The 288,358-nt window shown below is 36.1% G+C and overlaps 4 protein-coding genes, 1 long non-coding RNA gene and 2 pseudogenes across 19 annotated transcripts, besides 11 other annotated features; 3 read left to right on the forward strand and 4 right to left on the reverse strand.

The window, feature by feature from the left end:
- Positions 2,182-20,476, forward strand: PRG4 (proteoglycan 4). 5 transcript variants are annotated; one of them, NM_005807.6, is made up of 13 exons: positions 2,188-2,202; positions 2,755-2,860; positions 6,000-6,122; positions 7,501-7,620; positions 10,017-10,166; positions 10,703-10,831; positions 12,227-15,049; positions 15,702-15,779; positions 16,943-17,079; positions 17,349-17,505; positions 18,084-18,281; positions 18,678-18,803; positions 19,590-20,476. In NM_005807.6, exons 2-13 carry the CDS (start codon positions 2,785-2,787, stop codon positions 19,685-19,687), a joined length of 4,215 nt encoding a protein of 1,404 aa, NP_005798.3. In that variant the 5' UTR covers positions 2,188-2,202; positions 2,755-2,784; the 3' UTR covers positions 19,688-20,476. The 5 variants fall into 5 exon arrangements, with proteins under 5 accessions (NP_001290161.1, NP_001121180.2, NP_001121181.2 ...); NM_001303232.2 differs by lacking the exon at positions 10,703-10,831 and having other exon boundaries at positions 2,182-2,202; NM_001127708.3 differs by lacking the exon at positions 6,000-6,122 and having other exon boundaries at positions 2,182-2,202.
- On the reverse strand, positions 17,561-81,162 carry TPR (translocated promoter region, nuclear basket protein). Its single transcript, NM_003292.3, has 51 exons — positions 80,787-81,162; positions 79,268-79,372; positions 76,879-76,952; positions 73,795-73,891; positions 69,251-69,354; positions 68,746-68,910; positions 68,197-68,289; positions 67,698-67,778; positions 67,531-67,618; positions 66,674-66,814; positions 66,182-66,273; positions 65,708-65,905; positions 64,452-64,559; positions 63,306-63,532; positions 62,195-62,358; positions 61,544-61,677; positions 61,319-61,467; positions 59,597-59,759; positions 57,885-58,019; positions 57,239-57,379; positions 56,132-56,297; positions 53,201-53,367; positions 52,044-52,196; positions 51,489-51,605; positions 50,284-50,487; positions 49,815-49,999; positions 49,235-49,382; positions 47,161-47,298; positions 46,937-47,068; positions 45,551-45,681; positions 43,942-44,152; positions 42,922-43,065; positions 42,405-42,603; positions 41,247-41,452; positions 40,977-41,038; positions 40,234-40,442; positions 39,031-39,303; positions 38,104-38,252; positions 37,407-37,490; positions 33,369-33,569; positions 32,013-32,144; positions 31,673-31,763; positions 29,595-29,779; positions 28,427-28,495; positions 28,227-28,321; positions 26,221-26,327; positions 24,642-24,737; positions 24,356-24,512; positions 23,391-23,509; positions 20,538-20,633; positions 17,561-19,935 (listed from the first exon to the last, which is right to left on the reverse strand). Exons 1-51 carry the CDS (start codon positions 80,935-80,937, stop codon positions 19,880-19,882), a joined length of 7,092 nt encoding a protein of 2,363 aa, NP_003283.2. The 5' UTR covers positions 80,938-81,162; the 3' UTR covers positions 17,561-19,879.
- On the reverse strand, positions 17,746-17,837 carry RNU6-1240P (RNA, U6 small nuclear 1240, pseudogene; annotated as a pseudogene).
- Positions 49,425-50,624: an enhancer, noted in NCBI's record as "CDK7 strongly-dependent group 2 enhancer chr1:186312648-186313847 (GRCh37/hg19 assembly coordinates)". NCBI's record gives its function as "activates an origin of replication core promoter dependent on BRD2, BRD4, P300/CBP, MED14 and CDK7 cofactors, with strong dependence on CDK7, by STARR-seq in HCT116 cells {active_cell/tissue: HCT116}" and the evidence as "EXISTENCE:reporter gene assay evidence [ECO:0000049][PMID:35650434]".
- Positions 59,372-59,572: a silencer, noted in NCBI's record as "peak515 fragment used in MPRA reporter construct". NCBI's record gives its function as "represses an SCP1 promoter by STARR-seq MPRAs in K562 erythroleukemia cells {active_cell/tissue: K562}" and the evidence as "EXISTENCE:reporter gene assay evidence [ECO:0000049][PMID:32103011]".
- Positions 60,555-61,754: an enhancer, noted in NCBI's record as "BRD4-independent group 4 enhancer chr1:186323778-186324977 (GRCh37/hg19 assembly coordinates)". NCBI's record gives its function as "activates an origin of replication core promoter dependent on BRD2, P300/CBP, MED14 and CDK7 cofactors, and independent of BRD4, by STARR-seq in HCT116 cells {active_cell/tissue: HCT116}" and the evidence as "EXISTENCE:reporter gene assay evidence [ECO:0000049][PMID:35650434]".
- Positions 80,297-80,346: a silencer, noted in NCBI's record as "silent region_1648". NCBI's record gives its function as "represses an Ori minimal core promoter by ATAC-STARR-seq in GM12878 lymphoblastoid cells {active_cell/tissue: GM12878}" and the evidence as "EXISTENCE:reporter gene assay evidence [ECO:0000049][PMID:35858748]".
- Positions 80,907-81,206: an enhancer, noted in NCBI's record as "active region_2246". NCBI's record gives its function as "activates an Ori minimal core promoter by ATAC-STARR-seq in GM12878 lymphoblastoid cells {active_cell/tissue: GM12878}" and the evidence as "EXISTENCE:reporter gene assay evidence [ECO:0000049][PMID:35858748]".
- Positions 81,367-81,416: an enhancer, noted in NCBI's record as "active region_2247". NCBI's record gives its function as "activates an Ori minimal core promoter by ATAC-STARR-seq in GM12878 lymphoblastoid cells {active_cell/tissue: GM12878}" and the evidence as "EXISTENCE:reporter gene assay evidence [ECO:0000049][PMID:35858748]".
- Positions 81,587-81,776: an enhancer, noted in NCBI's record as "active region_2248". NCBI's record gives its function as "activates an Ori minimal core promoter by ATAC-STARR-seq in GM12878 lymphoblastoid cells {active_cell/tissue: GM12878}" and the evidence as "EXISTENCE:reporter gene assay evidence [ECO:0000049][PMID:35858748]".
- On the forward strand, positions 81,747-140,940 carry ODR4 (odr-4 GPCR localization factor homolog). Of its 10 annotated transcripts, XR_007061319.1 has the most exons (16): positions 81,747-81,883; positions 85,676-85,793; positions 88,931-89,065; positions 91,897-91,992; positions 94,351-94,457; positions 95,497-95,533; positions 96,620-96,760; positions 97,605-97,700; positions 99,856-99,924; positions 104,222-104,350; positions 104,863-104,953; positions 111,992-112,177; positions 123,453-123,563; positions 124,918-124,986; positions 131,032-131,206; positions 137,115-140,940. XR_007061319.1 is itself a non-coding variant. In XM_047423438.1 (15 exons), the coding sequence occupies exons 2-14, from the start codon at positions 85,695-85,697 to the stop codon at positions 124,983-124,985; spliced, it is 1,365 nt and encodes a 454-aa protein (XP_047279394.1). In that variant the 5' UTR covers positions 81,747-81,883; positions 85,676-85,694; the 3' UTR covers position 124,986; positions 131,032-140,940. The 10 variants fall into 10 exon arrangements, 8 of the variants coding, with proteins under 8 accessions (XP_047279394.1, XP_011507962.1, NP_060317.3 ...); XM_047423438.1 differs by having other exon boundaries at positions 131,032-140,940; XM_011509660.3 differs by lacking the exons at positions 131,032-131,206; positions 137,115-140,940 and adding an exon at positions 125,997-127,284.
- A 129-nt stretch (positions 140,941-141,069) lies between these two features.
- PDC-AS1 (PDC antisense RNA 1) lies at positions 141,070-176,200 on the forward strand. Its single transcript, NR_126002.1, has 5 exons — positions 141,070-141,198; positions 142,267-142,482; positions 157,088-157,183; positions 172,197-172,276; positions 176,180-176,200. It is a non-coding gene; the product is annotated as a PDC antisense RNA 1 (long non-coding RNA).
- Positions 149,475-167,023, reverse strand: PDC (phosducin). 2 transcript variants are annotated; one of them, NM_002597.5, is made up of 4 exons: positions 166,968-167,023; positions 155,308-155,392; positions 152,335-152,486; positions 149,475-150,415 (listed from the first exon to the last, which is right to left on the reverse strand). In NM_002597.5, exons 2-4 carry the CDS (start codon positions 155,366-155,368, stop codon positions 149,888-149,890), a joined length of 741 nt encoding a protein of 246 aa, NP_002588.3. In that variant the 5' UTR covers positions 155,369-155,392; positions 166,968-167,023; the 3' UTR covers positions 149,475-149,887. The 2 variants fall into 2 exon arrangements, with proteins under 2 accessions (NP_002588.3, NP_072098.1); NM_022576.4 differs by lacking the exons at positions 155,308-155,392; positions 166,968-167,023 and adding an exon at positions 154,537-154,633.
- Positions 217,800-218,301: an enhancer, noted in NCBI's record as "H3K4me1 hESC enhancer chr1:186481023-186481524 (GRCh37/hg19 assembly coordinates)". NCBI's record gives its function as "activates a minimal SCP1, AML or CMV promoter by ChIP-STARR-seq in primed H9 embryonic stem cells {active_cell/tissue: H9 hESC(primed)}" and the evidence as "EXISTENCE:reporter gene assay evidence [ECO:0000049][PMID:30033119]".
- Positions 217,800-218,398: a biological region, named in NCBI's record as "H3K4me1 hESC enhancer GRCh37_chr1:186481023-186481524".
- Positions 218,109-218,228: an enhancer, noted in NCBI's record as "active region_2249". NCBI's record gives its function as "activates an Ori minimal core promoter by ATAC-STARR-seq in GM12878 lymphoblastoid cells {active_cell/tissue: GM12878}" and the evidence as "EXISTENCE:reporter gene assay evidence [ECO:0000049][PMID:35858748]".
- Positions 218,269-218,398: an enhancer, noted in NCBI's record as "active region_2250". NCBI's record gives its function as "activates an Ori minimal core promoter by ATAC-STARR-seq in GM12878 lymphoblastoid cells {active_cell/tissue: GM12878}" and the evidence as "EXISTENCE:reporter gene assay evidence [ECO:0000049][PMID:35858748]".
- On the reverse strand, positions 286,533-287,103 carry LOC100131939 (parkin coregulated like pseudogene; annotated as a pseudogene).

The raw sequence follows: 288,358 nt of genomic DNA on the forward strand, positions 1-288,358 counted from the left end.
TGATTTCAAGTAGCAAAATGCATCTTTAGCCAGCTTCAGCTCCAAAAGGGGAACTTGCCATAAAGATACAGAGCAAGAAGTTGGGTCTAAAAAACAGAGTAACCAAGACTTAGAAAGTTATCAGAAATTTCTCTCTCTGCGTGGTTGCTTCATATTTATGGATCTTTTTACTCTGAAGGACTTTCTCTACTCCTTTAGACCATGGGCAGAAATGTACACATTATTGGTCTACGTAGACAGACAAATTTGTAATCTCTGAACTATAATTTCAAATTTCCAGGAGAAGAAAACATATTGGCTCGGGTTGTTCAAGTTCCAATTCCTAATCCTATCAGCTGTGGCTGATGTGGGAAGATAACATATATAACCAGAGCTAAAAGGAAAATAGCCCGATAGAAAGAGAAGTAGTTCCCAGAAAAGGGGGATTATTTAGAGATGAGCAGATAGCCTCGAAATTGTCTTTACATATTTAGTCCTGTGAAATAAGCACTGTAGAAAGAAAATAGATGCTTATAATTCTAGTCTTAAAAAAGTCACAATCTCACAAACCTATGTATACATGTAGAGTAAAGGAGTAAAATTTAGTATAATGATTACAAATTAAGTGATGGTTTTGATCAAAAGGGAGCTGGATGTAGTGGAAACATGACGGAACTTAAAATGCAAAGACATGGGTTCAAATCTTGGTTCTGGCCTCTAGTCTTTATAGATCCTTGGATGGGTCACACATTCTTCATTTGTGGGTCTTCATCTTCTTATTTGTAAATGTGGATGATTATATTTAACTTTAAGACATTTTGTGAGAATTAAATGCAGTACCTACCAAATGAGTAGTAGACAGCAGAATCCAGCCTACAACCATGTGGTTCACTGAACATGTTTTCTTTTTTTTCTTTTCTTTTTTTTTTTTTGAGACTGAGTTTTGCTCTTGTTGCCCAAGCTGGTGTGCGGTGGCGTGATCTCAGCTCACTGCAACCTCTGCCTCTCAGGTTCAAGTGATTCTCCTGCCTTAGCCTCCCGAGTAACTGGAATTACAGGCGCCTGCCACCACACCCGGCTAATTTTTTGTATTTTTAGTAGAGAGGGAGTTTCACCATGTTGGTCAGGCTGGTCTCAAACTCCTGACCTCAGGTGATCTGCCCACCTCAGCCTCCCAAAGTGCTGGGATTGCAGGGGTGAGCCACTGCACCCGGCGTGAGCATGTTTTAAACATATAACATTGGTGAAACAACTGGGCTGTATGTTGGCAATAGACTAACATATAGGTGTTGGTTGTCCTTAGGGAAATCATAGTCTGTTGGGGGTGTGAGACAGATGAAGAGATATTTTAGTAAAACGTAGTACAATTGTTTACTATAATTCTAGATGTGATTGGAATTTGATCTGGAAAGGTTTCAGGGAGGTGCTAGGACATGAGCGAAGCCTTATGTTGGTGGGTAAGATTTTACACCGATACATTCCGTATGAAAGTGGGGTAAAGCCTTGGGCTGAGCTGACTTAGCTCTGCAATGGTGATGGTTCACATTTTCATTGTGGGAAGGAAACAAAATTAGTAATTTAAAAGACCTTTTCCAAACATGCTTATCTTAAAGGAAGGATCTAAGGAAAATATCAATACATTTTTTAAGCAGATTTTTAAAATAATAAAGGAAGCTAGAAAATCCAGTGTCAATAATCTACCTGTAGGTAACTGAGAGCATGTTTTCTGTGCTCAGAGAAAATGAAACTACTCAAGAAATGTATATTTGATATAATGGTATAAGTATATAAAATGTATGCCACAAGCTAACACTAGGTAAATTTCAAAGCTACCTTTGCTAGATTTAACTGGAAAGCAGAAGAAATAAATGATACCAGTATGTGAATATTTTAAAGTTGCTGCTTCAATATACTAGTCAAAGTCTGCCAGAGCTATTTACCATCTCAGGACAATTTGTTCACTTCACTTAGAAATTAGAAATGTGCTCTGGCCAATACATCTAAATTTATTTTGTGGTAGTCATTTTGCTTAATGGAAGTGTTTTCCAGATGTTGCCTAAGTCTAGTCGTCTGGGCCCTTTTCCAATAAATGAGGAAAGTTTGATTTCATAGGTTGTCACTGTTGATTTTGTCTAACCTTTGGACTAATTGGTTCATCCCACTGTATTTGCACTGATATATAAGACTCCCAGGACGTGGGATAAACTCATCTATCCTTTACGGGTAAGTGTCAAAGTTAACTTGCTTCATAGAATTAAATGTGTTTTCATTAGAGGTGTTTGAAAAAAAATGTGTAAAGATAGTAGTTGGAAATTTTTGAAAAGGATTATGTTTATGCAATACACCTGTTGGAAGCCTTTGAATTTATATTGAGAATTAAGAAAAAGTTGGAACAGTAACTCCATGATGCTTATTAAATTACATTTCTGTGACACAGGTTATTATTTTCCTTAAGATAAAATTTTAACCTTGCACTGTTAAGTACATGCCATACTTTGGCTAGAGTTTTAAGATAAGTCTATTCTATATTGGAGATTTCTTAAGAATTAAAACTGTCAATAACGTGGCTGAGGGTGACTTGATTTGTTCTGCATAAGATTAAGTCTAATGGCCAAATATTTTCTATAAAATTAAAGCTGATTTAAAGTCTTGTTTCAAGAATGGGATGGTTTTATTATTGTTACATTTTTAAAGTTACTGAAATGTGTATAATGCAAGCCTAAGTTAGTGGTGAGATGAAAGAGCTGTTTTCTGATACTTTTATTTTATTTTCAGCAAGGGTACCTACGGTACCTGAAAACAACGATGGCATGGAAAACACTTCCCATTTACCTGTTGTTGCTGCTGTCTGTTTTCGTGATTCAGCAAGTTTCATCTCAAGGTAGCTTAACCATCGAACATACTTTTATTTAACAACTATTGCTAATCATTCAGTCTTGATTTTTATAACAACGGAAATATATTTCTAAAAATTTATATTTGCTTGAGTTTAATATACTGTACAACCTTAAAATAATATATAACATGTAGCCTGTTTGTAAGTGCTTTGGAATTCTCATCTTTTTCTCCTTTTGAGAGTTTTGAGCTTGTATAAAGAATAATTTTGGTACTTGTTATTTCTATGGTTCTCTCGAAAGTTTAAAAAGTGCAGACAGTTCATCATAAAATTATGCTGGAGCTATATAGTATCATAAAAATAACTAAAAAAGAACAATATTTAGATAACATGTAATTTTTGCCTATATGTTGAACAATTTGTTTTTTAAAATCAAATAAATTATTGATAAATAACTTATTTTGGCATCATTTAGACATAGATACCATATTATAATAAACTATAGTGTTTCAAATGGCATTTTATTAGTCTTGAAAATGTTCTCTTTTTCTTACAAGAACTATTTATCCAGGTATGGACATATACAGATGTGACTGTCATTTTGTGTTATAACATTAAACTTTTCACAGTTCTCCCAAAACAGGTCCTGGATGAATAGTTCTTGTTACTCATTTTTAGAGACTGTTAAAGTACATTCAGTGAAATCACATTAGTAAAAGATGCTAGCATGCCATCTAGGGGGATTAATAGTAACAATGCCAAGCTTTGGATTTTTCTTTTCTTTTCTTTTCCTTTTGTTCCCCTTTGATAAGCAAAATCTGAGAGAATAAAAATCAAGATTCATGACAGTTATGATGAAATTATGTTTCTAAAGTAAACATTTCCAGTAAAATACGAGATTCTTATGAAACCTGAACATGAGTGGTAACTGTCTGCATAGGCATAAGTTGCAGAATTGTTTAGATAAGAAAAGACAGGAAAACACATGAAAGCAAATGTGAATATTCAATAAGAATGATGACTACTCCAGTATCTCCAGACCCTTCGGCTTTCTCGTAACACTATGACAAGGTTCACAACACTGGGGGCACTTTCTAAACTGCCTTTTCCTCTGTGATACAATTGGTTGTTCACTAAAACAGTGTTACTTTCATTTTAATTGTGATTAAATAAATCAAATTAAAATTAATGGGGCTGGGTGTGGTGGCTCACACCTGTAATCCCAGCATTCTGGGAGGCCTAGGGAGACAGATCACCTGAGGTCTGGAGTTCAAGAGCAGCCTGGGCAACATGGCAAAATCTTGTCTCTATACAAAATACAAAAAAATTAGCCAGGTGTGGTAGTGTGTGCCTGTAATCCCAGCTATTCGGAGGCTGAGGCAAGAGGATATCTTGAATCCAGGAGGTGGAGGTTGCATTAAGCTGAGCTTGCATCATGGCACTCCAGCCTGGGCAACAGAGTGAGACTCTGTCTCAAAAATAAATAAATAAATAAATAAAATTAATGGTTACAATTAATAGCAATAAAAGTAGGACAGACACCTAATCTATGAAAGTAAGCTTTTCCTGTAAGGATGATTTCCTCTTTTTTTTTTTTCTTTTGAGACAGGGTCTTGCTTTGTCTCCCAGTCTGGAGTGCAGTGGCACAATCTTGGCTCACTGCAACCTCCACCTACGGGGTTCAAGCGATTCTCCTGTCTCAGCCTCCCGAGTAGCTGGGATTACAGGCCCCTGCCACCATGCCCGGTTAATTTTTGTATTTTTAGTAAAGACAGGTTTTCACCATGTTGGCCAGGCTGGTCTCACCTGACCTCAGGTGATCCGCCCGCCTCAGCCTCCCAAAGTGCTGGAATTACAGATGATTTCTTATTTCAGAAATCTGCCAACTATAAAAGAGCAATCTCTTGATACTGTCTTGTCTGCTTCTCTTGCTTTCTCAACCTCTTCTCATTCTCTTTTTTCTTTATATATAATATATGTATTTATATACATACACTATATATACATTTTTGTATGCATTATGCACTCATGTACGCAAAAAGTTCTGAAAGTTGTCCTACAATTTACTGTTTTATTTGCATATTCAGACTTTGGCATTCCTGGACTCTATTCTTTTAAGATTTGTTTTCAGTGTGTTTCAACATTCCTTTGTGGATTTAGGACAGTACACCTGCCAATTTCTATTCCAGGGATGGATTCCATTGTCACATTTCTGCAGTCATTTCTCAGGGAGGGTTTTAAGGTGGTGTTTTCCAAATGACTTTTAAAAAATATTTGAGAATGAGTATGCTTTTGTTATTGTTTGCTTATTTGTTGCCTGGAAAACCTCTGTTCATGACCTTTATAGTTATGCCCAGTTATTTTAAGGGTTCTCACTTCAGCAGTGGTTGTAAGCATCTGCCTCCCCTGACATTTTAAAAATCCAGTTATCCCCACCAATTAAGGAAGAAAAAGCTCAGTAAAGTTTATGCTGGTGCAACCAGCGTGCTTTAAACTTATCCTCAGGAATGGGAGGCAAAGCGACAGGTGGAAACATCTCAGGCTTAAAATAAGATATATCAGAGTTCAAATTCTGGATGGATTGTTTACTTAAGGTGACCATAAAATGTATTATCTAAATTAGGACAATTATAAGGGTAAAAGAGTTCACTACAAATAATTGGGAGGTATTAATTAACCTATGATGCCAATATACTGGAACTATTAACTAGTCGTGTGATAATGAGCAAGTTGTCAAAATTTCTGTGTTTCAGCTTTCTTAGCTCTAAAAAAGGGCTACTAAATCCTGGAAACATTTTCATAAGCATTAGTGATAATGTATGACTCAGCACCTGGCATAGAGAAGCTCAATAAATGGCAACTGCTAATCATCAAAACCACAGATCGGTAGTAGCTGTAGCTGCCACCTCTTCCTTAGGAGTATCACCCTCTTTAGGCAAAGCCATTACTTTGCCTGGTTTTCAAAAATGTGTTTATCATCTCAGTCTAGTGAAGAATAAAGTGACATAATTGAGATCACCTAAGACATCAGCCAAATATCAGCTGGGCCTATTGCTGACATCATTCCAACACCTTCTCGATCAATAAAATTCTCTCTCACCAAGTGGCTTTGTCCCCCTCGTTAGATTGCTCCCTTTCTATAAAGTGGTTTGGCCATATTTACGCCAGTATTGTATAATTTTAGATTTATCAAGCTGTGCAGGGAGATGTGGGGAAGGGTATTCTAGAGATGCCACCTGCAACTGTGATTATAACTGTCAACACTACATGGAGTGCTGCCCTGATTTCAAGAGAGTCTGCACTGCGGGTAAGTCCTGAGAGCGGGTGTCTCCTCTGTCAAGCAACACTGCGAGTCTGTGAGTCCCCCCTTGCACCCTCGTGCAGTGCTGTGAGACTGAGCCTCCCCTTGCACCCACTTGCAGTGCTGTTTTCCCACTGTATCACTTCCTTTGCTTAAGTGACTTTCCTTCACTTGCATAAATGTTGCAGCGCATTGTACCTAAGGATGGTGTCAAAGCTTGTGATTATTGGGGAGGGTAAGGGGAGCCTGGAAGTCTGTCACTTGCACAAGGTTATTGTCTAGTTCCAAGTAAATGTCTTATTTTAAATAGAGAAGATACTGTGAGTCAGGAGTCATTAAGTAAATAGTAAGGAGTAATTATTTACAATCAGAGATGTCCTCGACTAGTAATGAGGACTTTCAATAGTTTCATCAAAAGAATACATGAGCATGGAATAATCTTGTCTACCATTGGACTTTCTGATGTTAACACGTTTGTAAATTACCTGGAAAAGACACTTTAAAGATAAAGTGCTAGTGTTTAATGATGAATTTCAGTTAAAATCTGAAGGTCTGAATTTTAAATTATGAGTGGTGTTTCACTTGAATATATTTTGGGCCATTTTATTATTAACACAGAAACATTTCCTATTCAATTTAAGAAAATTGTAATTAAAGTTATTTGAAAGGTGTATTTGCTTTAGAATTTGAATGTGAAGTTGAGGAATATATTGTGCAATTTATGTATTGGATAGGTAATTATTTCAAATAAGCCTTGGTAAGTCCCTGTTAACTCTAACAAAGGCTTTTTAAATTTTCATTTTTTAAATGAGTAGTCCTCCCTAACATAGTCCACACTGTAAGATTAGGCTGAAAGCTTTCAACTATACACCTTCCCCAGTTTGTCATAATAAGGGCCTCTGCATTACAAATGATTTTTAAGCCTCAAAAATGACCCATTTACGTGGAATATATATACATATATATTTATATGGAATATATTGCTGAGATCTGTACATTCAATTACTGTGAATCTATTACAAAGCAGTGTGTGAAGAGGAGAAGGATGAAGAGATTTCATATGAAGGCTATCTCACTATCTAGACATTTCCCGATTTTTCTTTGTCCATACATGTAAATAACTCGGGCAGCATCAGGATGTCTCTTGGAGTCTGGAAGGGCAAGAGGAGTTGCCCTCAGTCACCATATTTCTTTTTTGACTTGGGCTGTCTCCATCTGGGATACCATCTAATTTTTCCTGGATGATGTACTCCAAATTTCAAATAAAAGACTTAGAAATGAACTTTTGGAAACCTAGTCAAGTCTAAGGTGGGAAATGGCTGTCAAATACGTGGGCCTGGCTTCACAATGAATAATCTGTAACTTCTTGTTTTGCTCTGGGTAGAGCTTTCCTGTAAAGGCCGCTGCTTTGAGTCCTTCGAGAGAGGGAGGGAGTGTGACTGCGACGCCCAATGTAAGAAGTATGACAAGTGCTGTCCCGATTATGAGAGTTTCTGTGCAGAAGGTAAGCATCACAGTACCAACCAATGCTTCTCAGTACAGCCAGATCTGTGCACCTACCTTAGCATCACTGATAATGTCTAACACGCAGTCCATCTTAGGCCTTGATTTTACTAACATATAAGCTATTTCATAATAATTTTGTTTTGTGGAGATGAATTAAAGAAGAAAAGCGCCTTCCAACAGCAGAACCCCCAGGCTCAGCCAGGCTCCAAGAGTACAAGATGTTGCCAGAGGGGGAACATAGAGGATGAGGCTGAATGTATATGTCTTTTTTTTCTTCAGATATGGTTCAATTTCAGGTTAAATCAACAGTAATCAAATCACTTGATGATTTCTTGTCTCACCCTTGCTGACTTCACGAAGTCAACTATCCTTTGAGCTATCTGTGCTTTTGGCCTCAGTGTTTGAGTATATATTTAAGGACATAAGCAACACTTTCAGCTTCCCTAAACCAGTAAATTTATGAATTAGTTTAAGCCATTAAATTTATAGGCAAATCTACCTAACACGTTGTTAACTGTCATGTTCCTTCCCATTTCTGCAGTCTCCTCAGCAGTCTCTATTCCAATACATGTGCATGGTAAAGTCAATAACAAGGGATATTCCCATCTTAAAATCAAATTCTCTATTTATAGGTCTTGAAGGACTCCTCTAGAGTATAACAAAAGGCTCCAGATTTTACAGAAAAAGATTTTAAAAATATACTTGAATACTGGATTACTTTCCTTTACCAAATGGTTGTTCTTAAATTCTACTTTGTTAAAACAAGAATATTTGTGGAGGTAAAAGTGAAAATAAGCTTTGCTTGCATAATCAATCTTATCATTTTATTTAAACAAGCCTGCGCTTCCTGCTTCTTTAGAACAGTGAAGAAAGATCGGAAAACTGCTAATCAGCAGAATTGAGAGATGTTTCTTAACCGTTCAATGTTTTCATGGGAAAACATTCCAAAAATGATGAAGACAACACCCTTGTAATAAAAACCTTAGAGCTCACCCTTCCTGCAGATTTTAGCAGGCCCCATGATGAGTGACACATATTTACTCATTACCCTAATTGTTTTGGCTGTGAGACAAGAAAGCTAAGAATTTGTTTTGGGCAGAGGATGTCTAGGGAGTGAAGATGGTTAGAAAGTGATGAGACATTGAGAGAACATTTTGATAAAGATAATACTTTATGTTATGAAATATTTGGTCAGATTACCTAAAGTTTAGGTAGAACTCTGAAAAAAAAATGATGAAGGCGATGCTGGCCAACTTTCTTTACAGAATTCATAAGACAGTCAGCGTCCCAACTTAAAATAATAAAACCACTCAGAACCTCAATACTTCATTTTTTAAGTGTAATAACCAAACTATCTTGAGATTCACTACTTAGTTGTTTCAGTATAGATACTACTTACAGGTGTCTATATATCTAAAAATCATAACATTTCAAGAATTGAAGGAATCCCAGCCATCCAAGTGCCTCTGAATGTGAAAGAGAAAACAGAGTCCAAGAGGTTAACCATTTTGGCCAAGAACATTAGCTAGTACATGGCAGATCTGTTTCTCAAATTGAGATACTTGATGTTTTTGCTGGGTAGGAGGAGAAACAAGAGGGACAGTGGCCAGTTCACGGAGACTATAGCAGTAGGGTTCTGGGGCGATGTTGCGGGGAGCAGCATGATTTATCACAACCCTTCTGTACCCAGAGAGTCCCCAGTGCTGTTTTCTTATCCTTCATTAGTCCCTCTTCTTGTTCCTAAAAAAAAAAAAAAAAAAGAAGTTCCATGTTTTCTCTTCTAGACTGAGAAGCGGAAAAGGGAAGGGGACTAAAAGGTTAAAAAGATACACACCAAACCATTAAGTTGTATCTTTGGGAAGGGCAGGGCATTTTGAGGAAAAGCACAATGTGAAGGTGTGAACTTTTCACAAGAATATTCATGTAGAACTTTTGTAATTAAAAAAAGAACAAAAGGCAAATTGGCATCATTTAATTTAAATGAATATTAAAACAGAAAAAAATGAATACTAAAACAGAAAAAAATTCTGAAGGCAAAGACCTTCAGAAATCATCTTGAATAAACATCTTAGTTTGTAGACAAGAAGATGAAGTTCAAGATAATTATTTGCCTAAGGTCACAATGGTAGAGGCTCGCAGGCCTAGGACTGGAATTTAGGTCTTCTGATTCCTGAGACTTTGCTCCCTGTCATAACTTACAACAATTTGAGAACCAGTATTTTATAGCAATGCATCCTTAGACTTAAATGGAGTCATTCGTGTTGAGCTGGAGCCTGCCTGCACTGGCTGTCACCAGCATCTACTCTTGAAGCTAGATGCATCTGTGCTTTTCACAGTTAGAGCTGCTGATGAACATAAACAAGATGTTAACTGACTTGTCTTACTTGGCCTCAGTGCATAATCCCACATCACCACCATCTTCAAAGAAAGCACCTCCACCTTCAGGAGCATCTCAAACCATCAAATCAACAACCAAACGTTCACCCAAACCACCAAACAAGAAGAAGACTAAGAAAGTTATAGAATCAGAGGAAATAACAGAAGGTAGGAAGATGACAGATATAATCAAAGGAGCTTTCTTAGATGAAGTAACTTGTAGGTGACTGCTTATCTAAGCCCATTCTCAGAGAACAGGGTAATCTTAGGAATCATGAGCCTCATTACACTCGAAGGTTTTAGACTTTGCTTTTAAGTAAAGTTTAAGACAAAGTATAAACTCTCAGCTCTTTCTGTATTTACCAAACCCAGCATGAGTCTGGGTTAAAACAAATCAGAAGGGACAAATCTTACTATAAAAAACAAAAACCACCCCATGATTTTCTTTGTAGAATAATTTGATTCTGTGTTTTGGAGGATATGGGAAAGTTGAGAGATACTAGTAATACTGCTAGTATCTGTGATAAGCCCAGGTGCCTTGCTTTTAACTGACAGATTAAAAGGCAGTTGGTCATATTACTAATAAAAGCAAAATCCAGATACTTGTAGACTAGTAAATAGCACTTCTTGCTGTGTTTAGACTGGTGGTTCTTTTTTGTTTTAAATCACAGTTGGTGTGATCAAACTTTCTATTTGATTTATAGAACATTCTGTTTCTGAAAATCAAGAGTCCTCCTCCTCCTCCTCCTCTTCCTCTTCTTCTTCAACAATTCGGAAAATCAAGTCTTCCAAAAATTCAGCTGCTAATAGAGAATTACAGAAGAAACTCAAAGGTTTGAGCATTGATAAAGATCAAAGACTGTATCAATGCCATATTAACAATGATTATATTTAAAAGTAATGCGTGTTGGCAGAATGAGGACATCTTAATATGGGGGGGAATATAACTTTATGAATATTATCTTAGAAAGTACCAAATGAATACTTCCTACAGGAAATTAGTGCCAAGCGGCTAAGAAGCCACTCTAAAAGCAAAGGATAAGAAGATGCTGTAGCAGGACTGTGGAACCACAAGATGGCACCAGAGATGATTATTGATGGCTTTCTACTGTCATTCTTGTTTACTTGACATCATTTTGCTTCTTCTCCTTCATCTTCCTTGCATTTTCATTTTCCCTTCCCCAGCTTTATTTTAACAAACATTTATATACTATTGTTCTAAGTGTTTTACAAGTATTAACTCATTAAATTCTTACAAACCTCTATGGAAAAAATATTATCCATATTTTACAAATCCTCTTTATTTTCCTAGTAACTTATATATTATATCTGGCTGACTTTTCCTCTAGTAGAGACTGTGCTACAGAATAGGCTATTATTGCCTGAAAAGAGATTTCCTTTGCTGTTTATTATTTCCTGAAGTTCTGGTTCTAAATATATATTCTCTTTCTCCAGGAAATACTGGATTTTTGGATAAGGGAGTTTTAAAGAACTCTAAGAGGTTGTGATTTCCTCCGAAGCATTCGCTCTAAATAAATAGCCAGGCATTTAATCTTTTAGTCACCCAGAAAATCGTGCAGGAAGCCACCCTTGGGCTTTGTAGTCCACATGTGGGGCAGCTGCTATGGGAAAGCCTTGATAAATACTGTCTTTTTGCTGCCCATCACACCCTAAGCTCCTCCTTATGTCCCCTGGGACCTGCAAGGTTAGCTGCGCAGAAGAAAAGGAGTGGCTAATAGCCCTATGTATGGGAACAAGGCTCAGCAGGGACTGTGGGGGTGACTGGGGCAGATTGCTCAGAGGTAGCTGTAGAGGCCTCTGAGATAATTGGTGCAGCAAGATGGTAGTACTAGGTTTCCAGGAGGAAGGAAGGGACACTGGGCACTGAAGAATAAGAGTACAAAAAGTAGGGGGTAAAGAACATTAATATAAACAGATGAATTAGTGTTATTTATCGTGTTGGTAATTTTGAACTTGCCACTGACTTCCATGTATTAATTGTATAGAGTTTTATTTGTGCTTTTTCATCCCTCATCTCATTTATTCCCTAAAACAGCCCAATAAGATAGGTTGAGTATTTGCCATTTTACAACAAATTAAAGGACATAGTAGAGATTAGCAATTTGCTTAGAAACACACAACTAGTCAATGATAAAGATGGGATCTTTATGTCACTATTAAAGAAAAAAAAATATTCTAAAATAACAAGATGTATATTTTTTCTCCAGTAAAAGATAACAAGAAGAACAGAACTAAAAAGAAACCTACCCCCAAACCACCAGTTGTAGATGAAGCTGGAAGTGGATTGGACAATGGTGACTTCAAGGTCACAACTCCTGACACGTCTACCACCCAACACAATAAAGTCAGCACATCTCCCAAGATCACAACAGCAAAACCAATAAATCCCAGACCCAGTCTTCCACCTAATTCTGATACATCTAAAGAGACGTCTTTGACAGTGAATAAAGAGACAACAGTTGAAACTAAAGAAACTACTACAACAAATAAACAGACTTCAACTGATGGAAAAGAGAAGACTACTTCCGCTAAAGAGACACAAAGTATAGAGAAAACATCTGCTAAAGATTTAGCACCCACATCTAAAGTGCTGGCTAAACCTACACCCAAAGCTGAAACTACAACCAAAGGCCCTGCTCTCACCACTCCCAAGGAGCCCACGCCCACCACTCCCAAGGAGCCTGCATCTACCACACCCAAAGAGCCCACACCTACCACCATCAAGTCTGCACCCACCACCCCCAAGGAGCCTGCACCCACCACCACCAAGTCTGCACCCACCACTCCCAAGGAGCCTGCACCCACCACCACCAAGGAGCCTGCACCCACCACTCCCAAGGAGCCTGCACCCACCACCACCAAGGAGCCTGCACCCACCACCACCAAGTCTGCACCCACCACTCCCAAGGAGCCTGCACCCACCACCCCCAAGAAGCCTGCCCCAACTACCCCCAAGGAGCCTGCACCCACCACTCCCAAGGAGCCTACACCCACCACTCCCAAGGAGCCTGCACCCACCACCAAGGAGCCTGCACCCACCACTCCCAAAGAGCCTGCACCCACTGCCCCCAAGAAGCCTGCCCCAACTACCCCCAAGGAGCCTGCACCCACCACTCCCAAGGAGCCTGCACCCACCACCACCAAGGAGCCTTCACCCACCACTCCCAAGGAGCCTGCACCCACCACCACCAAGTCTGCACCCACCACTACCAAGGAGCCTGCACCCACCACTACCAAGTCTGCACCCACCACTCCCAAGGAGCCTTCACCCACCACCACCAAGGAGCCTGCACCCACCACTCCCAAGGAGCCTGCACCCACCACCCCCAAGAAGCCTGCCCCAACTACCCCCAAGGAGCCTGCACCCACCACTCCCAAGGAACCTGCACCCACCACCACCAAGAAGCCTGCACCCACCACTCCCAAAGAGCCTGCCCCAACTACCCCCAAGGAGACTGCACCCACCACCCCCAAGAAGCTCACGCCCACCACCCCCGAGAAGCTCGCACCCACCACCCCTGAGAAGCCCGCACCCACCACCCCTGAGGAGCTCGCACCCACCACCCCTGAGGAGCCCACACCCACCACCCCTGAGGAGCCTGCTCCCACCACTCCCAAGGCAGCGGCTCCCAACACCCCTAAGGAGCCTGCTCCAACTACCCCTAAGGAGCCTGCTCCAACTACCCCTAAGGAGCCTGCTCCAACTACCCCTAAGGAGACTGCTCCAACTACCCCTAAAGGGACTGCTCCAACTACCCTCAAGGAACCTGCACCCACTACTCCCAAGAAGCCTGCCCCCAAGGAGCTTGCACCCACCACCACCAAGGAGCCCACATCCACCACCTCTGACAAGCCCGCTCCAACTACCCCTAAGGGGACTGCTCCAACTACCCCTAAGGAGCCTGCTCCAACTACCCCTAAGGAGCCTGCTCCAACTACCCCTAAGGGGACTGCTCCAACTACCCTCAAGGAACCTGCACCCACTACTCCCAAGAAGCCTGCCCCCAAGGAGCTTGCACCCACCACCACCAAGGGGCCCACATCCACCACCTCTGACAAGCCTGCTCCAACTACACCTAAGGAGACTGCTCCAACTACCCCCAAGGAGCCTGCACCCACTACCCCCAAGAAGCCTGCTCCAACTACTCCTGAGACACCTCCTCCAACCACTTCAGAGGTCTCTACTCCAACTACCACCAAGGAGCCTACCACTATCCACAAAAGCCCTGATGAATCAACTCCTGAGCTTTCTGCAGAACCCACACCAAAAGCTCTTGAAAACAGTCCCAAGGAACCTGGTGTACCTACAACTAAGACTCCTGCAGCGACTAAACCTGAAATGACTACAACAGCTAAAGACAAGACAACAGAAAGAGACTTACGTACTACACCTGAAACTACAACTGCTGCACCTAAGATGACAAAAGAGACAGCAACTACAACAGAAAAAACTACCGAATCCAAAATAACAGCTACAACCACACAAGTAACATCTACCACAACTCAAGATACCACACCATTCAAAATTACTACTCTTAAAACAACTACTCTTGCACCCAAAGTAACTACAACAAAAAAGACAATTACTACCACTGAGATTATGAACAAACCTGAAGAAACAGCTAAACCAAAAGACAGAGCTACTAATTCTAAAGCGACAACTCCTAAACCTCAAAAGCCAACCAAAGCACCCAAAAAACCCACTTCTACCAAAAAGCCAAAAACAATGCCTAGAGTGAGAAAACCAAAGACGACACCAACTCCCCGCAAGATGACATCAACAATGCCAGAATTGAACCCTACCTCAAGAATAGCAGAAGCCATGCTCCAAACCACCACCAGACCTAACCAAACTCCAAACTCCAAACTAGTTGAAGTAAATCCAAAGAGTGAAGATGCAGGTGGTGCTGAAGGAGAAACACCTCATATGCTTCTCAGGCCCCATGTGTTCATGCCTGAAGTTACTCCCGACATGGATTACTTACCGAGAGTACCCAATCAAGGCATTATCATCAATCCCATGCTTTCCGGTATTAAGAATCAGTTATTTTCATTTTTAAAGCTGGTAATGTTAGTTTACATCTATCTGAACCAGAATGCCTTAGTTTAGTATCACTCAACTGAGATATATTACCTGACCTTGTTAGCTTGTGAAGTTTTACAGCTTCCCTGTAGGTAAGCAGAGGTGTAATTACAGTAAGCTTTTTCATTCTCTAGAAAATTAAGCCTGGGAATTTAGCATATGTGTGTCTGTGAGCAGCAGAGATGGTATATAGAAAGTCAAAAAAATTTAGTTCGGAGTCTATTCTTAAAAGTACAATGCAAAGCAAAAATCTGTAGTATCATTTTCCAAACTAACCCAAAGGGAGGGCAATCAGAACTGAAAGATGCAATTTCACATTGAGTTCATACATCCAAAAAATGTCTAGTTTACATGAAAATCAAGGTAACCTGGTCCATTCCAATTCATAATAATTTATTTCATATAATACTTTTGAAGAGTATCATCTTTAAGTAAAATGGAATTATCAAGTATATAACTATGCAAACAGGTCAAACTGTGTCCTTCAAGATCTTAGAAAAGGTAAACAGGAAATAGAACCATGTGGAAAGACTTGAAAAGAACATACAGACTTTTCTCATTCTGTTCTATATTTGTTTTGTTTTTGTTAATTTGTTTAGATGAGACCAATATATGCAATGGTAAGCCAGTAGATGGACTGACTACTTTGCGCAATGGGACATTAGTTGCATTCCGAGGTGAGCTATGTACACATTTATTTTTCTTCTCATCATTCTGTTTTGGCATTTATGAGAACCAAAGCCGTGGAAGAGTGCTAGTTTGGGTTGTTTTCTGGAGGGGAATCTGATTGATAAGCACACCTCACAGGAGAATCCGAGAGTAATAACAGAAATATTGGATTAAGAAAATTAGACAAAGTAACAAAACAAAACCAAGACCCTGAACTGATACTACTGAGGTTTTTTCCTACTGTTAAGATTTAAAAAGTAGTTCATTTTTTTTGGGGGGGGGGGGTAGTTAAAATTTAAAAAATAAAATAAAATTTTAATTTCATACCAAATGAAATGACACCAGCATGCATATTCACTGCTTTATTTGAAAATAACATCTCAATTGTGATGTGTTCAAGTGTTACACTCTCTGTCGGAGAGTAACAGAAGAAAAGTTATTTCATGTTAATTCTCTGCTGTACTCTGCTAGTCCAGTCTTGAAACATATTTAGATTAAATCTGAAAGCAATTCCTTTTCGTACAGTAGAGGCTAAAGAGATGTTAGTCATTAAATTATAATTCCTTAGTTCTAAGAGATAAAGAAATTGAGATCTAAAGAGATAGTGACTGTAAGTCACAAAGCCAAAAGGCTTTTTTGAGACCGGATCTCCCTCTGTCACCCAGGCTGGAGTAGAGTGGTGCAATTACGGCTCAATGCAGGCTCGATCTCCTGGGCCCAAGTGATCCTCCCATCTCAGCCACCTGAGTAGCTGGGACTACAGGTGTGCACCACCATGCCTGGCTAATTTTTGTATTTTTTTTTGTATTTTTTTTTTTTTGTAGAGACAGGGTTTTGTCATGGTGTCCACGCTGGTCTCAAACTCCTGGGCCCAAGCCATCTACCCGCCTTAACCTCCCAAAGTGCTGGATTACAGGTGTGAGCCACTGCACCTGGCCCAACCAATAGGCTCTTTCTAAAGAAACTAGAAAACTAAAGTATCTCAAAGGTTATGCTAAATTTCGGACTTGGGAAATACCTGCTCTCAGAAATGTTCAAATACTACCTTTTGTATCTGACTAAACTTCCAGTCATACAATGCATAAGAAAACTACATTTTTTTTCATTTTGGTTTCTTTTGTGATAGGTTTAGCATTCAGCTTGTAGGCTGATGTCTTTCCTTAAATTTTAGGTCATTATTTCTGGATGCTAAGTCCATTCAGTCCACCATCTCCAGCTCGCAGAATTACTGAAGTTTGGGGTATTCCTTCCCCCATTGATACTGTTTTTACTAGGTGCAACTGTGAAGGAAAAACTTTCTTCTTTAAGGTAACACAAATATCTTTGTGAGAGAAATTTAATAATAATTTGTAACTGCATTATTTATTACAACATATATTGCCTTAACCTCCAATATGTGTCCTTTTAAATACTCTGTCATCAAAATTTAATCATAATTCAACAGTTTGATAACAGTAATGGTCAAAATTCAACCGTTTAACCAAGTTAACACGTTCTCTCTATACTTAAATCTAGAAAGGAGTTCCAAATCTTTTTTCCCAAAGCTGATAACATAATTTTCTCTTTTAAATTATCAGGATTCTCAGTACTGGCGTTTTACCAATGATATAAAAGATGCAGGGTACCCCAAACCAATTTTCAAAGGATTTGGAGGACTAACTGGACAAATAGTGGCAGCGCTTTCAACAGCTAAATATAAGAACTGGCCTGAATCTGTGTATTTTTTCAAGAGAGGTATGTGTTACATAATTGACAAGATTACAAAACTTTTAAAGAATTACACTCAGCATTTTCATTTATTATTGACTTTACTGTCAAAAGATATCTTTAATGGCTGAAATCAAATATTTTCAGTGAAAAAAATCAATATTGAGGGTAGTATTCTTATTGCCCTCAATTTTTATTTTCATTTCTTCACAGGCAAGTCACAATTCATTTGAGTTTTCAGGTCACTGATAGAATGTCATTTACTTTCGCTTCACAAATGTGCATGTCATCCTTGCACAAGGGCCATGCTAATCTCTGTATCATTCCAGTTTTAGTATATGTGCTGCCAAACTGAGCACTTGTCACTTTCAATTGAAATTAAATATATAACTATGTAATTTGCTGCATCTATTCATTCAACAAGTATTTCAGTTTAATAATTATTTTTATAATACCCTTGACTAATAGCCATTATTAATATCAATATATTATATGAAAAATGAGAACAAAACTGTTTCCTATACATTGTAAAAGTTGTTTTCCACCTTTTCTGAGGGTATTAAAATTAATTTTCATTTTCCATGTGATATTCTAATACATAACAGGTGGCAGCATTCAGCAGTATATTTATAAACAGGAACCTGTACAGAAGTGCCCTGGAAGAAGGCCTGCTCTAAATTATCCAGTGTATGGAGAAACGACACAGGTTAGGAGACGTCGCTTTGAACGTGCTATAGGACCTTCTCAAACACACACCATCAGAATTCAATATTCACCTGCCAGACTGGCTTATCAAGACAAAGGTAACATTTTTATTGTGTTAAAAAAATCCTTAAACATAAGTAGATGTAATACAGTTTCTTATACAGTAAGGCTTATGAAATATGGATACTGATCAAACAGCCCTAATAATTTAAGCTTACTGATGAAAAACTCATCCACTTGCCTTAGTGAATAACCAAAGACCAATACTTTCTTTTTCCTTGTGGGTAAGTAAAGCAGTTTGTTCAGGTTTGTTAGTTATAACCAATACTATTTATCAAGTACTTCTTACCAAGAACATTATATACCAGTCTATAACCCTCAATAGTTCTACATCAGAGGGCTAAAACTGAGATTAAAACTCAGATGTCTGGCTCTTTCCAAGATAGTACATTGCCTTTTAATCTGGTATCTTTTATTAAACATGCCACTTACAGGTGTCCTTCATAATGAAGTTAAAGTGAGTATACTGTGGAGAGGACTTCCAAATGTGGTTACCTCAGCTATATCACTGCCCAACATCAGAAAACCTGACGGCTATGATTACTATGCCTTTTCTAAAGGTAAGGTATTAACTAACAGTTTCCCAAGGAGGTGATATCATTTGTGAAAACATGAAGATAAAGTAAAAATGCTGGCTGCAATGATGACTGAATGTGAGAAGTTACACTACGGTACTTATTCTAATTGCTGTGGAAAAGAGTTAAGACTTTTGCTTTAATTTCAATTAAAATGATGGCACTGCAATTCAATTCTGCTCTAACCTTCATGAGATTACGATAAAACATCCAGTTACTAGAGTAAACTTGCTACTGACAATAGTATTTTACTTCTATCATTTGTGGCATTTAACAGATACCTTGTTTGGCACAAGGTTATAATGATTTGCATCACTGCAGAGTCTGTAAGATCAGAAAGAAGTTCCTGAGAAACTAATTTTATTAATTAAATTATATTACTCAGGATGCTTTTCTTTGAAATGCCCAGAAATCTAAGTTATTCTGCCTGTAATTTCATAATATGAATGACATTGGCATGTATTTTTTAAAAGGAATAACCCCAAGTAAATTATTTTTCAAACTTGGTTACTCTTTAATGTTTACTTCATAAAGGAGAGCTGAACCTGATTTTACAAAAAGATGGTGAAATGTCAATCTTTTGAAACATCAAAAAAGCTGAAAAGTCTAGGCAATTGTTTTTCTTTTTGTTATAAAGTTCAAATTAATTAGTAAAAACATCTCTATTAAAATGATAAACATTGTCTTTGAGCATAATAGTCAACATAAGTTATTTTTTAGTTTGGGCATTGTTTTCTTTTTAACTAAAAAAATGTTTTCTCTTCCATTTAGATCAATACTATAACATTGATGTGCCTAGTAGAACAGCAAGAGCAATTACTACTCGTTCTGGGCAGACCTTATCCAAAGTCTGGTACAACTGTCCTTAGACTGATGAGCAAAGGAGGAGTCAACTAATGAAGAAATGAATAATAAATTTTGACACTGAAAAACATTTTATTAATAAAGAATATTGACATGAGTATACCAGTTTATATATAAAAATGTTTTTAAACTTGACAATCATTACACTAAAACAGATTTGATAATCTTATTCACAGTTGTTATTGTTTACAGACCATTTAATTAATATTTCCTCTGTTTATTCCTCCTCTCCCTCCCATTGCATGGCTCACACCTGTAAAAGAAAAAAGAATCAAATTGAATATATCTTTTAAGAATTCAAAACTAGTGTATTCACTTACCCTAGTTCATTATAAAAAATATCTAGGCATTGTGGATATAAAACTGTTGGGTATTCTACAACTTCAATGGAAATTATTACAAGCAGATTAATCCCTCTTTTTGTGACACAAGTACAATCTAAAAGTTATATTGGAAAACATGGAAATATTAAAATTTTACACTTTTACTAGCTAAAACATAATCACAAAGCTTTATCGTGTTGTATAAAAAAATTAACAATATAATGGCAATAGGTAGAGATACAACAAATGAATATAACACTATAACACTTCATATTTTCCAAATCTTAATTTGGATTTAAGGAAGAAATCAATAAATATAAAATATAAGCACATATTTATTATATATCTAAGGTATACAAATCTGTCTACATGAAGTTTACAGATTGGTAAATATCACCTGCTCAACATGTAATTATTTAATAAAACTTTGGAACATTAAAAAAATAAATTGGAGGCTTAAGGATTAGAAAACTTGTTCCATTTATTACTATTCCACATTCTATCATGTAATCCAGTTATGTCAGAAATTCACCTCTCTGTCTGTTAAACTGACGACCACGGACACCTTGTCTCAATGTTGTCTGAAGTCTTACTCGTCTGAAAGGCTTTGGTTGACTACTACTAGTATCTAAGAAAAACATTAAGATAAAAGAAAAGCAAGTGAAAAAATGAGAAAGCATTTATAATGATACAAACTAATTACTAAATGAATGAATGAATAAGATGTAGACTTGTTCATTTGATTTCAATTCTTTTTTTCAAACAATGAGGAACATTTAACAAACCGAAAAAGGGTAAATGGTTAAACAACAAAAAAAGCAGCACTTTGGGAGGCTAAGGTGGGAGGATCACTTGAGCTCAGGAGTTCGAGACCAGCCTGGGCAACACAGCGAGACCCTGTTTCTACAAAATTATAAAACAATTAGCTGGGCATGGTGGAACATGCCTACAGTCCCAGTTACTCAGGAGGCTGAGGCTAGAGGATCACTTGAGCCCGGGTGAGGTTGAGGCTGCAGTGAGCCATGATCAAGCTAACAGTACTCCAGGGAGACCGGTGAGATCCTGCCTTAAAAAACACCCAAAAAACCAGGCAGACCAAGGCCCTGTCTCAAAAAAAAAACAAACAAACAAACAAAAAAAAAACACCAAAAAAAAACCAGAAGTGCTTGACTTTTTTTCATTCATTCACTTATATTAATAAATATTTACTTGTTGACTACCCATGTATCAAACATACTGCCAGGTGCTGAGAAATACAACAGAAAACAAAATATCAAGTCCCTCAGCAAACAGCCTACAACAGAACACAAATTATATCTGATTCTTTTTCAGACACCCCAAATGCAATCATTAGCAAATCATGAATGCTCAAATTTAAATATATATCCCAAATCTGACAACTTCTCACAATCCTAACTCTACCATCTCACCTAAGCCATTACTATCTTTTCCTGACTTACTGCAGTAGCCTCCAAAGTTTCTCGTTTCTGTCCATTATTCATTTTTAATCTCTTCTGTATGCAGCAGCCAAACTGATCAGATCATGTCATGTCATTATTCTGTGTGAAGCCCTCCAATAGCTTCTGGTATCCATGACAGCCAAGGCAATTACAATGATCTACTCGATCTATCCTCTCCCGCCTCTTAACATATCTCCTGCTACTCTCTGTTCTCACTCACTGTGCTCCAGCCACAGTGGCCTCCTTGTTGACCCTGAACACAAGCAGACACACTGCTGCCTTATGGACTTGGCATCTATTAATATTCTCTTTGATCTAGTATGCTCTTCATTAAGTAACTGCACAGCTTTGATCCCTTTCTTCTTTCAGCTCTTAAATGTCACCTTCTCTTAGTGATGCTTCCTATGAAACTGCCTGCTACACTGTCAAATATTTGTTGACCAAATGAATACTCAGATGGGGGAAGTACAGTTTTACATTATCAAATAAATTTAAAGACATCGTAATTTCATATTATACTTTAAAGGAAACAACCATATTTTCTCATACAAGCTCTGATAAGATATAACAAGTGCTAATTCTATTGAGGAAAGCCAATTTTTATGGGACGTCAAAATATAACTGGGGGCACAAAACTTCAGTAATCATTAATATGATTGTTATACATTTTTTAAGCCTTACTGCGTATGAAATGGTTCTGTAATTTACATACATTATTTTAAATCCTGATTGCAAGATTAGTTATGAGTATCCATATTACATAATGTATAGAAATTTAAAGTTACCAGATATGAAACGGTAGATATTAGGGATATTAACCAATAGGCTGATGTGTCACATCAAAGCAGCTGAGAATCAGGGGAAGAGATTTTGGGATAGCAAAGTTCTGTGATTTAAAAAAGTAATAAATAACTGAGCAGGTCTGCCATAAAATCTGAAGGTTCCATGGCAGAGTTTGAGAATTACCACTGTAAACAATTAAAAATTAAAATAATCAGACTGAATGACCAAGTACTGTATATCCTTAATAGTAAAGGTAATTCTCTGTCTAAAAATTTGAGATAGATGAGCTAGTATAGTGTATTGTTCAAGAGTGGGGTCTCTGGAGCCAGACTTCTTCAGTGTAATCGTTGCTTGTCCGTTACTTATTAGCTATTTGACTTTGAAGAGGTTATTCACCCTTTCTGTGCCTCAGCTTCCATATCTATAAAATGTGGATGAATATCTACCGCACTGAGTTGCGAGAATCAAATAAGGAAATATAAGTAAAGGGCTCAGAATACTACATGATACACAGTTAAGTGTTCAGTAAATGCTAACTGTTATTCTAAAAAATAACTTCTATTACAGGAATAATACATATCTTTTTTTCAAAATAACTTCAAAAATTTGAAAAGCCAAACTCTGAAACTGTTTACATCAGTAAATTTCAAACAATTTTTTTAAGCAACTGAGCTCTTACCCCTTAACTCTCCACATCAAATCTCATGTAGAACCCCAATATGTAGAACACATAAAAATGGAGCTGCTGTGGTTCAAACAGAGGCAAGAGGCCTGGAGTGCCCTAGCACTCCTTAGCCTCCCTCCCAGTATACCCACCCACTACAACCCCTGTAGCACCTCTAAAAGACCCAAGAGCTCTACAAAACATATGTTGACAACCAATAGTCTAGATGAAACATGAGTGAGCTATTCTTTTGGGATGGATCCACCATGTCCATATTTCTTATTATTGATGCCAGAATATTCTTAGAATAATTATTTCAATATAAACCAAGTTCCTTTTAATAATAAAATTTCTCTTTTAAATAAAGCATTTTAAAATACAGGAAAAAAGGATTATTAATTTGTTACTAATAAAGCAGTGTTTTCACAAACAAGTTTGATGTATAAAAACTGTATTGCAGTCAAGGGCAGGGACTCACCTACAGATGAGCTAGAAGGAGGATCCTGGCTGGTGGAGGGGAGATCTGACTCATCAGATGCTTGAACCGGCTCTTCTTCCTGCTGGCTATCAATTTCTAGGCCTGCTTCTGAACTAATACTAAGGAAAAGAAAAATGAGAAAATACAAAACTGATCCTACAGTCAATCATAAATTATATCCACTCTTTTAAATCTATTTTATCACTTAAGTAATCCAGAGCTCCCTTAAACAAAAAATTATAGACTGATTTGGTTACCATATATATTTTTCAAAGGAGCAGGGGGGAAAAGAGCTCAAATTGTTTTTTCCTCATTCCTTTTCTCACTATGACATGTTCCAATTTTAGTTTATGATTTTCCTCTTCTTATGTTTCCTTTTGACAAGGATGTTCACATTCTTGACACTCATAAGAAATATATGGTCCAGATTTTGATAAATCTCAAAACAACATTTTAGGAAAGCACAGTACTATAAAAAGTTCACAACAGTCACACTACTAAATAGTATACCAGTAACCAAACCACGGGCTCTAGCCCAGATGAGATAGGCTATGGGTATGTAAAATTCCTGGCTCAGTGGCTACATCCATCTTTCTCTCTTCCATTCAAGACACAAATGAGGGAGACAGTACAAGAATAACATGAATCTGCTCCAGTTTAAGTCATGTGAAAATTTCAGTACAAAATGACTACAAAAATTAGCCAGGCATGGTGGCGGGTGCCTGTAATCCCAGCTACTTGGGAGGCTGAGGCAGAAAATTGCTTGAACCCAGGAGGCGGAGGCTGCACTGAGCCGAGATCACGCCACTGCACTCCAGCATGGGCGACAGAGCGAGACTCTGTCTCAAAAAAAAAAACAAAAAAAAACAAAACACAACTTTGCAGATTGTTTCTTGGCTAAAGGAAAACAAATGTACAAGTCTGTTGAGACTAAAGCAAGCAAAAACAACAAAATAAACTTTTACCCTTCAGATTCTGCCTCCACAAATACTTCATCTCCATCATCACCTGTTGCTGTTTCATTTGTTGTAGATAAAGTGCCAGTGGATGTAGTCACCATTGGAACAGATTGAGAGGCATGTTCCGAAGCATCAGAGGTGGTGCTCTCAGTAAATACAGTCACTTTAAAAAGACAACACAAGAAAAAGAACTTTAAAACTTTGTGGTTTATCACATTTTTAGCCAGAAGATACTTCATAGGTTTTCATTTTACCAATAAAACAGAACCTACTATCTGCCTTTGATCCCTACCTGGGGCTGCTACTTGTAGTGGAGTAGTGGGAACACTTCGGCCACCTGACTCTTCTTCATGAGCTAGGAACAGGGGTGTTTCATACATTCCTAAACCTAAAGACAATTCTGAATATTAATGAATGACTGAAAAAAACATAAAATTATCAACAAGTCAGGGATGTGAAAGAAAAATATTAATTATTGGAGATATACAACTTTACTAAAGTCCACGATTTAATTATTCCATCAAGCAAAAATCCATCTCTCAAACTTTTATTTTTTATTTTATTTTAGAGACAGGGTCTCGTTCTGTCACCCAAGTTAAGAGTGCAGTGACACCACCATAGCTCACTGTAGCCTCAAACTCCTGGGCTCAAGTGATCCTCCCACCTCAGCTTCCCAAGGAGCTAGGGCTACCAACACAGACCCAGCTAATTATTTTTCATTTTTGTAGAGACAGGGGTCAGTCTTGTTATGTTGTCAAGGCTGCACCTGAACTCCTGGCCTCAAGTGATCCTCCTGCCTTGGCCTCCCAAAGTTCTGGGATTACAAGTGTGAGCCACTGCACCTGGCCTCAAAATTTTAAATACAACTTAAAGACATCCTTTAAACTTTCTAATGCTACAGTACCCTTAAAACATTCGCTAAAATGCTCTTAAGAGTTTCATACAAGCTAATTTTATTGAGTATCCAACTATGGATGTTAATTACAAAGTAATTAACAAAGTAATTACCAAGGTTACTAAGCTTAAAATGTTGGCATTCCAATTTAAGCCTAGATGCCCAAGTCTAGGAAACTGTATTAACATACAAAGTCACAAAATCACATAACATTTTAAATTTACAAAGTCAACTTACAATTTCATATAAGAAGAGGCCTTCAGTGTTAGAACTAATATCCTAAACAAGCAGATGTTACATTACATGACTTTTATGATGGCTAAAGATTGAGCTTATTGTAATAGTAGTATGCATTCTCTATTCATTTACCAAGTGCCAGACAGCTTCCCAGAAATAAAGAGGGTAATATGAATTCCAACTGAGGATTAAAAGGTAATCAATTCCACAAACAGCATAATTCACATGTGGAAAACTAGCTAATTCTACTACTTAATGTAGTGGCCATTTTATTCCACATATTTTGATCTTTTATTTTTTGTTTTTTTAAGTAATGTTAATACAAAAAATATAACTAGCCTTATACATTTAATTAGAAATGTTACAAGTGTCAAGCTGTAAACAGAAAACATGCTGCATTCCTTCCAACAACTTTAAAATGGCTAGTAGTACCTATATTTATTGGTTCAACACATATTCCTGAATACTTAAACTACGTGTATGACATTACACCAGGAGCCAGAAGAGATACTAATGTAAAAGCTAATCCTTATGCTCAAAGAAATTAGAACTTTGTTGGAAAGATAAGATGTAAGGCAGTGCTTAATAAGTATACTACAGCATTTAAAAAAATAAATTAGCAAACAATATCAATTTTAAAAATATTCATATTTGCTCTTTTTCCCCCCTTAAATCACATCTTAATAGTTTATTACCAAATACATACAAATTCAGGGGATCTAAAGGTTTAACTATTTACCTCCTTGAGAAGCAAGCTGGCCAAGATCAGAGTGACTAGAACTTGTTTGTGGCATATCTTCAGGTGGCCCAAACCGGAATCTAGGGACACCAGCAACCTGCGGCGAACTAAATGGACAAAAACTAATTTAAGATGAAATTTAAAGTTAACCTATTTAAACCACAATGGTGAAAAAAATATAGGAAGAAGGAAGAATGAACATCAACAAACTGGGAAGGAAACAGATTGAAAATAAAGTCTATTTATTTTAAAGGGTTTCTTACTTATAAAAATCCTTTTATACTATCAGCTGTCAATGAATTTAGTAATAAGAATAACCTGTGATTTATATGTAATTAATTTTCAGCTCTCCTGAACTATGCCTCACATTTCTTGAATGTCTCAGATATCCTCACATAGATAAACTGAAAGCAACACAAACTCAACATAAAACATAACAAAAAGAGTTGTTAGAATGAAGTCATGAGACAAAGTTTTATCTTAGTTTTCATTTGGTCATAGAAAAATCAAGTCACCTGTCTAGCTTATTAAGAGTTCACTAGCTAGCTCCCAAGGTTTAGGAAAATTCTAATATTAGATAGCTAAAAACTTGCTTTCTTTGTTATCCTAATAACACTATCATTTATCTTTCTGCCTATAATTCAGGACATAAAACTTAGCATTATTTAACTCTGCCTATCTTTCCTTAGCTAGTGAGCTATTAATGTCTTTAGGAAACATGGAGTTCAGGAAGTGGTGACTTCTAGAGGCACAGGGGTAGTGACATTTATTTGAGTGAAAATGCTGTTGATTGCTGGTACTCAGAATTCTGCATGTTTATTGGAGTGAGTCTCTTCCTGAGTGCTGACTTTCAGAAGGAAGGAGCTGAAATTGATTGGCTGGTTTGTAAGAATGTGTTAGCCAAGGTAAATTGTGGCTAACTGAGCAAGTTTAAAACTGGTTCTAACCGCCACATGTTACATCTACAGAACAATCAACCTTTCCCCAAGTTTGTAGAAATTTTTAAATTCTGATCTTCAAATACATCCTGTTAAGCAACTAATACCTTAGCCACGAATAAATGTGTATACTTTCACACGGAGAGCCTTTCAACCGTTTAAGAGGAGTGGTATAGCACAACACTTAGCATAGCCTCTACAGCCAGACTAACTGGTTTGAAACTAAAAACTGCAACTTCCTTGCTGTCTGACCTCTGGCAAATTTGTTAACATGTCTGTGCTTCAGTATACTATAAGATGACAACATTAATAATGTCTACTCTCATAAGTTATGAGGTTAAATAAACTAATGCATGAAAATGCTCAATAAATGCTAGCTATTCTTTCCCAAGACTGAATTCAATATCATCCGCGTTAAATCATCTCATATTCTTTCTCATTAGTTGTTGAAATAAATTACTTCTTCATTTGTAGTAACAAAGCCTACTGCTTATTCCTCTATTATCCTTCTACATTGTTTACATTACAGTTAGTTGCTCATTTGCTTAGCTTTCACAAGAATACTATAAATTATGATCATTGTAATTACCAACACTTAATCAACAACTATAAAGCAATTTATCATGTGTCAGGTAACATCTTAAACATGTTAACACAAATTAACTGATTCACTTAATTCTTATAACTTATGCAACAGAAATTATTCTATTGTTATTCCCATTTTTAAAATGAAGGTGCTCATGAACAGAGAACCTAAGGAACTTGCTACCGCTAGTAAACAGTAGAGTTAGGTTTCAAACACAGGCATTCTAACTCTAGAGGCCATGTTCTTAAACATTCTTATATTGTCTTTAACTTCAAAATTCTTGGTAGAAGTAACTGTATGTCATTCACCTCTGTATAATTTTCCCCAACAATACATCCTCAACTGACCTACCCCAAGTACTTATTAGTACATAGTAGAGAGGGACTCAACAAACAATGAGTTAACCAAATGATAAACAAACTAACAGAGAAAGACTAAAAGTTTGATTAGTTATAAAGTATGTTTCTCTTTCATTAACTTACTGAATTGCTTCAGCAAATCCATCAGTACGATGTGGCACCACAAGAGTTGGAGTACTTGGAACTGTTCTGTCTTCATCATCAAAAAAATGCTGTTGCTAAAACAAAGAAAACAGAGTTAACAAACAAAACACCACACATATGGACTATATAAATATCTGCTCAAGAAATGAATTACTTTTACATAATGGGTAAGTACTTACCATGCCACCTATTCCTGGAGTCAACTGAAGGCCACGTCCTACAGACTGCCTTCGGGTCATCTGAATTCTCTGCGTGTCAAGATAAAGGAATTACATTTGCTTTAAGAAATGAGGCAATGAAACAAACACCAAATATCAACAGATACAGCTTATTACGCTGCCAACAAAATAGTTAGCAGACAGGTAATTAGGACATTTTCCCAGGAAAACCTGCCAAGAAATCACTTTTGTCAATGACAAATTTTTAATTATAGTCTATAATATTAACCAATAAAAATCATTCTATTAACCAACAGACCAATTATTAACCAATACTTAAAACAGATCTATGATACCATCTTGTATGTAAACAAATTTAATTCCTATTTCCTTAGTTGGAAGTGTTAGCAAGTATTCTTTTGGAGTTCAAACAGCAGTATTGTTTTTTAAACTGTTTTCCAGTTAAGATAATTCTAAATGGACAGATTGGATATATTTTTGTAGCCTCCATACAGGATCCTTTAAGACTTTATATTTTCCCATCATGAAGTTATTTTCACTAGTGGTATTTCAGTAGAATCTATATTTGACAGTGTTTACACATACTATTTTATAGGGAAAAACTTAAGCTAAATTAATAGAACTTTTGTACTTTTCCTACTCTTTTTCCAAGTGCTTCTGATTAAGAGATGCCCGACCCTACTACATGCTAAATATAAGGGGTCATACATACCTTCATTAAACTTAAAAGTTAAAATATGTGATTACCAAGAAATGAGAAAAAATATTCTTCTGTTAAGTACAACAGAAATTCCTTTATCTTTTATAAATACGTGCACTGTAGAGAAAGAAACCTTCAAATCAGATAATGGTGAGCTGCGAAAATGTACTTTAATTAAAACCCAAGAAAATCTTTTTCTTTTCTCACTTGAGAAATAACAATTTTATTTGCTATGACTATAACCATTTCAATGTATGCACAACTTTTAGTAACACTTGCCTTTCTAAACATCCCTCAGAGATTAGTTTTAGTTCAAAGAATTTTATAAAAATATGCCAAAATACCAAAAAGTTCATGGGATTGCTAATTTAAAAAAACCAAGAGAGAGAGAGAAATACATAATGGAAAGGGAGAAAAGCCAAGATTTTTTTCAAGTTCATTTTTCATAATGACCAGTACTTTTAATACCTGAACTGGTGGTCCCAACTCCTGAGGTGGGGCATGAATGGTCAGTCTTGGGGGAAGTGGATGTGGTGGGCGTCTCGGTGACTGAGGTGCTCGAGGGGCCTGTCTTTCAGATGCTGATGATGGCTGTTGTTCTCTAGAAACCTCCTGAGAAAAAGAAGATTCTGCAGCACCTGTATTTCCTTCACCTGTAGGAAAAGAGAAATTTACTTTTGAACTGCTAAATTTACCACAAAAAAACTTGGACAATCCCTAGAAGTATAAATCTTGCCAACAGGAATGTTCACCGTACGAATATTTTCAGAAGTAAAGTAGTGAGGTGTGATGGAAGCAAATGTGGGTTTTACACCCAGAGACAATGGGATGTGTACTTATTCGCTGTGTGGCTTTGGGCAAGTCCCTTAACCTCTTTGAGTCTATTTTTTGGTTGGTTAATAGAGCAAATGTAACCTCCAAGTCTGGTGTTTCTAAAATGGTTTTTCTAAAGATTTCAGATAATGAACATAAAGCTCTTAGCTCGACCTATGATAAACATTAAAAACACTAAAATTAAAGTAAACATTTAATAAAATAAAATAAAACTAAAATTAACATTTAATAAATCTGGATTAATTTTAATAAAGTAGACAAATTACCTAAAGGTTAGACCATTAGAGAATCAGTGTAACAATCAAAAAGGATAAAGACAGAGGAGAAGCCTTACAACTACATTTTAATCTTTTGGTTTTCCTGAATTTTGAATTTTAACAAATGTCTCTCAAATGTCTGGGTATTCTTCTACATACACTGTAGCAACAAAAGAAGCCATCTTCAACTATGAAAAGTTGAACAGGATGTCACAGAATTTCATAGTTTAAAAGTCTGAGGTCTAGATTCAGATCCTTGCTCTAATACTTAAGCTACTTAGCTACTTAGTAAGCTATGCGACACCTCAAGTCACTTTACTTCTGCGATTCAGATTCTTCATTGATACCTAAACCTTATTAAGTTTACTACAAGAATTAAACAATTCAATACAAGTGTAGTTGCTTGAAATGTACTCAAATCCATCCATTAATTTTGTTCAGGGCACTAGGCCTATTTTTGCTTGGTTGCAAAAATAAAAATAAAAATAAATAGGAAAAAGAAGGAAGGAAGGAAGGGAGGGAGGGAGGGAGACCTAGAGGAGCAAAAATTCCTCCCTCTATATTTCAACTACGTGATACACAAAAAATGTTTCTTAACCTACAAATTGTTTATAAATGTAAATTTTTGTTCAAAGTATATCAATTTCTCATCTCCCTTTAAAAGTAAGAATAGTATTACCTATTATATGGCTTAATATTCATTAATGTATTTTTCTCTTAAAAAATTTAAAAGTTTTGTCTGTTCTTTAGTTAAAATGAGAATATATCTTGCCCTTTTAAATACCCAGGCCTCTACAGAAACCCAGATACAGTATTTTCCCATTAGTCTAAACAGCTAAGGTTTTACTATGTCAACACTAATGATTTCAGCTTAGTATCAGTTGTTAGTTATCTATTACCAGATAATCACTAATTATTTAATACACATTTCAAAATAAAATTATTTTCTACGACTTCCATACTCTTTTAATGCCCACAACTTTTCAGTGGACCTCCAGGACTTATCCAAGATTTAACAAAATATATGCTATATTGATCCAAAAATCTTTTATTCATTGGAAAAGCAGACCATACTGCAAAGCTCCAATAGCCCCAAATCTTGAAGCATGCAGCTTGATTAGACTGACCTCCTCTGGTTGTGAACTGCTGTTACAAGTAGTCCCTAATTTAATTTTTCCTCTTAATGGCAGCATATAGCATTTATAATACCGTAAGGGTTACAAAATGTTTGCATCTTACAGCAGCCCAATGAGGCAGAAAAGAGTATAATGACAGCACCTAACAATCATAAATATAGTAGACTTTTTATGAGAGCACAACAGTCACAAAGCTAGAACAGGGGCCAATCTCTTTTTACCAATTCAATAAATAAATTTATATATTAGAATTAAGTGCAATTCTAGTTTAGAAAATACCAGAGATATTCAATTCAAAAAAGGCTAATAAAAATCTCACCACTGTTTTGAGAATCAGCAGCTCTGTGATTACCTTCACCTCCACCCATACTTTCTTCTGTTTCTGTACCTGGATCAGTCCCATCACCACCCTAAAAACAAAACGTGGTAACATAATGCTCAAATAAAATAAATATGTTAAAAAAACCGGACAGAATAATTAACCAAACCAAACCACAACAAAAACAAATAAGTAACCATAACAACAAAAAACAAAACAAATGAACAAAACAACCAAAGGTTTTAGTGAATTTCATAAGCCTTTCTATATCCTTGGAAAACAGCAAGTGAAAGAAAGCTCATAGAAAGAACTATGAATGGTTAAAATTCTAGCCAGTTACCTCAGCATCATCAGCTTCATAACCATCATTGCCATCGGCACTACCAGTTCCTTCATTACTATCTTCACCCTCATCTCCCATCCCTGTGTCATCTTCATCATCATCATCATCTTCCTCATCCTCTTCATAATCCTAGTAGAAAGTTCCCCAGGCATAAATAAAAGTTTAGAATATGGCCCACATGCTCTGCATGTCTAGATACCACACTTAGAAATTTAAGTGACTCATTAATCAGAAGATAGGAATTGTCCTGAGAGTTGTATGGGATTAGTACAGCAGCACCAAATACCACAACTGTGATACTTACTGGAATTAGTGCAATAATGATCAATTCTGAATTCTAACTGTTTGCATGAGATTGCTCAAAGATAATATAGACCTCAGGTGTCAGCAAAATATCAAGTGGTCCAGTTTAATTCTAAATTTAAACAGGTGGAGTTGAAGAAAATGATAAAATTACACTATATCAGGAGCTATTTAAAAAATGTTTATTAATCTAAAATAAGAAGCTGTCAATATAGGATTAAACCCCAAAATAAAACAAACAATTTGACCTTATATATATAAAATACACTTTATATATAAAAAAATGACAAAAATGAACTATGGGGCTCCAAGAGGAAACAAAAACAATTCTTGTTTCTTCTTTTTATCTCCGGAAACCATAGCACTTACATTTAAAGCCATACAGTCATTTATCAATAAGACTTAAAATTAGGTCTAATTGATAACAAATCCTAAAAGACTCATCAATTGTCAAAAAAACAAAATGAAACAAAATTTTAAAAATGGGCATTCCATCACTGGCTCTACACTAATTTTCATTATAAAATGTTGATTTCTGAACTAATTAAGATAGAAGAAAAACAATATATATAATCTATTTAATATATAATATATTAAATATATAATATATATATTATATATATAAATATATATAAATATATAACATATATATTATATATAAATATATATAAATATATAACATATATATTATATATATAAATATATATAAATATATAACATATATATTATATATATAAATATATATAAATATATAACATATATATTATATATATAAATATATATTATATATTTATATATATAATATATATAAATATATAATATATATTTATATATATAATATATATAAATATATAATATATATATTTATATATAATATATATAAATATATAATATATAATATATTAAATATATAATATATAATATAAATAAATATAATCTATTTAAGCTGACTGGGAACCAGAATTTACAGCCAATGCATTAGTATCCCAAGGATTTGAGCACTTTCATCCAATAGTTTAAAAACACTAGATGATTTCAAATCAAACTTACCTCATGTTCTCCATCATTTTCATCATCATCCTCTTCTTCATCATCACTGTCAATTACAATGACATCATCTCCTTTGCCTTGACCATCCTGGGATGAAGTTGTCGTCTGCTGATCTGATTGAAGTGGCCCAAGATCTATTTGTAGAGACTGAGAGGTTTCTTCACTGTCTTCCATAGGTGTATAATCTCCCTGGGTAACTCCCTTTAAAAATAAAAAAGTTAAAAAAGAATTAAGAGCCCTATAAACATACCTAAAACTATATGTGAGGTATTATTATAGGTCAAAGTAAAGAATAATGAGTACTTATGGACTAGCAGCATTTAATTTAATTTTTTTTTTTTGAGACAGTCTCGCTCTTGTCACCCTGGCTGGAGTGCAATGGTGCTATCTCAGCTCACTGAAACCTCCGCCCCACTGGGTTCAAGCGACTCTCCTGCCTCAGCCTCCTGAGTAGCTGGGACTATAGGCACCACCCCACGAAGTCTGGCTAATTTTTTGTATTTTTATTAGAGACAGGGTTTCACCATGTTGGCCAGGCTGGTCTCGAACTCCTGACTTCAAGTGATCTCCCACCTTGGCCTCTCAGAGTACTCAGATTACAGGTGTGAGCTACCTCAGCCAGCTACATTTAATTTTAAAAATGGCATTTCAAGTATTTTTGAAGAAAGAAGATGAACCTTTGAGTTTCCTTAATGTCTTCCTATAGAAGAATTATCATAAATCTTATTGGTTAATACTCCAATAAGAAAAAGAGAAAAAAATATAAACAAATATTTGTGCATTCAAAACTACTAGCGTGATATCGCGTATCAGTGCTGTGAGACAGGAATATGTCATGTAATTTTAAATTTGTTAGTAGCCACTTAAAAACAGGTGATTAATAATATACTTAACCAATATATCCAAAATATTATTTCAACATGTAATCAATGTAAAAATTATTAACCAGATATTTCACATTTTAAAATTTCTACTAAGTCTTCAAAAATCTGATGTATATTTTATATTTGTATCAATTTGGACAGCCATATTTCAGTTGCTCAATGGCCAGGGCGGTTAGTGCACAATACAGCTGCAGACCAAAGTCAGAAAAGAAAAAAAAAATACTCATGGGTCTGCAATGTTTAAACAGAAGGTTTTCCCAAACTAGAACTAATTTGGAAATGCAGTGAATAAATAAGCTATTACCACTGTCTTTTTACAAAGAAAAGCACTGAATACATAAGTTAGTATCATTGTCCTTTTACAAAGAACTTCTTCCCTCCTCAAAATTCCAATTATTCCAAGCCTTCAAACCAAAATAAATATATCAGATACTAAATAATTCCTTGCTCAATCTATTTCCACAATTCTATTTTGTTAACTACTGAAATAAACTATTATTTTAACTTCATTTATAATATTTACTATCAAAAGTTAAATGTCTTTTTGGCTTAAGCACTCACTAAAATCAATTTTTTATACAAGCTAGCAACAGTATCTTTTAAACTAAGACATTCATAAAAAATTACATATGCCGTAATGGAAAAAATGAGTAAGTCATGGTATAATTTAAAAAGTGCCTCAAAGTGACATGCTTATTTCAGAAAAAGCAACACTTGAAAAGAACGTCTGCTTCACTGTCAGAAAATCAGAAAAATGAACTGTTACACATTCAGTAGACAATGCTAGAGGGGTGGAATAAAAATCCAAATGGTATTTTGGAGTCACAGACAATTTTGCTAATTTCAAGAAAAAGCTTTTGCAGAAGATTTCAGTATAATTTAACCAAGTCTGACAAGAAGGCAGAAAATCTTATTATTTTCAAATTGTTATGTTCTTCAGAAACAATGCTCTCTGAAGGATAGATGAAAAAGATATCATTTATAGTACGCTCTGAATAAGTTATTTAAAATGCTTGGGTCCAGAAGTGTTTCAGATTTTGGATTTTTTAGAATTCTGGAATATTTGCATATCCATAATGAGACAGCTATAAGATGCAAGCATAAATGCAAAATTCACTTATGTTTCATATACAAAGGTGTATACACACAGCCTGAAGTTTATACACACAGCCTGAAGTTAATCTGACACAATATTTTTAATAGTTTTGTGTATAAAATGAAGTTCTAACTGTTTTGACTGTGGCCCATCACATGAGGTCAGGTGTGGAACATTACACACGTGGCTTGCAATGTTGGCACCTAAAAAGTTTTGAATTTTCAAATTAGGGATGTTCAACCTGTACTACATAATCATCTGAAGATTTAGTTTAGTGTTTTCAGTCAAAGAAAGCTGGTAAAATTAACTTACAAAATAAACGCAGCTAAGAAACTAAAATTTACTTGCGATATGGCTATTTATGGTTAGCTTGAGACAATTCCTTAATTTTACATGATAAAATAATTATAGCATAAGATGATCCAGAAAGTTTATACAGACAAAAGTACTGTTTCAAGCTTAGGACAGTTGAAAACTACACAGCCTGGGTTTGAATCTGAGCTCCAATGCTATGTGAACTTCGGTACACTACTTTATCTGGGTATCAGTTTCTGTAACTATGAGGTATAATGAAGATTAAATTAGTTAATAAATAAAAATTTCTTAGATCAACATTTGGCATATAGTAATGAGTTCTGTGTTAAATATTGATATTTAATTACTATCATACATTGTGATTTGAGAGACCAAAATAGATGCCATTTTCTCAACTAAGACAAACCCTAAGGTTAAGGAAACAAAAGTTACCCGTAGGTCAAGGGTTCAGGGCCTGTCTGGCATGGTAAATTTCTAAATTCATATGGTTACAATAAAAAAATATAAGCCTTTGCTAAACTCCTCTAACTGGAACTATCGGGCAAGTTATCAGACTCCTATCTCTGATTTACAATCCAGACCACTACAACTCTGACTGTAGAGAGCACTGGCAAGGAACTGCAGACACCTTAAGCTAGTTTCAACCTGCTTAAAGAGGCTGCGCACAAACTGTCTTTGTGTCCTGTAGTTCACCTTTTGTTCACTCTTCACGTAAAGAGCCAAATTCCAGCTCATTTTCATGCTAAAACGCTGCCCCAAAGTGAACATGGGATGTATATTATATATATTTACCTACTGTTTATATGCTCAGTTCCCCTCATAAATATGTATAGCGTTTCCCCAAAACCTGCTGAATATGCATGACTCTATTGTGTAATAAGGACCCTGTGAGGCATAAAACCACACCTGTCCCTGCCCTGTGTGAAGACAGAACACCTTTGGTCCACGCTGGAGACTATTTCTTCCTCATGAGCAAAATGATATCACTAATAAAGCTCTCCTTTCTATTAAACACTATTTAGCCACCCTGGGGGTCTTCTTGATGACAATATGAATTCTCATTTTGTGGGACAGAAGGAAGAAAGGAAAGTAATAATATTCTGAGTGCCTAATATGTGGCAGGTACTACTTTAGGTATTTTACAATCCTAAAAATTATATTTTTTGACAAGTGAGACAATGCAGGGAATTAATGATATGCTTACAGTCACAAAGCTTCCTAGTGGTGGAGCTAGGAATGACACCTCATGCTTTGTAACTTCAGGGTCTATATTCTCTCCGCTAGTAAAACTGCTAGGGGAACCTCAATGAGAGATCAAAAAATGAAGAGGTATATAAATGCATTTCCTTTTATGGATTACTTTAATTCTGTAAGGGAAATAATACAGGGGAGTAAGAGAGAACCAGCAAATGGGGCACTATAAATTAACTCAAGATGCAACCAGCACTCTTGTATTTCATGTAATTAAAATAGGGAAAAATCTTGGCTCACAACTCTAAAAAATCTGGAAATCTGTGCTATATATGAACAAAAACATTTCTTTAATATAAGTTTAGAAGGCAGTACACTATACTCATAGGAGTAAAAGAAAGCAGACTCTGCAATGATTAATTCTAGTAGTATTTCATTACATATAATAAGAACAAGCTAAAAAAAAAAAGACCAAATAATGTTTCAATTTGTCAAAGCTAATTTCATTCACGAAAAGCAACGGTGTGGTACTTTAGGTATGTTTTTACTTACTTCTCCAATGGAATCTTGAGAATCCTGGTTGTATACCTGAGTCTCTACCTCTCCATCAGTACTTTCTTCTGCCATAACTTCTTCCTGTATCATAATACACTAATATATTAACCATATCAGTGTAGTAGATGAAGGGTTACCTGTTTTTGTTAGTTCTCTCATTTGAAAAAACCCTTCAAATCTATATTTTATGAAACTATAGAAAAATAAAAAAATTTTATTTAAAAATTATAATCACATTCCTCCTCAGTATACACAAAGTAAGGTTTATGAACATTAATACATGCTAATACAATTAATTTAGTAGCCTTAATGTTTGATTTGAAACCTGCTTCATTACAATTTAATCTTAACCACAAAAAGGAATATAATTTTGGCTAATCTTAGAAAAAGATAGCAGGTAACAGTTTATGTCCATGAGACTTAGAAACTTCGAGATGAAATTCAACTTATGTTTTTATGACTGAGCTTTTTTATTGAAATAGAAACAAATGCAATTAAAGATATGCAAGAATATAAAACACTGTTGGTAATAATACCTGGGTTGTCAGTGGAATCTTTGTAGAAAGTTCAATAAAAGTGTTTTCCAGATAATATATTTTGGCCCCAAAAGGTTAATTTTCTTTAGGCTGTAGCTGAAAAGAGTACCTTAACTCTACTGGTAAAAGTTAAAATACACAGAAAGAACTTTACGCACCTCAGTTCCTACAGGTGTGACACTTTTCAACTTCTTTGGAAGAGGCATTTCCACTGTATCATCAGAGACTTGGTCTGATGCTTCTATGGTGCTATCCTCTTCCTCTTCACGTGTACGCTTTGGCAAAGAAGAACTGGGGGTAGCCGAAACTTTGAAATTATATAAATCTTGAATTAGAGCATGATAATAACTCAATTTAGATAAAGATAGTTTACCCAATATGGTCACTTAACTAAAGGAGAACACAGTAAACATTTAATTGTACAGATTACTAAAATACAATCAATCAACTCCTAGATCAATGTCCATCAACATAATTTGTTTCTGCTAAGCTATGGGTAAACAAAGAGCAACTTATGCTCTGAGTCAATGTTTTTATACCAACCCAAGCTTTGCTTAATAAAGCCAGCCAATTTTTACAATATATCTGGTTCACTGAGATTGTATTACTATGTTGTTATCTACAAAGTTTACATGGGACCTTCTATAAAACTCAGGACTCCTTGAATAAGAAAAAATGTACACTGTATGTAAATCAGTATATAGTCTTATCTTAGGTGTCTTTTAGTCCTCAGGACTTCCGTTAAATTATATACAATGTTTTGCATTAATATGTAAGACCAGTAAAAAAAATAACTGGAGGGGGAGAATCATCTTAATGACAAACAACTGATTTAAAATAGTCATATTCAGTAGTAAACATGAAATAAAATGTTAGTAATATATTCATTCATTCTAATTCCTGGTAGAAAGCATGTATGCACAAAGAATACTTGTGATACGTATTATATCCAAGATATTATAATTGCGTAGGTCTATTCTAACTTCATTTGTACAAAGAATACTCAAGATATATATACTCAAGATACACTCAAGATCTTATAAATGCATAGGTCTACTCTGACTTCATTTTAAAATTAATTTTACCTGTGCCAAATACTGCTGTGGAAGTAGAAGGCCGCTCAACTGGTGAACTCTGAACAACCTCTACTATGTTTGAAGATAACTCTTGATTGGCAGGCTCAATCTGAGGATGACTCTGTTGAGTGGGTTGCACAAAAGCTGTAGCCTGTGTTTGTTGCTGAACAGTTAAAATAGGTTGAGAGATAGAAGGCTGGACATTAGGACTAGTAGAACGAACGGATCCACTTGTGCTTCCAAAAACTGGAACATGTTCCACAGGCCCTTCTGACTGCATAGCTGAAAAATAATTATAATGCTGAATATAAGCCTTCTACTTTTATCAAAGCTGAAATTATCCTTCCTATTCTGTGGTACATGTCACCTTTCACACAGATTTGGCACTTGGTAGACAAATACATTGTAGGTAAAGGTAATGTATTATGCATTTTTATATTCCCTATGTAATTGATATGGTAGCATGCAATAAAATGTTGCCTGAATTAAATAAATATCTGTAACTGATTTTGCATCTATTCATTTAAATTACTGTTGAATAAAATTAATGAAATTAAGCTCAAAGTAAAATTAGAATTTTTCATTAAGCATCATTTAGTTTTTAATTGATATAACAGATAGTAAATTTGATTAGTAATATATTTAGTTTATTGGATGTAGCTGAAATAAAACATTCTCTACTTTCACAGCACAGAAATACTTGAATAATTTACTGAATTCTAACATTTGTCAAGATAAGAATCTAAGGAAATATGCAGGTAGCAAAGTTTTACTGAACACCTACTGTGGAGTTAGGTAAAGGGATTAAACAATAAGAAGCTGAGATTTTTGCCCTTGAGGAGCTCAATGTAGTGGAGTAAAAAGCATGTATACCACAGAATAAAATACAAAGTTGTAATTGCTGTAATGAATAACAAGAGTGTCATGGGAAAAAATTGAAGAAAGCAATGAAATGGTCAGTTTCAGTGAGAAAGCAATGTTGGATTGAGCCAGTAATTCAGTATGATTTTCCAAAGTGGATTTCATATATTCTTTGTCATTACAAGTGAAAATTTTGGTCCTAGAAGTATGTCCTTCAAATATTAAACACCCATTTTTACAATGACGTGACTTCAGCTGTAGTGGATGCTTCATTTGTCTTTGAAATTACTGTCATCTTCTCATAATAAATCTAAATAAGCAGTCTCATCAGATCTGTATTATTTTACTAACCTTCCTGTGATTCCACTTGTGTAGTGGGCATCACTGTAGCTGTTGGGGTAGTAGTGGGATTTGTAACAGTTGCAGGTGTAACCATTGGGCGGATACTAGCCCTGGGTGTTGACTTATTTCCAGCCATAGCTGCAGCTGTCACTTTACTTGGAGTAGACACAACAGGAGTTGGCTTGATATTGGCTGTTGGTGGGTCTGATGTGCTGGCACTTATAGAGGAGAAAATGGAAGAATAATTAATAACAAATTATTATGCAAATACTTTTAAAAACACAGTGAGTATAGGTCTCCATTTTTTTGTTCACTAAATATTTCAGAGCCTTATTAAAGCTGTTTTGAATTTAAGCATTAAAAACTACACAGGGAATGCTCCAGAGTGGTGCATCCTGACAATGTAAAATGTATCTAGCTGTTGAATTGCTGAACCCAAGTCTCAGCCCAGCATTTTCTATCTGTCATCATGTAACATCACGGGGAAAATCAGTAGCAGCCTAACTTAGAAACCAACTGTAAACTAAAAGATGAGAGACGTTTTCTCTGTCACAAAGCTTCATCTGATAGGACTGAAAGTATGGTGAAAACAAGCTGGCAAATACATGATACAGTTCTGCAGAGAAAACAACTCTTTAGTGTATGTTTTTACAATAGAATACACAGATTTCTTTTTCCTAAACAGAAAGATCACTAGATATTCCCTGAGCTTTAAAAGAAAAATAACAGACTATGAAATAACTAAAACTCACATTCCTCTTTCACCAGAAGCTGGAGTTGTTTTCAATGTGATCTGTCTCTGCTGTTCAGGGACCTATAAAGAGAAAGCTCTTGATTGTTGTTCCTAGCCCACAAGAGTCCACTAAAAATGCCACAAAAAAATTGTCATTATTGTTAATTCTCTCCGCATATATTGAATTTTAGCCAAAATTCACTGACAAAGGCTCCTATATCACCAAGCACTTTCAAGTAAAATGTACAAAGAAAAACAATTTGTTACTTAAGCAGAATTAGCTAATCACCTTATTAGAAGGTTCTTGAGGCTCATCTCTCTGCTCAAGGTGTCTCTCTTGATGCTCCCTGAGTTCTCTTTCCAAGCGACTAATTCGACCTTCATATTGGGACTTTAGCGCAGTAATGCGAACATCCAATTCATCTTTCTGCTGATCTAAGGCTCCATTCCTTTGTTTAAGCTCCTCATTTTCTTTAGTTAGCTGATCTTTTACACCTAAAGAAGTAACCAGGCGATTATATTAATATTATAATCAAACATTTAAAACAGCATTTATGCACTTAATTGGCACATGGTCACATCAGATTCTACTACTATAACATCTACATTAGTTATGATACATCATACATCTCAATGAGCAAAGTTCTAAGTACATTCATGCTTTAACTTATTACTAGAATATAAAATATACTTACTCCAACATAAAAATTTACTTTTTCCTAACTAAAATCTCAAAAAGCTAAAGATCCTAGTTAACAGAAGCCCGTTTATATTTCAATGTATCATGCAATTCATTACTATGAATTGCAAAATTTTTATTTCATATAATCTACAGCACTGTTTAAAAATAATTCAAGAACTTTTAAAATCAAGTAAGTTGTTAGGACACTGTCTTAGAGATCATTTTAAAAAAATGCCTGTAACAAAATCCAACTGATTTGACATTTTATTTAACTACTCAGCAGACTGATAGGCAAGGCTGAATAAAGCCCTGAGCCTTGAAGAACTAGGTTCTTCATAAATTTGACATGATACTCTCCCTGAAAAGCTAGAGGGGTCCTCCACCAAACGAGGCACAAAAAAATCCCTGGGCTGGTAAAGATCTTTATGCAGTCTACATAAGGTTTCTAGACAGCACGGTCTGGGCTCAAAGGATCTCTGTCACAAGATAGAATTGTTATCCATGAAAGCAGAAGGATAGCAGTATTCCATTATCTACTGCCAGCCAACAATTGAGAAAAATTTCATCATATCAAGGATATCCTCATCACTTGAAAATTAGGATTGCTCTTTGTGTCCAACTAATTATTCCTAATATTTAAAGCACACATACACACACAAACACCCTTCATAAGTAGATACCTTTTATTTCTATTCCATTTAGTTTTAGGCCTGCAACACATAATCAACTTTCACTACCAAGTTCAAACTTTAAACAGATATTTACCAGCTAAGTGTGCAATTTTTGACTTTGCTGCTACAATAGCCTTTCTGGTTTTTTCTTCCTTTTCAGTTATCTGTTGTCGGAGCTGCTCCTCCTGTGTGGTTCTATCTTGAAGATCCTGACGAAGTCGTGAAAGTTCAGACTGAAGTTGCACAGTCTGTTCCTGGAGATTTCTTGCTTCTGTCTCTTTTTCAGATAATGTCTTTAAAGGAAAACAAAGTATTCACCATGGAATTCAATCATTTCAATATAAACTGTATGTGGTAGCAACTTAAAGTATAACTTATTAATTTGCTTTTTAAAAGATTAAATGGAAGTATAAGTATAAAAATGGTGGTCAGACCAACTAAATGCACACTTGAAGATGATTGGGTACTACTTACATACATGAGCCATTCAAAGTAAAAAGAATAAAATGTATCCATTCCCACATGGTAAGACAAAGTGTCAGTAGTTAACACATATTTCTTTAGGTGTATAACAGGAAAGAATTAGGAACAGACTGTTCTCACACTCATACCTTCTGCAGATTCTCTACTTGACTTTCAAGTGATTTTGATTTTGTTTCAGCTTGGTTGAGCGTTTCTTTGAGTTCCTGCATTTCCTGGACTGAAACATGCTGCTCCTGATGGTCTCCAGAGGACTGAGCCGATGTCTCCATAACCTAAGACAACAAACAGTAATAATACACTCACATATTTATATTCAGTAATTCCATTTCTGCAAGTTTGTCTAAGAAAATAATCACAGCTTTGCAAAGAAATTTTATCCCTGAAGGTATTCAAAACAGAATTTTCTATGAAACAACTGTAATCTCCAAAAATGGGGAACTAGTTATGGTTTTCCACATAACTGAATACTAAACAGCTAATCAAAATGATGCATTATAGTTGAATTTTCAACACTTAACTGTATTTTCATGATAATGAATCAAGTGAAAAAAGTATACAAAAGAATATAAGCATATAATATTATTTCTTTGGAAAAACGTCGCTTACATGTATGAAAAGGGATACTAATGTACTAATAGTGGCTAAAACAAAGGGGTATTAATTGTGAATTTTTTTTCTTTATATTTATTTTCTAATCCAACATGAAATAAATACATAATTCTCAACATACAAATTCCTTACCTTCAGGAATTAAAAACAATATTTAGATTCAAAATATAAATATAACAAAGATTTCTGAATTTTTTTGATAGGTGGTTAACATAAACAATTTATTTAAAACTATACAAAACCAGATTAGTCATCATTTTTTAATATACACAATTCTAATTAGCAATGAGTTATAAGAACATAGCTTTGAAAATGGAGAGTATTTGAAAGGTGAAGACTGAACTATCTAGTATTTACCAAAATTTGTGAGTTTATAATGCATTTTCAGACATATTAAAGAACTAATCTTAAATAAAGATATCATATATGCTTACACGATTTCGGTATCTAAAAGCTAGTAATATTCAAAATTACAAAGAAATAAGATTTCATAACATTCATCCTAGTTTTTTTTTGTAAGATAAGTTTCTTCAAAATACCTTATCCTGTTGTGCTTTAAGTTCTTCATATTGAGTCTTGTACCTACGTCCAATTTTCTTAACTTGAGTAATAGTTTTGACTTTTTCTTGGATATCAATTATTTTGGCATCTAAGTCCTTCTGGATGGTTTCCTTTTCAGTTCTTACTTTATTTAGATCTTCCTTCAGACTCTGAATTAAGTTCTGGTTGTTAGTCAAAGATGCATTTGATCTTTAAAAAATGGAGGAAAGAAGAAAGATTAAATATATGAGACATTTTTCAAAGTTTGAAGTCCAATGTAACTTTATGTTATACTGCTTTAATAACTTTTTTTTTTGAAAATCCTAAAAAATACCCATATACTTCAAAGGTAAGACCTTACGAATTTACAGCCCTTCGGCAAGATCTTATTACATAGGTTTACATGCACATTTTAGAGATGAGAAAAACAGAGCTACCAATGGTCAAGTAACATGCGCAATTTTACAAACTAAAATCAAGTGATGGTACCCAGATTTTAATTCAGACTTGCTTTAAGAGCAAAACCTACCCTCTTCCTACTGCACTGAGTATTGTCAAATTTTTTCTGTAAAAGGGCCGGATAGAATGTTATGCTTTGCAAGCCACAAAGTCTTTGCTGTATTTTTCTTAAACAATGCTTTAAAAATATAAAAATCATTCTTAGCTTATAGGCTGTACAAAACCAAATCATGGGCCACATTTGGTCTATGGGCTACAGTTTGCCAACCCCTGTCCTATATCCTGAACTGAACTTGAAATCAGATGGCCTGAATTAAGAGTATGGGTTAATTCTGAACTGAACTTGAAATCAGATGGCCTGAATTAGGTAGTCAATCTTTTTGAATCTTAGGCTCCTCATTTTTAAGATTAAAATATAACTCTCCTACTTAACATGCTAGATGATTGCTATAAAGAGAATGTACGTATATATATCACAAAAATTTGTAAGTTGTAAAGCAATATATAAATGGGACCATGATATGGACAAATTACACTAAAGCTTACAAAAGGTAAACCAGAAACATTAATTTTAATGTTTAATTTCTTAATTTTAAAGGGGCAATACTTTGCTATTAGTTCATGTGAGAAAAAATTAGACTTACAAGCTTCCCTTGGCCAGGCATGATGGCTCATGCCTGTAATCCCAGCACTTAGGGAGGCAGAAGTGGGAGGACAGCTTGAGCCCAGGAGTTTGAGACCAGCCTGGGCAACAGAGGGAAACACTGTTCTCCACAAAAAGGAACACAAAAGCCAAAGTAATAAAACCCACTTCCCTTATAGAGTCACAAATATAAGCTAACCAAAAGAAAAAAAAAACCTCCTTGTAAGTTTTTGATAGCTGTAAATTTAGCTTTAGACTTCTGAGTAGCTCTTTAAAAAATAAAATATAGAGAAATAATTATGAGGATAGTCTCATATATATTTTATATACAAAGGCATAATATTAAATCACTGCTTGACTCTACAAAGTAGATGGAAGTCAGATATAGGTGCTCTAGCACTTTCCATTCTTTCTAAAACCAGGAGGCAGGCACTTGGGGAGTCATGTAAATAAGTAAAATAAACTTCTTTTATATTATATATGATTTAAGGCTTCTTTCCATATACCTTGCAATTTCAGCTTTAAGTCTACCAATTTCTTCTGTCAATTGTTGAATACGCTTAGTATGAACTTCCTTTTCAGAAAGGAGCTTCCGATATTCTTCTGTATCTGGATCTTTCTGTTGACTTACTAGATGCTAGAATAACAAAAATGCATACTTGATTTTTTTAGGTTTTATGAAACAAATGTGCTATAATAAAATGGCAGAATATCTGATTATGTTTATATTAGGTGTCCTGCATGTAAAGTAATCAAGCATGGAACTACAAGATACTAAGATCAAACTAAGCTTTGGCTTGTTTGGCTAAGAAGTCTACCCACAATACAAGAGGAAAAAAAAATAAAATGTCATTAAATGTTCATTATTTTTTCATATTTGTGAATAAACATTTCATATTAGTTACAATGAAGCCAAATAAAGGGATCTGAAGAATCAAAACTTTCAATATTAAGTACCTAATTTCATTGAAGTGACATTTACAAGAAAAAAAATATAGACAATGCATTACAAGTTAAACACACAAACCTTCTGTAGATGCCAGGTAATGTGCTTCACATTTGTTAAATTTTTATCACACGAAAGGTGATAAGGGAAAACTAAAGCTCCAAGAGGTTAAGAAACTCTCCCAAGTCATATAAATAATACATGCAAGGCAGATTTCTAACCTTTTGTTTGAATAAAGGGCTGGAGTTTCGAACCACAGTATGTTACATGGTTTCATCTCCCTAAAAACGTTCCAGTGAACAAGTCTTTTTAAAGTGCTTTAATAAATTCAATAAATTATACAGATTCCTATTTTGCTTTTTTTTTTTGAGACAGGGTCTCCCTCTCTCACCCAGGCTAGCATGCAGTGGCATGATCACAACTCACTGCAGCTTCGACCTCCTGGGCTCAAGTAATCCTCTGACCTCAGCCTCCCAAGTAGATGGGACTACAGGCATGTACCACCACGCCCAGCTAATTTTTAATTTTTTGTAGAGTTGGAGTCTCACTACATTGCCCAGGCTGGTCTCAAACTTCTGGGCTCAAGCAATCCTCCCATCTTGGCTTCCGAAAGTGCTGGGATTACAGGCATGAGCCACCGTGTCTGGCCTCAGATTTCTATTTTCATGTATAAAAATATTTTAGAGATAAAATGAAAGGCTAAAACTTTAAAATTATGGAAAATAACTGCTTTTTAGAAATATATATAATATAACCAAAATTTTTTATAAATTGGGTTATAAGTTTAACATCTGTCACGTATTTACATGTATTAATAACATAATAGACTTTCACTAATAAACACAGTAATTTTCACTAGTTCCTCAAATATTTTTATTCCCCTAAGTTTCCCCTATTATTAAAAACACGTGTTTCCATGTTTTGGAAGAGTTTTAACTGCATTTACCTGGTTACGTGCTTTCCAACGTTTGACATCCTCTTCTAAGAGCTTCTTCTCTGCCTGCAACATACCGCTTTTCTCACTCAGCTCAGCATTTGCTTCTTGTAAGGGTAAAATATCTAACTCCAGTTTCCTCACCTGAAAATCATGCCAATATTTAACAACAAATGTAAAAATTCATTTATTATTAAAAACAACATGCTTCCACTCTTGATAACTAAGCAACAAACCTTTGCTTGCATTTGCTGTAGATCCTGTTCTAGTCTCTCCTTCTCTTCTCTTAGCATTTTATTGGTCTCCATAACTACATTCATTGTTTCAGTTTTCTTCATCAGTTCTTCATGCTGAGCCATTGTTTTTGCAGTTACCTAAACATTTCAAATAAATATACATACCAACATCTAACAATAGTTGAAAGTCTACCTGTTCCTATGAGCTCAAATCCTCCCTATGACAAAATAAAGAGGATTTAAGTTTCAACTTTTAGAACTAAAATTTTTGAAAGTTCACGTTTACTTTTCTGTGAGGCATGCGAACTGCAGACTTTAAACAAATACAAGAATTACAAAGACAAAAGTGAAAAGATGCTACAAATCCCACCAACAAAGTATTAACATTAGGTAAAAACATTAATCCAAATCTCTATTTACCTTTCTGTATCTTTTTTTCCTTGCTGCACTAAATTTATTAGTTCTAAAATGTTATTCTAATCCTCAGTTTATTCCCTCTTGTTCAGAAATCTCTCATTTTGATCCATTGTTTCATCACTTTGGCCATGAGAAATTTTACTGAATTATCTGTGAAGAATTTTTTCCTTCTCATAGGTTATAATTATCCATCTTCTGCACTTGGTATTACTTTCTTCCCCCACTGTTTTTAAAGCTATAGCATATTTCATGGTTGCCATGCTACACTGTTCATGCTTAGACAGACATTACATTACTATTATAATTTTTTTTTTTTTTTGAGACGGAGTCTCGCTCTGTCGCCCAGACTGGAGTCCAGTGGTGTGATCTCGGCTCACTGCAAGCTCCGCCTCCCGGATTTACGCCGTTCTCCTGCCTCAGCCTCCCGAGTAGCTGGGACTACAGGTGCCTGCCACCACCATGCCCAGCTAATTTTTTTGTATTTTTAGTAGAGACGGGGTTTCACCGTGTTAGCCAGGATGGTCTCAATCTCCTAACCTCGTGATCCACCCGCCTCGGCCTCCCAAAGTGCTGGGATTACAGGCATGAGCCACCATGCCCGGCCCATTATATTATTTTTTATATAATCTATGTTACTTGTTGACTCTCTTCTTCCTGTATTTAAGGTTGGTTTCCCCCTATGAACTCATTCGTAGGCGGGCATTTTCTAGTATTTACTTTCTATAGCCCAAAGGAATAAAAAATGAAGCGGAAAAGACTGAAACAATATGCAGTCTTTGTTAGAGACTCTGATTCTGTCCCTTTTCCTCCAAGTATTAACTCTATTGAACTGGAGGCTCTATTATTTCCATGGTGAGATACATTTGAATTAAACAGGATATAATTCTGGAACCTTTAGCTTTTGCTGAACACATAAATCCCATAAAATTCATTATTTACTTTTCCCTGTCCAATGGTTTCTTCTTAACAGTCATTTTGACTACTCATCAGTTAAAAGAAGATAAATGTTTTAAGATCTTAATTTCCTTCCTTCTAGAGGTGGGGGTATATTACTGTAGCTCCTAAGAATGAAGTAACTCAACAATAAGCTTTGGGTGGTAGTGTGGGGTAAGGAGTCAAGCTTGTCTTATTATCATCCATTTCACTACCACAGCTTCTTTTCCTTTGGTTGTTAGTTTTTACTACTTTTTGCTCCTTGGGTGAGAAAGATATTCTGTAGCAGTTTAAATCACTTTATCCTAGAATGACTATCCACACGTATAATCCATAACTATAATAAATTAAGATAGCTGGAATTTATTAAGCACCCACTACATACCAGACATGCTTCTAAATGCTTCATGTGCACAAACTCAATTAAACCTCATTATTATCCAAATATTACAGATGAAGAAACTAAGAGCAGGGAAGTTAAACAATGTACCCAAGGCCACAGCTAATGGTATGAAGCTAGAATCTGAAACCAGGCAGTTTGGTTACAGAGCCTTTACTTTTAAGCACTATACTATATTAGTGTTTAACAAATGCTTAATGAATTTACAAGTTTAGAAGAATGCTTACTTCAAGTTAAATTTTACATTACGTTAAATGGTAGAGATATAAATGAGTGCTTCTCTTTTGATTTAACAAGTGCTTTCTTAAAGCTTAGTATACCTACCTGGACTTTCTCCCTTTCAGCATTTAGACTATCTTGCAGTTCCTGCAGCTCTCTTTCTAAAAGTTCAACCCTTTGTCGATAACGCAGACTCTCAACCTGAGCCACCTCAAACCTAGTTTCAGCAATTTCTTTTTCTCGTCGTATAAATCTACAAAAATACAGATATTAAAATTTTATGTGAATTTTAAAAAGCCAACATTACAAAACGTAGGTAATTTGGTAAGATGACAAAAATCATTGACTTTAATAACTATTACACGTTTTCATTAATAATAAATAATAATGGGAGATGTATTTCTATTTTCTTTTATAGACACTGGCTTTAGAATGTTTATCTCTAAAATGATCTGAAAGGCATTTAGTTTTTCAAGAGAAAACTGCTCTAGTTCTTACTATCAGATTCAACTTTAAAGTCACTTGTTTAATATGTGTAAATGTTAAAAGTTATGAGTTCTTTGACAAATAAAAGAATGAACTTTATATCAAAATCGTGTATAATCTCCTTCTCTAATTTATATATTTGTAGTTTCATTTCATAGTTGTTATACCACAGAAATGAAGCAGTAAGAACATGATTTACCTGAGAATTTCCAAAATTTGTTCTTGAGATTTTCCTTCTTCACTGAGAGATACATTCAGTGGACCTTGTACACCTTCCTTCACAGAGGCAACGACCTTGTCACTTAATTTTTCGATCTGATCATGAAGTAATCTGTTTTGTTTCTCCAGATCTTCACAGCGACATACACATTTGGAAACTTCATCCTGCAAGCCAAGAGTCTATCAGAATAACAGATTTTCCAATGCATATTTAAAAAAAACAACTTGGCCAGGCGCGGTGGCTAACGCCTGTAATCCCGACTACTTGGGAGGCTGAGGCAGGAGAATTGCTTGAACCCAGCAGGTGGAGATTGCAGTGACCCCAATATCACGCCATTGCACTCCAGCATGGGTGACAGAGCGAGGCTCCATCTCAAAACATTATAAAATAAAGAAAAAAACAACTCTTTCAATTCAACAGAACATTCTATTCAGATTTACAATAATACCTTTAACATTCTCTCTCTTTCCTCCCAAGATGCTTTACACTCCAACAACTGTGATTCTGCTTTCTGTGTTGTTTCTTCCAAATGCTGACGGACTGATGCCATTTTTGAAACCTGCTCCTTCGCAGCTTGTAGAGCTTCAACATCAGCAGCATGCAGCATCAATTCTCTCTCATACTTATTCTGAGCTTCCACAGCTATTTTAGCCTATAAGAAATTATTACCCAATTGATACCAAAGATTAAAAATCCATAAAACTAGTTAGCACTTGTCCAAAGATACACATTGGACTTTTTAAATAATAAAAGTAAAGACAATCTAAATGTAGCAAAATAAGAAAATAATTAAAAGTTAATGCTTTAGTTACTTAATATTATAAAACTGTCAGAAATGAAGCTTAGAAGACCAGCAATTTGGACAAACTTTTTGATATAAGAAGCTAAACATAACTCAGCTATATTAAGTACTAAATTATAGATCCATTGATTTTAATGAAATTTACTTTGAAGCATTTCTTCCCTGTATTACATTTTAAAATAGCAATATACACGTCACATATATATAGGCAATAAAGAATAGTAAGCAAATGAATAGCTATTAACATGACACCCAACTTAAAATAAGAACATTACCAATATGCTCAAATGTACTGCTATCCCATCCTACCATTTTAGTAACTCTGAATCCTGAATTGTTTTATCATTTCCTGTTCATAAAAAAATTATAAAAAGCTTCAATACTGTGTGCACATACATACATACACTCAAAATAATGATACTTTTTTAACATTTTATAAATAGTATATAGATATCTGCGCAAACTTGGTAATGCATTAACAATGTTATCAAGAGGTTCTTGTTTTGTTAGCAAAGGTTGCCTCTAATCAACTGTATCTGTAATTTTATAATCAGATCTAGTGAAGGACAATAGTAAAATAATTTTTGCAAATGAGAGCCAAGTACAAATTTTAGTCTCCTAGTCCTGTTTTTATTTTCCCATTGTCAAGATTGCTTTGTTAATGAATATTGCCCTATGTATTTATTTTTAGCCTTCCATCTATACTTTTCAATTTGTCTTGTCTAAGTTCCACAAAAGTGGAAATTATCTTGAATTTTTGTAAGGTCCACCAGTTCTTATAATGCATAAATATACTTCAAGAATCATTCTCTAGGATCGAAGCTCATTTCTCAATAATTGGCTATACTTACTTGTTCCTGACAGTCACGTCTGGCTTGCTGCTCATTACTTAAAGCTGTGCTTGCTCTCTGAAGAGCTTCTTGTACTTCATTCTGAACACTAGAAAGTGTTTTCTTCAATTCAGATAACTAAGCAGAAAGAACAAGATTAAAACCAAAATTAATTGCAAACTTACTTGGAAAATACTGTATTGTAGTGTTACTAAATTGAAGTCTCATTTTTTAAGATCCAATTAGCCCAAAAAACTGCTGCTAAATTTAAAATGTTTACACCCTGATATAATCAGTTTTGCAACTCCATATCCATTCCCTAACATTTGCATAAGTCAAGTCTCAGGTAGGGGCTTTTAAAAAGAACCAGTGATACCTATTTCTGTAAAGTAGTCTAAAAATTTCAACGGGAAATGTATATAGAGGTACAGAAAAGAGTAAAACATAAAACTAAAATTTTGCCTATGTGTTCAATAAATTTCTGTTGAGATGAACTAAATGGCAACTAATGACTTAGTTGAAAGAATTCAAATCCTTACAAGTTAAAAAAAAAATTAATACGGTTAACCTATTTACCTGTTGTTCCATGCTCTCTATGGCTCTTCTTTTATCATCCTGAAGTTCTTGTTTTTCCTTCTCTACTTCCATCAACTTCTTTTCCAACTGTGTCTGAAATTCAGCTGACTCTTTTAAACGAACTTCAATATTCTTACGCACTTCTTCTGTCACCTTTACCATATTACAAACAGTAGGATATAAAAATTACACACATTTAAAGTCATACAATTATTTTCTCCAAATCAAAACTAATTTGAGAAGTAATAAAATTAATGTTTGTTGTATATTAAAAAAAGAATCCATCAAAGGTGATTAGAAGATTCAACAACAAGCAAAAACACCATATAAATCTACAAGCATTTACCATTCATCTTGGCTACTGGCCATTTTTCTCTTTTGAAATGAAATTTCCAATCTCTCATTTCTCCCTCAATCCTCATATCCACTTGCCAAATCCATCTATTCTACAATCGAAAGGTATTTTCCTCACACATTTTGATTTATTTACAATGATGTCAACCACAAAAGGATCTTTTAAAATTGAAGCCCTAGACTATTGCTACAGCCTTCAAAATGAACACGGTATCTTCCAATCTACCACATTAATTTTCTAACCAGAAAAAAGAAAAAAAATCTGATTATGACATGTTAAAAAAATCAATGGCTCTTAATAAACCTACAGAATATAATTTAACATGATATTCAAAACCTTTCACATTTGATTATCAACTACATTTATAACTGTATCCCCTCACTACTCACTTTACAAATTGTCATCTTCTGAAGACTTTCTACCATGGCTGAGGGTTCCCATCACGTAAAATACCTTTCTACTCTATTTCCTATACAGATACCTTCATTCAAGGCTTTGCCTGCACAAATGCCATCTCTCTTGTGAAGGCATGCATACCCAGTAGACAAATAACAATCCCTACCTCTCAGTCTCCTCAACATTTTATCTGGACCATTCCTACAGCAAGGATAACCTCCTTGCTTCATGAATTTTGTGTGTTTTTGTTTTATCTGGCTTATGAGACTCAAGTACTTTCACAAGGTTAAAGGCAATGACCCTGGTCTAATTCATACGAGTGCCTTAAAAAAGCAGTCCTCTAGTTACTAAAAACAAAGTTAACAAATGTGTTGAGATTGAATTCTGAATTCAGAATTATACATACCTGTTTTTCCTTGTTCAGGGATTCTTCTAAACTAGTAACCATTGCTTGATATTGTTCCACATTGCTCGTACTTGTTTTGAGTCTCTCCTTTAAGTCATTCACCTGCTCTTCTGTCTGTCTTAGCTGACTCACAAGATCATCCACATCTTCTTTGTTGCTAGGCTGACCTAAAAGACATAACAGCTCTGTTAAAATTAACATTTTCAATAGTATTAGAGATGACTGTTATAAAGAGCTTATGAAATTAGCATTAAGGTTCAAATACAGATATATTTAGAAAGTATATTTCAATCCATGCCGAATACCAAAATAAAAGCAGGTACTTTGTTATGTTACTTCCTCAAAAACAAAAAAATTCAAATATTAATATTTTAAATCTGTTACAAAAATTAAGAAAAGGATATTCAAAAGAGAACAATCAAATATTTCCACTAAACTGAGTTAGCTATATGAAGAAATGACAGAATTCTTAATTTATTAAATGTTACGGGAAGTCAGGGACCCCGAATGGAGGGAGCAGCTGGAGCCGTGGCAGAGGAACATAAATTGTGACGATTTCATCTTAATATGGACATTTATCAGTTCTCAAATAATACTTTTATAATTTCTTATGCCTGTCTTTAATCTGTTAATCCTATTATCTTCCTAAGTTGAGGATGTATGTCACCTCAAGACCACTGTGATAACTGCTAACTGTACAAATTGGTTGTAAAACATGTGTATTTGAACAATATGAAATCAGTGCACCTTGAAAAAGAACAGAATAATAGCAATTTTTATGGAACAAGGGAAGACAACCATAAGGTCTGACTGTTTGTGGGGTTGGGCAAAAACAGCCATATTTTTCTTGTTGCAGAGGGCCTATAAACGGACGTGCAAGTAGGAGAGATATCGCTAAATTCTTTTCCTAGCAAGGAATATTAATACCCTGGGAAAAGAATGCGTCCCTGGGGGGAGGTCTATGAACAGCCGCTCTGGGAATGTCTGTCTTGTGCAGTTGAGATAAGGACTGAGATAAGCCCTGGTCTCCTGCAGAACCCTCAGGCTTACTAGGGTTGGGAAAACTCAGCCCTGGTAAATTTGTGGTCAGACCGGTTCTCTGCTCTGGAACCCTGTTTTCTGTTGTTTAAGATGTTTATCAAGACAATACATGCAGGGCTGAACACAGACCCTTATCAGTGGTTCTGCTTTTGCCCTTTGCCCTGTGATCTTTGTTAGATCCTTATCAGTGGTTCTGCTTTTGCTCTTTGAAGCATGTGATCTTTGCACCTACTCTCTGTTCTTACACTACCTCCCCTTTTAAAACCCTTAATAAAAACTTGCTGGTCTGAGACTCAGGCCAGCATCACGGTCCTAGATATGTGATGTCACCCCTGGCAGCCCAGCTGTAAAATTCCTCTCTTTGTACTGTCTATTTCTCAGCCAGCCGACACTCATAGAAAATAGAAAGAACCTACACTGAAAGATTGGGGGTGTGTTCTCCCAATAATTAAACATTATTTACTCTAAAACACTAAATCTTAAATCTAAAATTTAGCCCAATTTTTATTGTAAGTACATAAAATAGGCAGAAAACTGTAAATTGGAAAGAATGTTTTATCACATGATATCAATAGGAAAGTATATAATTATCTACTAGATAATTATACACCCATTATTTATATGGATCAGATATTTATGGGTCTGTATATATGGACAGATACAGAGAGATGCTTCTCTACTCCCAGTGGGGTCACATCCCGATAAACTCATCATAATTTGAAACTATCATGAGTTGAAAATGCATTTAATATACCTAACTCACTGAACACCATAGCTTAGCTTATAGCTTAGCCTAGACTACCTTAAATGTGCTCAGAACACTTACATTAGCCTACAGTTGGGAAAAATCATCTAACACAAAGCCTATTTTATAATGAAGTGTTGAGTATTGCATGTAATTTACTGAACAAATACTATACTGAAGTAGTTTCTACTGAATGTGTACTGCTTTTGCACCACAGGTTGAAAAACTGTGTAAATCAGAAAGTCTGCATACAATTATTAGTTATTTATTTCCCTTGTGTTAAGAAATAAAACTGGCTGGGCGCTGTGGCTTACGCCTGTAATCCCAGCACTTTGGGAGGCCGCGGCGGGCAGAGCACAAGGTCAGGAGATCGAGACCATCCTGGCTAACATGGAGAAACCCCATCTCTACTAAAAAAAAAAAATACAAAAAATGAGCTGTGCGTTGTGGCGGCCGCCTGTAGTCCCAGCTACTCGGGAGGCTGAGGCAGGAGAATGGTGTGAACCTGGAAGGCGGAGCTTGCAGTGAGCCGAGATCGCGCCACTGCACTCCAACCTGGGCAACAGTGCGAGACTCTCTCTCAAAAAAAAAAAAAAAAATAAATAAATAAATAAAACCATATAGAAAGATTATCAAGACACAAAGGCTTCGAACTTGAAAGATGTATTTAAAAAGGGAAGCAAAATCTATGAAACAAATCTTTTACCTGAGGCTACCAACGAGCAAATATTGGGAATACTGCTTTAAAGGAGATCACAAATCAACTCATTCTTTAAGAGAAACTTATTCTTGCAGATTTGGTAAGCAACCTTATTTCCAAGGGGCCCGGGTTAAAAAATCAAATAACCCTCTTCAGAAAGAATAATTTTTAAAGTATCAATAAATAGTTTCAAGAATTAGAAAGCTGGGTACATACCTTGATCAAATGCCAAGCTGAACTATTCTGAATCTTTTAAGACAGCAAATTTACTAGTTTAGGCCCAAAATTGAGTACCACTATATAAAGAAAAAGTTGGGTTTTTTTTTGTGTTTGTTTCATTTTACTAGCATTCACAAAGAATTAGGCTATTTACTGACAGGATATATTATAATCCCAAGAAGTACTTGTTTATTTACAATTATATTGGTCTACTTATTTTATTTACCTTTACCAGTTCTCTGTGAAGACTGAGAAGCAACTTGGACTTCCATATTACTGAGGTGCTGTTTCAATGTGGCAATTTCTTTTTGAGCATTTTTTAATAGTTCTTTTGTGTTAAGATGAAGATTTGTCTCTGTATCCAGTTGTCTCTTTGTATCTAAAAGTTGAACCTATAAAATACATTAATCTTATAACATTCTTTAGGTTCCTAAGTAACTAAAGGTTCAAACTATCTTTTTATAGACCTTTGGAGCTCGGCCAAGAGAGTAACAGAAAACAGATTTACCGTCACACCTGAAACAGCCAAAAAAAACCAGACAAAACACATGAAACAACCGAGATCCTGAGACAGAAAACCAAAGAGGTGAACCTTAGATTGCCTTAGTTTACTGATTTAAAAGTTTCCAGGCTATGACACAGGAAAGAGGAAATGAGGCAGAGCCCAGGAGACTCTCTGAATTGAGAACACAGATCTGAGAGTCCAGGGAGACCAAAGTAGCTCAAATTTGTAAGACAGAATATAAGACAGGAGAGTTGCACACACAGAGTACCCTGGAGCTCTACAGAGGGTCCTCCTTAAATATTCATCAGAGTAGCGATCGCTGCAAATATATAAGGAGCTTACCCCAGACAGGGGAAGAATTGTCCAAAGGAATTAAGAGTGAAGAATACCTGTTACTCAAAGAAAGTCAAGAATAATGCCTGTTCTGCAGCCAGACTAAAAAAACCCCACAATTGCAATGGACACTGGCACTAATACTCATGAAAGTATTGGCCTCAGTTCCAGAATGCACACTGCTCTGGGCCCACCTAATACATCATAAAAGGCAAAAGTCAAAAGAATCAAATCATTTTAAATTAACTTTACTGCATCTCAGAATAAAGCTCAAGAAGATTTAAAGGAATACAAAAATACTCAGCACCCAACATGGTAAAACTCACAATATATGGCACCCAATAAAAAAATTACTGGGTATAGAGTGAGGCAAGAAAAACTTAGTAACAAAGTTTTTCAAAATCATGCTTCATCTTGGATGGCAGACTGTCCACACACCAGATTAATTACTGAACATAAACACCCTACAGAAATTCAGAACTCTGATGGACTCACATCTAGATTTCTAGTAAGTGTATGCCTTTGTTCCACCTCATTTTCCAACTTCTTCTTTAGATGAGAGATCTCATGTTCCAGTTTTTCTATCTGGCTACTAAGCCTTTGTTTGGTTTCTGTTTCAGATCGCTCCAGTATTCCCTAAAGCAAAGAAAAGATTTTTGGTTATGCTTAAGAAAAAGGCAATACAAAAAAATAAAAATTGAAGGCAAGAAAGAATTACAATATTACAACCCATTTCTACATGAAGCAGCTAAAATCTACAGTATTTATCAAGAAAGTATTCTGGTATTTTTTATATTAAAACATCTATTATACAGGAAAGAGATGGAATGTATTATAATCGTCATTCAGATTTCCCAAAGTTTTAAAGAAAATAAAAACCAAAGAATTAATCTTATAAATAGTAAAACTGCACAGGACACTGTAAATATACCTGAGGACTTACCAATGTATGGTTTCAATCAATTCTCTTTCAATATTTTATTTAAAATATTTAAATGTCTTAATAAACTGCAAAATTCAATGATCATAATGGATGACAAAAGTGATGGATAAATTTTCTAATTAAGGAAATTGAGAGGATAAAAAAAATCTAAATTTAACTTTTATACATTTTTTCTACATAGGCTTTTTATTTGGTTACCTGAATTGTTTGCAGATTAGTTAGCAGTAAGTTTTGCCCCCTTTGTTCAGCTAACAAAGACTCTCTTTGCTGAGAAAGACGAACTTCAGACAATTTAAGCATTTCCTTTTCCTTCTTCAAATTTTCTGCTCTTACCTAAACATAAGTAGAAATGAAATAAAAAATGCTGAAAAACATGGTGTCAAGTGTATTAAGATTATAAAATTAAAATGATTCATACATCACTACTTTTTTTTAATGCTCTTAGGGACTATATCTCCTCATTGTATAAGGAAATACAAAACAGTTTCATGTGCTAAAATACGAAGCAAAAATTATTGGGGATCATCAATGAAAAAATCTTTCAATTACAAATACTTATGGTTCCTTGCTCTAACAATCCACAGTTTAAAAAATAACAGCAAGAAAAATTTAATATGTGAGAAGAAGAAAGCAGAATTGCATGACTGCTGTAATCATTCATACCTGACTACTATTAAATTATGTAACTTTTAGAATCCAAGCCGGTTTCAAAGTACCTGTTTAAAAGTGATGATTGATCTATTTAAAGTTTCTCCCTCCCCTCAACCCCAAGAGTCTGAGTCTCAAGGGGACCAGGGAGAGTGTTTTGAAAGCTCAAAGTACTCATATTTACACACAAGTACTCATATTTACACACAGATTCATATAAATGATCAATGATAAAATTCACTCTACCAGTTTGAAAAAGTGCTGCTGCCCACTCCTCACAATGGAGTTGGAGCAAGATAAAAATAAAGAATACAGCCTTATAAGAGCATTATAAGACATGGGTTCAAGTCCTAACCAACCCATCTCTCATGACTGTCCCAAAATAGGCAAATTATACATTAGCTCTTGAGTCTGTTTTACACAGGTAAAATGGGGGACAACTATACCTAGCTTACAAGTAATGATCAAAGACAGAAGAGATAACTGAATAACAAAGAAAACTATATAAAAAATTTATCATCACAAAACTAAGTATTTAGTTAAAAGTAATAATTTCAAATGGACATTTATATTCAAGTTAAAATTCAGAAATATAAATTCAATGCAATGTAATTTTTATATTGCTTTTTATTACAGATGAGCAAGAATGAATAACATATTCGTCTGGCCAGGCACTGTGGCTCATGCCTGTAATCCCAGCACTTTGGGAGGCTAAGGCGGGCAAATCACGAGGTCAGTAGATCGAGACCATCCTGGCTAACACAGTGAAACCCCATCTCTACTAAAAATACAAAACATTAGCCAGGTGTGGTGGCGGGCACCTGTAGTCCCAGCTACTCAGGAGGTTGAGGCAGGAGAATGGCGTAAACCCGGGAGGCGGAGCTTGCAGTGAGCCAAGATCGTGCCACTGCACTCCAGCCTGGGCGACAGAGTGAGACTCTGTCTCAAGAAAAAAAAAACCAAAAAAAAAAACGTCTTTGTTAGAACCAAACACTGACCTACAAATTTATTTTGAAATGCAAGACTTGCGAGTATATCTTAGCCCAGCAGAAAAACAAATTCCTTTCCCTCTTCTATCTTAATAGAAACAATCACCCCACTAACGCACACTGGCTATTTGCAAACTATGTATTAATTACTTGGTGTAACCTCCAAACTTCTTAAATACCTAAGTCCTATCAGTGAGTAAAATTCAAAGTAAAAACTAAAGAAATGTCAAATGCAACTTATAATGCAAGTTGGACAAGGGATATTGGACTCACTTCTGCGACAGCTAGCTTCTCATTTGCTCCTCTCAAATCTTGAGTCATCGTATTGATAATCTGTTCTTGCTTTTGAGTTGTGGCAGTGAGTTTCTGATTTCTCTCATGAAGTGATGTTATTTCTCGACGATATCCTTCAACATTATCTTGCAGCATTTCATAACTGGTATGAAAAAAGTAATTCTACAAGTAACTGAAATGATATCCTAGCTTAATCCCTTGAAGAAATTTCACAATAGCTTAACCCATTTCCCCAAATGCCCTGAGAATATTGTCTCTAATCCTAATGTAACATCATACATATTTCTGTTAAGTTGAATTCTGCTTAGAAATAACTCCAGGAACAGTTTTTATATTTTATTTTCACACTGAAAATCTGTCAGATTTGCCTCAACCTCAAACAGCATGCTTATGTAAAATTAAATGAGCGCTGGCAGCAAGCTGCACTTTTTTTTTTCTAAATGGGAAAGGGGTTAATTTTATGATTTATGAAGAAGTGGCTTGTGTAATAAGGTAAAACCTTCATTCTTTTTTCCCAATTCCAAATGTAGTGGTTCAAGTTCTAAGTAAGCAAAGTATTTCATGCTAAGTAACTTTTTAATCTTATTTTTAAAAAATCAATTATATTTAAAGTAATGACAATGCAATATTGATAACACCAGACACCCACTACAATGCAGTATACAAATTAAGTTATTATACAGGGTTAGTGATGGATTTTTGCTAATCCTTTTTTCTTCTATAATCCTCAGTTTTATTTTCTTATGTGCTTGAAAGCTGACATAATGGCTGGCTAGAGGTATCAACAGAGAAAAAAGAAGTGCTTTAATTGGGGTTGCTGAACTATTAGATGTATAGGGGTAACTGCCTGCAATATATCCTGCCTGCTATAAAACAGAAACAGTTTTATCATGTACTATATAAAAATAAATATTGTCCTAACAAACTAAACTAACAAGCATTCAATGAATTTAATAACAAATAATCATGAAATATTTATTATTTCTTTGGATGTGACCAAGAAAATTAATTCTCCTAAAACTACATAGCACTTGCTTCTCTTCTACCTAGAATAGAAAAGGTGGAATAAAATTTGCTCTCATTTCTCTCATCATCTGGTGCATTTTTAAAAGAATTAAGTCCTACCGAAACAAGTCCTTTAATCTTAGGAAGGTAAACTACCAACATTCCTCACATGAACTTCAACTTATTTTTATTTTATTTTATTTTTTTGAGACAGAATCTCACTCTCTTGCCCAGACTGGAGTGCAGTGGCCCCAATCTTGGCTCACCGCAACCACTGCCTCCTGGGCTCAAGTGATTCTCCTGCCTTAGCCTCCTGAGTAGCTGGGATTACAAGCATGCAACACTGCCGCTCAGCTAATTTTTGTATTTTTAGTAGAGATGGGGTTTCACCATGGTGGCCAGGCTGGTCTTGAATTCCTGCCCTCAAATGACCCACCTGCCTCGGCTTCCCAAAGTGCTGGGATTACAGGCGTGAGCTGCTGCGCCTGGCTTCAACTTATCAAACAAGCTAAACCCTTAGCACTGCCTAGAGAATCATTAATCAATATGAAAAAAATGAACTACCAGAGGTTCTCATTCTGGAACACAGTTCACAAAAAAAGCAACACTATTGCAAATTAGCTCTTGAATTTAAATGATTTGAATTGTAAAGTATAACATTTAGACTTAATTAATTTGAAACAAAAGAAAACTTACCGTTTAGAAGCAAAATCTAGCTGGGTAGAAATTTTGGTATTTTGTGATCGCAAATCTGTAACTTGTTCTTGAAGTTTCTCAAGCTGCTCATTTTGTATTTTTTCATTTTCTGCTTTTTCTTTTTTGTAGTTCTCAAAAATTTCCTGCAACTAAATATTGGAGATTATGAGAAGGTAACACTGTGTTCTCTAAAAACCTAACCCAGGACAAAGGTGTGATCTTTACCTGTTTAAGGGCAGCCTTAGCCTCTATAGCCTCTGTTGATTCAATAACAGGTACTGGAGCAGGAGTGGAAACAGTCTGTGATGTACTTGGACGTTTTGGAGTTGATGCAAGAGAAACATCATCTAAGCTTGAAGCTTCAGGAAAGTAAAGACTAATAAAATGCTTTGTTGGCTTTCATAAATCAGCTTTAATCTAATGCTTCTTTGCAAATACACTATTATCAAATAAACAAGCTAAACTTATTGAAATGAAACAATAAGATTATAGGAGTTTTTAAATAAGGAATCTACTAAACAATGTATTAAGATTTTTTGATGGTTATTAGAGATAATTCAGTATTTATGGGTTAAAACATAATCCATATTTATGTTTTATTAAAACATATCTGTTTTGGTCATTAAAACATAACCAAAATAAATACTGTAATTCATTGATTCTGAAATGCACCTTTTTCAACAATAGAAAGCATTTCTTTTTAGCAATACATAAAATAATGGTATGTTTTACAGTTGATGGGATGTTATAAGCAATTATATATGGTAGTCAAATTTGAAGCTACCATCATTAGAGTGGCTATTGCTTATGTTGCAAAATTAATCCCTTAATATACATTTCTAAATTATTCCTTAAAATAACTTTATAAAAACCTACCATGTAATGGAATGGCAACTCCTGTTGTTTGTGACAATAAAATACGGTACATATCACGCTGACGAACTATGGAATCAACAAGCTGCATTTGATGCTGTCGTGATTTGCGGAGTTGTTCTAGTTCAGTAAGGGCACTCTCAAGTTTGAGCTGAAGCTCAGTGATTCTGTAGAAAAAGTCGGCCTAATTCACAGGACTGAACTGAGAGTTAACTGATTGTAATTTCTACTGTAATTAACCAAGCATCTTTGCCTACCATTCATCATACCATTTTTGTCTCTCTCATTATTTTTTTTCATGCTGAGTATTTTATGAACTACTTTTTAAATCCCCACCACACAGGACTCAGGTACTTATACTTACCAATGCAATCTGAAAAATTTGTTTGTAAAAATTAAATCAGTTCCACTCACTCCAAACTCTAGTCTTCTTGCTTTCTTAGCCATTCTTCCTCTTCTAGAAGACATTATACATGTATTTTGAAAAAACCTCTGACTAATTCTTACATAGGTTCTCCAGGTTCTCCATGAAGCCGGTCTGCTCCCTGAAATCTAGGACAAGTCCTCTACCGCTATGATCCCACAGATAGGCACTAATCACAGTGAATGCAAATTGTCTACTTGCCTATTTTATTATCTATTTATTACATCTGTCTTACCCATAACCTGAGGTCTTGGAGTAGAAATTTTTTGTTTGGTATTGTTGCTCAATTCTTTCCTCCCTATATCACTATATCCCAAGTATCTAGCACTGTTAGGAACACATAGATTTTTTTTGCGGGCAACAGGGTCTTACCCTGTCGTCCCACTTAGAGTGTGGTGCATGATCATGCTTCACTGCAGCCTCAAACTCCTGGACTCAAGTGATCCTCCCACCTCAGCCTGTCTCCTGAGTAGCTGGGACTATAGACATGTGCCACCACACCCAGCTAATTTTTTACTTTTTTTTGAGACATGGTCTCACTATGTCGTCCAGGCTGGTCTCGACCTCCTGGGCTCAAATGATACCCCATTTAGGCCTCCCAAAACGTTGGGATTACAGGCATGAGACACTGAGCCTAGCTGAGGTTTTCATAAATGTTTGCTCAACAAGCTGAGGTATGTGACTACTTACTTGGATGAAGTTGTTTCTTGTTCTTCTCTTTCTCTGGTTTCCCCAAGCTCTCTAAGGGCCACTAAGAGACGTTGATTTTGTTGTTGAAGCTCTTCAATATTTCTGTAAGATACTAGATGCTGTGATATTACCTCAGATGAACTACTTATATCAGCAGAGCTTACTTCCTCATCACGAATTACGTGGTTACCCCTTGCTTCTTCAAGTTCCATCAAAAGCACTCTAATCTAAAAACAAAGTTTTAATATGTTATAAAATAGTATTAGTTACAATTCTGGACAAGTTTAGAATGAAAGTTTTCAAATTAAAACATTACTTATAAAACCTTCAACTTGTACTGCCTCAAATTATCTTTAAAAATAAAGCATCCTTGGATATTAAAATCTAAACAATCAAATTTTAATAGAATAAAATTACTTTTAAGTATGTATTGAAGGCTATTACTTATTACAAAGTAGCCAAATTACAATTCCCAAAACATGGCTCCAGTTTTGTAAAACAGTGATCAAATAAAACCCACAAATATCTATTTTTTTGTGTGTGCTTTTGTATATATGATAGGGCAGAGCATGAAAAATAGACATTTAAACAAAAAGCATATATATAATGCCATTCATGTGAAATTTTTACATTTGTGCATTGCGTGGATGTACACACACACAAATTAGGGTAAAATATATGAATGAGACATTAATTTATTGATTTGCTTGTTAAGTGTCAGAGTAATGCATACAGTCCAGTCTTACTTCAGTAAAATCAAATAATTCTTACATATGTTTATATATGCTCATGTATATACACATACAGAGAAGGATGTGAAAAAAATACACAACTGTCTGTTAACTTAGCTACACTTTGGGACTTCAGAGGGTAGAGGGGTAGAAATTGGAGAAAGCTTTTATTTATCTTTGAATTATTTCTTCATTTATTACAACCAACACGTATAATTTAAAAATTTATCAAACATTTGAAAAAAGGGAGGGGCTATGAAAAGAAACAATGGGGGTGCAACTCTGCTCGAGTACTATTCCTAATTAATTAGAATTTCATACATGGTAGTTCTATCTTAGGTACCTTCAAACAGATTCAAAGATTACTGGGCAGTCAGGTTTTTAAAAGTAGGAAAACAAACAAAAAAATTCTAACCTGTTGTGAAAGATCTTTTACTTGTATTTCCATTCTTCGATTATCTCTCTCAAGTACAGATGATTGCTTGTTGGCTTTATCAGTGTCCTCCTGCAATCGCTGAATCTCCTTTAAAATGTAAATTCAAGTGAAAATTTTGTACTTCCTTCTAGGATTTATACAAGTAATAAAGACATACAATACTCAAACACCACCAGTAATCAACTTATACACTAAATAAAATCCTACATAATATTGTAGCCACTAAAAAAGAAGTTTTGTATAAATTTGAATATGTTATTTCTCATTCAGACAATAACAAGCTTCAGGTAAAACCCTCACTTTCAACAGAGAGAAAAATTCAAGGAAGATCTAATTGGATCCAAGGGCTCTCTTGCAAACTACACTGCTGGTAAAAAAGTCAATATTCTCAGGCAGGCGGGACTGCTAGACTTCACTTGATGAAGAAGAAAAAAACCAGCTGATATAATAAAGTACTTGGATTTAAACTGACTTCTAAATTATAACAGCAACAGAGATTTAATTTTGAAATAGGGATATATTTATATTCTTTTCCAACAAAAGGGAAACAATTTATCAGTTTAGAAGAGTAGATATAAATTCATTTAACTGAATTTCCTCCATAAAACTTGTTCAAGAAATCTTGACAATTTCCCTCAGTAATGTTAATAGTTGTACCATAAGGCAAAACATTCAGAGTATAACCTCTTTTTCCATCAGTATCTCTTAAAAGGAAAAAATCTTTATGAATTTCATTAACACTTCTAATAAGCAAATGAGCAATAACAAAATAATGCATATAGAGACACGCCAAATTGTGAAATGGTATAAAAAAGGAGTTCTACCTATGGTCAAACAATATTATTATTTCTAGGCAGGCTATTACAACTGTCTGATAAAGAATGATTATGGCAAATAGGAGAGTTTTATTACACAGAGATTATTTTAATTTGAAGAGCAGTTTTAGGAGATTTGGCTATTATTCTCTAGTTGAGAATCCTAAGGAAAACATAGTAAATGCATTAAAAAAAGGTTAAAATGCTTTCACAATTTTATATAAAAATTGAAATACATAAAAATTGCTAAATAAAGGTATGACGTTTTGAGATCAGCAGTGTTTAATAAGTTTCAAAATGTGTTTATTGAAAATCGTATTTAGATTTTTCTGACTCAATCACCTTAAGAAAAAAAAATACCTAGTAAATCATTTCTCATTTGTATTGTTACCACGGCTAAATTTTAGGAATGGAACCAACCTTCATAGCTTGTTCAAGCTTAACAGATAAACTTGCTACAGCTTTCTGTGCACGTTCATATTCCTCACGCTGGCGTTTCAAAATTGGTGCTTTGGCTTCCACTTCTTTCACTATTTCATCTAGGTACTTATTAATTCTTTTGTTCTCTAGTTTCTCCAAAAGCAACTGATCCTGAGTTTCCACATAAGCATTATAGAGCTGAAAGTAGACAAAGGGTTGTTTCAAATCTAACCATAACAACGCAAATATTTAGTTGATCTAGTTTCATAATAAACATTCTTTAACACTAACACAAAATGGCAATGTTTACTATGTTAGTTACACAGCACTAGGAACCAAAGAAAGCCTTTCCTAGAATGATCCACTAATTATAAGATGATTTTAAAAATAAGTTTTGGGAGAATTAAATTTTGAAGAGATTTGTATACATTTGCTGAAGAAAAAGAATTTAACAACATTTAATACCATTCTTACCTCAGTTAGTTTCATCCCAGGTTTCACTATCTTAGCTACAGCTGCTGCAGTAGGAGACATGGCGGCAAGCTCTTCTTCAGACAATATGGCTCCTGTGCCAACAAATACACATCTAGTATAATTTGTAAAATTCCAAACTAAAAGCCATTAATAATTTTTCAAGGTAAGTGACATGTACTGTACATTATATAGTAATTCCTATAAAAATTTTAAATACATGACATCAAAAAGTCATGTAACACATCTAATTCTAAAAAATCATGCAATAACCTGGGAATTTACAAGACTGTGTGTGATCAAATGGTATTTATATGCCCGATTCTGTAAAGATACAGGTAAGAGTATTAATTTTAAAACAAATTCTATTAATATAACTCGATGGAGTTTCCTACATCACAGCATGACAGATAAATACTATTAGTGAAATTAAATGACTTTTATGTAGGAAAGCTGTAGTATTTCAACTCACTAACAAGCATCTATTAGCCATACCTTTACGTTTTGTGGCAGAAAGAAGGTCATTTGCATTCTCTAATTCCTTCTCCAATCTCCCTATTTTCTCAAGCATTTCTTTTTCCATTTGATCTTTGGATTGCTCCACCTCTAGAAGATGATCTTGTATTGCTTTGTTGGCTAAAAAACAATTTTAAAGACCAAATATTCAAACATACAGTTAAAATTTTAGTTTACAAAATGCAACAGATCAGTCACTTCTCCCCTCAGCAGATAATATTAAATTTCTAGAGAGGCTTCAGCTGACAGTATCTATTGAAAGTTCTTGCTCTACTTATAATTTTGGAATTGTCTTCGCCTGGTGTTTCTCCTTTTGATGTCTCTTACCCACAAAGAAAATAAGGAAACCCAAAGGGTAAAAAGTGGTTCTAGGTATATCTTTGATTTCGATTTTGATCTTTAATCCTAAGTAAAGGAAATTATTGGAAAAGACCATAAATATAATACATTGAAAAAAGCAAAAATTTGAGGAAATAAAAGACTTTACAAAATGCAAATAAAGAGGATGTCTTATTTATAAAGTAAGAGTATTCAAACATTATCAGAGTAAATGTTTCAAAAAAGAAAACTTTCTCATTAGAAATCAGCAAATTATACAAGATTATTAGATAAAAAACAAACAAAACCCCCTGCTGTCTGTATTTTCAAAAATATATAAACTTACATTTGCTTAAGATATAATTCTGAATTTCCTAATCCAAAGTTCTTTCTTCTGTACCTAATTCTGTCCCAAATAAAGTCTAACACCTAAATCCAATCATCTATACAAAACAAGGGTAAAAAAAAAAAAAGAGTACAATAACAAAAATAATGTTCCCATAACTGAAAACACTTACCTTCACCAGCTTCTTTCAAAAGTTTGTGTAGTTCCTCTACTGCCCGGGTTAGTTCATTGCTCTTTGCTTCTGAGTCATCAGCGGCACTCTAAAAGTTAATCTTAAAAAGTTACCTAACAGTCAACAATGCAACATTTAGATACTAACATGTGTGGTGGGATATTTACCTTGTACAAATTAGAAAGTTTTATGTGGGCATTTAATTCATTGTGGAATTTCTCTTCCATACTGGCCTGTTGTTCCTTGGCCTGAAAAAAATAGCCCAATTATAGCAGTCTACTTTGAACTAAATTTAGAATGCTTATCAAATGACAAGATGAAAAATTCCATTTTTGTAAAGTAAGAGCTAAATCTAAAACACTCAAATTCAAATCAGTCTTCATGACAAAGATAAATTAAGGATAAAATATTACTAATATTTTAAATTCAAAGTAAAATAATTAAACAATAAAATTAACCCATACTCATTTTTTAGATAGTATTTTCAATATAACATATAATTGCTATTTCTGATTCTATTTTAGCCTAGCTACAGCATATGGAAGGAGGACTCTCACTGTTTTATGGGGCCAAGGACAGATTAAAAAATGACATCATTTTGTGAAATAACAGCTTCGTAAGTGCTTTAGTATTTTGTAAAAAAGACATTTTAATGGTCATATATACCTCTTTTAATTTGGTCAACAGATCCTCCACATGCTTTTGAAGATGTTCATTTGATGTTTTTAAGCCATTCATTTGTTCTTCCAGTCTAGAAACCTAAAAACAAAAAATAGAGCAGGGGGAAAGGATGTCATATTAACTGAAATTACTCTGACATGAGGTTTATGCTGCTAAGGAAAAGCTAAGTAACTCCCCCTCCCCACCTGAAAAAGCAATTAAAATATGCATATTTAAGAAAACTAAGAGTAACTGCTCACAGAACAATGTTTAGATTTAGCTCACAAAAACTTACCACCACTTCTTAAACAAACACATATTTTAGGAAAGATATATCGTAAGACAGTAGATACTAACCAGATTTGACAAAGAATCTTAAATTCTTTATGTAAACGCAATTGGTTGATTTTTTACGCCAAATGTAATGCATTATTCACATTTAACCACTCATCTTACAACTAATCAGGTACACACTACTGAATACATATTTAATAAACTGACATACAAATGTAAGTTATACTCAACATGAAGAAAAACACAATTTTACTAACTTACCTCTTCTTTTTTATTTTCAAGATTACATTTAAGCTCTAGAATCTCATTCCCTTTTTCTCTTCCAAGAGCCAGAAGTTCATCAGTTTTGGTTTTCAACTCTGTATTCAGCCATGTATTCTGACTATGTAGCAATTCCTTTTCTTGCTCCAAGCGTTTTTCTCGATACTAAAGAAATCCAAGAAAATAACACGTACAGTTAAAGATGATATATGATTATTCAAAAGATTTTGTCTGTAGCTAAGGGACACAAGCAGAATTTTATTTCAAAACAGAAATTAAGTATTTGCATAGATTCTTAACTAGAAAACATTAAGAACTGTAACAAACTTAAATTTCAAACAAGCAAAACAGATGAACTAGAATTGTCCTAATGCTTAATTTTCTGACATTAAAAACAAAACAAAATGCAGCTTTTAATTACTTTATTGCCTATATTTGAAATTTAATTTAGGTGAGTTTTAATAAAAAGCTATAGTTTATGCATTAGGAATCATCTGGTACTTGCCTTAACAGAAACATCAGAAGCTTGAAGTTCATCCAATTTTAACTGAAGTTCACCCTTTGTTGTATTGCTTTCTTTAAGTTTTTCATTCAGACGTTTAACATCCTCTAGAATGGTGAAGAGAATTAAAAAATAATAACTAATTAACACTCAGGGGAACCAAATATCAAAAATATATTTCTAGGAATATAAACCTTTAATACAAAGTATGCACAGCTGGCCCTTGAATAACACAGATTGGAACCATGCAGATTCACTTCCACTCATATTTTCTTCAATAAATATATTGGAATTTTTTCCCAAAAACTTACAATTTGAAAAACTCAGAGACCACAGACCAATCCAGGCAGCCCAGAAATGGGAACAAACTAAGAAAAAGCTACTGTAAGTGCATAATATGTACTAATATGTAGATATTAGTGTATTTTATCATTTACTACCATTAAAATATGCACAAATCCATGATACAAACTTAAAAAATTTATCAAAACTTATGCACACAAACACTACACAACCCTATCTGCAATCAAGAGAAATATAAGCAAATATAAATATGCTTTATTAAACCATAACTGCATAAAATTAACTGTAATACATACTGTATTACTGGAATACTTTCATAGCCACCTCCTGATACTACTGCAGTAAGCTCAAGTGTTTTGAGTGTCTGTATAGAATGCTGTGTGACTCTATTGTGAGCAGTTTCTCTCTTCAGTAAATTGCATAATGCAGAAAATAGTAATCTTTTGAAGTTTTTGCATATTTGTCATTGTGTTTAGTGCAATACCATAAAACTTGAAATCTTTTGAAGTTTTTGCATATTTGTCATTGTGTTTAGTACAATACCATAAACCTTGAATAACAACATGGGATCCATAAGAACTGCCACTAGTGATGTTGGAAGTACTTCTTCTAAGAAGCAGGGAAATATCACGACAATATTTTAAAGAGTTGAATTGCTTGATATGTACCACAGATTGAGGACTGCAGCGATGGTTACCCACCATTTCAAGACAAATGAATCCAGTATATGGACCGTTGTTTAAAAAAAAAAAAAGAAATAAAAAGAAAATTCGTAAAGCCATCACTGCAGCTACGCCAGCAAGCATAAAAAAGTGCATTTCTGCAAAATACCTTCCTATCTCGCATTGAAAATGCAGCTTTTATGGGGTGCAGGATTGCTATCACATACCTATAGACTCTAATATGATACGAGGTAAAGCAAAGTTATTATATGACAACTAAAAGCAAAAGGAAGGTGACAGATCTAAAGCTGGAGAATTTAATGCCAGTAAAGGATGGTTTGATAATTTTAGAAAGGTTTGACTTATAAAAATGTCAACAAAACTGAAGAAGCAGGTTCTGTCAACCAAGAAACAGCAGATGCTGCTAAGAAAATCATTGAGAAAGGTTATATGCCTGCACCAGGTTTTTAATGCAGATAGAAGTGTACTATTCTGGAAAAAACAATGCCACAAAAGATATTTATTAGTAAGAAAGAGAAGGGAGCACCAGGATTAGGGCAGGAAGGGATAGGCTAACTCTACCGTACTGAGCAAATGCAGTCAGGTTTATGATAAGGACTGCCCTTATTTATAAAGCTTTTAACCCCAGGGCCCAAAGGAAAAAGATAAACACCAGCTGCCTGTCTTCTGGTTACACAAGAAGAAGACCTGGACAATGACAGACCCCCTTCTCTGAATTGGTTCCACTCATGCTTTGTCCCTAAAGTCAGAAAGTACCTTGCTAGTAAAGGGGCTGCCCTTTTTTTTTTTTGGAGACAGTCTCGCTCTATCCCCCTAGCTGGAGTGTAGTGGCATTATCTTGGCTCACTGCAACCTCTGCCTCCCTGGTTCATGTGATTCTCATGACTCAGCCTCCTGAGTAGCTGGGATTACAGGCGCCTACCACCACGCCCAGCTAATTTTTGTATTTTTAGTAGAGATGGGGTTCTGCCATGTTGACCAGGCTAGTCTCGAACTCCTGACCTCAGGTGATCTACCTGCCTCGGCCTCCCAAAGTGCTGGGATTATAGGCATGAGCCACCGTACCTGGCCAAGGGGCTGCCTTTAAAGTTCTTTTGACTTTAGACACTGTCCCTGGCCACCCAGAACCCAGGAGTTCAACATGGAAGGTGTCAAAGCAGTCTACTTGCTCCCAAACATGTTTCTAATTCAGCCTTTAGATCAGGAGTCATAAGGACCTTTACGGCTCAATAGAGATGATACTTTGTGAAAAGAAAATGTCAACACTGTGGAAGAGAACCCCAACAGAGAAAATATCATGAAAGTTTTAAAGGATAACACACTGAAGAGGCCATCCCTTCTTTTTCATTACAGAAAAAGTTATGAAAGCCATCAAGGCTGAAATAATAAATTCCTGTTGGAGGAAACTCTCCAGATGTTGTGCATGATGTCACAAAATTTGTAACAGAGCCAATCAAAGAAATCATGAAAGAGATTGTGGATATGGCAAAAAAAGTGGGATGAAGGGTTTCAAGATACGGACCTTGGAGAAATCCAAGAGCTAATAGCCACCATATCAGATAAATTAACAGAAGATGACTGGATGGAGATGAGTGCTTCCAAACCAGTGCCAGACGATGTGGAAAAAGAATGTAGAACTAGCAGTGTCAGAAAACATATTGGTAACAGACTATCTGGTGGAAGGGTTCTGATTACCCAAGACTGCTTTTGATTTCTTTTATGACATGGATCCTTCTCTTACATGGGCACTGAAACTATAGCAAACGGTGGAAGGAAGATTGGTAATGTATAGAAACATTTTTAGAGAAATGAAAAAGCAAGTCAGACAGAAATTAGGCTGTATTTCGTAAAGTTACATTGAGTGTGCCTCCCTCTTCTGCCTCCCCTTCTACCTCTGCAACCTGACCCAGCAAGACCAACCCCTTTTCTTCAGCCTAGGTAATGTAAAGACAAGGAGGATGAAGATGGTTGTGATGATCCACTTCCATTTAATGTACAGTAAACGTATTTTCTCTTCCTTATGATTTTCTTAACATTTTTTTCTCTAGCTTACTTTATTGAAGGAGCACAGTATATAATACAGATCACAGACAAAACGTATGACAATCTACTGTGTATGTTATTGGTAGGGCTTCTAGTTAACAGCAGTAGTTAAGTTTTTGGGGAGTCAAAAGTTACACATAAATTTTCAACTGTGGGGGGAATCAGCAACCCTAACCACTGTGTTGTTTAAGGGTCAACTGTAGTTCTCAACTCTCTTATTTTAACTTGTTTCTGCCATAGTTAATTACAAATTCAATTTCTACAAATATATGACAAAAAATTGAAATTTGTGTATCCAAACTTGTGAATTATCCAAATTTATTTTAAATACAGTGTGTTAAGCTAAATATTCAACGTTAACCTTAATTTTCCTGATATATATCCAAAGACCTATTAAAATTTTATAAATAATCATTAAGCTAAAAAGCACTAATATAAAAACCTACTCAATATGGAATACACATTTTTAAAAAACTATCTATTAAATATCTAGATTTTATGAATTCGTTTAGTTGTAACTACCACTTGTTGATCAACACACTCAAGTATTTTGAAGGAACTCTTGTGAGACTGGGAAAGTATACTTAACTAATGGAATATTATTGTATAATGATATAAATATCTGAAAATCCTTTCTTTTATAGAAATAAAAAAATTTCAAAAACCATTAAAAAAAAAAGAACCCAAAACACCTTTTTTTTTTTTTTTTTTTTTTTTGATACGGAGTCTAGCTCTGTCGCCCAGGCTGGAGTGCAGTGACGCAATCTTGGCTCACTACAACCTCCGGCTCCTGGGTTTAAGCAATTCTCTGCCTCAGCCTACAAAGTAGCTGGGATTACAGGTGCGTGCCACCATGACTGGCTAATTTCTGTTATTTTTAGTAGAGACGGGGTTTCACCATCTTGGCCAGGCTGCTCTTGGACTCCTGACCTCATGATCCACCCACCTCAGCCTCCCAAAGTGCTGGGATTACAGGCGTCAGCCACCGTGCCTGGGCACCAAAGGAAACTTCTTACCATTAACTGCTTCAGAGTCAAGTTCACCTGACTACATCAGCTGTATTATATACTACAGTCTATGTTTATGTATTTTATGTCTCTGCCTCCTTCAGTCTGTTTATAAATATAGGCTGAGTATATGTTCTTATATTGAATGCTTATTATATAGCAAGGATGTCCATATGAAATAAAGAACAGTAGTTCAGCCTTTGCAAATATTTAAAGTGCTTCCAATTTGACATTATGTACAGCATTGTAGTGAAAATCTTTGCATGTAAAATCTGGTCCAAATTACTACTTCTTTGAGATGTTCTTCACTTGTGCACTTTCTAGACACTTCTTTAAACACTTGACAATGATTTAAAGATAAATGAGTAGGAGAAATAATAGGATATGACAACTCTATACTCAACCATAACAAAAAAATATCAGCAACAGAAATGGGCTGAGCACTAACTCCTAGCACTAACAGAAGAAAAATAAAGGAATGGAGCTAAAAGCTACAAGCACTTCTTCATACCTGTTAAGTATTCAAGTTCTTGAGATAGTCTCTCATTGGTTCTAATTAAGTCTCTTTTCTCAGCTTCTAATTCTTCCTTTGTTCTTGTAAATTGGCTCTGTCATATAAAGAAGTAATAAGTAAGAAAATCAAGTAGAGCAATACAGGAAAGCGAACATAGAATTGTCACTTTAGTTAACATCAGCTGTAGTGTAAATGACTGGCTTTCTCTTATAACTTACACATCAAAGTTAAAAAATACCCGTAATTCCAATGTTTCTATTTAAATTTTGGATTTTTAAAACATTTTTACTAGGCTTATGAAAATTTTTCTCATATCTCTTTTAATCACATGGAAATGTCCTAATAACTTAGAATATCACTGTATTTACACCTTAGTTCAAATTATTTTTCAAGAAAGATTCCTAAAAATTGAATTACTTAAAACTTTTAATATATTTTGTCAGCCAGGTGCAGTGGCTCATGCCTGTAATCACAGCACTTTGGGAAATCAAGCTGGGCCGATCATTTGAGTCTAGGAGTTCAAGACCAGCTTGGGCAACACAGCGAAACCCAGTCTCTACAAGTAGAAAAAAACAGCCAGACATGGTGGCACATGCCTGCGGTCCCACCTACTCAGGAAGCTGAGGTGGGATGATCATTTGAGCCCGGGAGGCAGAGGTTGCAGTGAGCCAAGACTGCATCACTGCACTCTAGCCTGAGTGACAGAGTGAGACCCTGTCTCAAAAACAAAAAACTTGTCAAACTGCTTCCCAGCAAAACAATGGCAATCTACATGTTTTTGAGTTAGAAATATCTATCTCAAGCTACCTATGTCAGAACTGTAGGTTGCCTTTTAATATTCTTGTTTCCTGTGTAGAAGCTTTTTAGTTTGATGTAGTTCCGTTTATTTCTTTTTGCAGCTTGAACTACTGATGTGATCCAAACAATCATTACCAAGGCCAATGTCAAGAACCTTTCCCCTATGTTCACTTCTCTGAGTTTTATGGCTTCAGGTCTTACATTTAGATCTTTCATCCATCTTGGCTTGATTTCGGTATATGATGTAAGCAACACAAACATCCAACATTCATTTCTTCAAATGTGGAAATCCAGTCTTCTCAACACCATTAATGAGGAGACGATCACAACTCCATTGGGTCTTCTTGGCACCCTTGTTGAAATTAGTTGACCATATGTTTGGATTTATTTCTAGGCTCTCTATTCTATTCCATTGGTCACTTTTCTGTTTTTATGTCAGTACTGTACTATTTGGATTACTATAGTTTTATAACAGTTTTCTAAATCATGAAGTATGATGCCTCCAACTTTGTTTTTCTTGCTCAGTACTGCTTTGGTTATTATTCAGGATTTTTAAAACTGATTCCATCAGAATTTCAGAATTTTTTTTTTCTATTTCTGCGAAGAATGCCTTTGGAATTCTGACAGGATTGGCCTGAATCTTTTTACCACTTTATAGTGTGGACATTTTAGCAATATAATTCTTCTTATCTATGAGTATGGTATATCTTTCCCATTATTTGCATCTTCAATTTCTTTCGTCAATGTTATATTATTTTCAGTATATGAATCTTTCACCTCCCAGGTTAAATTTATTCCTAAGTTGTTTTTTGATGGTACTCTAATGAAATCTTTTCTTAATTTCTTTTTCAGCTAGGTCATTGTTTGTGTATAGAAATGCTACTAGATTTTTTAATATTGATTTTGTATCCTTCAATTGTATAAATTCACTTATTAGCTCTGACAGGTTTTTGTGGAATCTTTCAGGTTTTCTACATATAGGATCATATAATCTATAAGTAAAGATAATTTTATTTCTTCCTTTCCAATTTGGGTGCATTTTATTTCCTTTTCTTGTCTGATTGCTCTTGCTGGTACGTCCAGTACTATACTGAATACAAGTGGTGAGTGGGCATCCCAGCCTTGCATTGGATCTTAGTGAAAAAGCTTTCAGTTTCTTTCTTTCAGCCACCAAGCAGTTAAATAAATTCTATTACTTTTTAAGTCACTTCATAGTTTTTTTTTTCTGAAAAATTTTATGTGACTGTGTGCACACTATTTTCCTCGGTTACAGATCCATAGTTTTTACAAGATTTATAAAGATTTTGTGACAGCTCTGCTTCTTTCCAAAAGATTAAGAACCTCCGTATTGGGTTTTATTTCTGGACTGCCTTTTATTCTCTGTACTGATTTTTATATCAGCATTGTAATATTTTAATAACCATAGCTTTATAAAACTTGAATATGTGGCTATGCAAGTACTTAATTTAAATTGATACTTCCTTTTTTTAGAAGCATCCTAGCTATTACTATGTTTTTTTCCCCAATCATCTTTAGAACTACATTAACAAGTTTCTGGCTATCTGACTTGGACTTAAGAGTCAAAATGTATTACCAACACATTAATTTGGAAAACATTTCCATCCAGAAATTTGCAATATCTTCATTTATAAAGGTATATTCTCACAGTTTTCAGAGAAGTATTTGAGTTTTCTTGGGTATTGAGTCATTCTTCATATAAATACATTTCTTACAAAGCCTTTCTAGGTATACTACGAGGCTTTTTTGCGCCTATTCAGATTCTGGAAGTAAATTTTTTTTTCCCTTCAGAAATGTGAAGAAATTATCTTTTAACACCAAATAAAATGCAAATTTTAAAAAAGCAATGGCAAAAGTATAAAGTTGTATCTGGTTAAAAAATAATTGCATGCAACCACTTTAATTAACAAATTTGTCAGCAATCCCTGTGATCATATTCAAACTGTCATTCTTATAAAACTACCCTAAGGAAATGACTACCAATGTGGATTCACCCAAATTCCCAACTGTATCACATTTGATATAATACCTGGACTACAGTCAGCATTCAATAGATAATTTCTGTTGAATAAAAGAGATGTCCAATCTATCAATAAAACATAGATCCAATTAAGGAATTTATATTTACATATTTTTGTTGGTAGCTTCCCCTAATAGGACATCAGTTACATCTTCCCATTGACTAATAACTGATAAACAATCAGAATAGAATGTCCCTTCAAGTAAAATGTCTACAATGAGCTTATTCTAAGAAATATCTCTTACCTGAATGGCAATATTGCGATCCTGAGCAATTTCAAGTTCTTTGTTTTTCTCAGTTAGTGCCTTCAGTTGATTGTCTGGATAAAAGGAATTTTATGAATACATACACATTTGCTTAAAACTTGCAATGAGTGTTTTTATGCAACTGCCAACCTTACATATTTTAATAAATGAAAAAACAGAAGCCCAGAAAGACTGCATTGTACATCACATTCCAAATTCATGAATGCATTCAAAATTTACTGTGTTCTAGACCAAAATTTTAAATATGCTATCCTGTCTCCAAATCAAATGTATAATAATCCTAGCCAACATTTATGGGGAAAGTCACATGCAATTAGTAATTCCTTTATTTTTCAGTGCCATCTTCTAAGTCAACATATATCATAAGAAACAGTGAACTGTACTTAGCAGTAAGAAAATGGAGTTAAAAAGACAGGATCAAGAGAGAAAAAGCATTTAAACTATATAACATGTATATACAGCAAATCACAATAATGAATATTTGCAATTCCTATCATTTATCACTCTAAATAGAGCCTTTAAAGAAAAAACATTATGCTTGATAACGCACTTATCAATCTCTCAATTGCCACTCAAAATGGGCTCTTTTCCCTTACATGCAGTTTCTCTTCTAAACATAGGCTAACTAGAAAAAATATAATTTTTAAAATTTTTCCAAAAATATACATTTTGAAACTGTATTTCACTAAAATACATATGTTGGCAATTTAATAAGCAAATACATTTTAATTAATTCTAATCTTAACTTCTATTTAAAGAGGACCATTAAAGCAAAAAAATCCCCATTAAATGTGTCTAAATTTTCTATTTTGTTTTAATATTATTTACTGCTTTCCAGACTTACTGATCCAGAGTATATAAATACACACACACGCGCGCACACATTAACTGTATACCACAGGAAGGTATCTGATGTATCTGTAGGTTCATCCCTTTTTCTCTTCTCCCAGATCTCGTAAAAGCTGTATTCAGTCATTTTTCTCAAATTCCTCGGCACTACTACTAAACAGATCTTTTTATTATGGCTAGGCAAAACTACATAGATAATGAACCAGATCTAGCTATATATGCTCCATCACACATGTATGCATATACATTACGTTTTTAAAATGAGGTGTACCAAAAGTAGCTGAAAAAAGTTATAACCTAAATAGTTGATGGTCATGGACCCATTAAGAAGGAAAGCTGCAATTTTAATCATTTGATTATGAACTTCCTGTGTTCCTTCTCCATCAATCAAATTAAAATTGAACTATATTAAGTATCAATTAATTATACCAGCCAGACACAGTGGCAATCCCAGCACTTTGGGACGCCGAGGCGGGAGAATCGCTCGAGGCCAGGAGTTCAAGACCAGCCTGGCCAACATGGCGAACCACTGTATCTACTAAAAATACAAAAATTAGCTGGGCCTGGTGGTACATGCCTGTAATTCCAGCTACTCAGGAGGCTGAGGCGCAAGAATCGCTTGAACCCAAGAGGCAGAGGTTGCAGAGAGCCAAGATTGCACCACTGCATTCCAGCCTGGGCAACACAGTGAGACTCTGTCTCCAAAAAAAAAGGAAAAAAAAAATTAATTACACCTTTATAGAGATCTTTCCTAATGTTCTGATGTTTGCTTTCTTAAAGCAGAAGCAGTCTACAGCCAGACCACCCTGAAGGCACCCCATCTCGTCTGATCTCGGAAGCTAAGCAGGGTGGGGCCTGGTCAGAACTTGGATGGGAAAAGCAAAGCACAAGACATATCATCCTCCTAAGAAATGTCAGGATCTTTAACATCTTGTGAACTTTCTAAAACTTAATGATGTAAGAAAAGTAAGAAAGAGATTAGCTATCAATCTTTTATAGGAATTAGGCCTTAAAGGGGAAATATCCTGAGATTCATAGATATTTATAAAAATTATTAAAAAATGGAGTTAAAACATAAATATAATGAAATCAATAGGCTTCGATTCTTCAACATAAAAACAAGCCACTCTCTACTTCTTTAGTTGCATAATGCTTTCACCTTTTTAAAAAGATTTCAAGAACTCTTATCTCATTTGATTTACAAAGCTGTCTAGGTAGACAGACATGTGGGTCTAACCATTTTATAAACAATAATCAGATACTGTTAAGATTTACATGTGGCAAAAGCAATTTTAATAGCAAAATCAGAATAAGAATCCAGACCTCCTGACCATTAAATTCTGTGTTCTCACAAAATCTTTACCACTAAGTGAAAAATCAAAATATCACCATAATAAAAACCAATGATGCTTAATCAATATTTTCATGTTTAGTAAGCAAATGTTTCCAAAGTATATAAAGGAGTCTCTGAAGATTTCGATACTCCGAGAATACTTACAAAGATGAATTAAATACTTACTGAGTTTCTCTAGCTCAAGCCGCAAGCTTTGACACTCTCGGGTTTCATTCACAAGTCTCTCCTGACTGTGGGACAACCTCTTTTCTATTTCAAAATACTGTTGTTCTACAGCAGACAAGCAAAAAACAAAAAACAAAATCAAACACATGTACATACATTGTGAATACTGTTATTTATTTCTAATAACCTTGATTTTAAAACTTAAGATACAGTATTAGAATTGTGCTCCACATAAGAGAATCTGAGTAAAGATAAATAGACTGAGCACTGAAAAGGACTTAAAGCATTTCCAAACGACTTACATGACAAAAAATAAAAAATAAAAATAAGGCCTAAAAGGGGCTTTACAAATCAATGTCTTCAAGGCAGGTAACCTCATTTATCTTAGTATTTTCTCCAGACATCAGTAAACTGCTTAATAAATAAAGTATTTATTACACGAGAAAAAATTGTTTAGACAAAAAAAAACTCCTTTGTTTTAAAAGACTTCTTTTATAGTAGTCAAGATATTACCTGAAAGCATAAAACTACTAAATATATGTAAAAGTAAATGTGTAAACTTTCCAAGGGAAGGGATTGAATATCATGTTCAGCATAGTATCAGGAACATGTAAGACATTCAATATTTATGGTGCAAATTAATAAATAGAATGCAATGTACTATACTCAGCTCTGGGATCAGAGAACTAATTTTCAAGGTCAATTCTGCTTGACAGTTACACTTTTTTTGAAGTAAAAACTTGTTCAGAATTTCCAGTCAACTTAGCAAGAACAGTATGAACCTCCCCAAACAAATGGTAAACCAAAACACATTAACGGGAAGTTTGTATTTTACTAATGGTAATGACTATATTCTTCATATTTTTTTCAAGGATGTTCAAGCCATTATTGTCAGTAACTTTCTTACTTAAAGGCCTACTTTAGGTAATTACAAGAAAATTTTAATGTTTTCTATCAAACTCCAACTTTTTAAGAGAAATCAAGATATATTAAATTTATGTACTGCACATTCACTGTGTTTCCAGCGCTCTTATGCACCTAATATTCATTTTTGTAAACATCTGATTCGTTCTGGAGCCACGGGACGACGCACACACTAAGAACAAGTGCACAGAGTGGTCAATTTGGCAAAGGCCTAGAATGCAGGTGCCTAGAAAATAGGGCGGAGCCACTATCAGTTGAAGTGCAACAAAACATATAAGGTACTCTAGGCTTAGAGAGATGGGTTCGCAGACTCTATCAAGTCTGTTTCCCGTCTGCCGGACGAAGGAAAATAAGCGTCCCTGTATGAGCCTACCCTAACTACAAAGAAAATGCTACTGAACTTAGATTCAGATTTTTTTTTCAAAGGCTTCTTATCAAACTGTAAGGAGCAGGAAAGCGAAGGCTCAGGATATCCACAGAGCCCAGGAAGTGAGGTTAACAGAGCGGTACCCAGTGCCAACTTGATGGGGGAAGACCAGACCCAAAGGGCGGGAGTCGAGCCCAAAACCAAGGACGGAAAGAGCATCTCACTTACCGCTCTCCACCTTAAATTTCTCATGCCGCCCCTTCAGGCCATCGATCTCGGATTGCTGATCAGCAAGGAACTTTTCAAGTTTGTTCTGGACAGACTTGGGCAGCTTGTTCAGCTCCGTGCGCTCCAGGACTTGCTGCAACACCGCCGCCATGTCGGTGGGGCCAGGGACCCCAGTGGCAGCGGCCGACGGGGTAGAAGCGGAGAAGAAAGGCGAAGACCAGCAGGACCCAGACGCCTGGGCCGCCGCCTCTATCACCTCGCTCGGTGGCTCGCGCGCGCCCGCCCGCCGGAGACTCCCGCGGCGGGACCCTGGGAAATCGAGTCCACCCTCAGCGGCAGCGTTTCAGCAACAGCACCTCACCGCCCGCGACCGAAGTGCGCGCGCAGCCGTTGGAAGCTACGAACCCTGGGAACCCGAGCTCAGAGGCTATCCCTGATCCTCTTGCGCACCCAATTTTCCGGCTTCCAGCTCCACCCACTTCAGGCCTTGTAGGGCTCTGGGAAATGTAGTGTTTTTCTCATTCTTTTCCGGGAGCCCAATGCTGCACCGCCCTCTCAGCTTCCGTTTTTCTCCCCGCTCCCCTGGCTCTCCTATCTCGGCCCCGTAACCGCTGTCCGCACGGTGGCGCCACATACGTACTCGTCACCCCTTGGCCCTCCCTGAAGAGCTGGTGACCTTACCGTCAAAGCCCCGGGATGCCATGGATCGTCCTCGTTGGCGGCTTCTGGACACTGAGCCACTAGAGGGCATCGGTCCCGGTAGGGCCGGACGGCAGGCTCCGGGATACCGCCACGCTCTCTATGGCGCCCAGAAGGGGGCGGGGTGGCGACCGCAGTCGCTTTGGCTGAGGCTCTGCGGGGAAGGGAGGGGGGGCTTTTACGTCATCAATCTGCGCCACCTGACTCCCAAGTCCCTGGCTTTGGAGTGGGAAGTGAGGTGTGGGAAGTAGGTCGCTTTCTGATGAATTCAGTGGCAGTGAATTGAGACCGGAGGGAATCTGGCCCCTAGAGGCTGGTACTTGGGCCCGAAACCCCCATCTCCGGCGGAGAGACCGTCCGAGGTAATTGTCTGCCACGAGTGCACATTCTGAAAACAGGTAAGTCAGCCTAAGTGTAGTGTGTGTGTGTGTGTGTGTGTGTGTGTGCTCTCTTTTCAAGAGAAAAAGGAAGGGACAGTGTTGGAACCATATGGACAGTCACTCCGGCACACACTTCTGACGAACTTACCTTGTGTGAAACGGCGTACCTAAATGGTTTTTGGTGGTGGGGAGGTGGCACTGAGTGATTCAGTACCCGGGAATTTAAGGACCCGGGTTAATTCTTCAGGAGGAGAATTAAAAGAAACCGGTAGCACTTTGAGTGTAGCCTATGTTTTAAATTTTTCGTTGCAGAAACGGTTACCTAACATTATATTGTTTTTAAAATTGAAAACTGTTGTAACTGAAGTTTTTAAACACATTGTTAATTTCTACAGTAACAGAACTTGTATGGTTCCAGATCATAATTCTGTAGTTTTAAAGCTCAATCCGTAGATTGTTTCGTGTTTACTCTTATGAAAGAATTTGTTAAATTATTCATTGTAAATAATGCATTCCCAGTGTCGTCTCTCTGCAGTTCCCACAGTCGTGGGCCTTCTGTGAATTGGTGATTTAGTTCTTATATGAAATTTATTCTTTTTCTCTAGTTCTTACTTTTGAATCATGTTGTGAAGCCGTCTAAGAAATATAAATGGAAGCATTTTATGATATTTTGTAATAACTAAGGAAAAATAAATCAACAGCGGAGCTTAAGGTTGATTTTTCCCCAAAAATATTTTTTAGATAAGCATTGTAATTAAAGTTGCTGGTATATGAAGTATTATGCTATGTCCTAAGCCCACAGTATTATCATACTGTTGATCTGTCATTTGGGAAATGTAGATTTTTCTGTACTTAGATTCACAGAATCCTAAAATTAGATAGGTTTTCAGATCTGCTAGGATTCAAATGCTTTATTTTATAGATTAGGAAACCAGAGCCCAGAAAGGTTGAGTTGTGTCAGTCACAGTGCTTGGACCACAAAGGCTTTGGCTGATATACAACATTTCTGGAAAATTATGACCCTATAAGGCAAAATACAGTTGTCCCTTGGTATCCGTGGGGCATTGGTTCCAGGACCCTCTCACCTGCCCACCCCATGGATATGAAATCCATGGATGCTCCAGTTCCTTATATTAAATGGTGTAGCATTTGCATATCTTAAATCATCTCTAAGTTACTTATAATACCTAATACAATGTAAATGCTATAGTTGTTATATTATATTGTTTAGGGAATAGTGACAAGAAAAAACATCTTTAATGATACAGATGTAATCATGCTTTAAAAAAATAATTTTTCAATCTGTGGTTGGTTGAATACATGGAAGTGGAAACCACAGATGTGGAAAGCTGACTATATACATTTTTAGTACTGCCTTTTATAAAGTATGGTTGACTACATTTAAAAATTTTGAAAGAGCACTAAAGAAAAATTTATCTGACATTCAATCAGATTTCATAATTGAATAGATTTTCATCTCCCTATTACATTCAGTTTCTTACACATTAATATGGCTACTAGGTGACACCCTAGAAGAAATAAGGTTAAAAGGTTAAATATAACTTTAGAATTACTTGTATTTGTTGCAAGAATTAAGAATTATTAGACCAGAAGGAAAAGGAGTATAATATGATATAGAGGAAAGTAGATACATAGAATTGCATACCTTAAGGCATTACTAAAAGGTAAAAGCCCTTAACTTCACAGAGGCAACAGTGATATTTAGACAAGCATTCCTAGACTTAGTCTCTAAAAAATGATATGCAAATCTGATTCACGTCTATTGTTGTCAAAAAAGAGCTAGGAAGGCCAGGCATGGTGACTCACACCTGTAATCCCAGCACTTTGGGAGGCCAAGGCAGGCAGATCACACGGTCAGGAGATCGAGACTATCCTGGCTAACACGGTGAAACCCCGTCTCTACTAAAAATACAAAAAATTAGCCGAGTGTGGTGGCGGGTGCCTGTAGTCCCAGCTACTTGGGAGGCTGAGGCAGGAGAATGGCGTGAACCTGGGAGGTGGAGCTTGCATTGAGCCGAGATCGCGCCACTGCACTCCAGCCTGGGCAACAGAGCAAGACTCCATCTCAAAAAACAAAAAAAAAAAAGAGCCAGGAAGAAATTAATGTATTTTGAGACAAAACTGAACAAGCTCATTGAAACAATAAGGAAACAGCCTCCAGTAGGACATTTCAGACTTGAATCCATTCTCTGGGCTTTAGTTTTAAAATGCAAAACCGTTTTGTGACTGACAGTTTACTGGTATCAGATATACCACCCCAGCATATCTCTGGTAGCCTTAACTTTGTGGTACTGAATAAGATTCACATTTTTAACAGAATCCAAATGATGATGATTCCTAAATTGCAGTGTTCAAAATACTGTAACTGTGTTCCTGCAGTCTCTGTTTGTTTTATAGCTCTTTTGGATATCATCTCTTTTACATTTTCATCCTCACTGATTATGAACTCCTTGATTTAATCATTCATTATATTGCCTAGCTCTTTTATTCAATATCTTTGGTTTTAAGCTATAGAAATGCAAATCAAAGGAGCATAAGCCAATAGAGGGAATGAATATACTGACTTCCATCCACAGACCAGAGGGAAAACAGAGTAAGAGCTACCCGTAGTAATGATTTAATTGAAGGACTGGTTACGATTCCTCATTATGAGCGTGGTGTTGAAAAACATGGATTCTAGAGCCAGAGTGTCTGAATTTAAGTCCCTCCTTTGCCACTTACCCAGCTTTGTCACTTTGGCAAGTTATTTAATCAACTTTTCTCATTTCAGTTTCTTCATCTATAAAATGAGGATTATAATAATGGTACCCACTTCCTGGGGTTTTATGAATTATTAATGTTACATGGAAAGTACTTACAATAATGCGTTGTACAAAGTAGAAGCTATATGTTGTTATTGTATTGCTATTTATCTACTTAAATAACTCTTACTGTAGTATGTATTGCTCAAGGACAGAGATTGTGTTGCTCATCTTTGTGTTATCCCACTTAGCATAGTTTCTAAGCAAATAGTATAGTTCTTTCATATATGCTTATCAAGTAAATGAATTTGACTCTACCTCCTAATGAACTATTCAGAAATTCATGTTTACGATTTTAGCAATGAGAACACCAAGACTTAGCAATAGAGTATCAAAGATAATACAACTAGGGAGTAGATCTAAAATAAGAAATCTGGTGTGTTGGCTGGGCATGGTGGCTCACGCCTGTAATCCCAGCACTTTGGAGGCCGAGGCGGGCGGATCACCTGAGGTCAGGAGTTCGAGACCAGCCTGGCCAACATGGTGAAACCCCGTCTCTACTAAAAACACAAAAATTAGCCGGGCATGGTCGTGAGCCCCTGTAACCCCAGCTACTCAGGAGGCCGAGGCAGGAGAATCACTTGAACCTGGGAGGCAGAGGTTACAGTGTGCCGAGGTTGCGCCACTGCACTCCAGCCTGGGTGACAAGAGCAAAACTCCGTCTCAAAAAAAAAAAAAAAAAAAAGAAATCTGGTGTGTTGCTTACTAGTTTAGTATCCTCTCCCTTATCCCAGGTATGAGTAAAAGGTTTGATCTCTCATGTCAACTCTGGTTGATTTGTGGTTGTTTCCTGCTGCATTGTATTGAGAAGAACTCTGGAACTGCATCTGAACTTTGCAAGAAGGAATACACTATGTAATAAGTATTTGCTGCAAGGCATGAGATAGCCTCAGGATAGTATCACTTCTCTTGCTAAACTACTCCCATGATAAAGACATTGCAAATGATATTTTACCTAAATGCTGTATCTTTTCTTCTTGTGATATAGGAGATTTTAGTTCCTAAAAATGGGAAGAACCTACATTGTAGAAGAGACTGTTGGCCAGTATCTTTCAAACATAAATCTCCAAGGAAAGGCTTTTGTCTCTGGCCTTTTAATAGGACAGGTATGTATCTTTTACTCTGCATTTATAACTAAATAATTACTCTGTAATTTATTTTAAAAATTACTTGTTGATTTAAAGTTAAAAGATGCTATTTAATAATAAACTCAAGATTGGGGGATGGAAGAAGAAATGTGGAAGAAGTAACTTTAAAGTAGGTCTTTGAGGAAACATGGAGAAGTAGACAAACCTAGCCCAATTTTGCTCGTCAGGACACCTTCCCCTTTGACCATGTAAACGTAATTTATAATATGGAAACTTCAGAATTAGAATGTTTATTGACCAGATTTTTCACATTTTGTTGTCTTTCCAAAGTGTTTTGTATTCCCTTCTAATCTTTTTAATATCTGGTTGTCCAGTTCTTTACAAAAGAAGCTTTTGAAAATTTTATTCCTGTTCTAATTTGTGTTGTCTTATATCAGACTTATGGCAACAGTGGTCATATTTTTGTTGTAAGCTATAGTACCCATCTTACTGAATTTTTTGTTGTTGTTGTTGGATCAATAGGGAGGGAGAGGGATTGGGAAAAATTTGGAAATTAGACAAATTCTAATTTCCTCTTAGAGCTGAGTCTTAAAAACACAAAATGGAACAGAGATTCAGATACTTATTTTAAAACCCATGCCACTGATTTCTTATGAGTGAAGGAAGAACGTGTTAATCGGCAGGAGGGACCGGTCAGCAGTACAAAGCCAAAAAAAAAAAAAAAGGAGAGTCACACAGGCAAGCTGACTGTGTCCATCCAAACACAGGAGAGTGCACTTTGGCCCAAGGACTTGATTTTGAGGCCTACTAGCCAATAAAGCTCTTATTGGGACAATTTTCTTTCTAGATATCTTAGCCTGATGCCTTAGAATCTTCAAATTACATAATTAACTTTCCTTATTCTGATTCTACCCATATTCCCAAGCTACTTTCTTTTATAATTTGATGCCCCATGTTATCTACTTATAAAGAATACACTGTCCAGAGGACTCAAGTGTTCAGATGCCTTCATGACATTTTAGTTTTCTACATCATTCTGAATAAACTTAATCAATGTCAGTCTAGCCATGAAAGACAGGCTCATTTTCAGAATTTTTACAAATCAGATTTCTTAATTTGCAAGACAGAGGGCAGATCTACATGGTTCAACCAGGTAGCACCACTCTGTGAGGCCTCTCATTAGACAGCCAGACTGCCTCTCTTGAGAACAGTGTGAATTTCTTTTTAATTCAGTTGTAATGTGGGGCTCTTTTTGTTAGGAGTTTTCTATTTAAGTTTTTTTCTTTCTCTTTGTTTAAAACATTTAAGAGAAGAAGAGTCTTAGAGAAAGATGTGATCAGTAGAGATAAAAAGTCAGGGAGAAAGACCCTCTTCTAAATTTGTCTTAACTGGATAAAGGTTGTTTCTAAAGCTCAGGCAAACTGCCATCTTACAAATGAGTGTCTCATAATTTAAGGCCTTCCTTCTTTTTTTTTTTTTTGAGACGGAGTCTCGCTGTCGCCCAGGCTGGAGTGCAGTGGCGCAATCTCGGCTCACTGCAGGCTCCGCCCCCTGGGGTTCACGCCATTCTCCTGCCTCAGCCTCCCGAGTAGCTGGGACTACAGGCGCCCGCCACCTCGCCCGGCTAATTTTTTGTATTTTTAGTAGAGACGGGGTTTCACCGTGTTAGCCAGGATGGTCTCGATCTCCTGATCTCGTGATCCGCCTGCCTCGGCCTCCCAAAGTGCTGGGATTACAGGCGTGAGCCACCGCGCCCGGCCTAAGGCCTTCCTTCTATCTCTTTTTATGCTGTAGTATGTATTGCTCACGGACAGAGCAATTCATTCCTTTCAGTATTCTACGTGCTTTTTCTTCCAGAGTTCATTACTTTTTCCTCTCCTTCCTCTTAAGCTTGCCTGTTTCCTGGTCTCTGTCAGTTTCTTTTTCTTTTCAAAGTTATACATTTTATGAAGAAAAGAGGAGCCTTCTTAACTGAGACCTACTTTCTTTTCCTGTGTTTATTTGAATGTAACTTCCTGAAAATAACCTGTAGGAATAGTTACTCTTATTTTCTATCCCAAGATGATACTAATGATCAGAGTTTCAGGTCATGTGTGGGGAAGATACAATGCTAACTTGCATTAGCAGTGTTATTTTCACTCTTTTTTTATAGGAAACTTTCACTGTAGTGAAACTGAGCTATTGAATGTTCCCCTACATTTATTTTTAGATCTCCCAACTTTGGTTACTACTTAACTGATATTACAGCTGAAGAACAGATTGGGTGTGGTGGCTCATGCCTGTAATCCCAATGCTTTGGGAGGCCGAGGTGGGAGGATTGCTTGAAGGTCAGAGTTTGACCTAGCCTGGGCAACATAGCAAGACTCTGTCTCTACAAAAAAGTAAAAAAAAAAAAAAAAAAAAGCCAGGCATTATGGCTGATTGTTTGAGCCTGTAGTCCTAGCTACTTGGGAGACTACTTGGGGGGAGGATTGCTTGAGCCCAGGAGTGCAAGGTTGCAGTGAGCTATGATCACACCACTGCACTCCAGCCTGGGCATTAGAGCAAGACCCTGTCTCTAAATAAATAAATAAATACACACACACACAAAGAACAAAAAACAAAACAAAACAAAAAACTTGAGGAACATAGAATCTGTATCACTTTAAATTGTGTCCCAAATCCCCTTTGTTATTCTGTGGAAATGTATGTGGAAGTTCCCTACTGTCATCATTTCAATTAAAATAAGATACAAAAGGTCACTTGTTGTTTCATTTTACTAATATTTTCCGATCTGTTCATTTATAACTTATAAAACAAATATAACTAGAAAACTGAATAAGCATATTACTTTTTAGTTAATGTAATTCATTCACTCATCCAGTAAACCATTTTTAGGGACCACTCCATGATTTACATTTGAGTTGTCCAAATAAATAAGAAGCTGATATTAAATACATTAAAAGATAAACAACATGTGAGGGAAAGATTGTAAGGCCATCCTTGAAAATTAGCTTCCCTTTAGCTTCCATTATAATGTGGGTATTAATGATTTAACCTGTTACAAATATTACTCAGTTTTTGCATGTCATAAAAGCTAAGGAATTTAGGTATCACTCTAATTAGATTGAGGAATCAGATATCACTCTAACAAGCTTTTTAATTTGTTGTTGAAGTGTTCGTCACAAAAGGATTATGTGATTCTTGCCACTAGAACGCCACCCAAAGAGGAGCAAAGTGAGAACCTCAAACATCCCAAAGCTAAGTTGGATAACTTGGATGAAGAATGGGCCACAGAACATGCCTGCCAGGTTATCTTATTTTTTTGTTTATATGTTTAAGTTTTATTTCAAAAAAGAGCTAGAATCAAGAAGATTTAGTGAATGAGTAGAGAGAAGAGACATAGGGAGAAAGTAGCTAAAGATGACTGAGATTTTTAGTCTGGGTGTCTAGGAGGATACTGTTGGCATTACACGAGGAAGAAACAGATTTGGGATGGGTGAGTGGGAATAATGACTAAATTAATTCACTTACAAGTATTTATTGAATGAATTATATATCATCAAATAAATAATGTTAGAATAAGGTAAAAATAGAATTATTTCCTTTTCTGGGGTTGGGGGTGAGGGGAGGGAACTTAGAGGACAGGTCAATAGGTGCAGCAAGCCACCATGGCACACGTAAACCTATGTGACAGACTTGCACATTCTGCGTTTTTGTTTGTTTGTTTTAAGAAAAAGAATTTTCTTTAATAAATAAAAGATTTATTTCCTTTTCCAATCAACTTTAAATCTTTAAATCTTTTAAACTCAAACGTGTTTCTGTGTATGTAGATATATATATATATATATATGGACATATATTTGTGTCTGTGTATGTGTTTGATTATGGAGCAGTGTGTAGTTATATTTAAAAAAAAAATAAAATCTTGCCTGTAATCCCAGCACTTTGGGAGGCCAAGGTGGGTGGATCACCTGAGGTCAGGAGTTCAAGACCAGCCTGGCCAACATGGTGAAACCCCGTCTCTAGTAAAAATATGAAAAACTAGCCAGGTGTGGTGGCAGGTGCCTGTAATCCCAGCTACTTGGGAGGCTGAGGCAGGAGAATTGCTTGAACCTGGGAGGCGGAGGTTGCAATGAGCCAAGATCACACCATTGCACTCCAGACTGGGCGACAAAGCGAGACTCTGTCTCAACAAAACAAAACGAAGAAATCCAGTATTTAATTATTATTGTTTTAGTCTGTTTGGGTGGCTATTAAGGAATACCTAAGACTGAGTAATTTATAAAGAAAAAAAGGCCTGTTTGGCTCATGATTCTGCTGGCTGCAAGATTGAGCATCTGGTCAAAGCCTCAGGCTGCTTCTGTTCATGTCAGAAGGCAGATTGGAGCTGGTGTGTAAAGATCACTGGGCCAGAGAGGAAGCAAGGGGTTGGGAGGTGCTAGGCTTTTTTTTTTAACAACCAGCTCTCGTAGGAACAAATATAGCGAGAACTCATTCACTGCTCTGAGGATGGAACCAAGCCATTAATGAGGGATCTGCCCCATGACCCAAACACCTTCCATTAGGCCCCACTTGGGTTCACATTTCAACATGGTGTTTAAGGGGACAAACATGGCAACTATCTTCTAAAGAAAATATTAAGTAATGTAAAGTTAAATTCCCAATGGTTTGTAAATAACTTTCTACTCTAATTTTGCTTTTGGTCTCTCATAAAATTGTATATGACACACACACACACACACACACACACACACACAGAATATTAATGAATTTATATAGTAAATTAGCTTAACCTTTTACCTCTAGAAAGAAAAGGTTAATTTTACTTTTTCCCCTTTCTTGCTCTCACCTCCATCTCCTAAAAAATGGTTACTTTTTTGTGTTGGTGATTTTGAAAAGATATGCAGGCTCCTTATGCTAAATATGAAAACTTTATTTGTCAGAATTGTGCTACTATAGTAAATAGAATTTATTAAATCAGAGGAAAACACCGAAAGACATAGTGCAAGTAGATTAAGGATTAGAGCATGGTACCTAATTTTCTAAGACTGTACTCTGATTGATTGCTTGTACATTAAGTAATCAAAAGCTAACCAAAACACTCTAATCTCTGAGTGTAGATGATAGAAAAAAATCCATGTGGTATTAAGAACTAGCCACAATCATGTGAAGGGAAATACAGATATGGAGATATCATGGTAGTATGTATCAAAAACCTTAAAAATATGTATAACTTCTTAAACCAGTTATCCACCTCAAGGGATTTGTCCTAAACAAATAATTCTATGAATGCAGAAAGATGTACTAGGATTTTTAATCAATATTATTTTAAGGTAAAATTAGATATAGCAAAGATGCCCAGTATCAGTAAGTGGGCTTAAAAATTTGAGGTTAATCTATGCAATAGAAAATAATGGATTTTCAAGTCAGACTCCCTCTGTTCAAATTCCAGATCTAGTATGCTGCTAAAAATAGGGATACAGAGGTAGAATTACTTATTCCCTTAAGGAGCTCCCTGACCAACTAGTAGGGTTCACAGATAACTATGATATAAGACTATGTGATAAAATCCATGGGAAAACTACACCAAAGCCCTGTCGGAGTTCAGAGATGAAAAGATCAGAGAAGGCAGCTTCCTCAAGCTGCCTTTGAAGTATCCAGTAGGGTTGAGACATGCAGAAGTATAAGAAAAAGTCAGTTTCGGCCTAGGGAACACCCTGAGTAAAGACACATAGTTAGAAAGCCTAGGATGTGTATGGAAAACAGTTTATAGCCTCATTTGACACTACTTTTCAAGTAGTTTTTGACAAATATTTGAATTACTTGAGGAAAAGTAGTGTCAAATGAGGGTATAAACATCATTGACCAGATCCTAGAAAGTCTGAAATATCAATCTAAAATAAAACTTCATTTTATTTAGCTGATGGTGGGACGCCATTGAAAAAATATTTCAGTCTTTGATCTCCTGAGAAAAGGATTTATTTATTGATGTAGCTAAAGGATGTTGTTATCAGATAGTTTTATTTATAAAGTAGTTTTAAGGTGAAAAGCTAAGGACATGCTAAGCAGACAGTTTCTCAAACAGAAAGGATTGCATATAATGCCAATTTGTTAGCTAATAATATATTTCTATTTTTAGGTATCCAGAATGCTACCAGGGGGACTTTTAGTTCTTGGAGTATTTATTATTACTACTTTAGAACTGGCAAATGATTTTCAAAATGCCCTGCGTAGAGTAAGTTTGATATATCGAAAATTCTTAATGAAATCAGTTATATGTTATTTTTACTGATTATGAGTATGTGTAATGATTCTAGGCATATTTACATTTGTTTTCCATAATTCTTTTTGTTGGGGTTACATTGAAAAAGCTTTTGTCACTCAATTGCTTGGATATCTTGAGTGTAAAAAATGTTTATATTTTTAAAAACTACACATTTTATTTATTATTTTTTCCATGGGTAATTTTATTCTTTATTTAGTACACTACCCAAAACAGGGCTATCATCAGCCCATATGGCATTTCATACAAATTTGAAAAAGCTATTCTTTCCTCAAGTTAAAAAGTTAAATTATTTACTTCTCAATAATAACCATGACTAATGACAGTAATTCCATGTAAATTATGCAAACAAATAATTCATTGTAAAATATTGAAAAATTCAAATGATTAATTATAATATTAAGAACTCAAAGTCACTTGGATCTAATAATTTGTTGTAAAAAAGGCATCTTTGTGGAAGTAATTCTTTTTGACAGAAAAACTACATATTTTAAAATAATCTTTATTTTAGAGGTAATTTCTGACTATTAGGAAACAAATTATAATGCTTTAAACAGTTTTTCTTATGCAATAGCAGTATTCTGTCACACCTTCCATTTAGTACCTAGTGATTACTGTAACATGAAATTAATAGGTGCTGAAATTCTTTACCTTCTTCTCAATTCTCCGGAGATCCTGAGAGTAAAACATAAACAATCAGATTATTCCTGGACACAGTATCTATCAGAAATCTCCTGTGTTTTTTGCTTAATTGCTGCACCAGAGAATTGGGTAACATAGTGTAAAAGTAAATATGAAGGTCCACATGCTGTTTTCCCTTAAACCCAAACCTAAGGTAGATTCTGTGTAGCCAGCTCTTTTAGCATTCAGGATCCACATGAACTTTTTGAAGGGTATTTCATACCCCAAAAGAGGGGGAACCTTAAAATCTTGAGACATATAAAACCCAACCCCAACAGTATCCCAGAAAAACATTTTTTAGGTAAAAAATATACAGCTGAGAACTTCAGATGTTACAGATTTTTTCAGTCTTGTAACCTGTCCTGTCAGATGTCCCAGCCTCAAGCCTTTGATATTTGCACCTAAGGGAGTAAGGGAAGAAAATGGAGATATTCTCCTCCCTGCTAAATTGTTTAACCCTCTGCCAACTTTTCCATCTTAAATAAATTTACCTTGTTTACAATTGTTCATTCTCTTTGGCATTTTGAAATTTAACCGAAATCTATGCGTATTTAATATTAATAGCATTCATTGTGCAACCTTTTTTGGCTGGTGCTGAATTGAGGGGGTTGAATGTGGGCCCAGTGCTAGAGAGATACAGCCAGGCCCACTTTCCTTGCTTTTGTATCTTTTGTTCCTAAAAAGTATATAAAACTTTAGAAATGCTTTATCTCTGACATTACTGAGTTTCAATTATCTAATTGTTTCCACTGGCTACACTGACAAACACTACAAGAAACAGCCTTATAAAACTTGTCAGTGTCACCCATTATTGTTAAGGACTTTATTCATCATATTACATTAATATTGTGTTTCCGGAAGAATTTCTTTTTATATTATGAAGAAGGTTGTGCCTCCTCTGATGATTGTTTTTAGCTTACAGACCATGTGAATTAGGTTACAGATTAGATTTCTCTCTGCACATTATTGTTAGAAAGCTTAGACCGAAATGTATTACCACCCCTTACATCAAGTATGCATTTTTATAATTCTTATTTCTGACACAAATTTATCTCACTATTCTACTTTAACTTTCAATTTGTTATTACTATATTTTATATGTTGTTATATATTGCCTTAAGTCTTGTGTGACGTTTAAATAAGAAATGCTAAATGGGTGACATGCTTGATTTCTTTAGTTAAAATCACTTATCATTTCTCATTCTAATTAAAGTCTCTGTTCTATAGTTTATATAAATTCTAGTTGCCCCAAATTAATTTTTTGTGTCCAGTTAATCTCTAATGATAGTGAATTAAATTTTTTTATTTAAACCCAATTTTTCTGTAATTTCCTAAAAGGAATTCAAAAATGTTAGTAATTAGCTCCAGTCTTTAATTTGAAGAAAAGAAAAATTAATGGTGGCACACACCTGTAGTCCCAGTTACTTGGGAAGCTGAGGTGAGAGAATCACTTGAGCCCAGGTGTTCAAGGCCAGCTTGAGCAACATAGTGAGACCCCTTCTCCAATAAATAAAGAATCATGGAATTTTAAAGCTAAATGAGAGTTGGGGACATTATAATTGCCTATTTCAACACTCATCTTTTTTTTTCATTTTACATTCAATTAGTGTGTATTTTTCTCTCTTTCAGCTAATGTTTGCTGTGGAAAAGTCTATAAATAGAAAGAGATTGTGGAATTTCACAGAGGAGGAAGTCTCAGAACGAGTGACACTTCACATTTGTGCTTCTACAAAAAAGTATCTTTTGTTCAGTTTATGGTTTAAAAGTACAAAGTACCAAAATAATATTCTTGCAAGGTTTTTTTGCTATTTATTTAAATCATCATTTAAAAAATAGGCATAGTTTTGTAAGATTTTTCTGTAAATAACATGGAATTAGAGCCACCAATAATAATAATAGCAATAATGGTTGTTAATCATGTCCCAAGGTGATAAAAAGCTTGAGATCTGTAATATGAAAGACTCAGGATTCTGAATTTTTTACCAGCTATCTGCCCTGTACATCCAAGCACAGCAGATTCCCTACAGAGATAAATGCCTAACTGATGGCTTAGGCAAAGTAATGTTTTTATTATGTTAAAGTTTTCACCTCCAGTTTCTATAGATAAGGATGTACAATTCAAAGCACAGGTGCACAGAGCTGGATGGTATAGGACATCGGAGAAATTCTTATGTCTTTGGCTAAGATGAAATGACACTAAAAGCCAGTTACACGGCCTCTTACCAGGGCAAGAGTACCTCCCAAGCAAGGGTCATCCTCACCAAAGGAGTGACACGATCCATGGACTTCCAAAGACAGAATTTTAAAAGTGACCATTCCTGCAGAAGCAGGGCTTTTTTTTTTTTTAACAACAACAAAAAAAATCTTTAGTATTTAACTGCAAAGTTTCATATACAAGCCCTTTAATCCAATAAATAGTCTCAGGTTTGACCTCATATAAAACAGTGGTACTTTTTCTTATGGAGAGTGTATATTTGAGAAGAATCTCACGAGTGCTTTGATTCTATTTATTGCAATTAGCGGGATTCATAAAAGGTAGGAAATGATTTTCAAGCACCGCAAGTACTATAGTGATAGCAGTTTGTATGTATGATTATATATACACATATGTATATATATGCACACATGTACATATATGTACGCATATCTTTAAAGTGTTATGATTTTGTAAGAACTTTTGGATGCGTGCATTTTTTAGTTTATTTTTTGATAGTTTATATTCTTTTAGTTACCAATAATGCCTTTTTTGGTTATTTCTGTCCTTAATTAGTGAAGAATATTTTGTCGAACTTATGATATCCATGATCCAAAGGTAAGAAATTTACTCTTTAAAGATTTTTCTGTGTCACAAAGTATTTTCAATCAAAATTCAGCTTTTATTTAGTTTTAATAATTTCCATTGCCATCACTTCCTATTGATGCCTACAAACAACTGTAGTTTTTATTTTGAAATATGATTAATTTTATTACAGATAAGGAAAACTTTTTTGTGCGTGACAGGGTCTCACTCTCTTGCCCAAGCTAGAGTGCAGTGATGCAGTCATAGCTCACTGCAGCCTCCACCTCTTGGGCTCGAGGGATCCTCCCACCTCAGCCTCTTGAGTAGCTGAGACTATAGATGTGCACCACTGCACCTGGCTAATTATTTTTGTTTTTTGTTTTTTGTTTTTTTTGATAGAGATAGGGTTTCACCATGTTAGTTATGTTTGTCTTGAACTTCTGGGCTCAAGTGATCTGCCTGTCTTCGCCTCCCAAAGTGCTGAGATTACGGGCTTGAGCCACCACGGCCAGCCAACTTTTTAAAAAATTGTTAAAATATCTTTGTTAATCTCCTCCTACCTTGTTTGTGTATTTAGTTTTATATTTGAGAGGCTGGTAGTAAAAGTGACTGAGGACTTTTGGTAGCTGCACTGCCTATTAAACAAGCTATGTGTATTCAGCAAAACCCAGATTAGCACTTTGCTAATGCATCTAAAAGGGTTGTGAAAAAGTAACTTTGCAGTGTCATTAGCAAGGATGGGACAGAAAGGAGAATGCCTGCCACCTAGGAGTTGCTCAGTGATTATTTGCTTCAGATCAGAATCTTCAGTATTGATACTGTTGAAGCTAGAGGATCAAAGGACCTTTCAGAATTCTAAACATGGAAATTTCTGATTCTTTTTCTGCCTACCATTGGGAGGAGAAGTATTGCCAAGGATGTATTGAAGAGTACTGAACTTAACACATGCTTTATTTTGTGTTTAGTTCAACCTATAGTCTTTTGATCAAGGGTTTAGCCATATATGTTAGATATGAGTTTGTATGCGTTATTTAGGTTGTATATTTAATAATGTTTTGTTGATCCATGTATTTTATCTAGACTACATCATAGTTATTTTTCTCCCTTCTCCACTGCTAGAGTTCAGCAAGACCAGCAGATTGGAAGTATCAAAGTGGATTATCATCCTCATGGCTTTCTTTAGAGTGTACAGTTCACATTAATATTCACATCCCACTTTCTGCTACTTCTGTCAGCTATACTCTGGAGAAAAATACAAAGGTACCAGGGTAAAATGAATTTTCTTCAGTGATTGCTGAGTGAACAATCTGCTTTTATTCTGCTTACATGTGTCATTCATTTTACAATCCTCAAAAATTACATTCTGCTTACAATGTTGTTATGTGAGTAACTTATTACCGCAGCCAAATTAGAAATTTTTAGAAATTTTTAGAAGTGGAACAATGTCATAATACTAGTATATTCAGTTTAATAATAACTAATAATTTAGTTGTTAGACTAAATATACTAGTACTTATTATGTGCTGATTAAGTATTATTATGTGCTTTGTCATTAAACTAAATATAACAGTATTCATTAATTAACATGTAAAATGTAATTAATGTAAGAAGCTATACTGTTTGGACTTTTAGCTTTCTCTTAGTACTTAGGTTTTTTTGTCTTCCTTTTTCCAGTTCTTTTTTGTATTTCTATACCATTCTTTTATTTTTATCTTATTTTTCTTCATTTTTCCCATTGAAGATGTCAAATAGAGCTTTTTTTTTTTATTTTTTAGACTTATTTGATGCTTTTTTCTCACTTTTTTTTTTAAGGTAGTGGGCATTAAATTTTATTTAACTGATCATGTACTTAATAACCTCCTGAGTCTGTGACATAAATGTTATTCTGGGATAAAGATCAGAAAATAACTATTATTAAATATAATAAGGTATCAAGAATGGGGGTATACTTTTTTTTAATTTGTGAAACTAGATTTAAATGCTGCAGTAATGAGATTTAGGGATTTTAATATTTCAATTTATTAGGTGGAACAAAGTAGATTATAGGAAGTTTAATTGAGATGGCATTGTATCTGAAAGATTTCCATGTTGTGTTTCTGTTAAGAATGGACTTACACGCTGGGCCAAGGAAATAGAAAATGGTGTTTATTTGATTAATGGACAAGTTAAAGATGAAGATTGTGACCTATTAGAAGGACAGGTAAGTTAAGAGAAAATCATCTTATTAAATTGTTAGTGCTTAAGGAAAAATAAAACATGACTTATTTTTAGTCCTTGCCTACAAGAAAACTGATTTCATCTACCTCTCATTTCTGATTTCTGATTTAAAGTAAAAGGCAAATGTTTTTCTTAGAAAAACAACCTCATTAAAAAGTAGGCAGAGGATATGAACAGACACTTTTCAAAAGAAGACATACATGCAGCCAAGAATCGTATGAAAAAAAACTCAGCATTACTATCGGTAGAGAAACACAAATGAAAACCACAATGAGATACCATCTCACACCAGTCAGAATCGCTGTTATTAAAAAGTCAAAAAATAACAGATGCTGGCAAGGCTGCAGAGAAAAAGGAATGCTTATAAACCGTTGGTGGGAGTATAAATAAGTTCAACCATTGTGGAAGGCAGTGTGTTGATTCCTCAAAGACCTAAAAACAGAGATACCATTTGACCCAGCAATCCTATTACTGGCTATACCCTCAAAGGAATATAAATTGTTTTATTGTAAAGACACATGCATGCATTATGTTCATTGCAGCACTATTCACAATAGCAAAGACATGGAATCAACCTAAATGCCCATCAATGACAGACTAGATAATGAAAATGTGGTACATATACACCATGGAATACTGTGCAGCCATTAAAACAGAACGAGATCATGTCCTTTGCAGGAACATGGATGGAGCTGGAGGCCTTTATCCTTAGAAAACGAATGCAGGGGCCAGGCATGGTGGCTCATGTCTGTAATCCCAGCACTTTGGGGGGCCGAGGTGGGTGGGTCACTTGAGGTCAGGAGTTTGAGACCAGCCTGGTCAACATGGTGAAACCCTGTGTCTACTAAAAATACAAAAGTTAGCTGGGCATTGGTGGCAGGTGCCTGTAATTGCAGCTACTTGGGAGGCAGGGGCCAGGCGTGGTGGCTCATGCCTGTAATCCCAGCACTTTGAGGGGCCAAGGTGGGCAGATCACTTGAGGTCAGGAGTTCAAGACCAGCCTGGTCAGCATGGTGAAACCCTGTCTCTACTAAAAATAACAAAAATTAGCCGGGTGTGGTGGCAGGTGCCTGTAAGCACAAGCTACTCGGGGTGCTGAGGCAGAAGAATGGCTTGAACCTGGGAGGTGGAGGTTGCATTGAGCCGAGATCGTGCCACTGCACTCCAGCCTTTGGCTACAGAGTAAGACTCCATTTCAAAATAAAAGAAAAGGAAAAGAAGAAAACTAACAGAGGAACAGAAAACCAAATACCGTATGTTCTGACTTATAAGTGGGAGCCAAATGATGAAAACACATGGACACATAGAGGGGAAAAACACACACTAAAAGGAGGGAGAAGGAGAGGATCAGGAAAAATAAATAATGGGTACTAGGTTTAATACCTGGGTGATGAAATAATCCGTATATCAAACCCCCATGACTGAAGTTTATCTGTGTAACAAATCTGCACATGTACTCATGAACTTAAAAGTTAAAAAATAAGTCCAGGAAAAAAAAGAAAATGATGTAATTGGAATCCTGAAACTTTACAGGAGTGTCATCTGAATTTCATCTGATTTCCAAATTGTAAACTGCTGACCTGCAACCAAAGGCCACATGTTGTTCTGCCCTGATGACAGTTCAAAAGCTATGGCCATTTTATAAAAGAGGTTTATAGAGGCTTCTAAAATAGCTTTGACCTGAAGGAAGCGGAACTTTTGTGATCTCTCACTTTTTAAAGCAGGGATCAGCAAACTTTATGTGAAGAGAAAAATACTACATATTTAGATTTCACAGGCTGTATTTTTATCTCTACTGTGTAGCATGAAAGCAGCTACAGGAGATACATAAGTGAATGATCCTGGTTGCATACCGGTAAAACTTTATTTACAAAGATGAGTGGCAATGTGGGTATTTGCCCACAGGCAGTGGTTTGCCAGTTGTTGCTTTAGAGGAATGAAAGTATGGAATTAATTGTTTTAAAGAGTGTACATTGATACAGAATACATAAAGTAATATCTATATAAAAAGCTAAATTAAAATAATTAAAAGACTTGTTTTTTTCTAAGTTACTTAGTATATGTACAATAGTTTATAAGTTGTCTTTTATGTTTTACAGGCTTCACAGTTTGGCTTTTTAACTTTTGTGTTTTTTCAGAAAAAATCTTCTAGAGGAAATACTCAAGCAACTAGTCATTCTTTTGATGTCAGAGTGCTAACGCAGTTGGTAAATATTTTAAAATAACACTTAAAATATTTATTAGCATAACCATAATGAAACTGTTTCTGTTTTTATTTTTCTCATTAGAGAATAAAAGGATTTTAGAGCTGTAAGAGACTGTATGAAATGGCTGGTTATAGGAAGGTTATTCCCAAGAAACATCATTTTAATAAAACCTGTTTGGGTTTTTTGCCTCAAGGATATTAAAATTTTAACATCAATAGATAGCAGTTTAAAAAAATATGTACACATACATGCATACATATACATGTATGTATGTGTACATATTTTGGGTTGTAGCTTTTATAGTTAAAGTTGCAATTTTAACAACTTAAAAGATGTGTACACAGAGGTGCAAAGAGTTGTCATATGCTTATTTTGAAGTAGATTAATTAGATTTATACCCCCTGATTTGATAAAAATCACAAAGTATTAATTAGCAAGTTTTATATTTATGTATGGTTGCTTTAATTTACACGTCTTTTCGAAAATTTAAAAGTTGGATATCTTAAAGAATAAAAAGTTAAAGCCACTAATTATTCCTAAAAATACATACCTTTGATTTTAATCCTACTTGAAATTATCCTAAAGAACAGACAAGGGTATAAAATAGCAAACGCGTGTTTGTAGGAAACTTTATTTCAATATTATACTGGATTTTGAAACAGAAATACTCTCAGGACTTGTGTTTTTTTGAACTGAATAGAATAGAATTAAAAGCAATTTGGCATTTGAGGATGTTTTAGTTTCTTCTTTTTCTGTGTGTAGCAATAGCGCATTAGTAAATTGTCTTTGGGCCTATGCCACTCAATGTGAGTTCTCAATTTCATTTTTCAATACCTTAGAGGTATTTTAGTCTCTGATTTTCTACTTTGTCTTGATTTTAGAAGTGTCCTTTGTTTTGAGGCTGGCTATTCCACTACTTATGTGCTTTTCACTAGTTAGGCTTACTTCATGGTTTATTAAACAATTTGGTTAAGATTATTTTATTAGTAGTATAAAATTGTAGTTGGGAGATGTATAGAGTGTGGGAATATAGAGAGATGAGTGGAAGATAATCTCATGAGATAATTTATTGTAGTAGTAATATTATTGTTATTTTTGAGACGGAGTCTCGCTCTGTCTCCCAGGCTGGAGTGCAGTGGTGCGATCTCGGCTCACTGCAAGCTCTGCCTCCTGGGTTCACGCCATTCTCCTGCCTCAGCCTCCTGAGTAGCTGGGACTACAGGCGCCTGCCACCACACCTGGCTAATTTTTTGTATTTTTAGTAGAGACGGGTTTCACTGTGTTAGCCAGGGTGGTCTCAATCTCCTGACCATATGATCCGCCTGCCTCGGCCTCCCAAAGTGCTGGGATTACAGGCGTGAGCCACCGCGCCTGGCCAGGTGTAGTAATAATATTATATAGTATAATATATTTTTGGTAGTCACTCCACCGATCACCTAACTGGAAATTTTGAAGTGACTAATATACAGTAAGTAGTCAGTAAGTATTTATTGCCACTTTTCTCCCAGTTAAGTCTTATTGATTCCTTATTTGTAGTATTAAGCTTTTCTTTTATTTTCCATACAGTCCTGCTGTCATTAGCCTTACAACAGTATTATTTTACCTAAACTAGCACAAGTAGCCCTTAACTGGTCTCTCTTCATCTATACATTCTTGTCCAAAGTGATTGTTTCTCTAAATCCCTTCTACCTTTGTTAGTATATCTCTTGAAATACTTTCCATTTATCTACTCTATCCTGTTTATACACTCAGATGATCATTTCTGAATCATAGTTTATGTTCAGTTATTAATTTTTTTCAAGAAGTATTTATTGAGTTTGTACAACAGCCGGACACTGATTATGGTACTCCTTGCTCAAAATTTCTTAAGTGTTCTGTACTGACTAGTTAGAGAAGTCCAACTCAGGGTTCTTCATAGCCTCAGCATACCTTTTTGTTCTTATTTTCTACCTCTTATTTTCTAGATGTATGCTTGCCATACCTTTAAAGCTCTGTATTTCCTGAACTATGTATCATGTCTTTGCTCTTTTCTCTGTCACCCAAACTGTCAAAATCCTATCTGTACATTAAGATCTAGCCCAAATGCCACTACTTGTGTAAGATTTCATTTGGTTCCCATAGAAATGGGGATCTTCTCTTTTTCAAATGCCATGTCAGCATCATAGAAGTTCCCTCACCTATAGGCTGTTTGGCAGCCAGGTTATTCCTAAGTCCAAATAACCAAGAGGAGTTTACATTTGTAGACCCCAACTGGTCTACATTTCCACCTAAAAGGAATGAGTCAGACCTTACATTCTTTAAAACTTTTCCTGGCTGAGCATGGTAGCTCATGCCTGTAATCCCAGCACTTTGGGAGGCCTAGGCAGGGTGATCGCTTGAGCCTAGGAGTTCAAGATGAGTCTGAGCAACAAGTGAAACCCTGTCTCTACAAAAAAATACAAAAATTAGCTGGGGGTGATGGTGTGTGCCTGTAGTCCCAGCTACTTGGGAGGCGAAGGTGGGAGGATCGATTGAGCCTAGGAGCTTGAGGCTGCAGTGAGCTCTGATAGCATCACTGTACTCTAGGCTGGATGACAGAACAAGACCCTGCCTCAAACAAAACAAAATAAAACTAACCAACCAACCAAAAAAATACCTCTTTTCTTTAATATGTGTGTGTATAGTCTTTAATAGTCTAGTCTGTTTTGGATAACAATGCCATAATTATAGATAGATAGATAGATAGATAGATAGATAGATAGATATATGTATATACACACATACACATATATTTACATATACTAATATATAAATGTGTTATATGTTAAAAATATATAAATTATATGTTAAATATGTAAAATAGGACATTCTTTTTAGAGTAGTTTTGTCTACAATAAAAAGTTATGGAGTAGATAGGGGAAGCCTGTTACTCCTCCTCCAACCCCACCTTATTGATGTATCAATGAACTCTACATGTGTCATATGGAAGCTTATTCCAGACATTGTATCAGCATCGTCACACTGCTGCTTGGTTTGATGATAGCCATTTTTGAATGGACCCAGGACCTTTGGAGCTGTGTGGTCTGTGGCAAATTTTTTGTCAACAAGTCCTTGACCATCTTAAAGTTTAAATTGTTTAACAACACCTAGAAGATTTACATTGCCTTAGACATTGCTTGAATTACACTAGACATCAATAATGCTCTTTCAATAGCTATGCATGTCAGTATTCTCCTCTTCATTATTTTTCCGCATTTATTCCTGATTGCATAAGCACATAGGCACAAAGCACTTTTCACAAGTTGTATGATTTGACTTTTGTTCTTCAGAATTGATTTGGTTGTTGAATGACTTATACTCCAAGTGTTCTTAGAACATAAATTACTTCCTTACCATTTCCATTTTTTGGTTATTTTTTGTAAATCATTATTTTTTGTTTCCACTGTTATTATAGGCCTCTATTACAGGTTGAGTGTGCCTTATTTGAAATGCTTAGGACCAGAAGTGTTTTGGGTTTGGGATTTTTTTTAGATTTTGTAATATTTGCAGAATACATACCAGTTGAGCATCTCTAAGCCAAAAATCTAAAATCTTATATGCTCCAATTACCTTTTCCTTTGAACATCACATTGGTGCTCAATAAGTTTTGGATTTTGGAGCATTCAGGATTTTTAGATTAGGGATGCTCAACCTGTAGTACTTTAACTATTTTGATACTGTCCTTGTTTTTGGCACTTATTAAGATGATGGGGTTGAAAATATATGTGAAACACCTGAAAACCGAACAAGAGCACTGGCATTCCTTAGACTAAAGAGGATGGGACTAGTCTATGAAAGTTTTTGGTTGAAAGTGTGTAAATATATGTGTCTGTGCATTGCTTGTAGTTTTACCATAGTTATCACATCCCACTTTGTATTTGTTATTGTGAACTTATTTTGCATTGCACAACTTATATCTAGTACATCATATCTTCTTTGTATATCTTTTAATCATCACAGTACTGATGTGAATAATTTGCAAATAATATATTTTTAGGAGCATATCGAGTGAATATTGAACCATTTTAGATGGTTATGTTAGAAAAATTTAGATGTAGTTGTGTTTAATTTCATTATATCTTCAAAATGACTGGAAAATAATATATAACTTATAAAAACAAATATGAAGGCCTTTAAATAATTTGCAGAGAATAATTTCAAATGCTTGGCTCAGTCAAAACTTTGTTCTCTCTTCATAAAATCGCTAATATAATGTTTAAATATTTCCTGTAGTTAATCATTGTTGGTTATTAGAACTTAAACAGATTTTGTCTTTCAGCTCCTGAATTCAGACCACAGATCCACAGCCACAGTCCAGATATGTAGCGGTTCTGTAAACCTTAAGGGTGCTGTGAAATGCAGAGCTTATATCCACAGCAGTAAACCCAAAGTTAAAGATGCTGTGCAGGTACAAAAAGGAATAACGAGCATATGGAACCATGTTAACTATTAACAAAAACCTAAAATTTTACCATTTTTTAATCTTATATTTTGTAATTATTAATTCGATTTTAACTGATAATGGCCTATTGTGCAGTCCAAATGTACCATATAATTGGTGTGAAGATTTTCATATGTAGAGTATCTATTTTGTGCCTTTTTAAAAATGATGGCTATACAAGTTTAGTAAGTGTTCCACTGTTATACATATTAGTATCTAATTTGGAACACTGCAATTATTTTTTTAGATGTGAAATTTTATTCATTTATCTGTTTTTAACTATTTAGATAAATTTATCATTAAACTATAAATTTGTTAATAAGTGTGCTAAATAAGTGGAAATAAAACATTGAATGATGTATCAGTTATTTAGTGGGCATGATTGTACTGGAAAGCAAATTATTTTTTTTGTTAGTTAAATATTGTAAATCTAAAGTATTTTATTTCTTACTGTGTTTTTTGTGTGTTTTTCCCTGTAGGCAGTAAAGAGGGATATATTGAACACAGTTGCTGATCGTTGTGAAATGCTATTTGAGGATCTGCTTTTGAATGAAATTCCAGAAAAAAAAGTTATGAGTATAAAATAAGTACTTTTTTGCGTATCTTCAACTGATATAGTAATAAGATATCAAGATATAGCAGATACGTCATCTTTTATAGCTACCTATCTATATTTTCAAGCAGTATATCATCTTTTATTATTGGATGAAAATTTTTCAGTTGCTACTCAGATTTTTTTTTTTTTTTTTAGACAGAGTCTCACTGTGTTGCCCAGGCTGGGGTGCAGTGGCACAGTCATGGCTCACCTGCAGCCTCAGCCTCTTGGGCTCAAGCAGTCCTCCTACCTCAGCCTCCCTAGTAGGTGGGCCTGCAGGCACATGCCATGATGCCTTGCTAATTTTTGGTATTGTTTTTTTAGAGACAGGGTTTTGCCATGTTGCCCAGGCTAGTTTCAAACTCCTGAACTCAAGTGATCCACTGTCTTTGGCTTCCCGAAGTGCTGGGATTACAGGTGTGAGCCACCATGCTTGGCTCTAGAAAAACGTTTTAGAACACTATCAAATTTAGCAAATTTGTCAACAATTAAGAATTTCAGGGAGGATTTTTAAAAAAATTAATTCCAAGTGAACTTCTCCTGCCAGAATGAGTAAACTTTGTTAACATTTTAAAGTTAGTATTTTTTGTTGATATCTATGAGTATTTTAAATAATTTAGCCATAATCAAAATATTATTAGTGTTAAATACTATATAATAGCTCCTTTAGTAGGTACTATTTATATAAACTACACTAGTTTATATGCTTCTCAGCTATTACTCTAACAGACTTCATTACGTTTAAAAAAGGCTGAGTTACAGTATCTTACCCATTAATAACGATTGCAGCTTTTGGGAAACATAACAATTTATACCATCGCAGTAATCTGTATTAAAAAATTTTTTTAATCAAAAGCAAGTTAAAATATTGAGTACACTTTTTAAAGCTACATCATCATCTCCCCATTCTTTTTTTTTTTCTTTTTTTTTTTTTTTTTTTGAGACGGAGTTTCGCTCTGTCGCCCAGGCTGGAGTGCAGTGGCGCGATCTCGACTCACTGCAAGCTCCGCCTCCCGGGTTCACGCCATTCTCCTGCCTCAGCCTCCTGTGTAGCTGGGACTACAGGCACGCGCCACCATGCCCGGCTAATTTTTGTATTTTTAGTAGAGACGGGGTTTCACCGTGTTAGCCAGGATGGTCTCGATCTCCTGACCTCGTGATCCGCCCGTCTCGGCCTCCCAAAGTGCTGGGATTACAGGCATGAGCCACCGCGCCCGGCCTCCCCATTCTTATTATTCTGATGTTAGTGGATTTGCAATTCACATTTAGATATGTACATAATTGAAACATTCATATTAGCTTCGGGTTCCAGCAATTCTCCTGCCTCAGCCTCCCGAGTAGCTGAGATTACAGGTGCCCACCACCACGCCTGGCTAATTTTTGTATTTTTAGTAGAGACAGGGTTTCACCATGTTGGCCAGGCTGGGCTCGAACTCCTGACCTCAGATGATCCACCCACCTCGGCCTCCCAAAGTGCTGGGATTATAGGCATGAGCCACCATGCCCAGCCCACATTAGCTTTTGAAGGGAATATTTTTATGTTCATAGGAAAAAAAGCATAGCTCCTCTATATAACCAACTTCTTTTAGTACTACTGATAGCTAGTATGTTAAGTTTGATGGACTAATTATAATCTTTTTTTTATATTCCTAGTATGCTGGATTCTATGATTGGCAGATTTAACATTTATCCTTCTCGTAATTCACAACCCTAAAGTTCCATTTACTAATAATTTATAATTTTGCTGGAACATGAATTTGAATCTTACATGCAACAATTGGATTGAGAGTTTTGGGAGGGCAGTATGTGGGACCTGTTCACATAGTCCATCAGTCTAGCAGCCCCATCTCAGTGTGGCTTTGTTTTTGCAATTTGACTTTGAGTTTGTGGTAACTCCTGTGGTGTAAATCATTGCTTCAGGTTCTGAGCAACAGTGTATATTATAGCTGCATTGCAGGTTTCAGGATTTGCAGGGTATGGGGATGTATCCACCATTATTGTTAAAGATTTACCTTAGCAGACACATTAGTATACTCTTCTATTTAAAAATCCTTTATAAAAGTGGTATTATATGGCTATCCTGGTATTCTTTCATATTGTTAGTACTTTGAAATTTTTGCTGATGTTCAATTAGTAAAATTAATGGCCCCTAACAGCAGTTGTACTGTTTGTATGTTAAACTTGATACATTTAGAAGTTAATGTTAAAGCCTAATCCTAAATTTTTAAAAGGTGAAAAAGTTTTTACTGGCAATTGGGTGGCCTTGGGACCTGTGTGAAGAGCATAGACTGTAGTTTGGTGGAAAGAGCAAAGACTTTGAAGTTCTCGGATTCTGTGTGTATTCTGCTCCTAGCAGAGTGACCTCAGGCAAATGACTTTATAGGCATCGTCCGTCTTTCTGTCTGTCTTTCTTTCTCTCTTTCTTTCTTTCTCTCTCTCTCTCTCTCCTTCCTTCCTTCCTTCCTCTCTTTCTCTTTCTTTCTCCTTCCTTCTTCATCCCATCTCATCCCTTCCCTCCCCTTCCCTCCCTTCCTCCCTCTCTTTCTATGATCACATAGTTTTTGACATTCTTTTGGTGTGATGTATCACATTATTAATTTTTGTATGTTGGATCATCCTTGAATCTCTGGAGTAAACCCCACTTGATTATGATGTATTATCTTTTTGATGTACTGTTGCATTTGGTTTGCTAGTATTTTGTTGAGGATTTTTGTGTCTATGTTCATCAGGGATATTGTCATGTAGTTTTCTTTTTTTGTGTCTTTGGTTTTGGTATTAAGGTTATGCTGATCTCATAGAATGAGTTAAGAGTTCTCTGTGCTTCATTTTTTTGTAATAGTTTGAGAATAATTGGTATTATTTCTTTTTTAAAGGTTCAGTAGAATTCATTGGTAAAACCATCCAGTCTTGGAGTTTTCTTTGGAGATTTTTCATTACTGATTCAATCGTGATTTTTTATCAGTCTGTTCAGGTTTTCTATTTCTTCTTGTTTTCTGTCTTCTTTTCTCTCTCTCTCTTTTTCTTCTTCCTTTCTTTCTACGAAGACAAGTTCTCTGGTTCTGTGTCTATTCTGCTGCTAGCAGAGTAACCTCAGACAAATAACTTTATAGGCATCCTATTCTTTCTTTCTTTCTTTCTTTCTTTCTTTCTTTCTTTCTTTCTTTCCTTTCTTTCTTTCTCTTCTTTTCCCTCCCTCCTTCCCTTCCTTTCTTCCTTTGTTTCTTTCCTTCTCTCCTCTCCTCTTTTCTCCTCTCCTCTTCCTCTACTTCCTCTCCTTTCCTTTTCCTTTTCCTTTTCTCTCTCCTTCCTTCCTTCCTTTCTTCCTTTCTTCCTTCTTTTTTTTAATGAGAGACAGGGTCTCTCTCTGTCACCCAGCCTGGAATGCAATAATGCAGTTGTAGCTCACTGCAGCCTTGAACTCTTGGTCCTAAGTGATCCTCCTGCCTCAGCCTCCTGAGTAGCTGGGACTACAGGCAAGGGCCACCACGCCTGGCTAATTTTTTTTTTTTTTAACTTTTTTGTAGAGACAAGAGTCTTTGCTATGTTGTCCAGGCTGTAGTCCTGTGGCTGTGCACAGGTATGATCATAGCTAAATACAGCTTTGAACTCCTGGCTGTAAGGGATCTTCCTCCCTCAGCCTCCCAGGTAGCTGGGACTACAAGCGCACAGCAGTATGCCTGAGTAATCTTTTAATTTTTACCTTTTTGTAGAGATGGGGCTTTGTTATGTTGTCCAGGTTGTCTCAAACTTCTGGCCCCAAGCAGTCCTCCCAAAGCACTGGGAATTATAGGCATGAGCCACTATGAATGGCCCCATTTTCTTATATATAAAATAGGAATTATGGTACCTACTTTTTGAGGCTGCAAGATTAAATGAGATGATGTTTGTAAGGCCCCTAATAAAATTGGTGTAAGCCAAGCCCTCATCAAGTGGTATTGATACCATGTTGGAGATGATGGAGGAGAACAACTTATGTTAATTGTCTTTAAAATGCCTTAACTTCAATTTTTGGGAAATTTAGCATATTTCAAACAGAAATAAGATGTAAATATATATTCAACACTTTAGTAACAGGATAATTATTCCAACAACATATTAGTTGATCTTAGGTATCAAGATAAAAGAATACATTGTAAGTGTGATAATATAAATAAATGTAAATTCTTTAAAAAAATTTTTTTAATTTTTAACTTTTGTGGATACATAGTAGGTATATATATATATTTATGAGGTATATGAGATGTTTTGTTACAATCATGTGATATAAAATAATCATCATGGAGAATGAGTTATCCATCCCCTGAAGCATAAATAAATGTAAATTCTGATGTTGAATTTATACACCAAATTGTTAGATTTTAGATTTTATCCTCATTTTACTTTGCTTATTTTCTTATATACTGGTAAGATCTTATAGATGCTGTAATATAGTAAAATGTAGAATGTATGCCATAAAATTAACCTGAATTAGAGTATTTTTGCATGCATGAGGAAGTCTGTTAAGGACATAATAACTTTATATATCTGATCTCTAAACTAAACCTAGGCTTTTAATTTTGGCTATCCAGATAAAAGAACTTAGTATTTCATTGTCAGTTTAAAAAAAAAAAAAAACTCCAATTAATCCTTGCACTTGTTGTGATCTTCCTCTTTGATTCCTCTTAAGATACAGCCTAAGCCTTCTTCACTGTTATAAGTCTTCATTTGATCCTGCTCAACTTATTCTCATAGATGACCTACTCATTGTGAAAATGGAGGTCATCAGTTATGAAACCTCTTACCTTTGCCCATCCCCACATCAGTATCCTCTGTACCACTCCACTGTCTTCCCAGAACATTTGTAATCCTGTTTGTCTGTGCCTATGATTCCACTCTCTGAATGGCACTTCTCCTATCCCTTTATGCAGATGTCCTCTTATCCTTTAAGCTTCAACTGTGCTATCACCTATTCTAAAAAAAAATTCTATGAAAAATACATAAATAACTTAAAAGTTTCAGTACTACTCTGATACCAGCTAGGACATTTAACCAATAGAAACCCAATTCTTATTATATTGGCTTAATTTTAAAATTTTTTTATTTGTTTTGACTTTATTCAGATAATGTTGAACTAGATACTATGACATGAGGATATTCCTAAAGGATTCTGCTTTGGAGTGCTTTTTGAGATGTGTCTTTTCCAAAAGATTTCTCCTCCCATTTAAACCTCAGACCAACAGAAAACGAGTCTTACTTAGATACTAAATTGCTAATTTAACTTCTTAATTTGAAAGTTGTAGTGCTTTTTCTTTTTAATGAGTAATTTAAATTTATTGGAACCAGTTATTTAACGTTTGATTTTTTTAGCTTGTTATTTTTCAGATAGACCAAGAATTGATGTAGTTTGAAATGGTTTTAAAATTTTGCATGCCAATTGCACATGCACATTAGAGTCATTTTTGAGTTTTTACTTAATCTGTTTCAAGTAACTGTGGCTCAAAATAAAATAATATAGTCCTAATTTCAATGTGTGGACAATTTTCGTGCTACAGTACAAATTGCAGTAATATTCTTCTACAGCTAGGAGGCAGTCTGGTCAAAGAGTAAAATTTCTCTCCCAGTTCTCATGTGCAAACAAGATAATACACAGAATCTGGAAGGAACACGTAGTTTAAGCCATTGCATTTCCTGTGACACTTAAGGCATTGTTCGTCATCTTCTGTTTGTAATTATGTAAAGTTACCACTAGTTTCTTGACAACGAAGTCTAGGTTACTATTAAAATAAGCCCTAGTTTTCCACTTGATCTTTACATTAGTAACTTTTTAATCATATCTGTTGCTGAAAGAGGTCATTCTTTTCACAAAATTTCTATCTTTCTGATAGTTCATAAGGATCGTAGCATTTAACTAAAAAGTAATTATATATTTACATGCAACAGTGACTATGTTAGAAATTAGGGGAAATAATATATTCCAGTTTGTAAGTATTCACAGAAGAATGAGATATTTGTTATTTATTTAGATTTATTTTTTTCTAAAAATGATTTAAGGCTTTTTACAAAGAAGCATAAGTAAACAAGTGAAAATAAATATTAGTAATAAAGAGTCAAAGGGAAGGTAAAAAAAGAAAGCAAAATGGAGTTGGTAGTGAGATAGGTACACAAAACTGTATGTATGACTAGATGTCCTAAACATGCTTGATATATAGGAAGGGGGCTACATCTAGTAAGATGAAATTCATGGGGAGATTAATACAAAAATGTATTCTATCAGATCCTGTGCACTAGATGTAAGGTGGCCAGTAATTTGGCTCCAAACTTGGATGAAGAAGAGAAAAACCAACTATAAAATGTACAGTGCCTATGAGGCTAAAACAGACAAGAAGGACAATAGTTTCTGACATCAAGGACAAAATTGTCTCTTGAGTGTTCTTCATAGGACAGTGGGTCGTATAAGAATGTGTAATCAACAGCTTTACATTGAAGGCAATGATAAGTTTATTTTATTTTTATTTTTATTTTGAGATGGAGTCTCGCTCTGTTGCCCAGGCTGGAGTGCAGTGGTGCGATCTTGGCTCACCGCAACCTCCACCTCCCGGTTCAAGAAATCCTCCTGCCTCAGCCTCCTGAGTAGCTGGGATTACAGGCACCTGCCACCACGCCTGACTAATTTTTGTATTTTTAGTAGAAACGGGGTTTCACCATGTTGGCCACGTTGGTCTCCAACTCCTGACCTCAAGTGATCTGCCCACCTCAGCCTCCCAAAGTGCTGGGATTACAGGCATGAGCCACCGCGCCTGGAGATAAGTTTATTTTTCATAGGAGTATCATTTAGGTTCCTTGCAAAGACCAGGGGTTTTGAGGTAAAGCAGAATTTGGTAAGAGCAATTTTGTGCCAGATCAACCAGAAAATGAAAAAATATTGACCTTTTAAGCTTTATTTCTATTAGTTTTTGTATGTACTTCTAAAATATGTATCACTGATACCAGTGACAAACCTATCTAAATATTGATAATATTTCTTTTCCTTTTAGATTCTGAAAAAGAGTTCCACGTCCTCCCTTATCGAGTCTTTGTTCCCCTTCCTGGATCCACTGTAATGTTGTGTGATTATAAATTTGACGATGAGTCAGCTGAAGAAATCAGGGACCATTTTATGGAGATGTTGGATCACACAATTCAAATAGAAGATTTGGAAATTGCAGAGGAAACAAACACAGGTCATTATATGATGCTATTTAAGAACCTGGTTAGATTACAGCTAAGATTTTACCTATGAGATGTCTAGTTTAAATATCATGTCTTTAGATTTTTTTTAAAGCTAGTTCTGTTTGACACTTCGAAATATTAACTGAGACATTTTAAAATACATGTTTAATTTCTACATGTCTAGACATACAGTGAGTATTTCCTGGGAAATTGTACCAAAATTTAAGATACTAAGGTATTTTTCAAGCTTAGCAAGTAGATCTTAATAAAACAAGTTCAGGATTAAGTAGGTAAAATTACAAAGCTTTAAGGTATTTCTTTCAATATAAAAGTTTTCTCAAAACTCATTATCTTACTTGGTAAAGCATCATGTCAGAACAGAAGGTTTTAAAACACTAATTTATTAAACATTTTCTCCATATTATTTGCCTTTTTTTTTTCATATACCTTTCATGTAATTGGGATACTAAGCCAAAATGGGCAGTTCCAGAAATTAGATGACTTTTATAGAGCATAGATTTGCTTTACTATCCAGGTTTTGTAACACATTTTTTTTTCCCTAGCCATCACTTTCACATTTGACTTTATACTTTGGAAGACTGTTTGGGTTTTTTGCTTTCTTTTTGTTTCTAGTGAGTTCAGTGTATGAAAACATGTCTATAAATAAATATGTAAGTTCCTTTTCTGATTTCTTAGTTATTCTTTGCATAGTTAATTCTCCCTTCAGGAATAGGGTGTTTGATTCAGAGTGTGCTTGAGATTATAGTGAGTCAAGTAAGTATTTGATTGGGGAACTTCAAATCTATAGTAAACTGCCTCAAGTTAGTTGCAAACCACCCTTTAGTTTTTCAGCAATACCAGATCGTGATGTAGAGCAATAAGCTTGTTTCAGTGGGGAAAATAAAATTTCTAAATTGCCCAATGCCTGATGTTAAAATAAAGAAGAGCTACTTTCTAATCCCATGAAAACTAATATTTTTAAAGATACAACTCTAGCATAGTTCCATGAAAACTAATATTTCTAAAGATATAACTGTAGCAGATGGAAAGTATCTGCTTTTTGAAAGTAGACTGGTAAAAATGTTTACTGCTTTCCAAAATTTATTTTCCTTGGTTAGTGACTGCATTATCTCTGCCAACGAAACTTAGGATCATGAGGACAGGGATTTTTGTTTGTTTTGTTCACTTCTCTATCGTTAAGGCCTAGCAATAGTTCTTGAGCCATTCTGTTGTTGAATAGATCTTATAATGTTGGTAGGATCATTCAAATTGACCTAATTTAACCTCTTAATACTGAAAACTACATCCCTAGCAGATGGGGATTCAGATTCTATTCTTCTTTATTCTAAATACCAATCTGCCTCCCTGTAACCTATTCTTTCAGTAATATGCAGCAATAAAACATGAGTACCACTTCCTCACTGAGACCATGCTTTAAATTTGAGAGCAACTATTATGTTCTAAACATTTCAAAGCCATATATTCTCACCTACCTTAAGCTGTTCATTTTATTACAGTTTCCAGACCACATTTTTTTCTTACCACCTTGTTTGCTTTCCGGTAGATTAGGAATTTTTAACCTGTGGGGTTCAAAACCTCTGGTGTCAGAGCTGAACTTTTAGAAGATCCACAAACCACTTGAAAGTAATTGTATGATTTTTTTTCTGAAGAAAAGGTCTATCGCTTTCAAAGAGTTTAAAAATTACTTCTTAAATATACTCTGATTTGCCTTCCTTGAAATATGTTACCCTGACGAAGCTAATGCTCTAAAAATAATATAGCCATTATTTATATATCTGCCAGGCACAGTTTTAAGAGTCTTACAAATACTAAATTATCATTCCTTGTAACAACCCTGTGATGTAAATAACATTATTAATCCTATTTTCCAGATGAGAGAATTAAGGCTCAGAAAGGCCAGGTAACTTTTCAAAGTTACATTGCTCGTAATGGTGGAGCTGGAATTTAAACTTAGGCAGTTTGGTTTTAGGGTCTGTGCTTCTTTTCTAAAAATTTTATTTTACTGCCTTTGTGTAGGAGCTAAATAATGAAGTATAGTATGATTATTTTCCATGATATAGATACATATTTTAGCCTGGCGTTCTTCATTCCATCCCTTTAAACATTTTCAAGTGTAAATGGATGATGTTACATTATCTTGGTTTAATTTCATCTAGATTATGTCAATATAATTTCTCATTTGTTGGCTGGAATCTTGGATCTCATTATTTATGTTTATATAAACATATAAACAATATATAATGTTTATATATAATATAAACATATACATACATAAACATGTAATATAAACAATTTGTGTATGTATGTAAACAAAAATGTTTATATATGTGAACATGTTTATATGTTTATATGAATATGTTTATAAAATATATAATATAAACAATATACAAAAATGTATTGTTTTCTTATAAAAATATAAAATATATCATGTTTATATATAATTTTTTGAATTATTTGTCACATTCTTGTGCATCTCACATTCTTAAACTAAGAATGACTAAGGGTAGCACTGTATGCAAAACTTGCCCCATTCACAAGTTACTTTAAAAGTCAGATATAAAAGAATAGGAAGAGAGAGTCATTTCATCTAGGTTTTTTAAATAATTCTTAAAAATATTTCTGTCTTAAGTATTTTTAACTCATTTAATTTCATGTTGTATGTTAAACACAAGTATATAGACTAGTTTAAGACTGTTTTATTCAGTTCTTTTTAAGTTAATATTTTAACAAACAGTTAGTAACAGAGGTTTATATTCTTTCTTTACATTGCTAAGACATTAAAAAAAATTAACTTGGGCAACATGGTGAAACCCTGTCTCTACAATAAAAATACAAAAATTAGCTGTAGAAGTTTCAATGGGCCGTGTTTACACCACTGCCGTTCAGCCTGGGTGACAGAGTAGGACCCTGTCTCAAAAAAAAAAAAAAAAATTAAGTAGCTTCAACCACTGTAATGTATTCCTAAGAGGTAACTATGGCAACCTGGCATGACAGCCTCCCAAAACCAAAACTAAAACCCAATAAATTCAAATTCTCATGAAACCGTTACATGTGCATTTCAGCAAACATCTGTTGAAAGAGCAAAAAGGGCCTTTGCCTCTCTTGCTTACTGTTGTGTTTCTAGCACTTTACTAAGAGCTTAGCCTTAGCATGTCATAGGTATTCAGTAGATATTTGTTGACTGAATAAATTATTTATTTTGTCCTATGGATTAGAGTCCAAAGAACAACAAAATGCTGATTCTGTCTTCAAGGAGCTAAGTAGATTTTTGTTTGTTTGTTTTTTGAGACGGAGTCTCGCTCTGTCTCCCAAGCTGGATTGCAATGTTGCATTCTCAGCTCACTGCAACCTCTGCCTCCCGGGTTCAAGCGATTCTCCTGCCTCAGCCTCCTGAGTAGCTGGGATTACAGGTGCGTGCCACCAAGCCCAGCTAATTTTTGTATTGTTAATAGAGATGGGGTTTCAGCATGTTGGTCAGGCTGTTCTCTAACTCCTGACCTTGTGATCCGCCTGCCTCAGCCTCCCAAAGTGCTGGGATTACAGGTGTTAGTCACCAAGGCCAGCCAATAGAGTTTTTTAAAAAAATGTCTGTGTAGATACTATGTTTTTACTAACTTCAGACTTGTTCAGACTAGGTAAACTCCTTCACTAAACTTTCTTGTAGTTCCCTCTTCTATGCTGTTCTTCTATAATACTTTACATACTTGTAATTATTTAAATCATCAATTGCATATTTAATGTTGATCTTTCACATTAGACTATAAGATTTTTGAGAGTAAGTAGAGTATTTATCTGTACCTAAAACATGGTAGGTGTTCCTAATTATTTGTTACTGATTCATAAATACTGAATAAGTGATTCTTAGGAAACTACAGCACTTCTTGTTTTCACATTTATTTCATACTTGAGAAATTATTAGCTTATGCCTGTACAGACAAGGTTTTTAAGATTTGTGTAGTATAGTATATTGAACATGTTGAGGGTTTAAAAAGTCTATAATATTCATAGCTGTATGGCTCAGTAGTTCAGAACATTTTCAGGAGTTTTGAACATTTAAGACATGAAATTATGTCTTTTATATGAAAATATGTAGCACTAGTTGTTGCCCCAGAAATTTTAATCTAGTTTACAGCATTTAGTATGTCTCTTTATCAGATGTTTATTAAGCTTATGCTCTGTTCAAGACAATATAATAGATATGAATCAATAACTTGATTCCTTTCCTTTAGAAGCCTAGAGGAAAGATAGAATGTATATGCGTGATTAGTTATGCAGAGAATGTAGTAAGGTCCTAAGAGTACCTAAGAACTCCATCAAGATTAGTGATCAGAATTTTAGGGTCTCCAGTGATTTGGTTAATAATTTAATCAGAAAAAAGTCTCTATTATAGGCATTAGCAGTAATCTATAATATACAGTAACGAAGTTTTGGCATTCCTGTATTAAAATTTTAGTGGGCTGGGTGCGGTGGCTCACGCCTGTAGTCCCAGCACTTTGGGAGGCCAAGGCGGGTGGATCACCTGAGGTCGGGAGTTCAAGACCAGCCTGACCAACATGGAGAAACCCCGTCTCTACTAAAAATACAAAGTTAGCCAGGCGTGGTGAGGCATGCCTGTAAACCCAGCTACTCAGGAGGTGGAGGCAGGTGAATCACTTGAACCCGGAAGGCGGAGGTTGTGGTGAGCCAAGATCGTGCCATTGCACTCCAGCCTGGGCAACAAGAGCAAAACTCTGTCTCAAAAAAAAAAAAAGAGTTAGTAAATTATTTCCCTTTTTTTATTCTTTATTATAATGTTGAGTATCCCTAATCTGAAAATCTAAAATCTGAAATGCTCCAAAATTTGAACCTTTTTGAGCACCGATATGATGCTCAAAGGAAATGTTCATTAGAGCATTTCAGATTTTGGATTCTTGGGTTAGGAATGCTAAGCTGGTGTACTGCAAGTATTTCAGAATTTAAAAAAATCTGAAATCTGAAACACTTACGATCCCAAGCATTTTGGATGAGGAATACTCAACCTGTACTACTTCTATGTTTCACTTCAACTGAAAGGTCACTGAAAGCACACACCAGTTTTATAAATTGATGCTCTGTAATATACAGTGTATGATCCTACTTGTATTGAAAGTTTCATAGTTTTGAATGATGTTTGCTTTTGCAAATAAATAAAAGTTTTAATTTTAGCCTCAAAACAATATACTTTATCCATTATTGTCAGATATAAATGCTATTCTCTAATGAATTGTTTTTATTTATATATATAGTAAATATATTTTAATCCTCTTTCTTGGGTTCCCTCAGTAAGCTTTATCATTAGCATTATTTGTACCTTGTGAAATATTAGCATGAACCAGTAAATATGAAATACCTTAAAATAACGTAAAAATCTTAGATAATATATAAATATTAATACATATGTCTGATTTGTGGATTTTAACTTTCATAAACTTTTAATATTAAAACTTAGTTATATGTTTCACACTGTATTTAAAAATTATTTACTGTCTATATTTCTCTTTTTTATGCTGACAGTCTAGTATAGAGATGGATTAACAGTAGGAAGAGTTTAATATTACAAGAACAAAGGAAGCAAAACAGCAATTTGGAAAGTTTAGGTGTGTATACTTACATGTATGCCATATTAAACTCATGGTTTCTAGATGATATTACACATTTTTCTAATATTGTATAATGTATTGAAGATACTTCAGTATGGTAGGTATGATCCTTTCAGGACTCTGCCCTGTTTTTGAAACTTACATGGATCTCAAGTGAGTGACTGAGTGAGTGAGTGATGTCTGTTCTTGGCTGCCTATTATGTATTAGGATTCTACAGATAAAATATGTAGTCCTGACTCTCAAGAAGCCCACAGTGCAATGGGAAATACAAAGAAATGAGTTATTTCAAAACAAGGTGGCCCATGTGCTGTAATATGCTGATCCCTGGTTTTATTATTAATATCTAATTATTTGAAATTATTAATTGCTGAAACCACTAATAATTCTATAACAAGAATGAACAGAGAAGAGTCAGAACTCTTAGCAGAGGCACTGTCTCTGTAAGGGATTCAGGGAAAGCTTAGAGCAGGTGACATTTGAGTTCGTTTTGAAGGATGAATACAAATAAAAGTAGCTTTTTAGGAATTGAACACTGGTATGAGATGTATTACAACCAAGAATATGACTTACCTAGAAGTATAAGTTTCATCAAGCATTTGTTAAATTGGAAGGAATGATATAGTAATTCTGCATATTTATTATAAAGAACACATTCCCAAATAATAGAATAAAAACATACATTTTAATAGAAAAATTAAGTGCTTTTACATAAACATCCTATTTTTTTTAGAATTATATGCGCTTATTCACTCATTTACTCATTTATTCATTTACTCAAAGATAGTAGATGCCATAATTTTACAAAGATAATGTCCAGGAGTCCAGGCCTGCCACTTAAAACTAACCTTAAAGAAGTCCCCTCTGAGTCCTAGATTCTCTTGGGGTTGATGTGAGAATTTGGTAAAACTGTTAGGGAAAATGCTTTCTAAACAGAAAGAGATATATAAATGGAGGATGATATTAACACATTATTAGGCTTTTAAATACTGAACCTCTGACTTGTAATGAAAAATATTAATGTTAAAGTATGAAAATGTCTTATAATATGTATAAGTTTTCCTAAATATTTGAAATTAGAGTTTCCATATAAAATAAACCATAAGAAAGTGGAGCTCAAATGTTCAAATTCAAAAATTGGAATCAATTACTACGCATTTAGGAACATTAAATTTGCTATAAACATATTGCTTTGTCTTCTAAGTATTTAACATTAGAGGTTGAATATCCCTAATCTGAAAGTCTGAAATACAAAATGCTCCAAAATTAGAAACTTTTTGAGCACCAACATGATGCTCAAAGGAAATATACTCATTAGAACATTTTGGGTTTTGGATTTCAGATTAGGGATGCTCAACAAGTAAGTATAATGCAAATAATCCAAAATTTGAAAAAAAAAATCATTTCAGGTAAAGGATGCTCAACTTGTATGATTTACCTGATTATTACTTATTTCTGTTCTATAGTATAGTTGCCCAAGTAGTTGCTATGTTTAAAATACATATTTGCCAAGTAAGTATCTTAAAATAACATACTTTTAAATGACTTAAGAGATGAAGAACAATTTGTTTGTCAAAATGACTCGCTTGAGGTGAGGGATAACTATGGCTTTAAAATTTCTTAGCTGTGTTAGTCATCTCCTAGTAGATGTTAACTTGATAATTTCAATGTACTTTTATCAACAGTACCATCTAAAAAAATTTGAAGTCATACCTTTAAAATCTGGTGAACCTCATCTTTGCCAATATCAGAGCTGAGATTAATTTTTGTCATTTGGTTAAACATTGACAATTATAAAGGAAAAATGAGTAATACTGAAGATATAATTTTATGGCTACATCGCTGACTATAATGATACAGTAATTTAGGAATTAGGGATAGGAAGAACACAGGCTACTAAGGAGTTCAAGTCTTAACATTTCATTTTAAGCTTCTAAATAGTTCTGCCTACCTATCAGCAGCTTGGAATGAAATCTGAACACGTCTGCAACTTTTGCATGCATTCACAGCCCTTGTTTTCTCTCTCTTTTTGACAGCTGCTCAAGAATACTCTTAACATGATCAGTTTTCGATTTGTCTGAATTTGAAATGACTTGGTTTTAAGGAATGGTTGAGATCTAGTGTTCTATTGAATCACTGTGTTATTTGCATTTAAATTTCTTGTAATATATTAAAATATTGGTGAAATAACACAGTGCCTGAGATTTGGTTTAAAAATCCTACAAGCCCCCACCAAAAATAAACAGACAAATAAATTGCTGTGATAAGGCCTTATTCATTATTGAAAAACATTCTGCTTCGGTAAAATTATCTCAAATTTGTATCAAACCTCATGATTTTGTATGACAGATTTAAAAATGGAAATAGGGCAATGAAATGTCTTTTATGAAAGTAAATTATTTGCTCAGAGTACGATCTTCTAGAGCATGATCTTCATATGTAATAATTCAATATTAAATATATAAGTAATATATTATGACAACTAAAACAATTTTGTTTTTTTATATGCAAGTATTCAAGTAATAAATTTCCTATAGCAAACAGGTATAATTCATACCATCCATTATTTTTGTTTGTTATCTGATATAAGGATTTTATTGGCCCAAATATGGGGGAAAAAAACAAAAACCTTTTTTTTTTTTTTTGAGACAGTCTTGCTCTGTTGCCCAGGCTGGAGTGCACTGGCACTATCTTGGCTCACTGCAAGCTCTGCCTCCTGGGTTCACGCCATTCTCCTGCGTCAGCCTCCTGAGTAGCTGGGACTACAGGTGCCTGCCACCATACCTGGCTAATTTTTTTGTATTTTTAGTAGAGACGGGGTTTCACCATGTTAGCCAGGATGATCTCGATCTCCTGACCTCGTGACCTGCCCGCCTCGGCCTCCCAAAGTGCTGGGATTACAAGCGTGAGCCACTACGTCCGGCCAAAAAATACCTTTTTAACAGAGATATTTGCTCATAGAAGAGCCGAAGTTTGTTTTTGTTTTTATTTGATGTAAAATTGTATGAGCCATTCAATTTTTAGACCTATGGACTGAAGTTGGAAGAAATTTTAAATTACTGAGCTAATATAGTCTAGAACTGAAGTATTATAGCCCTTGAGAAAACTACAAACTGGAAATATAGAAGACTAGATATTCCTAGAGACAGTTCATAAGAATTTGTTTTTCTTTGTGACTGGTTTGATATGAGAATAGAAAAAAAAAGGGGGGAGGGTTTTTTTGTTTTTTGTTTTTAAAGTATTTTAGTTAAATGCTAGAAGAAGAAAAAGAAAAAAGAATAGTGGTGCCCTTATTTCTAATAAGATAGTTACTAGGAATTGTTTATGAAAATCATAAACTTTTCTTTGTGAGAAATTAATGAGAAGTAGGTAATTTTTTTTCTTTTTCATCCATTTTAGTATCATATATACCTATTTCAGTAAGTTTATATGTCATTCTTTTGAGCTTGTGCTCCCATATTGGGGTGCAAAGATGTCTATAAGAACATTGTAAATTCAACAATAGGCTATTTTACTTTAAATTTAAACAGTAATATTTACTATCTCTCTTGAGTTCTCTCTCTCTTTTTTGTGGGGGTGAGGGTAAATAAACAGATAAATCTAAAGTAGTTGCTTTCATAATCTAGTTCCCTGGAGTTCTATAGAGTAGCATTCTAATGTCACCTCTAGGATGGAAGAAAGAAGCTGGTCTGACTCCAGGAGTCCTCCCTCCCAGCTTCAGCCTGGGTAGCATACTTTCATCTTTTTTACACACTGGGAATTTCTGTCAGATTTTCTTTGTTTTCATAGGATTCTTCAGTCCTAGGGGAAAAAAACAGAAAACTATTAGCCTGTGTGGTCTCTGAGGATGCTATCAGTTCACACACTTTCATTCAGCATTAAATAAATTCGGATAGGCCAACCTGCATAAATTGCTGTCAGCATAATGAAGTAGAAAGAGAACTTGTGTCCAAATCATCAGTCAAATGCCTGTGATGGTCGAAATGCACTTTAACCTCCCAGGTTATGTTTTCCATTTGTAAAATGCGATGATGTCCTTGCCTTGCTTACCATTCTGAGTTGTTTCAAGGTCAAATTTTTGATCATAGTTTCAATTTCAAGTTGGATCCAGAGTCAGCAAACTTTTTTTTGTACAAATAAATATTTTAGGCTTTGTGAGCCGCATAAGGTCTTTTTCACATTTTTTTTTTACAGTCTTTTAAAAATATGAAAAACAGATTTTTAGTTTAAGAGCTTTTACAAAAATAGGTCATGAGCCAGAGGCCCATGTACTGCAACGTGCTGGTCAGTGGTTTTATTATTAATATCTAATTATTTGAAATTATTAATTGCTAAAACCACCAATAATGATATAAATTAGACTGGGCATGGTGGCTCACACCTGTAATCCCAGCACTTTGGGAGGCCGAGACAGGCAGATCACTTATAGTCAGGAGTCCGAGACCAGCCTGGCCAACATGGTGAAATCCCATCTCAACTAAAAATACAAAAATTAGGCCAGGTGTGATGGCTCATGGCTATAATCCCAGCACTTTGGGAGGCCAAGGTGGGCAGATTACCTGATGTCAGGAGTTGGGGACCAGCCTGGCCAACATGGCAAAACCCCATCTTTACTAAAAATACAAAAGTTAGTCGGGCATAGTGGTGCACCCCTGTAGTCCCAGCTACTCGGGAGGCTGAGGCAGGAGAATTGCTTGAACCTGGAAGGTGGAGGTTGCAGTGAGCTGAGACCACGCCATTGCACTCCAGCCTAGGCAACAGAGCAAGACTCTGTCTCAAATAAATAAATTAAATTAAATTTAAATGCAAAAATTAGCCAGGTGTGGTGGCAGGCGGCTGTAATCCCAGCTACTCAGGAGGTTGAGGCAGGAGAATCACTTGAACCTGGGAGGCAGAGGTTGCAGTGAGCTGAGATCATGCCACCGCACTCCAGCCTGGGTGACAGAGTAGGATTCTGTCTCAAAAAAAAAAAAAAAAAAAAAGTAAATTAATCTCAAGAGCGAAGTTTACTCTGCTATGAATTTTGGTATAAATTTATCTCTACTACTATATAGTAAACAAATTATTATTATTGTTACTTTTTTTTGAGACAGAGTCTCGCTCTTTCACCCAGGCTGGAGTGCAGTGGTGCAATCTCGGCTCACTGTAACCTCCGTCTCCCGGGTTCAAGCAGTTCTCCTGCCTCAGCCTCCCAAGTAGCTGGGACTACAGGTGCACACCACCATGCCCGTCTAATTTTTTGTATTTTAGTAGAGACGGGGTTTCACTGTGTTGCCCAGGCTGGTCTTGAACTCCTGAGCTCAGGCACTCTGCCTGCCTCAGCCTCCCAAAGTGCTGGGATTACAGGCGTCAGCCACCATGCCTGGCCAACAAATCACAATTTTTGAAAGTCATTCAGAACTGGCTGTGTGGCCCTCTGGTTTAGTTCAATGATAAAGCTACATTGTTTTGAAAACTGTTAATTTGACGTATATTCTATTAAATTTAATTCACCTACAATTGATAATGAACAAATTCAGTATGTTATATAAAAAACAAGTAGAAAGAAAATGGTGATGATCGTATAGTTTTTTATAATGTTCTTTAAAGCTCAGTTTCATGTGTTAATCCTTATTTTATGTGGAATTTATTATTATTATACCCTTTCAGCTTGTATGAGTTCTTCTATGAATAGTCAAGCTTCATTGGACAACACAGATGATGAACAACCAAAACAACCAATTAAAACTACAATGTTATTGAAAATTCAGCAAAACATAGGTATTTAATTTTACTTCTTTTATAACACTGAAAACATATTTAGATTTGAGTTTTCTTGTTACTTTAAGATCTTTGTATTTCATTTCTCTTTCTTAAGATTGCTAGACTTAACAGTATTTATTGGGTATTATGGAAAGTACCAGGCCCTAGAGATAGGAAGATTTATAATTCATACATTGTCATCTAAGTGCCCTCAAAGATGACACATCCTATTAATTTTTAAAACGTTCTTAAAAGAAAAAGCTGCAGAGTTTTGGGAATCAGTTAATATAGTAGGGCTAATGTTTTACAAACGGGTGTTCTTAGAATTACTATTGCAGGAGATTTTGATAGGTGTTCTATGACAAACAACGTTAAATTCAAGTCAGGAATTTTATAATGTATTTTTATATTTTAAAGGCTCTAAGAATTACTTTAACAGTTTTCAGAATTTTTGAACAAGGAACATGCAGACTATTGTTTAGTGGAGTAACAATTTGAGAAATACTAAGTTTTAAGACTTCTGACTGAGAGTTAGGAGCCAGAAGATTTAATTGTAGTTCTTGTCATTCATTAGATAAATTTAATTAATTTTTTTGTACATGTGTGTGTGTCTGTCTGTCTGTCTGGACTACTATGGTCATTTTCTTTCTTTCTTTTTTTTTTTTTTTTTTTGAGACGGAGTCTCGCTCTGTCGCCCAGGCTGGAGTGCAGTGGCGCAATCTCGGCTCACTGCAAGCTCCGCTTCCCGGGTTCACGCCATTCTCCTGCCTCAGCCTCCCGAGTAGCTGGGACTACAGGCGCCCGCCACCGCGCCCGGCTAATTTTTTGTATTTTTAGTAGAGATGGGGATTTTCTTTCTTTAGCTTACTATAATCAGGAAAAAATAAAAGTTACAACTTAGATGTACTAATTATTAGATTTTATAATGGTCGAACATGGACTTCTGCAGTTTTCAGTAGCTACACAAGTTACACAGGTGGCTTTATATTATAATGATTGAGAACTACTGCCTACTGGAGCTGCCGTTTTCTTTTAACCTACGTAGCATAAGACAGCTGGTATGCCAATATAAATATTTATATAAGCCCTTTAAAGTGTTTGTTATTTTTTCTCTTAGATACGTCTCAGTGCACATGTGTGCAAGAGAGATACTTTGTCCAACATTTGAAATCTAGTTTTTCAACTAATTGCTGTATTTTTCTCTAAGATGTTGCTGCCTTTTAGTATATACATATGTATGTCTATGTATGATTGTGTGTTTGTGTATTGTTTTTTAGGCCCATCAGTTACCCACATTTCAGAGCCTAGGATTAGTTTGGCCTTTCTTTTGCTCATTCCATTTTCATTTGTTCTGTGTTTGTTTTACTTTTAGGTGTGATTGCAGCATTTACAGTTGCAGTCCTTGCTGCGGGTATCTCCTTTCATTACTTCAGTGATTAGGGTGAGGCACAAAGAGTTTCTTGATCATCCAGAGAACATTGACAGACAATTATGAATAATAAAGATGTTAACAATCCATCTGTATTTAAAACACTAGCAGCCAGATCTGCTGCCATGATGCCTATTTGGTGTGTTTCTGATTAAAATGAAATCACAAGCTGCCTTGTTTAGCCTGCTTTACATTGTAGGTGGCCCGCATTTCCAGAAATAACGTTATGCATCTAGATGGAAGCTGCATGTAACAAATCATTATTATCTATTTTTAAAAGCTTCAAAATGATGGGATATGATCATAGATTTTAGTCTTACTAATCTGAATCACATATTAATCAGGACATTAAAAACTTTAACAGAGGCATGATGGCTCACACGTATAATCCTAATGCTTTGAGAGGCTGAGGTAGGAGCATCACCTGGGGCTGGGAGGGAGTTGGAGACCAGCCTGGATGACATAATGAGATTCTGTCTCTACTGGAAAAAAAAAAAATTAGCTGGACATGGTGGCAATCAGCTCTAGTCCCAACTACTTGGAGGCTGAAGCAGGAAGATCACGTGAGCCCAGGAGTTTGAGGCTGCAGCGAGCTATGATCACATCACTGTACTCCAGCCTGGGTGACAAAATGAGACATTGTCTCTAAAATACATAAGTAAATTTAAAAAAAAAAGAATAATAATTTGAACAGTGAATGTTGATGTAACATCTTAATAATAGAGCACCAGAAAAATTTCTACCAAATGAGACAACAACTTTAGGATAAGTTCATCCTCTAGGAGCTTTCTAATGTGCACTCAGTTCCTGTATACTGTGTGTTTTGTTCTGATCAAGGGGTAGGGAACCTTTCCAGAGAAGTCCCATTAGTAAGAAATGACATAAAATACGTGCTTTCTCAGGTTACTGTATAACTGTTATAATATATTTAATATATAAAATTAAGACTTTTGCTTCCAGCAAGTATGTTAGACTAGATATTATAAAACAACTAGATCCTGAATAAAATCTGCTTTTAATAGGTTCACTGGAAGTAGGAGAATTTTCAAGAACCATACTTCGACATTTCCTCTGCCACAAAAAATGAACGCATTTTAAGTTAGGAGTCATGAATACTGTATTGACCATACAAGTGGATTATGGTTGTCTGGATGGCAGATACCAATAGCAACATTGTCATATGCAGTTTGCCTCAAATCAGAAACAAGAAGACATCGGAATCTGAGATGCTGCCCTAGAGAGGACAGTTAAAGAAGGTTCAGTGGTCCTCAGTTTGCAGTGCTCTAGCTCCTGGCAGAAGCAAGAGGGAAACATTCCTAATTTAGTTCCAAGATTCCTACAGATTATTATCAAGTAGTAGTATTTTATGACTAGAGATCACAGGCACAAGTTGAAACAAACTAACATGACAAGAAAGCTATAGAAAAAATAAACATTGAACTCAGTTCTTCAAGGTTTCATCACCAACATAAGGAATGAAGTTGGAACCACAGGCAGATCTGAAAAAGAACCAAATAGAGCTCCTAAAAATGAGAAATATTTATTGAAATAAGAAAAAAGCCCTCAGACATGTTGAATATTTTATTAGACTCAGCTGAAGAGACAAGTGAACTAAACTATAAGCTGGATCTAAAGAAATTACCCAGTGAGCAGTGAGGAGAAACAAGGAGCTAGAAAACATTGGAAAGTTAAGAGAGTTCGAGGGAAGAATTATAAAGACTAGGAGTCCTAGAAAGAGAAAATTTAGAGAATAAAGGAGAGGCAGTACTTGAAAGATAACACAATTTTACAAATTTGTTGGAAAAACATGAATTCATAAATTCAGGAAGCACAATATATACCAAACATATATTTAAATAAAATCCAGGCCTAGACTCAAGGTATTGTAAATGACAAGATACCAAATACAAGATTTTAAAAGCAACCATGGGGAGAAAAAGATCAGTGAAAGCAAGACAGTCAAATACTTAGTAGGCTTCCTAACAGCAACAATGTACCCAAAAGAGGGTAGAATTCTGAGAAAAACTATTAGCTTAGAATTTGCAACAAGCGAAACTGAAACAAACAGATGCTCAGATGAAAAACAGATGTTATCCTCAGCACAAATTCAGTAAAGAGACTACAAAAGGATGATCTTCAAGAAGGGAAATGATTCTAAAAGGATTATCTGAAATTGAAAAACTAGTAAGCAAATAAATGATAAACATAAGTAAATTTAAACTGTTGTTTGTATAAAACAATTATAATGAAGTGTTTATAAGAAATTGTAAACAAATGTAAAACTAAATAAACATTGTTATGCAACATTAATAATGTGGAATTTTTAAATAAGGATATAATTGTAAAATTGGATAATAGCTGCTGGCTGGCAGAAGGGTGATTGGAATTAGAGTGGTCTGAGGTTCTTTTATTCAGAAAACTGGTTAAGATACTGTTTAACCTTAAAATTGACTATGTTATAATAAATATGTGTAGTCAAGAGTTCAAGGGTAACTGCCACAACAATAGATAGGGGATCGGCCAGGCACGGTGGCTCACACTTATAATCAGCACTTTTGGAGGCTGAGGCAGGCAGATCACTTGGGGTCAGGAGTTCCAGACCAGCCTGGCCAACATGGTGAAATCCCGTTCTACCAAAATACACAAAAATCAGCTGCGTGTGATGGCATGCGCCTGTAATCCTAGCTACTCTGGAGGCTGAGGTGGGAGAATCACTTGAACCAGGGAGGCGAAGGTTGCAGTGAGGAGATTGCACCACTGCACTCCAGCCTGGGTGACAGAGTGAGACTCTATCTCAAAAAAAAAAAAAAAAAAATGATGAATCATTCCAAAGGAAAAGAAATTTATTTAAAATACAGAATAGGTATGCAATAACCTAGTACAAATAAAGAAAGAAATTATGGAGGCGGGTGGGGGGTGAAGTTAGAAAGTAAGATAATAACAAGTCTAATATTAAAATGAATATGAATAGACAATTACCCAATTAAATGATAGCATTGGTCAGATTTTTTTAAAAACCCAACTAGGCTGTTTAAAATAAAACACCTAAAATATTAGACATGGGGAGGTTGAAAGTAAAAAAAAAATTTTTTTTAAATGAAGTAGGTAAATACTAAAAACTTGTGTAGCTTTAGTGATATTAAATCACAATAATTAGATTTATGATATTAAAGATTGAGAAGGCCATTAAAAATAAAGGATCAATTTACTAGGTCTATATAATAATTTTCAGTGTGCATTCACCATATGAAATGGCCCCAAAATGTATGAACTGAAGCAACAATAGGGCTGAAGCAACAAAATGAGCAATAATGGGAGATTTCAACAACTAATTAATGATAAAGAATTAGTGAAAGCATTTTAATGTAATTAATACTGATTCAATAAACATTTAGAATAATGTATTAAACAATTAAAGAATATTTTTCTTAAGCATTGTATATTAGCAAAACTGGACCCTGTATTTTAAGCATGAGGCAAGTCACAAAACATCAAATAATTGGTATTAAATGGATAATCAGAAGCAAGTAGAGGTCAGTAATAAAGGTTAATTTTTTTTAAATATTACATTTACATGTTTAGATCTTCACAGAGGAGAAAAAGAAATACTTAAAGCCTAGTTACAAGTAATATATATTTTTAAATTGGGTATTGTAGCTGAAACAGCACTTTGAGGGAAATGGCTTTAAATGCTTAAGGGAAAAGACTAAATGTGCAACTTAGAAAAACAATAGCGAAAGCAATGTAGAAGCAAGGAAATACAGGAAAGGGAATAAATCAATGAATTAGAAACTGATAAAGAATTATATGTTAAAGTTGTTATCATGACAAACAGTAAAACGCATAATTGAACAAGATGAAACGGGACACAAAGATTGAAAAAGGGGTCCAAATCCATTGATAAAGCAGGGATGAAAAGGTGACTACCAGGAACATCTTAATGCTAATGTATTTGAAAACTTAGACAAAATAGACCAAACTCTAGAAAACTGCAATTTACTTAAATTGGCTCAGGAAGAAATAGAAAAGCTGAATATACTTATTCATAGGTTGAATAGTAAACAATAATTAACTTTTTGACAAGACCTGGCACAGGTCTTTCAAGGGGGGTAAAATTCTAACATTTTATACAAGCTCTTTCAAAAATAGCTAATGAGGGAATACTTGCCAGCATATTGTGTGAGGTTGATATAACTTACTGATATTAAATCAGAGACATTCAGTAGGAGAAAAGAAAATTACAGGCTGATAGCACTTACTAACACTTGTAAAGTCAAAAGCACTATTAATAAACTTTGACAAAACAGTGCATCATGACTAAGTTGTATACTTTAAAAATCAGGAACACAAGGGTGGCTATTATCACCACTACTTGTGCTTTTTTTTTTTTTTTTTTTTTTTTTTTTTAAGATGGAGTCTCGCTCTGTCACCCAGGTTGGAGTGCAGTTGCGTGATCTCGGCTCACTGCGGTCTCCATCTCCCAGGTTCAAGCAATTCTCTTGCCTCAACCTCCCGAGTAGCTGGGATTACAGGTGCCCACCACCACGCCCGGCTAATTTTTATATTTTTAGTACAGACAGGGTTTCACCAAGATGTCCAGGCTGGTCTTAAACTCCTGACCTGAGGTGATCTGCCTGCCTCGGCCTCCTAAAGTGCTGGGATTACAGGTGTGAGCCACTGCACCCGGCCACCACTTCTATTTATCATTGTCCTGTAGAAAAATAAGCAAATGACAAACCAGGTATTTTCAGAGGATATGACTGAACACATGAAAAGAAGTTTTACCTTGTAAGTGATTGGCTAATTAAAACCATAATTAATAACATTTTACATTCAATAGATTGAAAAATTAAGGAATACAACAATACCAATAAAGATGATGTGCCTCAGTCTTTCACACTGCAGATAGGATTTTGAACTGATAGACTCTGAGCTCAGAAAGCAATTTGGCACTATCTCTTAGAGTTAAGAATTCACGTACACTAACCATTCTACCTCTACATAAATGCCTTAGAGAAATTCTTGGATATGTGTACCTCAAGAGTACACATGTGAGAATGCTTGTGGCAGCCCTGTTTTTAATTACTCAAATGTCCGTTGACAACAAAAAACAAATTACGGGTTTTGTAATTTTATTCAGCAGGGAGAATGACCTACATACAACAACCCAGAGTAATCTTAAAAATGATAAAGCAAGTCTCAGAAGTCTACATACAGTATGCTACAGTTTTTATAAAGCTATAAAAGAAACCTAAACTGTATTATGTAGGAATATGTATATTTGTGATAAAACTTTTTCTTTTAAAGGAGTCATAAAACTCAGGATAGTGGCAAGGTGTAACACATGAATACATAAAACAATATTAGTGATACTTTCGTTCTTGAGTAATGGGTTTCTTGATCTTCATTTCATTTACTTAATGGCACTAACATAAATTTTGGGTGGGGTTGTCTGTTACTAACAAACTACCCTCAAACTTAATTAGCTTAAAATAACAACCATTTCACTTGCCTCAATGCTGTGAGTTGATAGGAATCAGCTGGGTGGTTTTGCGCCACATGATGGTGACTTTAGCTGCAGTTATCTAGGGGCTGGATTGGGCTTGAAACATCTGAGATACTCATGCACATGATTGGCAGTTAATGGTGGCTATCAGCTGGGAATTCAGCTGCCACATCTCAGTTTATGTGGCTTCTCCATGGGACTTGGAGTTCTTCCAGTCGTGGTGGCTGGGCTTGCTATCATTTATGGCTGGGATCCAAGAAGCAGCATCCCAAGTATAAGCATTTCAAGAAGAGGAAAGTAGAAGCTAAGTCCTTTTGGGGCCTTAGCTTGGAAATCCCAGAACATTATTTTCACCACATTGTATTGGTCAAAGTAATCTACAGGGTCAGCCTAGATTAAAGAAAAAAAAAAAAAACCCCTTTTTGATGGGAAGGGGTCATGCATACACGAGCAAGAAAGAAATTGATGGCAGAAATCTTTGGTAGTTACAATGTACCCCCTGGTCATAGTAATTTGTGTTCCTGATGGAAAATTATTTCACTACCTCCTAGGAAACCTTAAAGTCTCATCTCAATATGACATCAAGTTCAAGCTCAAGACCCAGAATCTCATGATCTAAACCAGTTTCAGTAACATATGAGGCACCTTTACTACAGTTTCCCTCAATCCGAAGATGTGTGAAACTAAAGACAAGTTTTCTTTCCCATATTCACCCAGCCTACGATGGTGAGTCAGGCAATATACACTCTTGTTTAAAAAAGAGGAAAAATGAGAGGTACATAGCAGTGAATGGTTCATAGCAATTCTGAACTCCAATTGGGCACGTCTAATTCCTTATGATTCTGGGAGCACAGAATGTATGTCAATTAGGGCCTAATTCTACCTGAGAGTGGTTCTCAACTCTTGGCTCTTCCCTGTAAGATCTTGACTTTGCTCTGAGTCATTCTTTTCCATGACTTTTCCATTAGAAAATCCATACTCATCTCTTCAAGACAGGCCTGTCTCTAATTTGAACTCAGAGGATGTTGAGGAACAGCACCCTTAACTACCTTAGATACTCATTATCGAGCAAAGTAATCTACAAAATGTGCTCATAAGATTCTTAGAAGTCTTTTTGTCTAGCTAAGAGGTCTATGAGGCACTGGCTTAAATATTTCTGAAACCTTAAAGGATATTACAGATGCACCGTTGATCCTAAATTATCCTAATTCTATGGTTTACTAACAATTCTTGATTTGATCTTTGCCATAAGGTGATTTCTTCCTTGAGAACCTCTTGCTGGCTGGAAAAGATGTTCTACACACTTTAAATATTCTATAAATTTTGCTCCAAAACTGAACAGTTTCTTAGTTTATTTCTCTCTTCTCCTGTTTGATGATAGGCAGCTAGAAGTAGTCAGGTGGCATTTTCCATGTTTGCCTGGAAGTCTCCTTGGATAGATTCACAAATTTATTAGGTTATGTTTTCCCTTTAGCAATTGCCATGAGCTTATTAGTTCTACCTTTCACGTTACTGCAAATGAAAGTGTTGCCTTTCTGTTTTCTCATTGATCTTCTAGCCACCACTGTCTGTATTTCCTGTTTAATTCCAAAGTTGAGGCTACGTAAGTTTTGGGTTTGACCAAGTGGCACCCTATTTCTAGATACCAGTTTCTATTGCAGTTATCTTTTGCTCCACAACAAACAACCTCAAAACTTAGTGGCTTAAAGCAACCATTTTGTTAACTCATGACTCTTTGTATAGAAGGAACTTAGCTGACTCAGTTGGGTGGCCCTGCTCCACGTGATGCTGTGTGGGGTATTCAATTATCTAAAGGCTGTGATATCCAAGACAGTTCATCCACATGGTTGACAGTTTATCTGGTTTTCCTTCACGTGACTTTTCCAAAGAGTTTGGCTTCCCACAGCATGGTGATTGAATTCCAAAAGGGAGTGTTCCAAGATTCAGTGTTCAGAGATGAAAGATGTGGAAACTGTTCATCCTCTCAAGGCCTGGTCTTCTCAGAAGTTCCAGAATGTCACTCTTTGCATTCTACTGGTCAAAGCAAACACAGATCCAGTCCAGTTTCCACAGGAGAGGAAAAAGAAGCCCATATCTCATTGGGGAAGTGGCATATGCTTGTAGAGAGAGAAAGAATTGATGGCAGTCATTACTGGAGATTTGTAACTACACATTTTTAGTATATGTCAAAAAAAGAAGATTGAAAATATAATCATACCTCAGAGATATTGTGGGCTGGGTCCCAGACAACCAAAACTAAGCTAATATCATAATCAAGTCACAATTTTTTTTTGTTTTCCCAGTGCATATAAAATTATTTTTATACTGTAGTCTAGTAAGTGCACAATAGCAGTATGTCTAAATAACAATGTATATACCTTAATTTAAAAATACTTTGCTGCTAAAAATAAAAGTGGCAATCCTCTGACCTTTCAGCCATAATCTTTTTGACCTTCAGTCATAATCTTCATAACCTTCAGTCATAATCTTTTTGATGGTGGAAGGTTTTTGTCTTGATGTTGATGGCTGTTGACTGATTAGGGTGGTGGTTGCTGAAGGTTGGGGTGGCCATGGCAATTTCTTGAAAGACAATGACATTTGCCACATCAATTGACTCTTCTTTTCATGAAAGATTTTTCTGTAGCAGGTGATGCCATTTGATAGCATTTTACCCACAGTAAAACTTTCAGAATTGGAGTCAGTCCCCTCAAACCCTATGGCTTCTTTTTCAACTAAGTTTGTGTGACATTCTGAATCCTTTGTTGTCATTTCAACAGTGTTCACAGCATCTTTGCCAGGAGTAGGTTCTATCTCCAGAAGCCACTTTATTTGCTCATCCTTAAGAAACAACTCCTCATTCATTCAAGTTTTATCATGATATCGCACCAATTTAGTCACATCTTTAGGCTCCACTTCTAATTCTAGTTCTTTTGCTAATTCTATCACATCTGTAATTACTTCTTCCACTGAAGTCTTGAGCCCCCTCAGTCATTCATGAGGGTTGGAATAAAATTCTTCCAAACTCCTGTTAATGTTGATATTTTCACCTGCTTCCATGAGTCACAAATGTTCTTAATGACATGTAGAATGATTAAGCTTTTCCAAAGTATTTTCAATTTAGTTTGTCCAGATCCATCAGAGGAATCACTATCTTTGGCAGCTATCACCTTACAAAATGTATTTCTTAAATAATAAAAGTTGAAAGTCAGAACTACTTCTTGATCCATGGTCTGAAGAATAGATGTTGTATTTGTAGGTATGAAACAAACGTTAATCTCTGCATATCTCCATAAGAGCTCTTGGAATAATATTTTGAAAGGAATCGTTTTCTGAGCATTAAGTTTCAACAGTGGGCTTAAAATATTCAGTAAAACATGAGGAAAGTAGACGTGCTGTCATCCAAGCTTTACTTTTCATTGGTAGAGCATGGACAAAGTAGATTTTGCATAATCCTTAAGCGCCCTAGGATTTTTGGAATGGCAAAGGAGCTTTGGCTTCAACTTAAAGTCACCAGGTGCATTGGCCCCTAAAACAAGAGTCCGTCTGTCCTTTGAAGCTTTGAAGTCAGGCATTGACTTCTCCTCTCTAGCTATGAAAGTAGATGGGATCTTCTTCCAATAGAAGACTGTTTAATCTACATTGAAAATCTATTGTTTAGCCACCTTCATTGGTTATCTTACATAGATCTTCTGGATAACTTGCTGCAGCTTCTACATCAGTACTTGCTGTTTCACCTTGTACTTTTATGTTATTGAGATAGCTTCTCTCCTTAAACCCCATGAACCAACCTCTGCTAGCTTCAGACTTCTTCTGCTTCCTCACCTCTCTTAGTCTTCACAGAATTGAAGAGAGTTAGGGCCTTGCTCTGGACTAGGCTTTGTCTTAAGGGAATGTTGTGGCTGGTTTGATCTATCTAAACCACTCAGACTTTCTCCATATAAGCAATAAGGCTATTTCACTTATTCATATGTTCACTGGAGTAGCACTTTTAATTTCTTTCAAGAACTTTTCCTTTGCACTCACAACTTGGCTGTTTGTTGCAAGAGGCTTAGCTTTCAGCCCGTCTTGTCTTTCGACATGCCTTCCTCATTTAGCTTAATCATTTCTAGCTTTTGGTTTAAAGTGAGAGACATATACCTCTTTCTTTCACTTGGACACTTACAGGCCATTGTAGGGTTATCAACTGGCCTAATAATAATAATATTGTGTTTCAGAGAATAGGGATAGGGAGAAAGACAGGGAAATGACTGATTGGTTGAGTAATCAGAACACACACAATTTTATCAATTAAGTTTGCCATCTTATATGGGCATGGTTCATGGAACCCCAAAACAATTATAATAGTGACATCAAAGTCACTGATTACAGATCACTGTAACAGATATAATAAGGCTGGGCATGGTGGCTCATTCCTATAATCCGAGCACTTTGGCGAGTAAATCACTTGAGCCTGGGAGTTCAAGACCACTCTAGGCAACGTGATGAAATCTTGTCTCTACAAAAAGAAAAACAACAACACCAAACAAAAATTAACTGGTTGTGGTTGGCACATGCCTGTAGTCCCAGCTACTTGGGAGACTGAGGTGGGAAGACCACCTAAGCCTGGGAGGCCGAGGCTGCAGTGAGCCATGATTGTGCAACTGCATTCCAGCCTGAGTGCACACACTGAGCCTGGGTGACACACTGAGACTCTGTCTCAAGAAAAAAAAAAGACAATGAAAATGAAGAAGTTTGAAATATTACAAGAGTTACCAATATGTGATACATAGACAGAAAATGAGCATATACTGTTGGAAAAATTACGATAGACTTGCTTGATGCAGGGTTGTAAAAACTTTCTACTTGTAAAAAATGAGGTATATGTGAAATGCAATAAAGCCAACTACAATAAAATAAGATATGCATGTTTAGGAGAAAGAACAGACAAAAGAGTTCCCTAAAGAAATAGTTACTACAAAAAAAAATCCACATATGACCCTTAATCGCAGTCTGTCTTTTACTACAGTGCCTCTGTCTTCCTCTTTTTCACTGTGACAATTCTGGGGACAAATAAAATGTCTTTTCTTTTACCTACCCCTACAATCCTCAATAGTCAATAGGTTCATGACTATATCACCAACATAGCTAGGAATAATCAAGCCCTATTATAATATAATGTCATTATGTTTGCTGACTCTTACCTAAAAGATTTGTCTAAATATAAATTAACCAATGCATAATAAATACCTGGTAAGTTGTTCTTGATTTCTGATTTTAACCTAATAAATAATTATGTTGGAAATATCAAGTCTGTTAATGAATATTAATCAAAGGTGGTCAATGAGGTCTCATAAAATTTATAACATTTTATTAAAAGGTAAATTAATATGTTAATAGGTATTGATTTGTTAGTTGTTAAGAACAAAGGATGAAAGTAGAGTTAGAAGTTACAGTTGTTTGTTTTTGCCATTTTGAAAGTGTTTCAGTTTCATTATTTCATTGGATTTTTATAACAGTTTTGTATTGTATGTAGGGAAAAGATTTGTTAGATTCAAATTGTATTAATATAATAGAAATAGACTTTGATTATTATTCATAAGGACACATAGAGTAGATATTTGGGTAAATAACTATTATCTTTGTCTTAATAATCAGAAGTAGATTATTTCTTCTTTTTTCATCTTTGTAAAAATATAGGTATTTTATTTACTTAACACCATTAAATGAAGCTAGATTTTGTACTGTACTATGGAACTTCTGATCCCAGAAGAGCACTGTACAAAAATCCTTAATTAAAAAGGCTTGGTATTTTAGAAAACTATCCTTTATTCAACTTGCTCAATTTGTTGAGGAGATTTTTTGTTTACAGAATGGTGAAGAGGAACTTAATGATAGAGATGAAGGTAGTTTAATCAGGTCTTAGATTCTATTTTAGGCAAATCCAATTTAGTTGTAGAAACACCAGATGCCTACCCCCATGATTAAAATTCTGAATGTCAATAAGCTAAGATGTTAGACTGCAATTTCTGTGTTTAACAAAAATAACCAACATAATTTTAATATTTTTTTCTGTGCTTTCAAGTTAGCACTATTAAAATATTTTCTAGTTTTTAATTATAAGTAGTTAATAATTATGGAGAATTGAGTTATATTCCTAGATCTGCCAAAAGAAAAATAATAAAACCTTGTGAAGTCAGTTAATTCCTTTGATCTTTAAGTGGGAACAAATTCTAACATTACACTAACTCTCAATAAATAGTGCTTTACAGTTTACAAAGTATTTTCATTTCTATGTCACCCTCCCTCCCTTTTTTTTTTTTTGTTTTAATAATTCAGAAACAGGTTCAGGAAAGTCATTTTCTAAGCCTAAATATTACTGTGCATATACAGATTAAGGGGAAACATACTGATGAAAGGGAATAATTAAGCGTGTAGAAACAAGATAGATGACTGTACACAACTAAGAAAACATAAACATAAGATTTTTGGAATGTTGGAGAGGATACACTTTAAAGCACAGGTGGCTCTTGGCCTTTAGAGAAGGAACACCTCTTCTAGCATAATAGCTCAGAGGGGGAAGAAAATAGGTGTAAATATATACGGACTTGTAGGTGTGCTGGTGAAAAGTTGAAGATAATCTCATCTGATGCTTCAGATTTCTATAAAATTGTCAAGGTCATCTTCCAAGAGTGAAGGATGATGAAAATAAAGATTTGTAAGAAGTATTGCAAAGAATGGAATATCAAGTGGCCAAAGAAAAATCGTGGAATTGCCAGAGAGTGGTAAAAATCCTTCTGAGGTTAGTAATCACATGATTAAGTTGTGTATTTTTCCCCCAGCAATCTTTGTCTTCTCGGATTCAAGAATAGAAAAAAATGAAGAGCAATATTTGGGAGGCTTATCTAATAGACAGATGAGTTGAAATTAAAAAAGGTCATAGAAATTTAGTTTAATGATGGCCACAAAACTTAAGCAGAAAGGTAGAGTAATTAGAAGGTCAATATTTGTCAGTTGCAAGGATGGAAAAAAAGTGATACATACAAATAGCATGACCCTAAAAGATATGTAGTATTTTTATGGAAGCCAATGAGAAGAATAATCTGGGGTAAGGGATAGTGTCACTAATGATATTTGAATTCTGAAATAATACAAAATCACCATTTGCAAGCTTAAAGAGAAAGTGTACCCTCTTTGAAGAGGCAGATTTCAGTAATGGCAAAGATGTGGAAGGAATTCTTGGATAAAAGGTTGAAAATAGAGGGAAATTCTGATTTTAGAGAGCAAGGAAGTACAGACTTTCATGGGGATGGTGTAGTAGAGTATTAAGGCGAAGGGCAAGCTGGGAGTGGGCAGGAAGTAGGGAGTGGGAAAAGTTGGTAGGGGGCTTATGTTTTAGATACTGATTGTGATTAATGCAAGATTAAGAATCATGGTGGGTTCAGTTTCATAGTTTTTGAGGATGTTAGATTCTGGTTCTAATAAAGAATTTGTCTCATTCAGCCTAAGTGAGTAATTACCTCAGTGGGAACAAGTTTTGGTAGCTTCTCATATATGGCTTGGAGGTGGGAGGGGACCTAGGTATTGATGCCAGCAACTAAAGACATTAAGGCTACAGTAGGAACATAACCTATAGCTACAAACTGTGAGCTTTATATATCCAACCTTATATTCCAGGTAGAAATCCAACTTGATCATGTTTTATCTTTTACATACACTGTTGGATTTGACTTGCTAATATTTTATTTAAATTTTTTGTTTCCATACTTGTGGAAATATTAGCCTGTAATTTTCCCTTCTCATACTGCCCTTGTCCAGTTTTGGTACAAAGATTATATGAGTTTAATAAAATGAGTTGATAATTATTCTCCTTTTCTGTTCTCTGAAAAAGCCTGTGTAAAATAATGTTTCTTTTCAGATTGATAGAATTAACTTATAAATACATCTAGGCCCTGTGTTTTTTTGGGGGGTAATATTTTGTTAACTACTGTTCTGGTTTCTTTGCTGGTTACAGGGCTATTCAGACTTTCTATTTGTCTTAAATCAATTCTGGTAAATTATATTTTTCTAGAAATCTATTTTTTTTGTTTTCAAATTTGTTGGCATTAAGTTGCTCATAATATTTTATATCATTTTTATCTCAGCTCTATCTAAGCATGTGTTTTAAAAAATTTTTTTAATGTTGTTTATTTATGCTTTTCTCATAGCCACCACACCCCCTGCAGTGAATCTGGCAGATTTTTTTTTTTTTTTCTTGAGACGGAGTCTCACTCTGTCACCCAGGCTAGAGTGCAATGGTGTGGTCTCGGCTCACTGCAACCTCCACTTCCTGGGTTCAAGCAATTCTCCTGCCTCAGCCTCCTGAGTAGCTGGGACTACAGGCGCATGGCAACACACCAGGCTAATTTTTGTATTTTTAGTAGAGATGGGGTTTCACCATGTTGGTCAGGCTGGTCTCGAACTCCTGACCTCAAGATCCATCCGCCTCAGCCTCCCAAAGTGCTGGGATTACAGGTGTGAGCTACCGCACCCGGCCAGATATTTAAAAATCTTATTAGAGAACCAATTTTTGGCATGTGAATTCTATCTATAAAATTTATATTAATTTATGCATGTACTTATTTCCTTATGTTTGTACTTTGTGGGTTTGCTTTATTTTCTTAACTTAGTTGGAAACTCAGGCCATTTGTTTTAAGTCTTCTTTTGTAATTTATGTTTTTAATAGTAATATTTTCTTGATGTTCCAAAGTTTTGATATAAAATACTCTTATTTTTTTTTAAGTTTTAAGAATTTCAGATTTCCAGTATAATTTATTCCTTGAACACAGAAGTTATTTAGATGTATGTGTATTTATTATTAATAGCAAATACATATTTGTAATTAATTTCTACTTAATTGCATTGTGGTCCTAAAGAGTAATTTGTCTTACAGTATACTAGTTCATTATTAACTTTTGAAAATGTTCCTTGTGTGTTGGAGGTGGAAAAGTGGCTACTTTACTAATTATTAGTTACAATGCTTTATTTTTATTATTTTATTATTATTATTTTGAGACAGAGTCTCACTCTGTGGCGCAGACTGGAGTGCACTGGTGTGATCTCAGCTCACTGCAACCTCTGCCACTTGGGTTCAAGCGATTCTCTTGCCTCAGCCTTCCAAGTAGCTGGGATTACAGGTGCCTGCCACCACACCTGGCTAATTTTTGTATTTTCAGTAGAGACGGGTTTCGCCATGTTGCCAGGCTGGTCTTGAACTCCTGACCTCAGGTGATCCACCCACCTCGGCCTCCCAAAGTGCTGGGATTATAGGCATGAGCCACCGCGCCTGGCCAGTTGCAGTGTTTTTAATATGTCCTTTAGATCAAACTTGTTAATTCTGTGGTTAATATCTACATAGATACTAATTTTTTGTTACGCGATCTAGCAAAGGTTCAAAGAACTGCACTGAAATTTCTGATGGTGGATTGCCACTTTTTTCCTGTAGTCTGTCAGTTTTTACTATGTATATTCTGTGACATTTTATTAGCCATATATATGTTTAAAATTTTTAGATCATCCTAGTGGTACTGTACCATTTTATAGTTATGTAATAATGTAAGTAATATTATGTATATAAGATATATTTCTATATCTAATAATGCTTTTTCTCTTTAAATGTATTTGTCTGATATTAATTGATACTTGCTTAAAGAATTGTATTTGCTAGATATAGTTTTTCCATCATTTTACATCTTGCTTTTCTGTATCCTTATGTTTTGAATGTATCTCTTTTGAATAGCCAATACCTGGGTTTAAAAAATGTCTAATTAGACAATATATACCTCATAACTGTTAAATTGAAATCATTTATGGTTTTTGTTACTATTATTATGTTTGGAATGATTGCCTCTTTAAATTCTTACTCTGGAACTGGAAAGAATGGTAAAATAACTCTGGTTTCAAATAGAAACTCCTTGCTGCTCCTTCAGAGAAAGCCAAATGGAGGTTTAAAAGTCCTTTCCATTTCCCTACCAAAACAAAAGCAACAAAAAAGAAAATTAAAAATCCTCATTCTCTGGAAATGCTTGAAGAAGGGAAAAAATAAATTGGAGATACAATGATTGGCAAAAATGACATCTTTATTTATTTTTAATAAAAGATAAATGTAATGTAGAGCCATGGCCTTATTCTTCTAAACTTCTGTGGGACTTACACAGTTTATTATGTAAGTCTCTGTAATTCAAGTTACCCGGAAAGTTCAATTTCATGTGTGATTATTATTGCCTATTGAAAGTGCATCTGATTTGTTATAACAGGAACCCTGTAGGGGAAATAATTGTATGTTGTTAGCAATGAATATATGTAAACCTTTAAAAATGAATTAATGTTTTTGATATAGCATGTTTAATTCAAGCTAGTCTGTGTTCAATTATTGGAAGCAGGGAGTGAACGCTCTAAGAAATAAAATAACCTAGGGTGAAACACCTTATTTTATGAAAAACTAATTTTTAGGAGCATTTTCTTTTATACTATGTAAAAAAATCCCTGAAAGATGAACAGACTTTGACAGCTGTTATAGGTGAGAGCCTCAAGTAAAGATAAAATTAAATGTTTTCCTTAAATGCTATTGCCCAAATAATGAATATCCATAATTGAAAACTGAGATTACCTTATACTTTGCTTTGTTCTCTCTGCCAGAGTCCTACCCACTGTATTAGTTGTTAGAGTTGTGGAACTTAACCGAAGCTTTCTCTGGATTCCAGGTAACTTTGTTCTTTTGTTTTTGTTTTTTTCCTGCAGAATCGATATATGGGCCTGAAATATATTAAGGTAGATCTTCTAATCTTAGATAATCCTGAATTTTTTTGTTAATGCATTCTTTGCATTGATGATTGCCAGTATGAAGTATGCTGTGATATGAAAAGCACAGGAACCAGGGATGGGAGGCCCAAGGTTAAATTCAACCTCTATATCTTCCTGGTTGCATAACCTGGACTAGTCAGCTAACCACAAACACTTCAATTTTGTCATCCTTGAGGAGGACATATTGAAAACATTGTTCTACCTACCTCATAGAGCAATTGTGTCTCGTAGTTCTTCCAGTGAGATAATGTATGTGAAATAATTATGTAACATAACACATCATAAAAATGTTGGCTATCTTTGGTGCAACAAAGCTATTCCACAGCATGGATTATACTGTCTTTACATCAATTCTTTAGTAATTATGAACATACATAGTATTTGACTTTTATATATGTTTCAGGAATGCAATATCTAACTTATTCATGAGGTACTTTATTTTCATAGCAAGGCATATAAACAACTACCTATGACAAATGTATTTGTTCTTAAATGATTTTTCAAATTTTTGTTATTAAAAGCACAGGAGTTACTGCAGTAGCACCTATCTTGAAAAGTCAAGTTAAAATGATTATTGTTTGTGTATATAATATATGTGTGTGTGTGTGTGTATTGTGTGTGTAATTTTTTCAAATCCAATTGTTGTAAAAGATAACTGTTTTGTCATAGAGCCTGCATATTTTTATCTAAATATATGTTCGTACCATTTTAGTCATTATACTCTTTTCACGTTTTAAACTTCCAGTTAGAGACCAAACTTTTGAAAATTGACTAGAGAAATGCTGCTGTTGAGTTTACTTTCTTCTGAAAGAATATCTTTTCCTGTAATGGGAGGTACAATATTTCTGTACAGAGCTACTTCACTCCCACAAGTCATAGGTCATCAAGAAGAGCATCTACATCCCCAAATGTTTCAGAGTGTAAGTCAAAAACTCTTACAATTCCACTTCTTTTCATGTGTCTCGTAGATGTTTTAAGAATATTTTCAGCTGCATGGCTTGACAGCCTTGGGATTCCCTCACACATTCACAGTCTTTTTTGGATCAGTCTGATGTGAGCATGAAAACTGGGAGTTGTGGAGCCCACTTAGGAAATGATTGCAATTGTCCAGGAGACAGATGATGGTAATTAAGTTTCCATCAGCCTGGAACTCAGGACAGAAGATACATATTCTGTATGTAGAGGTAAGCAGTTCTTTCCTGGGGATGATTTTTACCTTCCAGAGGACAGTCGGCAATGTCTGAGGATAGTTTTAGTTGTTGCAACTGAGGGAGGGATGCTAATAGTATCTACTGGTTAGAGGCCAGGAATGCTGCTAAACATACTATAATGCACAAGACAACTCCCCACAGCAAATAATTATCTGGTCCAAAATGTAAACAGTGGTGATTTTCAGAAGCCTCGGTGTAGATGGTACCTGAAGTCGTCAGAGGGAATAACAGCATCTGAAGTGTGAGGGAGGAGACTAATCCAGAAAAACACCAATAGACAAGGAGCATGCATGCCCCCGGTCACAGAAGCAGAGAAGAATCTGTAGAGTGGTATTATGAAAACCAAAGTGAGGAAAGAATTTCAATTTGGGATTGGTAATCAGCATTCAATGTAGCCGAAAGTTAAGTAAGATGAGGACTGTTGAGTCTAACAGGCTTGGTGGTTAGGTGGTGTATTGGATATTCTCCATTTGCTTCTTAAAATTCACGTTCTATCTTTCTCCATCCTGTTTTATCCCTAGAGAAGGTTGACTTAACAGACTTCATCAACAGGGTTCTCTTGTCCTCTGGCTTTCAGCTGGATTCTGACAATGAAAGGTTCTGAAAAGAGATAGAAGAGCACGAGGAGAGAGTGCAAGTTGTTTTTCCCTGAAGCTCTGTCCCTCCTGGGCCACAGAGTGACAGGGGCAGTGTTTCTCTTCCAAAAGCAAAAGCTCCTGTTGGGCAGCTTTTTCCTATAGCTGCAGGTCTCACTGGTTTCTTGCCCCCTCCAGGCCTGTGGGTAGGAGTCACTTTCACCTGTTAATAGGTGGTGCTTCACTATCTTTTGTTAGTTTCCTGCCTAGACCCTTGTAAACAGTCTTTTTTTTTTATTATACTTTAAGTTTTAGGGTACATGTGCACAATCTGCACGTTAGTCACATATGTATACATGTGCCATGTTGGTGTGCTGCACCCATTAACTGGCCATTTAACATTAGGTATATCTCCTAATGCTATCCCTTCCCCCTCCCGCCACCCCACAACAGGCCCTGGTGTGTGATGTTCCCATTACTGTGTCCATGTGTTCTCATTGTTCAATTCCCACCTATGAGTGAGAATATGTGGTGTTTGGTTTTTTTGTCCTTGAGATAGTTTCCTGAGAATGATGGTTTCCAGCTTCATCCATGTCCCTACAAAGGACATGAACTCATCATTTTTTATGGTTGCATAGTATTCCATAGTGTATATGTGCCACATTTTCTTAATCCAGTCTATCATTGTTGGACATTTGGGTTGGTTCCAAGTCTTTGCTATTGTGAATAGTGCTGCAATAAACATACATGTGCAAATAGTCTTCTTTAAACTCCCTTCAATCATACCTTTTCTGTTTGTGTTGTTTCCTTCCAGGGACGTGCCTGACACAGAGGTCATTGCTGATCTGTATCAGAACCACTTTCAGTGGAATAGTTGAGGCAGATAGGTGGAAAAATAAATGGAAAGAAAGGAAGAAGATTAAATAAGAAAAATTGAATTTTTGTTTGTTTGTTTTTGCAAGGAGTTTTGGGAATGAAGAAGAGAAGGAAAATACTGGAGACAATAGGTAGTAATAATTTGGAAGAACCAAGACAAGTTTTTAAATAAGAGATAGAAAGTTGTTTTTAGGTTGTGAATAAAAAACATGGAGGGGATAGAACTGTAATATGAATAAAAAAGAAATTTGAATGTATTATAATCCAATTAAAAGCACAGATGACAATATTAGTCTCACATAGAAACACATCTTTGAGAACAATAAAATGGAAAATAGCTGAGTTAATAGATGTGGGGTAAGAAATTAGGGAAGTTCATGCCTGGTGGGCTCAGTGTCTACTGGGATGTTGAAAGAAGGTCGTTTAAGGATGTAGGAGAGGGAGACTGAGGAGAATAATGAAGGTTTGGAATAGCTGCTGTGGGAAACGGAAGAGGGATCTGTTTGCAGAACAAGCTATGGACCCCAGTTGAAGAGCACTGATTGGTTGATATATGTATGAAATTTTGAGGAAGATACAATTTTGTTGAGTAGGACTTACCAGCTAGTAGTTAGGAAAAGAGAGATCAGATGGTTGAAATGATTGGAAGTTTGGGGATTTAAACGATAAGTGCTTTGGAAGAATAAAGGGATAAAAATGGGGGAAGTGCCAGCAGGAAGGTGATTGATGACATCTGTCAAGTGTTTAGGCTGCACAGGAAGGATAGAAACAGGGAAAGTGGAGAAAGGCAGTGTCAAACAGGCAAGGCTGAGAAATTGCAGGTCTTAAACAACGTGTGGTTTGGTAGAAAAGAATTGAGAGGGCCGGGTGCGGTGGCTCAAGCTTGTTATCTCAGCACTTTGGGAGGCTGAGGCGGGTGGATCACTTGAGGTCAGGAGTTCGAGACCAGCCTGGCCAACATGGTGAAACTCCATCTCTACTAAAAAAGTTAGCCAGGCTTGGTGGCAGGCGCCTGTACCCCAGCTACTCGGGAGGCTGAGGCAGGAGAATCGCTTGAACTTGGGAGGCGGAGGTTGCAGTGAGCTGAGATCATACCATCATTGCACTCCAGCCCAGATGACAATGTGAGACTCCGTCTCAAAAAAAAAAAGAAAAAAGAAAAGAAAAAAATGAATTGAGAGAACTGGAAGGGTAGATGACTATCATCAGAGAATGGTATATTGAAATTGAAGGGAAGTTGGCAGTAAAAGTAAAAAGAAGAACTGCATGCCAGAATATGTTAGTTAATCAGAGGGGCATGAGTGGATGACAGTTTCTTCACGGAAATCCAGTATAAGCTGGGTTCCAGAATATAAGATCTCAACATTAATAAATAAGTAAAATTAAAATGTCACTATATCTTTTAATTTAAGAAATGTGTGCTCCCCTCTTAGACTGTAAATCTGTTGAAAAGAAAGAATGATTATATTATACATTTTCATCATCTCTTCTATTATTTAACATAATTCCTTGTATGTATTAGACACTCAGACATTTGTAGAATGTTTGAAAGGGAACAAAAATATATAAAATTTGTATCATGAGATAATGTATTAGATATATTTGAATAGATAAGTATACGATTAAATTTTATTCTATAATACATTCAGTATAAAACTTCAAAATGAATTTCTTATTTATGTGCTAAACTTTATTTTGTTTTCAGACTTAATTTAATTTGCTTATTGTGGTATCTACAGTCATTCTGAAATGGCAGTTTTTTGGGACTTCTCTCTTTCAATTCACATACATGAAAGTTTGAATAAGTTTCTAATACAGAGAAATGTGAGTGGTGTGTTTAGCATAGATTAATTGAATCCCAACTTCTTAATAAATTAACTTTTATTTACATAAGCAGATCCCTAAAATCGTATATCTGTGTACTGTATGCACCATTTTACTTCATGTATATCTATTAATAATAATGAAAACTAACATTTGAGTAATGTCAGTGTCAGGTACTGCTCTAGTTTACATAATTTACTCATTTTTCCCCTCACAACAACCCAATGAACATGTGCTATTATTTTTCTTATTTTACAGATGAGGAAACAGTAGAGAGGTTAACTAATTTGCCCAAAGTCATGAAATCAGTGAATGAATTAAAACTTAGGAGATCTGGTGTTCAAGATACTAACCACCATTACAGTATAGACACATGGATACAAATGCCGATGCGTTTATCTTTGATTGCTTGTTTGATGTTTGTTTTCTTTACCTTAAGATCTCTGAGATCAAGGACACTGGCTGTTAAATGGCATCTTATCAATAAGTATGTTGTGAACAAATAAATGAATGAGCTTCTGACTTTACAGGATAATTTTGCTATTTCCTCCAAAGTTTCCTATTAGTTTACAGCTAACACTCTTGGCTTTTCCTTCAAGTCCATTCCAGTTATTATTTGGGTGATTTGTTATGAGACATGTTATGACATTTTAAGCCTTTACATTTAAAACATCATCCTTTTGCTGAGACAATAATGATCTCTTCTTCTCCTCCTCCTCCTGCCAAAAGAATTGCAGATTAAGTGTTTACACGAGGGCAGTTTGTAATCCAGTATTTCTGCAGCAGCAGGCTTCAAATATTCTAGGCAAATCCTGCTTTTTGTTCAACTCTTCCTGATGAGTGTTGTGATTAAAGCTTCACCTTGGCATCCATTAGTCATCGAGTGCTTACTTTGAGAATGGTTGCTATCATCATTTACTCTATAAACAGGTGCCACCTAGTTACTTTTGTTTTGGCAATTATGGGTTAAATACATTCCTGAGCCTAGTCCTGCTTAAGCTTGCTAGTTCTCTATTTTAAATTAAGGCACGGTAGGTTATTTCTTTCAAGAGTAAAGGTTTCTTTAAGTAGGAATCTTTCAAATTACTCATTTTTACTCATTTTGATTCTTGTTTTCTGTAGATGAGTCTTTCACTGTTCAGCCTTGCTTTACTGTGCCTGGCTGACAAAACTGCATTACATCGCAGTTAACAATGGCTAATGATTAAAAATAACATATTTTATTCTTAAAATATTGCTCTCTTTTAAGATGCTTATTTGACTATTCTTCGTTACTGCCTTGCTACCATTCTTCTAAGTATTTACTTTCAGTCCATGGAATTAATGTCAATTTATAAAGAGTTGTTCCACTGAGGAGTTTTTGAATTATAAATATATTATGCAAGGATCCTGTTTTTTGCTACAGTTTTTTAGGTCCAGTAATTCCTTAGCAAAGAACTCTGTATGGGATTAATACATTTGTTAGCAATTACTTGATAGGAGAAAACATGTTGAACTATTACTTTAAAGCTACTTATTTTATATATAATTACCCTGAATGTCTCCTTTCTAGCACTTTTTCTCCATGTGATATGCCTGTTGTTCATCAAGTTAGAAATAGTCCATGGGGCAATTAAAATTACTTTCCCAGTTGATAAAGAAGAATAGAGGATGGAATTTTAGATTCATGAGCAAAAACACTCAGTACCTATTGAAGTGACCATATGTTAGGGAGTAGTCACAGTCAGGAGTTCTATCTCACCCACTTTTGTTTCACCAAAATCTAGTACAATCGCAGACCTTCTTCCCCTCCACTGCCACACCATTTGCTTCCTCCTTTCTTCCCTTCCTGCAATTGAGACATAGGATTTTAGAGTCTAGGACAGAGATAAAACTGGAGATGTGAATTTGAGAGTGGCCTTAATATAAATGGTAATTAAGATTATGAACTGGAGGACGTTACCTGGGGTGTTTAGAGGATAAATCAGCAAAGGAAACTTGGAAGGAATAGTCAGTGGAATAGAAAGCAAACAAGCAGTGAGTTTTCAAATCAGCCAAAGAAGTGACTTAAAAAGGGTAAGAGGCCAGGTGCCATGGCTCACGCCTGTAATCCCAGCACTTTGGGAGGCTGAGACAGGTGGATCACTTGAGGTCACGGGTTCGAAACCACCCTGGCCAACATGGTGAAACCCCGTCTCTACTAAAAATGCAAAAATTAGCCAGGGGTGGTAGCGCATGCCAATAGTCCCAGCTACTCCCAGGCAAATCACTCAAACCTGGGAGGCGGAGGTTGCAGTGAACCAAGATTGCACCATTGCACTCCAGCCTGGGCTACAGAGTGAGACTCCATCTCAAAAAAAAAAAAAAAAGAAAAAGAAAAAGAAAAAAAAAAAAAACAGGGTGGGTTGTGGTGTAGAAAATAGTCAACTATGACACGTGTTTTTAAGAGGGAGAAAAAAAATAAGGAATGAGAATTGGCTATTAAGTTTGACTCTAAGTACTTGGAACAAAGGCCTGCTTGGAGTGAGATGAAAAAAAAAATTGGAAGTGAGGAATAAAGATGGTGACTTTAGATATCTCTTTTGAGAGACACAATTGTAAAGGAAAGAGAAGTGAGTGATAGCTGGAAAATTTAAGTTATAGGTGGGCGTATTTTAAACAGTGGGCTATTTAAAAATTCACATGTAAGCCAATATAAATAATACAACATAGAGAAGGAAGAAAGAGATGATGCAGAGAGGGGAGTCATAATTGCAGGAGAAATAATTACTACGTGGATAAAAAGAGTAGGATTCACAGCACAGTTTGATCAGTTGGCATTAGATAGAATGGACACTTCTTCCATCATGACATCAGCAGAAACAGTGTTTACTTCAGCTGTCCACTTTAGATCTGGTGATGGAAAGATGAAGTAGGTCTCATCTGATATCTTTTGTTTTCTCAATGAAGTATGAGTAAGATGAAATGTTTGAAGTGGAGGAAAGTGATATAAAAGGCTTATGGAAAGGAGACAAGCTATAACAATAGTCATTTAGGAGAGTGAAAAGTAGACTTTGTGGCAAATGTCTGATTTCAACATTAGGCTGCCACAGGAAATTGTGCAAACCTGCTTTAAACAGATTTCTCACAGGGAGCCCCTTTTTGGGTACTTATCAAGTACCATATCTTTAATTGCAGGCCATATTATGTCAGCACCATTATTTCTCTACTGTGATTCAGACACCTAGGAATTTCTTTTATCTTGCTCTTCATCTCATTGTTCATTTAAAGACATTTAAACATATTTTATTTTTCACTTCCACGTTTTTGTGTTGGAGGAGAGACTTCCAAATGTTTTCAAGGGAAATAAAAGTAGAACTTACACTTCACTTCTCTGATTCTCTGTTTTACTATTTATAAAATGGGAGTAATACTATCTATGTACAGATTTGTGGTTAAGAATTAGAGATGATATGTATAAAATACTGGCCCATAATAGGCAATCAACAAATGAATATTGTAATTTTATTACCACTAAATATTATTCTTACACCCAGAGAATAAAAACATATTGCTTCCTTTTTTAAATACAACTTTAACTTGGCACAGTGTTTCTAAGTTTCTTATGCATTAATTTGGTTGGAATATAAGATATTTTACTGAATGATATTTTGTATTTTGGGCTTTATAATGTTTTTAGGGTCTTGGTAATGTAATGCTTGAGAAAGAATAGACTTCAAATAGAAAATTTATTTTCTCATGAGATTTCATTTTTATTACACAAAGAAAATTATAATGAATAATGTAATTTGAAAAGTCCAAATAATAACAGTGATGAGGGAAAATGGAGTAAAAAAGACAAAACATAACTTGAAAGGGATTTTTGAAAAATGTCATAATATTATCCACATCCTCTTTGTCTACTAATAATGTTGCTGAAGACAGCTCTGTTTTGTAGTCAAGCATTGTATCAATTTGAGTAACTAATACTAAGAAATGCTAATAACTCGATTGTTGCATCAGTCATTTTTGTCAAGTTAGCATAGCCGTGCCCATACTCTGTGTTCACTAAAGCAATATAGATACTACCAAAACCATCATCCAATACCTAAAGGATAAACATGAGATATTGACATAGTGAATCTTCATTCAACATCTTCTTCTTCTATTTTGGTATGCTCTAGGACATGTACCTCTCTTTCAGGTAGTAACCCATATTCATTTAGGAAAGACTCCACATCCCCAGCAAAAAATTCTTCAGCAAACTGTTCAGCAACACTAATAAAATTGCTTATGAGTTCCCCACCTTTATAGATGAGCAGTGTAGGAAGTACATCTAAGGAAAAGCGGTCCCCAGCACCTGTATTCGAAGCTTTTATTTTACAAAACTTAACTATAGGGTATTCTGCTGCAAGGCATGTTAAACTACTGTTTAGAGCATCACAACCCTTAATACCATCTTCATAAATGTGAACAACAATTGTGGTGATCTTCAGTTCCTTTTCAATTGTTTCTAGGAATTGCTTTCCAGTTTCCAGCTCATACACAAACCCATATCTAGGCCCAAAACTCAGCTTCTGGTGCATATCCTGCATACACTGTCTACGGTATTTACGAAGGCAGTTTTCATCCTCTTTCTCTTTATGGATTAGTTCATATTCTTGAATGCTCATCTGAGAATAAAGAAATGATAGAAATTATTAAGTCAGAAGTTTTATTCCTTAGATATACCAAGCCCATTCTCAACCGAAGGAGTGTACTTTTGCTCTTTTTTTTCTGCCTGGACCACCTACCTTTCACTCCTGATGTGCCTTTCTCTTTCACCTCATTGAAGCTTTTGTTTAAATGTCACCTTCCTTGATTACTTTACCTAAAAAGGTCCCCATCTCACACTCTCCATCTTTATGCTGGTTTATTTTCTTTATAGCAACAAACACTATTATATCTTATAACTTACTGATTTTTTTGAATATCCAAAAAATTCAAGTAAGACAGCTTTTCCTACTATTTGGAGTTCATCAGATCATCCAAGAGGTTAATTTTTGGACCAGCAGCATCAGCATCACTTGGGAACTTCTAGGAAATGCAAATATTTGGGCACCACCCTAGGTTTACTGAATTAGAACCTATAAGAGTGAGGCTAAGTAATCCATATTTTAACAAGCCCTCCAGGGTATTATTATTCACTAGTTTGGGCTGAAGTAAGAAAAGGCCCAAATTCCATTTTCTAAGATAGCTACTTTTCATTGCAGTTGGAATAAAAAGTCACCTGCAGGGCCTTCCATAATAGCTACTCCATTATTAATGTATTTAACAGAATATTAAGCACCTATTCCCCCAACCAAAAAAGAAAAAAAGGTATAAAGGAACAATGGGGCATAGTGTGATTAATAGATGTGGAGCAGCTCAGAACCATGGATTTTTAAAGTAGAGGAGAATTGAGAACACGTGAAACTAATGTTTATGAAAAACATACCAGGTGTTGGGTACTTCACGTAGATTATGTTATCTAATCCTTACAGATAACCTCTGAGGTAGGTACTATTAGTGTCATTTTACAGAAGACACTGAGATTTAAGTTAAGTAAAAGTTTATGATGCTTTCATTACTTCTTTCTTTTGCTTCTGTTTCTTATATTTGTTTCCCTAATGTCCTCATTCTTTTCCTTATCATATTTTTTTCTGTTTTAAGATTACTGTCCCGGGATGGGTATGGGAGCTCATGCCTGTAATCCCAGCACTTTGGCAGGCCAAGGAAGGTGGATTGTTTGAGCCCAGGAGAACAGACTGGGCAACATAGTGAAACTCCATCTCTACAAAAAATGGTGGCACATGCCTGTAGTCCCAGCTACTTGGGAGGCTGTGGCAGGAGAATCGCTTGAACCCAGGAGGTAGGGGTTGCAGTGAGCCAAGATTGCGCCACTGCACTCCAGCTGGGGTGACAGAATGAGACTCTGTCTCAAAATGATAATAGTAATAATAATAATAATATTGTCCCAATTTAGTTTTAATCCTAAAAATTTCCAATGTTTCATATAATTTTTAAGTTGTTGCTATAGTTCTGTTAATTTAACAGATCAAACCACACAAATTTGACTTGAAGATGTATTTGAGCATTTATATGAAAACTTGTTTCATTCACATATTCAGGCATATGGATATGTAGGCATTCAGATACATTTCCAAAGTTTAACCTTAGCATAAAATTTTTAATAGTGATTATGTGTTACATTTGTGTAGTATTTTACATGTTTCAAAATAGTTTTACATTTATTTTTTCTTTACATGTTTTCAAAACAAGTGGAGCAGGTTTGTTACAATTCCCCAGATGGAATTCTCTGTATGTTGCTTTCTCATATTGTGAAACTATCTCTAGGTCAGCTCATGTATTCGTAACGAATTCTTTTCATAACTGTACCTGTTCTTAGTATAGAATGCCACAATAGGTGTTCACTTCATTTCCATTTTTTTTTGCCAGCGTAAGCAATATTGTAATGAATATATTTTGTAATAGTCTAAAGTGATTCTCTAGATTGATTTAGATTAGAAAACACATTGTAAATTATTTATTACTGCTTTTTGTATTATCTTACCTTTCTGCTGACTCGTTCCTTTGAATCTTTGCCATTCCTACTCTGAGGAGAAGACATTTGCCTGAGAATCTCCTTCTTGCTAGGTGGAATTGAATCACTGTCTTGACTCTCTAATTTAAACTTTCTCCAATCATTTATTACTCCTTTGGGTCCTGGAATGAAATTAAAAATAAATTGTTTTCCTTTTTATTTTCAAAAGGACTGTTGGCATAATTGAAATTTGTGTAAGTATTGTCATGGAATAAACTTATTGTCTCCTGCATCAGAAACAAACATCTTGTTTGGACTAGAAATTTCTGACTGCCCTGCTCATAAAAATATGCTCCCACATTAATCTTGTTAAATGGGTTTTGGTAAAGGATATTTCGGAAACATTTGTACTAATGAAAATATAAATTATGCACTTTGAACTACTGGCAAAAGGTTGGGGTTAATATATTTAAAAATTAGAGTCCTGATAGGATACTAGAATTTTGGAAAAAATAGCACTTTTATTACCTAAGAAAAAAACTTCAGCAACAAACTAAAATTGGCATTACAGTATTAATAAAGGAAACTGGGAATGTTGGGGAAACAAAATAACAATAGTATATAAAAAACAACTGGTGAGCAGGGGGCCTGACCTCAACAAAACTAAAATGGCTTTAGGAAAATTATTACGAGAACATCCCATTCTTCTAAGATTCTAGGCATATTTTGCAAACATAGAAAGAATAGGATTGGCAGATTATTTTTTTTTTTGAGATGGAGCCTTGCTCTGTTGCCCAGGCTGAAGTGTAGGGGCGTGATTTTGGCTCACCGCAACCTCCACTTCCTGGGTTCAAGTGATTCTCCTGCCTCAGTCTCCCGAGTAGCTGGGACTACAGGCGCATACCACCACGCCTGGCTGATTTTTGTATTTTTAGTAGAGATGGGATTTCACTATGTTGGCCAGGCTGGTCTTGAACTGCTGACCTCAAGTAATCTGCCCACCTCAGCCTCCCAGAGTGCTGGGATTACAAGTGTGAGCCACTGTGCCCGGCCAGATTGGCAGATTTAAGTAAAACTAATTAAATGAAGGATGATTCAACTGGAATTCTGATATTCAGTTGACCTGATGACTAACAACGTTATTCATTTAAGAAAGTCTTAAATTCTTTAAAACAAGGAATATTAAACTGACTATCCTTCACTAAAGCTTAGCTATATCTACACCTTTAATGTCCATATTCTATATCATATTCTATATGTGGATGTATTCCTTCTTTCTCCTCTATATTGCCTAATAATTTTTGTTTTATATATGATATATATTTAATATAAATTTGTTATGAATGTGTTTATATTATATGCAGGCAATCAAAGCTTTTTGTTTTCACATACAGTGTTCATATCAATATTTTAGATATGTTTTATGCATATGCAAAATATACATGTGTGTATGTTTGTTTAAAAAAGAGAATCCATTTTGTTCGTGTTTTCTACAGATGGTGGTGTATTATCTGCATTTTTCCTTACCTTGTTTTTTCTGTTTCATACTATATCTTGGAGATTTTTTCAGTATACACACATGAAAAGGTTCTTCCTTATTTAGAAAATTGAGGCATGGTGTTCCATTGTGTAGATATACATAATTGACTTAAACTGTTTAATCGTGATCTACATTGTTGTTTCCAGTTTTTTCTATGACATATGATGCTGAGTGAAGAATCTTGTGCATACATTTTTAACACTCTGTGCAGGTATAGTTATGGTTATATAAGTAAAATTCCCTGGTCAAAGGGCATATACATTACTAATTTTGATATTGCTAGGTTGCCTGTACAGAGATTGTACCAATTTACACTGCTATCAGCAATGTATGAGGGTGCCAAAAATGTGTTATTAAACTTACTTGCTTTCACTATAGTTTTCTGTGTTACTTTTTTCTGTTTCTTTTTTTCCCCATGAATAGTCTGTCCTATCTTTTGCTCATTGTTCTATTTGGTAATTAGTTTCTTTTCTTATCGATTTGTAGAAGCTCTTAATATATATTAGGAAACTGACACTGTCAACTGAGTTGCAAATGTTTTTCCCCAATTTGTTAAATGCTTTTTGACTTTTGTTCCTGGTGACCTTTACCAGACAGCAGATATTTCCTTCCTTTTTTTCCCTGTCTCCTACTTTCCCTCCATCCCTTCATCCATCCATCCTTCCTTCCTTTTTATAAATGAATTTACCAACCTTTTCTTCAATGGTCTTTTTGTTGTTGTTTTTGTTTTTGTCATAATTAGGAAGGTATTCCTCACATTGCTATTATAAAATAAATCTCCACACATTTTGGCTGGTACTCTTGTGAATTCTTTCAAACTTCTGGCTAAATTTAATGGCTCAATCCAAATTAAAAGAGAGAGGAAATTACCATTCAAATAAGATTTAGTAGAGTTAAATGTGAATTTTTAAATTTAAGTTTTAAGCTCTTAGGAGTGGCATATAGATAGCCAAACATAATTTAACAGATTAAGAAAACAGACTCTGGATGAAATGAAGTGTTAAGTTTTCTGGAGGAATACTGAAATTTATTTATTCAAAAAAATAAAGGGAATATCTTATCATTCCCTTTATTAGATGAAAAAAATGAAATTAAAGGCCATTTATTAACCTTTTGGTCTAATCTTGTTTACAATGAAAGTTCATACTGAGGGTGGGGTACAATCAGGAGAGAGGAAAGTGGCTTAATTATAGTGTAGATAAGAGGTCTTGTGATAGCTGGGCAGCAAGAAATTACCAGTAATTGGTGTTTTTGTTTTTTTACTCTTTGACATCTAAATAAAACTGTTAGGAATTATTTGATTTCAAAAATTAATTTGCCCGCTCAAATATTTTTTAGATTAGCATAACAATTTATATAAAGATATTACTTAAAGTACATACTGAATAGTGTCAATAAGAACATTAGATATTGCCATATTTAATTTTAATTTAATAATTATTTTTTCTTCTAGCTTTGCTTGCCTGTATGTGTGGCCTGTCCTTCAAAGTCTTCCTCCAAACTTTGGCTTTTGGCTTCTTCCATTTTAGGGACTGGATTTGATATAATCTATAGGAGGAACAAAGAAATAATAATGACACAAGAATTCCAGGATGTACATACATATATATAGAGATAAATATATAGGTACATGCATATTTATAGTCTCCTGCTGCCAGATTCCATAAGTAGGCTAAGGATAATCACTCAGTGGTAAAGTAAGTGGTAAAGTATTTAGAATGTTTCTGTCCGCAATGTAAAAGGACATTAATTTAACATGTGTTATTAAAGATGTCTGGACTTAAGGATTTTATATAATTCATCATTTGTCTTTTCTTAACTCAAGCCTTCCAGTTAAGTCTATGTGGTTAGTGAACATTATTTATTACTGATTTTCCTAATTTCCTAATATTATGTGAAATTTGAATATATGACGTAATATATGTTACTTATTTCATATAATAAAAATTAAATTAATAATTATATACTTGCTATGAACACTATGTGTCAGGCATTGTTTAAATTATTTTATGTGTCAAAACTCATTTAATTCTCACATAGCTATATGTGGTAGGAACAATTGTTAATGACATGTTGTAACCGAGGAAGCTGAAGGGCAGAGAGTTTAAGTTACTTGCCCAAGATCATACAATAAGTGGTGGAGCAAAGATTTGAACCTACATTTTCTGACTTTGGAGCCAACTCTTAATCATTACACTATTATGGAAATTAACATTCTATAATAGAGTCATTTTTCTCAGTATGATTTGGCAAATCAAATCTTTGAATTGGCATTAAAAAATGATGGTCTAAGGAACACTATTCAATAGCATCTCTCCATACCATGGGACAAGTTTTCATGACAACAGTAGCCACCAAGCAAATGGAAATAGCCAGTAGGTAAGCCTATAGTATTTTTTTTTTTAAGTTTTTTGAGAGAGGGTCTAACTCTGTCTCCCAGGCTTCATTAAGTGCGATGGTGCTGTTTTATTTAGCTCACTGCAGCCTCAAACTTCTGGGCTCAAGTGACCTTACCACGTCAGTCTCCTGAGCGGCGGGGACTACAGGTGTGTGTTTGCGCCACCACGCCCTGCTAATGTTTTTTTTTATTTTTTGGTATGTTGCCCAGGCTAGTGTTGAACTTCTGGCCTCAAGTGATCCTCCCATCTTGGCCTCTCAAAATGCTGGGATTATAGGATTCAGCCACCACACCCTGCCGGTTTATAGTATTTTTGACAGGCTAAAATAGAAAATCACTAAAAGCACTTGGATTTTTATTCATACGAAACTCCTTGGTGCCCGCATGTAGAATCTATTCTTTCATTCTATCTGGTTCACACTCATATCAAATCTATTTCCTTTTTTAGCTTTGGACTATCCAGAAAACTCAATTATTATACATACTAACATATTCCCTCAGGGGTCCATATAGTTGTGATTTTCCTGAAGTTTTCAAGTCAGGGAGGATATACTAATCGTAGATAAACTATCTTATTTTTATACTTTATTCTTTCACTTTTTTTGCTTTGCCTCCTTCTTTCGAAGTCAGTTTTAGGCACTATATCGCACAGTTTATACTTTGAAACTCATCTTAGTTTTCTATTGATTTACACTTCAATCCTGCATTTGGTCTGTGTGGTGCTTTCCCAAGGCGCAGGGTGGTAACACAGAACTCTTTCTTGATTTCTCTTTTGCCTTTACCTTTGGTCTCAACACTTGGACTGGTCCTGTAATTTTGTTTCTCTTTTTGCAATCCCTATCCAGAATCACTGGAGGTCAAATGTCTTTGCCAATTTGAGTTTTTCCACTTGAACAAGAAAAGACTGTCAAGGGAAAGCCAATCAATTTCACAATGTTTAGGTAAGTATAAATGTAATAAAGAATATTACATTTGAATGGATTTAGTAATTAAAAAGCATAATGGAAAATGGAAAGTAAAAACTGCTGTACAGAAAAGCCATCTTATTACTTAGTGTAATTATTTATGAATAAATTTTGCATCTCAAAAGACATGAAAATTTTTACTTCGAAAGAAAACTACAAAACAAAGAAATGGAAATTTATTTGATAATTTCAATAGCTTTTCAGTTCCCAGAAAAATAGAGACTCAATCCAGTCTCTTTACTTTTTAAGACTGGATTGTTAATTTGGGGTAGCTACTATTCTCAGTAAATATACATAAGTTCAAGAAAATCTAAAAATAATTTTATTTCAGATGCTGAAGATACAGGGCACAGCTTCCTTCTTGAATTGCTTGTTGTTTACCTAGTTGACAATCTACTGGGAAAAAGAAATTCCTTTTCCAGAAAAGGTTTTCACCAATTTCAAGGAATCCTTTAATGAAAAGATAATCCAGTTACTTAGGACAAAATGTATTTGTTGATTGGATTAATATATGTTGAGAATAGACTATATGCTAGGCATTTTCCTGGGCTCTGAATTACATGAAGAACAAAACTCTTCCAGTATGGTGCTCACTAATACTAAGACTTAAATCAACTGGGTTGCCTGTTTAAGTAAAGGACAGAGTCCATCCTTATCTAATGCCTCCATTTGAGTTAGAGTACAAGGATTGGCAAAAATTGCTACTGTTTACTGCCAGGGAAGCAATGAACAGATTGAAAGAAAAATATTAAGACATGAGTGTGTTTGTTTGCACTGCTTAAAGCACCTAGAGGAAGACACAAGTAGAATATTATGAGCCATTAATAGATTTCATCTACCTTCCTATTAATTTATCCTGTCACCAACTCACTCTGGGGTTTTCTGATTATCCCAAAAATCTTATCTTTTTCAAAATGTACACATTAGCATCATACAATTAATTTTTTTTTGTCTTTTTTAGACAGAATCTCACTCTGTTGCCCAGGCTGGAGTGCAGTGGCATAATCTCCCCTCACTGCAACCTCTGCCTCCCAGGTTCAAGAATTCTTGTGCCTCAGCCTTCCAACTAGCTGGGATTACAGGCATGGGCCACCACACCTGGCTAATTTTTGTATTTTTAGTAGAGATGGGGTTTCACCATGTTGTCCAGGCTGGTCTCGATCGCCTGACCACAAGTGAACCGCCTGCCTTGGCCTCCCAAAAGTGCTGGGATTACAGGCATAAGGCACCGTGCCCAGCTGGTACAAGTAATTTAATTGAAATATTTGCAAGGTGCTTCAATTTCGGCACATAATAACTGCTCTATGAGTCTGTTAGATAAAATAAAAATACATCTTTTACATATGTGTATGCAATATATCAGTCATTTAAAAAATATAAACATTTCATTTACAATGCTATTATTTCATGGTTAAAAGATTTCATGTCTACTTTAGGCTGAAACATTTAAAATGACAATAGGATTATTACAGGTCTTTGGGTAAGCACATCTTTGTGTGATTGGAAATTGGTAATAAAGTAAGGCAAGAAGGCAGAAGGTAAAAATCTTGCCTTCACCAAGATTTACTTTGGTTCAAATGAATTATTTTCCACATCACATAATTATGAAAATCTGTGATTTTGTACTTTTTTATTTTAAATAGTTATAATACTGTTTCAATGAAAACCTGTGTTAAGTAAAAATTGTATATGGATCCTTTGACAGAATAATGTGCATTTAAAAGAATTTTATCACCCTCTTCGAAAGTAATAGTAAAAGCTAATATTGGTGAGAAATACAGCTTAAAATAGAATTTTACCAAGTTAGGGTTTTATTTTCCTCTTAATTTAGGTTTTTAATAATTTTAAATAGTACTTTATATAGGATAACACTTCTCAAATCTTGTCCTCAAAATTCTAACACCTCCCAACTATGGTTTAGTAATTACCAAGAAATAAAATGATTCAAATATAAATGGTCCTGCATGTTGTTCCTGTTTCATTTATGATAGCGATGATCTGGAATACAAAGGAAGTGAGTAAAATTTTTACGCATTAGTTTTAAAAGACTCTTTTAAAAAAACAAATCTACCCCTAAACATTTCATTATCGTCATTATCATTGGTCACATGACAATTGTTAGTCACTTCAAACCTGTTTAATCAGAATATCTAGTTTTAAATTAACTTGTATATTCTCAGTATTGCTTAAGAAGAGCTTAGCTTTCAAGACTAGCTATTGTAGTTTATTGGTAGATTTTCAAATAGTTGGGATTATCTAATCACTGTATGATATAGACTGACTTCTCTCCTAGCATCCACAACAACTTATAGCATTTATTTTTACATGTTTTGCTCCACTATTGTAAATTCTTTGAGGATGGAGGCAATTTTTTACTTCTTGTTGTACCTCTTATAATCGTTTCATACATTGTAAATACTTCATAAATGACAGTGGCAAATTTTAAAGAACCTACTATGTGCGGGGTACTCTAGATACTATTTTTAATCCACACAAAACTATTATCCTTGTTTTTCAGAGGTGAATTGTAGACTCTGAGAGATTGAGTGACTTGCCAGAGCTCACAAAGGTAGTATAGAGCCAGGTTTCAAATCTCTGACTCTCAAATCTCCAAAATTTCTATTTTTTCCATTACGCCATTCCACTTCAATAAAATGCTTAATGAATGAATGTGTTAACCAAAGAAGCCGACCTAATTTTTTTGTATATGCATTAAAACCAAGATGAGGAAATGGAAAGCAATAAATCACCATGTCTCTAAATTCCTTGAGACAGTACTTATTTGAATGATATATTTTCGCTTTGGATTAAACCTCATTAGTTTATACTGAATGTAATAGAAGAGTCTGTTTATTTCTTTCTTTTCTTTCTTTTTTTTTTTTTTTTTTTTTTTGAGACAGAGTCTTGCTCCGTAGCCCAGGCTGGAGTACAGTGGTGCGATCTTACTCACTGCTACTTCTGCCTCCCGGGTCCCTGTTCAAGCAATTCTCCTGCCTCAGCCTCCCAAGTAGCTGGGATTACAGGCACACGCCACTATGCCCAGCTAATTTTTGTATTTTTAGTAGACACGGGGTTTCACCATGTTGGCCAGGCTGGTCTTGAACTCCTGACCTTGCGATCCACCCTCAGCCTCCCAAAGTGGCTGGGATTACAGTCGTGAGCCACCGCACCTGGCCTATTTCATGTTAATGGAATTAATTTTAACTGACTAATAACGACTCTGGAAGGTCAGTATAAAAGACATACTGTTGGTTTTTGACAATCATATGAATTCACTGAGAACTTATCATCAGTCCTGCATCTCTAGGTCATTTGTAAAAGCAAGTGTAATATGCAGTATGCATCAATTATACATAAAAGTAAAGCTAGGAAATGTTCTTTATAGAACTACTCTTACATGTGGCCAAATTATGGAACCATTACACTGTGAGCTTTGTGTGGAGATTTATATTGTAAAGTGAGATATTTCACTCATGGATTCATATCAACCAATAAAAAAATTAATCCTATATTCCAAACAATAGTATTTGATTTTTAAAATGTATTTGAAGTTACAATTCTACAGATTCAGGGATTTTTAAGATCAATTTCTAAAATAAGTCTATTTGTTTCTTAAGCTTTTTATGATCTAGCCCAAGTTTTGTATAAAATCTCAGTGTGTGGCTTATGTTTGAAAACTAACACTTCATTCTCTCAAACTTTCTGCCACTCTTCTATTTGTCAGAAGTCATAAATAAACACAGTTGCTAGGTACCTTTGTCTGCTAGGGCTGCTATAACGAAATATAGACTGTGTGGCTTAAAAAACAGAAGTTAATTTTCTCATAGTTCCAGAGGCTAAAAGTCTCTAATCAAGATCTAGTAAGGCTGGTTTCTGGTGCCGGCCTTCTTCCTGGCTTGCAGATGGCTGCCTTCTCACTGTGACCTCACATGACAGAGAGTGGGTTAGCTCCCCGGTGTCTTTTCTTGTAATTCTATGGGATCAGAGCCATACCCTTTGACCTCATTTAACTTTAATTTCTTCTACAAAGCCCCTATTTCTAAATACTGTCATATTGGGGGTTAGGGGCTCAATGTATGAATTTTGAGGGAATATAATTCAGTTCATAGCTCCTGGTTCTGACTTTTGCAAAGAATGACTTTACACTGATGCTGTCCACTATTTCTCTATCTCCATAGCCTGCCTTTTCTTTAATTTCTAAAGCTTTGAGCCTCTGGATTTTTCAGGGTTCCCCACCTACCCTTTAAAATTGCAGTTAGGGAAATGAGGCATACCTAAAATTAACTCTTTCATTTTTTTTGACTATTCACTAGTTCTTTCCATGCCTGTGGACCCCCAATCCTGGGATGCCACAGAAGAGCCCACAAAAATATAGGCCAGTGGCCGGGCGCAGTGGCTCACTCCTGTAGTCCCAGCCCTTTGGGAGGCCGAGGCGGGCGGATCACGAGGTCAGGAGATCGAGACCGTCCTGGCTAACACGGTGAAACCCCGTCTCTACTAAAAAAAAAAAAAAAAAAAAAAAAATTAGCCGGGCGTGGTGGCGGGTGCCTGTAGTTCCAGCTACTCGGGAGGCTGAGGCAGGAGAATGGCGTAGACCTGGGAGGCGGAGTTTGCAGTGAGCCGAGATTGCGCCACTGCACTCCAGCCTGGGCAACAGAGCGCGACTCCGTCTCAAAAAAAAAAAAAAAAAAAAAAAATATATATATATATATATATATATATATATATGCATGCCAGTATTCCTCTGCATGTTAGGCAATACAAATGCCAGTTACTTATTTGGCCAGTTACTGGCTTGTTTTGATGTTAAGGAAAATAATAGTATTCTATACTAACTGCAGTAAAATTAAGGGTATTGCTCTAAAAAAGTAAATCAGAAAAGTGGTACACAGATTTAGTATACAGCATATATACTCACTTTAGTCCAGGTCAGATCAAGTAACTAGTAGAACATCTAAAAAATATATCACATGCAATGTTTTCCACACAGAGAAAAAATATTTTTAGCATTTCAATAACTGTTACTATCCCTAGCAAACTAAAAGGTTGATGCTCAGTAGAAACAATAGATTTTATTTAGAAGGGTTGAGGTTCAAGTAAATGTATCCTTATTCCTTTTTTCTTTTTGCAAATTATGATGAAAGGCTTTCGCAGTCTTATTCTCATACTGGTCTCCCCAAGTACAAAGTAAAGAAATTAAACAGCCAAACATTAAATTATCTATTTACCTATAGCATACCTGACATCTTTCCATGGATGTACAAAATGCAGAAAACATAGAGCATTGAAGTAGCTCCAGTGTAAAATTTTCAGAGTAAGATTGTTTTTTGTTTTGTTAAATTTAAAATAAACAATATTTTTTCTTTCGTTTACATGAGAGCATATATTCATATTCCCTTTTGGAAACACATAGAATAAGAAACTGTTTCAGAGAAGGTGCTGCACTAAAAAGGCATTGTAATGACTGAACATGATTAAACATGGGATAAAAATAGCAGACTGGAAATCAAGTACGGAAGTGAAATGCCTCTTAAATCAACTGAAGTGAAATTTAGTAAGTTATCTATCTTGAAGGCACTACCTGGCACATACTATGCTTTGAGATGGCTAAAACTAAGAAAAACTGCTAAGTGGGCAAAATTGACAGACATTCTACTTCATTCTATTGCTAGAAATCTACATTTGGTATCTTGATCTGTGCCCCACGGAGTGTCACACTGTGTTCTAGTCACCCTTGCAGGGCTTTACGTCCTACTTTTCTCTACCTCTAACCATACATCTCCTTAGGTCTCTGCTTTCCTGTTTTCTAAGGTGACTGTGAGCTAATCTGATCAACTAAGCTAAGCTAATATGCTCACCAATACAGACACATTAATATGAAGTGTTTTAACCCCTTCCAAGAATATCTTCCCCAATGTCATATTGGACTCTATAGAAAGCAGTTGTGCCTTTCCTTTCTTGTTAAAATAAATTATCAGTGGTGAGAATTTCATATCAGATAGGTTTGACAACACCATGTCAGATCATGAAAGTATTACTGGGCTTGTGGAGACTTTCAGTGTCTCCACAAGAGACACACAGGGGATTTTATGCCTCATAACAATTAATTTCTTGAATTAATTGGAATTGGAAAATGGGAATGATTATTTAATTTGAATGTAGCATACTTGTTTTCCAATGAATTGTCTTCCCTACCCATGATTTTGCGGATCATAAGTGATTTTCTGTTTGATTTTCCCTTTTGCATTTATGTTGTAATGCTTTATATATCTTTTCTGAATTTCAGTTCTCTAATGGAGTAAGACAATACTTAGGATTTTTGTTGCCACCTTCAGTTATGTTAGTTGTTAATTTTGGGATAGGTCAATTTTTACATTTGGTGGTATCATAATAAGAGTTTTCTTTAAAATTAAATTTTGGGACGCATGAGTGGAATACAGGACACATGGTCCTCAAAATGGCTATAACAAATTAGAAAATTGTTGGCAGTCAGCAAATGTTTGTTTTCTTTCTTTTAAATACAAAACATTCATCCTGATGCTGTTGAAAATTTTCCTTACTTTATGCCTGACTTCCCCCCACTCCCAGTATCTAGATAAAGTTCATAAGAACTTTGATAGAAAAACTATGATAGAAATTTTGATATAAGACACTATAGAACTGATGTAATATTTTCTGTTTCTACCCTACTCAAATAGTTTTGCTTTTTCAACAAATGGGACTGGGCAGGGGAGTTGTAGGGAGCCTTTTAAACAATTAGTATGTCAGGAATGCATAGCAAATATCAATTTCCTATCTGTTATCCTGTATCATCAGTAAAAAAAAATTTACTCTGGAAATATGAGCTTTAAAAGTCATAACTGAATTCTTGTTCCTAGTGAAAAGACATCCACCTATCCAAGTTTGCTATTATGACATACAGATATTCTTTTTTTTTTTTTTTTTTTTTTTTTAGAAAGAAGGTTGAGACAAGAGCACAACTTTTAATACAAAATAAAAAGAATTAAGTGGCATCTGGGACAAAAAATTAGGGAACTAAAATAATTCAAAGGAAAGAGAAAAAGTCTTGGTCATGTTTGCCAAGCTTTGAATATTAGACCTTGCTTTTTTCCCAGAGATTGTCAGTGCACGCTGGTTGTGCAATATCAACCAGGATTAGGCAGGTGTGGGAGCCACAGAAGCCACTCCACCACACTTTTAAGTCATTTCATTAGAGTCGCCTCAGAAGTCCTGGTGAGACAATCCTAGGAGTCCTCTTTGGCTGTCTTGCTTGATATTCTCAAGCAAGTCCATTCTGCTAGACGCCTGCATCTGGGTACTCCTCCCTTTTTAACTCCAGTCCCCACAGGGTCATTTAAGAAAATGTATGCATGTTTCTGATTCATAACTATATTATGATGATTATTCTTATAAACCCTTTTGACGTCTAAAAGCCTTAGAGCCACTCAACAGTCCTGTTTGGGCCAGTCTCCTGGAATATGAGAAAAGATGAAGAATGGGAGTGTTATGGAGGGCATACGCCCCTCTGATCATCACCACAAAGAGTGGAGCCCTTCATGGTCCCAGCTGAAAGCCTGGAGAGGCTGCGCGCGGTGGCTCACGCCTGTAATCCCAACGCTTTGAGAGGCCAAGGCAGGTGGATCACTTGAGCGCAGGAATTCAAGACCAGCCTGGGCAACATGGCAAAACCCCATCTCTACAAAAAGTACAAAAATTAACCGGGCGTGGTGGTGGGTGCCTGTAGTCCCAGATACTCCGGAGGCTGACGCAGGAGAATCGCTTGAACCTGGGAGGCGCAGGTTGCAGTGAGCCGACATCTCGCCACTGCACTCCAGCCTGGGGGACAGAATGAGACTCCAACTCAAAAAAAGAAAAAAAGAAAAAGAAAGCCTGGGGATATTTACCAGGACCCTTCCTCCTTTTCAGGCCCTAGATTCTAAGATCCTGCTTTGCAGATCTGAAGTGGGACCCAGGAATCTTTAACAAGCTCTAAGCCTGCCGAGTGCCTGCGATTGCAGGCACGCGCCGCCACGCCTGACTGGTTTTGGTGGAGACGGGGTTTCGCTGTGTTGGCCGGGTCTCCAGCCCCTAACCGCGAGTGATCCGCCAGCCTTGGCCTCCCGAGGTGCCGGGATTGCAGACATACAGATATTCTTTTACTTGTTCTGGAGAAAATAGAATTTTAGAAATTCATAACAGCCATCTTTTTTAAAGTATCTGTTTATCTTGTAAATATACATATTCCTGTACATATTGTTTGAATTCCATTACAGACATTATTATGAATGGTTCATATATATTTTGATAATGACTTATATAATATCAAATCCACTTATAAACATAGTATTTGGGCAGAAATTGTCATGATGAATTAGATGATCTCTAAAGTTTTTTCTAGCTTTAATATGAGGTGATTCTAAGTAGCAGGTACAATGGACAATATGTGTGTGTGTGTATATATATATATATATATATATATATATTTAAAATGGACTCTATAGTTAGAAGCTATTTTTGCAGTTAATAAAAATACTCCATTGCAAATCAATTACTGCACTCATTTTCATGATGCAAACTGTAAGGTTTATTAGTAATAATAATAACCTCCATGGAAACAAAATAGAAAAAAAAAAACCAATTGAAAGAAAATTTTCACTGAATTTAAGAAATATCAACAAACTCTGTGTTCTTTTCTTTTAAAAACATTATTTCTGTTTCATTAAATTTCTAAAGTAACCTTTCAAAACAAACATTATTTCTACTTTAAAAATTAAAAACCACCAACAAACCACCGCCACAACAACATACTACTAAGGAAAAGCCTCAAAACATGCCTTAGCGCCGGATGAATACAGCAGTCCTCACTTATCTGAGGTTTTTCTTTCTGTGATTACAGTTACCCTTGGTCAACCTTGGTCCAAAAATATTAGATGAAAAATTCCAGAGATAAACAATTTGCAAGTTTTAGATTTGCAGTGTACTGAGTAGCTTGATGAAATCTCACACTATCCTGCTCTCTCTGGCCTGGAACATGAAACATCTCTTTGTATACCATATCCACACCATATGCATTACTGTCTTGGTTATCAGATTGACTATTGCAGTGCTTGTGTTCAAGTAACCCTTATTTACTTAATAAGGTCCCAAAGCGCAAGTGTTGTGATGGTAGCATATTGTTATAAAGGTTCTATTTTATTATTAGTGATTATGGTTAACCTCTGACTGTGTCTAATTTATAAATTAAACTTTATCACAGGTATGTATGTTCAGGAAAACAACATAGTATACACACAAGGTTCAGTTTTATCTATGGTTTTAGGCATCCAGTGGGGGTCCTGGAACATATCCCCCTTGGATAAGGGGCAACTACCGCACTCCTTTTCCAACTTGGGAGCCAGATCTTCAAACATAAAGTGCAAGGACTCATCATTTATTCTCTTTAGTTCTCCCTTCACTCAAAGGAAATTTAAAATTGCAAAATGAGTTCTCCATTCATGGTCTTATTTTAACAGTCTAGAATATCAGGCTCAAAATTGCGTGTTTACTCTGAATCTGTATTAGTGAAGATGACTGGTGGAAATCACTGAAAGAGAGAAGGATACGCTGTATTTAATTGTCTTTATAGTAGATAATTCAAAACCTTATGTACTTTGAACTATTTTACATTAACACAATAATACATAAACAGTGAATCACCATTCTTTCCCCTAAGGTAAAATTTTTAAAATTATATTATCAAAAGGACTACTTGTGGACTCACAGTTTGGATCTCTGTGCCTGGTGTCCTTGTTGAGTGGGTGAGAATCCCTGTCTACTGAACTCGTCTTGAACTTCAATAGGTTTAAGCTCAGATTTAAAATCTCCAGATATTGATGACCCTTGCAGAAATAGCTCTGAACAAGTAATAGGATTGACAGAATTAGCAAGGCCAGTTCATTAATAATAAGGCAAAACCAAACAAAGAGTAGTCAGTTTATATTTTACAGAACACATTGAATAGATGAGAGACAGAGGTCATTATTAGTACTATTTATCGCAATAACATGAGTTGTATTCATTAGTCCCATAATCATCTACTGAGCACCTACTTTGTGTGAAACAAGCAGTAGCTAGGCACTAGGGTACAAAGACAAATAAACCCTATTTCCTATATCGTGAGGCTTGCAGTCTAGTGGGGGAGACAGGTAAGTAAAAAGATAATCACAATGAAGTGCTATGATTACTACAACATTGGGAGGAATAAGAGAGATACTATGATTTTCATCTTCTCTTACTACAGGCTTTTAATACAATTTTTTCAGATGGGCTGTCTTTACAGATCTACTTGCTTTCTGGATTCTAGTTTTATTGGCATTTTCTCCTTTTCACTTCTCCTTATTGTTTCTGGTTTTTACCATTAAAAATTCCTTTCCTGCTGTTTTTTAATGGAGTTTTGAGATGTAGGGGAAGTAGATGCATGTGTTTAATCTTCCATCTTTTCCTAACATCTTTCATCCTCACAGCCAAATTCTCATCTAACTTTGCCAAAGTAGGAGATTTAATTTACTCTAAGCTTAAAACTGGAAATTTTTAATTAGCAAGAGGACAAAATTTTTAATATTAATGGCAATTAAAATGAACACATTTAGATTTTTAAATTATAAGGTTTAGTCATATGTAGCTTCACCCAGAAACTTTAAGTGGATCTTAATGCAATTTAAACAGTGATAGTGTCTAAATAAATTTTAATAGTTATGTTTTATTATACTAAATTAATTTGTCATTTATTTACTCTTTGTTAGTAAGAGGGAAACCTGTCACATTTCAGAACTTTGTTTGCTTATATATTTTTTATTGTAGAATTTGATTTCAAGAATAGAGAAGAGTACATAAAATTTACAATATTTAAGAGAGTCACAACCATAAATATTTTCAAAGAGATTCTTCCAGAAATCAAAGTATTTTCTAAATTAACTTTCATTTTCATCCTTAAATCAAATTTTTACCTCCCATTTAGCAGGTTTCATGTTCCAGTTTGTGTGCTATACATATGCTTTTCAACAGAGTTTCTCAGGGCAATTCACTTTCAGTTTTTATGAACTGAGTGTTTTCTCTCTAGCTAAAGAATCTAGAATGTAGTCAGGTGCAATACAAATGTAACTTAAAAGATGCCTTCTGATGGCAAATGTGAAGAAATTTAATATTTCAGTTTGATGATAAAAAATGTCATAGTGGTTTTAACATTCAAAAAATATGTTTTAAGTTACTGTCAAATATAGCTTGGTACTCATATGTTCAAATATGTAATATAGGCACAAGCATAGAGACTTAACGGTAAAAAAAAAATTACTATAGCAATTCCTATCCTACCCCCACCTTCCCAACACAGATATTTCCATAATTTGCTTTTTATTTTGTGCTATCTCTGGCACCTGTTCACTGGAGGGATTTGGGGTCATTACGGACATCACACACTTGCCTACAATTTGGACAAGCATATCTGATCTAATTGCTTCAATTATGAATTGAGTAATTTTTGTAGATCATGAAAACTTGTCAAGAGTCAAAGCCCAAAAGGTCATTATTTCACACATATGATTCTTGATTGATGTAAAAACATTTAAAAGTATTAGAATTATATGTTGATATAGTGTTTAGATTTTTATATATGATTTTACATCCAATTTTAAGAATACTAAATACTTTACAAGGCACAAACATTATAAACCAGCTGAAAATAATCTTAGAAAACAGAAATAAAAATATTAATAATTAGGACACTTTCTGAGTGCTCATCATGCCAGGTCAGGTACTAATTGTTTACTTCGCATAATCTTTACAACAATCCCCTGAGGTAGGTCAAGTATAATTTTATAGATGAGGAGACAGGCTTGGATAAGTTTTATAACTTATCTAACTGATGCATTTATTCCCCAATATTAGTGGAATGCCTACTGTGTGAAAGCACTCTTCTGTGGACAAGGTACTTCTATATACAGCAGCAAGAAAACAGTTTTTATGTTTCAAATGTTGACATTATGTCCATGCAGACCCCAGCGTTCGAATTCAGGTATGACTTAATTCCATGGTCCACACTGTTAACCAGTAAAGTCTCCTGTTTAGGGCAGATTAAATTACCTGCTCTAAAAAGATGAAATTACAGAATTTTCTTTAAATCCTAAACAGCCTTCAGTGTAGATTCTTCTGGTTCCAAGGCTGTCATATATATCTACTTGCTCTTTTTTTTTTTCTTTTTGAGCGTGAGAAAGTTAATTGTAAGGACAGAATTGAAAGAAAACCATGAATTCCTTAGGAGTTCAAGGACAGCTATACACTCTAGTCCTAGGAGAATGGAATGTCAGCTCAAAATCTTGGAGGATACAATGCTGGAGTAAACACCTTAGCAGCTGGGAGGGGTCTGTTGATCTTCCCAGTAGGGCTCAAATACCAAGATTGCGGCTTTCCATCCCACTAACCGCATGCACTGCCTGCCCCCAACCCTGCTCCTCCCGCCGTGGCTGATCTTCTGTCACTAGTTAATACTCTTCCTAAGGCCTTCCATATCACCTTTACTTTACAGCCTGTGCTTCCTCAATATATATTTTCTTATTTGTTCTGTTTTCCATAACCCCCCTCATGGCCTTGACTCTACTCAAGACACCTATCTATAGAAGTTTTTTAAGCCTCCCATCTATTGATAACAGCTTGGCTATTTCCATGTTTCCAAATGAGTATTCTGGGAGAATATGATTTGTTTAGCCGAAACCATTTTGCTTCATTATGCCATTGGCATAATTTGGCCAAGGTCACACCCTTGGTCTAATCAGCTTTAGCCAGATGGCAAGGTTATGTGATCTACATAGGGCTCCCTTTCAGTAGGGGCTGGGGAACTTTTAGTAATAAAGGGTGTAAATGAAGCAGGCGCTGTGGCAGACATCGTTTTTACTAAAAATAAACCTTTCCTTACTTTGAACTTGAAAACATGTCCCTCAGTCTTCAAATAGCAGAATTAAATTTAGAGCTGGAAGGGCATGTTTGGAAACAAGACCATACTGCTGAAAAGACTTACCAGAATGAGATAGTCCTGTAATTTCTTCTGTTTAGGATTTTATTTCCCTTTTCCAATATGCGTTCTACTCTTTCTTGTCTGAATTTTATTCTTCTTGGTTGAGAAGAGGAAAGCAAGGTAAGAATTCCAGTTTCTCTTTCTCTTAGCAATTTATTACTCATGTAAAGAGGAGACATATCTTCCTTCATTGTCTTCTTACTATATGCATAATTTTAAATCTTTTCAAACATATTTTTGAAACCTATTTTACTTTGGATTATAGTATTCTTAATTTTATTTTATCATATTTGATTGCATACCCTTTTTTCTACCTTTTTATAGTATCCTTTAACAAATCATATGGGCATTCACTGAGATGTTACACCATCAGCCACTTTATCTTTCTCCTTTCCTAAAAATATGTGGAGATAGTTATTGTCAGAATTTTATTATCTCCTGATGTTATTTATTTTAGAGAGTCTTTGGCAAAAGAATATATAACTTTTTTTTTTAAGAGAAGGGGTCTCATTATGTTACCCAGGCTGGCCTTGAACTGCTGGGGTCAAGTAACTCTCCTGCCTCAGCCTCCCAAGTGGCTGGGATTACAGGCACCTGCCTTCTGTAATGCTTATTGCCTTCTATATATCTGTAGCACTTATTCTTCTGTAGTCAGCCTTCCTTTTCTTTTATTTTCGTAGCTTAAGTCCCTTAGTTGTTTCCTTTTGAAGGTTTACAACACATCCTTGTTACCGGCTGGTTATTTTTTTGCTGGACAGAATTAACTCTGGAGTAGCAATTTAATGTTTTATCCTCCATCTTTTGAAAAATATTGTCAAAAGATGGAGGATAGAACATTATCCTCCATCGTCAAGAAATTTTTATTTGTACTGAAGGAAGCTTCCATGATAGTCCATTTGGTTTCACTAGATACAAAGGAATACCTGAGGCTGGGCAATTTATAAAGAAAAGAGGTTTATTTGGCTCATGGTTCTGCAAACTGCACAAGAAGCATGGCATCAGTAACTGCTTCTGGTGAGGCCTCAGGAAGCTTTTATTAATGTCAGAAGGCAAAGGGGAGCTTGTGTGTCACATGGTGAAAGTGGGGCAAGAGAGACAGGAGGGAGGTCCCAGACTTTTTAACAACCAGATCTCATGTGAACTCCTTACTGCTGGGAGGGCACCAAGCCATTCAGGAGGGATCTGCTCCCATGACCTAAACACCTCCCAGTAAGGCCCCACCTCCAACTTTGGGGATCATATTTCTTTCTTTTTCTTTTCTTTTCTTTCTTTCTTTCTTTTTCTTTCTTTCTTTTTTTTTTTTTTTTTTTGACAGACTCTTGCTCTGTCATCTAGGGTGGAGTGCAGTGGTGCAATCCCAGCTCACTGCAAACTCTGCCTCCCAGATTCAAGCAATTCTTCTGCCTAAGCCTCCCAAGTAGCTGGGATTACAGACCTGCACCACCATGCCTGGCTAATTTTTGCATTTTTAGTAGAGATGAGGTTTCACCTTTTTGACCAGGCTGTTCTCAAACTCCTGACCTCAAGTAATCTTCCCACCTTGGCCTCCCAAAGTGCTGGGATTATAGGCATGAGCCATCGCACCTGGCCCACATATTCTTTTTAAAAAATCTGAGCATGTTTCAATTTTACTCCACATATTTTTCTATCTTCACAGGGAATGCATCCCAAATGCAACAAATAATATGCTTTTCACATTCCATTATGCATATTTTTGCAGAAAATGAATGTTATTCTCAGAAGAGAACTCAAAAAGGATTTCTATGAAGTCTCTGGCAGAAAACCGAGAAATTACAAATGCAAGTGGTATTTTCATTTTCCTCTTTTAAAGACCACGATGTAACATGAGAAAACAAAATACCAGAAGTGAAAGGCTGACTCCACTAAAGATGTTCAATAATGAGATTTGATTTTTTAAAAAACACATCTTTTATGGGCTTTCAGGGCATGGAAACAAGATCAAGAAAGGTGTTTTTCTGGAGACTTTCCAATCAAAGCAATGAAGATTTAAAGTGGAATAAAAGGTAAATGGAAAAAAATACAGTAAGATATGAAAAGATGATTCCTTGAAAGACATCAGAAACCAAGCCAGAAGAAGAGCAGTGGTAAAGATTCACGGGAATTAAGAAAGTTTGAAATAACTGGGAAGTGGTTTTAAATAAAGATATGAATGATTCAAAACTCAGGGAAAAACGGTAATAAAAGAATAAAACAGGCCGGGCGCGGTTGCTTACGCCTGTAATCCCAGCACTTTGAGAGGCTGAGGCGGGCAGATCACGAGGTCAGGAGATCGAGACCATCCTGGCTAACACGGTGAAAACCCGTCTCTACTAAAAATACAAAAAATTAGCCGGGTGCGGTGGCGGGCGCCTGTAGTCCCAGGTACTCGGGAAGCTGAAGCGGGAGAATTGCCTGAACCCGGGAGGCGGAGGTTGCAGTGAGCTGAGATTACGCCACTGCAGTCCAGCCCGGGTGACAGAGTGAGACTCCATCTCAAATAAAAAAATAAAAATAAAAAATAAAAAATAAAAAAAAAGGAGGGGTTGATTTTGCCAAATTTACCTTTTAATTTGTATGAGTTCAAACATCTAATCAGAGGTATAGACAACTTAGCGAAATTTTCTATGACGTGTATGGCACCAGATATTTAAAATCTCGTAACTATTATTTTGACTGGTATGCAGTACATCACATGACCATAAAATTGTCTAAGGAAATAATTAATGCTCCATTGCTTAACTATTGCTTAATTTGTTTCACTTACATTTTCTACTTTTTTTTTTTTTAAAGAAATAAAGAGATAGAGATAGGACATTATCTTAAGTGAAACAAGCCGGGTACAGAAAGACAAATATTGCATATTCTTACCCATAAATAGGAACTAAAAAAGTTTATCTCATGGCGGTAGAGAATGGAATGCTAGTTCACAGAGGCTGGGAAGGGGTAGGATATGAAGAGAAATTGGTTAATGAATTCAAAACTAGAGTTAGACAGAAGGAATAAGTTTTGATAGCACTGTGGGGTGACTACTGTTAATAATGATAGATTGTCTAGAAGAGATGTGAAATGTTCCCAACAGAAAGAAATGATAAATATTCAAGTAGATGCATATCCTAAATACCATGATTTGATCATTAAACATTGTATGCATGTATTGAAATATCACATGTACCTCATAAATATGTATAATTATTCTGTATCAATAAAAAATAAAAAACCCAACTGTTAGAGCTAACAAATATATTTAATGGTATTGCAGGATAAAAATCAACATACAAAAATAAGTTGTGTCTCTATACACTAACAGTGAACTATGTGAAAGGGAATTAGAGAAAACAATCTCATTTACAATTGCATCAAAAAGAATAAAATACTTAACAACTAAATAGATAAAAGACTCAGATCCTGAAAACTACAAGACATTGCTGAAAATAAATTGTAAAGACATCCCATTTTCCTAGAGTGGAAGATTTAATAATGTTAAAATTTTAATACCACCTAAACCAATCTACAGGTTGTATTTAATCCTTATCAATAATCCAATTTTTTATATAAATAGGAAAAACAATCCTAAAATTCACAAAGGACCCCAAATACCCTAAACTGTCTTTAGAAAGAACAAAACTGTAGGCATAACACTTCCTGATTTCAAAGTTGATTGCAAAGCTACAGTAATTAACGTAGTATGGTACCCACATAAAGACAGACACATATAGCAATGCAACAGAATAAAGTGTCCAGAAATAATCCCACACATATATGGTCAACTGATTTATAACAAGGGTGCCAAGAACACATGATGGGGAAAGAACAGTTTTTTTCAACAAAATGGTGTTGGGAAAGTGGATTCCACATGTAAAAGAATGAAATGAGACCTTTATCTTACACCGTATACAAAATCAACTCAAAATGGATTAAAGACTTAAATATAAAACCTGAAACTGTAAAAATCCTAGAAGAAAACAGGGGAAAACTTTGTAACATTAGTCTTGGCAATGATTTCTTGGATATGTCACCAAAAGCACAGGCAACAAAAGTGAAAATAGACAAATGATACTACATCAAACTAAAAAGTTTCTGCAAGCAAAGGAAACATTTAACGTAATGAAAAGCCAACCCATGAAGTGGAAGAAAATATTTGCAGGCCACTTATCTAATTAGGGGTCAATATCTAAAATATATAAGGAACTCCTTCAACTCAATAGCAAAAAGCACATAACCTTATTAAAAAGTTGAAACCTTTGCAGAGCAGTAGTAAATTGAAAAAATAAAAAATAAAAACTGGACAAAGGATTTGAACAGACATTTCTTCAAAGAAGACATACAAATGGCCAATAAGTATATGAAAAGATGCTGAACATTATCTGGGAAGTGCAAATCAAAACCACTTTAAGATATCACCTTATATCTGTTAGGATGGCCATTATAAAAAAAAAAACCAATGTCTCTTGTAAATACCATACAGGTGTGTACTGTCTATTCTATACAAATTGCTAATGTCTCTCTTTTAATTGGATAATTTAGTCCATGTACATTTGTTTTGATGTCTGATAGATTTAACACCTATCATTTTATTTTGTTTTAATTTTTTAATGACATTTATATGATTGAATTTTTGCCTTCCTCTCTTATTACCAAACTTCCTTTTGATTGATTATATTTTCTTTAATCCCTTTACATTCCTTCTTCTATTTGGAAGACATTCATTATTAAAAAATATCTTTCAATGAAATATATTCAAAAAGTGCACATATCATAAGCTCATTGAATTTTCATATTTCACTGCCAGTCACCATTTGTCTTTGAGAGTAATCATTATTCTAACTTCTAACACCATATAGTCTATAATATGTATATTATATATAAAACATATCTACATACATAGATACTTCTTAAACATAAGGAAATATGTTCAGTTTTACTCATAATATGAGAAATGAGAATATGAGAAAGTAAAATTATACTGATACTATTCCTGGCTTATCAGATAAGCAAAAATTCAAAAATCTTGACAACATATTCTGCTGGCAAGATGTGAGATAGCACTTTCGTACACTCCTGGTAGGAATAAAAATTGGTATAAAACTTATAGAGGAAAATTTGACATTATCTAACAAAATTACATATGTTATTACCTTTTGACCTAACAATTCCACTTCTGAGTATTTACCCTGAAAATATATCTCTAACTATATGAAAATGTATATGCACATATTTATTTATTGAAGCATTGTTTATAATTTTACAATATTGGGAACAACCTAAATGTCCATCCATAGGAGGTTGGTTAAATTAACTATGGTACATCCATAGAATGAAGTACTATGGAAGTTTAAAAGAAAAAGATCTCTAAGGCTGATATGAAGTGATTTGCAGAATATGTTGTTAAGTTGGAAAAGCAAAGTTAAATTGTATGAAGTATATATAGCATGCTATCTTTTGGGTAAGAGAGAGAAGGAGATACAAGAAAATATACATATATCTGTTTATTTTTGCAAAAAGAAAAGCAGGAATGAAAAACCCAGAAACCAATAAGATTGGTTACCTACTAGAAGTGAGTGAGAATCAAGAGTTGAGAATGAGGTAGTGATGCCTCCCCAGGTATAATTTTTCATAGAGTTTTAACTTTTGTAATCTTGCTAATATTTTACATACTCAAACTAAACCCACAAAATAAATCTAATAAAAATCAGAGGAATCTAAAATGGAATACAAACAGAAACAAGTGAAACTATTTCAAACAAAAATACAACCACATTGAAGATGGGAGCAATGGACCCAGGTTATTTTTTGATATAGTATTTTGGAAACTTAACCTACGAATAAAGACCAAAAGAACTATACACAAGTACTGAACTTTAATAAGTAGCACTGTTGTTTTTGATGTTGTAAGTTAGTAATATGTTACTGCTTTACATGTTTTTAAGGATTGGGCAACAAATAAATCGAGTGTAAAAGAAGTCTGATTCCTCATTGCTGACAGGAAGACAGCCATGGATTGGGAAAAGATTAGAGTGAATCCTGTGATGTTGGATTGGGATTGAAGATACCGGTATGAATTCACAGCTTGTTCTATCTACCTGCCTGTCAGCTATCTGACTATCTCTCTGTTTATCTATCATCTATCTGTCTATCTATCATCTATTGAACCTATCTATCCACCCACCTATCTATCCCTGTCATCTACCTATGTATGTGTGTACATTTCCCAGCTCTGTGCACTAAGAGGGCCCAAAACAATGATACTCCAGTAGTAGTGAATATACTTAGAAATCTTGATTTCTAAACAATGTCTTCACTAAAATAAATCAAGCCATGTTGGGAAAGAAACTAGCTAGGGCTGGAACAGAAAAGTACAAAATGAGCCTAAGATACAATCTTATGCCAAAAATTAAAGCATGCTAAAAAAAACATGGAGATGTATCAGAAGGATACAGGAACCAGCTTGAAATGGCTCCACTGGTCAAATCTGGAAAAATTTGAGCATCAAAATTATAATAATAATGGATTTAATCTATAGAATAAAGTAAGGACTTATGAGTATATACTGATATAAATAAATGGGGGAAAAGGAAAATCCTATCTTTATAGTAAAATGCCAACCAAGATGTAGAAGGAATAAAGAGTTAAAAGATGACTATTAGGTAACCATCATGGTAATATTTCATTCAGGTAAGAATTATTAATGGATGCTAAACCTATTGTGTGGCAGTTTGATGAGGAGCAGGATATTTATATAGCCTCAAGTTATTTCCCCACAAATTATGTATAAATTACAAAGGGAAAAAAATCAAATTTACAGTGGAAAAACCTGATAGAAACCATCTAATGACATGATCAGTTAAAAATCACCAACAATGAGATGAACTGACATCATGTGCATTCTGATTCTGAAAAAGGCACAGCACAGCTTCTGTGATATTCTTACCAAAAATATGTAGTCTGAATTTAATCATGAGGAAATATCAGACAAAAACAAAATTGAGGGGCATTCTACAAAGTAACTGGCCTTCTATGGGGAAGGTTGTGAAAGACAGAAAAAGAACTATTTCAGATTAAGGAGATTAAAGAGACATGGCAGCTAAATGCAATATATGATCCTGGATTACAGGATTCTGGATTACAATAGTTCTTGGGTTTTAAGGACATTATTAAGACAATTAGTGAATGTTCTTACTCTTAGGAAATACACACTAAAGTATTTAGAGATAATGGGGCACCACATCTACAAATTTACTCTCTAATGATTCTGGCTAAGGAAAAAAATGTGTAAAAATACACATTTAAATTTTTTTGTGACTTTTAAATTAGAAATAATTTTAAACGTACCAAAAAGTTACAAGGATAATACATGGAACTCCATAATATTCTTCTCTCAGATCCTTCAATTGTTAACATTTTATCACATTTGTTTAAAATTCTCTCTTTTGTAGTATTCTTACCTCTAGGTGTGCTTGAAATTATTTCAAAGTAGAAAACCACACAAAATTACAAGAGTCATTTTTTCCTATTTATTTTTGCTTGCTAAGTAGGTTAGCACATGACAGTGGTTAAGAACATTATTTTTAGAGTAAGAAATGCCCACGCTCAAGTCCCAGTTCTTTTGCTCATTGTTGTAGTGATATCCTTCTCTGGGCCTCTGATTCCTAATCTATAAAATGATAAGAATATTGACTTTATTTCATGGATGTGAGAATCTAATAAATGTAAATTACTTAATATAATAACTAGCATATAGTGAGCAGCTAATAATTTTATTATCAGTATTTTTATTTTTGCTTCCTCTGCTTCCCTCATTTCTATGTATCTTTTCATGTGTCTTAATTCAAATAATTTTAGTGCCTACTTTAAAAACCTCATCCTTTTCTTTAACTCTGGGATGTTCAGGACTCATTTCTTTTATGGGAGACTACAGTTTAGCATGCTCAAACATCTGTATATCTTGCCTTTGAATATTAGAAATACATACCTTTATAATGAACGTATTTGTATTATTTCTCTTTGGGGTTTTTTTTTATCTGATTTTTTGCTTTGCATTTTGAGTCTATAGTTTGGAACCTATTATTAAAATTTTTTATTAGTATAGGACCTGAACATTTATAAAACTTGTCAAGTATTGAAAAATAAATAGAAAGTATACTATTTATTTTATTGGGTTGGATTATATTTCCTTTAGTTATTTGTTTATGCTTTTTCTGTCTTAAATTTTGGCTAATATAAAAATAACATTGAAGAGTTACTTTATTGAATTAAGTGAATATTTATTTCTTACTACCATTGCAATACATTGTTGGCTTACCAGGGTTTACAGTTTCTTAAACTTCAAATTGCTGCTGAGAAAACTTTTGTCAGAAAAGGGCTAGTCAGTGCTATTACAGATATTGTATTACGTGAAATCCTTCACTCAGAAAAAGTGAATTCTATGTATTAGTAAAAATATTACTCATGAAGTTGAAAGTATTTTGTGGCTCAACTCTCTGGAACTGAGCAGATGCTGAGTCTATAATTCAGTCAGTTTTACCATAGTTATTCATTCATTCAACTTATAATAGTAAAACCATTAATAGTCCTTGGATTAAATTGTTCAGTGGTTTTTCTCCTTTACAATCCCTGTCACCCAGGCTGGAGTGCAGTGGCATGATCTCAGCTCACTGTAGCCTCGACCTCCCAGAGTTCAGGTGATCTTCCCACCTCAGCCTCCCAAGTAGCCCGGACTACAGGTGCATGCCCCCATGCCTGGTTAATTTTAGTATTTTTTGTAGAGATGAAGTTTTACCACGTTGCCCAGGCTGCTCTCAAACCACTGGGCTCAAGCGATCATCTTGCCTCTACCTCCTAAAGTGCTTGGATTACAGGTCTGAGCCACCAGGCCTGGCCCTTCTTTTAAGCTATATTATGTAACAGTTGGTTAATTGAAACAACCACCTGGTGGTGAGCAGTTGGTAAAGAAAACGTTAAATAAGGAAATAGACATTTATTTTTGACCCCAGCCAAGAGTGACCAAACTTAGGAAAACAAATACATTTGATGTTTAAAAATATCTAAACTCAGTGAATTAAGAAAGCATTTGCTTGGAAATGATTTATCTGACCATCTCTTTGTTATACTTACTCATGGCATTTCTTTGGTGGATTGTTAGCTCCTCAATGGCCAACTCTACTGCAGTGGTGTCATGTACGTAGAAGGTTCTTTATTTGTATTGGATAAATCAGTACATTTTAAAGAATGCAATATCAATTAAATCTCACTATAATGGGGAACTTAGAATTGATGATTAGGTATTATTTTATATTTTATAAGTCTAAATAATGATAATTGTTTGAAATGATACTTCAAACTGGTACCTCAAAAAATAGCCAGCTTACATGGAAAGGATTTACCTATTCAAGGAAGAAAAGCACTGTGGTGCCTTCTCAGAGTGCACTGGAGGACAGGGTTTAGGCAAATTGCTTAACATTTCTGTGTCTGTAAAATATCCCTAAATCCTGTGTCTCACAATTAACAGTTGTATTAATCCATGTAAATGAGTTAATCCATGTAAACAAATTTACAAATGGTAAGTGCCTATGACCTCATTTCTATGGCAGATTAAAGAAGAATTGATGTTTTCAGTTTGTTGAGTTTTTAAAAACTTGTTAGGACACCGGAGCAACTTTTAAACTCCTTACATACTGAACTGGAAACCAGAAGTTCTCTCGCTTCATTACTGAACTTTGAGAATGCTGGTTTTGAAAGATTAGTAAATTGACTTTAACATATTTGGCAACAATTCTCCTATTTATAAAATGCAGCCATATATGTAAAATGTTATCTCAGTTTTCTATTGGTGCTGTAATAAATTACCCCAAATGTACTGGCTTTTAATTTCTATTGTCTTAACAATAGAAATTTATTCTCTTACACATCTGGGGGCATGAATTCCAAGATGAGTCTTACTGGACTAAAGTCAGTGTTGTCAGAGGGCTAGTTCCGTCTGGAGTTTCCAGGTGAAAGTGCATTCCTGGCCTCTTCTGGTTTCTAGAGGCTGCTGGCATTCCTCATCTCTTGGTCACATCACTCCAATCTTTACGTCAGTGTTAAGATGGCCTTCTTCCTTTCTCTAGTTAGGGCTCTGTCTTTCTTCATACTTAAAATGACATTTAGGGATACCCAGATTGTCTAGGAGAATCTCTCCATCTCAAAATTCTTAATTTAATTAAATCAGCAAAGTCTCTTTTTGCCAAATAAAGCAATATTCACAGGCTACAGGGATTAGGATCTGAATCTCTCTGACGGTCATTATTCAGCCTACCATGAATGTGTTTTGGAAAGGTATTATCTCCTGTTTCTATTATTAAATGTAGTTTGAGCAGTTTTTATGAATTGATGGCACTGGATTTCATTTCAAGACAGAGTAAGTCTGTTTCAAAATGTGCAATAATTACACATTGGAGAATTGTGCAAGAATAACTTTAGAAGGGCCACATAGTGGGTGGGAGGAAATACATCGCTATACCTTCCTGACTGACCAAAATGATGGTTTAAATTAAACTAAAGGCTTGATTCTAACAACAAGAAAATATAGCAGGACCTCAAATAACTTCATTCCATTCAATGTCATTTCGTAACAATATTGATGAGATAAAAAAGTAATAATCCCCAGCCAGGGTCACTGTCTGTGTGGAGCTTGCATGTTCTCCATCTGCGTGGGTTTTCTCCAATTACTCCTGTTTCCTTCCACATCACAAAGATGTGCAAGTTAAGTGAATTAACCTGTCTACAAGGTCCCAGTCTGAGTGTGTGTGTGTGTAAGTGTGCCCTGCCATGGGATAGTGTCCTGTCCAGGGATGGTTCCCGCCTTGTGCCCTGAACTGCTGGGAGAGGCTCCAGCCAGCAGCCACCCTGAACAGGAATAATTAGGTAAATAATTATCTTGTTTTTATTAATCTTCTTAAATGCATATATACCTCACACTTATTTAAATATTTAATATGGGAAGTATTTTGGTCTTTTTTTAGAGGTTGGTGATGTTTTTGTGACCAGAAATATGCCATATAACTCATGTTTATATCAATTAGCCTATGGTAAAATCAGTTTTGTTATACATTGTTTTGTTTTGCTTTAAGTCCCAGTTTCCGAAAACCTATCAATGATGTTAAGTGAGGACTTAGTGTAAATTGACACACACAGATTTTGATGGTTGGTTAAGTTTGTATTTCTTCAGCTGGTTAAAAAAAATTAGTGGGGAACTCCTATTTATACACTTAGAGTTCAACATATCCTATTTTTTTCTCTTCCACATACACTCTTCTGAACAGGTTTGTCATTTTGCAACTTTTCAATTTAAATGTTAAATATTTCATCCAAATAAAATATTTTAGGACAGAATATGTAAAAATACCTTGTAGAGTGATTTGCTGAGGATCTTAATTCTCTTTTAGAATAGCTTTAGACTTTAATTATGCTAGGACTGGCCAAAAAATCAGAAATACAAAGCTAAAAAAGATGAAAGAGTAGTGACACAAAAACCTAACAGTTCAAAGCATGTAAGGAGAAAAGCATTTTTTAATGGGTATCTCTGGAGTTTCAAGATAATCACTGAGAAACAGCATTTGAGGTGTCTGACTAAATAATAAAAATAACTTTATGAATAGTTGAAATTTAGGTTTAAATAAAAACTTTGACTCAACTTCAAAAATACTAAATTTGGCAAGAGATGCCTATAATTACTATCATCAGGTGCTGGAGCCCCCAAACCACAATCATGTTAAATTAAACCTCTGAATTCTGTGTTCATATTTCTGCTTCTTTATGTGGTGGAGGAAAGGGATGTCACAGCTAGTTATGGTAAAGCCTAAGTACTTGCTTTCATTGTACACATTTTTATTTCATTGCACAGATCCAACATAAATATTTAAAACTTAAATTATCCTATAGAGGATGAAATTATCAAGTGAACAATTATTTACAGGGACTTTTTTTTTTAAAGTAAGGACCCGACTATATAGGAGACAGTGGTGTCAAATTAGACAAAGAGAATTCCCCAGGAAATGACAGTGCAAATATGTAGATGTAAAGACTGGACGATGTGGCTGACTTGGGAAAAGCTGAAGTTTTAAAATATTTATTGTGTTACCCGTATGACCTTTATTAAAAAACAAGATAATAACATACGCAGAACACATCACCATACAGTCATATGGTATGAAGTTAGTCTACCCCCCAATGATGTCATTGTTGGTTTTCAGACAATTCTAGGAAAAGACTGTGGATTGATAAATGTACACTGTGCCTTCTGGTTTTATGGTAGTGAAATTCAGACTACATAAATTGTAATTTGTCTATGTCTGCTGTTTTAGTTAAATTAAAAGAAGTTGGATTGCCTAGACAATGAGTGTTTTGCTTGAATGAAATTTTTTAAAAGAAGCTAGTATTTATAATGTAATGAATCACAAAAAATGTCCCTTTGTAAAAGAAAATTCCAAAACAACAGTAGATTACAGACTGAGCAAAAACAGCCTGAGTGGTAAAGAGGTCAGACTCCAGAGTCAGACAGATGTGTACTTGAATCCTGGCTATGCTACTCACAGCAGTACAATTTGGAGCAAATTACCTAACCTCCACACCCTGGTTTCCTCATTTGAGAAATAATAATAATAACAACAATAACAGCGCCAACCTAATAGGTGATTTGTGAGAAGTAAATGTGTTGAAACATATGAACAGCATTGCCCAGTGTCTAGCACATTGCTCAAGGAATGATTATTGCTATTGGATCAATTTCATGGTCCAGGTGTCACATAGTCCAGTGCTCTATTTCCAGCAGAGAAGGAGAGGAATGTATTGTGGGATATGATGTTTTTTCCTGCCATCGGCCTTAAAAGCTAAGAAGTCTTGATCTAAAAGGCCATCATTCATAACTTCGTCCAAACAGTTATTAATCCATTCATTTTTTCTATCTATATCAGATATGCTGAAATGTTTTATAAATTTATTAAATTTATGTGTAAATTTAAAACAACACTTCCTTTTGTCTGACACTCAGGCCACTATGCATTGAAAGCACATCTCCTTGCCCTGGGATTTTGTGATATAGGAAATAAGTCTGGGTATAATTTCTATACTATTCACAACTGAGAAAATAATATGAACATGTTACTTTTAATGTCAAAAACTGCAATTACTTTTGCACCAACCTAATATTTCAGCTCCTACTGTGTTTCAGGTACTGTGCTAGGCCTTTTACATGCTGCATTTCACTTATTCTCCAAAATAGTCTTATGAGGTAGGAAATAGTATTCTTTAAACAGAGTTTACATTTATGAATTCTAGCCATAATACCTTTAGGCACCAATGCTCTAGAGTAAAGCTTCTCTATGTTTTCAGTCAGTGTTCATATATAGCCTTTTAATCCACTATAGTTTTTTTGTATTTGACTACCCAGAGATAGACGTTTAAGGCTACGTAATGAATTGGTTGAGGGCAGAAGGTATTAATTATGAAAGACCTTGATTCCTGTCCTGACACCAGACTAGTGTTGGCCTTGGGTAAGTTGCTTAACTTCGTAGGGCATTTGCTACTTTACATGTAAAATTTAGCTACTTCATAGATTTATTTTGGGGATTAAATGACTCAATTAACATAGTGTAAAAGGTGGGAGATAGAGTCTGATATTTAATAAGCACTCATTTAAGGGTAGTCGTTATTTTTAGTGAACATGCAATGAGCTACTTATGGATAAAACACACATACACACACACACACACCCAAAAATCATAGGGGATACCAAGCTAAAAATGACATGCTTACAGTGTTTGGACTTACAATTTAGTAAGAAAACAATATGCATGTGTGAGAAGGGTCCTCTTTTAGGGATATAAACAGGGCTTTGTAAGAGTGTAGGAAGCAGTGATGAATTTTTAGTTTGGGGTGCAGCTTGAATGAAAAGAGGTGGAGAAAATAGTACCTGAACTGGATTTTTAAAAATAAATGCATGCTAGTATTTAGAGAAGGGAGTGAGGATTTTCTAGATGCAGGGAATGATATAACTAAAAGCCCAGAACTATGAAGTACAGTATTCAGGGAAGGGTGACTATTATAGTGTGTGGTGGAACTAGGGAATAGAATTTGTGGAGACATCAATTTAGAAATAAGACTAAAAGATATACCCTAGTTTGTTAACTACCTTGCTAAAGAGTTTTAATCTTACTGCCTTATTGTTTAGAAGATTTCTATGTCAGGAATGTGGAAAGTACATTTGGAAAGGTGAAAGAGTCAGTGAAAACAGTTAAGACATTGTACAGATAGTTTAGTTGAAATATGATGAATCCCTGGACAAGGGTAGTGGCAAAAGCAATGGAACAGAGGAATGAATGAATACAAAAGACACTTCAGAGATAGAAGCCAAAGGGATGAATTAATTAATGACAGTGGTGGGAGAGGGGTGAGGAAGGAGTCAAAGATGATGATATTAGTCACTGAGCATCACTGAGTGATACTATTCACTGAGATCAAACCCTCATGAGGGAGGTTCGGGAACAAAGAGGATTCTGAACATAATGATATGAAGTACATTTGGGTAGCCCAGGGAGAGATGCCCTAAATACAAATGGAAATTTGGGCCTGAAGCATAAATGAAGAATCTAATATTGTATGTAAAAGAATATTATTATAATTGACAAATATAATTTACATCGAGATACCCTTGAAAACCTCAGATTGCCTTTTGAATTCTTAGTATTAGCAATTTTCAAAATCTAGGTATATAGAACACATATATTCTCTGTATAACCCACAGAGCATTTTAGGTGGAATCTATCCTTTAATACCAGGCTCTTATTTTTTCTTCTAACCTAAATCTGTCTATTTAATATCAGCTCTTATTTTTTGTTCTTTTTTTTTTTTAAATAAAGAATACGGTATGGGAGGGTCAGTGATTGTGGAATTCACTTTTGCAAGTGCTTTGCCAGAACCTGTTTTATCAGCTCACATAAACCCCACCTGCTGGGGCTTCGTCTTAATTGGCAGTCTTGTAATCCTCTTGTGAGATTTAACTGGGCAGCTTTATCTATAAATAACATTAATTTTCAAGGATGAAGTGCAAAGCTGCAGTCATGGTGATGAGAGATTGTTGAGCCCACCTGCCTTTTTAATCCAGTGTTAGTCCCTAAACCATTTGTCAAGTTTTACATTGTTATCACACATCTAGTACCTTAAAGAATAGTTCATAAAGAAAACTTTTCTTAGAGGGAATCTGAAACTGTCTTAGGATTTAGCTTAATAATATTATTGTTATTTTAATGCTTAATTAGGTAATATTTGGATTACTTTTAATAATTTACAAAATACTTTCACTGACATGATTTCATTGTGATTGTCACAATAAACTGATTGGAGGGAGCATTATTATTATAATTTAATTGATGAAGAAACAGATTAAGAGAGGTTGAGTAACTTGCTCAAGATCCCAGAGCCAATAAAAGTTGGGACCAAGATGTGGACATTAATTTGATTCCACATGGGTTTTTATTCCTATTACTTATATATAGCTATTTTTCTAGTAATATTGCTACATCTGAGATATAGTATTCCTCCTTACATATGGACTATATATTTTCTTGTTTTCCACCTTAAAATTCTTAATATCTTTCAATATGTTAAATGTGCAATTCAAATGTGATCAGCACCTCAGGAAATTTGTATGTTAACTCACCATGTTGATGGTGTCAAGCTTGTAAGATTCTTGTTTGATTTTCTTTTTAAAATATTCTATGTAGCTACATGACTATGTGAAGCTTAAACTAAATTATGTTCTTTGCCATAGTTATAAACAACACATATTTTGGCTTTATTTAAAAAATATTGGGATTACTTTAAGTTATGGTATTTAAATTTTACTAAAATAGAAAACTAAGAAGAATGAAAAATGACACTGAAATGGAGCTAGAGGTAGAGGAAACAATATGGTAAGTAAATACTGTTGCTTATATCCTGAATCTGTTCTGAAGACAGAGCACCATGTTGCCCTATTTTTTTTAAGAAAATATTTTGAATATCATCCTTAGGGATTGAAAACTAAAAATTGATCCTTCACCTAAAGTATGTTGTCTTCTGAGTGGGAAAAAAAGGTCAAAGACTAAAAGAGAACCCAGTTTAGGACTCTGCACTGGCCTTTACTGGAAGGAGCAGCTCCACCAGCTGTGGCTGCTTTCTTTACCCTGGTTCAGACACTAGAGCCGTTTAAGGAATCGAATACCATTTCCCTCCATGTCTAAATTTGTATTCCTGCTGTTCCTTGAGGTCTTTCCTCGTTACAAAAAGAGAAAAATTTACTTAAATTTTTAAATTCTACCTACTTAGGAGGTATTCAAAGGGATCTCAGAATGTTTGTTTTATATGTTTGTAATCACTGACAGAAACAAGTGATTCCACAGGAGATTTGAGTGTAGATACTGAAAGATGTCTCCTGTGGAAAGAAGAGCTATTACATTACAAATAAGCATGAACCTGAAAAAGAGTTCACCAGAAAAGAACCAACTAACAATTGCTTTCTCAGAGATAAGGAAAAAAAATTTATATGATCACTTACTTGGTAAACTTTCTAATGTTTGTTTTTACAGTTTGGGAAGGTTGGACTTAGATTTTTGAGAGTTGTAAAAATCTCTTCCTTATCTGGGAGCACATTATTTTGGTTATGTTTCTTGCTTTTACATTTATTTAGTGTATTCTAAACATTTCAAGACACACAATCAGTAAGATCATTAGAAACAGAATATGGCCCTTTCCTCATCCTGGCCACAAAGAGATAGAGCACTCTATTTAATATTTAGCAGACGCATTAGTATTTTAATACTATTTGATATTTCTATGTGCAGAATTTTTTATTTAAAAAAGTGAGAGTTTTTGTGGTAAAGTCATAAATGTTAAAGTCCTTTGAAAACAAACTTGGTCATTCTGATATTTGCTTTATTTAATCTATAAAGTCTGATAAAATGTTTCCTCTTTATTGGATATTTTTTATATTTTAGTTTCAGTTAAAGAGCCAGTCTTACATGCAGTTCTTCAGCAGCCCAAGTTTATCTTCAACTTCTTTCCACTTTCCCTGTCCATGTTTGGCTTCTCTTGCTAAATGATCTTTTCTTGCCCAGGCTGGGAACTCTTCTCAGCAGTGCTGTATCCTTTGGACCACACCTCTATCCTCCTGTCCATAAATTACTACCTGTAGCTTGACCTCAAGGTCTTATTTACTGCTTTCCTTTTGACATTAAGTATCCTGATTAATTAATCTGTGCTAAGGAACTTGTGATTTATAGTGTCTTATCTCTCCAGATAATGCTGTATTTTGATATTTCAAAATCAAACTACCAGAGACGACATACTGTAAGTAGGAAAAAATGTATTAATGGCAGGAATCCTAGGCTCTAGGGCAAGCGAGTTTGAAAGATCATTTGGAGCCACTGAGAGGTCTTTTGGTGGCTTTGGATCACATATTCTAGGCAATTTCCTACATCATCTAGGGTGGAATTTTGATGCTCTGTTTTTAGTTTTTAACTCCATAGTCAATGAAACTATCATAAAAATTTATGGTCAAAGGAGAATTTTAGCCATTCCCATTTCTTTTGTGAGCCAAAGAACTGTTTATCAAGGAGAGAAGGACCATACTAGAGATTCGCCTGGATTTTTGTTGTATGACACATTTTATCTTACCAAAACAGGCTGTATTCACATTAATAATTATTTTTATTTTTATTTTATTTATCTTCTTCTTCTTTTTTTTTTTTGATACGGAGTTTCACTCTTGTTGCCCAGGCTGGAGTGCAATGGCATGATCTCGGCTCACCTCAACCTTCACCTCTCGGGTTCAAGCAATTCTCCTGCCTCAGCCTCCCAAGTAGCTGGGATAACAGGCTTGCGCCACCATGCCCGGCTAATTTTGTGTTTTTAGTAGAGACGGGGTTTCTCCATGTTGGTCAGGCTGGTCTCAAACTCCCGACCTCAGGTGATCTGCCTGCCTCGGCCTCCCAGAGTGCTGGATTACAGGCATGAGCCACCGCGCCCAGCCACATTCATAATTATTAATAGAGGTCTTTAAATTTAGTCTTAAATGCCATGTTTCTAGAAGGATTTAAAAATGGTAGCACTTGTCAGGTTGTATGACCAAATAGGTAAATTATATATGCCACTGGAGAAATTTCAAGACCTTTTTGGTTATTTGTAAATATTATTATATGCCACCATTCTCTATTAGCATATTAAGTTCCAGAGGAAATAGAACATTTCTGATACTGCCTACTACTAAATTGTAAATGCATGTAAGACCTGTAAATACACAGTATTGTAGATACCTGTACTCATTGAATAGAAGTAAGCTAAGGACATGTGAAAATCACATTGATGTTTTGAGGTCACAGGTAAAAGTTGATTTGAAAATGGTCAGTGAACAGTTGGGGGAGTAGCTAGTCTCGGCTCCTCTGAGTTTTCGGGCTTGGTGGTCTTTGCTAGGATCCCACTCTACTTGCAGTTCACAACGTCTGTCACGTGAGGGCAGCATAATCACATACAGGCCAGCTGTCTGGTTTGACCTTAAGTCAGAAGAACTGATTCCAAAGGAAATCACATAGTAACATGTAAATGCAGTCATTTTTTTCCTTTTATACACATTGCTCAACTGATTAAAATACAATATGAAATATTAGGGAGAAAAATACTTTTAAACATTTTCTGTGATTGAATATCCTTATCAAAAGGATATGTGTGATTTGCATTAGAAAAATAATTTGCAATTATGACTTTTAAAAATTGTGTTTTAAAAGGAACACAGACACAAACACACCCAGAGAGTGAGAGACTCTCTTTCCTGTTTTTTGTGGATGGAACAATACATAGCATTTGAACACTGTTGTTAGGCTTTTTATGCTTCACTCACCATGATATTTTGGGCAAGTTAACATTTCTATGCCTTAGTTTCCTCAACTACATGGGAGTAATCATAGTTTGCATTCATAGGATTGTTAAGGATTAAATGAGATAATGCAGGTAGACCAATTTAAATATACTCTACACATAAGTGCACTATAAATAGTTTGTATTATATTGTCATACACTGCATAATGATGGTTCAGTCAACAACGGATTGCAAATATAACAATAGTCCCCTAAGATTGTAATGGAGGTGAAAACTCCTATCACACAGTAGCATTGTAGCCACCATAACATCTTAGTGTAACACATTACCTTTTCTATATTTAGATATGTTTAGATACACACCTACTTTCTATTGTGTTACAGTTGCCTACAGTATTCAGTAGGGTAATATGCTGTACAGGTTTGTTGCCTAGAGGCAGTAGGCTATACCATATAGCATAGGTGTGTAGTAGGCTAGTACCCGCACAGTATGTACATCTAGGTTTGTGGTAAATCCACCGTTTGATGTTGGCACAGTGACAAAATTGCCTAATGACACATTTCCCAGAACATATCTTCATTGTTAAGGGACACATGAATATTCAAATACTGAATTTTTAAAGTATAGATTTTGAAAAACACCTTCTTCCATGTGGAACTAGGAAACTATCAGAGACCAATGCACAAGACAGAATTGAGTAAGATTCTTAGACTGTATTTTCTGGTATTTTGTCACAAATATTCTGGAAAAAAACATGTTTGAAGGAGCTACTGAAGAGATGAGGAGGGGGAAGTACAAATAGAAAGCTTAAGATTTAGTGCAAATTACAGTAGAGATTTCACATATGCTTTTTGTTTGTTTGTTTGTTTGTTTTTTTGAGACGGAGTCTCACTCTGTCACTGAGGCTGGAGTGCAGTGGCACCGTGTCGGCTCACTGCAACTCCCATCTCCTGGGTTCAAGCAATTCTCCTGCCTCAGCCTCCCAAGTAGCTGGGATTACAGGCGCCCACCACCATGCCCAACTAGTTTTTATATTTTTAGTAGAGATAGTGTTTCACCATGTTGGCCAGGCTGGTCTTGAACTCCTGACCTCAGGTGATCCACCCACCTCGGCCTCCCAAAATGCTGGGATTACAGGTGTGAGCTGCTGCACCTGGCCTCACATGTGCTTTTATGAAAGAATTTTTTCTTCTTAAAGACTTGAACCTTTACTTTTTAGTTGGTAATGGGTTGATGATTCTTTCCTACTTAGGAATTTAATTATTATTCAGGAAAGCAATATCATGGTAAATAAGACCCTGAAGAGATATTTTTAAAAGGAGAAAATTCAGGTTTAGGAAAATCATCTGTTTTCAGTTTGTTCAGGTTTTTACTTGTTAGGACAGAGTGATGACTTCAGGTTTTTCACATGCCAGACCTGCAACTGGAAGTTGGACTCAGCCTTGTTCAGCTTTTAATTCATATGCAGTAAAGCAGTTAGAAAGAACCTAGAGTGCTTAAAAGAGCTTAAACTTTCTGGAGCTAGAAGACCTGCACCCAGGAAGGTGAAACTATCAAGTGCCAAAGTGAACGGGATACAGTTTAGAGGAGGAAGAAGGAAAGGCAAGGTAGAATGATTAGGAGGTATAATTCAAAGTAGGATTTAAATATGCCCTTCAATATTGATTAGGATTTGGAGAGAAGTTGGAGGAAGAAGAATACTTAGGTGAGACAGGCTGGAGTTCATGGCTAAGAATTCCATGTTGATGCTGGAGCTAAGAGAATGAGTGGAATCTATGGGAGAGTTTTAAAAAGTGCAAAAGATCAAACAAGATTGCTGAAGGACTTCTAAGAACAGGGTTGCCTGCTATATAATTTTACAATGATGCCTACTATATAATTTTAAGTCATTTTCATTCCTACAATGTAAGTTTCCTCTGTTGCCCCCAAACTACAGTAAATTTGATACAAACACAAATGCCTTGTGTGATTGGTTTTGGGAAAATCTAGAACAGGGATTGTGTTTAATATTTGAGTTAGTACTAAAGACAGAAGAAAAAAGAGAACATCTGCAGAAAGTGAGAATCAAATCAGATGAAATATTCTGGGAAAACACAGGTTCTGAGCTTGGGGGAACCAGGAGAAAAGTGAGGTCTCAACTCTTCTCATCCAAGAATCCCTGAAGACAACTGGGGGCATGCTCCAACTTTTGGGGATTGGAGTTTAAGTCAAATTGTATTTAAATCTCCAAAGATAGACTGCTCACTCTTCAGTTACACTCAAGTGTCAGAATTATATCGTTTTCTCATCTTTGGTTAGGCTAGATATTTCATGTATCTTAAAATGAGTTCAAAGGGAAGACTGAGGGAGAATAGGGCAGCTGTCTTCAGTATGTGAAGGGATTTTCTGTGGAAGACAGATTGGACTTGGTTTGTGTTGCTTCAGATGAGAGCAGTGTGGAAGTTACAGGAAGGCAGGTTTCAGTTTGGCATGGGAACTAACATCTTCTAGTTGACCTCTGCCAGTGACTTTTCCACCACCTCATCACGCCCTTCAATCTTAGGCAGAATTCAGAATTTTCCATAATGGCCCTTTCTTTTTTGGAAATGTACAACCAAGTAAACCTGCCTAGCTGGATTTTTTTTTAATTGGGTAGGTCGTATGGAAATAGCTCTCATAAGCCTTCATATCATTTTGTATAACAATTCATTTCTTGACAAACTTCCATATGTACTTGTAGACTCTATGTTTGTGTATAACCAATATATTGAAGGACTCTCAAGAATCTGAAACACAATCAAAGAATATGACAGTGACTTATTAAAAGACTTTTCTTATTCAAGAAAACCACTTGTTTCATAAGAGTGTTGCTAATGAACTCTATTCAACTATTGAGTTTAATTCGGAGCTTAAATTTTTTTTTTCATGCCTCTCATTCCCACCACTACTGGCTTAATGGCATGTGAATTCCTGGCATTAAAAGTAACAGGCTGAATCTTTAAACTTTAAATAAAAGGAGAATTACATAATTGATCAGAGGCCAAAAATCATAGCCTTTTTGTTTGTTTTTATTCTTAGTAGAATGGCCAAACAATGGAGATTGGCAATGTGAATTACTAGAAATATTGCCCAAACATTTTAGCTGGAAAAATAGTAGAGTAGTTTGTTATTCTTTCCCACTTCAAAACTTATTTTCTATGAAACCAGTGTTATAGTAGATAAGATTCTAGAGAAGTTAAAGAAATTTAGAAAGAGAAAGTAATATACATAGTTTCTGAATATAAAGTTATCTAATAGTTTTATCATAGAACACAAATTACAAAAAGGGAAGACAGAAGTGTCAGCAGTGAATATGAATATGAACATTTGATTCTTCAACACATCTCTAAGATGAGTTACCATCAAATCTAAATTATACATAAAAAGTCCAACTTGTGAAGATGCCATCATTGGTTGATCTGAGAAAAACCTCATGAAAAAGATCATAGCCTTAGTTGGACCTCAGAAGATGGATATGATTCCCTGAAAGCTGCATTTAGTCTATGATTTAGCACAGGGTTTTCAATCTTGGCACTATTGACATTTTGGATAGGATAATGTTTGTTGTGGGTTCTTTCCTGTGCATTGTGAGATGTTTAGCAGCATCCCTGGCCTTTATCAACTAGATGCCAGTAGCAAACCCCCTCCCCACCCCCAGTTGTGACAACCAAACTTGTCTCTAGACATTGTCTAAGTCCCCTAGGGGCAAAATTGTCCCTGGTTGAGTAACACTGATTTAGCACAAAGGGATAGTAATGTATAGTTAGAGAAACTGTCATTATTTCAATATCTTCACAAGCAAGCAAAGGAATAGTAGTTCAGTTTTGGCATGGTTAAAAAAAATTGCCAAGTTCTTTGAAGGAGTTGACTTGGCTCACACTCCAGGTGGTGTTGATAAATCCTAGAAGAATAACACTAGGTAATGCTGATGGTGGGGGACTTTGGCTCTCATAGAACAGATATCAGAATGTTACGTCCATATTCCTGAGGGCTCAGTGATGACTACTTTTCCTGAGATTCCCTGAATGATATATACAGACGCAATAATTTCTGATGATTCATTAAAATTACAGCTTAGTAATATGAAGCACATAAAATATATTTTAAAGCCTACTCATGTTTTACTTTCCCACCTCAAATACCAAGTGAATTTATACATTTTCCATTTTCATTGATTTCAATAAACTTGTTAGGCATAGGTTTAGTCATATGGCCAGCTGAACAGCAGGGGGTATGACTGTCTTCATTGACTAGGCAGCTTTGCATAGCTTTTAAAGTTTATATTCAAAGAATTATGAGGTGATGAATGGAAACTTCAACAAAAGAAAATACTTACCTTGGGAGAAATAAAATAACAAAATGGAAGGTGGATCAGGACATCATAAATACTTGTGGATATGCATGAAATGATAAGATATGTCCCTACCTTTGTCACTGATTTCACAGATGCTATCAGAATTTAATACAGGAAATCATTTTTTTCTGGCTTAATTTCTTTAAATTATAACATGAACTCGGGATGAATTTTGCATTTTAGCTAGAATAACATATATCGAAACAGGAACTCTGGACTTTATGAATTCATTTAACAAACACCTCTTAAGTACCTACTTAAGTAATTACTGTGAGTCAGACACTGTGATAGATGCTAGAAACTAATGAGAATAGAGAGTAGTCAAACCTTATAAGCCAAATAGAGGAAGAGCTATATACAAAGAATATAAGTACAACTAAATGTTGTAAATAGTATACAGTGGGGCCACAGAGAAAGAGGGGATTAGTTACACAAGGTAGATACTAGGAAAAATGTGGAATTATGTCATACTTCTATCAGCAGTGTGTGCTGTCTCACTGTACCCTGGCCAGCATGAAGTGTTACCATTTAAAATAAAATTGGTATCTAGTTTTAGTTTGCATTTATGAGCTAGAGATGTCAATTTTAAAATACATATTTATTTTACATTTGTATTTCCTTCTTTCTGAATTGTGTTTATGCCCTTTAGCCTCATCATTTTAATATGTAATGCCCTCACCCCCTACCTTTCCATCCCTGTATGAGTGTGCGCCCTCGCCTCCTACCTTCTCATCCCATTTAATGCCTTCAGCCCCTATCTTCCCATCTTATGTATGAGTGTGTACATACATCTATGTGCACACTCACATAGACACACACGTTTGCTCTGGTAAATGTATCCAAAAGAACCTGACTGCTAAATTTAATGAATTAGTTTCATATCTCACTTAATTAGGCATCTTCTAGTACTATCAGTCTGCTCCCTTGTTTAAAAATTCTCAATCCAGTGCTTCCTCACCAGCTCTGTTTTGGTTCTTATTTTATGTCTCTGACCATTTCTTCTCAGCCTTCATTTGTGGGTTCTCTTGCTATGTATATCCCTTAACTAATGGTGTTTTTGAGGGCCTTGTCCTTTTTCTGATTCTAGATCATATTCCTGTTTCCTTTTTCATGGTTACTTTTACCAACTTCATCCATTCTGGCTTAAACTGTCCACCTATGTGTTGGAGGCTCTCGAATCCTCATTTCATCTTGGAACTCTTTCTTGATTTCTACACTCATGTGTTTCACTGATTACTGAACAATTCCACAAGAATGTCTCACATGCATGACACTTAGGTGTGAAATCAAAGCAATTCTTATTCATATTTTAAGATTCAGCTAAAGTACCCCAAACCTAAGAAGAAAATGGACTGCCCTCATTTCTGTCTCTGTAGTACCTTGTATACTCTCAGACTATTCAGCATACTTTTTCTCTTATTTACCTTTTCTATTTTCTTTTCTAGACTGTACGATCCTTAAGGCAGCATCAATGTCTTTGTGTACTCAGTGCTTGGCACAGAGTAAATGCTCAATAAATATGTGCATCCTTGGTTGTATAAAAAGCATTCAAATGACAGTGATCATCCTATTGTATTAGAACACATGTGGAATAGTATGCTTAGTTAGCTGCTCCAATATCTGTATATTTAAAAGGATATTAACGAACAGGAGTATAGGAGAGGGACCATGATGGTAGATATCAGACCATGTGCAATACCATCTGTAATGCCCCCAAACAGAAAGCACCACTGCGTACATTTTGAGGAATTTTCTTCCAGTATTTCCAGTTTCTTTTCTGTGCATTCATTTTTTTTCATAGAAACTATGGTTTTATGTCCTTATTTTTACTTGACATTATATCATTACTATTTCACCATTTATTCTTTGAAAATATGATTTTTAATGACATGTTCTATTACGTGGATTATTTAGGATCCACTTTTTATTTCTTAGAACTTACTAACAATTTATTGTGTGTACTTTTAAAATTTTCTGGAGTTTTCATGCACAGGAACATGTATACACATATATATCTATGTATGTATATATACATATATGCATAAATGTATATATACATAAATATCAAAAACATTGTTGAATATTTTTGAATACAAATATTGCTAAAATATATGTTTATATACATATACACATACATACATATAAAATATATGTTTATATACATATACATATATAAACATAAAATATATACGTATATACGTTTATATATGTATATATATTTATATATGTATATAAACATAAAATATATGGTTACATGCATATATGTATATGCATATACATATATGTGTATGCATATATTTACACACATATACATATTATTTATACACATATATATGTACATGTGTGTAAATATATGCATATACATATATATGCATATACATAAATTTACACACATGTACATATATACATATGTATATATATTTGTATAGGCATATACACATATATGTACCCATATATGTATATAGGTACATAGATACAAACATCTGTATATGTGTCTATATATGCACATGTACATATATCTATAGGTATGTATATAATGGTTAATATGTACTGGAGGCTTTATATACAGTAGATATGATGCTAAATGCATTACAGTTATTATTTCCTTTAGTCTCCGTAAAACCCTGGAAAGTAGATATCATCCATTCCCATGTACAAAGGAAGAAACTGAGGCTTAGAAAGATTATGTAAATTATTCAGGGTGATTCAGAGTGGTCTTACAAACAAGGACGTTCTGCAGCTAGGGTTTGCACTTTGTCTGTCATGCTCTACTCCACCACCTTACTAACTCTGTCCCTGTATCAGTTCTGTGGTTATCTGAAGAGTTAAATCAAGGTTCATAACTAAAGACACACACTACTTGTTTACTTACAACATATTGTAACACATTATTCTTAAAACATATACTCTTTGCAGAACGTTTTACTTCTCTGTTCTCTCTAAAATGGGGTTCTAATAATATTCTAGGAAAAATTATTTTCTCTTCTGAACTTGTTTAGGGCCACAAAGCAAAACTTCTTTTCTAAAATAAGCAAAACTCACCAAGCCAAGTAAAATATAAAATCTATAAATTTTAAGAGGTTCTTAACTTAAGACAAAATGTGTTGTCATGAATTGAAGTAACCTTTTCAAATATTCCTGATAGGAGTTTTTGTAACCTTCTAATGTTAACATTTTCTTTATGTTCAGTTGGTACCCAAGGGGAATTATAAAAATGAAATTACATTTTCTTCCGTTTTAAACTTTTTAAAAAATTAAATGGAGACGAGGGGTCTCACTATGCTGCTTAGGCTGGTCTCGAACTCCTGGGCTCAAGCAATCCTCCTGCCTTGGCCTCCCAAAGTGCTGAGATTACAGGCCTGAGCCACCACCTGGCTGAGAGTATTTTGTTACTCTTATCCCAATTAAAACAATGCCCTTAGAATATAACTGAGGCAGGCATGAAAGATAACTAATCTACGTGGTGATTTGACTATTCAAATCCAAACAACAGATAAATAGTAAAGTTCAAAATCCCTTGATTTGGAATTTTTTATAATTCAGGCAGGATTTGGACCTGGTCTATTTATAGAATAAATTGCAAAAACTTAATTGAGTAATATTAATTATTTTTCTTTGCTTTTTTGCTATTAAAAAGGTTATATATGCTCATAACCATCATTTCACATTTGAAATTTGGTATCCTATATATTATTGAAAATATTTAAGATTTTTTTATTTTAAATTGTTATGGGTAGATAATAGATGTATATATATTTATGGAGTACATGTGATGTTTTAATACAGACATACAGTGTATAATGATTACATTGGAGTAATTGGTATATCTATCATTTCAAATATTTATCATTTTTTTGTGTGTGTTAGAAACATTCCAATTCCAGGGCCAGGGGCAGTGAAATTCCATTTCAATTCCTTATGTCTGTAATCCTAGCACTTTGGGAGCCCAAGACAGGGAGATCATTTGAGGTCAGGAGTTCCAGACCAGCCTGGGCAACATAGTGAAACCCAGTCTTTACTAAAAATACAAAAAAATTAGCTGGGTGTGGAATCCCAGCTACTTGAGAGGCTGAGGCAGGAGAATCGCTTGAGCCCAGGAGATGGAAGTTGCACTGAGCAAAGATTGCACCACTGCGCCACTGCACTCTAGCCTGGGCAAGAGTGAGACTCCATCTCAAAAAAAAAACCACAAAAAACAACAAAAAAAATTGAAATATTTTGATTCCACTTTTATAGTTATTTTAAAATATAAAATAAATTATTGCTGACTGTAGTCACCCTGTTGTGCTACCAAATGCTACCACATACTAGATCTTATTCATTCTAACTAATGGTTCATTCCAGTAACCATTCCACTTCATGCCACCATTCCTGCTACCCTTCCCAGTCTTTGGTAACCATCATTCTACTCTCTATCTCAATAAGTTCAATTGTTTTAATTTTTAGTTCTCACATATGAGTGAGAACATGCAAAATTTGTTTTGTGTGTGTGTGCCTGGCTTATTTTACTTAACATAGTGTCCTCCACTTCTATCCATGTTGTTGCAAATGAGAGGATTTTATTCTTTTTTATGGCTGAATAATATTCCGTTGTGTATATGCACCACATTTTCTTTATCCGTTCATCCATTAATGTACTTGTAAATTAATCCCAAATCTTGGTTCTTGTGAATAGTGCAGCAATAAATGTGGGAGTGCAGATATTTCACAGAAAATAATGTTTTTTAAAGCCTTATTAACCATCCATTCTTTTTATAAAATTTGAACTACCTTTCCCTGAATTAGCACAATTTGGCCAGAGTTTTACTATTAATTAATTCTGTATTTTTAATATGCTACAATTAAATCCTTTTCCTGATCTTTTAAAGAACACTGTGATGGAAGAAATGGAAGGTGAGATTTTTAAATCTTCAAATTTGCTTATGTGATTTTACACCATAGGACAAATGACAGAGTAGTTATCGGTTGCTATACAACCAAATAGTTACTATTTTTACAGTAAAATTCAGATGATTCCCTTGGATTTCTTAACTTGCGCTCTGTGGTTTAGGTTGCCAATGTGATCCGAATACTGTGTTCTTTTTAAATATCAAATAGAAACTAAAGCAGCTAAAGTACTCATAGATTCATATCTTAAGCAAACATTGCTGATAAGTGAGGCTTTGTTCACTTGATGTTCTTTGGTGAGACAAAGGATTTGGGAAAGATTATTTTTAGTAATTGGAATGCTCATGAAAACAAAAAATTGTCTGTTGCAATGAAAAGGTGAAAGAAGATTTTACGTGCTGCAAGTTTATTCTCCAAACGTGGTCGGATGCTTAAATAGTGTGTGAAACGCTTGTGAGCTTAACTCACTCCTTAAGGAACAAATAACTATATAAGAGCAATCATAACTCCAAGTAATCCTTACTGGTCTATCTTTTCAGTAGGAATGTCAAGGATTAGAGCAATGGCTCACAAATTGCAGTGAGTACATCAGTCACTTGGAAAGCTTGTTAAATATGCAGATTTCTGGGCTCACCCATAAAGATTCTTTTTTTTGGTAGTTCTGAGGTGTGGTCCAGGAATCTGAGAGTTTAGTAAACATTGCAGAGCTTGTGAGGTGGATGCCTCCAGAGCCAAACTTTGCAAAATACCAAGCAAGTGAATGAAGCCCTGGCTATGGTCTTGGGAAGGACAAAGTTCATTGCTGGAAGAAAGTGAAAATTTTACCTCTACTGAAGACGCTGCATAAATATGGAAAGCTTTCCCCGAAAGTAATTGAACCATGGGGTCGAAGTTAGAAGGGTCCTTAAAAATCCACTTGACCCTTCTAAATTGTTGGCTAGTTTATTTTTGAACATTTCTAGTAATGGAAGTTGATTCTGCCCTATGGCCGGCCAACCTCACTTTGCACTGTTCTAACCATTACAATGTTCATCCATAGAGTAAGATCAAATTTGTGTCTCACAATCATCTATTTTTTCTAAAGCATAAAACATAACTGTTTCTAGATTTCTAAAGTATTAAGAAGGAAGGAAGAGGAGTGAAATATTACTTTTAAGTCAAAAGGGAAACTCCAAACATTTTTCTCAAATTAAGGTTGTGCCAATGCTATAAGTTTAAGTGACATTTATGCGAGTTTAGACTTACATGTTGACAATATTGATTTCATTTAAAATCTAGCTTTCATAATCCAGACTACTACAGAAATTTTTTTTCCGTATCTGTATGATACCTATTTTCCTTCTCTATCAAATCATAATAAAATGTAGGTAAATAAATACCCTTTCCCAGAATTTATTATATTATTATGGAACTGCTATATTGTTAAGAATGTAAAAATTAAGGTGACCTAAAACTTAATAAATGCTATTTCCATGCCTTCTTGCACATCCCATGTTCTCTATCGTGAATGTACTTCCCTTCCTTCAGGAAGGCTTCTTATATTCATTTCATAGAATTTTGGCCATTCTTTTGCCTTCTTTCCCATAGGACTTTTTATTCAACACGATGTTATTATTTTTTGGTCCTCTAATTTTCCTTGAGTTGTTATTTATGTGTGTGTGTGTGTGTGTGTGTGTGTGTATGTGTATGAAACAAATATCTATGAAATATATATTTGTATTTATATGTATATAAATATGCATATAAATGTATATAAATACACACACATGCATATATTCTCCCTTATATGTAGTGCTACCAAGGATAAAAGCCAAATCTTTGGTTTCATTTGTTCTATTTATTCAGGGGATAAAAACATAGTTTCGCTGATAAGAGAAGCAAGCCATCTCTATTTCTTTACATCCAGTGTCAAATTTTCTTTTTCTTCTTTTTTCTTTTTTTTTTTTTTTGAGACAGGGTCTCACTCTTTCACCCAGGTTGGAGCGCAATGGTGTGATCTCAGCTCACTGCAACCTCCACCTCCCTGGCTCAAGCAATCCTCCCACCTCAGCCTCCCAAGTAGCTGGCACCACAGGTACATGCCGCCATCCCCAGCTAATTTTTTGTATTTTTTGTAGAGATGGGGTCTCGACATGTTGCCCAGGCTGGTCTCAAACTCCCCAGCTCAGGTGATCCACCCACCTTGGCCTCCCAAACTGCTGGGATTACAAGCATGAACTGGAGTGCCTAGCCTCCAGTGTTAAATTTCCAACAATGCATGCCCATTAGAATAGAATGGCGTGCTGTGTTAGAAATCTGTGAAATGAGAGGGGAAAAGAATCTACTGGACAACTCATCATGTTCTGAAACCGGTAGTAGTAGTAGTAGTAGAATCAAGTACGGCTAGTGTAGTTATGCCAAAGGGGACTGATTTCTGGGGAGGCAGTGTTGGGCTGAGTGATCTCAGGATCCTGATCTAGGATCCTGATCTAGGATCCAGGGTCATGATGACCACAGGAACCCCCACAAGTTGGGGGTTGAAATGCATGCTTGTTGAGACAAACTAGTTCAGAGAACACTCATTTCTGTCCTCCCTGAACTTAAGGTGGTTGTTTTTTCCAATATTTGTGAAACCTAAGTAAGGGCCCACAAGGTTTCTTTGATGGGTACTTCCTCCTTACTTTTGTAGGTGTGTTCATGTTTCTAGCATAGGTATTTTTAAAGCAGTCTCAAAAGCCATGAGTTAAGTATGTTGGAATGTCTAGCTTTGGTGGAACTTTGTGAACCAAGGTTTTATAGGGCTGCTACCAAAATTGGAGTTTCTACTTCCCAGAAAACATTTTAACTCCTTAAAGCTTTACTCTCTTATACTAATTTTCTTTCTCTGATAGTAGTTGGCATTTAGTAGATGCTAAATACTTGTTGAAATAAATATAAATTTGCCTCTTTTGAATTTATTATACCTTGAATTAATTCAAAATTATTTTTGTAAAATATTCTCTAATAACATGAATTGAAAATGAGGTGATGAAAGCTGTCATCGGACTCATTTCCTGGGCATTGTAGTCCAACAGCAGGATTATGCGTTTTTCTTTGTACTGCTTCCAAAACATTGTAGAATTATCCAGATCAAGGATTTTTTCTTGGACTTTGGTCATCCTTTACTTTCCCAAATCTAATCTTTAGGTATGTGAATGATACCTGCAAAGCTTAACAGATCTTTGTGAAGTAGAAGCCTAGATAATAAGTGCTTTGGGGAAACATGATGGGTTTTTTTCTTTCAAAAATTTTTTTTTATCTTCTACTATCATAAAACAGATGTGGCATTTAAGAATTCCTTAGATTCAAGCTTTTAGGCTTTGTAAATTAATTATTATTTTATCCACTTGATTAATATAACAACTTACATAGTAAGCCTCCTTATTTAACTGAGAAAAACTAAAAGCAAAGCTAGACAAGCAAAACAGTTAAATTGGTTCCATGAACTATGGGAAACCAGTGCATCACTTTTTAGAATAAGTCATAGGTCAATGGAGAACATCCAAAAATCATTAATTGACTGGATCAGGAGCAACAGGGCAGCCAGAACCTCCCTTATGTGAGGTTTTACCTGCTCCCATATTTCTTGAAAGGGAGATAGGAAAAGAAGGAGTGAAGAACTGGCAAGGAGAAGGTGAAAGGAGGAAAATGGACTTGGTTCAGACTTCATGCTATTTCCTATTCGGAAGAAAGAAACTAAATTCTGCAACTGCCTTTTGTGTCCTTAGGAGACCTTAGGATATCATGTAGACCTCCAGGAATGAGGTAATGAGGCATAAGATTTCTCTTCTTTAGAATCTTGTTCACATTATGACTGGAAAATTTTACTTCACACACACCTACACACATACACATCTATGCACATAAATATACATACTCCTATATCTATATGTACAAATGCACACACATTTACACCTACATATACATACACAAACATATGTTATTCTCCCCCAATCCCTAATCCCCAAGCCCACAAAGAGTCTTGTTCTTGCCATGCCAAACCATCTTCCCTGCTTATAAGAGAAAGGAGAGCAGTTCTTTCTATTGTAGAAATGTGTCTGATACACATTACATTCTGCATCAGCATCATATTTAGTTGTTCTACTAGCTCTAGTAGATTTCAAGGCCATGATTTTATATTATTGAATTGTCAGCATTTAAAATATTTAATTCTGCTTCCCTTTCACAATTATCGACTATATTCCCTTGGACTTGGAATGATGATATAACTTACAGGACAGGATTTGCCTGTTTGCTTCATCTTGACTCTTAACCCTTTTCTTTTTTTTTTTTTTTTTTTTTGAGACAGGGTCTTACTCTTACCAGGTTAGAGTGCAGTGGTGCAATCTCGGCTCACTGCAACCTGCGCCTGCAAAGTTCAAGTGATTTTTGTGCCTCAGCCTCCCGAGTAGCTGAGATTACAGGTGTGTGCCACCATGCCCAGCTAATTTTTGTATTTTCAGTAGAGACAGGGTTTTGCCATGTTGGCCAGGCTGGTCTCTAACTCCTGGGCTCAAGTGATCTGCCTGCTTCAGCCTCCCAAAGTGCTGGGATTATAGGAGTGAGCCACTGTGCCGGCGTTGACTCTTTTTATTTATTTATTTATTTATTTATTTATTTATTTATTTATTTATTTTTTGAGAGAGTTTCACTCTATCTCCCAGGCTGGAATGCAGTGGCAGGATCTCAGCTCACTGCAACCTCCGCCTCCAGGTTTCAAGTGATTCTCATGCCTCAGGCTCCCGAGTAGCTGGGATGACAGGCGCCTGCCACCACACTGGCTAATTTTTGTATTTTTATTAGAGACGGGGTTTTGCCACATTGGCCGGGCTGGTCTTGAACTCCTGACCTCAGGGGATCCGCTTGCTTAGGCCTCCCAAAGTGCTGGGATTACAGGTACGAGCCATGGCACCTGGCCTCTTATTCTTATATTAAACAGAAGCATAAGAAATTGCCATTTTCATAAGTTAAAACTGGTAAAAAAAAAAATAGCAATTTCATATGGTTAAATTCAAATATTACATTAATTTTCATTTAGTGGTATTATTTTGATCACTTATATTATTAAATTTCTTAGATATTTTGTTTCTTTGCCTTAATCATTTCCCCCCGATAAAAGCTTGGGTTTTTTTTTTTCTAAATATCATCTGTTGTTGATGAAGCCACTAGGTACAGATAAAAGAGGAGGAGATTTATTTCTTAATCTCTGTCTTTTTGGACAAGGTCTGGATAATCTTTTCCTTCTTGGCCTGTAGCTGCTTCTTAAAGCACTAGTGGCCTCAGCATAGTCATTTTATGAGACCATTTTCTGTGGTTTATAACAGACCTGAAACTGGGTAATTTATAAAGAAAAGAAATGTATTTCTGACAGTTATGAAACCTGAGAAGTCCAAGGTTGAGAGAGTGCATCTGTTGAGCGCCTTCTTTCTGGTGGGTACCATGAAGAATCCCGAGCATCACATGGCAATAGGGAGGCATGTGCTAATGCGCTTGCTGTGATCTCTCTTCCTTTTCTTTGAAAGCCTCCAGCTCCTCCCCCATGATAACTCACTAATTCATTAATCCATGAATGCATTAATCTATTCATGAGGAAAGAGCCCTCATGATCCAGTAACCTCTTACAGGTCGTACCTTTCAACACTGTCACATTGCGGATTAAGTTTCCAACACATGAAATTTGGGAGACACAGTCCAACTACAGCGGTCATCCAGGAGCCTCTTGTGAACCCTACCTGCTTTTTCAGCCTGGGGAACGTGTTTCATGAGAATCTTGTTTGTAAATATTTGTTCATCTCTTGGTATGTGCCATGTTACCTAAAGCCATTTGTTTTCTTCAGTCACAAGCTTGCAGATAATGAGCTCATTTTTTTTTTAAATCAGGTTAAAAATTTGCTGATAGAAGTTGGTGTTGGTGATATTACCATTTTCTTTGGAGTCTAGCCATACCTTTTTCTTGCTATAGCAAAGGACTCCTTGAGAGTGAGCCTTTTCTAAAACTTGAGTACTTGACCTCTGGGAACTGCTATTTCATATCTCACGCCTGCCACCCCTATCACTACAATAGGTCCAGTCTCAGGCACCTTTTTCCCAACTAGTTTTAACAGAATATGAAGTGCTTTGCTGAATCCAGAAAAAGACAGACTATTTTGTGGAATAATAACATCTCTTAGGGTGAGATGGCTTATTTTATATGTCAACTTGCTGTGCCACAGTACTCAGATATGTAGTCACAAATTATTCTGGATATTTCTATAAGGGTGTTTTGGGATGAGATTAATGTTTAAGTTTGTGAACTTTGAGTAAAGCAGATTGCCCTCCATGATAAAGGTGGCCCATATCTAATCAGTTGTTGGCGTGAATAGAACATATGACTCACCTCCCCTGAGCAAGATGGAATTCTGCAAGTAGCTACTTTTATATTTGAACTACAATACTGGCTCCCTCCTAAGTCTTTAGCTTGATGGCCTTTGGACTTGAATTGTAGCACTGGCCCTTCTCTGGGTCTCTACTGGCCCGCCCTGTAGATTTTGGGCTTTTAGCCTCTATTCTCAGTGAGCCAATTCCTTAAAAATAAATCTCTTTATATATAAAATAAATCTATCTATCTGTCTATCTATCTATCTATGGTACACACCACACACACACACACACACACACACATTCTATTAGTTCTGTTCCTCTGACAAACCCTGACTAATAATACACAGGGGATGAAAACTAATGTTTATTTAGTGCAGGATACGTGTCAGGCATTCTATACATATTAACTCAGAATCCCCTAGACAACTCTCGGGGTAACAGATGCAAAAAGGTTAAGGAACTTGCCCCAAAGCATCCACTTAATGACAGACCCTGGTTTGAATTAAGGTTTGTATTATTCTAAAGTGTCTTCAACTACATGACCCTGCATGAAAGAAATGCATTTGATAAGTGAATACTTCCTGTGTTCTTATAATAACCTAATAACATAAGGAAGCTATAAAACTCTCTTTTGTTAAGGACCATATTACTCTCTCCTTTTCTCACTTTCTAGCAAACAACTATCTTTTTTTGGTGGTGGTGTTGATTAGCATCTATTCTTCTTTCTAGTAGAACTGATTTAGTTGAGGATTTACCTTTCTCCCATTGTGTATAATTGTGTTAGGAGGGAATTTCAGGCCCACCTCTGCCTGTAACTTTAATGGGTCAGAACAATTCTTTCCCACTTCTTTGAAATGCTAGTTGGTAAGCTTGTGATTTAAGCTCCACTAATTGGAAAGTTTTCCCCAAGGCTTTGAGGTCTGAGCAAGTGATACAAGGACAGAGAGAACAGCCAAAAGTCTTTCATGAAAGCAACCGCTATTGCAGCTCTAAGATAGTTATTATCTCCTGCTTCTTTTTCCCTTGTCTTCCAGAGTTCCCTTGGTTTCTTTCCCATATCAATTCTGGTCCCCTAACTTCCTGTCTTCTCTGAGAGGCCCATATCCTTCTAATAGACTCTCTTTTGTTTACAGTAAAGTCAGTTTCTGCTGCTTTTAAGCAAGGGACATCGTGATGAGGAATCTCAGGACAAAGATCCTGAGGGAAGGGTGAGATATCAAATATGATGCCCTGTGATAATGAGGCTAGGCGAGTTATCACCTACAGTCACTTGGGAAAAAATATCTAAAAGATAAAGTTTGAAGGCTTAGACTAGTTCTACCATGAAATAACATAATGGTTGTGAGGAATTCAAAAACAGCAGTGTAAGGAGGCTCCTTCTGATGGCATTGGAAGAATAAAAGCAAAAAAAATGATAAGCCCAAGATATTAAAATATCATTTTAAAAAATGGATGTAAACGTAGGGACTTTATGTAAAGTTGTTGAAAATATCTCCTATATCTTGTACATACTGAACTGAGAGAGCCAAGATTTAAACTCAGTGTTTAATCACCAGTTGAATTCACAGTCATATCAGTCAGGATGAGCTGGGTTACACTGTAGTAACAAAATAACTCCATGATGTCAGTGGCTTAAAACTTAAGAATTTATTTCTCACTTGTACTGCGTATCCATTGCAGGTTGGTTGGCAGTTCTGCTCTGCATCATCCTTACTGCAGGACCCAGCCTGGTGCAGCAGTGACTATCTGGGGCATTGCTGGTCATTGTGGCAAAGGGAAAGAAAGGAAGTGTGAGGAATTGTGCACTGGCTCTTAAGGCATCTAAAGGAAGTGAGAGAGGTCACATTTGCTCATATATCTTTGGCTAAAGCAAGTCATATGTACTTTAGTAATTTCAAGGGGGCAAGAATGTACAATTCCATCCGGTATAAGAATTGAAAATTTTTGGTGCACAGCAAAAATGACTACTATCAGAATTTGCTATATTTCTTACATGAAAGTTAGTGCATCAATTAGGAAAAAGTAAACCCGAGGCATCAGAGTAATTCAAACCCCCAAACCCCTCTAAGTCCCCACTGAGCCTTTCTTGACAGAAAATGACACTTCTTTGTTATTCAGAAAGCTAGTTTGTTTTCATGCTGGTACATGCCCATGTAGCTTCATCTGAGGGAGTTCACATTGAGAAAAAAGTCAACAGTCTTGCTCATGCCCCACATATTTTCATCCATAAATCATTAATTAGAATTATACCCTGACATGCCCCAGAGTCCAAAATCAATCTTGGAAAATGAAATTTTGCACAACAAAAGAATGGCAAGCAGGAAAATGCCAATGTTTGTTAATCCTAAAGTGGAAAATATATGTGGGAATAGATTTTATGGACGCTTGGCCAAGGAGAGTGCAGCATGATTTTAGTTTTACTGAATTTGTCAATGTGGTTAATGTACCAGAGATTCTGTATAAAATAGACTAGCTAAGTTGATTGTAACAGTTATTTTTGTCTTAGTTAACACACACACACAAATTGAAACATGCAAATGCATTCAGGTGTCAAAGAAAGTTGACATGTTAGAATAATAGAAATGTTTAACTTTAGAAATTATAGACATAGTCAAATCTAAAGGGTCTAGAGGATAGCCTATTCAGCAAACACCTGAAATACATATTGAAGAAAACACAAGTATCTTTAAAACAACTGTTTGAATACATCTGTTTAAAATACTGTTCTCTCTAGTCCAGAAATTCTGTTATGAAATACTTAATTTACAGTGAGCAGTACCATGGGAGTGGGACAGAGCAGGCAAGACCTTCACATCACAGGCAGTGGTTTGGCATGATCATCAGACTGGCCTGCCTGGAAAAACTATCTGCCTCCTTCTAATTGATTGTGGATGAGTTCCCTAGGAAAAAATTGGGAGTAGAGCAACCACATAACATAAAAGAAACAAAAACTCCAGGTCTAACAAACAAGCCTTAAGCCATGAAAAGAAAAAAGTCGTGATCAGATCCCTTAGCCAATTCCTAAAATTACTTGTTTACAGGATCAGATTCCCTTGAATGAAAGGAAGGCCAGACAACCTTGATACTAGATTCTGCTGTAACACTAAGAGAACATCTGGAAGATGTCAAGGTATCCCCACCAAAGGGAAAAACAATTTACAATACTTTGGGCCTTGTACCACTGAGAAAGAGTCCCAACACTTGATATGCCTTGGAATGAGCATATACCCACCTGTGTATCCTGCTTTTGCCATTTGCCAGGTGACTGGAAAGACTTCTGGTTTTGATTGAGGCCCATGGCAAGAAAAGATGCCCTAGCCAAAAAAAAGCATAACATGGTACTGAGCTATTAGTAACATATGCTCATGGCTAGAACAGAGCTAAGAGTGAAAAGAGGAAATGAGTGGGTTATAAACAGTGTAAGACAGTATGAACAATTACATGTGCATATAATTTTTTTTTCTGGAAACACTGGCAGAAATCTCCCCATATTAGAAGATTGGAAGCACATGTTCTCTAAATTGGGAGTTCATAAGAATAATGACCTTAATTCCTGAATTTTTTTCTGATGAATGGAGAATTAGAGCCATTTGTCTACTCTGAAATAGAAAAGTCCATTAAAAGGAGAGGCTGAATATAGTGGTTTGAACTTTTCAATAGTCCCACAATTCCATGTAACTTTCATACAAGTTTTAGCTTATCATCTTGTCTGTTTCCAGCTAGTAAATTCTGTTACTAAGTGTGAATGTTCAGGTATAAAAATTCCTTTATCTTGGGATATTACGTTCTCAATATAGATCACTAGTGTGGTGCACATAGAAATGCCTTTAGCTTAATGTTTCACAATTCTTAACTGTTCAGTTTAGTTATTGTTTTAGCTATATTTGAGATTTTACTGAGTTTATTTGTATTTTTCTGATGTATCATTGTTAATTTAGGGTTTTTCTAGTTACTTTTTGAGCCATAGGATATACTTTTGGCTCATTAGGCATTCATGTCCATTCTCTTTTTTGGTCACAATGTTTTTTTTTTTTTTTTGCATTGAATTATTCCCTTTAACATTTAAAAAAGTTACATGGGTTATCCTGTTATTTAGGGTATGTAAGATATGTAAGTAGCATATATAATTTTTCTTATTAAACATTAATGACATTTTAATTAAAATAGAAGTAACAAAGATTTTTGTCTCAATGTATAGCAGTGATATTTTATTCATATTTACAATGAAAAGTAATGTCGAATTTATCAGACTCTATGACAGAAATATTTCTGGGAAAACAATGGTAGGATTTCTGAGACATTATTTTAAGGACAGTTAACCTGGACTTTTTGTTTTTGTTTGTTTTGCTTTTAAGAGACAATGATCATGTGTATCGGAGGGAGTAATAGTATGTTGTTGATGTGTGGGTGTTTTATGATCATGCTTCACTTGAATTCTCTTCCCTGTTTCATTCCACTTCTTGGAATTCTTCTATTTACTTATGAGAAGAGTGAGTTTCTAAGAGCTATTTTGAGAAGGGCGATGAATGAGTGTGGAATGAATCAAGGGTAATTGACATGCTTGGCATATAAGTTTGTAGAGACAAAACTTTCATTCCAGACAAATGACCAGGTTTGCCATATGAAGTGGACAGCAGATAGTATACTGTCATTAGCAAAGGTTTACTTTCAATACATAAGATGCCATGGAAGGCACAAGAGAGAAGGATTTATATAATTTTAAAAAGGAAAAATATATCTAGATGGACTATGTAAACAATGACTATAAGCAAAGCACAGGGATTTGAATCCTCAGGATGAAAGGGGGAGGAACAGAAGCCTTCAGTATGAACTGGCTTCACGTCAGAGCATCTAAGACAATCAACGATTTCTCACTGAAGATTAACCTCGTTAGCATTTCTCATGCCATTTTATTCAGAAAAGTTTGTCTACTCAAATTTGACTCACATCGTAAATTCTCTGCCTTTTAACTCACCTAAGCTTCAGTATTTGCAGGGTCTGAGAATGGGGAAAGGGAACTAGGTAGGCAAAACTAGAAACTTTACCCATCAGGTAACCATTCATTCATTCATTCAATATTTATTGAGCATTCCCCTCATTTCCAGTGTTGTGCTCATTGCTGGACAGCCAGAAGTGAACAAGCCACACTCATCTCTGCCCTCCTGGAAGTCAGACAAATAGTACTTTACAATAATTTAATTATAAGTCAGATTAATGTTCAAAAATACAGATGTTGGGTTGCTTGGAAACAGTGGAATCTATCCTAGAAGTTCAGGGCCATCTGCAGGGAGTAAAATATATATTAAGAGCTGAATGGGGAGTTAGACTTAGGCAGGTAAAGAGTAGAAGGGGAGGGGTAGTCAAGGGCAGTGGAGGGAGGAGGGCCAATGAGTTTTAAGGAGAGGAAACATATGTAAGACATAAGACTAGAAAGCACAATGAGTGTAAAGAAAGAATGAAGATCCATATTACTGGCACATCACATTTGAGGGAACTAGTGGTAGGAGCTGAGTCTGGATAGGAAGGCAAGGTCCAGATCAAGGAGGGCTTTATAAGCCAAGTCAAAGAATTTGCACCTTATTTAAAGGCTGTGAAAGACCATTGAAGGGTACACGTTAGGTAGTGGGGCAGAAGGATACTAGATTGAGGTCAGAAAGAAGGCTCTGGCTACAATATGTAGAACAGGCTTGGAGAACATTTAGACTGACCAAACTTAAATCCACTTAATTTCAAGGCAAAGCTCACCTGGGAAAGGTTGGAATCCCTTGCAGAGCCCTATAAATTTCTCCAAGTTCAGAGTGGCAGAATTGAGGGTGAGGATGGGTCATGAGGAACTGGGAGGCAGCAAAACGCAGTGCTTCAGATAGGATCTCCCTATATGTTGTTTGCTTATTTTCTCTTGCTGCTTTCAGGATCCTCCCTTTGTCTTTGACCTTTGTGAGTCTGATTATAATATACCTTCATTTATTCTTATTTGGGTTGATTCTGATTGATTGACCTTCCTGTGCTTAAATATTTATATCTTTCTGTTATTATTATTATGACTATTATTTTTTAGTTAGGAAGTACATTTGGTGAGACCCACAAGAGCAGAAGACTTCAGTGCTTCCCCTTCAGTTGCTCTAGGCCAGCAGTTCTCAATCTTGGATGCACATTAGAATTCCTTCTGAATCTTTATGAAAATATTGATTCCTGTAACTTATTTCTGGACTGATGAATCATAATCATGAAAAACTCATGAAATTTTAATGAAAGAAGGATTAAAAACTACCATGAGACTAGTGAAGAGAGGACACAAGCAAAACAGGAGGAAAGGAAGTAGAAATTCAGTGGCTTTTTCATTGGGGGCACTGAGAAAGGGGAAGAAAGTCTGAAAATATTGGGACTATTACATAGACTTGCAGAAGAAAGAGGCCATTTATCTCAAGTTTAAGTTCCATTGTTACTCTTATTGTCTATCCCTACCAATATTTCTTATATTATAAACCTGTTTTATATTTTATCAATATGACTCAGTTTTCTTGTGATTAGCATTTGCCTAGTACATCTTCATCTGTTTACTTTTACAAACTAATGACAATAAAAATTCCTTTACACAACAACTCCCTTCTCCCCTCACATTTTGAATTTTTGATGTCATAATTTACATTTTATATTGCCAATCTCTTAACAAATCATTGTAGTCATTAGTATTTTTAACAGTTTTATCTTTTGGTCTTCTTAGTAAAAATATTAGTGGTTTACACATCATGATTACAATATCAGTGTAACAATCATGGTAGCATCCTTTTATTTTGGTTTGAAGAATTCCCTTTATTGTTTATTTTAGAACAAGTCTGGTAGTAATAAATTCCCTTAGCTTTTTTTGAGAAAGTCCTTATCTCACTTTTATTCCGGATGGATAGTTTTGTTGGCTACAGTATTCTTGGTTTGCAGGGTTTTTTGTTTGTTTGTTTGTTTTCCTTCAGCACTCTGAATATATTGTCCCACCCACTCCTGGCTTCTCAGGTTTTGCTGAATAGTCTGCTGTCAGGTGTATTGGATCTCCCTATATGTTAACTTGCTTATTTTTTCTTGCTGCTTTCAGAATCCTCTTTGTCTCTGATGTGTGAGTTTGAGTACAATATACCTTTGGGTATTCTTATTTGGGTATTCTCATTGGGTATTCTGATTGATGACCTTTGACCTTCCTGTACTTAAATATTTATATCTTTTTCTAGGTTTGGAAAGTTACTATTATTATTACTATTATTTTTAGACACAGGATTGTGCTCTGTCATCCAGGCTAGAATTCAACAGTGTGATCACAACTCACTGCAGCCTTGAACTCCTGGGCTCAAGTGATCCTTCCATCTCACCCTTTTTCTTTTCTTTTTTTTTTTTGAGACAGGATCTCACTCTGTTGCCCAGGCTGGAGTGCAGTGACAAGATATCAGGTCACTGCAACCTCTGCCTCCTGGGTTCAAGTGATTCCCATGCCTCAACATCCCAAGTAACTGAGATTACAGGTATGAGGCACCATTGGTGGCTACTTTTTGTATTTTTTTATTATAATTATACTTTAAGTTCTGGGGTACATGTGCAGAACATGCAGGTTTCATACATAGGTATATATGTGCCATGGTGTTTTGCTGCACCCATCAATCCATCATCTACATTAGGTATGTCTCCTAATGCTATCCCTCCCCTAGCCCCCCACCCCCCAACATGCCCCACTGTGTGACGTTCCACTCCCTGTGTCCATGTGTTCTCATTGTTCACCTCCCACTTATGAGTGAGAAAATGCAGTGTTTGTTTTTCTGATCCTGTGTTAGTTTGCTGAGAGTGATGGTTTCCAGCTTCATCCATTTTCCTGCAAAGGACATAACTCATCCTTTTTTATGGCTACATAATATTCCATGCCACATTTGGTTTATCCAGCCTATCATTGGTGGGCATTTGGGTTGGTTTCAAGTCTTTGCTATTGTGAACAGTGCCACAATAAACATACATGTGCATGTGTCTTTATAGTAGAATGATTTATAATCCTTTGGGTATATACCCAGTAATGGGATCACTGGGTCAAATGGTATTTCTAGTTCTAGATCTTTGAGGAATTGCCACACTGTCTTCCACAATGGTTGAACTAATTTACACTCCCACCTACAGTGTAAAAACTTTCCTATCTCTCCACATCCTCTCCAGCATCTGTTGTTTCCTGACTTTTTAATGATCACCATTCTAACTGGCATGAGATGGTATCTCACTGTGGTTTTGATTTGCATTTCTCTAATGACCAGTGATGATGAGCTTTTTTTCATACGTTTGTTGGCTGCATAATTTCTTCTTTTGAGAAGTGTCTGTTCATATCCTTTACCTACTTTTTGATGAGGTTGGTTTTTTTTCTTGTAAATTTAAGTTCTTTGTAGATTCTGGATATTAGCCCTTTGTCAGATTGATTGCAAAAATGTTCTCCCATTCTGTAGGTTGCCTGTTCACTCTGATGATAGTTTCTTTTGCTGTGCAGAAGCTCTTTAGTTTAATTAGATCCCATTTGTCTATTTTGGTTTTTGTTGCCATTGCTTTTGGTGTTTTAGTCATGAAGTCTTTGCCCATGCCTATGTCCTGAATGGTATTGCCTAGGTTTTCTTATAGGGTTTTTATGGTTTTAGGTCTTACATTTAAGTCTTTAATCCATCTTGAATTAATTTTTGTATAAGGTGTAGGAAGGGCTCCAGTTTCAGCTTTCTGCATATGGCTAGCCTGTTTTCCCAGCACCATTTATTAAATAGGGAATCCTTTCCTCATTTCTTGTTTTTGTCAGGTTTGTCAAAGATCAGATGGTTGTAGATGTGTGGTTTTATTTGTGAGGCCTCTGTTCTGTTCCATTGGTCTCTCTCTGTTTTGGTACCAGTACCATGCTGTTTTGGTTACTGTAGCCTTGTAGTATACTTTGAAGTCAGGTAGCATGATGCCTCCAGCTTTATTCTTTTTGCTTAGGATTGTCTTGGCTATGCAGGCTCTTTTTTTGTTCCATATGAAATTTAAAGTAGTTTTTCCTAATTCTGTGAAGAAAGTTAATGGTAGCTTGATGGGGATAGCATTGAATCTATAAATTACTTTGGGCAGTATGACCATTTCACGATATTGATTCTTCCTATCCATGAGCATGGAATGTTCTTCCATTTGTTTGTGTTCTCTCTGATTTCATTGAGCAGTGGTTTGTAGCTCTTCTTGAAGAGGTCCTTCACATCCCTTTAAAGTTGTATTCCTTGGTATTTAATTGTCTTTGTAGCAATTGTGAATGGGAGTTCACTCATGATTTGGCTCTCTGTTTGTCTATTTTTGGTGTATAGGAATGCTTGTGATTTTTGCACATTGATTTTGTATCCTGAGACTGTGCTAAAGTTGCTTATCAGCTTAAGGAGATTTTGGGCTGAGACGATGGGGTTTTCTAAATATACAATCATGTCATCTGCAGAGACAATTTGACTTCCTTTCTTTTTATTTGAATACCCTTTATTTCTTTCTCTTGCCTGACTGCCCTAGCCAGAACTTCCAACACTATATTGAATAGGAGTAGTGAGAGAGGGCATCCTTGTCTTGTGCTGGTTTTCAAAGGGAATGCTTCCAGTTTTTGCCCATTCACTATGATATTGGCTGTGGGTTTCTCATAAATAGCTTTTATTATTTTGAGATACGTCCCATCAGTTTATTGAGAGTTTTTAGCATGAAGGGGTTTATTGAGAGTTTTTAGCATGAAGGGGTGCTGAACTTTATTGGAGGCCTTCTCCGCATCTATGGAGATAATATGTGGTTTTGGTCATTGGTTATGTTTATGTGATGGATTACCTTTATTGATTTGTATATGTTGAACCAGCCTTGCATCTCAGGGATGAAGCTGACTTGATCATGGTGGATAAGCTTTTTGATGTGCTGTTGCATGGGGTTTGCCAGTATTTTATTGAGGATTTTTGCATCATTGTTCATCAGGGATATTGGCCTGAAATTTTTTTCGTGTGTGTGTTTCTGCTAGGTTTTCATATCATGATGATACTGGCCTCATAAAATGAATTATGGGGGATTCCCTCTTTTTCTATTGTTTGGAATAGTTTCAGAAGGAATGGTACCAGCTTCTCTTTGTACCTCTGGTAGAATTCAACTGTGAATCTGTCTGGTCCTGGACTTTCTTTGGTCAGTAGGCTATTAATTAGTGCCTCAATTTCAGAACTTGTTATTGGCGTATTGAGGGATTTGACTTCTTCCTGGTTTAGACTTGAGAGGGTGTATGTGTCCAGGAATTTATCCATTTCTTCTACATTTTCAGGTTTTATTTGCATAGAGGTGTTTATATTATTCTCTGATGGTAGTTTGTATTTCTGTGGGATCAGTGGTGATGTCCCCTTTATCATTTTTTATTGCATCTATTTGATTCTTTTCTCCTTCTTCTTTTTTAGTCTGTCTAGTGGTCTATTTTGTGGATCTTTTCAAAGAACCAGCTCCTGGATTTCTTGATTTTTGAAGGGTTTTTTGTGTCTTTATCTCCTTCAGTTCTGCTCTGATCTTAGTTATTTCTTGTCTTTTGCTAACCTTTGAATTTGTGTGCTCTTGCTTCTCTAGTTCTTTTAATTGTGATGTTAGGGTGTTGACTTTAGATCTTTTTTGCTTTCTCTTGTGGGTATTTAGTGCTAGAAATTTCCCTCTAAACACTGCTTTAGCTGTGTCTCAGAGATTCTGGTATGTTGTGTCTTTGTCTTTATTGGTTTCAAAGAACTTACTTATTTCTGCCTTAATTTAGTTATTTACCCAGTAGTCATTCAGGGGCAGGTTGTTCAGTTTCCATGTAATTGTGCAGTTTTGAGAGAGTTTCTTAATCTTGAGTCCTAATTTGATTGCACTGTGGTCTGAGAGACTGTTTGTTATGATTTCTGTTCTTTTGCATTTGCTGAGGAGTTTTTTACTTCCAATTATGTGGTCAATTTTAGAAGTAGTGTGATGTGGTGCTGAGAAGAATGTATATTATATTGATTTTGGGCAGAGGGTTCTGTTGATATCTCTTAGGTCTGCTTGGTCCAGAGCTGGGCTCAAGTCCTGAATAGCCTTGTTTATATTCTGTCTCATTGATTGTCTAATATGGACAGTGGGGTGTTAATATCTCCCACTATTATCGTGTGGGAGTTTAAGTCTCTTTGTAAGTCTCTAAGAACTTGCTTTATGAATCTGGGTTCTCCTGTATTGGGTGAATATATAATTAGGATAGTTAGCTCTTCTTGTTGCATTGATCCCTTTACCATTATGTAATGCCCTTCTTTGTCTCTTTTGATCTGTGTTGGTTTAATGTCTTTTTTATCATAGACTAGGATTGCAACCCATGCTTTTTTTTTTTTTTTTTTTGCTTTCCATTTGCTTGGTAAATATTCCTCCATCCCTTTATTTTGAGCCTATGTGTGTTTTTGCATGTGAGATGGGTCTCCTGAATACAGCACACTGATGGGACTTGGCTCCTTATCCAATTTGCCAGTCTGTGTCTTTTAATTGGGGCATTTAGCCCATTTACATTTAAGGTTAATATTGTTATGTGTGACTTTGATCCTGTCTTTATGATGCTAGCTGGTTATTTTGTCTGTTAGTTGATGCAGTTTCTCCATAGTGTCTATGGTCTTTACAGTTTGGTATGTTTTTGCAGTTGCTGGTACCAGTTGTTCCTTTCAATATTTTGTGCTTCCTTCAGGAGCTCTTGTAAGGAGCTCTGTAAGGCAGGCTTGGTGGTGACAAAATCTCTCAGCATTTGCTTGTCTGTAAAGGATTTTATTTCTCCTTCACTTAGGAAGCTTAGTTTGTCTGGATATGAAATTCTGGGTTGAAAATTCTTTTCTTTCAGAATGTTGAATATTGGCACCACTCTCTTCTGTTTTATAGGGTTTCTTCAGTGAGATCCATTGTTAGTCTGATGGGTTTCCCTTTGTGGGTAACCTGAACTTTCTCTCTGGCTGCCCTTAACATTTTTTCCTTCATTTCAACCTTGGTGAATCTGATGATTATGTGTCTTGGGGTTGCTCTTCTCGAGGAGTATCTTTGTGGTGTTCGCTATTTCCTGAATTTGAGTATTGGTCTGTCTTGCTAGGTCAGAGAAGTTCTCCTGGAAAATATCCTGAAGAGTGTTTTCCAACTTGGTTCTATTCTCCCCATCACTTTCAGGTGCACCAATCAAATGTAGGTTTGGTCTTTTCACATAGTCCCATATCTCTTGGAGGCTTCGTTTGTTCCTTTTCATTCATTTTTCTCCAATCTCTCTTCATACTTTATTTCATTAAGTTGATCTTCAATCTCTGATATCCTTTATTCCACTTGATTGATTTGCTATTAATACCTCCGTATGCTTCATGAAGTTCTTGTGCTGTATTTTTCAGTTCCATCAGGTCATTTTTATTCTTCTCTAAACTGGTTATTCTAGTTAGCAATTTGTCTACCTGTTATTCAAGGTTCTTAGCTTCCTTGAATTGGTTTAGAACATGCACCTTTAGCTTGGAGGAGTTTGCGTTTACTCACCTTCTGAAGCCTACTTCTGCCAATTCATCAAGCTCATTCTCCATCTAGTTTTGCTCCTTTGCTGGCGAGGAGTTGTGATCCTTTGGAGGAGAAGGGGCATTCTGGTTTTTGGAATTTTCAGCCTTTTTGCACTGATTTCTCCCCATCATCATGGATTTATATACCTTTGGTCTTTGATATTGGTGACCTTCATATATGGTTTCTGAGTGGACGTCCTTTTTATTGATGTTAATGTTGATGCTATTCCTTTCTGTTTGTTAGTTTTCCTTCTATCAGTCAGGCCCCTGTGTTGCGGGTCTGCTGGAGTTTCCTCGAGGTCCACTCCAGGCCCTGTTTGCCTGGGTATCACCAGTGAAGGCTCCAGAACAGCAAAGATTGCTGCCTGTTCCTTCCTCTGGAAGATTTATCCCAGAGGGGCACCCACCAGATGCCAGCCAGAGCTCTCCTATATGAGGTGTCTGTTGACCCCTGCTGGGAGATGTCTCCCAGTCAGGAGACAAGGTGGTCAGGGACCCACTTGAGGAGGCAGTCTGACCCTTAGCAGAGCTCGAACGCTGTGCTGGGAGATCCACTGCACAGAGCCAGCAGGCAGGAATGCTTAAGTCTGCTGAAGCTCTGCCCACAGCCACCCTTTCCCCCAGGGTGCTGTGTCCCAGGGAGATGGGAATTTTATCTGGAAGCCCCTGACTGGGGCTGCTGCCTTTTTTTCAAAGATGCCCTGTCTAGAGAGGAGGAATCTAGAGAGGCAGTCTGGCTACAGCGGCTTTGCTGAGCTGCAGAGGGCTCCACCCAGTTTTAACTTCCCCATGGGTTTGTTTACACTGTGAGGGGAAAACCACTTACTCAAGCCTCAGTAATGGCGACACCCTTCCCCCACCAAGCTCGAGTGTCCCAGGTAGACTTCAGATTCTGGTGCTGCCAGCGAGAATTTCAAGCCAGTAGATCGTTTCTTGCTGGGCTCTGTGGGGGTGTGAGCCGCTGAGCTAGACCACTTGGCTCCTTGGCTTCAGCCCCCTTTCCAGGGGAGTGTCACTTCTGTCTCGCTGGCGTTCCAGGCACCACTGGGGTGTGAAAATAACTCCTGAAACTAGCTCTATGTCTGCCCAAATGGCTGCCTGGTTTTGTGCTTGAAACCCAGGGACCTGTTGGCATAGGCACCTGAGGGAATCTCCTGGTCTGCGGTTTGCAAAGACCACGGGAAAAGCATAGTATTTGGGCCCGGGTGCACCGTTCCTCATGGCACAGTCCCTCATGGCTTCCCTTGGCTAGGGGAGGATGTTTTTCCCTCAGTGTTTTTGATGCTTATGGATGTGTGACAATGTCTGTACATTGAGGGATTAGGTATTTATTTTAGTCTTCACCATCCAGCTTTGTGCCTGCTTTTCTTTTCAGAGGGCCTTCCATGGTTCTAAGCAGACTGATGGTTGTGTTCCCTGAGCCTGTGACCAATGCAGCTGTCTCAGCAAAAGGAAACACTCTTAGCTTGCCACAAGTCTCACAAGGACTCTGTGGTTGATATGGCTTTCCAGCACAGATGGACCGGGGAAGACTCAAGGAATGTACTGGGCCTGTAAGGGAATACTGTTCACGGACCTGAGTCTCAAAAACTATACCAATGGCCCAGCAGGCATGCCTCTCAGCAGGTCTCTGCACTGGCAGGATGGGTCTCAGGCTGTAGCTAGAGGGGCTGGAGTTGAGATTGGCCCCTTCAGGATCTGCTGTGGGGAGGAGCCTAGTTGGCCTGTCTTACTGGCTTACATGAGTGTGCATCACCCAGCAGATACCTGCACAAGCATGTGCAGTAGGAAGAGCTGGAGCTGAGACTGGGCCCTTTGGGATCTATTGTGGAATGGAGGCTGCCTTGTCTATCACATTGTCTTAGACAAGTCTTTGCCTCTCAGCAGGTCCCTGCACAGACAGGATAGTTGCCAGACTGCAGTAAGAGGGGCTGTAACTGAGGCTGGGCCCTCTTCAGATTTGTTGTGAGATGGAGGCTGGAGAGCTCAGTCTCCTTGGCTCAGAGGGGCACACACATCTCCCAGGAGGACCCTGACGAGGCCAGATAGTTCGTCAACTGCAGCAAGACAGGCTGGAGCTGAGAATGGGCCACTTCAGGATCAGCTGTGGGCTGGAGGTTGGTGACGTTGTCAGGCTCCCTCTGCATCCTTGTGTGAGCAGCTCTGAGCTGGGATCTCATCTTAGTGGGATTAGAGCAGAGCCATGAGCTAACTTTCAGGTTCACTGCTGAGACCTCTGTCAGAGGGCAGACAAGCCTTTACGTCAAGGCACCAGTGTGCAAGATTCGTTCTGGAGTCCTTAACAGATTGGTTTTGGTTCCAGGCTTAAGGCCAAATGGGGCTGTAGCTAAGCTCCTTAAAGGACTGGGCCAATTCCAGGCTTGAACTTTGGAGCAAGATTGCCAGATTAGCTACCTGGGTGTTGGTGTGCATTCTCTAAACCACCCTCCTAAGTCTTGGGCTCCACCAGGGTTTCATAGACTTTTACTCAAAGCCTAAGATTCCTGCAGAGACACTTTTGACCATAGATTGGTGCAGAATTCTTGTTGTTGTTGGGGGATATAAGTGGGTTACCTTCTATTTTGCTGTCTTGCTATTCAAACTTTTTTTTTTTTTTTTTTTTTTCAGACAGCGTCCCACTCTGTCACCCAGGCTGGAGTTCAGTGGTGTGATCTTGTCTCACTGAAACCTCCGCCTCCCAGGTTCAAGAAATTCTCCTACCTCAGCCTCCCGAGTAGCTGAGATTACAGGTGCCCACCACCATGCCCAGCTAATTTTTGTATTTTTAGTAGAAATGGGGTTTTACCATGTTGGCTAGGCTGGTCGCTATTCAAACATTTTTTTTAAAGACAGCATCTTGAAAATAAAAAAGGTCTCACCTCCCAGAGTAAGTGAGATATACTTTAATTGGTATTCAGAACCTACCAAAGAAAAAATCATGAACACATTCTCTCCAAGACACTGTTTAAATTGGTAAAGGAAAACAAAGATTTAAAATTAAAATCTTCAGAAGAAAGTCCACCTTCAACATCCTTCTTATGGCCCTCTTTGGCAGGACTCCTGTTTGCAGACTCAAAAATTTCTCCCCTCTCTCCTCTACAGCTACCTAAGCAGCTGAACCTAAACTTGTTCTACAAACCCCTAAATTGACCATCCCCCACAGTGGCCTTTCCTACTCCTGCTCTAATTCTCGCATATCTTTTTAAATACTGCTCAAACAACAAAGGGAATTTACCGGTGGTAGGTGGTATCTTACACCTTCTAGTTTTATTTCGAGTTGGGCATGATAGCCAAATAATTTCCCAGGGTGACTGAGGAAACCCTAAGATTTGCTGAGGAATTCACAATGGTGCGCATAACTTATGTCCCTGGATTTTCTGATTTATACTGGCTAATAGCTTTGCTTGTAGGGCTACAATGAGCAAGCTATTGGGCAAAAATAGCAAGATGAAAAAATCCTTCTGATGATTTAAATTTAAATCTTCCCCAAGATACAAAAAAAACTTAAAAATTTGCTGACGAAATAATTAAAGCTATTCCCACAGCTTTACTAAAGCCAGTGGTTTAGAATATAATTCAGGGTGGCACTCAGAGAGGGCAAATGAGCTCGTGATTATTATAATAGACTAGAGGTATATTCAAAGAAAATTCTTGTCTCACAAAAAAGAGTGATGCCACTAAAGTAAGCTCCATGTTTGTCAATAGTGTTGATGAAGATTTAGCCATATTGGCTAAAAGAGCATAGCTAAGTTGAGAAACCATAAATACTTGGTAAGTTTGGCTAATCAATTATCTCAAACCTTAAATAAGGCCCATCAATCAAAAGCTAAATGGATAATGAATTTATAGCTGCAATAATTAACCAGTAATACAGGCTCTCAGAATTCTTCTAAAGGAGTCTGAAACTATTGCAAAAAGTCTGGACATTAGGTTAAAGATTGCAAAATATTAAAGGCCAAACTGACATCTAAAATTACTTCCAAACCCTTAGATTCCCCATTAAAAGACCAAGAAGACTAGGAATGACAGGGATCCAAAAAAAAAAAGTCTTTCCCTGTAATACCTTTGAGTTCTGAAGGCTAAGTATCACCACTAGCAAATAATAAAAAAGTTTTCATGCTTATTGACACTAGAGCAACCCTATCAGTCTTAAACCCCACCACAATTAATTGTCTGTTGCCTTGGACTGCAATAACTTCCCATGGCAGAAGTCTCAGATACTACCAGTTAAACACCATTATCTATTCCTTTGCCCATGAAACTACAAAATTTATGTCTTGATTATTTATTTTTACTAGTACCCCATGCACCAGCATACCTGATGAGTAGGGAACTTCTAATTAAAATAAAAGCTGCTATCCTGTTCTCAAGAGGAGGAACTTAGTCTGTCTTACTCAGAATTCTCAATCTTACCAGAAGAACCAGAAGCTTTCTATAAAATGATTACTACATAACTTTCTAAGTTAGCTACTGGACCCTGTACTTATCTTCAGTCCCAGATGTCCCCTGGGCAACAGATAATGCAGACATTATATTGACTAAATCAGATGAGCCCATAGGTGTCCAGTTAGATCTTAAAAGGCCTTTTCCCTCTCTTTCTCAACATCCTCTTCCACAATATGCCATAGAGGGTATAACCTTTATCATCAAAGGGCATTTAAAATGAGGATTGATTAGACCCTGTACTAATCCCTCCTGTAATACCCCAATTATTCTACTCAGAAAGCCTGGAGCCTGGGCATGGTGGCTGATGCCTGTAATCCCAGCACTTTGGGAGGCTGAGGTGGGTGGATCACTTGAGATCAGGAATTTGAGACCAGCCTGGCCAACATAGTGAAACTCCATCTCTATTAAAAATACAAAAATTAGCCGGGTGTGGTGATGCACACCTATAATCCTAACTACATGGGAGGCTGAGGCAGGAGAATCACTTGAACCTAGGAGGCAGATGTTGTAGTGAGCTGAGATTGTGCCACTGCACTCCAGCCTGGGCAGCAGAGTGAGACTCTGTCTCAAAAAAAAAAAAAAAAAAAAAAAAAAGCCTGGAAATAGAAGGTGGTATTTTGGTATTTTGTCCAAGATCTTAGAGCATCAATAATAGAGTAATTCCCCATCACCCTCTTGTGCCAAATCCCCATACCCTTTTCTCTTTCATTCCTCAGGATAGTATTTTCTTTTGTGTTGTGAATCTGTGTAGTGCTTTGTTTAGCATGCCAGTATATAAAGACAGATAATTTTTGTCTTTGCATGGAAAAATCAACAATATACCTGGACTGTAATGCCTCAGGGATATACTGACAGTCCCACATACTTTTCTCAGACCCCCTTAGCAAAGATCTTAGAGATCTATCTTTAAAACATGGGTTTTCTTTGCTAAAATATGTAGATGACCTTTTAGTGTGTTCTCCCTTTTAGTGTGTTCTCCTTTATATTACTAATCTTTTTAGCTGAACATGGACATAAAGTGAGTAAGAAAATACTAGAAATAACACAACCATCATTTAAGTTTCTAGGAGATTTAATATCTGCTAAAGGAAAGTGATTAGACCCAGAAAGAATAAAAGGGGTCCAGCAATTCCGCAAACCTAAAACTTCTCAATTGTTACGAGATTTCTTGGGATTGGTTGGATATTGCTGGTAACGGATACCCGAGTTTTCTGTTTTAGCTAAATCCCTTCATTAAAGGGAAGTCCTGATAAATAAAATGAATAACAGAGATAGAGGAAGTTTTTAAAAATTTTTTAAAAACATCATTCTGCTTTCCCCCTACTTTGGGATATCCTAACTATGATTTAGAATTTAATTAATATGTGTATAAAAAGTAGGGGCATGCTTTCGGTATTCTAACCTAGAAACATGGCAATAGCCAGAGACCTCTTGACTATTTCTCTGAGAAACTTGATCCACTTGCTCAGTCCTTTCTATCCTCTCTCTGATACTATCTCTGCCACTTACCTTATGGTCAAGGCAGTATCAGAGAGCATTTTGCATAAGTCTTAAACCTTTATGTTCCACATTTTGTTGAGACTCTCTTAAATTCCCAACATACTCATAATCTATCTACAAGCCCCCTCACACAATGAGTTTACTTTTCTCTCATCACATAATATAAAATTCTTTAAAACCACCAGTCTTAATACTGCTGATGTTTAACCATTGGGATTACAAGCCTTTTAGAATGTGATTGTGCAGCCTATACCAATCACATAACCTGTATTAGGGTTCTCTAGAGGGACAGAACTAATAGGATAGATTCATATATAATGGGAAGTTTATTAAGGAGTATTGACTCACATGATCACCAGGTGAGGTCCCATAATAAGCTATCTGCAAGCTAAGGAAAAGGAAGCCAGTCGGAATTCCAAAGCTGAAGTCCTATGTTCGAGGGCAGGAAGCATCCAGCATGGGAGAAAGATGTAGGGTGGGAGACTAAGCCAGCCTAGTCTTTTCACATTATTCTGCCTGCTTTTATTCTGATCATGCTGGCAGCTGATTAGATGGTGCCCACCCAGATTGAGGGTGGGTCTGCCTTTCCCAGTCCACTGACTCAAATGTTAATCTCCTTTGGCAACACCCTCACAGACACACCCAGGAACAATACTTTGCATCCTTCAATCCAATCAAGTTGACACTCAATATTAACCATCGCATAACCATATCAAGACCTGATTTAAAATAATTACAGTTTAAAAAATGCTGATTTTGGATGGTTTACAAATGGCTTCTGACTTAAAAAACAAGGATGGAGATTTACAAACCAGGTATGCTATAGCCTCAAAAGAACATGAAGTTGATGGTGGGACTCTTCCTTCATATATGAGTGTTTAGCAAGCTAAATTATAGGCAATAATTTGGGCCTGCACTCTGGCCAGAAAACACACTGTAAAAAAAAAAAATATATATATACATATACATATACACACACAGATAGTTGACAGACTTTTGGTGTTGACCATAATTTTGGAATGCTTTGGAAACAGAGAGGTCTCTCTCTCTCTCTCTCTCACTCTCTCTGTCTCTTATGGTCTTGTCTGAATAGAGAGGTTTTTAACTTCATCCAGACATCACATAAAAAATGGTGCTCTAGTTAATGAATTACTAAATGCCATTCAATTACCTAAGAAAATGGCTATAAATAAGGTGCCAGCCCACTGCACTAAAGATACTAAAGAGGCAAAAGGAAATGCATTAGCTGATCATAGGAGCAGCTATGACTCCTGGTTTTGTTATAAACTAAGTGTAAATGTATGCCCCATGACCTCCCTGGCATCCTCTCTCATTATGCCCCCTGAGGAATCCATGGAAACTATAACAAGACATACACAACAACATGCATTTGTCAGTTAGATTAATAAATGAAAGAACAAGACTACTATTTAAATACACAAAAGGATCTCTGGAAAGGTCTCAGTGAAAAAACCTATATTACCTAAAACGTTATCAAAGTGTTTGTTAGAAAAACTCCATGATTTAGCTCACTGGACAGATGATAAAATGTTTGCATAAACAAAACAATATTGGTGGGGAAAATTCTGTTCTGAGGCAGAACAGGTAAGTAACACATGTACAACGTGTCCAAAGTTTAACCTGGGAAAACCCATAAAAGTTTCAAGGGGAAAATTTGACCTACTAGAAGCCCTCTTTGAAGTATTTCCGTTGTATTTTATCCAGTTACCTCCCTTTTGAGATTACAAATATGTTTTGGTTATGGTCTGCATGTATTCAAATTGGGCAGAAGCCTTCTCTTGTCATCAAGCAACTGCCATGGCAGTAGTGAAAGTGTTACTAGAAAAAATAACGCCTCTTTGAGGTGTTTCTAAAGAGTTACACAGAAACCAGCATACACATTTCATGAGACAGAGTCTCCAATTCCAACTATAGGCAAGGCATAACCTACATTTTAGTACTTTCATTGTGCATACAATCTTCAGGATTCATTTAAAGAACTAATGGAATAGTAAAAACCCAATTGGGAAAATATATGTATGATTAAATTGCCTTGCCAAACTGTTTACCATTAGTATTGATGAATCTGAGAGCTATCCCCTTAAAAAAACATCACCTAGCCTCTTATGAGATAGTTATAGGCATACCTATGCCATCACCCTTAGTTCGTTCTGACTCCATCCTTATTAAAGAACCAGTACTTCAGTAATGCAAAGGACTAATCACCCAAGTGAATTGTAACTATCAACTTGTAAATGATGCTTTATGAAAGAGCTTCTAGGAGATGATGACACACTACATCATATCTAATCAGGAGACTTTGTTTATAAGAAGTACTTTATATCCAAACCTTCTCTGGAAACTTGATGAGATGAAGTTTATCAAGTGTTGTTAACTAATCTTTGTATTTCCAAATTACAGAAAATAAACTCCTGGATCCATATTTCACACCTTAAGAAAGCACTCCAACCCCCAAGGGCATCAACTTCAACAGGAAAACTGACCCTTCAACTTACCAAATCTTTGAAGTGACTAGTTGTATAGTACAACAAGCAGAAAATTTGCTATGGAGGTTGTGTTAACTGTTGACATTTATGTGAGATTTTTGCTGCATATTTGTTAGAAAAGGCTCAACAAAATTATAATAAACAATGATTGTGTTATTAATTTTTTAACTGTTATATCAGTTATAAATGCTTGGAATGAAAATGCCTTAAGGAAATTAGTCAATAATGTCACATATGTTACTTTTTCTAATTGGATCTGCCATGATTGCTATAAAACTTTGTCCTTCCACTATGACTCATGAGTAACTTCAATAACAAACTGCTTGGGAATTCCCAATGCCACAGTAGAACTAGTATATGCAAACATTATTTATTATCAGGGTGCACATAAAGGGAAACTAGGACAAAAACCTACCCTGTTTCAATTTGATCTTGTTCTCTTAAGCATGGAAAAAGAATACTTGTTGCTATAACTCAACAACTAAAACTCTTGTTTCTCAGGAGAAAATGCAAAAAGAAAACCAGTTTATTTGTCATTTTTGGTTTTGCAAATGCTAATCAAAGTTGGTCTTTATGCAATGCAATTTTTCCCACTCTTAAAACTGACTGATAACAGCAAATCAGACTGAACCTAAAAATGACTCCTTCAAAAGTACTAAAAGCCTGTGTGCTTATGTTTATATATTTGTCTGTGAATGGGGACCAAATCCTTTTATATGCTGGGGAAGAAAATTCCTTGACTCTTGGTCATTAGCAAGTCAGTGTACTTGGGTGCTCATGTCACTAAAATACCTCATTTATCCCTCCAATAACACCTTCTTCTGGCCAGAAGGATTATATTTATCCTGTTTCAAAAGGGAAAATCCTGGAGCACCTGAGGCATAAATATGTCATCTTCTGCCCAATTAGTGTTTTTTTGTTTGTTTGTTTGCTTTGCCTGGAGTAGAACATGGAGAAATATGATCATGATTACTGATTTCTCTCAAATCCTAGGCAACCTAGCTGATACGGTTTATCTCTGTGTCCCCACCCAAATCTCATCTCAAATTGTAATCCCCACATGTTGAGGGAGGGGAGTGATTGGATTATGGGGGCTGTTTCCCTCATGCTGTTCTTGTGATAGTGAGTGAATTCTCATAAGATCTGATGGTTTTATAAATGGTATTTTTTCCTGTGTGCTCGCTTCTGTCTCCTGCCACCATGTGAAGAAGGTCCTTCCTTCCCCTTCACCTTCCACCATGATTGTAAGTTTCCTGAGGCTTCTCCAGATGTGTGGAACTGTGAGTCAATTAAACCTTCTTCCTTTATAAATTACACAGTCTTTGGAAGTTCTTTATAGCAGTGTGAAAATGTACTAATACACTAACCTATTCAACTGTCAAAGTTATTGCCACTCAGTAATAATCTTTAAATTCATTAGCAGCAACTGTATTAAATAACAGAATTACTCTAGATTATCTGTTGGCAGTACAGGGAAATGTTTGTGGGATAGTTAACAACTTACGTTATACTTGGGAAAATGCCTCTGAAGTAGTTGAACTGGAGCTCAATAAAATTAGTTTAGGCAGGTCGGCTAAGACAAGTGCCATCTATTGGTAAGCCATCCTTTGACTTATTTAGTTGTTACCAGAAAGGATACATTCCTTGACTAGATCCCTGTTACAACTTAGTATCATTATAACATTATTGTTTCTTTTTTAAAACTGTTCACTAAGTTCTTGGAAAACATTATTGTTTCTGATAATTTTGTTGATCTGTAAGTATTTGTCTCAATGCTTAGAACAAGCACTAATGCTGCCCACTGATTTGATGTTGGCCCAGATTCCTGTAGCCTGTTCTGAACATCCAGAAGGAACTTACAGCACCTAGAATTATAAGCTTGACTGAGTCTATGAAATAGCTTGTAAATTCACTTCCCTGTGAGCCAGGGACCCAGAACAGATAGTCTTACTTCACCCTGGCTTTTGCAGGACAAGATGGAGCTCATACAGCATTGATTTCGTCAGTGTCTAGGGACCTGTGGTGATCACAGATATTCTCTCCTGGGAGAAATATCTTGATCAAATGAGGGAAATGTGAGCTTATCAATGTTCCACACTTGCCATCAGTAATTTCATCTTTGTCTACTGACTTCACATTAATACTGCCGATGAACTTTGAGATCTACAAAGTAACACTTCCTTCACAAATATTTGTACTCTCAACAGTACACACTATAAAGAAACCGGTCACTATCTTTAAGAACTTTATATATATAGCTTTTCTGACAAACTGATGTAATTTATTCACGTTTAATCAACTAATGAAATAATCTGACAAACAATATATGTAAACTAAATAAGTTTTTCTCAATGTAAGCCCTCTTTCCTCTTTCAGGTGGTGCAGTCTCTGGCTGCTAACTGGGTTGTAATCCCTGTTCCTGAATAAATGTTTATTTGCCTCTAGCCTGTTCATTCTTCCTTTTTAGGGTTAACAAATATTATCAGAATAACCTAGCAAACCATTACCAGGAGTCAGAATTATCATTATTTTAGCCCTCTCCTAAAAAATATACAAAGACTCTACAATACTTTAACTCTAAGAATTATCATTATCTTACCCCTCTCCTAAAAAAAAAGACAAAGACTTTATGATACTTTAATCCTCCCTAAACATATGTGCTAATTTTGTCCAGAATTTTAATCCTATCCTTTTATTCAATTCCATAATTTTGACATTACTTAATATAGTTAGGCTTTGTGTCTCCAATGAAATCTCATCTTGAATTATAATCCCCATAATCCCCACATGTCAAGGGAGAGACCAGGTGGAGGTGATTGGCTCATGGTGGTGGTTTCTCAGGATAGTGAGTGAGTTCTCATGAGATTTGATAGTCTTATAAGAAGCTCTTCTCCCTTTGTCATTTTCCCTCCTGCTGCCTTGTGGAAAAAGTGCCTTGCTTCCCCTTCACTTTCCTCCATGATTGTAAGTTTCCTGAGGCCTCCCCAGCCATGCTGAACTGTGAGCCAATTAAACCTCCTTCCATTATAAATTACGCAGTCTTGGCACTTCTTTATAGCAGTGTGAAAAGGGACTAATACAGTAAATTGGTATTGTAGAGAGTGGGGTACAGCTATAAAGATGCCCAAAAATGTGGAAGCGACTTTGGAACTGGGTAACAGGCAGAGATTGGAAAAATTTGGAGGGCTCAGAAGAAGACAGGAAAATGCAGGAAAGTTTGGAACTTCCTAGAGACTTGTTGACTGGCTTTGACAAAAATGCTGATAGTGATATGGACAATGAAGTCCAGGCTGAGGTGGTCTCAGATGGAGATGCAAAACTTGCTGGGAACTGGAATAAAGGTGACTCTTGCTATGCCTTAGCAAAGAGACTGGCAGCATTTTTGCCCCTGCCCTAGAGATCTGTGGAACTTTGAATTTAAGAGAGATGATTTAGGGCATCTGGAGGAAGAAATTTCTAAACAGCAAAGCATTCAAGAAGTGACTTGGGTGCTCTTAAAAGCATTCAGTTTTATGCATCCACAGAGAAAGTTTGAAATTGGAACTTATGTTTAAAAGGGAAGCAGAAAATAAAATTTGGAAAATTTGGAAATTTGTAGCCTGACAATGCAGTAGAAAGGAAAAACCCATTTTCTGGGGAGAAATTAAAGCCAGCTGCAGAAATTTGCATAACTAATGAGGAGCCAAATATTAATTGCCAACACAAGAGGGAAAATGTCTCCAGGACATGTCAGAGGTCTTCTAAACAGCCCTTCCCATTACAGGCCCAGAGACCTAGGAAAAATATGGTTTCATGGGCCAGGCCCAGGGCCTTGCTGCTTTGTGCAGTCTTGGGACTTGGTGTCCTGGGTCCCAGCCTTGGCTAAAACAGGCCACCATGCTGCTCAGGCCATTGCTTCAGAGGGTAAAAGCCCCAAGCCTTGGCAGCTTACACATGGTGTTGGGCCTATTGGTGCACAGAAGTTAAGAATTGAGGTTTGGGAACCTCAACCTGGATTTCAGAGGATGTATAAAAATACCTATATGTCCAGGTAGAAGTTTGCTACATGGGTGAAGCCCTCATGGAGGACCTCTGCTAGGGTGGTGTGGAAGAGAAATGTGGGGTCAGGGCACCCACACAGAGTCCCCACTGGGGCACTGCCTGGTGGAGCTGTGAGAAGAGGGCCACCATTTTCCAGAGCCAAGAATAGTAGATCCACCGATAGCTTGCACTATGTGCCTAGAAAAGCCGCAGACACTCAATGTCAGCCTTTGAAGGCAGCCAGGAGGAGAGCTGTACCCTGGAAGGCCATTATGGCAGAGCTGCTCAAGGCCGTGGGAACCCACCTCTGGCATCAGTGTAATTTGTATATGAGACATGGAGTCAAAGGAGATCATTTCAGAGCTTTAAGATTTGACTGCCCTGCTGGATTTTGGACTTGCATGGGGCCTGTAGCTCCTTTGTTTTGACCAGTTTCTCCCAGTTGGAATGGTTGTATTTGCCCAATGCTTGTACCCCCATTGTATCTAGGAAGTAACTAGCTTGCTTTTGATTTTACAGGCTCATAGGCAAAAGGGACTTGCCTTGTCTCAGATGAGACTTTGGACTTGAACCTTTGGGTTAATTCTGGAATGAATTAAGACTTTGGGAGCTGTTGGGAAGGCATGATTGGTTTTAAAATGTGACAGGGACATGAGATTTTGGAGAGGTCAAGGGTAGAGTAATATGGTGAGGCTTTCTCTCCCCACCCAAATCTCCATCTTGAATTACACTGTCCATAATCCCCATGTATCAAGGGAGAGATCAGGTGAAGTAATTGGATTATGGAGACAGTTTCCCTCATGCTGTTCTCAGGATACTGAGTGAGTTCTCATTAGACCTGATGATTTTATAAGGGGCTCTTCCCCTTTGTTTGGCATTCTCTTTCCTGCTGCCTTGTGAAGGAGGTGCCTTACTTCCCCTTTGCCTTCTGCCATGATTGTAAGTTTCCTGAGGCCTCCACAGCCATGCTGAACTGTGAGTCAATTAAACCTTTTTCCTTTATAAATTACCCAGCCTCAGACAGTTCTTTATAGCAGTATACAAACAGACTAATGCATTCATATTTAAAAATCATTATTTAGTCAATGTTTGCTTCTATTCACAAAAATATTTATCACTTTATTTGCTCATAGCTCATCATTTATTCTTGTATTTCAGATCATGCTTCTGGGTGTAATTTCTCTTCTTCCTATCTATTAATATACTGAATATATATTATTGATACAGCTTCTCAGTTTGGGTTTGTCTAAACATCTTTATTTTGCACACTCTTGAACGGCAGCTTGGCTGAATACATTATCCTAGGTGGACAGTTTTTTTTCTCTCAACAATTAGAAGAGATTTTCCCACTTTCTCTTAACTTTCATTTTTACTGTTGTCATTCCAACTGTTTTTTTTTTTTTTTTTTTTTTTTTTTTTTTGTAACTTCATGTTTCCAGGATTGGATTTTCTTTTCAATTTAACCTACTTGGAATATATTGATTTCTCTGTCTGTGAAGATTCCTGCTTTTATTGGATCTCAAAAATTGTGACATATGTCTTTAAATTATGCCTCTTCACCTTTCTGTCATTCTACTATTCTAGAACTCTGGCTAAGTCTATGTTAACCTTCTCTTTCTGTCCTCTATACCTCTTTAAAATTTTCAATTTTCTTATCTCTTTGTAATGCATTCTGTGTAATTCCTCAAGACCTATCATCATTAATTCTTCCTTTAGATGTGTTTACTAGTTAGCCTATTGGTTGAGTTTTTAATTTCAACTCTTATATTTTCATTTTTAGATGTTTCTTTTTCCTTCTCAAATCTATGGGTTCATAGATTTAATTGCTATCTTTGTAATAGAATCCTTTATTTCTTCAAACATTTACTCAGAATTTTTTCTTTTTTAACCTATTTTCTTTTCTAGTTTTATTTTAATAAAAAAGCAGCATCTTTTTATTTTTTTCTTTTATTTTTTTCAACTTCTATTTTAAGTTCCGGGGTACATGTGCAGGATGTATAGGTTTGATACGTAGGTAGATAAGTGCCATGTTGGTTTGCTGCACAGATCAACCCATCACCTGGGTATTAAGCCCAGCATCCATTAGCTATTCTTCCTGATGCTTTCCCTTCCCCTGCTCCTCCCACAGGCCCAGTGTGTGTTGTTGCCCCACATGTGTCCATGTGTTCTAATTGTTCAGCTCCCACCTATATGTGAGAACATGCAGCATTTGGTTTTCTGTTCCTGTGTTAGTTTGCTAAGGATAACGGCTTCCAGCTCCATCCATGTCCCTGCAATGGACATATGTCATTACTTTTTATGGCTGCATAGTATTCCATGATGTATATGTACTCCATTTTCTTTATCCAGTCTATCACTAATGGGCATTTGGGTTGATTCCATGTCTTTACTATTGTGAATAGTGCTGCAGTGAACATAGGCATGCATGTGTCTTTATTAAAGAATGATTTATATTCATTTGGGTATACACTCTGTAATGAGATGGCTGGGTCAAATGGTATTTCTGCTTCTAGATTTTTGTGAGAAATCGCCACACTGTCTTCCACAATGGTTGAACTGATTTACACCCCCACTAACAGTGTAAAAGCATTCCTTTTTCTCTGCAACCTCACCAGCATCTGTTGTTCCTTGACTTTTTAATAATAGCCATTCTGACTGGCATGAGATGGTATCTCATTGTGGTTTTGATTTGCATTTCTCTAATGATCAGTGATGTTGAGCTTTTTTTCCTATGTTTGTTGGCTGCATGTATGTCTTCTTTTGAGAAGTGTCTGTTTATGTCCTTTGCCCACTTTTTAATGGGGTTGTTTGTTTTTTTCTTGTAAATTTGTTTAAGTTCCATGTAGACTCTGGATATTAGACCTTTGTCAGATGAATAGATTGCAAAAATTTTCTCCTATTCTGCAGATTGTCTTTTCACTCTGATGATAGTTTCTTTTGCTGTGCAGAAGCCCTTTAGTTTAATTAGATCCCATGTGTCAATTTTTGCTTTTTTGCCATTGCTTTTGGCATTTTTGTCATGAAATATTTACCAATGCCTATGTCCTGAATGGTATTGCCTAGATTTTCTCCTAAGGTTTTATAGTTTTGGCTTTTACATTTAAGTCATTAATCCATCTTGGGTTGATTTTTGTATATTATGTAAGGAAGGGGCCCAGTTTCGATTTTCTGTATATGGCTAGCCAGTTCTCCCAGCACCATTTATTAAATAGAAAATAATTTCCCCATTGCTTGTTTTTGTCAGGTTTGTTGAAGATCAGATGGTTGCTGGTGTGCAGTCTTATTTCTGAGTTCTCAATTCTGTTCCGTTGGTCTGTATGTCTGTTCTTGTACCAGTACCATGCTGTTTTGGTTACTATAGCCTTGTAGTAAGGTAATGTGATGGCTCCAACTGTGTTCTTTTTACTTAGGATTGTCTTGGTTATTTGGGCTCTTTTTTGGTTCCATATGAATTTTAAAATAGTTTTTTCTAATTTTGTGAAGAATGTCAATGGTAGTTTAATGGGAATAGCATTGAATCTGTAAATTACTTTGGGCAGTATGGCCATTTTCACAGTATTGATTCTTCCTATCCATGATCATGAAATTTTTTTTCCATTTGTTTCCTCTCTGATTTCTTTGAGCAGTGGTTTATAGTTCTTCTTGAAGAGGTCCTTCACTTGTTAGCTGTTGATGTGGTTTGGTTGTGTCCCACCCAAATCTTATTTTCAATTGTAGCTACCATAATTCCCATGCATCATGGGAGGAACCTGTTGGGAGGTAATTGAATCATGGAGGCAGGTCTTTCCCTTGCTGTTCTCATGATAGTGAATAAGTTTCAAGAGATCTGATGGTTTCATAAAGGGAAGTTCCCCTGCATATGCTGTCTTGCCTGCTGCTATATAAGATGTTCCTTCTGCCATGATTGTGAGGCCTCCCCAGCCAGGTGGAACTGTGAGTTCATTCAACTTCTTTTTATGTATAAATTACCCAGTCTCAAGTATGTCTTTATTAGCAGTGTGGGAATGGACTAATACAGCTGTATTCTCAGGCATTTTATTTTTTTTGTAGCAATTTGAATGGGAGTTCATTCATGATTTTGCTCTCTGCTTGCCTGTTGATGGTGTATAGGAATGCTAGTGATTTTTCACATTGATTTGGTATCCCAAGACTTTGCTGAAGTTTTTAATTAGCTTAAGAATCTTTTGGGCTGAGATGATGGGGTTTTCTAGATACAGGATCATGTCATCTGCAAACAAAAATAATTTGACTTCCTCTCTTCTTACTTTAATACATTTTATTTCTTTCTCTTGCCTGATTGCCCTGGCCAGAACTTCCAATACTATGTTGAATAGGAGTGGTGAGAGACGGCATCCTTCTCTTGTGCCAGTTTTCAAGCGGAATGCTTACAGCTTTTGCCCATTCAGTATATTAGCTGTGGGTTTGTAATATATGTCTTATTATTTTGAGGTTTGTTCCTTCAATATCTACTTTATTGAGAGTTTTTAACATAAAGGAATGTTGAATTTTGTCAAAGGCCTTTTCTGCATCTATTGAGATAATCATGTGATTTTTGTCTTTAGTTCTGTTTATGTGACGAATTACACTTATTGATTTGTATATGTTGAACTAACCTTGCATCCCGGGGATGAAGCCAACTTGATTGTGATGGATAAGCTTTTTGATGTGCTGCTGGATTTGGGTTGTTGGTATTTTATTGAGGATTTTTGGCATTGATGTTCATCAAGGATATTGACCTGAAGTTTTCTTTTTTTGTTTTACCTCTGTCAGGTTTTGGTATCAGAATATTGCTGGTGTCATAGTATGAAGAGTGCCTCCTTTTCAATTGTTTGGAATAGTTTCAGTAGAAATGGTACCAGCTCTTCTTTGTACCCCTGGTAGAATTCAGCTGTGAATCCATCTGGCCCTGAGCTTTTTTGGTTGGTAGGCTATACTGCCTAAATTTCAGACCTGGTTATCAGTCTATTCAGGGATTCAATTTCTTCCTGGTTCAATCTTGGGAGAGTGTATGTGTCCAGGAATTTATCCATTTCTTCTAGATTTTCCAGTTCATTTACACATAGGTGTTTATAGCATTCTCTGATGGTTGTTTGTATTTCTGTGGGGTCAGTGGTGTAATCCCCATTATAATTTCTGATTGTGTTTATTTGATTCTTCTCCCTTTTATTCTTTATTAGTCTAGCTAGCAGTCTATCTATTTATTAATATTTTCAAAAAACCAGCTCCTGGATTTGTTGATTTCTTGAAGGGTTTTTCATGTCTCTATCTCCTTCACTTCAGCTCTGATCTTGGTTATTTCTTGTCTTCTGCTAGATTTGGGGCTTGTTTGTTCTTGGTACTGCAATTCTTTTAGTTGTGATTTTAGGTTGTTAACTTGAGATCTTTCTAGATTTTTTGATATGGGCATTTAGTGCTATAAATTTCCCTCTTAACACTGCTTTAGTTATGTTCCAGAGATTCTAGTACATGGCCTCTTTATTCTCATTAGTTTCCAAGAACTTCTTGATTTCTGCCTTAATTTTGTTATTTACCCAAGAGTCATTCAGGAGCAGGTTGTTCGTTTCCATGTAGTTGTATGGTTCTGAGTGAATCCCTTAATCTTGAGTTCTCATTTGATTGCACTGTGGTCTAACAGACTTTTCGTTCTGATTTCAGCTCCTTTGCATTTGCTGAGGAGGGTTTTACTTCCGATTATGTGATCCATTTTAGAGTAAGTGCCGTGTGGTTATGAGAAGAATGTATATTCTGTTTTTTTTTTTTCTTTTTTGGATGGAGAGTTCTGTAGATATCTATCAGGTCCACTGGATCCACCGCTGAGTTCAGGTCCTGAATATCTTTGTTAATTTTCTGTCTCAATAATCTATTATTGTCAATGGGGTGTTAAAGTCTTCCACTATTATTGTGTGGGAGGCTAAGCCTCTTTGTAGGTCTCCAAGGACTTCCTTTATGAATCTGGATGCTCCTGTACACATATATTTAGGTTAGTTAGCTCTTCTCATTGAATTGAACTCTTTACCATTATGTAATGCCCCTCTTTGTTTTTTTAAAAAATATTTATTGGTTTAAAGTCTGTTTTGTCAGAAAGTAGAATTGCAACCCTGCTTTTTTCCGTTTACTATTTGCTTGGTCAATTTTCCTCCATCCCTTTATTTTGAGTGTTTTTGCAGGTGTGTCTTTGCAGGTGAGATGGGTTTCTTGAATACAGCATACTGATGGGTCTTGATTCTGTATCCAGTTTGCCATTCTGTGTCTTTTAATTGGGACATTTAGCCCGTTTACATTTAAGTTTAGTATTGTGAATTTGATCCTGTTTTCATGATGCTAGCTGGTTATTTTGTAGACTTATTTATGTGATTGCTTCATAGTGTCAGTGGTCTGTGTACTTCAGTGTGTTTTTGTAGTAGCTAGTAATGGGTTTTCCTCTCCATATTTAGTGTTTCCTTCAGGAGCTCTTGCAAGACAGGCCTGGTGGTGACGAATTCCCTAAGCATTTGCTTGTGTGAAAAGGATCTTATTTTTGCTGTGCTCATAAAGTTTAGTTTGGCTGGATATGAAATTTGGGGTTGGAAATTCTTCTTTAAAAATGTTGAATAACAGCCCCCAATCTCTCCTGGTTTGTAGGGTTTCTGCTGAGAGTTCTGCTGTTAGTCTGATGGGCTTCCCTTTGTAGGTGATCTGACCTTTCTCTTTGGCTGCACTTAACATTTTTTTCTTTCATTTCAACCTTGGAAAATCTGAGGATTATGTGTCTTTGGGTTGGTATCTTTGTGGAGTATCTTACCAGGGTTCTCTGCATTTTCTGAATTTGAATGTTGACCTGTTTTGCTATGTTGGGGAAGTTCTCCTGGATGATATCCTGACATGTTTCCTAGCTTGGTTCCGTTCTCCCCATCTCTTTCAGGTACTCCAATCAGTCGCAGGTTTGGTCTCTTTACATAATCCCATATTTCCTGGAGGTTTTGTTTGCTCCTTTTCATTCTTTTTTCTCTGTTTTTGTCCTCCTGTTTTATTTCAGAAAGATAAGACAGAGTCTTCAAGCTCTGAGATTCTTTCCTCTGCTTGGTCTATTCTGCTATGGATACATGTTATTACATTGTGAAGTTCTCATACTGTGTTTTTCAACTCTATCAGGTCAGTTATGTTCCTCTCTAAACTGGCTATTCTGGCTCTCAGTTCCTGTATTGTTTTATCATGATTTTTAGCTTCTTTGCATTGGCTTACAACATGCCCCTTTAGCTCAGTGAATTTCATTATTATCTACCTTCTGAAGCCTACCTCTGACAATTTGGCCATCTCAGCCTCAGCCCAGTTCTGTGCCCTTGCTGGAGTGATGTTGCAGTTATTTGGAGGAAAAGAGACACTCTGGCTTTTTCAGTTTTCAGTGTTTTTACACTGATTTTTTTCTCATCTTTGTGAACTTATCTACCTTTGATCTTTGAGGTTGCTGACCTTTGAATGGGGTTTTTGTGGGGTCTTTTTTGTTGATGTTGTTGTAGTAGTTTTCCATTTGTTTGCTTTTTATTTTTTTAACAGTCAGGCCACTCTTCTGTAGGGCTGCTGCAGCTTGCTCAGGGTCTGCTCCAGACCCTAGTTGCCTCACTTTTTCCTGTACCTGGAGGTATCACCAGTGAAGGTTGCAAAACAGGAAAGATGGCAGCCTGCTCCTTCCTCTGGGAGCTCCATCCCAGAGGGGCACTGACCTATTGCCAGTCCAAATGCACCTGTAGGAGATGGCTGTAGACCCCTGTTGGAAGGTCTCACTCATTCAGAAGGAATGGGATCAGGGAACTGCTTAAGGAATTAGTCAGGCTGCTTTTTGGTAAAAAAGGTGTGCTGAATTGTGGGAGGAAACACTTCCTCATCCAGACCATTTGGATTCTCCTAAGTAGGCAGGCTGGAACAGCTGAGTCAACTGATCTCTCCCTGGGATGGAGCTCTGTTCACATAACTCTGATTGGAGTGGCTGAAGCCCTGGCAGGCAGGTCCTGCCCAGTGAGGAGGAATGTATTGGGGTCCCACGTAAAGAAGCATTCTGGCCACTATCTGGCAAAACAGCTGTGCTGTGTTGTGGGGGTTCCTTCCTCATTCAAACTGTTTGGACTCTCCAAAGCTGGCAGGCTGGAATGGCTGAGTCAACCAAACCACAGAGATGGTGTCTGCCTCTTCCCCTGGGAACTTGGTTCCATCTCAGACAGACTCCAGACTGTTGTCATTGGCTGGCTGGAATTCCAAGCCAGTGGGTCTTAAGTTGTGAGGTGCCATGGAAGTGGAATCCATAGAATGATGCTGCTTGGCTCCCTGAATTCGGCCCTCTTCCTAGGCATATGTGCAGATGGATCTCCCACCTTGCTAGGGATCTTGGGGCTAAAGTATGTAAAACTCCCAGGTCTCTGTGTGTGCCTGAACAGCTACTCTACTGAGACTCCACACAGCTCTGTGTATTGGACCCAAGACCATGGTGGCATGGGCTCGGAAGAGGAGCTCCTGACTTGTGGGTTGCAAAGATCTGTGGGAGAAGCATAGTTTCCCTGGCAGAGTCGTACATCACTCACCACTTTCCTTGGCTGGGGGTAGGGGTTCCTTCGGCTCCATGACACTCCAGGATGGACCATCACCCCCACCCTTATTTTCTTTGTTCTCCATGAGTTGAGTTGTTTGCCTAGTCAGTACCAGTGCGAGAACTCAGATATTTCAGTTGAAGGTATTGAGTTCACTCGCCCCTTTCATTTCTCTCCATGAGAGCCACAGATTGCATCTGCTTCTAATCAGCCATCTTCCAGCATTCTTTCTTATGACTCCATACATAAAGTCTAGGGGGTCTAGATCTGTTGTTTATTGGTTTTGCTAGCTTTAGCTAATGTTAACTTTGCCTTTTCTTTATAAGCTTTTATTGTGAGCTACTCTTACTTTACTATGTGGCATTCAAGTGGGTCTAAATTAGGCAATAATTTCAACAGAGAGGCATTGCTTGTGCTGAGATCCAAAGGGTTCTAATAGCCAAGGACCACTTAAATTCTCTGTAAGTATCTTAAATCAGCTGAAAGTGAAGGCTCAAGCTGACACCTCAGTGCTAGTCTAAGGCTCAGAATCCCAATAGTGTTATACTACCAGTATCTGTCTCAGGGCAATCCAACTCCTCTGGGCAGCCTACTGTTTCCAGCTGCCAGCACTGGCCACAGTTAAACCTACCCACCACCACTCCTCTACTCAGAAAGATACTAACATAACTTCCAAACCTTTTGTAAGACTTACAGTGACTCCAAGACTCCATTCTATTCACAATGCGTAATTCTATAGGGGGAAGATCTCACAATAAACTTATTATACTACAGTGCTGGACACTAAAATTTTAAAGTCAATGATTAAACTTGATTCTATAGACAGAGAGGCATCTGTATGGCTATCAACATCTTCTTCTATCAGGGACATTCAGATAAGAGTACTCTGAAAATTTGCTGCATTCACAAAGAAAATTAACATTTTTGGGGGGACCTACTAAGTGCTAGTTGTTAAACACTCAATAAACACCAGGTAATATGTCAACACTTTATAACATTTATTTTTTCTATTTTCTATTGTTTCTAGTTCTCCTAATGCTATTTCTGACATCTCTACCTCTGATCATGGTTTTATTCTGTATTCCTGTTTGATTAAATAACAAATATAAGAAATCTAGAAGCGGCCTTTAAGGAGGAAAGGAACAGATGATTGTGTAAAAATGCATTCCATTTCTAAATAAACAAATGGGCAAAGTGGAGCAAAATCCCAAATTATTAACTGACTATTCCAGAACTTCATTTGAAAGTTTAGCTTTCAGATAGACCCATGGGAACTTATTTAACTCATAATGCAGCAGATTACTCATGTGTTCATTCATTCAATAAATTATTACTGAATACCTGTTATTTGCCAGACACTGAAATAGGTGCTGGAGATACAATTGTAATCAAAATAAAGTAGTTCCTGTTCCTGTGTAGCTTACAGTTTAGCTTGAGGTACAAACTATACAAATAATAACAATTAAAATGCAACCTTCCATGAAAACAATGGGAAAATAGGGTGATATGGATGCATACAAAATGTGAAAGGGTTAGCCTGGAAAAGGAGAAGGGACAATGAGAGGTTGGGAGAAAAGACATGCAAATATCCATAGGTAAGAAAAAATATATATTACCTTAGTGAAATAAAGAGGAGTTATGGGTGATAGAATGGAAAAGACTGAAGAGCCACTTTTGGGAAGGATGATGAATGATGAATCTGGAAATATAAATGAGATTGGGGTCATTGAAAGCAATATTGAAACATTTTGATTTCTCTAAGAACAATGGAGAGTCATTGAGGAATTTTATACATAGAGGTAATTTGACTAGATATGCATTTTTCAAAGATTCTTTGGCTACAGTGTGAAAAATGAAATGAGAATGGGGGTGGATAGGAGCCTGGGAAACCAGGTAGGATGCGTTTTCAGTAATTTAGGTAAGTGATGATGGTGATCTTTGCAAGGTTACTGGGGATAACAATGGAGGGAAATTGATGGATTCAACAATTTAAAGGTAGGATGTATTGCTTGTAAGGAAATGAGAGTTCAGGAGAACGGTTCAAGAGGTGAGTCTATGACTGATTTGGCTTAATCACTTCTCCGTTGGGGAAAATTAGATCTTGAGTTGCAGCTGGGAAATTTGGATCTTAGGAACACAGAAAATCCTTGCTGCCAGCAAAACCTCCATAACATATTTGCGTGAAGTAGGCTTCCTTCCCCCTTTTTTGTTTCTGACCCAGAAAGAGAGAGAGGATTCCTTATTTGCTCTCTGCCATTACTCATGCCCAGTTGAGGAAAGAATGTCATCTACAATAAAGGCATTAAGTAGGAGAAGCAAAAAGTCAAGGTTTCGGTCTGACTTGATAAAGATGAAGGAAAAAACAAGAGAGAACTGTGAGGTCACTGTTTCCAGGAGTTGAGAAAAATAGGGGTCCCAGCTTGAACTTATGTCAGTTACTGATATCCAGTTATGTCTGCTCATACTCATGACTGATAGAATGTATCCACCAGGAGCCTAATTTCGTGGCTGACCAGAGGTCACCTAGAAAACAGCACATTTAATGAAGTCAAATATTACAGAAAAAATGTGACTCCAAGTACAGCAGAATGTCTATCATGTAGAGCTTCAAAGTGTGGGCTCTAGAGCTATAGAGTGATGGTTAATAGCAAGGTTTTAAATTCCACCTTCACCACCTGCTGTATTTGGCCATAGGCTGTTAACTTAATCACTATATGGCTGGGTATTCTTATTTTTAAAAATGATAACTTCCCTAATTATTTGATACGGTTATTGTGAAGATAAAAGGAACTAATACATACAAAGCACTTTTAATAGTCTCTGATACATAATGACTCAATAAATATTAATTATTTAATATTAGCCATTTAAAATAACCAAGTATTATTACTTTAGCTCAGCTCTTCATGAACTCCAGGTCTCAATCTGGAGGTGGAGATGAGGATAGTAGGGAATAAAGTGAGACTATAATAATGAAGTAATATTCTTGACTAAAATCTTGCTAATATATTAGGGCAGAAGAATCACCAAAAAAAAAAAAAAAAAAAGAGTGTGCAATGCTGTCAGATGTGCCATGGTACCCACTGCTCTAGGCTGGGCCTGGAAGGCAGAGACTTACCCTGGACATCAGACGCAGTGTCCACACAGATCCCAGGCAGTGAGCCTTGCTAAAGGAGGCTAGGTCCCCAAAATGCAGGTCCGTCACCCTTGATAGTGTTTTCTTGGTGTTTTAAATGAACTTTCACTGTTTGTCATATAATATTTAGTTTTAGAGAGCCATATTACTGATAAAAATAGTATGACTTATTTTTGAGAAGTAAATAAGATAATTGGGGGCAATCTAAGCAAAGTCTTCAATTGTGTTTCTGCTAAAGTACGTGAAGTACATGCCACTTTCTCAGTAGGAAAGACTGTTGGCAGACTGACAAGATGAATCATTGCTGAAATGTATTCAAAAAGAATTATAGAGCAGAACCAGGGATAGAATCTAACAGGAAATAAGCCCCATGGGTCATTCTGAGTTATGTCCTTTTTAGTGAGTCTGTTTTAGTTTAAGTTTATTTGAATAATACTAAGATGTACTGTATTGAGCAAGGGAAAGACTCTCTGTAACATACGGGAAACTTTTATCACTCAGGTTTTATCGTCTGGTTTTTCACTTTTTATGCAAATTTTTTTCCCCTTCATGTTAGAATAATTTTGGTCAATGTTTTCTCAAGATATGACTAATTTTTATTTTATCGTCTTTAGAGAAAGTTGAAGAGTCACAGTACCTTTCTTTTATCACAATAGAACCTACTGCACACAAAATTTAAAATGTATCCTTGGTTTTCATCTGAAGTTTTGCAATATAATGCAAATTAATACTTTTTCATCTTCAGCTTTTTGAAATTCACTTTCCACACTGCACTTAGAAATGCATTTTTAAAACTAAAATATGAGCATGTTATTTCCCTGTTTTAGTCTCTTCAGTGGCATCCATTGACCTAAGGCTTACCAGGCCTGCCGCATCTGGCACTGTGATATTGTGAAATATTAAATACATTTGGTTTTCCTTCCCTTTTCCTGGCATACAGCTCTTAAAACTCTTGAAGTCTCTTAAGTGATATGTCTTTTTGTAAGCTGATAAGATGACTGATGGCTGGGGACTCCTGGAAAACTGGGGGCTACTAGATAGCCTCAGAATGGAGAACTGTTGCCAAGGGAACCAACCCTGCAATTTAAGATTTGGAACTTTTAGCTTCACTCTCCAACCAGGGTGAGTGAAATTTGGGTCGATCGCAAGTGGCTAATGATTTAGTCAGTCATGCCTATGCAATGAATCTTCCATAAAAACCTGAAAGGACTGCATTTGAAGAGCTTCTGGGGATCTAAACATGTGGAGGTTCCTGGAGGGTGGCACCCAAACAGGGCAGGGAAGCTCTCACATCTCTTGCCCTATGCATCTTTTCCATCTGGCTGTTCATCTGTATCCTTTGAAGTATTCTTAATAATAAATGGGTAAATATAAGTGAAGTGTTTTCCTGAGTTCTGTGAGCTCTTCTAGCAAATTAAACTCAAAGAAGAGGTCATGGGAACCCCTGCTTTATAGCCAGTCAGTCGGAAGAAAAGGTAACAACCTGTGGCTTGTGATTGGCATCTGAAGTGAGTGTCAGTCTTGTGGGACTGAGCCCTTACCCTAAGTTATCTCCAGGTAAATAATGTGAGAATTGAATAGAATTCCAGGACACCCCTCTGGTGTCTGCTGGAGATTTTCTTGATGTGTGGGGAACCCCTCCCTCACATCTGGTCACAGAAGCATTCTGTGCCGTATTGAATGAGTGTTAGAGAAGGAAAAACACTTTTTTTTCCCTGTCTGTATCAGATACCTACATACCACTTCAGCTTCAGCTCCCACTCTGATTCTTCTTTGTCTCTTGCTCAAGACACACAGGATTTACTTCCCTTCTTCAGTGTATAGTACAACCTTCTTTTTAGATCAGATATTAAAATCCAAATGTAGCAGAGGCAGATTAAAGTGAAGCAGATCAGGTATAATACGGTCAGGATTGCTGGTACCTGTGGCAAAATGGAGAACACATACTCTCATAAAAGCAGCTGCTACTTGGTTCAACTGATTGCTGCCATGTCTTAGATCCTCTAATTTTTCAAGAAAACTAGAAATTTGATTTTTTTCTGTAATCTCAAAGTTTTTCAATATCGGCAACTAATTTCTTAAGCACACTAAAAGTCAGTAAAGCATGTTCGGCTGCTATTTTTATTCGTATATGCAACCAAGTTGAAAACTTAAGATATTAATCTTCTCTGTTATACCCCTATTCCTAGGCCTTAGCCCTTCATCTTCTCAGGAGATTCCCCCACAGATTTAAATCCCCTTGATCTAAAGCTCTCACAGCTACCTTTATATTTCCTTTTGTAACATTCATCATACTTTTGTGAGTCATCATTGTCATTAATCTCTTATAAATTCCATGAAGTTAGAGACTATGCACATCTTTTAAAAATTATATCTAGAAGAATGCTTGGGATATAAAAGGGTATTAGGCTGGGCACAGTGGCTGATGCCTGTAATCCCAGCACTTTGGGAGGCTGAGACATGTGGATCACCGGAGCTCAGGAGTTCGAGACGAGCCTGGCCAACTTGGTGAAACCCCGTCTTTAAAAAAATACAAAAATTAGCCGAGTGTGGTGGCATGTACCTGTAGTCCTAGCTACTCAGGAAGCTAAGGTAGGAGGATCACTTGAGCCTGGGAAGCAGAGGTTGTAGTGAGCTGAGATCACACCACTGCACTCCAGCCTGAACAACAGAGTGAGACCCTGTCCAAAAAAAGAAAATAAATATTTGTGAATCTAACTGAAACATTATATTCATTATATTAATGTTAAATATACAGGATAAATATTATGCCCATTTTATAGTCTGTAAAACTATAACACTGTGGACTTAAATGACCTTTTTGAGGTCATTCAGCTTTTGGTAGTAAGTTCAGCTTCTGACTCAGAGATTATAGCTCTTGCCACCAGGCCTTGCTATGTTTCTTAGCCATCTTCAGATTTTTCATAATATTGCAAGTCTGAAAGTTTGAACGCTATAGATTGTTTAAAAGGAATTCTGAATATATGTTTTAATATTTGCTATATAGTCAACATTAAGTTAAAATGAAATTTAGGAAAGCAAAGACAAATAGCATTGCTAAAAGACATGAAGAATTTGTTTAATTTGGGAAAATGCTTTTTTTCTAGATTCAGTGCTTTTACCTAATATTAATATTTGATTAGCTTAAAATAAACATTAATTGTCCAGCCCATTCATACATTAATCTGACAGTTTTTTCTCCATTGCATTAGCTAAGAGTAAGCCTTGATCATCTAAAAAGCATATTTTTTTGTTTTTCTCATACTGGTTATGTTATTGGCATCCATCAATATGCTGCATGGATGCAAGGAAGAAAAGAGAAAAAGAAAAATTATATGGGAAGTGCAAGAAATAAAAGAAGTTGTAGAGCTGCTAATATAACTGGATTATCAGAAAGTGTCACTGGTAAACTGAGTTCTTTCTCTACTTTATGTTGGTTGCAAAGAAAGAACACCCAGTTGGAAAGACCAGCAAGCCACTGGCGAGAAATCGAGAAGCAGTGCACTCTCACTCTAAAGATCCCTTTTCCTCAAATCACAGAAGGAATGGGGTTTTTAAGGACTGTGTGAGAAGTGAGAGAGAAATGTTAGTATGTGCAGGGTGGGACTCCAGACGTACAGGCTCAACTCACAAACATACATAAACTCATACACACAAAATACAGAATAGCAGAGACTTTCTTTTTGGGGTAGGTAATGTTAGCATTATAATAATATATTAATGACTTATGCCAGCTAAAGGTAATCTGTTTCAGTTTGTGCCAGTTTGGGGGTCATATCTCCCTCTGGTATCTGGTCATAGGTCATAAAGCTCTGGTGCCATCCAAGTCCATATGGTTTCTTCAAGCAGCTGTGCCTATAAATAAGAGACTAAAGAAAAACAGTAAGGAAAAGAACTTTCCCAGTTATTTCATCAAGGCTTCCCTGGTAACAAAGTTAATAGGCAATTTTTGGTCATTTTCCAGGATTATTTTAAAATCACAGCTGGAAGGTACCAACGATTTCAAGGAGGCTATTTATTGCTACACTTCGGGACCGTGAGAAATGTTTATATTACTTAAATCAATATTGCTAATTCTAGTAATCTCTCTTAAGGAAATAAATATCTTAAAAATAGATAAATGGTTTTATAAGTTAGGGCATATCCCAACAATGTGATATTACAAATAATGATTAGTGATGTTTTGCAGGTATTCAATAATGCATGTGAATGGTCATTACATAGAGTTAAGTAAGTAAAAAAGGAATTCAAGTCTGTTATAAAATATTTCCCCCAATGCCAAAAAAAAGTAAAAATAAAAGGCTAAAATTAAATTTCAAAGAGGGGGCTTCAAGATGGCTGACTAGCAGCATTTCATACCACCTCCTCCACTTAGAAGAACCTAAATAGTACATGAACAGTGTGTTAGTCTGTGCTGCCATAAAGGAATATCTGAGGCTGGATAATTTATAAAGAGAAGAGGTTTATTTTGGCTTACAGTTCTGCAGGCTGTACAGGAAGCATGGTGCTGGCATCTGCTTCTAGTGAGGCCTCAGGAAGTTTACAATCATGGCAGAAGACAGAGGGGAGCCAGCATATCACATGGCAAGAGAGGGTGCAAGAAAGAGAGGAGAAGTTCTCAGACTCTTTTAAACAATCAGATCTTTTGTGAACTCGGAGGAAGAACTCACTCATTACCAGAAGGAGGGCACTAAGCCATTCATGAGGGATCTGCTGCCATGACTCAAACACTTCCCACCAGATCCCACCTCCAACACTGGGGATCACATTTCAATATGAGATTTGGAGGGGACAAACATCTGAACTATATTAGAATATGTTATCCCAGAGAGAACTTGAATTCAACAGAGAGGTGACAGGACACATTGAAAGCAAGAAAGGAAAAAATAAAGAGGCAGCCTGCTTGGCAGGGATTGCCTGGGTGCTAAAAGTGATTTCCCAGCACGAGGAAAGGATGAGTGAGAGACTTCTGGCAGCTAACGTTCCCATAGTGGAATCATGTAATCCTGGTCACGGGAGAACCCTTTGACCCTCCCAACCCCTGAAATTAACATAGGTAGCTGCCAGGAGACTGTGGGATGGGACTGTACTAGGGAGAGAGCTTGCACCGGGTTCCACACCCTATCTGAGACTTAAGTGGTTACAGCAAAGTGCTATTATCAAACCTAGCCTTTGGCAGACTGCACACTGCCCTGTGGCCCAGTGGTGCCAGAATTGAGATGTTATGGAAACTCAGGCTACTGCTGCTAAAACTAGAGAATGAGCTGAGTGTGCTCCTGGGGCTGGAGCTAAGAAGCAAGAAAAGTGTGGGCTGCAGCTCCTGATGCCAGGAAATAAGCACTACCAGGATTGAGACTGGGACACAAGTGGGGCATGAATTGCTGCTGGGACGTTGTCGTGTGCTGGGTGGGGGCTCCTGCAGCTGGGATGGAAGAGCGAGCTAGGCATGGGCTGCTGCTACCAGGGCTGGGGGAAAGCACCAAGTGTAAGAGTGATGCGTGTTCCCCACATGCTGGTTCAGGCTGTGGCCACGAACGATGGCCGCACTCTCTCTAGTGGCGTTCCTCAGCATAGCTGTTACTGCCTCTCATCCTAGCACTCCACCTGGGACCTGAAGATTGTTATGCCCCTGCCCACCACAGCTGGTGCCTGCTGTCACCACTGGGTGGCCTGAGCACAGGCCTGTCTACCCTGGTTTCAGCCCTCCCTTCAGGACAGAGAACATAGCTTGGGGTCCTGGAGATTGCCCAATTCAAGCTACCACTTCGGGCATCTCAGCACTCCTTGTGGAGCCTGCGGTTGGACCTAAACTCCCAGCTGCTACCACTTCAGCTGGCACCTACCTGCAAGTGCCATCTTTAGGCTTGGATATTGGCCTGTCTAGTCCATCGCAGCCACTACCAATATCAAGGCACACTGCTTGACCCAGAGAATTATTCTCCCACTCTTATTGTCATTGCCTAAACCACACTAGTTGCCCAGGGGCCTGAGAATCCACTCACTCATTCACCTGGTCCACTGCTGCCACTACCAGCATCAGAGCAAGCCACCTGGAGTCCCAAGAATTTGCTCACTGCTAACTGCCAACAGAAATACCAGTGTACACCACCCTGGGGCACAAAAATAGGCATGCTCAGCCACTGATGCCACCACTGGGGCCTGAAAACTGGCCCACCTGGCATCTCAGCCACCAGCACAACTTCACCACAGCATCCTCTAATAACTGTACTTTAGCATACTGAGGAAATCACAGATGCCATTAATGCTGTTTACAGCCAAAGAAATCATACAGAGACTACACTACTACACACACACACAGAATCAAAGGCAAAGTACCCTATCAGACCAACACCATAGATATATCTTCAGGAAAAGTCCTCTTTTACAAGAGTTAATTCAAAAATAGGAAGAAGTGACTGTTACACCAGATGCACAGATATCAACATAATGACCCAGGAAATTTTAAAAGCAAGGAAAGGCCGGGTGCGGTGGCTCACGCCCGTAATCCCAACACTTTGGGAGGCCGAGGCGGGCGGATCATGAGGTCAGGAGATCGAAACCATCCTGGCTAACATGGTGAAACCCTGTCTCTACTAAAAATGCAAAAAATTAGCCGGGCATGGTGGCGGGTGCCTGTAGTCCCAGCTACTCAGGAGGCTGAGGCAGGAGAATGGCGTGAACCTGGGAGGCAGAGCTTGCAGTGAGCCAAGATCGTGCCATTGCACTCCAGCCTGGATGACAGAGCGAGACTCCGTCTCAAAAAAAAAAAAAAAAAAAAAAAAGAAAAAAAAAAAAGCAAGGAAATATGACACCTCTAAAGAAACACAATAATCCTTAGGGAATAGACACATCTTAATCAAAAAGAAATGTTTGAAATCCAGGTAAAGAATTCAAAATACTTATTTTAAAGAAACTCAGTGAAATACAAGAGAATTCTGAAAAACAATCCAAATACATCAGAAAAATATTTCAGGAACTGAATAAAAATTGTATAAAAGATATTATATATATATATATATATTTTAGACAGAGTCTCACTCTGTTGTCTGTTGCCCAGGCTGGAGTGCAGTGGTGCAATCTTGGCTTATTGCAACCTCTGCCACCGGGATTCAAGTGATTCTCCTGTTTCAGCCTCCCGAGTAGCTGGAACTACAGGCACATGCCATCACTCCTGGATAATTTTTTAAATTTTTAGTAGAGATGGGGTTTCGTCATGCTGGCCAGGCTGGTCTCAAACTCCTGACCTCAAGTGATCCGCCTGCCTTGGCCTCCCAAAGTGCTGGGATTACAAGCATGAGCCACCGCACCCAGTCATATATTTTTAAAAATAACCCAGTGAAAATTCTGGAACTAAAAAAAATCATTGAAGGAAATACAAAATACATTTGAAATCTTCAGAAATAATCTAGATCAGGCAGAAGAAAGACTCTCAGAACTTGAAGACAAGTTTTTTGAAATAATCCATTCAGAGAAAAATAAAGAAAAAAAGAATAAAAAAGACCAAGCAAAGCCATTGCCACATTTGGGACAACAGAAAGTGGTCATATATTCAAATTTATTAGTATTTTTAGTAGAGATGGGGTTTTGTTATGTTGGCGAGGCTGGTCTCAAGCTTCTGACCTCAAGTGATTCGCCCACCTTGGCCTCCCAAAGTGCTGGATTACAAGCATGAGCCACCACACCTGACCATATATTTTTTAAAATAACGCAATGAAAATTCTGGAACTAAAAAATTAATTGAAGGAAATACAAAATACATTTAAATATTCAAAAATAATCTGGATCAGGCAGAAGAAAGAATCTCAGAACTTGAATACAAGTCTTTTGAAATAATCCATTCAGAGAAAAATAAAGAAAAAAATAATAATAATAAAGACCAAGCAAAGCCATTGCCACATTTGGGACAACATAAAGTGGTCAAATATTCAAATTATTGGTATCCCTGAGTGCAAAGAGACAAAGAAAGGATTAGACAATCCATTTAATGAAATAATAGATGAAAACTTCACAAGTCTAATAAGAGATTTAGACACTCAGATACAGAAGGCTCAGTGATTTCCCAGGAAGATACAGTGCAAAAAGATCTTCTGTATGGCACATTATAGTCAACCTGTGTAAAGTCAAAGATAAAGAGAAAAATCTTAAAAACGGCAAAAGAAAAGCATCTAGTCACCTATAAAGGAAATCCCATCAGACCAAGAGCAGATTTCTCAGCAGAAGCCTTACAGATCAGAAGAGAATGGGGTGATACAGTCAAAGTGATGAAAGAAAAATACTATTAGCCAAGAATACTACATTCAGCAAAATTATCCTACATAAATGAAGGAGAAATAAAGTCTTTCTCAGATAAGCAAATGCTGAGAAAATTTGTTATCACTAGATGGGCCCTTTAGGAAATGCTCAAGGGAGTCCTAAACCTGGAAACAAAGGATATTTACCACCATGAAAACATACAAAACTGTAAAACTCACTGATGAAGCAATCACACAAAGGAGAAGAACAGACTCAAGCGGTACCACTACAGCAATCCACCAAACCACAATAACAATCAATAAGAGAAAAAGAAAAGATATATTTCTATATCTTTTATATATCAATATCTATATCTGTATCTTTTTATCTCTCTCTATATACATATGTATAACAACCAGAAAATAATTAATATGACAGGAACAAAACCACAGATATCAATAACAACCTTGAATGCAAATGGTTTAAGTTCTCCACTTAAAAGACATAGAATTTATCTATTTCTTCTAGGCTATCCAACTTTTTTGTGTTTAATTATTTCTTGTTTTTCTAATTCCTTGAGGTGCACTAATGTGTTGTTTATAAGAATTTTTTTTATTCTTTTGTGACATAAGCATTTATTGCTATAAACTTCCCTCTTAGAACCGGTTTTGCCATGTATAAGAGGCTTTCATATGATGTGTTTCCATTCTTCTTGTTTGTCTCAAAAAGTTTTAAAATTTCTCTTTTAATTTTGTTATTGACCCAGTGGTAATTTAAATGTATATTGTTAATTTCCATGTATGTAGAAAGGTTTCAAGATTTTTCTTGTTTTTGATTTCTAGTTTTATATCATTGTGGTGAGAAAAAATACTGGATATGATTTCTATATTATTAAAGAGTTGTTTCATGGCCTAATATATGATCTATCCTGGAGAATGTTCCATGCGCTTTTGAGAAAAATGTACATTCTGCAGCTATTGAATAGAATGTTCTCTAAATGTCTGTTAGGTGCATTTGATCTATGGTGAAGTTTAAGTTCAATGTTTCTTTGTTGATTTTCTGCCAATTGACCTATCCATTGTTTAAAGTGGGAGTATTGTTATTATTGCCATTATTGTATTGCAATCTATCTCTACTTTTAGATTTAATAACATTTGCTTTATATATTTGTCTGCTCTGGCATAAGGTGCATATATATTTATAATTGTAATATACTCTTGTTGAATTAATTCCTTTAAAATTATATAATAGTCTTCTTTGTCATTTTTACAGTTTTTGACTTAAAGTCTATTTTATCTTATGTAAGTATGGCTATGCCTGCTTGCTTTTGGTTTTCATTTGCGTGAAATATCTTTTTCCATTCCTTCACTTTCACGCTATGTTTGTCTTTAATGGTGAGATGACTCTCTTATAGGGAACATATAGTTGGGTTGTGTGTAGGGGTGTGTGTGTGTGTGTGTGTGTGTTTAATCCATTCAGCCATTCTTTATCTTTTTTTTTATTATTATACTTGAAGTTCTATGGTACATGTGCACAACGTGCAGGTTTATTACACAGGTATACATGTGCCATGTTGGTTTGCTGCACCCATCAACTTGTCATTTACATTAGGTATTTCTCCTAATGCTATCCCTCCCCCAGCCCCACACCCCACGACAGGCCCCAGTGTGTGATGTTCCCTGCCCTGTGTCCAAGTGTTCTCATTGTTCAATTACCACCTATGAGGGAGAACATGCGGTGTTTGGTTTTCAGTCCCTGTGATAGTTTGCTGAGAATGATGGTTTCCAGCTTCATCCATGTCCCTGCAAAGGACATGAACTCATCCTTTTTTATGATTGCACAGTATTCCATGGTGTATATGTGCCACATTTTCTTAATCCAGTCTATCATTAATGGACATTTGTGTTGGTTACAAGTCTTTGCTATTGTGAATAGTGCCACAATAAACATACATGTGCATGTGTCTTCATAGTAGCATGATTTATAATCCTTTGGGTAAATACCCAGTAATGGGATCACTGGGTCAAAGGGTATTTCTAGTTCTAGATCTTTGAGGAATTGCCACACTGTCTTCCACAATGGTTGAACTAATTTACACTCCCACTAACAGTGTAAAAGTGTTCCTATTTCTCCACATCCTCTCCAGCATCTGTTGTTTCCTGACTTTTTAATGATCGCCATTCTAACTGGCATGAGATGATATCTCATTGTGGTTTTGATTTGCATTTCTCTGATGACCAGTGATGATGAGCATTATTTCATGTGTCTGTTAGCTGCATAAATCTCTTCTTTTGAGAAGTGTCTGTTCATATCCTTTGCCCAATTTTTGATGGGATTGTTTGTTTTTTTTTCTTGTACATTTGTTTAAGTTCTTTGTAGATTCTGGGTATTAGCCCTTTGCCAGATGGATAGACTGCAAAAATTTTCTCCCATTCTGTAGGTTGCCTGTTCACTGTGATGGTAGTTTCTTTTGCTGTGCAGAAGCTCTTTAGTTTAATTAGATCCCATTTGTTCATTTTGGCTTTTGCTGCCATTGCTTTTGGTATTTTAGTCATGAAGTCCTTGCCCATGTCTATGTCCTGAATGGTATTGCCTAGGTTTTCTTTTAGGGTTTTTATGGTTTTAGGTCTAACATCTAAGTCTTTAATCCATCTTGAATTAACTTTTGTGTAAGGTGTAAGGAAGAGATCCAGTTTCAGCTTTCTACATATGGCTAGCCAGTTTTCCCAGCACCATTTATTAAATAGGGGATCCTTTCCTCATTTCTTGTTTTTGTCAGGTTTGTCAAAGATCAGATGGTTGTAGATGTGTGGTTTTATTTCTGAGGCCTCTGTTCTGTTCTATTGGTCTGTATATCTGTTTTGGTACCAGTATCATGCTGTTTTGGTTACTGTAGCCTTGTAGAATAGCTTGAAGTCAGGTAGCATGATGCCTCCAGCTTTGTTCTTTTTGCTTAGGATTGTCTTGGCAATGCGTGCTCTTTTTGGTTCCATATGAACTTTAAAGTAGTTTTCTTTCCAATTCTGTAAAGAAAGTCATTGGTGGCTTGATGGGGATGGCATCGAATCTATAAATTACTTTGGGTAGTATGGCCATTTTCATGATATTGATTCTTTCTATCCATGAGTTTGGAATGTTCTTTCATTTGTTTGTGTCCTCTTTTATTTCGTTGAGCAGTGGTTTGTAGTTCTCCTTGAAGAGGTCCTTCACATCCTTTGTAAGTTGTATTCCTAGGTATTTTATTCTTTTTGTAGCAATTGTGAATGGGAGTTCACTCATGATTTGGCTCTCTGTTTGTCTGTTATTGGTGTATAGGAATGCTTGTGATTTTTGCACATTGATTTTGTATCCTGAGACTTTGCCGAAGTTGCTTATCAGCTTAAAGAGATTTGGGGTGATACGATGGGGTTTTCTAAATATACCATCATGTCATCTGCAAACAGGGACAATTTGACTTCCTCTTTTCCTAATTGAATACCTTTATTTCTTTCTCTTGACTGATTTCCCTGGCCACTACTTCCAACACTATGTTGAATAGGAGTGGGGAGAGAGGGCATCCTTCTCTTGTGCCGGTTTTCAAATGGAATGCTTCCAGTTTTTGCCTGTTTAGTATGATATTGGCTGTGGGTTTCTCCTAAATAGCCCTTATTATTTTGAGATACATTCCATCAATACCTAGTTTATTGAGAGTTTTTAGCATGAAGCACTGTTGAATTTTCTTGAAGGCCTTTTCTGCATCTATTGAGATAATCATGTGGTTTTTGTCATTGGTTATGTTTATGTGATGGATTATATTTATGGATTTGCGTGTGTTGAACTGGCCTTGCATCCCAGGGGTGAAGCCGAGTTGATGGTGGTGGATAAGCTTTTTGATGTGCTGCTGGATTCGGTGTGCCAGTGTTTTATTGAGGATTTTTGCATCAATATTCATCAGGAATATTGGCCTAAGATTCTCTTTTCTTTGTTGTGTCTCTTCTGGGCTTTGGTATCAGGATAATGCTGGCCTCATAAAACGAGTTAGAGAGCATTCCCTCTTTTTCTATTGATTGGAATAGTTTCAGAAGGAATGGTACCAGCTCCTCTTTGTACCTCTGGTGGAATTCCACTCTGAATCTGTCTGGTCCTGGACTTTTTTTGGTTGGTAGGCTATTAATTATTGCCTTAATTTCAGAGCCTGTTATTGGTCTATTCAAAGATTCAACTTCTTCCTGATTTAGTATTGGGAGGGTGTATGTGTCCAGGAATTTATCCATCTCTTCCAAATTTTCTAGTTTATTTGCGGAGAAGTGTTTATAGTATTCTCTGATGGTAGTTTGTATTTCTGTGAGCGCGGTGGTGATATCCCCTTTATTATTTTTTATTGTATCTATTTGATTCTTCTCTCTTTTCTTCTTTATTAGTCTTGCTAGTGGTCTATCAGTTTTGTTGATCTTTTCAGAAAACCAGCTCCTGGATTCATTGATTTTTTGAAGGGATTTTTATGTCTCTATCTCTTTTAGTTCTGCTCTGATCTTAGTTATTTCTTGCCTTCTGCTAGCTTTTGAATGTCTTTGCTCTTGCTTCTCTAGGTCTTTTAATTGTGATTTTAGTTCTATTTTAGATCTTTCCTGCTTTCTTTTGTGGGCATTTAGTGCTAGAAATTTCCCTCTACACACTGCTTTAAATGTGTTCCAGAGATTCTGGTATATTGTGTCTTTGGTCTCATTGGTTTCAAAGAACATCTTTATTTCTGCCTTCATTTCATTATTTACCTAGTCGTCATTCAGGTGCAGTTTGTTTAGTTTCCATGTATTTGTGCGGTTTTGAGTGAGGTTCTTAATCCTGAGTTCTAATTTGATTGCACTGTCATCTGAGATACAGTTTATTGTGATTTCTGTTCTTTTACATTTGCTGAGGAGTGCTTTACTTCCAATTATATGGTCATTTTAGAATAAGTGAGATGTGGTGCTGAGAAGAATGTATATTCTGTTGTTTTGGGGTGAAGAGTTCTGTAGATGTCTATTAGGTCCGCTTGGTGCAGAGCTGAATTCAAGTCCTGGATATCCTTGTTAACCTATTGTCTCATTGATCTAATATTGACAGTGGGGTGTTAAAGTCTCCCATTATTATTGTGTGGGAGTCTAAGTCTCTTTGTAGGTCTCTAATAACTTGCTTTATGAATATGGGTGCTCCTGTATTGGGTGCATACATATTTAGGATAGTTAGCTCTTCTTGTTGAATTGATGCCTTTACATTATGTAATGGCCTTCTTTGTCTCTTTTGATCTTTGTTGGTTTATAGTCTGTTTTTTCAGAGATTAGGATGGCAATCCCTGCTTTTTTTTTTCTTTGCTTTCCATTTGCTTGGTACATCTTCCTCCATCCCTTTATTTTGAGCCTATGTGTGTCTCTGCACATGAGATGGGTCTCCTGAATACAGCACACTGATGGGACTTGGCTCTTTATCCAATTTGCCAGTCTGTGTCTTTTAATTGAGGCATTTAGCCCATTTACATTTAAGGTTAATATTGTTATGTGTAAATTTGATCCCTTCATTATGATGTTAGCTGGGTATTTTGCCCCTTAGTTGATGCAGTTTCTTCATAGCATTGATGGTCTTTACAATTTGGCATGTTTTTGCAGTGGTTGGTACCAGTTGTTCCTTTCCATGTTTAGTGCTTCCTTCAGGAGCTCTTGTAAGGCAGGCCTAGTGGTGACAAAATCTCTCAGCATTTGCTTGTCTGTAAAGGATTTTATTTCTCCTTCACTTAGGAAGCTTAGTTTTGCTGGATATGAAATTCTGGATTGAAAATTCTTTTCTTTAAGAATGTTGAATATTGGCCCCCACCCTCTTTTGGCTTGTAAGGTTTCTGCCAAGAGATCCACTGTTAGTCTGATGGCCTTTCCTTTGTGGGTAACCTGACCTTTCTCTCTGACTGCCCTTAACATTTTTTTCTTCATTTCAACCTTGGTGAATCTGACAATTATGTGTCTTAGGGTTGCTCTTCTCGAGGAGTATCTTTGTGGTGTTCTCCGTATTTCCTGAATTTGAATGTTGGCCTGCCTTGATAGATTGGGGAAGTTCTCCTGGATAATACCCTGAAGAGTGTTTTCCAACTTGGTTCCATTCTCCCCGTCACTTACAGGTACACCAATCAAATGTAGATTTGGTCTTTTCACATAGTCTCATATTTCTTGGAGGCTTTGTTTGTTTCTTTTTACTCTTTTTTCTCTGAACTTGTCTTCTCGCTTTATTTCATGAATTTGATCTTCAATTACTGATATCCTTTCTTCCACTTGATTGAATTGGCTATTGAAGCTTGTGCATGATTCACGAATTTCTCGTGCCATGTTTTTCAGCTCCATCAGGTCATTTTAGGTTGTCTCTACACTGTTTATTCTAGTTAGCCATTTGTCTAACCTTTTTTCAAGGTTTTTAGCTTCCTTGTGATCGGTCAGAACATGCTCCTTTAGCTCGGAGAAGTTTGTTATTACCAACTTTCTGAAGCCTACTTCTGTCAACTCGTCAAACTCATTCTCCGTCCAGCTTTGTTCCCTTACTGGTGAGGAATTGCGATCCTTTGGAGGAGAAGAGGCACTCTCATTTTTAGTATTTTCAGCTTTTCTGCTCTGGTTTCTCCCCATCTTTGTGGTTTTTATCTACCTTTGGTCTTTGACATTGGTAACCTACAGATAGGGTTATGGTGTGGATGTCCTTTTTGTTGATGTTGATGCTATTCCTTTCTGTTTGTTAGTTTTCCTTCTAATAGTCAGGTCCCTCAGCTGCAGGTCTGTTGGAGTTTGCTGGAGGTCCACTCCAGACCCTGTTGGCTTGGGTGTCACCAGCAGAGGCTGCAGAACAGCAAATATTGCTGCCTGATCCTTTCTCTGGGAGCTTCGTCCCAGGGGGACACCTGCCTGTATAAGGTGTCTGTTGGCCCCTGCTGGTAAGTGTCTCCCAGTCAGGCTACACAGGGGTCAGGGACCCACTTGAGGAGGTAGTTTGTCCGTTCTCAGAGCTCAAATGCCATGCTGGGAGAACCACTGCTCTCTTCAGAACTGTCAGACAGGGACGTTTAAGTCTGCAGCAATTTCTGCTACCTTTTGTTCAGCTATGCCCTGCCCACAGAGGTGGAGTCTATAGAGGCAGTAGCCTTGCTGAGCTACAGTGGCCTCCATCCAGTTTGAGCTTCTCGGCCACTTTGTTTACCTACTCAAGCCTCAGCAATGTCAGACGCCCCTCCCCCGGCCCGGCTGCAGCCTCACAGGTTGATCTCAGACTGCTGCGCCAGCAGTGAGCAAGGCTCTGTGGGCATAGGACCTCCCGAGCCAGGCACAGGAGAGAATCTCCTGGTCTATTGGTTGCTAAGACCATAGGAAAAGCACAGTATTTGGGCGGAAGTGTCCCGTTTTTCCGGGTACAGCCTGTCATGGCTTCCCTTGGCTAGGAAAGGGAAATCCCCCGACTCCTTGCACTTCCTGGGTGAGGCGACACCCTGCCCTGCTTCGGCTTGCCCTCCATGGGCTGCATCCACTGTCCAACCAATCCCAGTAAGTTGAACCAAATGCTTCAACTGGAAATGCAGAAATCACCCATCTTCTCCGTTGATCATGCTGGAAGCTGCAGACTGGAGCTGTTCTTGTTCAGCCATCTTTATTTATCTTTTAATTGGAGAATTTAATCCATTTACCTTCAAGGTATTACTGATAGATAAGTACTCATTTCTACCACTTTATTAATTATTTTTTAGTTGTTTGGTAGATCCTTTGTTCCTTTCTTCCTCTGTTGTTTTTTACATTTGTGGTTTTCTGTGGTGCTGTGCTTTTTTTCTTTTTTCCTTTTTTTTTTTGTTTTGAACCATTTTGACTTTAAACCTTCATACTACATACTTCATACAATTGAAACACTTACATAGCACCATTATATCCCTGGGGTATTCTGAGATTCATTATGAATTTACCTATACTGGTAAGTTTTACACTTTCACGTTTTCATGATAGTAATTATCTTTTCATTACAGTTGTATTACAGCGTTAAGCATTTCTTGTAAGGCTGGTGTAGTGATGATGAGTTCCCTCTGCTTTTGTTTGTCTGGGAATGTCGTTATGTTTGCATTATTTCTGAAATATTACTTTGCTGGATAAAGTGTTCTTGGCTGACAGTTTTTTTTGTTCTGTCCACATTGAATATTTCAACCCTTTCTTTTCTGGCCTGCAAATTTTCTGCTGAGAAATTTCTGATAGTCTAATGGAGATTTTATTATATATGGCTTGATGCTTTTATCTTGTAATTTTTAGAATTGTCTCTGTCTTTGACCCTTTACAGTTTGCTTATAATGTGCCTTGGAGATAATCTTTTTTGTTTGAATCCAATTGGGGGCTTTTGAGTTTCCTGGATCTAGATGTTTCTATATCCTTCCAGACTTGCAAAGTTTTCAGTTGTTATTTTGTTAAATAGGTTTTCCATGCATTTCTCCATATTTTCTCTTTTTGCCACTCCTTTAATGTCAATGTTTTTTCATTTAATGGTATTCCATAAGCCCTGTAGGCTTTCTTCATTCTTCTTTCTTTTATTAGCTCACATTCAGAAATTCTTTCTTCTTTTTGATCTAGTCTGTTAGTCAATATTTCAGTTGTGTTATTTTATTTTTCTCATTAAATTTTTCAGCTGCAAGATTTCTGTTAGATTCTTTTTATGATATCTATCTCTTTGTTGCATTTCTCATTCAGCTCATGATAGGTTTCCTCCTTTTATTGAATGGTTTGTCTATATATACTTGTATCTCTCTGAGTTTCCTTAAGATCATTATTTTGATCTTTTTAGGCACTTTGTAAATAACTTTTTCTTTGGGATCTGTTACTGGAGACTTATTGTGTTGCTTTGGAGGGTTCATTTTCTTGCTTTTTCATATTTCTTGTGTCTCTACATTGATATATGCAATCTAGTGAAACTGTCACTTTTTCCAATTTAATGGAATAGTTCAGCCAAGAATACTTCATCCAGCAAAGTAATATTTCAGAAATAATGCAGACACAACGACATTCCCCGACAAACAAAAGCAGAGGGAACTGGTCATCACTACCTCAGCCTTACAAGAAATGCTTAATGCTGTAATACAACTGTAAAGAAATGATGATAATGTATGTAAATATAGACTTATTTATGTGGATGGAGAATATTGGTTGGGTATGGTGCATTGACTGTGGTACTGGATGGACACAGTAGCATGGTCTTTGTACAGTTTCTTCAGCATTAATAATCACCAGCAATGTCTGTGATTGCCTCAGTAGCTTAGACTGCAAGAATTTGTGACAATGATGGTGTGATTTTGCTGAAGGTGGGGTTGCTGGGGTGTTTGTCAGGCTAGGCACATATAGGCCCATGCATGGCAAGATGAGCAACTGTATGGTGATTTTATAGGGAGGCAGGCCTGTTGAACTGGATGTCAAGAAAGGCACAGATGCTGGCATGAGCTGACATTGTGAACTGGCTAGATGTGTAGTGGCTTCCCCACTGTGCAGGTTCACCTTTTTCCCAAGGGGGCTGGGTGCTGCATGGTTTCACATGCCAGGCTCTTGGTCATTCATTTGGACCTAGGCTCCAGGCAGGTGGGGTCATGATGCTGTAGGTACCCATGTGGAAGTGATGAAATAATGGCAGGCATTCAGGAATGAATGCAGCCAGTGGCTACTGGCCTCCAGTGCAGGACACACTCTTACAATGGGTTCAGTTTCAATATGGCACTATGCTGTAGCAGCTTAAGTCAGGGGTATAGGGGTGTTCAATTTGGGCTTCGGCTCTGATGCCATTTAGCCATGCAAACTCCTGGTAACTCTGCAAACTGGATTTGTGGTCTGTGAGGACTAGGGGACTCTCTGTAGCAAGGACTTCTGGCATCTGTGGTGGTAATGAGGATCACTGGGGGTCTACATTCTTTCTCTGTAAGAAGTCTTTCCTGACTGGGCAAGGGAGACTGTGACAGAGGCAGGATGCCTCATTCTTCTCTCTATGGTGCTATCCTGGGTGTTCTTGCTCCACAGGGATTTTACCGCTTGTCTGATACTCTCCAGCATACTTTCCTAGTTACTGAAGTCAAAATATAGTTATTTCTTCATTGTTTTGGTCTCAGTTTTCTCATGGATAAGGGCAAAAAAACCATCTCATAGGTCTGCTTGGAGAAGAATAAATTTGAATTTTTGGTGCTGTGCCTGAAACACATGTAAATGCATCCCAAAGATTGTTTTTTTTTAACTAGCATATCCATGCATGGAGAGAAAAATCTAGGGCTAGGTCAGATTTTTTCCATTTGCCAGATTTTGACCCATTCATATCTTTATTGAATTGAAGATGGACTTAAAGAAATACATGGAAATTGAAGAACAGATAGAAAAAGGAAGTGTGAGAACAAGCAGAATAGTCATATCATTTTTTCAAAAAAAATAGCAATATTGTGAGTTGATATTATCTGTATATTTATAAATATTGTATGGATAACACAGTTTTAGGTTATTTTAAGTACTTAAAAGTAATAAACTGATTGGTGAAGTCATTTTATTCCTAGAGTAGTTTACCAAATACATACTATTGCAAATAATATTTTAAATTATAAATTAAAAAAATAACAAAGCAATCTGACAGTTTGGGAAATAAAGTGAGAAAAATCACATACACACCCCCAATCCATAAACTGAACACAACCATTTCTAACATTTTGAAGTCTCTTCCTTAAGATTCCCCAAACACCTCCCTCTAGATAATCTTTTTTTCATGTTTGTAATCAAAATACATATGCAATTTTATATCTTGCTTTGGGAAAATTAACATAAGCATTTTTTACATTGGTGCAGTCTTTTGAACTCTGTAATATTACATCGAGTCTAATATTTATAATATTTACTTTAATTTTAGAATCTGAAGTTGTATTCAACTTTATATTTTGCATAGTAATATGATAGATAGACAGCTTTGTATGTATTTTTTTATAGTATAGAATTGTTTCCTTAAGGTAGATCACAGATACTCCAAATTACAAATGATTCTAATCAGAGATGTTAGCCGGCAAGGAAACTATTAAGAATTAATCTTCAGCCAAAGTTAAATAATCAAAAATTTGAAATTATTGAAAATAACATTTCTCATAAACGTATGTAAAGGGAACAGAAAAGTCCCCAAACCCACTTGGGTTTTAAAGTATTTCCAGTGATTTTTAAAAAGATAAAAATCTTTCAACTTTAGGTAAAGTTTTTAGATAAACAGAATTGATCTGGTTTTATATTATATTTTAAAACCCAGCATTTGTTTTATGTAAACAAATAGCATACACAGGGTGCTAAGATTTTATTCAGATTGTTAAAACTGGCATAAACAATGGTAACATTGGAAACTCTAAAATGATTAAAATTTATTGGCTGATTTTTTTCTTTATTATATAACTAATGAGATTCATATAACTAACAGGATTTCTGTGATAACTTAAAATGAGAACTTATTAAATTTTTTGTGTCATCCCTGAGATATTTGTCCACATCTTGCATCATCATTGTGGGAAAAATTCCCCCAGATTGTGAATATATTCAAATCGCATTTTCAGTAAACTGTGGAATGACCACTCAACAGATGGTATCCAATTTTGGTATGTTTATACAGAAATGATTTAAAAATTCAATTTGGGAATCAAATTTTGAGGTAAAAGTGGTTTATTGAGTTTAAGATTATTATTTAATTCAGTCTGACTCTTTTGAGTACCTCACCTCTAAAAAGTATAGTCTTCCTATTGGGCAGACTAGGTTTGAACACACTAAACAATTGAAAACAAATAGAAGAACATGAAATTCATTGTTAAAAGCATTTGTAAAGGTTAGTAATTAAAGTTTTTTAGAGAGACCATCTTTTAAAGAAAAGTGTGTTGAATATTCACCATGTATCAATGATAAGAGTCCAAATTGAATGGACAGTGAATCAAGCCAGGTTGCTGTCTTCTGTGAACTCACAGTTTAAGGCAGGACTCAGATCAAGAACTAATTTTTTCCCTCTCCTTTTCACTCTATATAGTTTATCTACCACTATTATAGTGCTTTACTCACCATGTTTAAATTAATACTTGTTAAAGTCAATATTTTGTAAGTACTACGAATGAAGTCTGTGGACCAAAGGGAGGGTATGGTTAATTTTCACTTAGGAAGAAAAATCAAATCATATAGGAAGTGATACTGATGGTGAGTTTGAAGAATCAGAAGATACATGTAGAGAAGACAAAAAACAAATTTCTAGGCCAAATGAAGCAAATAATTAAAGGTAACTGGTTGTGAAAGAGCATGGCATATTCAGGGGAAGATAAATTCAAGGTTCTTAGGAATGATATCTGCTTTTTACATAGGGTTAGGAACATAGGGTAAGCAAAAATAAAGGTACCAGACATCAGTGGAGGCCAGCTCTGAATTTCAATGCCAATGAGTAACAGTTTTATCTCAAAACCAAGAGAGATCCAATGAAGGATTTAAATTAGAAAATAATCAGATATGGCACATAGATGTTGAACAAGAAAGTAAAAATACTACTTAGCAGGAGATCAGCTAGAGGCTATTCTTATTATCTTGGTGAGAGATTATAAGTGGTATAAACTAAGGCAGTAGGTAAGAAGAAGGTCTGGCAGAGGAAATACTCCCAAGATAGAAAAAGATTTTCCTCCTTGTTTCTTGTTTGTTGGAAGGAAGGAGTTATGAAGAGGTAATAGTAGAGGGCTAGAGCTTGGATGAGCAAATACAACTGGAAATGAAATTTAGAATCAGTCATTAAAATGATAGTTGATACAGTGTGATGATTGGGAATGTGAGATGTGGATGGGGAAGGAAGGAACTTAGTAAACTAGAGTGGATAGACAGGAAGAGAAGAAATACCACTATATTTTTCTAAACATTCTTTTCAAATTAAATTTCAGAATGTATTAAAGGTTGACTGTATTTTTAAATCACCAGCTATTCATATGCCAAATATTAACCATTCTCAGATGTGTTGAAATCAACATTGCCCCTACAACAGATGTTCTAAGGTAATCTTGTGACAAAGATGGAAAATTCCTTCGTTACAAGTGTAAACAAAAAATCAATACATTTTAAGGGAAAGTTTGTACTAAGAAATTACACATTTTTTCTCAGTGAATAGCTTATCTAAATTTCCTATTAGCACCAGCACTTCTTGGTTTCTTGGCCTTCTACCTGTTTTATTAGAAGTAAAAACATATTTTGAATGAGCTGAATCTTTTCAAGATGATGTTGAAACAGACTTTCTGTATTAAGGTATTCAAACACACTATTATATATAAACAAGATATAGTGTTTTGGGTGATTTCCACTAACCAGATATATGTCATTATGATTAGAGTAAAAGTACAATATATAAAAATGTGTAATTTATTCTGAAAATTTAATGTCTTAAATGGAAGTGATAAGAAAAACTCTTTCTCTGGGTTTAATTATGACAAAAAATAAGTGGTTGAGAAATGCATGAATAACGTAGAACTTAAGAGATATGTCTGTGGCAACTTGGAGTTCATAATCAATGAAGAATTGCAAAATGATAAACAACAAAAATTTTTATTTCTTTATGTATTAGCTCTTTCCCTCCCTCCCTCCCTCCGTCCCTCCCTCTTCCTCCCCCTACCTCCCTCCCTTCCTTCCTTCCTTCCCCTCTCCTTCCCTCCCTCCTCCTCCCTCCACTCTCTGTCTCTTCTTTCTTTTCTTTCTTTCTTTGTCTTTTATTTTGCTAGTGATGTTCAGAATAAGAAGAATTAGGTAGACACAGATCTACTATTTAGAGATGGAGAACTAAAATTAACCAATCACAGAAAGAAAACAAAGCTATTTTGCTTTCATCTTCTTCTAAGAGAATGGCATTTACATTAACCTGCTGATATGTGTTAATTGGTGACTATAAAGAGAAAATTGGAATTTGGGAAAGGGGACTAAGACAAGCAATGCCAGTATAAAATAATGGAAAAATTATAGGGTCTGACATTAAACCAGGGTTTGATTTATGTCCTACTGGATATGTGACTAGGGAAAGATGTTTGATCTAGTCAAGCTGAGTGTATGGAAAGTTTCATTTTCTTCATCTTTAAGATGGAAATAATAATACCTACTGGACTATTGATATAATTGGGTCAAATGAAATAATATGTTTGAAGGATATTGAACAGTGCTTAAGTTTTCTTCTGTTTCCAACTAGTAAGATAGCTAATATCTTCACACTGTACTCAAACTATATACATCCAGTGGAATTACACCCTGATTTCTGAAAGTACTTTGATATGTGACCATAAAGCTCTCTGTTGGTAGTCTTTGGAAAATTGTGTAGGAATGGCAGAGGTTTAGAGAAGAAGAGTGGCTCTGATTTTTTTTTAAAGAAATAGGGTAGAGTTGGGAGATTTCTAAAGAGTAAAATTCACGTTAATCCCTGGGAACATTTTCTAGAATATATTACTAAATGAATAGCTTAGGAAGACTTAAGTAATGTTATTTTGAGTTAGAATCCAGCATGAGTACCAAGAGAACAGGTCATGATAAACAAATCAGTTTTATTTCTGCTAGGGTTGCTAGGTTGATAGATGAAGGTAATGCTATAGACACCTAAGATATTTAGTAAAGTGACAGTAGCAACTGCTCATAATTATTCTTGACAGATAGGGTTTCGCCCCAACCCATCACTTATTATTCATTTAATTGTGGTTTTTAGACATAAATAAGTCATTACATCTATTCTCATAATGATTTAATCTTACTGATTTTTGATTTGTTCTAGCTTGCTAAGTTCATTTGAAACTTTTTTAGCTTTCATTCCAGCTTTGTGCTACTTACACATTTGATGTGCCTCCTTTAGTGAAATGCAAGGACCCAGATGATTCCTTCTAGATTATGAATCTATTTGATAGACAAGATACTGATTGTCTTACTTCATGGGAAGAATGTGGTTTATTTCTTGCAAGCTATGTGACTTTGGCCAAGTTATCCAAAGTGATGGAAAATTGGCCAGTCTGGCAAACAAACAAGCACACAAACAAACCCACAGAAGTGTTCTGTGCTATGTTGAGAGTAGCACAGGAAAAACAGAAAATGGTTTGTTTTTCCTGCTATATCTAATCCCTAAGGTAATTCTAAAGAATATTACCTTCTATAAACCATATCATGGAAATGCCCATTATAATTTTCCATTCCAGGTTCTAGAGAAATTCATTTATGGTATCAGCTTATTTTTAAAATGTAAAATCTCTTTTTAATAAAGGCAATGTAGGAGCTCCATCCATGACTACATCAATAGCCCCAAATTATACTGTTTCCTGGAGTATCTGGGAAAATGAGCCATACCATACATCATTACCATTCTTGATCATATTAATGACCTTAATTATGACATTTTATATACAATGGTATGGATTTCATTAATTTCCTTATGTGCAGAATCAAGAATTTTAGTTGAGGTCTTATAAATGTTTTAATCAACATATATAAATTAATATTTAAAAGTATATCTAGGTTCAAGGACAAACATTGTGTTAACTTCACATAGGGGAAAAGTCAAAATGGATGCCTATAGTTTGTATTTTTCACCTCCAAAAATTTATGATTATGTTTACTAAAATCACATATTCATGTAGTGATTTGGTATAAATACAAATACTTTTTGGATATAAAGATAGGGACTATGTTATTTCAGATCATAGGTGTATTCATTTTACACCATTTCTCTGAATTCTTTATGTATTAGAGAAAACTTAATCATACAAACAAGATTTTTGGCTTGGTTCACTCAGTTCCACAGCTTCCGTTTTCATCATCCTGTCTATTTGAGAGGCATTTTAGGCAAACTGCTTGCCTGAGGCCAAGGAGGTTACGTGGGCTCAAGTACCTGCATGTTCATTCTGAGTGAAAACATCTTGCCTCTGAAGAAGTTTATAATTAGTAACAGTTTGAAAGGTCTCACGCTAAGGTAGGAGAAAGCATTTGAGGATTAGGTCTGGTATGTGTAAGAAATGAGGTGATGAAAGAAGTTTGGTGACAAGATCTTTTGTCACAGGCACCGAGTATAATATTCATACTATATAAGACATTTTATCCTTTTTTTGATCTTTCCTTTTCCAATGATGAAAGTGACCCATCTCTTTGGAATGGGAAGTTACTGGAGAGGGATTGGTTTGTGAGAAAAGCAGGTTTCGTGTGTGAGATCACATCCTGTACCCAGTAAAGGTGGAGTTTACCCTAGCGCTGCTTTATTACATACCAAACCAATAGTTTCACATGAAACTGATATACTCTGCCCTTGTGGGATCCTTAGCCCCTCTTGTCAACTTTCAGGGTTGGATATAGTATGATCCTGTAAGAATTAACCTCTGTAAACTGCCATTGGCTTAAAAGCCCAAAATGTTTGTAATAAAATCTAAATTTTTGGGCATAATTTTAGGTCAATCATACTCAATTGATGATAATTTGATCCCCCAGAAGGCATTTGTTAATTCCTGGAGACATTTTTTTATTAACACCATTTGGTGGTGGTGGTGTTATGGGTATCTAGTGGGCAGGGCCAAGGATGGTGTTAAACATACATTTCATAGGATACTCCACAACAAAGAATTATCTGACCCAAAATGTCAGTAGTGCTGAAGTTGAAGAACCTTGAATCAAATAAAATAGTATTTTTTTGACAGAGAGTGGGTTGTTTCTGTACACATTCAGTCTTATACTAAACTCAGAGCTCCTTTTCTTAAGGTGTTCAGTATTCTGGAGAAGCAGAATAAAAATTAATGTAGTATGGACTTTGATAGGAGAATACAGAATAAATTTCAGAGTCACAAAAGAAAAAATGCTTACCTTTGAGAGATTAAAGAAGAACTATAATGAGTAGATATAAAATGTAAAATGTGGTATAACATTTAGCTGTTTTCAGTTGCAAGTAGCATTAAAAAATCTTCTCAATAAAGATTATTGATTGGTGCACATACTGAAAGTTCTAGGTAAAGTGAGCTTCAGTGTTGGTTTGTTTCAGTAGCTCAATGAAATCACTGAGGACCTGACATCTCCCTTTATCTTCTCTGCCTTCCAGAGTGTAAAGCTTTAGTTTAAGACTCATTCTCCCTCTTGTTCATAAGATGTTTACCAGCTACACATCAATGGCAAGAGAGAGTGTCAATTCCAGAACCACCTCAGAGGAGTCAGGAAATTTTTTTCACATAAACCTTACCTTACATCTCACTGGCTCTAACTGAGTTATCTGAACCAAGAACTGTAACTAGAGTGTAAAATTACGCTGATTAGCTAGAGCTGCGCCAAGTTCAAAGCATAGAACCAGAGAAGTGTGGATATTTAAACAAAAATGGGAGTAACTATTAAAAGAAACAAAAACAGATGTTAGCAAGATGACCAGCTCCACTATATGTGGGAAGAACAATCAAGTTAAGAAGAAAGAGCAAGGATAAAGGCATGGAGGAAGGAAAGAGCACAGCCTGTTCAGATTTAGCTCTAATGCGACTGATATGGCTGGTGTGGTGGAAAGCAGGGGCAAATGGAGTTTGAAAGGTAGGTGAGGGCCAGGTCACAAAAAACAATTCAATTTCATGACAATAAATTTATTCTTTAGCCAAATATGAACATTAAAGAATTTTAAGCAGCAGAATGACATGATGAGAATTGTATTTTTGACACATGTCTACAGTGATATTAATGGAAGCATGGAAGGAAGACTAGGAGCAAAGGCAACTCTGTAATTTTTGGCAACTGGCCTAAAATGTGTCTGTGAACTTTATTTATAAGATAATAACAATTATACTTTCTGGTTACAAGAATTAAATGAGATAAAATATGGAAAATGCTTAACACATAGCACATAATCAAAATGCTAGTTGTCACTTGTTCACATAGTTTAATTTCTGGTTTTGCATTTCATCTGCTCTGCTTATTGTGTAAACTTGGTCAGATTACTTACTTTGAGTAAGAATGTTTCTTCTCTAGTTCCCATCATATTCTTCTTATAAGGATTATGAGATCATGCTTATAGAAATCACAGTGTAACTGAAAGAGTCTCTAATGCTACAAGTCACTTAATTGATTATTTGTAATAGAGGGGATGGAGAGAGGCAAGCAGGGTGAATATATATGTTAAAGATAAGAGTCAACAAGATTTGCTGGTACATTTAATATGGAGGCTAAAGGGAAAGGAGAAATCAATTATGACTTCTAGATTTTTTGGTGTGAGCAACTGGGTAGATGGTAATTTCATCTACCGAGGTAGAAAGATTTGGAGTACAGGTGAAGTCCAGGTTTTATTTCATATTTTGGACATTTTAAGTTCAAAAAGTTGATAAAACATGTAAGTTGAGATGTCAGAAAAGAAGTTGAATGTGCAAGTCTGGAGTTTAGAGAAGTGTGCACCAGAAATATAGATATGGGTTGACAGCATATATGCAGTAGTCACACCGAGGCAACTATGAAATTAGCTAAGAAGAGAAGAGAAAAGAAGACATTAGAGAGATTGCAAGATCTAAAGAGGCCTACCATCTAGGAACTTAGTAAAGATGGTGGAATCAGCAAAAGAGAATGAGGAGGAGAAGCCAATGAAGTAGGGAAAAAAGTTTCTGGAAAGGAAGGTGTGACCAGCTGTGTCAAACTCTGATGAGAAGTTAAATAAGGTGAAAACAAAATCCATTGAGCTTGGTAGTATCTAGGCTCTGGTGTCCTTAACAAAAGTAATGCCAGTGGACTTCTGGGGAGTGGCATCCAGGTGGAAGTGAGCTGATATGTGATTGGGAAGTGAGGAACTAGAGACAACAGGAGCAGACAATTCTTGTTTGTTTGTTTTTTTTAATACATACTGGTAAAGGAAGAGATTACATGTTGTTTAAAAAACATCTACAACAAAGAAAAGTGCCCAAGAAGAGCTAAGAAATTGGGATCTAAAATAGAATATAATAGGAGAATTTTTGTTGGTGCTTTTGGGTAAGATTCTCAAACATATTTGCCTGTTGATAGAAATGATATAGCTGGAAGAAAAGGGGCTAACTGAAAGAACACCTTGAATATATGTGAGTTTTCATATCCAGTGTACAAGTGAAAGATTAGCTTTTGAGAGAGGGATAGATGGGTGGATGCATCCTCCTTAGATAGAAGGAGAAGTAGATGGTGCAGAGGCAGGAGGACTTACAGGTTTAGAAGGGAAGATCAAGGAATTCTTGTCTGATTACCAGGCTGTGGGTCTGTCTTCATTTACCTTGCTTGGCACTTGGGGCCTTTTCAAACTGAAAACCTGAGTTTTTGTTGTTTTGTTGGGGGTGGGGGGTTAGGAAAAAATATTTAATTATAATTACTTTTTATTTCCTTGCTTCATTTTTCTCTGTTCTCTTCTACAGGCATGTCTGAGATGAATGAAACCCCTTAGGTTTCTCCTATTTCTTAAGCGTCCCCTTTTTTTTATTGTTTTAGTCTACATTCTGGAGTATTTCTTTGTCTTCCAGATGGATAATTTAGTTTCCAAGCATGTTAATTCTATTAATTTGTCTTTCTGTTTAATTTTTTGGTACAATATTTCAATATCTAAGATCTATTTCTTTTTCTCTGATTGCTCCTTTACTACAACACTCTTCTTGTTTAGTATATATCCTCTCCAATTTCTCTGTGTATAATAATTAAACATTTATTATTATTATTATTTTGAAACAGAGTCTCACTCTGTTGCCCAGGCTGGAGTGCAGTGGCATGATCTCGGCTCACTGCAACCTCCGCCTCCTGGGTTCAAGCGATTCTCCTGCCTCAGCCTCCTGAGTAGCTGGAATTACATGCATGCACCACCACGCCTGGCTAATTTTTTGTATTTTTAGTAGAGACAGGGTCTCACCAGGTTGGTCAGCCTGGTCTCAAGCTCCTGACTTCAGGTGATCCACCTGCCTCAGCCTCCCAACGTGTTGGAATTATAGGCCTGAGCCACCGCGCCTGGCTTAATTTTTTAAAAATGCTTTATATTATCTGTTTCCTTTGGGATCAGTTGTTCTGTTTATTCATCTTGATCTTCTCTTTCACTTTCTTTGCTTTCTTAAAATATCTGGTGATCCTAACCACTGACCAATTAAATTTATAAATAAAAGTCTATGTTGATTAATGCAGGTAGCTGGCAGGGGTGCTTCCTTTTCAATTGTGCAGCATGGTTTAAACAAAAAGGTTTGTTTTGAAATATAAGGGCCGTGGGTAAGTATACAGGTCCTATAGACAGAGAGATTTCTTTTTATGGCCTGTAATTCATCAAAACAGTCTAATTCTGAAAAATTCTTACAAGGACCTGCTCAGTTACACACACACACACACACACACACACACACACACACACACTTCAGAAGAGCATGCAGGTGTGTACTTCAGGCTTAAGCTGCTTATTGCAATTTGTATAGATTCTACCCTGAATTGAAAATGTCTCCACTCCAATTCATTGCAAATGTCTCCTCTATTCTATTTAATTTGTTCTACCTATACTTTCTAGAATAGAACAAACTTTAGTTCTTAAAGGGCCTGTTTATGTCAACTGCCCTTTTCCAGCTCCTCTTCTGTGCAGTCTATGGAGCTGTCTTTCCTTCTTCCCATACTGCCACACAAATCGTTCAAATTTTTAAACCCTCTCTTTCCCACAAGCTAACACTATAAAACTAGGTTTCAGACATCTAGGACTGCCAATCATTCAGCTTCTATTTTTTCTAAGTGGAGTTTTATAATCAGAGTTAAGTTGTCATCAGTTTAAAATAATGGGTAATAAGATGTTATTTGCAAGCCTCATGGTAACCACAAAACAAAAACTTAAAATGGATACACAAAAAATAAAAAGCAAGAAATCTAAGTGGAGCTCTTCAGGCCTTTGATCCATGAGATGTCTCCTCTCTCTCTTTCTTTCTCTTTCTGTCTGTGTGTTTGTCTGCCTCCCTTGATTATTGCAGTCAGAATCAGCAGATGTTATTACGTATTGTGAGGGAGAGGGAACTATCAACTCAAGCTAGCATGAGTAGCAGTCTCATTTCATGCTGTTTGTGCTAGAAACAGAAAACAATGAGATAATTTCTTCACTAATGTTCTTCAAGAGATAAGGGTAAAACATCCTAACATGATTATTATATGTATCTTCTTACAACCTTTTTGTCTATATTTCATTTTATGTAGGAGAAAGCTCAATTTTGTTAATGCTAGTTTTTTCTTTTTTCTTTAAATGTACTAGTATTTTCATCTATTCTTATATCCCAAATAAATTATAAGACATTGTTAAGGTTGTGTGTGTGTGAGAGGGGTTTGTTTCATCCATTTCCAATATAATCTAGAGAGAGATGACCTCATGCCAAATTTAGTCTCATTTAATCTGAAAATTTTACTAGAGGCATGGATAAGAACAACATACTTACATTAGACTTGTTGGTCCTGTTACTTCCCAGCTGAAAATATAGATTTTTCAATGGAACTTGGCTGCTGTTTTGAATTGAATATGACCCTTGCTGCCAATAAATCCTTATGGTATGTTATAATGTTTCTGTTGCATTCCATTTCTAATTTTCTCCTTTCTTCTTCAAACATTGATCCCATTGAAAGTAGGTCCTAATATCTCTTTTAGCTGTTGTTTCTATTTTAAAAATATTCCTCATTTTGAGGGGATTATTGGGACCAGTTAAAATTTAAAAAATTAAGAATAATGATTAAAAGCAATACTGTGCTTACTATTTTATTGCTATGGAAATAGTAAAATAATCACTCAGAGAGAAACATAATAGCATTTCTCATCATCAGAAGAAGAACCAGACAAGTTCCCAGGGTCCAAGCAATGTTGGTTTGGAGAAGAGAGCAGAGAGACCAGGGCTGAGTCCTTACTCCACTGCTCACAGTGCCACTTACCTCTATGTACCTCGATGAACTTTATAATATTATTGTCTGTAAAACAAAGTCCACAATATCTGACTTGGACAAAAATTGTAAATATTAGAGATAAAGCAATAGCCTGGTAAGTGCATGTTAAACTCAGAATAAATAGCAATTACTACTACTACTACTGCTACTACCACTACTGTTTTTCCTACTACTCCTACTATTTATTGGCAGATTTTTTTCAGATTATAGCAGAGACTTAATATTGGCAGCTTTGAATACTTCACTTCAAATGTATACCACAGAACTTATGATGTTGATGTTGACCATGAGCATATTTCTGGATGCCACTTCTCCATGACAAAGACTTGCTATTATATCTTCTTTCCAAATGATGTAATAAACTGATGTGAGCAAAAAGGTAAGATAACCTGTCTTTGTAGTTAAAAACTATCTTAAAAACAGTAGCGAATTGTGTTCGTACTTTCCCACTCCCCACAATTGTTGTTTTATAACCTAATGACATGGGTATAAAACATAGGTCTTTATTCTTTAAAATGAAGCCCTGGTTCATATGCTTCAAATAAGAGAATACTGAAAACAATGCTGTTTCTTTTTCTCTTTTAATATTTATATGTCACTGTTTGGAGTGAGTGGTGGTTGCCTAGTAAGTGACATCACCATTTAATGTAAATGGCATGAAATATGACTAATAAACTGACTAGACTCCTGTGAAAGCATAAGCAGGAGTTTGAACTAGTTAAAAAAAACTTTCTTCCCAGTATTTATAATAGTTATAATTTAAGCAATGAGTCTTTATTTTTCTTTGTATCTTTACCTAGTTAACATCTATTTCTCTCCCATTTCCTCAGATGTCACTTCCTTAGGGAAGACTTTCCTGACCTTTTCGAGGCTAATACAGGTCCTTTGTTAGGTTTTCTCACAGTACTCGTTCTTTTTAATGACACTTGGAACTACTTCTTTATTTGTATGATAGCTTGGTTGATGTCTATCTCTTTACTCCATCAAAGCAGAGATCACGTTTATTGGCAAATAGTTGATGATAAGTAAACTTTGTTGAATAAGGAAATAACATTTGACCTTTAGACTAAAACAGATATCTCCAATAAAAACTTCAGCACTAATGTTTTGCCTCAAAAAAGATCTCCTTATTCATGGTAGGATTTTTATTTTAAAATGTGTCCCATTACATTAGGACACACAGGACCAATCCTTGGCAAGCAGAAATACAGGAATTCTCTTGGTAGTTGAGAGTCACACTTTAAATTCAGAATCAATGAATGTACAACACCCACCTCATTCCATAGTAAACATAACCTCTAAAGCTACACTGGAGATCAAGTAAGGAGAGAGAATAGCCTCAGAAAAATATTTTTCTGATATACATATATAAAATTCACACCAATGTTCAGGCCATTAGTATTTTTTGTTGTCATTGTTGAGGTTGGGTTATTAGTCACTATAATTCTTATTAACATAACTAAGAGAAATGTGTTCCACTACCAAGAATTCCCATATTTCTGCTTGCCAAGGTTTGGTCCTGTGTCTTCTAATGGGACAAGTTTTAAAATTAAAAAATAATGCTATGAAAAACAATTGCTTCTAGTAAACCCCTTCAAGTTTAAAGAGGGAAAAAGAAACCAAAATCAGATAAATGAATAAAATGAATTATAGTACAGCCACAAGAATTCTTATGCAAATATTAAGATAGTGTTGTCAAAGGATACTTACTGGTATAAAATGTTACTAAAATATAATATTAAATTAAAATGATGAGGTAGTAAAATTTCAGTTTTGCTAAACATATATTACAATGATTAAGAAAGATTGAAAATGATATTATTATAGGTGATTCTTGTTTTTTCCTTTGTACCTTTTTGTAGTTGCCAAATTCAGTAAAATTAGCATCTAAAGAATTTTAACCAAATAATGTATATTAACTTCTGCTTCAGAAAGCCTTTCTTAACCTCGATATTAAAAATTAATCAACTTCTGAAAACTTTTTATCCCCAAACAACTTCCTTTGCATCAATTGTTCCTTACTTGTGATCTATACACATTAATCACTTCAAAATGTAAACTCTTAACTTTCCAAATAATATTTTTTCGAATTATAACTATATTTAACTTTATAGCTAAGATCTCATATCTTCAAGAATTAGATAAGAGTATGGAAGAAAAATGTTAAGATTTCACAGTGAAAAAAACTTCCACGAAAGAATCCACAAACTTTATAAGTATTAGTTGACATGTTAAAATATTTATGACTTCATTTTATGTTGTTAGCCTCTGAGTCCAACCAGGAAGTTGAATGGTTTACCATTGCATTTTCAATAAAATGGAAATCCTTACAACAACCTGAGCTCTGGTTTCCTCATCAAGCTGATTTCACACTTCTCTCCTGCTTCCTACTAATGCTGCAGTTTCCCTGGACTATCTTCTGTTCCTAGAGCAGAATGAAATTCTTTTGCTTCTTGAGGTCTTAGCATTTGCTGCTCTGTGTAACTAGAGCCCTTTACCCAGGTTTTTTCATGTGGCTGGAGCTATGTCTCGATTCAAACATCACCCCTTGGGTAAACTGAATGTTTTTGTATTATCCTATTTCTTTATTTTTAGCTCTTGTCACAATCGAGTTACCTTGCCTAAATTTGTTGCTTGTTTACTTATTTAACTACTTTTTCTCCCCAATAGAAAGTGAGCTCCAGGAGAAAAAGGAACTTGTCCTTCTTGTTCACCTCTATTTACAGCATGCCAAGAATATTGACTCAGAGAGAGTAAGGTAAAGACTCAATACATATGTTTTGAATATATAAATAAAGGGAAATTGCTTTCCAATCCATCCTCCACCCACAACATCCAGATTATAAAGAACTTGAATAAAAAGTTGCTATGTTTAGATGCAGGTGAAATACAAATAATTTATGAAATTTATCTTAAATATTTTTAGTTTCAAAAGAAGACAGTGTGGATTAAAGTTCCTGTAAGATAAATACAGGAGACATTAAATCTAACCATTACAACGTATTTCCAAATACTTTTATTGGGAAGGAAGTCACAGGACTCAATAGGACTCCTAATATTTATTCTGAAACTTTTTTGCAATTAATTCTATATGTTTTTATTCTACAGTCACATGTACATAGTATAGCAAAATCTTTTTCTTTATATACGGCAAACATATTCGTGTTTAGAAATACTTCTGTGTCCCCACCCCATGAGTTTATTTGTCTTACAGTATCTACCTGGGCATGATATACACCTATACTGATCACTTATTTGTGTCTTCTGTTTGGATATATCCTTTATCTATTTGTTCAGCTAATGGGGGTTTTTCCAATGTAAGGGAAGCATTCGGGATTTTCCAATCTTTAATGTTCAAATATTTTCCTTTAAATTTCTTATAGTCATTTAACTGCAGTGTGGGATAGCCTCATGACCCCTTTTTATAAATGACATATTAGAAAACACCTGGCAAGAAATGTTCTCAGGGTCACTAAGATCCTTTTGTGTGCTTGGTGATTCAGAAGTAACATTTTAGACCCAAACACCAGTGAAGGAGAAACGATTCAACCTAGCATCATTTTAAAACTAACTATAAAATTTCTTGCAACTATAAGTGTCATGGCAAAATTCTGTCTTCCTTTTTATATAAAATATATTTATTATTAGTTTCCTATGACATGACAGGCTTTGTGTCACCATGCTTTGTAATATGATGACTTACTATTTGTTGAAATACAATATATGCTTAACTTTTAAACAGATGTCACCTTCCATGTTAACTCTTTTAAGAGTTTTCAAAAAAATAAATAAAGCTTTACAGGGAAGATAATAGAGTTGGAAATTCCCATCGAATTTGGAGTTCAACAAGAAATTCTTAATGTAGTAGATGGTTCTATTGCCCTGACTTGCCCTATAAAAATATTTTGTGCCAAATTTTTTTCTGTTTCTTAGAGTAAATTGATTTAATGAAGATTTAATGAAGTTCCAAAGTTTCAACCATAAAATATCTGTGGACCCACAAAAGCAAATTTAGCATTCTTACAAACAAATCCACCTAGATACATGTTTAGCCCTTAATCTGAAAACTAGCTTAACATTCGTTTGTTAAATTGCATCAAATTTCTCCAAAATCCTAGTTGCCTCAGGAATCAAATGAGGGTAAGAAAGCATCTAGGACTTATATAAGGTGAGATTTGTTAAAGAGTCAGACAAAGGGTTTATTAAAGGTGAAGACACTGACTGTTCCTTAGTGAACACAGTAAGCTTCTCTTAAGTTTCTATGCTTGGTCTAAACCCTTTGGAAATTGTCTAATGAGCCCAAGACTCTTGCCCATCCTAAGTTTAGGCAACATTCAGTGACTAAGAGCATAAAATGATGCAAGGCTCAACAGAAATATCATAAGGATAATATAAAACAGTAGCTAGAAAAACAATAAGTTCAAAATCATTAAAAAGGATTAAGTTTAGAATGTGAACAATTTCCTGGAGTTTATAGAGAATTACTTCTCCAAAGTTCTTAGAACATAAATACATATCATGACTTTCCAGGAGAGGGCTGCAGTATGCTGATATTTTTTCAAATAATTTTGTCCTGGGACATTTGATGGCTCTAGTGCTTCAATGAACACCCTTTGATATGCTCTGCTGTACAGTCAGTTTTTGCGTATTCAGCTATTGATTAGTCAACTTATAATATATGCTGTTTCTTTGATCATCATTTATTCTATTCTTCTTATCATGCCAAGAAGTCATTTCAACTAAACTGTAGTTAGATAAAGAAGGAAATAAAATGATAGAATGTAAATCAGTTTATTTCACTAATTATTTGTAGGTTTACCTTGTGGTTTCTTTGGTTTTGTTTTGTTTTCACTTGGTGAATCGTACATTTATTTCATTGGCTAATAACTGCCTCCCTTCCCAGCACCATTTCCAGCAATTTTTTTGGCTCTTTTTTTTTTCCAGGGAATCGCCTTTCTCTATCTCCTGCAGCATGAGAGTCATGCTGTTCCTGCAGTAAGATCCTGCCTCCTGGCCATAGGTGAAACCTGACTCAAGTTAGCTCAAAAAGAATATGATATTAGACTGTAAAAAAGAGAGAACAGTTACTTACTGAATTACTAAACCTCAACCTTGGGTGCTGTTGGGAGCCATGTTTTCTGTCGCATGGGCCTGAAAACAAGAAAAGTAAGGGGTAGTGGGGGGAGACAGAGAAAAAGAGGAAAGGGGAGAAGAAGGGAGGGGAGGATGAGAGGGAATAGTGAAGTAGTTTCACAGAGATAAGCAAAGATTAAAGCTGGGGAGAGACTCTTGACTGACTTAAATTTCCATCTCAGTTGCTCTTGAGGAAGCTGTATTCTGTCCTTGTGTTCAGTGAGACAATTTACTACTTACGCTATAGTCCCCTTTTTAATTCACTAGTCACTCAGTTTCAGTTACTATAACCAAAATAATTATACTTATTTCATCTAGACACAAATAATTTAATTGTTGGGTTAAATCATAGGCATTGTATCTAATTTATGATGTTCTGATAGCCATAGAAAATTCATATTTATTATTTATTTATTTATTTATTCATTTTCGAGATGGAGTCTCGCTCTTTTGCCCAGGTTGGAGTGCAGTGGTGCAGTCTTGGCTCACTGCAGCTTCCGCCTCCAGGGTTCAAGCAATACTCCTGCCTCAGCTTCCTGAGTAGCTGGGATTACAGGCTCCTGCAACCACGCCTGGCTAATTTTTTTTTTTTCTTCTATTTTTAGTAGAGACGGAGTTTCACCATGTTGGCCAGGCTGGTCTCGAACTCCTAACCTCAAGTGATCCACCTGCCTCAGTCTTCCAAAGTGCTAGGATTACAGGCGTGAGGCACTGCGCCTGGCCCATATTTATTTTTTAACCTGACATTTAATATATAAGTCCAGGTCCTTTAAATAGATTCAGTTTACAGAAAATCCTAAGTAAGCCATTGTTTTAAGGAAACTAATATTTTAAATCAATTAACACAAATATTAATTGACTATATACTTCTGAAAGATGTGTAACAGAGAAAGGGAAGGAGATATTCCAAGACAGTTAGTAGCATAATGAAAGGCAGGGAAATATAAAAGTGAATAGTATGCTCAGGAAATGATGGATGGGCTTTTTTAATGAGATATAAAAACCTTGAGTGATATGATGGTGGAAAGATTGGTTGGAAACAGATTGTAAAAGGCCATGAGCAATGGAAAGTTTTAGTAAAGGTTTTGAACCAGAAGAATGACACAAATTGATGTGGTTTTAGAGGTAATGTTGGGTTTACTGTGAAGAATACCTGAATGGGAAGATACTGGGCAAAACTCATTGTTGATTATTTGATAAACTATGAGTGGCCAAACTAGGGCTACAACAATAGAATTAACAAGAAGGCTTGTACTTCAGAGGTACTTTAGAGATACAATCAGCATAATGTAATAATTGATGTTAGAAGTTTGATGTTGGGAGTGAAATAAAAGTTGAAGTGTGAGGCCCTTAAACAGAGAAGTAGATGCATGACAATACTAATATGAGACAGGAAGGAAGAGAAGCTGGTTTTGAGCATGTCAGATTGACATGTTTTGAGACCACCCAGGTTTACATATACAAAAGGCAGTTAGGAATATGATAATGAATATTTTACCTGTAATAATCATGGCTAGAAAGAGAGACATAGAAATTATTACCTTTGTCTGAGAAACAGTGAAACTAGAAAGAAAAGCAGGAGAGATTGGCTTTGGCAAAGGCAAGGAAAAACAAAATTGCAATGATGGTGCCAGATATACAGCACCAAGGTCAAGCAAATGAAAATGTAAAAGGCCCAGTGGATCAGGCAATGAGGGCTTGTCGGTATGTTTTGCAAGAGTATACTCAGTGGCAGAGTGGAGGGGACACACTAGATCTCCTATGCTATATTTTGAGGAGCGTTTCCTCTTTCATATGATGTAGGAATCTTAGATTGTGGAGCCTATCTCTTGGATTCAGATATGTTTGTGTTCATCTGTAAGACTGGGACAGGAAGCCTCAAAGGAGTCATTTTCTATAAGTGACTGAGGAACCATTCAGAACAGAACTCATTCTGAGAGAAGAGTGTGAGTTAGTCCCAAGTTAAAGGGTCAGTGTCATAATGGAAGGGTAATTTTCAGGAAAGCTGGGGATGTGCTCCTCGGCTTGCCCCTTTATTTTACTGTTGTCCCCAGAGATTTGTGTCAGAGCCCCAAAAGAGGGGATAGTAAAAAAAGAGAGGGCGGGGGAGAGAGATTTAAGAACTTGAGACGACAAGGCAACCCTCCTTTCTATCCTATGCAACAGAGTATGGCAGTGCTGTGGGTTAAGGGAAATTTCTGCATTGTGTTTGCTTTTGGAGCAGGTTGAGTTGTGGAACAGACACAACACCTGGAAAAGAGAAGAAACAGGACAGAATGTCACACTCAGGGATAACACAACCGTAACCAAGGAGGTGAAGGGGAGAAAGCCTTGTGGTACCAGAGAGCCAATTGTGAAGCATAAATATGATAAACTCAGATGCCTTCAAGAACAAGTTGGGAGAATCTGGAATCCCAACATTTATGGCTGAGGGCCAAAGACAGAGAAATGCTATTTCATTATTATTTTTATGGCCTTTTTTCTATCTTTATTTTTTTCTGGAGAAATGCTCCACTGCTATATTTTTAAAAATTTAGATGTAGGCCAGGCGTGGTGGCTCACACCTATAATTCCAGTGCATTGGGAGGTTGAGGCAGGAGGATGACTTGAAGTCAAGAGATTGAGACCAGCCTGGGCAACATAGTGAGACTCTGTCTCTACAAAAATAAAAATAAAAAATTAGACTGGCATAGTGCTGTGTTCCTGTAGGCCTAGCTACTCAAGAGGTTGAGGCGGGAGGATTGCTTGAGCCCGGGAGTTGGAGGATGCAGTGAATTATGATTGCACAACTGCACTCCAGCCTGGCTGACAGAGTGAGACCATTTCACACACACACACACACACACAAAATCTGGATATATAATTATCTTCATAGACTCAACTTAAATAGAAAAGTGGATAATGTCACTTCCCTTTTAGCCAAATCAGGAGAGACTCATAATAAACAGTTAATGTATTTCCTAGAAATTTTACAGAAATTATAGCTTGGGTAAAAAAAAAATGGCTTTTTAAATCTATGTATTTTATTTCAGTGTTGCACTACAGAAAGTTTTATCTTTGCATTTAGCAGGTTCTTCTGTGTCTTTGGTGTTAGGTTGCACCATCATTGGGTGTCTCTATGAATAGTATTCTGTAAACAAATATTCAGTTGACATATTAATAACTTCTTTCGTGTCAGTAACTGTTTAATGAGCTTTACACATATTGTGTGATTAATTCCTTCAGCAACTCTGTAAAGAAAGCATTATTTCCATGTCAAGACTGAGAATTAAATGCGAAACCTTACTTAAAGCCACACTCTTAATAGTAGAGCAAGAATTTAACCTAAGTTTGTCTAACCCTTCACTGCTTTGCTGTACTGCAGTCACACAAGCCATTAAAAGTGTCTGAGGTACATAAAAATTTCAATGTTGCTACATTTTACTCTTTTTACTCTTCTGAGATAAGATTCTCTATCATTCTGATTTATTGGAAGCATCAAATTCTCCTTATCATTCAAGGAAACTACGTGGGCAACACTTCCACCCTTAAACCATGACTGCATCCCTTTCACTCTGTCCAGAGTTTTATAGTCTGAAATTTACCTCATCACACCTGCTTTTAATAATTATTCATCAGAGCTTTTCCTGAAAAAAAAAATACTCTGAATATGGATATCATTATGAGTTTTGTCATTTCCTCTCATGTTATTTTCAACAAGTTAGAGATGGCCTTATAATAATCAGTAATTGCAAGGCTTTGGATAAACCTCATGGCTATCATGCCAACACCATATAAATAATATGTTAAAATAATATAATGTATTTTTACTTTTGTGAAGAAAGCATTTCACTCTTCACAGCATTCTATCATATCCTGTTTTATGTGGATCTAGCAAAAGGTAAGGGTGTTTTTTTTTTTTTTTTTTGAGATGGAGTCTTGCTCTGTCACCCAGGCTGGAATGCAGTGGCAGGATCTTGGCTCACTGCAACCTCCCCATCCCAGGTTCGAGTGATTCTCCTGCCTCAGCCTCCTGAGTGGCTAGGACTAGAGACGTGCACCACCACATCTGGCTAATTTTTGTGTTTTTAGTAGAGATGGGGTTTCACCATGTTGGTCAGGCTTGAACCCCTGACCTCATGATCTGCCCACCTCAACCTCCCAAAGTGCTGGGATTACAGGCATGAACCACCACGCCCAGCCCAAAGGTTTCATATTAGCAAATTGTTAAACTTTAATAGTAAATGCTATCCTTATTTACATGACTCAGTTGAGGAAATGTTTAATGATGTTATACTCTGAATGTTAAGACTCTGGGGCTGGGTTAAATCAGGGAAGGAGATGAATTCCAGAGTGAAGCAAGGAAGCAGAAAAATAATAACATAAGAAAGATTATTATCACATTAGAAAATAATCTCTTTGTTGCTTTCCAAGGAGGAAGGAAAAGAATGGGGAATAAAAAAGAGGAATTTATAAACAGCTGCAAATAGTAATAAAAAAGCAAGGCACATAAGTAGTATCCCAGAAGCCACATTACTTCAACTTTGCAGAAAGTAGGAAATAAGGAGATAGGGAAAAGGGGAAGAAATCATGGTTTAGCATCCCAATTTTATTGTTAAATATAATTTTATCTTGGCCACTTCCTTTTTTAAAATGCTGTTGGATTACACAACATTAATTACAGGATTTCCTGAGTATTCAGAATGTGGTAAAACCTACTGTATTCTTAGCATTTTTTAGATGTGGCAAATATTTATTGGTTTTTTGGCTGCCTTATATCTTGTTCTACTTCTGACATGAGATTTGCTTTTAGTGAATTAACCTTTTCCCCTTGGATATAATCCAGCTGGACAGAAATCACATGATCTGTCCTAACTAAAGGTTCAGCAACTTTTGAAAACTGAACAAGTACTCACAGAGACTTCACTGTCTGGGCTATGTTCTTGGTGATAGAGTTTTAGCCTTAATTATAGTTAGGTATTTCACACAAATTGTGCCAATTAGATGTTATTACCTTGTAATTTGATCTCAAACAAAGTGACAAAGAGAATGTATTTATTTCATTGGTGATGTCTTAATGCTCTAACCAAGAAAGTTTTGTAGTTCTTATATTTTTGCCTTCAAAGATTTGTTTTGTTTCCTGTGTTTGTGCCAGCCTTTCTATAGATTCTGTATCTCCTATTGACCTTCCAATACATTCCCTATTGCTTAGTTAAAAACCTTGCTGATTAGCTATACAACCTTTACCCGCTTTCCTTATTACAACCCCGAAGTCTTCATTTCTCATTGTCTCCTCAGAGATGGTTTCTGTACCTAGCAACAAAGAACTCTAGCAGACATAGTAGACCTTCCAAATGTAGCTAAAGGGAAGCCAACTACTTATTTATTCAGCAAAAATATACGGAGTACTTACTGTATGCTGGACACTATTGCCAGACATTTGGGTGGTGAACAAGCAAATCTTGGCTTCAATTCTCAAAGAGCTTGTAGTCTTCCTGACATCATGGTGGCTAAGTGGTAATGTTAACATCCTGGGAAGAATTTGAAGCCAAGAACACAAAAAAAGAATGCATGTCAGGAGTTGAAGACCAACCTGGGCAACATGGTGAAACTCCTTCTCTCTCTTTTTTTTTTTTTGATGGAGTTTTGTTCTTTCGCCCAGGTTGGAGTGAAGTGGTGCCATCTTGGTTCACTGCAACCTCTGCCCCTGGGTTCAAGAGATTCTCCTGCCTCAGTCTCCTGAGTAGCTAGGATTATAGGTGTGCATCACCATGCCTGGCTAATTTTTAATAGAGGCAGAGTTTCACCATTTTGGCCAGGCTGGTCTCAAACTCCTGACCTCAGGTGATCTAACTGCCTCAGCCTCCCAAAGTGCCAGGATTACAGGCATGAGCCACTGCGCCCGGCCTGAAACCCCTTCTCTACTAAAAATACAAATTAGCTGGGCATGGTGGCATGGGCCTTTAGTGCCAGCTACCTGGGAAGCTGAGGTGGGAGGATCACTTGTGTCCAGGAGGCAGAGGTTGCAGTGAGTGGTGATTGCGCCGCTGCACTCCAGCCTGGGTGACATAGAGAGAGAGACCCTGAAAAAAAAAAAGAAAAAGAATGTGTGGGGAGTGACAGAGAGGAATTGAGATGTTTGTGAGGGTACAGTAAGGAAGGAAGGTAAAGGTCACATGAGTAATTAACAGAGTTTTGTTTTGTTTTTTAAATAGAGGAACCATATGTATAGGTGCTAATAAATATAGTTATGTATTTATATAGCTAATTATTTACCAAATCTGATCCAACTTTCTGTTGCTGATATCATTGCCTTAATTCAGGCTTTCCTTATTAAATATCTTGTTTATTAGCTTCCTCGAGTGCAGTGATACCATCAACCTTCACCCACTCTTCTCCTCACTACTCTTAGCCCAACATCCACAATACACTGCTTCCAGGATTGCCTTTCTACTCTGCAAGCTGTCTGTATCAGTCCCTGCTCAACATTTTTCAGTAGCTCTTCAATGCTTTTCTAATACATCTGGCATACAAAGGACTTTAATACCATGACATTTACCTGCTTATTTCAATTTCATACCTTGGCACTTTTCCCAGCACGCTTGCATTACATCACTTTGAAAGTAATTCAGGTAACTTGATCTAATCTTGTTTTCTCTGGCCTCCTTACTCTTTCAACTCTCTACTTCTGGATTAAAATTTGAGATTCAGTTGATTTTACTAATATTATATTGTGGTATCCATACCGTAGACTTGATAGGTTAAAGAAAATCTAAATTCTACATCCAAGAGGTAGAAATCCAAAGCAATATTTGTAGATGTTGACTTTGCTTTAATGCAGATGAAATGCTCAATTCTAAAATTAACCATTGTGAAGGCACAAGAGGAATTGTTCTGCTGTAGAGGCAGATCTGAGGCTTGGTAGCACTGTCCACTGTCCAAGGTGACATGTGCCAGGGCCAGGATAGGCACCCTTGTACCCAGGCCCCCACAGTGGTCGCCTGTGGCTCCTGGCCTTGCTCTGGCCATGAAGTTCAATGGTGGCAGCCAGGCTGGCGGTCCCAGCTCAGGTGGCTGGAGTGGAGCAGAGGATACAGAGGCACCCTTTGAACTGAGTGTTTCTCTATATTTGTTACAGGCCAGGACTGCCAAGGCAGGTTTTTCTTCCGAGAACATCCAGCCCTATGCTATGTGTAGTTTGATCTTGAGAGACATATTCCACTTGACTAAACACCCAGGAACACAACTCATTCAGACACTGTGCATGTGTGGGACATGTATGAAATAATTTTATTTCAGGGCAAAACTTCAACAGCACCAGAAACAGCAAATGGGAGAAAATTCTTCCAGAATCATTTTGGACAGGGAAGATCTGCACATTCAGTGAGTCACAGAAGCCCTTTACCTGCAACATGGTGTAGGTAAGGGAGGTTAGGGAAGACTTTCAGGGCACCTTGGGCTATCCCCAGCAGCAGACCACTCACAATGGGGAGAAATCAGTCATAATCATCTAGTTCACGGCCTACTTTTACAGTGGAAAAGTCATTCTACATGGGGATAGTGCCTTTAGCTGCAAACACACACTTGCTCAGGAGCAGGATGTCCACCCTGGAAGACGGCATTTTGTGTGCAGTAGACGTGGGAAGGAATTCAGCTACAAATCCTCACTCATGCATCACAGAGTCAACAATGGTGAAAGCCTTTATGTGTGTAGCAAATGTGGAAAATCCTTCAGACAAAGCTCCACCTTCAGTCAACACTGGAGAAATCATACTGGCACAAGGTGTTAACAAGTGCAGAGAATATGGGAAATCTTTTACCCAAAGAAATCTCCTTGCTGAAAACCACAAAGTTCACACAGGAGCACAACCTCATGAGTGCTGTGAATGTGGCACATCTCACCATAGTTCTAACCTCAGCGAACATTGGACAGTTCACACTTGAGAAAAGCCCTTTGAATGCAGTGAATGTAGGAAATCCTGTAGAGAAGGTACTGGTCTCTTTCAACTACCAGAATGTTCACACAGGTGTTAAGCCTGTTGAGGGAGGGGAATGTGAGAAATCATTTAGAGGAAAATATGACCTCATGAGTCACTAGAGAGAGAAAGACCTTATGACTGTGGTGAATGTGGGAAATCTTTTACCTGTGCCTCTACCTTCCATTGCCATCAGAGAGCCCTCACTGGAGACAGGCCTTACGAGTGTAGTGAAAGCAGAAAGTCTTCTATCACTAGATCAACACTAAGTTGACATGAGAAAGTACATCCTGGAGAAAGCCTTTATGAGTGTAGTGAATGCGCGAAATCCATTACCCAAAGGAATCACTTCAGTACACACCTGCCAAATCACATAACAGAAAGGCCTTAGATGTGTAGGATATGTGCACTTTCCTGTTCAGTGCGGCAACCCTGGAGGAAAGTCTCCATGAGGAGGCTTCAGCCTGAATTGAATCTCATACATCCAAATGTTCACAGTGGGGAGATACCCTATACGTTTCAGTTATGTGAGTAGCAATGTGTAGCTATGTTGTACTTTATAACCTACCCCAAACTATTGCCAGAGTTATGGCCAAGCCCATTTTACCTCCACCATCTGGTAGAACCACAAAGTATGCATCAGTCACCACCCCCAATATGCTCAAGAAAGCTGACCTTTGTGCCCTCCCATTTGATTGATGGCAGTAGGAGTACTGAGCCCTTAGGGGCTTCTCATTCCCATCTCTGTGACTAGACAGGGCATGGAACTGACCAATTTTTGGCCCAGAGAACAGCATTATCTGTTTGGCTGGCAGGTTTCAAGGAAGGACTACCTTTTCAAGGACATGTTGGTTTCCCATGATGCTTGTTTATGATGAATTTTTTCCAGCTCCCAAGTTCCCAACCCAAGAACTGCCAGCTGCACATTGTTTTGGTGTGGACAATAATGAAAGCCTTACTATGTAAGTCATCTTCAATCTCTAGGCTCTATTCATTGCTTAGGTGATTTTTTTGAATGTGAAACTTTTAATTTCTGAATATCTCTTAAAATTTGTATTTTGGGGCTAGAATATACAAAAATAACATTTATTTAAATAGAATTAACACCTAAAGTTCAGACACTTTTAACAAGTTGTAATAAAACAATAAACTTATAAGAAAATGTATACATTTTAAAATTTTTCTTGAATGAATTACTCTGGGAGGAAAATTTTTGTCCCAGAAAATGCAGAATTCTGCACTGTAGAATACATATTTACAAAAGATAACTAGTAGTGAATTCACAAATGTTTTAAGTTCCTATAGCCTTGATAAATATAAAACCCAAGTAAGCACAAAATATCTATAAAGATGAGTGCAAGCTAGACATTGATTGCAAGAAGGATATTATAAATAAGTCACACTAGAAAACAGAAAGACATCTGATCTTATAACCTCAGTCATGGTTTTTTGCATAAGTGATAAAAATATAAAAAATAATCCCCATAATACTTTACTATTATAGAACTTCTTCTAATAGCTTACCATTGTTAACTGTTCTTTTTTGTTGATGAATAATTTTACTATGATTCAGTGGGATTGTGTATACTCATTTTAATCTAGTAAATAATGAATAGCGGCTGTGATTTACAAAAGAATATACTGAACTGAATGAAGATGGGCACTGTTTAACACCTGTCACCAGGTGGTAAGATAATTGCTGGCTCTCTTATTCAATAGTATGTGAAGCAATATGTTGGAATTTTAGATTTGATGATGACGGCACTTCCATTTCCATCATGCTGCTCCAGCTTTTGTAATTCACTAGCAACTGGCTCTTTGAATTTATTATCCATTAGTTTCTTGGAAGGACTTGTAAGCAGTAATTTCAGGTGATCATTTAGAGAAGGACTAACCAATGACACTTAGGTGTACCATTACGTTCAATCCTCTTTCAAACCTTCATCATCTGAATGGACCAGCAATTATTTTATCACAGAAATCAGTCTAGGCAGCAAAGGCACAGCAGTTTTTTTCAGGACGACATTTGAACAAAAGTAATTCGCTAAAACCTTCCTTTGGCACAAAGGTATATGGATGTTTATCTCTTACATCTTCAGCTAAAATAACTAAGAAGAGCCTCCAATGCAAGATTTTCTGGAGACAGTCCCACTGTAATCTGTGTTTTACTGAATGATGTGCCAATCTGCATGGAACAGCTCCTTTAGAGTAAATAGCTTCCAATGCAGAAGGGGCTCATGACTGTTCACCAAATAGGTTAATTATTTTAGGAATAAGTTTATCACTTAGTTGAGCATAAGCTTTTCTTGCAGACTGTGGAGAAGTATTTGAAAATAAAAATGTACTTTGGTGAACTGTAGTCCTGTGTTTTATTCATGTGCTTGGTGATTTCCTTTGACCACGGTTACTACATCTCTCTCCTACCATGACCTCTCCATGAGCCAGTGCCCCAAGTGAGGCATTGCCTGGTACTGCTTGGCCAACAGCCACCATTCCTGCCACTGGCCACTGGGGTTCAGGGAATATCTGGAGTGATTTATTAAAAAATTGGGGTTATGTGATAATAAATGGGGGAAAAGCTTTTATGGAGTCCCAAAACTTCTGTGCTTTCCTTAGATGGGTAGTATGATGGCAGAAAATAGCTCTCCATGTTTGGCCAAATTTGTTATCCTCAGCCATTGTTTAAAGCCTTATGAAGGCATACTTTACATGTAATAAGCTGAACAGATTTAAAGTGTATAATTTGATAAATTTTGAAATATGGATGAACCTATTAAACCATCATAACCATGAAAATGTCACCATATATTGGGAGCTGATCATAATCTCAAAAAACATAATCTTGAAAGCCATAATCCTGAATGTTGGCATCCCAAAAGATCAAAGTCCTGAGTATGTAATTCTGGAAAAAAATAATTTGAAGGATATTTATTGACATTTTTATAACGGGATTTGAGAAACATACAAAAACATGACAGAACACTTTGATAGGCCACTTTACACAATAAAATAGACAATAATAACATACCTATTTTTGCAAGCTTAAACGCACTCATGTATTCTAATGATAGTCACATGGGTATAACAGTTATGATCATACCAACCATATTCATAAATTGATCAAAAAGTAAAATGTGTAAATGTATATCACTATAGTTGGTAATTTATACCTGTAGTCCTTTGAAATACCATTGATAAACAATCTTAATCCTTTGACATGAAAAACATGATGGGTCACCACTGCATCACTACTGCCCCACTCACCAAAAGAGCCAAGATCTCAAAAAATTTTAGTTTTCACACATGCAGGTATACAAAAAGGACATCTCTTCATTTACTGAGGAAGTTTCAATGTTTTTACATATATACACAATGCTTAAATATGAATTAAATGTTGTAATAATGTACTTTTATGGAAGCACATTTGCAAAAAATGCATGAAATGAATTAGAACGAACTCCTTAAAAGTTTTTGCACAATTTATACCTGAAGCATTGAAAATGATGCAGAGATGAACTATATAGCATAGCAAATTGTAAAAAATAAGGCTGACAATTTAAAATAGTGAATAAACAAAAAAAAAGAGAAAAACTAAGAAGAATATCTGATACATAAAAAGTATATTACAAGGACAAATTATGGGCAATTGCACATATTATAAGAC

This window comes from Homo sapiens, chromosome 1, assembly GCF_000001405.40.
Source record: "Homo sapiens chromosome 1, GRCh38.p14 Primary Assembly".
Lineage (NCBI taxonomy): Eukaryota > Metazoa > Chordata > Mammalia > Primates > Hominidae > Homo > Homo sapiens.

Excerpts from the sequence above, each read along its gene's own strand:
- PDC (NM_002597.5), bottom strand. The coding sequence starts at position 155,368 with ATGGAAGAAGCCAAAAGCCAAAGTTTGGAGGAAGACTTTGAAGGACAG. Across the intron at positions 152,487-155,307 it reads AGGACAGGCCACACATACAG|GACCCAAAGGAGTAATAAAT; the intron begins GCAAGCAAAGCT and ends ATTTCATTCCAG. Across the intron at positions 150,416-152,334 it reads AGGAACGAGTCAGCAGAAAG|ATGAGCATTCAAGAATATGA; the intron begins GTAAGATAATAC and ends CTTTATTCTCAG.
- PRG4 (NM_005807.6), top strand. The coding sequence starts at position 2,785 with ATGGCATGGAAAACACTTCCCATTTACCTGTTGTTGCTGCTGTCTGTT. Across the intron at positions 10,832-12,226 it reads ATTACAGAAGAAACTCAAAG|TAAAAGATAACAAGAAGAAC; the intron begins GTTTGAGCATTG and ends TTTTTTCTCCAG. Across the intron at positions 15,780-16,942 it reads GACATTAGTTGCATTCCGAG|GTCATTATTTCTGGATGCTA; the intron begins GTGAGCTATGTA and ends CTTAAATTTTAG.
- TPR (NM_003292.3), bottom strand. The coding sequence starts at position 80,937 with ATGGCGGCGGTGTTGCAGCAAGTCCTGGAGCGCACGGAGCTGAACAAG. Across the intron at positions 61,468-61,543 it reads CTAAGGCTGCCCTTAAACAG|TTGCAGGAAATTTTTGAGAA; the intron begins GTAAAGATCACA and ends TCCAATATTTAG. Across the intron at positions 59,760-61,318 it reads CTAGATTTTGCTTCTAAACG|TTATGAAATGCTGCAAGATA; the intron begins GTAAGTTTTCTT and ends TTTTCATACCAG.
- ODR4 (XM_047423438.1), top strand. The coding sequence starts at position 85,695 with ATGGGAAGAACCTACATTGTAGAAGAGACTGTTGGCCAGTATCTTTCA. Across the intron at positions 89,066-91,896 it reads CCACAGAACATGCCTGCCAG|GTATCCAGAATGCTACCAGG; the intron begins GTTATCTTATTT and ends TTCTATTTTTAG. Across the intron at positions 91,993-94,350 it reads TTCAAAATGCCCTGCGTAGA|CTAATGTTTGCTGTGGAAAA; the intron begins GTAAGTTTGATA and ends TCTCTCTTTCAG.